The following is a 288358-nucleotide window of genomic DNA, read 5'->3' on the forward strand; positions in this document are numbered from 1 at the left end:
ATGTAGTGGTTGTTTTTTTGTAGTATTGAATCATACGATTGTGCGGTTGCTTTCGTTAGCGTGGTGATTGCCAATCATTTGACTGTTTTGCAGTCATTCGCTGCTCCAAACGGTAAAGGCAACTTGATCGAAACAAAAATGTCAACAAATTTTAGAGCGCGGTCGTTCTGCTGCGTGCGATCGGCGTTTGACTGAGCAAACTGCCAGTTGTGTTATACATAGCGTTCGTATTCCACCTCTAAACGGACGGTGTGAACTTGAATGCGCGTTGGTGTGACTGCGGTAGAAAACAAGGATCGGTCGAAGCCCTGAATAGAGGTCAGTAAAAATAAATAAAATAAATAAACCTATGAGGAAATTTGTATTTCATTTGGATGGGAGTCCATCCCTCCTAAAAAGGGAGAGGGGTCCTAATTCATCATAGAAAAAATACATGCCTCCAAAAACACCCACATGCTAAATATGGTTCCATTTGATTAATTAATTCTCGAGTTATGAGCAAATTTGTATTTCATGTGTATGGGAGACCCCCTCCTAAAGTAGGGAGAGGTTTCAATTCACGATAGAAAAAATTCTTGTCTCCAAAAACACCCACATGTAAAATTTTGTTCCATTTGCTTCATTAGTTCTCGAGTTATGCAGAAATTTGTGTTTCATTTGTATGGGAGCCTCCCATCCTAAAAAGGTAAGGGGTCCTAATTCATCATAGAAAAAATTCATGCCTCCAAAAACATCCACATGCCAAATATGGTTCCATTTGATTAATTAGTTCTCGAGTTATGAGGAAATTTGTATTTCATTTGTATGAGAGTCCCCCCTCCTAAAGTGAGGAGGGGTCCCAATTCATCATAGAAAAAAATTTTGTCTCCTAAAACAACCACATGCCAAATTTGGTTCCATTTGCTTGATTAGTTCTCGAGTTATGAGGAAATTTGTATTTCATTTGCATATGAGCCACCCCTTCTAAAGTGGGGAGGGGTCCCAATTCATCATAGAAAAAAAATTTGTCTCCAAAAACACCCACATGCCAAATTTGATTCCATTTGCTTGATTAGTTCTCGAGTTATGAGGAAATTTGTATTTCATTTGTATGGAAGCCCCCCCTCTTAAAAGTGAGAGGAGTCATAATTTTCCTTCTAAAGTGGGGAGGGGTCCCAATTTACCATAGCATAAATTCTTGTCACCAAAAACACCCACATGTCAAATTTTGTTCTATTTGCTTGATTAGTTCTCGAGTTATGCAGAAATTTGTATTTCATTTGTATGGGAGCCCCCCCTCTTAGTGGGGTGAGGGGTCTCTAACCATCACTAAAACCTTTCCTGGCCCCAAAAACCTCTACATGCAAATTTTCACGCCGATTGGTTCAGTAGTTTTTGATTCTATAAGGAACATACGGACAGACAGACAGACAGAAATCCTTCTTTATAGGTATAGATTTAGATGTTCTATTTCCGAAACTTGACTTTTACCAGTTGTCACAGACTGTAACAGTCGGTTCTAAACTCGGGCCTAATCCAGATTCGATCATACGATCGGAATGTTGGCCCAGTATCGTATCCCGAAGAATACTGGGAAGTGGATAGGATTTGGTTTTAATTTACTGTGAGCCCAGCGCGCATATCTACTTAAAGACATCTGCACCACAGACAACGTGCAAGCATGCCCAAGAATCCGCAGCAAATTTACTGGGCCCTCCTGGTCGCTTTAAATTGTTATACAACTTCTTGATAATAGTCAATTGATTGATGTCTACACGCAAAATAATCCACATGTCCTGTCCATGTGAAAAATCACATAAATTTCTCTACAGGGAGTTACGTGACTTTCCGTTATTATTTCAGTTATTTCAGACGTTATTGGATAATACAATAACATTTATCTGATTTCCACGTAAATGAACGCATACGAATGCAAACAACGTGGAATTCACGTAAATAGCACGGGAAAAGTTGGATGGAAAATATTCACATAGATTTTCCCGTAATTTAGACGTGAAAATTATTTTGAGTCAATAAATTATATGCTTAAAGCGAGTTTTTTAATTACAAGTTGTTGATGTGTTTGGAAACTATTCACCTATACCGTGCAAGCACCATATTCAAAATAGTGCCTAATTCTGAACAGTTGCAAATTTTTCATAAATATTAACAAAATTCCAGCTATTTGAACAATTTAATCACTACGTCTGATTATTTTCTGTTATTTAAATGGTTTAAATAGCTAGAGTTTTGTCAATATTTAAGAAAAATTTGCAACTGTTCAGAATTAGGCACTGTTTTGAATATGGTGCTTGCACGGTATATAAGAATGCAACTAAATACAAATATAATAAAATAAACTTTACAATTTTGTATCGGAGTAAGGAAACAAATAATCAAAGGCAGAATAAAATATAAAAATTACCTCGGTGCTGCCCTAATTATCCGAAAAACAGGAAACTTAGATTTTACCACGGTTGATTCCCGCGAGTCTTTGCCCAACACAATCGTTCGAGGTTCTATACTTTTGTTGCGGGTATTTTAAATAAGCAAAAAAATTGCACTCATTGCTTTAACAGATTGTAGCAATGATGGATAATAACGACGATCAACGAGTAGACGCTACTTTTTCCTCGGAATCAAGTGTTTATGCCAGAAGTGCATTAGCTAAAAATGTGATGAATGTTGCTGCTATTAGATCCAGATGATTTCGTTAATTGTCGACGTTCGTTCCCGGCCACCTTGTGGGTGTCCAAACTAAAACGTAACTCAAATTAGTCAGTAATAAATTTACGGCAATAAAAGTACCTTAAAAAACAATATCCGTAGACCAGAAATATTGCCCGCACCACATCAGTGTGAGGTATTTTTAGCACGTCCCTTCATCTCCTCCCAGCTGACTTTTGAGTTTCGGCACGGTATCGCGTAGGGAATCCTCGGTGGTTGCATTCCGTGCTCCTACCGCACCAGAGTGTCAATCGCGACAATAGCAATACCCTCAGTCCATTTTCCTTTTGGTCGAAGGCTGTCGCTAAAATACCACCAAAATCAAATTACGTTTAAATCTTAACTAAATTTACCTTTAAACCAGAAAATAAATACTCAGCGATGTTGCTACAAAATTGATGCCTTAAATATCGATGCTGACACGATGCTCTGGAAACAACATAAATCAGAATATAAATAGCAATATTCACAAATTGATCAACAGTTACCTCTCATCAGAAATCTGTAGCCAAATCTAAACTTTCCGCAGGCAGCAATACCAGACTTGTACATTTCAGCCATATTGTTTGTGATTGACTCTGACCGAAATTATTACTCACGTTCGAACAAAGTGGCTCACACTTGAATATTATGTGCATCAGCATATAGCACGAATTCAAGTGTAAACACATTTGATTGTTCGGTGCCTTGCCATATCGAAATCATAAGCACTGTCACTTGAAGTGTGTAAGTGCCAAAGCACTTGAAAGTGATGTGGATTCCATTTGGAATTTGTAGTGATTTACAAGTGAAATTGAAGTGTTCACCATTATTGACTTTCAAGTGTAGGTGGCATTTGGATCGAACGTGCTGTTTTTTTACAGTGGATAATGTATTGCCTTACGATTTCGGCGATTTCCAATCCCATTTGAATTGTCACTTTTAGCTAAAACAAAATAAGCAAAACAATCGTTGTTATCGTATACGAAAGTGTAGTGAATTATACGAAGTGTTTATTTTATAGAATATTTTTTCTTGAACCAAGCAATGCTCTACGATGACTAATCTGCTTCTGGTTGCTTTCGTAACATTACTGGTAAATGGCGGCGCAATCGTCCCGGTTGCAGCGAATGGCTGCAAAAAGCTAGATGCCTGTCGATGCGAATATCCCGACGGAAGCGGTATCGACCTGAATCAAATGGTGGACATACGCGATGGTTACATGTCAACCCGAGATGCTGCCACCCAGGATTGGTATTACTTTCACCCGTGTTCGAATATACGCTATCTGAACCAGTCGAAAACTAACTGCAGCGAAGGGGAAGGCTATACGGTAAATTTAAAAAGTCGGTGTTTGACCGGATTAAAGGTAATAGTTTATATTTTAATTCAAGCTTTGTCGTCTCACAAATTCGACGAGCCAATATCAGAAACTTGGGACGGCAGAGAACAGCAGTTTTAGCAGCAATTCTGATGACAATCAGAGATATCTAGTCTATACAAATGCGAATAATGAGTAAGCAGATTGACGATCACTAAATAAAAAGCAAAGTTAAGCTAACTTTCTCTATTTTTGTTTCAGAGTTACCACAATACAGCTTATATGTGTTAAAAACTCCAATTCCTATATCTTCGTCCAACAAAATGTAGCTCTAAACGCAGCAAAGCAAGTGGTAAATTATCACTTACACAATAAACCGAAACCTATGCAACGATTGGTTCGCTTCCATTTCAGAATCTTTTGCTATTTTCACCTTTCGCTTGTGTTACGACCATCGAGGAAATTAGTCAATCAAGCTTCGGGCAGGTTCTACTGATATTGTTCTTCACCGGAACGTTTACCTATTTCACAATCGCGTCCATCGTACGCTTTATGTACTTCGGTGCGCGTGGCATCGAAGTGATTCCGAACCTCGAGTTTTGGCAAGATCTGCCCGGTCTGGTGAGGGTAAGTCTTTGAATTGTGGTGCAGCACCACCTTAATGGTTTCTGGAATATTAATGAAAAACCAAATCGTCCTTTTTCAGGACGGCGCAATCTTTCTCCGAAACGGCGGTCGTGTCGAACGGGCACCGGATCCAGATTCGTACGACGCCATCTAGATAGGCCTTACAAGCTGTAATAGTTAAAACAACAACAAAAAAACAAACGCCAAAATTTCACAAAGCTTTCAGGAGCATCACAGCTTTCAGCGCATGCTGGAGGCCCCAATAAGTTACTTTAAATCAAGCAAAAGTTGATTATCCTATTACAGGTTTCACTACTGAGATGTGTTCCGAAACCGTTCGAGTAACTTTGGTTTTTTTCCGTTGACTGAATTATTAAATGAGTGATAACAAGTAAATGTATGCTCATGATAGTTGCGCGATGACTGCCCGAGCAGTCGTATACCAGGAGAATAACGAGCTTTGTTGTCTCGTTTACTTTCTTTGCTCTCTTGTTTTTCGTTTTTTCTGCTCGTTGTTTCCTCTTCCTTCGTTCCTTTTGTCTTGTTTTTCGTACTGAGTCCTGTTATTCGTATTTTTTCAGGCCCGTTTTCCTCTCGTTTCCAGGCCCGGGTTTCTTTGTTTCCTCCCAACAAACATTTTCGTTGAATAACAGCTTTTCAAACGCTTGTTTACTGGAAATTAGCTGTGTAATGGTTGAATAAACTGCTCTTCAAATAAAATGATCGTTGGGCTGTCTCGATTTTTATCATGTTCTGTCCCTTTTTAACTATTTTCTTTTTTTCGGTTTCGGCTTTCGTCTTTTTTCGTTTTTCAACTCCTTTTCTATACCGTTTTTTGTTTTCGTCTGTTCTGTTCCTTCATTTTTTTTATCATGTCATTTATTTGTTGCGATAGCTTTAAGGAGTCAATTTTTTTATAATGTGTAATTTTTATAACATGATCATCACTGCTTATATACTATGTTAGAGGGTACGATCGTTTCTCCCGATTTACTGGGGTTAGTATGGTTTAATTACTTATATCCCAAAGCTGGGAGGACAAGGAGGGATAGGTTCAAGGTTTCGAAGCTCATTATTGCTTCTTTTTTATTTGCGATGGGCAGGGTCCAGTAGAAAGGTGCTGTTCAGCGTACTTCGTGGGTACGGGCCAGAGTTAATGTGTCTTCATTGGGGTGGCATTGGTACGTGGGAATCGTTGAGACGGTTGGTCTGCGAATTACACAAAAGCGTATTAAATTCTGTCGTCAATTTTCTTTTAAAAGTTATAAACCAGAGTCATATATTGAAGGTCCCGAATGTTTCGCACCGGCACGTTTGGTCGACTTTCTCGGGCCCGAAGGGAATCTGTTAGCTGGGACTTGACATCACAAAATTCGGTACACGATAATATGCTCGATGTCGTGGTAGCCATCGCCACAAACGCAGTGAATGCTTTCTGCAAGTCCTATTCGGTAGAGATGCGAGTTTAACGTATAGTGATTGGACATTCGCCTGGATGTCCAACAAAAGAAGTCTCGACCCATATCCAACCCCTTGAACCACGCTTTCGTCGATACCTTAGGAGTAATAGAATGTAGCCAGTTCTCCTTTATTTCATGAGGATTGCCAGCTGACGTGCGCTCTCTGGGGCAAAACGCTAAAAAATTCATTATCGGCAATTGGTCTATAATAAGTTTCGCCTTCGATTGCGCCCACCTTAGCTAATGAGTCAGCCCTTTCATTGCTCGGAATGGAACAGAGAGAAGGGACTCACGCTAAGGTAACCTGGTATTTTTTCCCGGACAAAGCTCTTGTAATCTCTCGTATTTTCCACAAGAAATGCGGTGAGTGTTTCGCAGGCTTCATTGAACGAAGAGCCCCAATAGCACTGAGGCTATCCGTAAAGATAAAGTAGTGGTTTGTGGGCATTGTTTCGATAATCCCAAGAGCGTGGGGAATTGCGGCCAATTCTGCCACGTACACGGAAGCAGGAGCATCGAGTTTGTAAGAAGCTGTAATATTTCCATGGAAGACACCGAAGCCAGTGGATTCATCATGCTTAGATCCATCAGTAAAAAACATTTTATCAGAACTAACGTTTACGAACTTATTGAAGAAAATCTTAGGAATCTCAAGTGCACGAATTTGATCCGGGGTACCAATTATATCTTCTTTCATGGTGATATCGAAGAATATAGCAAAATCAGAAGTATCTTGCGATGCGACACAAAACGAAGTGTATGAAGAAGAGCTGATATCTTGAGCCATGTAATCGAAATATAAAGTCATGAACCTAGTTTGAAATTGAAGTTCGACAAACCTCTCGAAATTACAAATCACTAATGGGTTCATAACCTTACATCGAATGAGCAGACGGTAGGACAGTTCCCAAAAACGGTGTTTCAATGGAAGAACACCATCCAGCACTTCGAGACTCATCGCATGTGTGACTGCCTGCAACCTAAGGCAATAAGCAAACAACAATACTGTATTCTCTCTAGCATATTAATAAGCTTGTTTGCGGCGGAGCGGAAACAGAAACAACCGTATTCGAGAACCGTTAGTATCGTCGTTTGGTACAGCCTTAGAAGATCTCCTGGCTGGGTGCCCATGGGCGACCCATCAGGTCCCGGTTATTGTACGGAGAAGTATGATCCTCTGTTGGTATTTTTGTTTTAGATGCTTAATGTGGCATGCCCAAGTGCATTTAGAATCGAACCAGACCCCGAGATATTTAGTAACTAAAACCTGCGAGATCGTTCTACCCATTAGCAGAAGTTGCAGTTGTACTGGATCATGCTTCCGTGAGAAAACGACCAGCTCAATTTTCTCTGGGGAGAAGTCGATTCCAAGCTTAACAGCCCAGCTGGATAAATTGCTCAAAGTATCTTGCAAAGGACCTTGCAGATCATCGATTTTGTTTCCCGTTACGGATACAACGCTATCTTCAGCAAGTTGCTTTAGCGTGCATGGGTTAGTAAGACATTCATCAATGTCGTTAAAACTTCTACGGAAACTGAATCAAAAACTCCTTTAATATCCAAGAAACGGACGCCATTTTTCTTCTTAACGAGCAAAAGTGAGTTGTATTTCTGTAGAGAGCAACGCTAAAGGCCCAAACCGAATGCTGCGTCAACGCATCTGCCAGCGTCAATTTGACAGTAAACCCATGAGAAAACTGTCAGAATAACGCTGACGGACGCGTTGACGCAGCATTCTGTTTGGCCCTTAAGCAATCGTTCGTTCCTTTGCCTTTGCGAAAGCCAAATTGAGTATTTGAAAGTAAGCCGTTCGTTTTAGCCCATTTATCTAAACGAAATAAGATCATTTTCTCCATCAATTACCGGATACAGGAGAGCATTGCAATCGGCCCATACGAATTGTGGTCGGAAGCTTTCAACAGGATTTTTCAACAGGTTGAATTTCATTCTGTCTAACCCTGGAGCATTATTGTTGCACGAAAGGTACTTACTTGAGTACACTGCTACTGGGGAAGCCAATGGAGGGCACTATGTACGTGTAGATAGACATTCCTTTTTCTGGCTATTGAAAGCCAAACGAAAACGTTTCGTATTTCTCGCTATTTGACGAAGCGGAAAAAACTCACTTTCGTGAGTTAAAAAAGCCGGTACGAGCACAAAAACGTTGCCGTACAATATTCGCCACTACGAACGAGCAGATATGCGTCTCGTGCTGTTCGCAGTTGAAGTCTGAAGAGCGACTGTTCTTCCATTTATTATATGTTGTTTTTCTTCCTTTTCTGTTACTTACAATCTGTTTTTTTTTTTCGTTTTATTTCTATTTACTCCGTTTTCATTTTTTTCTTTACCGTTTTTACTCGTTTTTTGTACCCCTTTCTTCACTTTCCTGCTTTCGTGTTTTTTCCCTTTTTCCGCTTTTCCTCCGGTTCTGCTCTATTGTTACGTTTTTTCTCCTATTCTGTCCAGTTTATCTTCATTTTCTTTCCTGTTTTCTGCGTGTTATTTAGGATTTTTTCTTCTTTTCTCTCATTTGTCTCCTTTTCTTTTTCGTTCTTCATCTTTTTCTTTCCAGTTTTGTTTTTTATCTCGAATAACAACAACAGCCCTCCCATTCAGTCACGTTTTTCTTTTTTCATGACAGTTTTTATTCGTCTTCTCGTTTTTCTATCCCGTTTGTCACTTTTCGTTGCTTTTCATTTCTGTTAATTATGTCTCCTTCTATCATATTTTTCCTTTCCATTCGGTAATTACATAGTCGACCAGGCTTACCATTTTCTCACTCATTGTGCAAAAAGTGCAACTTTTTTCATTCAACACAATGAGCAGAACTGCTGCCATAAATGAGAAATACATCCACGCAATGAGAAACAGGCCAAAAATATCGAGAAATATAAACAAACTTTCGATTCTCATTGTGCGAAAAATGAGAAACTTTCGAAATCGCTCGTACTGCAGCAAGCAACGGCACGGGAATTACATTGTTGCCATATCTATCGTCCACCATCGTTATATGCAACATTCTTTGCATTGTTGCCGCTACGAGAAGACTAAACAGTTTTTTTTTGTGCCATATCATGGGCAGCCAAAAAGTGTATTAAAGTGTTCATACAGTTGCTCAGAAGAAAAATGAGCAGGTTGCTGAGCAATCGCGATATCAGTAAAAAAGAGAAAAGTTCAATCAAATCGGAGCAACATAAATCGCGACTGAGTAAAGTGTGAATTTTTCTCTTCTCTTTTTTTCTGAGGAGGAATCATCCCTGCGGTCGACCGTCAACGAGGTCGCAACCGCGATGCTAGGCGAAGAAACCCAGAATGCACGAAATGACTGATTTAACGGCGAATGCCAGCGAACGATGGAGTGGAAAGGGGTTTGGAAAACCTATTTTAGCATTGCCCTGAGGGAATGTGGCCACGTATCGACCAGCGCGAAATGAGTTCTCTACAACCCTGAAGAAGATAAAGCGCCAGAAGGAGGATAGAGATCGTGAAGAGCTACAACAACTATTCCGGTCTAATGACAGCCCGAAGTGCTATGAGAAGGTGATCCAACGGAAGTTGATCAATAGCCATATAACAGAAGTAGACGAAATGGAAGTTAACCTAGGAGTTCCTACAAATGATAACAGCGTCCCGGCTACCGATCTCAGAGCGATCCAGCGAGTAACCGGACAGCAGAAGACGAATAGAACCGCCGGAAAAGATCGACTCCCGGCCGAACTCTACAAAACCGGACAGCGATCGCTAGCAACGGCATTTCAATGTATAATTTCAACGATTTGTGAGAAGGGCATACTATCGAAGGATGGTGTGGTTTGTCATATCTAGAAAAAGGGCGATCGGGTTGATTGTTGTAATTACGCTGGTCAACGCCGCCTGTAAGGTGCTCTCCCAGATCTTTTTACATCGTATATCCCCAGTACCAATTTCGTAAGGCAGTATCAGACAGGCTTTATGGGGGCCCGTGCTACTACGGATCAAATTTTTACTCTCCGCCAATTCCTCCAGAAATGTCGGGATCTCATTTTGGTGGATATCAGAACAGCATACGATACAGTCGAACCCGAATAGTTATGGCAGAGAACGGGTTTTCCGGACCAACTGACGCAGCTGCGGCAAAGCGATGGACTTCCCTTCGTGTTGCTTAACATCGCCATTTAAGGCATGATTCGGTGGGCTTCCACTGAAGCCAGTGGCAAGATTTTTAGCAGCATTTTTTAGCATTCTAGATTTTTAGCTAGACCGAACGGAGATTCGTAGCATTGGGCTGAGAATCAATGCATCAAAAACCAAATACCTGTATGTGAAGTAGAGACCCAAGAGAGCACAACATTCACCCCTTCCGGTCAGTGACTATTAACGTAGATGAACTTGAAGGGATCGCAGGAAGGGGATCTTTGGTAATCGCCGGCAACAACACGAGTACGAAGATTCAATAACGCATTCAAGCTGGAAATCGCGCCTACTATGTGTTCTCCGCCAAACGTTTCGTACGTCGCCACACAAAACTGATGACGTACAAGACGCTAATCAGACTGGTTGTCTTCCACGGACTGGAAGCCACAGCCATACGGAGGGCATACGTGCACTTGCCGTATTCGAACGAAAGGTTCTGGTGGTATAAAAAAGGATTTGCAACCATTCTCTAGAAAGATTGCCGTTGTACACCTGTTGAAAGTCGGGACGCTCAAACAATTGGCGATGAATAGCTCAAGACGGAGTGGAGTGGAAACGACTTATCGATACAGGCTGTAAGTCGCTGAAGAAAAAAAGGAATCTGTTTACTCCTGTTTCACTCCACAAGAGCTGAGCATAAGGAAATTATTTTAGGTCTAGCACTTGGCGCTAGTGGTTTCGAGTGTTACAAATGTCAGCGAAGGTGAGTTAATCATGTGTTTTGTTTCAGGCAGCAAAATGGTCACGCACTGCTCATTTTACTTTCGAGTGGTATGGCATTCAATGCAGTTTTGACAGATCACACCATTCTCTCCCAGCATCCACCCATGTATGGTACTGAGAGAGAATTGAATCGCCAAAGCGTGTGGGTGTTAGGGAAAGTGCTGCTCAATTTTTCATTTATCATCCACTTTTCGGCTTCTAACTCTCTATTAGAACCGACAAAGTTAGCTCAATTGTCGCTGTATATTTCTGAACCGAACTTCTTTCAACCTTCACAAACAAAGGTAAACGGACGCATACCCTGCTGTTGCCAAACGGCCATCCACTCAACACACCGAACTCGCCGTTTAGCGGCGCCAATTTGACCAATGGGCTAGCTTTCTCCAAACGTTTTAATTTTGTTTCTTTCGCATTCGCATTGTTGCTTAGCACAGCTACATCGTCTGGAGCTCTTCACCTTTGTTTTCTTTGCACTTTGATTTGACTTAAAATTTTCTGTAAAGCAAACGATATATGCCACGCTGCTCAGCATTCTCACCCATTTGGAGAATCTTTTAGGGGTTATCAATTTTTCAACGACGTGATGGTTACCAATAAACGCAGATCTCAACTTATCTCTTGTTTCGTCAGCAGACAGCATCACCGCTGCCAGCAGTTCCAATAATCTAGGGATGGAAACTGGCTCGAGTGGTGTCACTTTTTTGCACACATCGCACCACTCCATGATCAATTATATTAAAGTACGCGGCAACTGCAAAGCTTGCTCGCTCGTGTCAACTAAAACATGCAGTTCGAGACTTTCGTAACTTCATTATTACCGGATACAAGCTCCCTCAGCACTCCCAGTCAAAACATCGATTGAGCGAATATGTCAACAGGTGTAGGATCATCCCATCTTATTTTAGAGCTCCACAATTCCTGAAATCAAATCCCTCCTTATAACGACGGCAGCAACGAGGCCAAGAAGCGAGGGGTCGTATTACGCTGTATAAACTTCGCAGCTTCCCGAGGCCTGGTGATTCGAAGCACCTTTTTCCCGCGCAACGATATCCACATAGCCACCTGGAGATCATCTGACCAACGTACAATGAACCAAATTGACCACGTTCTCATAGAGGACCGGTTCTTCTCTAACATCACGAATGTACGCTCCCGTCGGGGTGCGGATATTGATTCTGACCATTACCTAGTAGCAGTACATGTGCGCTCTAAGCTGTCCACCGTATACCGGACACGTCAAAGCCGCCCTCCTCGGCTGAACATCAGGCAGCTAGATAACCCACAAGCTGCCGAGAACCACGCGCGAGTACTGAATGAGGCACTGCCTTCTTCCGAGGAGTTAGGTGCTTCAAACCTCGAAGACGGTTGGGGCAGAATACGCTCGGCCATCGGAGAGGCCGCTACCGCGGCACTAGGTATTGAGCCTCGGAGTACACAAAATGATTGGTTTGATGGGGAATGCCAACAAGCGGTGGAGGAGAAAAAAAATGCTTGGAAAAATTATCTAAGTATTGCCACTAGAGAGAACCTGGCCAAGTACCGTCGAGCTAGGAACCAGTTGACCACGATCCTGAGGAGAAAAAAGCGCCAAAAGGAGGACAGAGATCGTGAAGAATTAAAGCAACTATTCCGAGCTAATGACACGCGCAAGTTTTATGAGAAGGTGAACCAAACTCGGAAGGGCTACACACCGAAACCTGACATGTGTAGGGACGAGGGAGGGAATCTAATTACAAACGAGCGCGAGGTGGTCAACAGGTGGAAGCAGTTCTTCGATGAACACCTCAATGGCAACGTCGCAGAAGGAGGCGGAACGGAAATTAACCTAGGAGCGCCGATGGAAGATGACTATAATGTCCTAGCACCTGATCTCCAAAAAATCAAACGAGAAATCGGGCTGCTGAAGACCAATAAAGCTGCTGGGAAGGACCGCCTACCGGCAGAGCTTTATAAACATGGCGGAGAAACGCTAGCAAAGGCTCTACACTGAGTTATTTCGAGGATTTGGGAGGAGGATAAGCTACCGGAGGAATGGATGGAAGGAATGGTTTGTTCCATCTACAAAAAGGGTGATCGGCTGCAACTATCGCGGTATTACGCTGGTAAACGCCGCCTATAAGGTACTCTCCCAGATCCTGTTACGCCGATTGTCACCGATAGCACAAAGTTTCGTAGGAAATTATCGGGCGGATTTCATGGGGGCTCGCGCAACTACGGTCCAAATTTTTACTATCCGACAGATCTTGCAGAAATGTCGGGAGTACAACGTGCCCACGCATCACATCTTTATTGATTTCAAAGCAGCATACGATACAGTCGATCGAGACAAGCTATGGCAGATAATGCACGAATACGGTTTTCCGGACAAACTGACACGACTGATTAGAGCTACATTGGATCGAGTGATGTGTTTCGATGTGTGTGGACATTCTCGAGACGCGACGGGGGATGAGACAAGGTGACAGTTTATCCTGCATGTTGTTCAACATCGCTCTTGAGGGGGTGATCTGACGAGCGGGCATCGAAACGAGAGGCACGATTTTTACCAAGAGTAGCCAACTTCTAGGCTTTGCAGATGACTTCGATATCATAGCCAGGAACTTTGCGACGGCGGAGGCAATCTACGCCAGACTGAAAGCGGAATCTAGGAGAATTGGGCTAAAAATAAATGCGTCGAAGACCAAATACATGAAAGGAAGACGCTCAAAGAAAACAAAAGCGCGTTTCCCACTGACGGTAACCGTTGACGGCGACGAACTAGAAGTGGTAGCGGAGTTCGAGTATTTGGGATCGCTGGTGACCGCGGACAACAACACTAGTAAGGAGATCCTGCGGCGCATCCAAGCGGGAAATCGGGCCTACTTTGTCCTTCGTAAAACGCTACGATCAAGAAGCGTACGCCGCCGAACGAAGCTGACAATGTACAAAACCCTTATTAGACCGGTAGTTCTTTATGGACTTGAAGCCGTGACGCTGCTCACGGAGGACATACGCGCTCTTTCCGTGTTCAAGCGGAAAGTGCTGCGGATGATATTTGGCGGAGTACAAACTGAAAGCGGAGAGTGGTGGAGGCGTATGAATCACGAGCTACAGACACTGCTTGGAGAGACTCCCATCGTACATCTAGCGAAAGTTAGCAGGCTACCCAAGTAACAATTTCAGGCTGATCAAACGCTTTTATAGCTGATTTTATTCAACCTGTGGCTGAACTATGGTTTAGGTTAAGAAATAAAAACGTTTTTTCAGCTCTTAAACATCTAAATCTGGTGATTTTATCTAGCTTCAGGCAAGTTAATAGCTGCCTTCAAAGCTGCAATGAAGCTTAATAGAAACTTTTTTGCGCTTTTAAATAGCCATTCTGCGCAATGCTGTCAATTCTATTTTTAGAACGAGAAATAGTTTTGCAATCTGCTTTTCCAGTCGCTTAATCAACGCCTCATCAACCTTTATGCAGCCAAAAAAAAATCTATTTTTAAATTTAAAAAAATGTAACGCGTCATTTTAATTTTTCCGTGAACATTGTCGAACGCGTTTTTTTTAATTTCGAATAACTTTAATTCGTATAAGTAAGCTTTAAGCTAGCTAATTAAAAATGCATGTTTTTTCCGGGATTTGAACCCACCATCCTTTGATCCATAAGCACTCACCGTATGATCCTCCCCATTTGCATCTGCAGAACAGACAGTGAGAATATCTTTACACCTGAAGCATAACCCGCCCAGGGATCAGTCGATAACTGACAATCTTTTGCTGTCAGTCGAATTGCGAAATTCTATGATCTGACCGTATGTGTGCTGTGAGCCGAAAGAAAACTTAATAGAAGTTTGTAAAGTCACTTTAACACCCTTAAGCAGCCTTAAAGTAGTTTGAATGCTGTGAGCCTAATGAAAGCTTCCACCTTTACACTTTAACATCTTTAAGCAGCCGTAAAACGGTTTGATGTTTATGGCTGTTTAGAAGCAGATTGTTTAGCAGAAATATCCGTTATTAAGCTTGTTTATCAGCTTTTGGGAGAGAACTGGTTTGAAAAATTTAAAGTAGCTTAAACATCGCTTATTTAAACACCATTTGAATGGTTACTTTATGCAGCTTTGATCACCTTAAACCAACCCGTAAACAGCCATTGCTCTTGCAATTCAGCTAGCGTTGTTACTTGGGTACGGTGGGCCAGACACGTCGTAAGGATGCCGGACGACAGGGCAACGAAAATAGTCCTCTTCAACAACCCCACCGGCAGCAGGAATAGGGGGGCCCAACGTGCACGATGGCTCGACCATTTCGAAAGCGATTTGGGACTTCTGAGACGACTAGGAAATTTGCGACAAGTGGCCCAAAACTGAGTTGAATGGAGACGAGTGCTTGAAACAGCACGAGCCACCCCGGCTCTATGTTGCTGAAGAAGAAAATTTGGTCTTCCTTCCATTAAAGGCCGGCTTAAGCTGAACTCTATTTTATTCACATTAACGGGGTTTTTGTTGTATAAGACGTTATTATAATTAGATCATGTTGATTCATGCTGCCTGCCTAGTACCAAGACTAGGCAACCGGGAATCATGCAGCGACGCACTTCCTAGCTTGGCTATTCAGTTTTAATCTTGAAGAATTACCGGGTATGACCACGTGGAGGCACTAGGTAGGAACTTGTGACAACCAGAGCAATGGTGAGTGCTTTTTCATTTGTTTTCCCCATTTCATGCCCAGGCCCGCAATCTATATTTTATTTTATACTAGCTGACCCGACAAACTTCGTATTGCCACAAATTAACCTGTGTTGTACATAAATCATGAATCTCGGATGATCTTTGTCACTATCTCGAGTTTTGCAAGCCCCCCAGTGGGCGGCGCTTCCGACGGCGGGTCACCGGCAACACTCGCGACCGGCTCGTCCTGAATGATCTAGTGTTACTATAGATAGTTTTTGTGGTCTTGTTATTGATTAATGTTTTATGGAACAGTCTCGAATTTCTCGAGTTGGATTAGTTTTTGAGTTTCGCAAAAATTTCTGTTTTATTTGTATGAGAGTCCATATCCCCCTACCACAGGGGTGAGAGGTCTCTAACTATCATAAAATAAATTCAAGACTCAAAAATCTCCTACATGCTAAATTTGGTTCCATTTGCTTGATTAGTACTCAAATTATAAGGAAATTTGTATTTCATTTGTATGGGAGCCCACCCTCTTAAAAGGGAAAGGGGTCGTAATACACCACAGAAAAAAAATTCTGCCATCTTAAACTCTCACATGCCAAATATGGTTCCATTTGCTTGATTAGTTCTCGAATTATGAAATTTGCATTTCATTTGTGTAGAAGCCCCCCCTCTTGAAGTGTGGAAGGATCCTAATTCATCGTAGAAAATATTTTTGCCTCCAAAAACCTCCGCATGCCGAATTTGGTTCTATTTGCTTGATTAGTTCTCGAGTTATGGGGAAATTTGTATTTCATTTGTATTGGAGCCCCCCCTCCTAATGTGGGAAGAGGTCCTAATTCATCACAGAAAAAATTCTTGCCTCCAAAAACACCTACACGCCAAATTTGGTTCCATTTGCTGGATTAGTTCTCGAGTTATGAGGAAATTTGTATTTCGTTTGAATGGGAGCCCCCCCCCTCATAAAAAGGTAAGAAGTCCTAATGCATCATGGGAAAAATGGTTGCCTCCAAAAACACCCACATGCCAAATATGGTTCCATTTGCTTGATTAGTTCTCGAATTATGAGGAAATTTGTATTTCATTTGTGTAGAAGCCCCCCCTCTTGAAGTGTGGAAGGATCCTATTTCACCGTAGAAAATATTTTTGCCTCCAAAAACCTCCACATGCCGAATTTGGTTCTATTTGCTTGATTAGTTCTCGAGTTATGGGGAAATTTGTATTTCATTTGTATTGGAGCCCCCCCTCCTAATGTGGGAAGAGGTCCTAATTCATCACAGAAAAAATTCTTGCCTCCAAAAACACCTACACGCCAAATTTGGTTCCATTTGCTGGATTAGTTCTCGAGTCATGAGGAAATTTGTATTTCGTTTGTATAGGACCCCCCTCCTAAAGTGGGGAGGGGTCCCAATTCATCATTGAAAAAAAAATTGTCTCCAAAAACACACACATGCCAAATTTGGTTCAATTCGCTTGATTAGTTCTCGAGTTATGAGGAAATTTGTGTTTCATTTGTACAGGAGCCCCTCCTCTTAAAGTGGGGTGGGGTCCTAATTCACCATAGAAAATTTTTTTGCTCTCGAAAACCTTCACATGCCAAATTTGGTTGCATTTGCTTGATTAGTTTTCGAGTTATGAGGAAATTTGTATGGAAGCCCCCCCCTCTTAAAGGGGAGAGGAGTTATAATTCCTCTTATAAAGAGGGGAGGGGTCTCAATTCACCATAGAATAAATTCTTGTCACCAAAAAAAACACCCACATGCCAAATGTTGTTCTATTTGCTTGATTAGTTCTCGAGTTAGGAGGAAATTTGTATTTCATTTGTACAGGAGCCCCCCCTCTTAGAGTGGGGAGGGGTCCTAATTCACCGTAGAAAATTTTCTAGCCCTCGAAAACCTTCACATGCCAAAGTTGGTTCCATTTGCTTGATTGGTTCTCGAGTTATGAGGAAATTTGTATGGAAGCCCCCCCTCTTAAAGGGGAGAGGAGTTACAATTCCCCTTATAAAGAGGGAGGGGTCTCAATTTACCATAGAATAAATTCTTGTCACCGAAAACACCCACATGCCAAATTTGGTTCTATTTGCTTGATTAGTTCTCGAGTTATGAGGAAATTTGTATTTCGTTTGTATAGGAGCCCCCCCCTCTTAAAGTGGGGAGGGGTCCCAATTCATCATAGAAAAAAATTTTGTCTTCAAAAACACACACATGCCAAATTTGGTTCCATTTGCTTGATTAGTTCTCGAGTTATGAGGAAATTGGTATTTCATTTGTACAGGAGCCCCCCCTCTTAAAGTGAGGAGGGGTCCTAATTCAACATAGAAAATTTTCTTGCCCTCGAAAACCTTCACATGCCAAATTTGGTTCCATTTGCTTGATTAGTTCTCGAGTTATGAGGAAATTTGTATGGAAACCCCCCCTCTTATAGGGGAGAGGAGTTATAATTCCCCTTATAAAGAGGGGAGGGGTCTCAAATTACCCTAGAATAAATTCTTGTCACCGAAAACACCCACATGCCAAATTTGGTTCTATTTGCTTGATTAGTTCTCGAGTTATGCAGAAATTTGTGTTTCATTTGTATGGGAGCCCCCCCTCTTAGTGGGGGGAGGGGTCTCTAACCATCACTAAAACCTTTCCTGGCCCCAAAAACCTCTACATGCAAATTTTCACGCCGATTGGTTCAGTAGTTTTTGATTCTATAAGGAACACAGGACAGACAGACAGACAGACAGACAGACAGAAATCCTTCTTTATAGGTATAGATTTTATATATCGTATTTTATTCTCACTCCAATTCGTCAATACAGTCAATCCAAGTTGATTCCAATTAGGTTATCTAAGTCCAAAAATCGGAGTCTCGCCTTCCATCGCACAGGGAAGATCTGGTGACGGCGGTCCACAGAAGCATGGGTTCTATGCACATTCGCCTTTACGAGTGGAACGCTGTTGATGAAAAATGAACGAGAAAAAGGTATTTAAAATTTTATGTTTCTTCATTTACATTTCATATAATATACATTTGGAAACGATCATATTATGCAAGTTTTATGTTGCTTTAAATTGTTTTTTTTTTTGGTTTACACGTCGCACCCTTAATAAACGGTTTGTGGAGTCTCCTTTTTATCCAGTCCTCTGTGGTTCAAAGGTTCACCAATATCTTTGATTGACAGGGGCTGGGAAGAGAAGCTGAATCCGGCTAAGAAAAAAACGAGGTTGGTCAATGAATGCGTTGCGTTGCGTTTATTGATACGTTTCAATAATTCCTTTATACAACATTCCAAATCGGAACAACGTTTTAAATGTCACAACTTAATTAATGCATGATTTACTCATCGTCACATTTGTAAATGAATATCAGTGGCAGTTTTAATGAGTTTTAATTTTAACCAATAATTAAAAGCACATAATTAACAAAATTTAGCAAGCGATACAGATTGAATATACTTCCTGTTTTTATTCACTGCCGGCACCTTTCTGACTAACTTCTATTACACATGCATCTGTAGCAAATGACGAGCGAATAACGTCTCTAAAATCGTTCTCATCTCGTAAATACAGTCGTCACCGAACGGGGGAAAAAACAAGTAAAAGTGACCGTCTTTTTTACACCATCTTAATCGCGATTTGCTCTGCTCCCAGTCTCAATTGAGCTCCCACAATAATCAACCACAATTACACTGCTGCTCTCTGTAAACAAAGCCCGTCTTATAAATGATAGGCCAACAAGTGCGCCAATGTTCCTTTCGGTAAATTGTCCTAATCAATCAGATTTCCGATCAGTCTCCGGTCAGACTTACAACCGAGCATACGCGACCACCGAACACAAACGCACAGAAAATTCTTAATCGCGCTACTAGAGTGAACAAGGTGATAAATCGTTATCAGAAGTGAATTTGCGAAAATGTTGCGCCTGCTGAAATCGACGACGATCTTCGGTTCCCGGTTTGGTTTCCGTTGTGCCACCAGCGTACCGCGGAAATGTGCCCAACCGTTCAGCACCCAGCCGGCAGCAGGTTTCGAGAGGAACATCGTGGAATCCCCGTACAATGTGCAAATTCCGAAGCTCTGTGCGACCGATTACATCTTTCACGACGTCGCCAAAGTAGCTGATAAACCAGCCGTTGTGAGTACCTATTGTTTATGTGTACGGCCAATCGTCAACGTGTATCTAGGTCAGGTCGCCACAACGGGGGACGCTATCAGCAAATAAAACCAGCAATTCAGTTGTCAAAAACTGCTGCGTCCAATCTCGAATTTCAATAGCCGGCCTGTTAGGCAAGCGAATAATCTTTGAAAACCCGGCTACCCGGTGATAAGAATCTTCCTGATATTTTGAAACGAGTGTCGAAAACATCAACAATTTCTAGTGCAACCGATTTCCGCACTTTGAACTTCTCTCGAACGCTAGGTGATAGGTATAGACTTTGTAACCGGTTGCCATTGCATTGCAATGCTTTGCACTACGGCTACGGTATCACATCGCGAGAGAATTGGCCGTGAATGTCGAACAACAATCAGCTGCTAGGAAGCACGTGCGGATGCACTTTCCTTACGACGGCGGTTTTCCGATCCTCCTGCTGCTCGGAGGAAGATCTGCTTCTCCATGCTACCGAAGTGCTGTCTTTATTTTTAACTTCTGGCTCTAGCTGTTGAATAACCGCGGCGAGCCGCGGGTGCAGGAAAAGTTGATTTGTGGGGGGGTATTTCCTAGTGAATAATTTGCCATCATTTACGCACGGCATTCAACACGAAGATGAAGTGGAAAACATATGTGGGTATATAACGCGTTACAGTTGTCGTCGTCGCAGTGCATGTCCGCTTTATATGGAGCAGAGAGTGACTTGTACGTTATGGGATTTGGTGTCGAAGCTCGAAGATAGTCGGAATAAAAATAGCCTATGCTAGAGGAGCAGCGGAAACATAAGCCATCAAATCACTATCATCGTGGCAATCTCGAAATGTGTGTTGTTCTACAGCTAAACTATCTAGTTGCAGCGAAAGGCGTGAAACTAATCCTAAACAAGTGTGGGCTAAATATACTTGAAACATGCTGAAATATTGTTCGCTGCTCGGTTTTTTTGGACTTTGGAACCAGAGATGGTCGTTTCCTCGTATAATTTATTCGTTACTAACCTTGCCATTTTTGTGTGTCAACATTCTCGCGGCTTTCGTAACAGCGCTGCTTGAAGCACGACGCGTCCTTCGATGCTTTGTATTCCCGTTCCATCCGTTCGTCGACAAGTAGGAGCATTATACAGGCCTGTAAGCTGTTTTAACCGGATTCGGTTATTTATAAGTGGTTATTTTCACAAAGTTTTATACACTTCGAATCGAATTAAACTGCATCAGAGCTTTTAATGTTTTTATTGTTTACCACGGCTTGGAGTTGTCATTTGGTGGTGCACCGCAGTTAATCAAAGGAAGCCGGTATTTTTTGCGTTTTCGACGAATCCGCGATAACGAAATCGTTCTTATTGATAGGGTTTGTTTACCACTAATGGACTTTTTCTCTATTACAGACACACGTTAATTATGTTTATATTAAAGAATCAGCCCTTATTCTTAATCTGCACATTTGCAGTTTTTGCGCTCACTTTTCTTCTTCCTCTTTTTCTCTTGTTTTTCTTTTTTTTCTGTCGCATGCTTCCGGTCTCACTAATATGTGCTTATCGACTACACGCGATTGGCCTTTGGCAGTCTGTGGACGGTTTCACTGGTCATACTCGATTGTGGTCGCCAATTGTTGCTGAGGACAAGTTTGCCCTTGCTCCTAGCGATATAACGCTCATGCGTACTTTCCCGTATAGGACTTTCTCTAGTGACTTTCCTCCTAGAGAGGAGTGGACGTCACGCTACATGGAAAGGAAAATTTCTGACTATGTGGTCTGTTATACCGATGGTTCCTTGTACGAAGGTCGCGCGGGTGCTGGTGTTTGCTGCCGTGAGCAGGAATTGGAGGAATCCTATTCGTTGGGTAGTTACTGCACCGTTTTTCAAGCTGAAATCTTTGCAATTATGTACGGAGCTCAGTTTACACTTCAGAGAGAACTGATAGGCAAGATTGTTTACTTCTGTTCTAACAGTCAAGCCGCTATAAAAGCCCTTCGTGCGGCTAATTCTAAATCTAAACCTGTCATCGCTGATGAACTAGTCATGGCTGATGAACTAGTAAGATCTGGAGCAGAAAAGCCGGCTTTCGGACCGGAACCTGTTTTACCAATTGTGGCATGTTGGATAAAAGAAAAGATTCGATCTTGGTTTTCATCTGAACATGAACGTTATTGGAAAAATCTTGAAACTTGTCGTTAAACGAAAAGTTTCATTGTTAAGCCTTGTGAGAAGGTTGCGAAATTTCTTTTGCAACACTCTATGGTAAATTGCAGTATTCTTGTCAGATCCCTGACTGGTCACCGCAGACCTAGTTATCATATAGCTACGATTCAGCGAGCTGAATCGTTTCATTGTAATTTATGTGAATCCGACTACGGGACACCATATCACACATCATACACATAATGATGACACGGGCAAGATGCATTGGGGCACATGATTGTGAGGAACGTGCTGCTCGAGCCGAAGATGCTGATACCTGATACCTGATAACTCTTTTTATCTCTTTCTTCTCGTTCTTCGTCTTCATCTGTTCCGTTTTTTCCTCTTTCAGATGCCCCGTTTTTTCGTCTTTTTCTCTTCCATTTTATTTTTTCTTTACCTTTTCTTTTCGTTTTTCCTATTTTTGTTTACTTCATTTCCCATTTCCCATTCCTATTTTGTCCCATCTTTCTCCTATTTTAACAGCCTCTATTTTTCTCTACTTCTCATTTTTTTCTTTTTTCTCCTCTCGCAATTCTTTTCCCGTTGAGTTCTCTTATCTTCCCTCTTTTTGCACCTTTTCACGTTTTCAATTGTTTTTTTTTCAGTCACCTCTTTTTCCTATTTGTCCTTTTTGTCTTTTTTGTCCTTTTTTCTACCCTTCTCTTTCTTCTCTTTTCCAGTCCGGTTTTTCGCCGTTTTAAATCCTGATTTCCCTCTTGTATTTCCCTTTTATGTTTCGTTTTTCCTAATTTTAAGTAAGGCCCGTTTTTCTCGTCCTGCTTCTTGCTCATCCTGCGCCTTATTCTGTTTTTCTTTCCCGTTTAATCCCGGATATCTTCCAAATTAATTTTTTTCTTTCCATTTTCCTCTTTTGACGAAGAACTACGTCTTACCGCAGGGTGTCAATCCAAACTTTGGATTCAACCCAGCGTCACGAAAGAATGAAAGATTTTGAACGTTAATAGTTCTGCCAATTATGAATGGATTTTCATGGTTTAGATACCGATCGACTTATAAAAGATGTAGCAATTATTAATTTTATTTCCTGGTCTTCGATTACATCGGACAGACAGTTCCTAATGTAAACTTATTCTATTTTTAAAAGTTGTTCTAGATACATTAAACTCATAACAGTCAGATACAATATTAAATTCGCGGGAACACATATCAATCGGGTAATTTTGGGCGAAAAGAGTACGGTGTAAAGGAAGCCGGAAGAAATCCGCTCGTCGGGTAAGCCTAGGGGGTACGTTGAACCGAATCTGACCTAGTAGCTCCGGGCTATCCACGTTATTTTCCAGAAGATCGTAGATAAATAATCGTTGCTACATACTTCTCCTATTTGTCAGAGTGGGTAGACGTATAAGCACGCATCTGTTTTCGTACGGAGGCAGACGAACAGGATCATCCCAGGGTAACCTGCGCAGAGCGTACCGAATGAATTGACGCTGGATTCGTTCTATCCGGTTGATTTGAACAGCATAATAAGGTGCCCACGCAAGCACCTCGTATTCAAGAATACTGCGCACGATTGAACAGTAAAGCGATTTCAGACAGTAGATATCATTGAACTGCTGCGTATTCCTTTTGATAAAGCCTAGCATAGCGTAAACCTTAGCAGTAGCAACGGCAATGTATTGAGCAAAACATAATTTACAATCCAAGAGGAAGCCCAAGTCCTTTATAGTTTCGACACGGTTGATGCTGTCCATTTCCATCGTGTAGTCAAATAATGACATTCCTACTCCTACAGAATAAAATAAAGTTTCATTTCTGCACGTTCACGTCCATTCCATTCAGAACACACAAACTTAGCAGGGAATCGATGTCGGATTGTAAGGCACAGCAGTCAACTCTTGATGCTACTACCCGAAAGAAATTCAGGTCATCTGCGTACATATACTTGGCAGATTTTATGGTGCTACACAAATCATTTACAACAAGATAAACAGCAATGGGCCAAGGTGACTTCCTTGGGGCAGACCGGAATGAATCTCAAATGGCTGCGAACTAGTTCTATCTATACGTATAAACGCACTGCGATGGTTAAGATACGATGTCCAAAACGATGCGGGGTCATGCCTTATGTTGTCTTCCATACGACGAATATAGCAACGAAAGCAGTGCGCATGAAGTGAGTTATATTCGCTCTCAATATCACGCAGCTCAGCTTTGTGCCTTTCATCTCTCGAGCGAAAGAATTTCTTCCTAGTCTTGCGGAGTCGGTTTCGTAGATGCCGTAGCTAATTGTTCCACCACGGTTGTTTACTACCACGCTGCCGAGAATGTTGTTTCATAGGGACAGCATCGCGAAGAGTACCGTAGATATGTTCGTAAAATCGTGACACAGCTTCATCTGCACTACAACCAGCAAGAAGTTCCTTCCATTGAGTTACAGCAAACAATCCGTTAACCAATTCGAAATCATATCGGTTAAGGTCGAAGTTGAACGGGTCAGTGACATAATTATTTTTCTTCACATCGGCAAGTTCAAAAATTAAAATTATGTGATTTCTATTGTAACATTCTTTTTCAATCACTAATTAGTAAAAATTACCGAACTGTTTCAAGGTCAAATTATCCCATACATTTTCTTTGTGGTCGCCTTGCTCCACAGGCAGGGACGACAGTTAATTACACCATCTGTATACTGTGATTTCGATTACTTTTAGAAAAAAATTGCAACAAAATCCCCTCGTACCAATAGGTCGAAGATTCTTTACGACGTTTAGGCTTATACTAATTTGATATCTGTGCTTGGGAAGTATGCCAGAAAGAGTGATAAAGTTCTGTCGTCCTAACATGATTTCTTAGGACTGCGGTAAACCTAATCCAATTTGATGTCCTGAAAGCAAACAATTTTGTTAAAGCATAAAACCACCCCTTCCTTTCAGTCTATTTTTTTTAACATTGAATCTAGTTCAAATTGATGTCCTGAAGGTGAAACGTTCCTTTCGCCAGATTGTATCCGCATTCGCGACTACGAAGTTGCTAATATTTGTTTGGTTTTTGCGTGAGAAAAAAGTGTAGGAAGTATTTTTGCTTTTGTTTTCACACAAGTTTTGACAATGGTTTTTCGTGTAAGTGCGAACAGGATTAAAAATCTCTAACTTTCGCAGTCGCGAATAGGTACTGTAAGATTTTTTTTCGGAACTGTTGTCTTACAAGGAAACACGGTTGAAGGTATATTTGTGCAAGTGAAGTAACGCAGCAATTCTCAAAGTGAGGAAAATCAGCGATTTTTTTATCCGAGAATAGTTTTGAATGTTTCAATTGCTGCTTTGCGTCAGTTAGTTGCCTGCAATTCTTTACTATTCAATAGTCAGCATTAATTGGAGGAGACAACGCAGAAGTAGTGGTGCTAATGTTTATTTGACCGTCAACACAGTATAAGGCACTAAGGTACAAAACATTTTGCAAACAACTTTAACTTACTTAGTAGCCTTCAGTCATTAAAATGAATAAAACGATCTGAAAAATTATCGACTTTGGATTTCTCAACCTGTAAGACAGTCAAGCATTTTTGACATAACAATTTTTTGATATCATCAAAATATATATATATATATAGTAACAGTGTTTGATATTAACGGGAGAATTTTGTTAATAGCTGGGTGCGTGATGCGTATCTCCATCACGTTCGTTAATTGGGTGTTTGTTAGTTGGACCATGCTCCAACTTGAATGCCAAAATTCTATAGAACATTTGAGTTAAAAACTACAAGGTATACAGCCCTAAGGGGTGTACGAAAGGGTGACGTAGGCCTGTGTCATATAATACTCATTACATTGATAACATGTTTTAATCGATGAAGTATAACTTTATGTCTGATCATTAGATCAAAGACTAATGCAAACTGCATTTATGGCATATGCATATTTGAGTATCTGTGAGTAGTGATGTCCATTAATCGTTCGATTAATTCAACTAATCGAATAACACTTGGAATATTCGAATAATTTTTAGTCGAATACTGCCAGCACGAGTAGTTGAATTAATCGAATAGTTCAATGAGCACGAATATTCTCCGAATAATGCTCGTTAATCGTTCATAATCGTTCGATTAATCGAATTAATCAAAGAAATAATCGAATATTTCTAATCGAACACCACTGGCACAAATAGTTGAATTAATCGATTAGTGCAGACAACGCTCACCGATTAATCGGTAATCGAATAATTGAAAATTTCGGACATCACTATCTGTGAGTATCATTGTTTGAGTGTTTATTTGTAAAAGAAGAGCGAAATATTCTGATTTAATTCTTCATTGAATCAATGGTGGTTTTAAAAAAACCGTTTGAAATTGTTTGGTGGCCCTGAAAAGAACTATGTTTGAGCTGATAGCACTTCTTAAAAATCAGTACTATAATTACTGTTGCCAATATATAGATGGATGTCGCTATTCGGTCCTTTAGACTCTAGGATGATGGTTGCCCGCTAATACAGGAGTGATAGGAAATACCAAATCACTAAAGTAGAAATGGATTAGTTTTATCAAAATACTGACCGTCCGTCAGTGCGATCGTGCGATAAATGAGCAGACGGCGAACCTAGTGTGCTATTTTATAGTCACTGGCACTGCCGTTGATACTTGTAAGCTAGTGTAGATGTGGGAGAAACCAGATCGGCTGCTGCTGCTGCTCAAATAATTATCCGAATGGAACGTTAACCATTTAGAAAGTGTAGAAAAATCTTTCCATTCTTCAATTACTATAGCTCTTATAAGAACTGTTTAAGACCACAACGGTCTGCTGCTGAATTTACTGCCAGTCAGTCGTTCCGATTTGCCATCAGTGTTGGTTTACGACAATTGCGATCGAAGTTGCCGCTAAAATGCCATCGGCTTTGCCTCCAATTGCCATTAATGTTACCACTAACAACCTGTGTTGCCGCGAAATGCCCTTGGTCTTTCCACCAATTGCCATCCCAAGCCCTTGGTTTGCCTCCAATTGCCGGTGTTTCCGCCGAAATTCCATCGTTTTTGCCTCCATTTGCCATCGGCGTTGCCGCCAATTACTGGTGTTGCCCCACCAAAAGCCATTGACGGTAAATACTGACCGTCCGTCAGTGCAATCGTGCGATAAATGAGCAGACGGCGAACCAAGTGTGCTATTTTATAGTCACTGGCACTGCCGCTGCTACTTGTAAGCTAGTGTAGGTGGTGGAGGAAACCGTATCGGCTGCTGCTGTTTAAATGATTGTCCGACACTGATTGAGCAACCTATTGAACAATTTCGCATGTCTGCGATGGGGATAATGCAAAATGTAACGTAAAGTGCATCGTGTGGTATTCACGTTGGCCATTGCCCGCTGATTCCGCTTGTCTTCGGGGTCGGTGTTCCCGTCAATAGCCATCGATGTTGCCAATTGGATTGGAAAAGGGGTGTGGCTTACAAAGTGGTCTCAAAGGTTATCATTTGGATCCAAATCCTTTGGTGTATCTAATTGTCGTCCGTGCCTGTGAAGCTAGGTGATCACAAGGGAAATGTATGGGAAAATTCGACCTTAAAACTTTACACACATTTTCACTATTTAGCGTGTAAAAAATTATTATTAATATGTTACTATAAAATTGCTGGACATTTTATCTATCCAACGACATATTAACTGTTTTGTTTCGTTCAGTAGTATAGTAGCTATTAGCGTTTGAAATATTTCATTCAAACGTTACACTTCTATTTTTCGTTTTTACAAAGTGCTACCCAGTCCCAGTATAGTAAACAAAGACGTAGTCCTACGTCAAAAATTTCAAACAACTGTCAGTCGGCCCAATCGTGAGTCGTGACCCAAAGAACGGAGTCAGCCTGTACTCCGATTCTGGTAAAAATATTTGTTTTTGGCATCACAAATTACACAAAATACAACCGTCATCCGGGGATACTTGCAACACTTTTGAACTTTGACTTGGTATAACTTTCGAAGTGTACTGCTTAGGTCCAAGTGTAAGTAGCCAAAACATGTATAGTGGTCAGTACTTTTGATTTATGATTACGAGAAAAAATATCAGCTAAATAAATCTGTAGAATAAAGCGAAAATAGGGGTGTTGCAAGTTACCCAGTGAACGGGGTTACTTGCAACACTTTTCTGATTTTGATTTTGCGAATGACTATTTTTAGACATTTTGAGTGTATTTGTAGTAAAAAAGGGTTACTGGAGGCATGTTTCCCAATTTCGTCTATCGCTGAAAGATATATTAGATATTCGGTGAAAATGCAGCATGTCAGCAAACTCCAAATTGACGTTTCAAGGCACGTGGAATTTTTCACAGTTTTAATTTTTCTAGAGATGGCAGTAGACAAAATAACATCGTACAGGTGCAAACTTACTTTTTACATACTGTCATACTGTCTATTACTCTAATTATCTATTTTACAAGTGCTGCAAGCTGCGCCATTTTGGAAGTAAGAAGTAACAACACGAATTTATCGTTTCTTCTCCAAATTCAAAATATAAACAAAGCTCAAAGCTGCTATTTGTTAGCTCATATGATGCACTAATTGTATACAGGAACCAAACGATAAAAAATAATTTCATGTCAATGAAATGGTGCAACTTTGCACATGCATTTTTCCTACTCTGAGCGTGAAACTACTTTCCAATCGTATAAAAACGAGCAAAACAGTGATATAATAGATTAGACTTAACTAAACAATAGGTAAACGTCCCTTCTTTAAAACGGCGTTGACTAGAAATGGTTATGTAAACAAACAAATGCGTTAGAGCTGTCAAAAGCACCATACGCAAAGGTGTTGCAAGTAACCCCGGTGTCGCAAGTATCCCCGGATGACGGTACCAAAAATACGATACAATTATTTAGCACTATTATTTACTTAACGCTATTTTACGCCACACATATGCCAGTGTGAAAGACAAGTCAATGTTTCTTCGCCAAAACCCGCCTAACGTAGTTCTACGCCAGGTACGCGGTTTTGTCTGGAATACAGCCTTTCTGATTTTTCTGTTCTCGTTTCGTTTCATTTCCCAGCTTTCGTATTTGCTCCTTGTCTATTCCGTTTTTTCGTTTTCTGCGCATTTTGTCCTCATTTTCTTTAGCGTTTTTGCTTTTTTGTTTGATTATAGTCACTTTAAAATTCGTGGCTTCTGCGTGGATGGGATTTGAACCCAGGTCCTTGGAGTGAGAGGGGTGAATGTAAATTACTACACTGGGATTAACCCCGTCGTTTTTCCTTCTTTTCATTTCTTTTCCGTTTTTCCTATTTCTCTGTCCGCTGTCCTCTTTTTGTTTTTATCTCGTTGTCCCTTTTTACTTTGTTTTCTCTTTTTTCACTTTTTTTCCTTTTTTACGTTCCATTTGCCCCCCCCCCACCATTTCTTCAAGACAGTTTTTCTTCTTTTTTCTCCATAGCGATTTTCCTCCTTTCCTATCTTGGTCGTCCAATTTTTGACACGTTTTCCGCGTACTTTTTGCCGTTTTTTCTCCAGGAGCTGCAAGAGACCGACTACCTCTAAATTAACTGGTAATAATTCATTTGTGAAAATATGCTAAGAAAATTTACTAACATCGTCGAAAGAAACTGTTTGTTCTACTATTTGTGGTTTGGTTCATGAGGAAAATATTCAGGAAACCCGAGTTTTTCACCCATAACTCAGGAACAACAAAAAATGTTATCATTGAAAGTTTAAAAACTGACAAACATTGGAAAAATATTTCAAAAAACTTGCATATGATATAATTTTCCTACTTTTCTTAAGCTGGAAATGAATATAAATTGATTTGAAATTGGACTTGAAACTGGATTTGAAATTGGATATGAAGTTATACTTGCAAGGATTTTAACGCAAAACTAGCTTGTACGTACCAACGATACTTATATAAGTCTTTCTATACGATAAGATCCGATTAAGCGCGACCAACTTCATACAGCTTCATACAGCTATACAACTTTCTGCTGAAAATCGTGTCAACTACTATCATTGTAAATGATAGAATTTCAACTTGTACACTCTTTATTAGGCTTTATTTACTGTTTCGAATTTGTTAAGAGACATTTACCATAATTTTCGTACATTGATACGCGAGTTGGTGTTGGCTGGGAATTGAACTTAAGGCGGAACCCAAAGTGGCTAACGTTATTGTGTTAGTGCGACAAACACTGTACTGTACATCTCATGTGTTCGTCAAAAACCTAAACGTTTATTTGAATATTGTATCAGTACTGGTAATATATGTCAAATAGCGGAGCTTGCAAACATAAACAGCTGATCCGCAGCCAACCGCACTGACTACAAACATCGCGAAAAAGTGTTTGTTTTCTTTATCAAGACATTCCGATTCAATCAAAATTAACAGCAGCAACTGAATAATGCGTAGGATCACTAGGATGTTTAATTAATCCGCTTGCATCGGATTGCGTTTTTGATTCCTGCGTTTGCGTTTTGTTTGTTTACTTCACTCTAAGCTCATCGATGCGGCGAAAGTTGAAAGCTCTTTAAAAGCTCATTGATGTGACGAAAGTTTGATGCTGTGTTGCTGCTTTTCCGGAATCGCTAGTTCAACGAAATATGTGCGCAACCAAATATCTATTAACTAATTCCAGATTATACGTTTTATGAACACTTAATGATCTATATCAGCGGTTCCCAACCTTTTTTCGGTTCGCGTACCCCCTGACGGATTTCCCTATACTATTCTACAGCGAACTAAAGTTTTGGCGAACCCCTGGGGGTTCGCGAACCCCCATTTGGGAACCGCTGATCTATATGATCAATTAAATTTATTTTCCATTAGCAATTATGTTTTGCTGAGCGTTTATTGAGACATAGCAGATCGATAAATTGAATTACAAGTTTTAGGAAATTCTAACAGCGCTGGAAGCACTGATTACGTGGCGAAAGCGTGCTCTGCCAATACAGATGCATTTTTAAGGCACAAAACAATACATGCTTCGAATGGTAGCCATTTACCCAGCCATCTTTGAGCCACTTTCGGTTTCCCCTTAAAGAAAGAATCGAAATTGGACACAAGTTGTAGTCAAATTGCACTTGAATTTGTACTAGGAATTAGACTTGAAACTAGATTTCAATTTTGGCTTAGTATCAGTGTTAAAATTGGGCATGAAATTAGAATTGAATTTGGAGTTGACATTGAGCCCAAATTAGGCTTGAAACTAAACTTAAAATTTAATTTATAATTGAACTTGGAACTGGTACTATTTTTACGCAATTAATTTACTTACCGCAAAAATAGCGGCAGATTATTTGAAAAACTGTGAGCTTCTGGGTCACAGAAATTATTTTGTTTTATTAAATTTTAAAGAGAGGTGCGGGCACGTGCCCCAGTGTGCTGGACAAATCAATGCCTAGCAGTAGCACAATCAAACCTGTTTGTAGAAAGCAAACTTTCAGAGATTACCAACACAATTTGATGCTTTATTTACTTATACTAAATATCAGTAATAATGTAAATGCACTTGGTATTATCAGTGTCATTCGATTGTATAATTTGAATTCCCGAATAATTCGGGTCCATTACTGGCTAATATACCCTAGTGTATTATTGCAGTAATAATAAAACTTGGTTTGTTTAATAGTCAGTCATTTGATTGATGTTCAATGATTAGACCGAAGGTTACCTTTTCAAGTCATGCATCATAGCGCCAACACTTGTGTTGAAATCTTGGTTAAAACGCACATTTGTGTAAACCGTTTGATAAAATGCAAAATATATGAATTTATACAATAAGATTTCACATTTGTTTTTAATTTTCTATAATTTTGTTGCAAAACCTGAACTTTAAGGCTTCCTTCCAGATTTCTTGTCTTTTGAAAATTCACTTGTTCATTTGTTGGTTGCGTGTTTTCTTTATTGCCGATCTTTTCGCGTTGTTCACCCGACAGATTAATTAGACCTCCTCCTTCGCGTCTTCAAGAATCTTATCACTATAGGTACGGAATGGAAATAATGGCTGATTACATAGAGCTCTATCAGCAGCCGAAGTTGTATTTAGCAGTTTGAACAAGATTTTACCTTGACATGGCGATATTTGAAAAAAAAAACAACAACAAATCTTCTATTGTCCAATACAGCTTGTTGAAGAGACAACTGAAATTATAGGAAATTTTCACTCATGTTTCTATGAGAAAAATTTTCAACTGCAGTTCAACTGAGGTTTTAACAGTTACTTAACGTGGAATGCAAAATAAAACATACTTTACTATAGATCAGACTATTGATAATAGTCTCACGCGATTAGCTTAGAAATAGCTGCAATCAAACCGTTTGTAATTGCTTAGCCTCTCTGCAAACATTTGGTACTAACACTAGAGCGATTGTTTGTTTGAACAGACTTCCGCAGAAAATTTTTAATTTTCTAACAACAATTAGGTACACAGGACTGGCGATAAGACGGTCCTCTCCGAACGTGACATACAATGACGACTAAACTACTAACTTTTCTCAGTATGCAGTTTTCCTCGGTAGCTAGTATAGTTAGCGTTTAAATATCCCGTTGCTTTGCCAGGTTTGCCGACAGAAGAAAAGCTCACCTTACAGTACTCGTTTATATATACAATTAGGGTTTCCCTTGATAAGCATAGTAAGATATTCGCAATTATTGAATTATCGTTCAACACCTTTATCGTTAGACTTTAGTCACACCTACGATATGTACTATATGCGTTACGTTACGTTGGGTTCGAACGGAAACTAGATGTTGTAATCTGTCACATTTGGGATCGCATCAGATAAGAGTAAGCTTCAGTGAGAATTGTAGGTACGGCATTTATTGTGGTGCCTAAGGCCAGCATGTTGTAGTGCCCGGATAATAACTGGACGAGTTATTTCAACACGGGCAAAATTCATTACCAAATGTAGTGTAAATTTTCATCTGCATAAAAAATGGATTGTACTGCGCTGGGAACTGTAGGTAAACAAAGTGTAGATTTGTGAATTCGCTTCGCATGAGCTGCAAAGTGCTCTCACTCGGTTTACATTTCCAGATACGTCGTTTTGTAATAGAACTATGTATTAGCTCAAGGAATTATGATTGTTCATCTACTTGTAAAAATACGAAACGTCCGACAAAAATAAAACAAATTTTATCGAAACATAAAATCTGAAAGAATAACTTCTTTCCATTCACCAGAGATAGCCAGAACAAAAGATTTTTTGTATGTATATTATCACTGCGACCAGTTATTTGATCTATTGTGATATTGTCCAGGTATATTCGTTTTTCATCCTTTTCTCCTTTTATGCTTTTACTACTACTACTACTACTACTACTACTACTACTACTACTACTACTACTACTACTACTACTACTACTACTACTACTACTACTACTACTACTACTACTACTACTACTACTACTACTACTACTACTACTACTACTACTACTACTACTACTACTACTACTACTACTACTACTACTACTACTACTACTACTACTACTACTACTACTACTACTACTACTACTACTACTACTACTACTACTACTACTACTACTACTACTACTACTACTACTACTACTACTACTACTACTACTACTACTACTACTACTACTACTACTACTACTACTACTACTACTACTACTACTACTACTACTACTACTACTACTACTACTACTACTACTACTACTACTACTACTACTACTACTACTACTACTACTACTACTACTACTACTACTACTACTACTACTACTATTTACTATAAACGGAAGTACTATTAGTTGAAGGCCAAATCACAGACAAACAGACATAACACTCGTTTGCCACTCTTCGTACCGATTGAACCGTCATTTCAAATTTGGGCTTAGTTGGGAATGTCTCCGGTTTGGTTCAAGTGGCGCTTTTTGACGAAAGAAGGGGAATTCCCCATAAAAATATTTGCTACTTCGAGGGATACTCCTGTCGCTATTTGATATTTAGGAATGTCGATCATAGATGGTGCTAGTGTTCACGTTAAATGTGAAGTACGATAATTTTTGTTGATTTTTCTATGTCTTATGCCTGTTTGTCTGTGGCTAAATGAAGCATGGTTTGAAGAAAATTTTTCGACGAAAAAATTCTTTCCCAAAATCGTGGATATTCGACTTTAAAAGCGACGGCACCGTTACCCATTACTTTTATTGTCCAATGCGAGATCCTAAGATAAAACAATGATCTTCTCCTTCAGATTTGGGTGTATTTTTTCGCTAGTTGCCGCCTACCGAGTAGATTGTTTGAGTTCACGGGAGCAAAAGAATGTGAAAACCGGAAGGAACAAGAACAGAAACGTGCTACCAAGCAAACCAAAATAATGACCATGAGACAAAAACACGATAAAAATAGAATGTTTTTTATTGTACCAGAGAAAGACACTATTTAGAGCATCTATTCAATCTAGAAGAAAGAATTCCACGAATTTTTCAAAATGATACAAAAATTTGTTAAAAACTAAAAATGTTTTAGATACATTGAAGAACTAACAAGCAGACATAACTGCCCTATTAAACGCATGCTTGAACAGTTATTTTAAATTCGGTTCTATATTAGAATATTTTCGACACATTTAGTTCCCAAAATACGGAGAAGCCGTCATTTGCACAAAATACTCCAAATATATATATTTTCGTAGTAAAAACAACCTAGATAACTATATTCGCACGTCAATGTCACGATACAATACTGCTGTTTACAGCCAGCTGATCCTATTGACTCTAACAGCTGCTCTCGGTAGAGATGCGAGCATGCGCCGTCCTTAGTCAGTATAGTGTTTCGGTCATAGCTCAGAAACGAAAATCATGTCGAGAAATTTGAATCATTGAATGATCCGGGACTGGCGAAAAACAAAATATTTTAAAAGATTTACACGAGGTTCTACGTTCTACTACGTTCCGATTCTTCTTTCCATCTTCGTGAAAAAATTGTGGAAACCTTTTTCCAGTTAATATTTTTCACCATTGCAGAGAAAATTTGCCTTAATTTTTTGCCTACATTTTTTGACGAAGGACTACGACTTACGGTAAGGTTTGACTATAGGTATGGTGTCATTCTAAAAAAAAACTCCAAACATGAAAAGTGATCAGATTTTGAGCGTTAAAAACTGGGTGATTTGCTGGTTAATTTTAAACATTTTTGCACCAATCGATCGCAAAGTCTTCTACGCATTGATTCGCACGGGATAATGATCCTGTTTAGCTAATCACTATTGGAATAAGCATAAATATCAAGCACGGTAAGAACTAACCAACTAGTTAATCTCATGTAGGCACGCTTTTGCTTTCCAAAACCAGTGTTGCGAAGCCCACACTCGTGTGGTCTAATTGCTATGAAAATACCTGATAAGCAGAGTGTCACAAAGAATTAGTAAGGTGCAGAGGACGTTAGCTAATTGATGATATTTTAAATGTCATAAAATTTGAACTAACTGTCGATATGTTAGTTGAAAATCAATTATATTTCAAATCAGTCTGTCACAATGAATGGTGCTATATTTCTAACATTTTCGAGTAAGTTGACAAATATGAACCAGTGGTAAATGATAACCCAGATTAATAGGGTAACCAACGTGTTTTAGACCCCATCAGCAGCTGTACATAATCTGGACACTTCCATTTGATTTTGCTGTAAGTGTCCAAATTATGTACAGGTGCTGATGGGGTCCAAAATACGTTGGTTACCCTAATATATTTTTTCCGTTCAATTGTGTCCGTTGTGTCCAATGATAAATATTTCGGCACGAACTTTTCAAAAGGGCATAACTGCAAAATGCAAACAAACCGAGTGAGGGATTTTCTGCTAGATTAGCCAGAGAAAAGAGACTCCCACACGGTTTGTTTACATTTTGCAGTTGCGTCCTTTTGAAAACTTTTTGCCGATTTTATGTTTTGAGCAAGATTCTTAAGCCAGTAAACAGTTGATTAGTGCTTTCAGTGACATAAAAATTTCTAAATGCACTGTAACCGCCAATCACCAGAAGATTATTTGATGTTTTAACTCTTAATGAAGCAACAAACTCTTATATGTACAATGATATATACAGAGCACGGCTGTTTAAGAAATTTGAACTTGACATCATCTATAAAATGTAGGAATCACAATAACAGTATTGTGATTATAAAATCATGCCCCTAAGCACAGAACTTCATACTTTGTTGGAAAATCACCATGATTACCTTCAACACTTATTTTTATTTCGTCCCAAAGTTTGGTTCAGCAAGTTTGTTTCCATAAATTGTTTAGTGTCGAAACACATGATTTTATATCTTTTTGGAACGAGTTTGCTCGCTTTGAGTTCCCCGATACCGTATAAAAACAGAAGGTCAAGTTTCGATAACGGAATGTAGCACCCCAGATAACACAAAATCGTAATAGAAAGTTCACATTAAATCGTTTTCATGTCAATTTCACTTTGGAATTGTATAATGATTAGAGTACCGTCATCCGGGGCGAGATTGTGCCAAAAAAGTATATAGGGTAGTTTGCCAATTGTTGCTCACCACCCAATTGTTGCCCACTTCTCGGTTTTTGAATAATATCTGAGAATATCTATATTATCGCAGCACTCCAAACAATCAAAACACAAATATATTTCATTACCTTCAAATATGTGTAAACATGATTGTTAGCAAACAAATATTTGGAATAGTAAAATTACCTCATAAAATCCAACTCTTAGTAGAGCCAAAATACGTCGAATGCTTACAGTATGAATTAAGAAATCACTCATCAAATTTAAGCTTATAGATCTCAACAAAAAGCAAATTTACCCTATATTACTTCGTATGCCTTTCAAAATACCCACATTCATAATGTTTGATTAATTAAATAACTATATGTTACTATTTTTGTGTTCTAATGCATAGTGGTTAATAATTGGAAAAAAATTAGGATTTTGTCCATTTCTTGCACACCATCCGCAAATGCCGCTAAGCTAGGCCCTACTGTACCATTCTTACTTGATCCAACTCTTATTGAAAATTTACCACTATTTTGATGTCGGATTAAAACAATACCAATAATTTTCGATTTCTCTGGAGACTAAATCAGCAAAAGCCTAATGATATTACCAGCGTGTAACAATTTTCGTGAATAGAAAATAATGTTCGTATCCGTAATCCACAGTCGATTAACGGAACAATGTGTGCGGAAGTTTATTATGAGAAATTCTTGAGAAATGAGCATAATAACGCAAAACAATGCTTCAGCTTCTATTAAACAGAGAAAAAAGTTATGTTGTGGCTAAAAGAACTTAAAAGTCGAGGTTTTTCTTATTCGCTCGAAAGTAAAAAATCGAAAAACTTTGCATTTGAAAAACCAAATACCAGCCATAAACGTATATTGCATTTAAATTTGAAAAAGGAAAGATACTGGAAAACAAAATTAAATTAATTAATTTTAATTAATACATATATTAATTCAATGCAATAATTTTTACCTGTTCTTGTAAACCATTGTTCGGTGAAGATTGAATTACGTTCAAATACGTGTCAAAATGGTAACGGTACGATACTTATAATTGGTAAATCTGTTTATAAGGAGATCTTCTTCATGTGTCAGTTTTCTATACTTGGTATTTCTCCTAATTCCATATTTTCTTTGCCGTGCAACAATTGGATTGAAGGTGTGCAATATTAGGCAAAGGACATTAATCAAGTGGGCAACAATTGGGTCTGTATGCTGTTTAACAAAACCTCAAATTGCATAATATGTGCAATATTCCAGGCTATGAAAACATACCAAATGTTATAGTGAAAGAGTCATTTTGTTTATAGGACAAATTTCGATTTTAGTAACGAAATAGTTTCCCCGAGAGAAAAGATAAACTGGACGTTCCTGCCTTAGGTGTGCAACAATTGGCAAATTACCCTATTTTTGTTCTTTAGCTCAGTATACACACAATTTAGGAACTAAGTTGATTTCGAAGCTGCCAATATATACTAAATTGTTCAATTAACAACTACCGTAGACATGGTCTAGTTACAATGAAACCTAATTTTACTGGAAGTGCATCAACTTTGGCACAATCTCACCCCTTCTAGGGGGTGACATTGTGCCAAAAACATAAAGTTAGGCTAAAAACCTAAACAGTGAACATTAGCATGTTTATAAACAATACACATAAAGATCAGTATAAAGTAGTTCATTTGGGGCCATCCATGAACTAAGCGGACTATCAGGGGCAGGGGGTCGGCCAAAAACAACGCATCATACAAAAAGTATGAACGAAAATAACCTGAGGAGGTCTGAAATAACTAAAAATGAGTTCGTAGTCAATGGACAGCCTTTATATAGCCAGTAGCATTTCTAGGGTTAACAAGGGGGAGATATATGAAAGGGTGTATCCTAAGGAAGCATATCTATTTGATTATTTAACAACCATTACTTCGTTCAAGAACCCGCGGCCGCAGAACATGTGGCCTATCCTACCCCCCTCCTTAAAACTGGCAGTTTATTCACGGTATAATATATTCGTCTTATATTAGAGTGTTTATTCAAAGTATCTGAAATTTCCAGAGAAAAAGTAAAAATTAATTTAAATTATTTAGCAGACCTATGATGCAGTTTGCTCCAAAATGGATGATGCTATCTAATCTGTCAAAATATTGTGCTCAATAGTAAAGAATGTGAGTGTGCTGGTGTATACTGACGTATTTTTGTTGTGTATGTGAAATCCACAAATTGGATCGATCATTATGGCTTGGCACAATCTCACCCCCGTGAAGCTCGAAAAGTACAAAGTTTCGAAAAATATTATTTTCGTAATCAAAACTTATCCAACACATAATAACCTTTCGAAACATTGTAAATGATTAGTTTATATACCTTCAAGATAGCAAGTTGATGCGATTTCTTGTTTGGGTTGGTTTATGCGGGACATTTTTTACAAGCGTTATTTCCGCGTATTTTTGATTGCGAACTTTGAAACCCTGCTTAGGCTAAATAGTTTGCTAATATTATCTGTGTTCCATTCTAAGTTATGAATAAATATGTTATGTTCATCATCATTTTGAATTTAAGTCACCAGTTTCTACAGATATAATAAATTTTCACAAATAAACATTTTTGGTTTTTGGCCCAATCTCACCCCCGTGGCCCAATGTCACCCCGGATGGCGGTATGTCAAACCGAAGTGAACAAAAAGTTCTTTTGCAGTCGTGCGGGTCTTCATATACAATTCATGACTGTGAATTATAAAGCAGTATAGACGATTGCAATATTAAGTTATATCTTAATCATATATTCAGGAGTATTTAGTTGCGTGTTATAAAAACTACGCAAAATAGAATTACAAATAGCTGTCATAATTTTCGCACGTATATCGCCTCCACTTTGGTACATATATGTTCTTATATGGCGTGAAATATAACTTTTTCGTTCAGATATGATTTCGTATATCTCAGTTGCAATCGAGATATACAAACCAAATGGTTTACTGGGACCTAGGCTTTGCTTTGCTTTGTTCACTGTTTCAAAAGAGGCAAAAGGGATTGGGCGGACCCACAAGCAGAGGCACTTGTGCGCATTCCGGGGTTTCAGAGTCGCCTTCCAGCATTAGGATCTTCCATATAATAATCAATTTCACTGTACCATCTTTAACCCACGTGTTGATTTGTTTGTGAGAATTGAGAACTGCCATATTTGCCATCATCCAGCCTTCCACATATATGATATTAATAATAATACTATAACAATTTTGTAGTGAAATAATACTAATAATAATGATATGATATTGAGATGAAATGTGGAACAATCTCACCAGCAGTTCTCAAATGGAAAAGAGTTGCGTCCTTTGAGGTTCCATAAGTGCTTCTAATAATTGACTTAATTGTTTCATCTGATATCCATGTGCAATAATAAAACTCGTTTTGGCCAAAGTTTTTACTATATAGCAGGGGATGCTTCATAAACTAAAACGAAAAAAATAATTAAAACCATTTATATTAGACTTACCAATTAGCAAGGCCGTATGGCTCCGCCGTCGGCCCAAAGCTGCGGTTTTGAGATCAGGCAGCCGGGAACCATCCACCACCCAGCATCGTACCTCCTAACTTGGCTACTCAATAGAGCATTACCAGGTATGGCCACGTGGAAGTACTAGGTAGCGGCTTGGTCCTCATTTGCCTTCCCTGTTTCGTACTCACAAAATAATATTTTTTGGGAATTTAAAAACTTATTTCAAGATTGATGCTCAAACAGCTTTTATTCTCAAATTTTTTTATTTAAACTCAATTCTACTACTATAGATACGAATTTCTAGAGACTACCCACGTTAAGTGGGCCGAAGTTTTAATCCTTTAAACTGGGTTATTTACAATTGCAATCCAAGTTGCTTCATTTGATGGTAAATTTTTTCGACAATGAACCGGTTATGTGATCCAAGCCATCATCAATATGTTTCGAATTCTGGGTATTCTTTTTGAATTGTTTTCGACGTGCGCGTTCCTGGTAATAGAATTCCTTTTTCTCCGATGGTTTCAGTAGAGTAGCTTTCCGAATTACGTTCGCGTTTTTACAGTACTGCTGTGGATTGTAGGCGGGAAGGCTAAAATCATCCCAACATTCGTCGTCATCCAGCAGCGTCTTACCTTTGGGTTCCTTGCAGGGTACATCGTCGTCGTGATAGATTAGCTCCGGCTCAGGTTCTCTATACTCTTTATATTCCTGTCTCGTTGATAGACAGTACTTGTACAGCTCGAATGATTTACGATCGGCACAGGTGTCCGTGTGTAGTTTGATCTCCAACGATGGGACTTGATGCGCGGTATTGAACGGACAGGTGACCAGTTTCACCTTCGGGTAGTTTTTCCGGCATTTGAATAAATGCTTCGGCATAGCGTGCGGCTGGATCCGATGGCATCGATTATACGGACACTCAACTAGTTTTTCCAATCCTGGCATGTCGACGAAAAAAAAACTTGAATGTGATCACACGGTATGAGGAAAAGTTAACCAATAACTAAGTATGAGATAGCTTTACGGAATTATGGCTTCTTTGAAAACGTCGTGATTATTTAAGGAGCAATAGGTAAACCAAACTAATATATACTTTATATAATATAACAGGCAGTTTTTTAGTAGTATATGAGGTTTCTGTATTAGATAAGTAGGTAACATTAAAACAAATTGAAAAAACGAGTTTATGGTACATAATGTATTTTGCTACCTCTGTCGATCTTCGTTGTTAATGTGCATTACATTCTATAACGAATTATTTTCACAGGCGTGCCCAGACACAAACAACAGGCGGGGCACCCGACCTTTCAGAAGAATGTTTTATCTTGAAAACCGCAGTTATCATAGGACGGCGAATCTATTATTACTTATCAGAAAAATGCCGGCTGTTTAGGTGATTTAAAATCAAAGTTGAAATTGGGCTAGAAATTAGACTTGGAACTGGGCTGGAAATTAGAGTTGTAACCGTACTTGAAATCGGATATGACATGGAGCATTTAATTAGACTTGAATTTGGACTAATTTGGGCTTAAAGTTTTACTTTAAATTGAACTGGAAATTGGGCTCAAAATTGGATTTGAAACTGGACTTCAATTTTGAGTAACTTTGACTAGAAGTTTTACTTAAAATTAGTCATAAAATCGGACTTAAACCCAAATTTGAAGTTTTTATTTGAAGTTAGACTTGGAATTGGATTTTAAATTAAAGTTTAAATTTGAATTGAAATTAAATAATGGGCTTGAAATCATTAAATTTGATTAACAATCGAATTTAAAATTGAAATTTAATTAGAGTAAGGCTTGTACAAATTTGAAAAAAAGTTTATGTCCTGGTCTCAAAATATTGTTGAAGGGGGGGGGGCAAGAAAAAAATAATAACATTAAACCTTCAATAACCAAACAAAAGAGAAGAAACCAGCGTTTATTTTTCCATATTATTAAAATTTTAATACATTTGTATTTGTATTTGTATATTTTGTACAGTACCTACTTAAATTTTAGTTCAACCCTTTCAAGCTTCAAAATTTTTCGACCCAAGCACATAAAGTAAGCATCCTGGTAGAGATGAAGCAGTTTGATAATAGTGGAGTGGTGCCACAGGATCACTTTAGAGAGCCACAAAAGTATAACTTGACCTTCATTTTGTTTTGAACCTCCGTGTCACTCGCTTAGTTACCTTGCTTTTTTAATAATCGAAATCTGTGTCACTTACAAGTTCAGAACTCGGTAACCACGATATAGTATCGTAATCTAACCATAGTGTGAAAATGGCAGTTTAGGTCCCTGCCACTTTATTACTTGGAACACTTATGCTGTGCTATCGACATGTTTTAAGAAAAAAAATCTCTGAAGCTATTCACGTTTCTTGGTCAACCTTTTAGTCATGAATATCAGGCCTCTCCTATGCATATTAAGGATGCACACCGCTTTGAAAATTTCAAGTTTCGAACAGTTCAGTGACATCCTGCATGCTGCATGCATCCAATGAATGAAAAATAATTTTTTTTTTCACCCGGATAATCGAGTCTAAAAACCCAGATAATCGAATCCCCGGATAATCGAGTCCGGCCTGTATTGGATAATTTAGAGATGTAAACTCATTAAACCGTGAAAAAATCCGCTTGTCACTAAAAAATGCAACAGACTAATATGACACTTTATTTTTTTGCCACTTCACATTTCGAAAATTTTCAAAGGGGGGGGTGCCATAAACTTTTTTTCAAATTTGTATAAGCCTAATTGTATGTAAAATTGGACACAATTGAGCTTGGAATTGAACTGTATGTTAGATATTAAATTAAATTTGAATTTAAACTATTTTGAACTCTAAATTTTACGTCTAACCAAGCATGGACACGACGTTTTAGTTAAACTACAATTGACATATCTCGTTTTATTCTCTCACACGTCTTTCTCTATCAAATAACAAATAAAACACTAAAACAATGGTTTCTTTCACCACCAGGAAGATTAAATCGGGTTTTTTCTTTTTCTTGGCTTTTGCTCTCACTTTCCGTCAGTTTTTTCCTCTTTTATGCCATTTTCTTTTTTAGTGTCCAATGTTTCCTATTTCAATGTTCCGTTTTTCTTCGTCCTCTGTTCTATTTTGATTTGTTTTTTTTTTCTTATGCTTTTCTCTCTTTTTTCCTTTTTGCTGGAAACTGGTGTTTTTCTACCTTTTTTTTATCTCCTTTCCTTCTCCTTTGTCGTCTTCATCCGTTCAATTTCCCGGCTTTTCTATTTTTTATTCCGTTTTTGGCTCCCGTGTTTGCCTTCTCCAGTTTATTTTTTCTAACTCCCATTTTTCGCCCTTTTCTCTTATGTTTTACCTTTTTCTTTATTGTATCCCATTTTACCGTTTTTGTCCCATATTTCTCCTTTTATATTCCGTTTTTCTTACATTCTCTAATTTACTTCTCTCCTCCTCATTTCCTCTTTCTCTGTTCCTTTTCTCTTCGTTTCTTGTACCGTTTTTCACCTTATTCCTGAATTCTGGATTTCATCTGTTCCGTTTTCCGTATTTCTTTTCTATTCTATTCTCTTTTTTCCTGCCTCGTCATTTTCTGTTTCGTCTTTTCTTCTTTCGTTCGTCGTTTTTTTCGTTTTTCCTCTGCATTATGTTCTGCTTTTCCTCCTTTTTTGTAACGTTCTGTTTTTTGTCTTCAGTTTTAATTTTTTTCAACACATTATATTTTCTTTTCTATCTCATTTTTCCTTTTTCTGTTCTCGTTTCTCCATTCTCATGGTTCTCATTTTCTATTTTTCTTTTTTGTCTCGTTTTCTATTCAGTTTATCCTCATTTATCTATTTAGGCCATTACAAATATTAAAGAAAGTTTTTGTCCCTCCGGTGTCGGGCCACTGAAGGGGGGGGGCGAAAAAAACAAAGAATTTTTTAATCGAGCAAAAAAAATGGATCTTAGGCATTTTTACTTAAAGTTTAAACGTAAAAACCAAATCTATTCTTGCTTTTAATAAATACGTTGTTATTTTTCATGCAAAAATCTACGAACAAAAAGATAAAAACGAAAGGAAAATTTTTTGAGTTTCAGAAATTCCACGGTTTGAACTTCCGTTTCTATTTCGTGCTAGAAGCGTTAGCTCAACTCGTACACTCACTTTTCGAGTTTTTTAGGCTACAGAGCCCACAGACAATTGATTTTATAAAAAAAATTAACTCATATCCTACAAATTATTTTTTTGCCCCCCGATTTTCAAGCCAATCTCCAAGGGGGGGGGCGTGACAGAAACTTTGAAAACAATTTGCAATGGCAAAAATATGCAATATTTATCTTAGTTTATCTATTTTCTTCGTTTTATTTAGGGTTCGTCCTTCTTCTGTCTTAGTTTTCTTCTTTTCTCTGCCTATTTTCATCTTTTTCTGTCCAGGCTCCTCGTTTTCCCAATTTTTCTGATTTTTTAAACTTCCTTGTTTTACCTTGTTTCTCCCATTTGATCACTTGTTCCTGTTTTTCTCATTTCCTCTTTCTCTGTTCCTTTTCTTTTCTTTACGATTTTCGTCTTTTTCCTGAGTACTAAATTTTTTTGTTCCGTTTTTCATTTTTCTTCTCCCATTTCCACCATTTTCATGCCCGTTCCTCTTCTTGTCTTGTCATTTTCAGTTTCATTTATTTTTTGTTTCCTTTTTTCGGTCCCGATTTTCATATTTTTTCACTTTTTCGTACGTCGTTCGTTTTTTTTTTCGTTTTCCTGTGTTCGTTCTTTAAACTTCGTCCTACTTTACCTTTGTCACGTTCTGTTTTCCTATGCCGTTTTATCCCAGTTATCTTTCGTTTTAATTTTTTGCTTCCCGTTTACTATTCTGATTTGTTTTTTTCCTCTTTTTTGTCCTCATTTCTCCATTCTCCTGGTCCCGTATTTTATCCTTTACTTTTGCTTTTTTTTCTATCTCGTTTTTTTGCCTTTTTTGTCCCGCTGTTCCTACTTTCTGTTCAGTTCATCCTCAAGTAAAAGCTTATAATCATCCTGATTTTTATTCTAGTTTTATTCGCTTTCTCTAGGGCTTCTTTTCTCTCATTTTTCTCCGCCGTTCTTTATTTTTTGCTGTTTAATTTCTTCAAATTTTGCCTAGTTTTCCCTCTTCCTCTCCCATTGTCTTCTTTTTCACTTTTTTTTCTTCTTATGTCTCGTTTCGCTCCCATTCAGTCACGTTATTTTTTTTCCTAGCAGTGTTTTCCTGGAATTAAATAAAAAGAAAACTTATCCAATTTAATTCTACTATGTATATTTATTCTTGACAGATACGTATTTCTTTTTTGTTCGTCTTTTGTTTTCGTTCATCTGTTTTGTTCTTCCTCTCATTATATTCTGCATTTCCACGTCAATTTCGTGTCAATTTTTTTCTTTTTTCGGTACCAGTTTTCATCTTTTCTTTTTTGTTTGTCATTCGCCTGTTTCGTTGTTCCTCCAATTATATGCTGCTTATCCCAATTGTCTTCGATTTTAATTTTTTTCATCCCATTGTATTTTCTTTTCTATCTCATTTTTTTTTGTTCTCGTCTCTCCATTCTCCTGCTACCGTTTTTTCTATGTTTCTTTTCCTCCATTTTTTGTCTCGTTTTTCTCATTTTCTATTCAGTTTATCCTCATTTGGTTTATATTTTCTTCGTTTTATTTAGGGGTTTTCCTCCTCTCTCATTTTTCTTCTTTTCTCTGCCTATTTTCATTTTTTCTGTCCAGTCTCCGCGTTTTTGCCTCGTTTTCCCAATCTTTCTGTTTTGTTTAACTTTTGTTTTTTGTCCCATATTTCTCCCGTTTGATCACTTTTTCTCGTTTTTCTCGTTTCTTCTTTCTCTGTTCCTTTGCTCTTCTTCTTCTTTCTTCCATTTCCTGAGCACTGAATTTCCTCTTTTCCGTTTTTTTCTTTTTCTTCTTCCATTTCCCCCCATTCTTTTCCTCTATTCTTGCCTCGTCATTTTCAGTTTCTTTTCATTTTTTTTCTTTTTTCGGTCCCAAGTTTCGTCTTTTGTTCGTTTTTTTTTCGTTCGCCTGTGTTCAGTCTTCCTACTATGTCCTGCCTTTCCGCCTTTTTTTGTCACGTTCTGTTTTTTTTTGTATTCTGTTTTATCCCAGTTGTCTTCCGTTAAAAACTTTTTGCTTCGCATTTTCATTTTTGTTTCGTTTTTTACGTTTTGTTCAGTTCATCCTTATTTTCTTTTTCGTTTTATTCGCTTTCTCTAGGGCTCCTTTTGTCTCATTTTTCTTTACTCTGTCGATCTTCATCTTTTCTGTTCAATCTCCTCGTTTTTGCCTCGTTTTCCCACTTTTTCTTATATTTTTAACTACCATTTTTCGTCTTTCTCGCTTCCGTTTTACCTTTTTCTTTATATTTCTCCCGTTAGATCACTTTTTCCTTTCTTTTTCATTTCATTTCCTCTTTCTCGGTTCCCTTTCTCTGCTTTTCTGTTCCATTTTCGCCTTTTTCCGGAGTATTGAATTTCCTCTGTTCCGTTTTTCCGTTTTCTTCTTCCCTCATTTTCAAGCCCTTCAAAACTCTTTTCTTATCTCGTCATTTTCAGTTTCTTTTCATTTTTTTTCTTTTCTCGGTCCCGAGTTTCGTATTTTTTACTTTTTTCGTTCGTCGTTCGGTTTTTCTTGTTTGCTCTGTTCTGTTTTCCTATTTCTTTTTATTTTTTTGCTTCCCATTTTCTTTTTTGTTTCGCTTTTTTTCCTTTTTTGTTCTGTCTCAGTTTTTTTTTCGTTTTATTCGCTTTCTCTAGGGCTTCTTTACTCCCATTTGCCTCTGCTGTTCTTCATCTTTTGCTGTCCAGTCTGTATATTTTGATTCGTTTTCCATCTTCCTCTCCCGTTTTTCTTCCCTTTCATTTATTTTATGTCTAGTTTTCCCTCCCAATCAGTCACGTTCTTTTTATCATATTAGCTTGTATTTTTCTCTCTCGTGCTTTTCCTCTATTTCCAACCCGGTCGTCCAGTTTTAGTCAACTTTTACATAATGTTTTTCCGTTTTTTCTGGCTTTCTTCTTCCGTTTCCTCATTTCAAGTTTCTCCTCCTTTTCTGTCCCGCTAGTTTCTGCTCCGTTTCAATTCTTTTCTTATTTCGGTCACAATTTGTTCCCTTGTGTTCGTTCTTCCTATTATGTCTAGCTTTTCCTTCTTTTCTTTTACATTCTGGTTTTCTATTCCGTATTACTCCGGTTGTCTTCCGTTTTCATTTTTTTCTTTTCTGTCCTGTGTTTGCCTTTTCTTTTCTTCTCGCTTTTCCATTCTTCCACTTCCGTGTTTTCTTTTTTCCTTTTCCTCCTATTCAATCTCGGTTTTTCTCCTTTTTGCTGCTCTTTTATCCCATTTTTTCTCTTTTTCTCTCAAGTTTAACTTAATTTCTTCTCGTTTTATTCCTTTAGCTCTTCCTTTTTCCGCTCATTTTTCTTCTTTTTTGCCGTTCTTCATCTTTTCTGCCCAATCTCCTCGTGTTTTCTCTTTTTCTCTCCCGTTTTCTTCTATTCTCCTTTTTTTCTTTTTATGTCCTTTTCCCCTATCCCCCCATTCAATCATGTTTGTTTTGTTTTTCTTTTTTTTCATGCCAATTTTTATTCTTTTCCGTAAAGCGTTTTTCCTCTAATTCTAACCTGTTTGTTCAGTTTTTGTCACGTTTTATTTCGTGCTCTGTTCCGTTTTTGTTTCTCCTTCTGTCTAAAAAAGCAAAGCCATGAGTATAAACGTCCTTAAAAACTTGACCCTTCTTTATCGTCAAACTTCGCAGCCCGTTATTGGAGTACAGGAAAACTACGGGGCTAGTGTAAAGATCATACCGTACCCTGGAGCTAACTGGGCAGTCAGTAAACCTCCTACTGTCTCATTTTTCCCTTTTTACTTCTTTTTCTGGAGAGCCACAAAAGACGGACTACCACTAGATCCATCGGTAATCCTTTGTGAATATGCTAAGAGAATATAGAGACATTTTCGTAAGAAACTATTTGCTCTACATTATTTAGTTTATGAGAAATGTATTTTAGAATTAGGTAAATATTCAGGAAAACCGAGTTTCCTAACTGTAACTCAAGGGCAAGAATTTTTTTTCATTAAAAGAATTAATGAAAAGAGTGAATTGGTTTTAAATTAGACTTAAAACTAAATATGCGATTGGATTTAAAACCAGACTTGGAATTATCCTGAAGTTAGGCGAAGCTGAAATCAGGCTTGAAATTAAGCGTAAAATTGAACTTAAAGTAGTTGAAATTAGACGTAACATTCAACTTAAAGTAGGAATTTAACTAGCACGTGCAATGGTGTTTGGAATTGGACTTTAAACTAGACTTAAAATTGAACTTGAAATCGGTGTTAAGATTGGTGTTGATATTGGAGTTAAAGTTGAAGTTAAATTTGAGCTAAAATTAGGCTTGAAACTAATCTTGAAATTTAATTTATAATTGGAATTGAAATTTAACTTAACTGGAACTGATTTTACGCAATTAATGTACTTATCGTAAAATTAGTGGTCGGTTCAATTAAAAATTTTAGACTTCTGGGTTAGATAAATTATTCTGTTTCATTTTAGAGATTACAGGGAATGTGGGACACGGGCTTCAATGTGCAAATGTTATTTTTTAGCGTCTTAGAGGAATATCAAATTTGAGTTGAAAATACGCAGATCAAGATCTCAGCGGATCACAGATTGTTTGACTTTATTCTTACTTTGATATCATTGTGTGATTAAAAGATTACTTATAGGTTATGTTACAATAAACGAAAAACGAACAAAAATTTTGGTCTCTTATCCAAAGTGATAAAACCCTTCGTTTTTTCTCACTCAGACTTGCGGCTCCAGCAAGCGGAGCTACAACTATGGCATGATTTACGAGATGACCCGACGGATGGCCCACGCTCTGCTGGCGCAGAAAGGATGTGCCATGCGCCCGAAGGAGGTTGTCGGCGTTCTGCTACCGAACATTCCGGAATTCGTACCGGCCCTGCACGGCAGCCTGCTGGCCGGGCTGACCGTCACCTTTGCGAATCCCCTCTACACACCGGAGGAAATCTGCCGGCAGTTCGATAACGCCAACGTTCGGCTGATTGTCACCCTGCCAGTGCTGCTTCCGGTGGCTCAAGTGTACAAAGGCAAGGCGAAAAAATACCGAGGGACAGTCTGCATCGGAGGCAAGCACAACTTCGATGAGAACGTGTTCGGATTCCAGCAGCTTCTGATGGAGGACCACCGTTCCGAGCTGCCAGTGGTAGATCCCGAAGAAACGGCCATTTTACCCTACTCGTCCGGCACAACCGGTGTGCCAAAAGGAGTGGAGCTTACACATAACAATTTAGTGGCCAATTTGGCTCAGGGTACGCATCCCGAGATGAACAAGTACTACCGGCCAGAATTTGGTAAGTGGGAAGATTGTTTTCGAAACTGCCAGAAAATGTAAGTTACTCATGGATTTAAACTATTTCAGAGGGAGAAACTGACACCATACTAACGGTACCACCATTTTTTCACATCTACGGGTTCAACGCCATCTTGAATTCGTGTCTCAAATCAAGGAATCATCTGGTGTCGATACCAAGGTAAGTTTTTATAACAACTTAAGATGGTGACTGACTACACTCAAACGGTGTCTAAACAATTTTATCATATCACTACAAAATCAACCCGTGATGACTCACGAAAGCAGCAACCAATCATATTTAAAGCATACGGCTCATAAAATTCAGCGAATTTTGAAGTTGAAAGAAAATTACAAGAACCTTCGTGAGCAACATTGAATTGAGTCATGCAAAAGTTCATTCACTCCATCTAGTTTACAGATGACAGGTAAATGTATGATTTTTTAACGTTCTTTCTGCATTGTATTGGAGTGCAATTTAAAACTCTTAAATTGAGATGTATAACGAAGGCTTATAATTCAATATTCCTTCGACGGATTTTGGACTTAAACGTACCAGTCCATAGGAAATATTCCCAGCAAATTACCTAGCTGAGCACTTTAGTAATTTTTAATAGTCGACTATTGACTAATTCACAGACTTCATGAGAACCGGTCAACTTTTCCTTATCTATTAGTTGAGGTCTTGTTTTCATCATCATTGCTCATAACCCAACATACAGCAATATCATGATTTTACCTTCGTCGAGATATCTGCCGGTGGAGGGTCACCGCCTTCTTCTGGGCCTTGTTTGGGTATCATCAATCGAGAAAACTCTTCCCCGTAGACCTCTGCGATTGACGATCGATTTTGTCAATTTGGCAGTGTGCCAGACCAACTGGGAATATTCAAATAAAATGGACCTTTTGAGAACCACCAAATAACTTCCAACGAATTATTTTGAATTAAAACATTTATACAAGGCGGTATAAATGTTTTAACGGATTTAACGGTTAATCTTGCGGCCGTATCTCGGATACGACATCTTTACAAATAGCAACATATGCTCTCATTTTTCTACCTGTCTTTCTTGTTTGGACAAGTACAAACCAGATCTGTAAGTTAGTGTTTCATTTTCGCTAACGTAGAGTGTTGGCATTAAAAATACAGCTGAACACCGGGACGGTGTGGTTGACAAAATCATAAGGATTAGCCCTACCTCTCAGAATCGCAGGTCCTACCTACTCTGACTAACGAATATGTAAAGAAGGCGGAGAAGCTGATTAACAGAAAAGACCAAGTAACTTACACTCCTACACCTGATTTATCAGCAAACATTTTTTGTCCCGTTTCTGCTTCGCCATGATGATTTTTCACGAAGTTGTTGGTTGAAATTATTCCAGCAATTTTTTTAAACATCACTCCGAAGATCTTATGGCTTGTATGCTTCCTAATTATTGCCTGCTGACTCTCTTGAACCTCTTGAACCAAGCATCATAGAGCAATGAAAAATATCAGTTGAAAATAGCTGAAAATAGCATTGGTTATCTTTAAGTGACAAAAATTTCTCGATAGTGTTATTTTTTGTTCCTGAGTTGTGTCCGGAAAACCAGTGTTCAACGACGACGGCACATAACCGGTTCTTAGATGTTTGGATAATTCATGAAAAGATAATTGGCTAAGAATAAGAACAAAGATGTTAGAACATAGTTTTTCCAACTGATTTTTTTTTGCTAGAAAATTCACTAGCACCGTGGAAAATTTTTTGAAAATGTTTTTCAGACAAAAATATAAAAAGGCTGTCTCGCTTTATTGGGAAGTTGACAGATTTTCAAGTGGTTCTGGGACAACAGGAGGAGAACTGAGAAAGGGATTAGACACATTTAAATGAAAATAAAGGGTTTTGTTTCTTGCATTATGAGAATTTTCGAGAGACAAAGTGGTAATAAGGCAATAAAATATCGGGCGTTCAGTGAGTAAATATTTAGGAAAATAGTGTTTTCCTAGTATAACTCTGGGATAACGAAAAACGCTACAAAAAATAATGAATTGGCACATAAAAAAACAATATATTAAAAAATTTCTAAGAATTAGAACGCTGTTTAAAACAAACTGGGATTTTTCCGCTTCACGTAGCTGTAAAAATTTTCTTTCATCCTCGAAAAAAAATATTCTTTGTTCTACGATGATTGATTCAAGAGTTATGAACTTTTGAAATAAGCGATGTTTCAGAAAATCCCTTGCATTTTTCTAACGAAATAGGAAAAAAAATTAAAAGTTCGTTAACATTGCAAAAGTTTACCTGTAAAAAGGTTGAATTTAGCTAAAACTTGGTTGAAAGTACTCAAAATGCCGTGAGTGTGCAAACTCAGATTTTGTTTTTCAACCCTAAAATTCCTAGTAGGAACTTAAAAGTGCGCTATTTGTCACACAGAATAATTCATATTATCGGTAGCAAGTACCCAAAATTGGTTGAATTTCAATTAAAAACCGAAATTTGTTTTATTCATTATTTCGAAAGATTAACATGTTGACCATATGTGTTTGAAGTCATTTGGATGAATTCCAAATTGACAAAGTTACAGCTATTTGTACCGCGAATGTCTGGAGCGATTACACAGCGAATAAAAACTTCAACGCCGTTTTTCTCGAAACCAGGTTTTGAAAATCGGTACCATAAATATCTCAAGCAATTCTCATAATTCTTTTTTTTTGTTTTAAAGCCAACAAAATTGTCTAGTATTTGACCCATCTTTTTTTAGATATTGCAATTTTTGTATTTTTTAGAAATGTTTAAAGTTAATTTTTTCGACTAAAAACCTTACTTTTATCTTTGAATGTCCGCCATTTTGTTATGCATTCGAATTTAATAAAAAGAGATGGGTCAAACACGAGATAATCTAATATACTTTCATGTCGTTTTGGAATTTTTCAATTCGGATAAGCCCCCCAGCACCAATCCATGGTACCGCAAGTCATGTTTTTTTTTTGAATGACTATCTTGAAGGAGCCATAGGGGAAAGGGGAAGAGGTTCCCATATGAAAACAAAATTATAAACATTAGTATAAAATGCAATGTTTTGAATGCAAAAAACCCGATTCGATTGGCCTTTAGCGTTAGCGAGAAAAACAATATTTGAAATAAGGAAAAAATATGGTGTAAAAGGTACTATACCCCCTTAATCAACTTATGAGCTTAATTTCTTCTTCCTTCTTGCCCTTCTTTTTTACTTCATCTTCCTTGAGCGAAATCGCGTACGAGATTCGGCTGCGATAATCGTGTAAATCGGGGCAGTTTAAATAGGGGCAGCTCCGGGGTGCGATGCTGGTCTAACAAGTCAGTCGTCGTAGGTTCGAATCTGGACTGGGTGGTGCCGCTATTGAGTCTATCCAGCTTTTTACGAGCCATAATATTTGACGTTTCAGTAAAACATCGCACGTTTTGTTTCCGTACGTTTTTTTGGTTTTACCGTGAACGTGCGGAAACAAAACGAGCGATGTATTACACTCAAGTACTTTTTTTACACGGTTTGTTTTTTCGATTACCATGAAAGGGACAAAGGCCCGACATTCGTCACGTAGTTTGTAAATGCTCCCTAAGTTGAGTCGTTTTTGAGTGATCGAAAAAAACAAACCGTGTAAAAAAAGACTTGAGTGTACTGAAATGTTAAAAATTATGGCTCGTAAAAAGCTGAATAGGATCTTTACACTACTGCCCCATAGTTTTCCTGTACTCTAATAACCGGCTGCGAAGTCTATCGATAAAGAAGGGTCAAGTTCTTAAGGGGGGACCCTACTCTGGAAAGTCAGCAAAATCAAATTTTATTTTTTTGCATTTTTGAAACGCCTATACCTTCAGAAATGTCATGCCAAAAGGATTTTTTGATATCTGATCACGTAGAAAGCTTACGATAAATATTGTGGAGTTACCTTAAGGGAATTCCATTGCTGTACGAACGCGTTTTCCCCGAAACCATGTTTTTTCAGATGGCGGTACGTGTATCTCAGAATCTAGTGGACCGATTTGGCTGAATTTTTTTTCAGCATGTAAAAATGAACTATCTAAATTGTTACGTAGCGGTTATTTGATATATCAATTTTTTATGAGCTTCTAATTGGCGATTTTTGATGAAAAAACACATTTCTTTTGAAAAATTTGCAGCCATTTTGGAATTTTTCGAATTTTTAAAGACTGCTACGATGAATTTGAAGCTTTAGGTCAATACCTAAATTGTGGTATTGACCTAAAGCTTCAAATTCATCTTTGAAATCCGTTTAACGATACTCTGTTGGTCTCCGTTGGTTTGATTTAGTTGGCCGTTGCAAGCAGCGAATATTTTATTCTCCGATCGGATTTCTATCGTAATCGTTGGGAAACGAAATGTGAAACTGATTAAACACACTAGATCAGTACAAACAAATCGTGTTTATGTGCATTGTCTGCAAAAGCAAATGATGCCATGTTCGCAATGACATTTAAACCAATTTTAATCTGCACGTTGTGCAAACCAGCGGGGTTCAAATTAAAAAGTGTTCAGTTTAAAAACGGTCAAACGAACGGAGGTCAAACGAACCTTAACCAATAACCATAATACTCTAACCACTTAACCACAGACAAACAGGCATAACTCTTGGAAGAAAAATCAACAAAAATTATCGTACCTTACATTTAGCCTGAACACTAGCACCTTCTATGATCGACATTCCCAAATATCAAATACAGCACTCGTTCGCTAATTGCACGAATGAGGCGATGCGATTAGCGAATTTCGTTTTTTAATTGCCAATATTTATTGTAAAACGTGATGCGTTATCACTGTAAAGAACTCTTCACATGCATTCACACGTACGCTAAATTTTGGGAAAAACATTTAAATTTTTACAAACGAACTAAAAGCTTAATAAAAATGTGTTCAATTAGTCAAAGTTTAGCAAAATTTGCATGAATTTGTTTGTAATGTATCTACGTAATGCAGAGATAGAGAGTTTGCATTCGGCAACGCTGCATATTTGTTTATAGCAACCACCTGGGAAACCACGTGTAGTTTGACAGATAACTGCTTTTTAGTTGCACCATCGTGCAGTTAGCGGACGTGCAATTAAAAGACGGTGTGACTAGAGGACGTGCAATTAGCGCACGACTGCTGTAGCAACATTGGTATCCCTCGAAGAAGCAAGTATTTTTTATGGGGAATTCCCCTTCTTTCGTCAAAAAGCGCCACTTTGACCAAAACGGAGACATTCCCAACTAAGCCCAAATTTGAAATGACGGTTTAGTCGGTACGAAGAATGGAAAACGAGTGTTATGTCTGTTTGTCTGTGGTAGCACCTAGGCATTGCTTTGCTTTGTATGTCTATTTTTCTGCGGTACAACTTTGAACTTTCACGCGTAACTTATGAAAATTTGACGTGGGCTGGCGCCAGTTGTTAGCAGTAGGAATATTATCAATAATATTAAATTCTCAATACCCGCATTTTCTTCTCCACTCTCCCTCTCAACCCTTCCGCAATGGGCCCTAATGCCTACCTAATGTTTTTCTCGTTATTGACGTAACCGCGTTCTCCTTTCTCCATGCGTTAGTGTGAAATAAAATTCAACGTGTATGTGAGCTTTTATAGAACCTGCTCTATGAAGAATTCTTGCTTCTCTTGTACGTATTTCTACCTGTTTTCCCTGTCTAGGCAAATACGAAAACAAAACGAATTTTGAGCGACACGTCCAAATATTGTTTTACACACAAAAGGAAATAAGTTAATCGAAGTTGTCTGGCCAAACTGTGCATACAAGCATGGGGTCCTATAGTGTTGGCCATTAAAACATAGCCCGATGCCGGTAGATGGAGGCGTGGTTGACAAAGTACCATTTATGTACATCTCCGTACACTAACGAATCTGTAATCATGTAAAGTTGTTTATATTAATTTTTTTCAGATTTGGAATATGAACTGTTCATTGTGGTAGGACTACGTCTTACGGTAAGATTTGGGAGAGGGTGTCATTCCGAAAAATAAAAAAATCGAAGCGTCATGAAAATATGACAGATAGTTCTAGCTAATAGTTCTGCCAATTATGAATGGATTTTCATGGTTTAGATACCGATCGACTCATAATAACTGTAGCAATTATGTGATTTCTGTTAAAACTTTCTTCTTCAATTACTAATTAATAAAAATTATCGAAAAGTTTCAATGTCAAATATCCCCATACGTTTTCTTTGTGATCGTCTTGCTTCACTGGCAGGGACGACAGTTAAATACACATGTTATTTACTGTAATTTCGATTACTTTATTTTTAGAAAAAAAAGTGTCAAAGCCTCCTCGTCCCAACAGGTCGAAGATTCTTTACGACGTTTAGACTTATACTAATTTGATATCTGTGCTTGGAAGATACGCCACAAAAAGTGATAAAATCCTCTCGTCAATTTGATGTCTGTGTTAGGGTAACACCCCAGAAAAGTGATAAGTCCTCTCGTCCCAACGAGATTCTTTAGGATCGCCTGTTTCGCCTTGTTTTGATTTTCTATTTAGTTTCGCCTGTTTACAATGCGCCTGTGTTTTGAAAACAACGCAGTTTCGCTCTTTACTATCGCCTGTTTACAAAACGATTTGCAAATAAGCCTGTCACTTCATAACAATGCAAGGGGCTAAACTGCAAATTGTCTTTTGTTTTGATTAAACACTTCTATCGCCCATCACTAAAAACTTGTTTTAAATCATTCTAACGATTAAAACAAGAAAAGATTCTTAAGGCTGATGGTGTAATAAAACGATTTGTTAACAATTTGCTAGTTGAGCTCCAATCGCGAATCACTCCGGATTTAAGTCGCCCTAAATGCTACTTAAATGCTATTTTGGCAAAATATGCGGCTACTTTACTGCTAGCCCTCTTATAGTGCTGACAATGCTTATTTGCAGCTAGTTACCGACAAGAAAAATTTAAATAGAATTGTAGATGCCAATTTACAACAGTTACGCAGTCAAAAGGCTGATAAACAGCAACCTGCAGTATAAAACGCCAGGGATGCTAATAAACGATTGATTTACTGCTTATACTAATGCTTATTGGTTACCTGGGTAGTCCAAGTTGATGTACTGAAGATGACTAGTTTTAAAACAGTGAGCCATCAACCCTATCTTTCGCCCGATTGTATCCACATACTGCAAAAATTTATTTAAAACTGATGTATTATATGTAAAAGGGATTAGCGGGATTAAAGGGATTATGAAGAATTAGCGACTGTCTGATAGGAAAATAGGTTTAGGACGTTTAATTTATTGCATTACAAATAGTTGCATGCAATTGTTTACATACTTGCGATTGTCATGCTGTCAATTGTAAAATAACTGATAAACAGAATGTCAAAAAGAACTATTATTTTTTCCGTTCAACCGTAAGCTGTGCGTCCAATGACAAATATTTTATGTTTTGAGGAAGATCATTAAACCCTAAACATTCGTTTCAAGCAAGTTACCTAAATTGACTGAAGTTTTTGGAGCGTCTTAGTAGAATACGAAACCTGAAATTAAATAAAAAGAAAACTATTCCAATTACATACTACTATCTATATTTATTCGCGACAGATACGTATTTCGCCTACGACTTGCAGGCTTCATCAAAACGAAAACGGCTCTAAAAAGACACTTGACTTGACATCATTAATTTTTTACAGGCTTTATTTCCTGAACCGGTTTATTTTGAATTGACTACCCAGGTAACCAATAAGCATTAGTATAAGCAGTAAATCAATCGTTTATTAGCATCCCTGGCGTTTTATACTGCATGTTGCTGTTTATCAGCCTTTTGACTGCATAACTGTTATAAATTGGCATCCACAATACTATTTAAATTCTTCTTGTCGGTAATTAGCTGCAAATGAGCATTGTCAGCACTATAAGAGTGTTAGCAGTAATGTAGCCGCATATTTTGCCGAAATAGCATTTAAGTGGTATTTAAGGCAACTTAAATGCTTATCGACTTGCATTTAAATTGCATTGGAAATGCTTATTGGTTACCTGGGTAACTATCCACAAATATTGCTTCTGTGAATTGAATTGATGAAAATTGAAAATTAAAATTGTTATTGCGTCCACTTTGTAGCCCTAAATGAGAAATTGCCGCGCTAAATTGTGGATGTTTTGTTAGTTAAAAGTTAGAAAATTGTCGCGCGCCAGCTATTTTTGCTAGATTATTGAATAAGGCCATTACAAATATTTTATAAAGTTTTTGTCCCTCCGACGTTGGCCAACTGAAGAAGGGGCGAAAAAAAACAAAGATTTTTTAATCGAGCAAAAAAAAATATTCGTTTTAAGCATTTTTACTCAAAGTTTAAACATTTGAAAACCAAATCTATTCTTGCTTTTCATACACACGTTTATTATTTTTCTTGCAAAAACCTACAAAAAAATCGAAAGAATTTCCGGAAATTCCATTTTTTAAATTTCTGCTTCGTGGTAGAAGCGTTAAAACACTCCGTGCAATCATTTTTCGAGTTCTTTAGGCTGTAGAGCCCACAAACAATTGATTTTATAAAAAATAGTTTGAGTTATATCCCACATATAATTTTTTTGCCCCCCGATTTTTCAAGTCAATTTAGAAGATGGGGGTGACAAAAAGTTTAAAAATAATTTGCAATGGCCTAATGTAATTAATAGAGAGCGGATAGTTGCAAATTTAAAACAAATTGTAAGAAGCCTTTTCTATGTTCAAAGCCTTTTTTCTATGTTCAAAGAAGTCTTTGCTATGTTAAAACATCTGTTTAAAAGAGGTAGATCGCTGATAGCGTTGGAGAATATTATATTTATAAACGTTCATATGCAATCGGCTACCATTTCGAATGCAGTCAAAAGACAGCCTTGTTCGCCATTTTTACAATATTTCTAGCACAAGATAATAAAGATTTTGCCAAGAGCGCGATAAGTTCATCACAAGTTCATAAGTTTTACTGAAGAAGACAAGGTGGGATTGGGTAAAAATTGTTTAAATCATAAAATCTGTTCTTCCACTATAAAAAACGAAAACATCAACGATGTGTCAAGTGTTGTTTAGTTCGAATCCCTACTCCGAGTCACAGGTGTATCACTATCCTGTACATCTTCGTTGTTTTGTGACTTTGCTGATTGTTGAGATGAGGGTGTGTTCAAAATATTAGGCAAACTTTCGCTTAATTTTTGTTTAAAATATTCATAGTTTTTCGATTTTTTCCAGGTTTTGAGCCCATTTTTACAGATTAGTTACAGAATGTTCTTTCCTAAACGTATGACCTCTTTCAAGAATGTACGGTTTTAAGAAAACTTTATGGCAACATTGCTAAAATAGATAAATCCATCTTGCAGAAGCAAGTTATGTATCTTGCCAAAACTATCAAGTTCGTTCAGCTGTTTAGATTTCGGTAAAATTTTACCGAACTCAGTGCTTTTTATTAAGTGTGTGCCTTCTAAAACCCCCAAATGCCAAATTTAGTTCTATTTGCTTGATTAGTTCATGAGTTATAAGGAAATTTGTGTTTCATTTGTATGGAATCCCCCCATCTTAAAGAAGGCAAATAGAAGGTCCTATTTCACCATAAAAAATCCCGCCTGTAAAAACCCCCACATGCCAAATATTGGTACAATTTGTTTAATTAGTTCTTGAGTTATGAGGAAATTTGTGTTTCATTTGTATAGGAGTATACCCCCCCCCCCCTGTTAAAAGACGGATGAGTCTCAGTACACAAGAAAAAAATCTTACCTCCAAAAACAACCCCCACATGCCAAATTTAGTTCCTTTTACTTGATTAGTTCTCGAGTTATGAAGAAATTTTTATATTAGTTGTATTGGAGTCCCCCCCCCCCTTCTAATCAGGGGAGGGGTCTCTATTCACCATAGACAAAATTCTTACCTGCTGAAACCCCCACGTGCTAAATTTGGTTCCATTTGCTTGATTAATTCTAGAGCTATGAGAAAATTTGTATTTCATTTGTATGGGAGCCCCCCCTCTTAGAAGGGGAAGGGGTCTCAGTACACCATAGAAAAAATCATACCTTCTGAAGCCCCCATTTGCCAATTAGTTCTCGAGTTTTGAGGAATTTTGTGTTTCATTTGTATTGGAGCCCCACCTCTTATCCCCTTCTTAAAATTGCTCTCTTACCCGCTTCATAAAATTGCTGGTCATTTTATCTATCCAACGACATATAAATTGTTCAGTTTCGTTCAGAAGTTTAATAGTTATTAGCATTTGAAATCTTTCATTCAAACGTTACACTTCTATTTTTGTTTTCACAAAGTGCTACCCAGTCCCAGTATAGTAAACAAAGACGTAGTCCTACGTCAAAAAGATGATTTACACTTCTAATAATATAGTTTTATGGGTGTTTCTGAGAGTAATGGTAATGCAATGACGAAAAACTGATTGTTCAAATTGCAAATTGAGACACGCAGACAAAAAACAGGCCAAAAATTTTCACGTGGTTGTCTAAGAAAGTGTAATCTCCCCAAGTAACATTTTTGTTGTATAATATAGCTTATTAAACTATTGTGCAGTCTGCAGTTAATTCCCGTGGAACAAGTGCTTGATAAGCTATTTTACAACAAAAATAGTACTTTGGGTCCGCAATAAATGTATCTATTATATTTGAAATGATCAATCCCATGGGTTTGCTTTTTTTTTAAATCTTACATTATGTAAAACTATCCAGCTTTTTACAACATTCGTTTAGTTTTACCGTGAATGCGTAAAATAAAGAAAACGTGCGATGTATTACTGAAATGTCAAAAATGCTGCTCAAATATTATACGAACATGGATTATTACGGTTGCCGATTATGTCGTCCGCCATTATGACTCGTAAAAAGTGAGATACAAACCAAATATTTCGGCTAATTTTCTTTACATTTTCAAATTTCAAACAGACAATTTTACGTGACCATTTGCAAATTTCGGCATTTACGCAGTTTTTTATACGGTTTATGGAATTTGCGCAGGTTTTTACTCGAAGTTAGAAATTTATACGTTTTTTGCACGATTTTCGGAATTTAGGCGAGCCCCTTTTTTGACGCGTATTTTTCAGATTTAGGAAGAGTTTTGAATGTGAATTTTGAACTTTGCTCGATTTATTGGTACTTCTTGCATAAATTTATGAAATTTACGTGCCTTTTTTGCGTAAAAAGGCAAACAAATATACAGGTATTCTTTAGATTGGTGTAAAAAGTAATAGGTTTGTTGAAGTGCTTATTTACTTTATCATCAACCACATTCAAACCGCGCACAAAAGCCGTCACCAACACTATCATCGGTGGTAGGCTCTAATAGGTAGCCAAAATTAGAGGTAAACAAAATCGCTACCTTACTTTAGTTTCGCACGGGAAACAATCTTCATTCATTTGTTTTATACTATTTGTTTTATACTGGAGCGAGTACCATCAAGTACCATCATCTGTTTGTTGTTCGGACGACAGCAGTATTTTAAAGAAGAAAAGTGTGCAGTTTAAACAACTTAAAACTGTATTAATTTGCCGCGTACGGATACGGCATCGTGCGCAACGGTCATTTTGAACGCGAAAGCGACTCACTGCCCGCACGGTGGCGCCCGGCAAACGCTTGGTAACGCTTCGCCAACCAGTCGTCACGACTGAACGAAACTGCCCCGTCGGGGGATCGTCGCCGCTCGACGAAGGTGACGCGAAGGTCATGCACGTCAGCACTGTGCCAGTATCGACAATTTGAGAGGGTGTCTTTTGCTGTGATTTCGGTTTTTGCACTTTTTCTGACCGGATTTTTCGAATTTTAAACGAATGGGATAAATTTTTGTTTGTGTGAAGTTAAAAATCGACCGTACCGTTCGATTTCGTTTGTGCGCGAGTGATTTTGAGCCAGTTTGGACGGTAAATTCCGGTCCGATTGGTGGTGAGTTGAACCGTTGTTTTGAATTTTCGACCCGTCTGACAGCACGGATTGGCACTTTCGTTCAGTGCTAGACGTTCGTTATTTTACGTAACCAAATCGATAGGCTGGCATGACGTCACGATCTGTCAAAGTTTGTTCCACGGCCTAATTTTTTCCTTTATTCCGCGATGAGTTTGTGGTAAAAAGATTTTCGGACCGCGGAAAATCGTAGCAAAGTGAGGTGAACCATTCGGAAAAGTGTGCCCCGATCGAACCGGCACCCGGAAGCACTCGGTCGAGTTGGAAAATCGAACCTAGTCGCCACGCACGGGGACGGCCTTAGAATTGCAGGAGGGCCACCACTCTAAGAGGCTGCCACACACAGCAGAAGGAGCAGCAGCAGCAGCAGCTAACCTATATTTTCGCGAGGAGGTAGTTTTTTTTTCGATTGCTATAGTATTTTCTCTCGCTCGCATACTCAGCACTTCAGACACTCGTCGTCAGCGCTGGCACTTGTGCTGTGTGCTGCGTGGAGAGGAATTATAATTGATGATTCAATGCGATGTGGAAAACTGATGTAGACATGGTGAGTTATTTGGCATTTTGCGCTGATGGAAAGATTCCGGAAGAGTGATTATTTTCTTTGACTTTTTTCGATTGTACAGCACTCGTTCGGGTATTGAACAGTTCTCACTGACCACTCCCCCCAAATGGTAAAAACATAAGGAAAGTGTGAACAATTATGCTTGATCTGGTGTGACGTCCAATTATTTCCGAATCAAGACAGAGAGTATGCAGAGTGGAGGAGGACCATTGCAGCCGGCTGGACCCGGAGCTCGCGTACTGATGTCGGGAACGCCGACCTCTCAGCAGCAGCCTGATATGCAGAAGATGCAATCCCAGCCGCTGCCAATGAATCAACAATATCAGCAACCGAACCTGTATCGAGGTGCTGGTACGAACCAGGGAACGCGCCCGACGCGTCCCATGATGCAGCCATACCCGCATGGGCCGATTTTTACATCGATCTATCAGGTGCCGTTCAATCCTCGGATTCCAAACCAATGGACCAGCTTCGGATCAATACCGGCCTATTCGCCCCCGTACTATGTACCCCAACCAGCGCCACTCATTCAGAGCCAGCATCAACAGAACCGACGCAATCCGGCCGGTGAAAACAGTCTTGTAAATGTAAATAGCGCCTACTCGGCAGTGCCCATCAGCGGCCAAGTCCCTAATCCGATTAATTCGCTCACAAATCTTCCGCAGATGCAACAGGTTCAGCTGCAGCAGCCGCATCCGAGCCAGCAATCGTCACCGATGGCCATGCCGCACGAGTTGCTAGCCATGCAGCAGCAAATCCATCAGCAGCAGCAGCAGCAACAACAACAGCAGCAACAGCAACAACAGCAACAGTCTCAACAGACGCCTCAGCAGGTCCCTGGGGCCGGTCAAGCACCGATGGATCACAATCAGCCAAATCCTGCTCAAGTAAGCGTCGGAGGACCGCAGCCACCTCCGCCGCACGCTATGATGCCCCAGCTACAGCTGGGAACTCCTCATATGGCACCAGTAGCCGGAGCAATTCCGCCGCCAAAAACAACGTATAACAAGAAGAAACGCTCACGAGCTATTCCGATCATTAATCCAGCCACGAACGAAGATGTGCTGGAGAAGATCTACAACGATTCGACGCCACCGACTTCGTCAACACCGGCTCCGTCGTCCGGTCCAGGTCCGACGGCGACTTCAACAGCACCGGCCGTCGTTCCAGCCGCGTCATATAATTCAATTCCCCCTAATGTAGCGCAAGTTCCACTAAACCCGACCGTAGAATCCGACTATGATAATTACACACTTCATCCTCACCAGGGAACCCCGGAGTTAGCCTCGTCGACCGGTACCGCACTGGGCTTAATGCAGCATCATCAACCACCGCCACCGCATCTTCATCATCCACCCCCGAACCATCCGCCGCCATCGCACGGACACCATCCGGGAGTCCACACACTTTTACAGCAGCAGCCGCAACCATCGCACTTGCAGCCGCACGATCTGGTGGGCCGACCGCAGGCCGGACAAACTCAACAGCACGAACTGGTCTATACCGGGCCAACACTGAAACTCGTCAATCAACCGCCGCCAACGCATCATACGCATCTAGAAATGACCACGCCCGGTGGAACACCCGTTGTGTCCGCCATCGCCGACGGACCCTCAGTAGAAATTAAACCTTACCAGCAGAAGAAGAAGAAACCGATCAGCACGAGCGAAGTGGTCATGCAACAGCCACCTCATCAACAGCAGCAGCAGCAGCAGCAACATCCCCATCAACAGCATCATCTTCCAGCCACTAGTAATCCTCCGCCGCTGCAGCAGCAGCAACCGCAACCACAGCAACAGCCGCATCTACAGACTGTCCTGTTAAACGAGGCTTCGGTTCCAACTGGCATGCACATTCCGTCGGCGTACGTCCGGCCGGAAAGAACCATCTCGGAGAAATCGATTGCCGAATCGACTCTCTCGACCGATGCGGAACCGTTCGTCTACACTGGCCCGAGCAGTCTCAGCCAGTTGCCTCCCGTTGCTGTCGTTGCCGCTCCTCCTCCTCCTGCGCAACAACAATCGGTTCCGCCACCGACGGCGCTGCTGGTGGAGCTGACCGTTCCGCCCCCGTCCGGTGGCACTCCGGCACTGCTTGGTGCCCCGACGATGGTGGTTCCGCCGGAGCTGGTCGTCCCGTTCGCACCGATCCCACTGCAGACGGTTATCGTAGCTGCCGCCGAACCTCCGGCCCCGGAACTGAAATCCATCGAACAGACGCCGCCACCGGCGGCACCGACTGCGTCGGTTAAAGCAAACAGCAAAGCGGTAGACACTCTGATAGCAAGCGTAGAGAAACTAAGCGTAGAGGATAGCAACGTTAGTACCAGCAGCAGTAACACTAGCGGAACCAGTTCGAATTCAACTGGCCACGGTGGTGGTGGTGGCGGCGGTAAGAAGCAGAAGCAAAACAAGCAGAAACGTGGTGAGGAACAGCAGCAGCATGTGGCCAGTGAGACTGGCCAGCAGCACCAGCAAAGTAACAGCGGCAGCAAAGCTGCAGCAGCAACCGTAGCAACGACGGTAGTAGTGGAACCGGCCCGCCCCGTTCCGCCGTCAATCGATGAAACAGATCGATCAATTGTTTCGACGGAGGCCGCTCAACAGCAGCAGCCGTCGTCGTTAATTAGTAACTTAGTGGAGCATAATAATAGTAAGTTAGATAATGATAACCTAATTAATAATAATGTGGATTGCACCAGTACTACAACAATTACAACAAAAACATCCGATAATTCGCCAGCAGACAACAACAACGCCGCTTCATCGCCGATGGAGAATGCAAAGCAGCAGTCGCACGATACGCGACAGAAGACGCCGCCTGCGGCGGCACCCGGAAAAGCCGACGAGGAAAATAACTTGACTCCGACAGCGGAACGTACCGAATTTGATAGCAACAAGAACGTCATTCCGGTGGTGGTGACCAACACGTCCGTGCCGCCACCTTCGGTGGTGCTGGAAAATCTAAAACCACCGGGTAAAGTCGATTCGGCGGCAGCGCCGCCATCAAAAGAGTCGTCACCGACGACGTTTGCGCCCGCCGGGCGCCTGACAACGTCCGTACCACCTCCGCCGGTGGTCACCAAGTCCCGCTCGATCACCCGCATCGAGTACGATCCGGACCAGTGGAGTCCGGAGAATCCGACCGGCAAAAAGAAGTACTCCCGCGATCAGTTGATGCAGCTGAAGGACGCTCCACCAGCGCGCGAAAAGCCCGTCAATCTACCGAACAATCTGGAGAACGTGCTGACCCGAACGGGTCACGGTGGTGGTGGTGGAGGCGGCGGCGGTGGTGGCGGAGGCCACCCAATGCAGTACGGCAAAAACAACTTCACCGAAATGCTGCTGCCGAACTTCATCAAGATGGGCGGAATGGGCGGCGGTGGCAACATGGGCCCCATGCGGCAACCCTATCCGGTCAAGCGAAGCTCCCAGCAGGGCAACCAGGGCGGCGGCGGCGGCGGTGGCGGCCAGTCCGGAATGCAGTCCAACAAACAGTCCCAACAGGGTATGAGCAAAACTGGCTCGAAAATCATTCGCCTCCAGCTGGACGAAGAGGTCAAACTGAACGAGTGTGCCAACGCATGGCGTCCGCGGCACCTGCAAGCCCCCCAGGAAAACCAAAACGACGAAGACTCCAAAACGCAGCTACTGTACAAGAAGTTCCGCTCGGTGCTGAACAAACTGACGCCGGACAACTTCGAAAAGCTGGTGCAGCAGGTTAAGGCGTACGTCATCGATACGGACGAGCGGCTGGACGGTTGCATTCGGTTGGTCTTCGAGAAGGCCGTCTCGGAGCCGAACTTCTCCGAAGCCTACGCCAAGATGTGCCGGGAAATCGGCACCATCGCCGTGCTGGCCACCAACACCAACAACGACAAGCGACTCAGCTTCAAGGGCCGACTGCTGTCGCAGTGTCAGCTCGAATTCGAAGCCCGTCGAAACGATCAAACGCGAGCCAAGTCGGAGAACCGCGCCAAGCTGGAAGCCAGCAAGGGAATGGCCAAAGAGCAGCTGGACGAACTGCGAGCACAACTGGAGGAGGAAGAGCAGAAGGTACGGAGGCGTGCCGTCGGCACGGTCCGTTTCATCGGTGAGCTGTTCAAGAACGGTCAGCTTACGACGAACATCATGCACGGCTGCATCGGGCTGCTGATCGACGACAAAGATTACGACGAGGAAACGCTCGAGTGTCTGTGCAAGCTGCTAACCACCATCGGCTTCAAGATGGAAAAAGAGCACAATCACGATCTGAGCAAGTATTTCGAAAAGATGCAGAACATCGTGAAAAACCGGGACCAGTTCCGCATCAGCAGTCGCATCCGCTTCATGCTGCAGGACGTGATCGACCTGCGTCGCGATGGTTGGCAGCCGCGCCGACAAGATCTGAACCCGAAAACGATGAACCAAATCCAGAAGGAGGTGGAGAACGAGCAGGTGCAATTCAATCTGAACTACATGCCACGTGGCAAGGACAGTGGCTACTCGAGCGATATGGGCCGCAACCAGCGCGGTAACATGCAGGGTGGTGGCGGTGGCGGAGGCGGCGGCGGTGGTGGTGGTGGCGGTGGTTCCAAAATGGGCCAGATGGGATCGGGCGGCTACAATCAGGGTTCGCTCGGACGTTACGGCAATCAGAGCTCGATGAAGGGCGGCGGCCGAGTGCAGACGGACGACGATGGCTTCCAGCAAATTTCCAACTCGCGAAACAATCGCAACACACTGCCGATCGATCCGAAGAAGATCAACTTCCCGATCAGTGTGGACATTACGGCCCGCCTGGGGGCGGCCACCAACTATCAGAACTGGAAAACTCCCAACAGCAACATGTTTGCCGAGTTGACGAACGAAGAGCACGACCGAGACCGCGATCGGGATCGCGACCGTGACCGTGATCGGGATCGCAGCGGTAGCAATCGGGACCGAAATCAGCGCGATCGCAGCGGCAGTCACAACAAAAACTCCGGCGGTAAAGATTCCTACCACCACGGCAAGGGCTCGATGGAACGGGATCGCTATAACCGCTACGGAAGCAGTAGCAGTCAGAATGACGATCGCCGATCGTCCCGGGAACCCTCGTCGGGCAGCATGCGTTCGATGGGCGGCGGCGGCGGAGGCAGTGGCAGCCAAACGCAGCAACAACAACAGCACAGCAATAACCAAATGCACGATCGAGGGGATCGCGACCGCGATCGAAATATGGGTAAAATGTCTCCTCCCCAGCAGCCCATACCGAATCGCTCCTCTCAGCAGCGACATATTCCAACACAACAGCAGCAGCAGCAGCAGCAGCAACCGGGCAGCCGGTTAGGTGCCGGTCCGCCGTCGGCACTCTCGAAATCCGGCTCCGGTCAGTTGCTGTACCAGGCACCACCGCCGCAGCAGCAGCTGCCGCAATTCGCCATTCCAAAGGATGTTGCCGCCAGCAGTGTGACGACCGCCGCTAGCAGCGGCAGCAACAGTAGCAACAACAACAACAGTACCGGCAGCAGCGTGCCGCCGCAGGCGGTAGTTCAACGAGACTTCCCACAGCCGGACAAAGACACCGAACAGCAGCTGATGAAATTCGCCAAAACGATCGACAAGGACGATCTACAGACGGAAACCAGTATAGAAGCGCTGCAGTGCATTCGGGCCGAGTATCGTCACGCTGCCGTCAGCGAGCTGTTTACGAGCAACATCGAACGGGACATGAAGCACCGTATGGCCGTCGTGCAGACAATCGACGTTATGTTCGAACGGGGTTTGATCACCAAAGCGGACTATCTGCATGCCTTGGAGGAGCTGCTGAAACAGGCGGATGATCTAATCATCGATCTACCTCATCTCTACAAGCATTTGGCCACCTTCTACGTCCAGTTGCTGCGCAAGCGCTACATCTCGCTGCCCGAGCTTCGCTCGGCAGCCCCGGACGACATCATCAAATCCTACGGTGCGGTCCTGCTGAAGGAACTGCTGCTAGCGTACGAAGCAGCCTACGACAAGGACGACACGGTCCTGCTGTGGTACGAATCATCTCTCGACTTTAGGGATTTCATCGCTTCCGCCGATCCGGAAAAATTCCTAAACGATGCCAAACTGGGCTATCTGCTCGATTCCGGCAGTAAAGCCCTGGACATGCAGACGGTCGGCGCGCAAATAAAGCATTTCCTGCAGGGTAACGTCAAGTTCGTGGAAATCTTCGAATGGATCGCCAACTACGTCGGCCCGGAACGGGAGAGCTCGAACGAATTCATCCGGACGCTGACGCGAACGGTCATCAAACACTGCATCGATAACAAATCGAAACTGAGCATCTCGGAGATCGGCAAGTGGCACCAGGTCCTGCAGAAGTACATCGATAGCAAACCGGAGCGGGAACTGCAGGCCATGTACGCCATCCAGCGGCTGGTGGTCGAGCTGGAGCATCCGCAGAACCTGCTGCACACGATTATGGAGCAGCTGTACGACTTCGATGTGATAATGGAGGGATTCGCCCTGTGGAAGGAGTCGACCGATCCGTTGGAAGCGGAAGGCAAGGGCGTCTGCCTGAAGGGAATTACGCAGTTCATGACGATGTACATGGAAAATCTGAGCGATGATGAAAGTTAAAGTAAATTTGCTGGAACACTTTTTTTTAGAAAAAGGCAGAAGAGGATAAAATTCGCGTAAATTTTGACTATATTGAAGAAAAAAAAACATTATTATAATGATTATACTACTAATAAAAATAATTGATAAAAATATGAATAAATTTAACGTTAAGATCAACATTTATTTACATATATATTTATAAACTATCAAATAAAGTATCTGGTGAACCACAAAAAAAACGAATGGCTGTTCTGATGAGAGCGCGGCGAAAATTTGAGACATCACTAGGTAAATGCTGTTGGGTTGTGTGCATCAAACAAAACCCAAACTGCTGACCGTTCAATTTGTCCACGCTTTGCGCTTTGGCTAATAATGGTGGTGGTTGAACGCCCGTCAAAAGCGCCTGTTCCGCAATAATGTGAAACTGTTTATTCAAGAAGTTCGGCTATGCGGTCGGTTACCGACATATCTCAAGTGGAGGAGGAAGGGGGCATCGTTTGAGTTTGTTATCTATCAATTTTATTTATTTTGTTAAATAGTCATTCCACTGTGCATCATCTATTTCAAACAAAGCATTTATTTAAATTTTGATTGGAGCATAAGATAGGAATTCAGAAATTCCTAAAAGTTGTTTCTATGCATTATTTATTAACGCTGATATGAAACTGTAAGCAACAGCAAAGTAAGGCATGCAGTTCTATATGAAGCGGCTATTCTGGGTGGTTTAACTCTCAGGTTATAATGGGCTTCATCAATTGCCATAACGTCTTTGTAAAATTAAAAAGTTGGACATTGTTGACGTAGGACTACGTCTTACTTTAATAGGGTAGCATGTTATGACGACACGAGAAGTAAAAGATTTTGAACGTCAATAACTCGACCTAATCTGGCGACATTTTAATTGTTTGCTTAACACTCGATTCGCCTATGCGTGTGGTTTGCATTAAAAAAATTCTACATAACCTTACTTTACTTACTAATCCTTGTCTGCCGGCCCGGCAGAACAAAGTGATGAAACCCTCCATGGCTTGTACCTGTGGCCAGGGCAGGTTCTCGTCGACATCCCGGATGTCGCTGACTAAGCAGCGCTGCCATGAGCCCTTGAAGCTGCCTCTTCATTCTTGTCCTTGCTGATTCTAGTCGAGCGCTTCTCGGCAGAGCTCGTTCGCTCCCTTCCTCAAGGTGTGTCCGATCTACTTCCACCTACGATTTCTATGTTACTATCGACCGTTGATGACATCAGATCAGATGATGGAGTTCCTCATTGGATGTTTAGTTGCTGGGCAAGGGTCAGTATATTCCATGTTCCGATTCGTGTCCGTGTTTTCATGCTAAAGGTCGTTGCCAATAATCCAAAGAGATTTCTTCTTTCATTCTCGATAACTTTTTTTGTGTTCCGGTACAGTGGGCTGTTAACCAAAGGTCCTTATCCCGCTGATGGGGCTGCCATCTTAATGTGGGCGGGAGCCACTGTGCCCCCTTTCCTGTTAGCATACGACAACCGAAGTTGCGCACCCCAGCCGGCACCTCGTGGAGGTAGGAGTAGGAGTTAATGAACAAAGGTTATGGAATGCACGTGTTAACCCTTTGGCAACCCACTAGTACGGCCGGACATAAACAAAGCGTAATACACCTGACCTTTCAGAAGAATGTTTTGGCCTGGGCAATCGAGAAATCGTGGGGTGACGAATCTATTATTACTTACTATTTATAAAAATACCACTTGATTGACCATCAACTTAAATTAAAGTTGAAATAAGACTTGGAACAGGACTAGAAATTAGAATTTAAATTATGTTTGAAATCAGACTAGATAGATATATGGTGTTACGGTTAAATTAAACTTGAATTTTAATAATTTGAGCCGGAAGTTTCATTTCAAATTAAACTGGAAATCAATCTGCAAGTTTTGTTTGGAAACAGTTTACAGTATATTTAGAATCCAAATTGAAAGAAAATATGAAGTTTTTATTTGAAATTGAACATGAAATGAAATTGGACTTAAAATTGAAATTGACGTAAACTGGATTTAAATTGGACTTAGAATTACATTTCAAAACTGGACTTGAAAGCAAAGTTTAAATTTGACTTAACGAGAAATGAGTCGCCATTTTATCTATAAATTTCAAAATTTTGCTCATGAAAATAAATTCTCTGTGTTCAGATTGGCAAGAATACCGCAGTGTTCTTACATTCTTAAAAAAAATCCCAAATAACATTTTTATTGTATAATAGCTTTTTAAATAATTGTACAGCTAATTTTCTGCCCGCCCAGTTAGCTCCAGGGTACGATGCTGGTCTGACAAGCCAGTCGTCGTAGGTTCGAATCTCGACTGGGCGGTGCCGCTATCGAGTCAATAGGATTTTTACACTAGCCCGTAGTTTTCCTGTACTCCAATAACCGGCTGCGAAGTCTGTCGATAAAGAAGGGTCAAGTTCTTAAGGACGTTTATACCCACGGTTATGCTTTGCTTTTTGCACCGATGCCAGCTGATTTATTGTTCTTTAACTGCATAATGGCCTCCTTAACTTCGTCTATCGTTGGGACTGGCACCTCTACCCCCTTTGTTGCACCGTCGAAATCGCTTTCCTCGCCGCCATGATTCTCCGCCTGGGCGTTATTCAGGTGTTCATCTTGCGGCTCTCAATACGTCGATGCACTGGATTGCTCTCTTGAAAGTTGAGGGATTAGCAGTTCCAGGTTTCGATTTGCCAATCCATAGTCCTTTTTCGTCGCTTGCGTCTATTCCGATTGTTCTAGTCCGAATTTCCCGGTTGTTCATTCGTTGCTTAATAGCTTTTCATAGTGGCGAGTTGCAAGGGTTGTGGCGCTAATAGGGTTGCCACCGGTTTTTCACTTGCAAAACCGGTGACCGGTCAATCCTGCAAAAAGGCCGGTTTTCCGACATATGAAGCCGGATTTGTACTTTTTGCCTGATTTGTTAAATTTTATAATGAATTTATTAGCAATCCTGAGCAGTGGATCATTGAAAATAGCCAGTTTTGCAGTGACAGTGACAATACTTTGCTTCTGGCGGTAATATACATTAAATTGTCCTCTAGCACCAGAAGCAAGTAGTTGTCACTGAAACTAGCTATCTTCAATAATCCATTCAATGTTCGTTGTGGTTTCGACTGCGATGTTCTACCATTTGCTTCTCCACTACTGACTGATCATCCCATTTACAAGGGAAACTGTCAACCGACTTCCGGGGACTGACACAACCCCCCCCCCCTTTTTTTTTTGAAAGCAGGACCGACCGGCCGGTTTGTGTAATTTTCAGACTTGGCAACCCTAGGCGCTAACCTGTCTCGCTGGATGATCACCGATGTTCAAAAGAGCCCTCCTTCCCTGTCAGCATACGAGTTTGGTTTCTACCGGGATTGGTTACCCGATCTCCACTAAGGTTGCTCGTATCTCGGCTGGTACCGTACCGAAGAGGGCCGTTTACCAGTTGAATAGCTAATGCATCATCTGGGCTGACTTTGACTTTGACCAACCCGGTGGCTATTCATTGCATGCATTGGATTTCATACTTGATATATTTCTACGAACTAACTACACAAATAAAATTTGCTCCGGGGGGCTCCGTAGCCGCAAGTCATGCGATGTCAAGTGACTTTAGCATGGGTTCATTCTTAGGCCCCTCATTTACCTTGGCTTCATGCTGAATTCTATATTTACCCTCTGAAGCCTCTTGACAGTGCATATGTCTCTCCTATAGTTAAGTGTACTGGCCAGAGGTGTGAATGAGTCCTCGCCAGGGACGGCTATAATATGGGATAGTACTGGCAGCGAGGAATAAGTGGGTAAAGTAGATAAAGTTTTGAAGGAAGTGTAAACCTCAATACACACAAGCACGCATAAAATTTAATAAGCAAATCGCTCACTCAATAGCGATTATAGCAAAAAGAAATACAGTGCAGGTCATACAGCAAACACCCGGGCGATATCACAATTGATCAACTATACTGGTCGCAGTGATGAGTCCATACATGAAAAAAGTGCTCCGCGAGCTGCTACTATCGCAATAAGAATGATGAAACATGATGGCCGTCACCGATGCGGATATCGGACACCGAGAGCCGCGGTAGCATCTGTCACACCGACGCCTGTCAACTGAAGAGTCCCACTGGTAACTTCGGTGATTTCATTTAACGGTTGGTGGGATGGCTTCCCAACACCTCCCCTTTTTAGAATAGATGGTACGGATCGTACCTCGCAGGCTGCCTTCGCAATCTCGATGACGCGAGTAGGAATCGGTTTTTGCAGTTGATTGCTAAGGGGAGTTCGATGACGTCGACGGATGGCTGCAGGTCTGCTTGGAGATAGGCCTGTAAGTCGGTTTCCTCGGCTTCCGGCTCAAGTGTAGAACGTAGACCCCAACTGTCCAGGAGAATAGACAACGGTACTTGGACGCTACCCGGTGTCGTTTTCAGTTTCTGCGTTATTCTCAGCTAATTGACGAGACCGCAGTTGGTTGCAGTGGGATCGGATAAGATACTGCTTTGATGGTAGCCCGATGTTATATATCACCCGACCGATGCGCTCGATCACTATAGCAGGTTGCCAGGTCACTTTTTGCTGAATAAACCTTAGCCCAGATGTGATCTTGTTGATTGTAACACCGAGCTTTTGCTCCGTGCTTCCGGTTAAATTGCTTTTCCTGGGCAGTACTCGGTAACTTGTGGTATGGCGTAGGCGGGCGAAGTAGCTCCAAGGACGTACGGATAGGTCGTCCATACATTAGGTCAGCGGGAGATTTCCCATCAGGTACGCTGCGACAGGGTGTGGTTCTGTAGCACAGAAGAAAGTTGTCTATGCCTTCGTCAATCGATGATTTTCTTTAGAGAACGTTTAAACGTGTCGACAAACCTCTCAGCTAATCCATTTGATTTCGGAAGAAAAGGTGCTGTTTTCAGATGAATGATGCCTTTTTGTCGCAGTACGACTCGAAGCGGTCACTGGTGAGCTGCGTCCGATTATCAGTGACCAGTGTTTCCGGCTGACCGTACCTCGCGAAGATGTCATGGAGGATTCGCAAGGTTGCTGTGGTGGTAGTCTCCTTGATTCGTATCATTTCAGGCCATTTTGTGTACGGATCCACCAGAATGAGAAAATAGTTCTCATCTAGCGGACCGGCGTAGTCTAGATGTAGGCGCTGCCACGGTTTTGCCGATGGGGGCCAGGGTTCCATGATAGTCTTCCTGTCTGTTTTGTTACGCAGACCCATTTTCGTGGTACACACGTCGGGGAAACAGGCCCAGAGATCGGAAACATTCTGAGTCTGCGAATGGCAACTTGGTTGCAGAATGCAATGATCGGTTGATTCCATAGACCGAACTGGTCCATCAGATCTATGCCTAAAATGTCGAGATGAACGTTAGGAGCTGATACATAACAATTACCCTCTCTGGTGATGTTGTTGAGGGTTATGCTACACTGCAGCTCGGAAACGATGTCGAGCGGCTCCCCAGACGTTGTTTTGGTTCGGCACAATGCTGGCTGTGCTCTTGGCCGACCAAGTTTGCCCCAAGACTGGTGCGAAATGATTGATATGTCCGACCCAGTATCCAGTTGCAGCCGGAGAGGGACACCATTGAGCTGCCCGTCGATGAATTTCCGACTTTGGTGGATGTTCCGCACTGTTACGGTTTTGGTTGACTGCTCATGGTTCGTTTTCTTTCTGTGTTTCGTCGGGTTGCGCTTGCTCGGAACGCTACTGTGTTACCTGACTCACTGCGAATATGCGTTGTGTTCGCGGGATCGTGTTGGTTCGAAAGGTTTCGAAAAATATCGCCCTTGTATCGAAAATATCGTTAGTTTTGATCACTAAAAATACCGTACTTAAGCGTTATATTTCATGTGCCAGTAGTACGCAATAATTGTAGTGTGAAACTGAATTGTTATTTATGCAACTTTTTACAAATTAAATGCAATAACAAAAAAGCAACAAGCAATAACGAGCGATATAAAAAATCGTTTGTTATCGATAATAACTGCATATGCGTTATAAACGAAACGTTACGTTTTATTTCAATAATACGCATATTCGCAGTGAGTCAGGTAAAACAGTAGACGATGATTTCGATGAAAAGCATGCACTATACCCCTCTCGATGACCTCGCTTACCGCACTCGCGACGACCATGATCGCGGAAACGGTAATCCTTACTGAAGTGATGCATCCCTCCGCAGGACCAACAGGGTGTTTTGGGTTGATCATGCGATGGTGTGCTGCTGGTTGATCGATGCCTAAATTACTTATTACTTATTACCTAAATTACTGGTTGTGATGAATGAAATTCACAGTCGGCAAGTTTTCCATCATAACGGTATTCATTTTGAGGTTAATTAGGTTACTTGTTGAAGAATGAGATTGGCGACTTCGTGATCTCGACGTCCTGCTGAAGTGGACGCACCGAACAGAGATCTTAGCTTTTCTACGCTGACGGCTGTCAACTGGTAGTTTTGGTGATTTCATTTAACGGTTGGTGGGATGGCTTCCCAACACCTTCCTATCGATAAAGCTGCGAAACTAAAATCCTCTCGTTCTCTCGAATCGGATGGTATTCCGTCTATTCTGCTGAAACATTGTATCAACGCTCTAACTGCTCCGATTAGGTACCGGTTCAGTCTATCAATCAGTACAGGTGTTTTCCCAGCAGGATGGAAACGGCATAGATACATGTTTCCTGTTCATAAAAAGGAGAATAAAAAATATGTGAGTAATTATCGGGGTACCACTCACTGAACTCAATATCAAATCTGTTTAAGCTCGCCGTGTATGCACCTGCATTGCCATTCTTCAAGCAGTACATCGTAGACGATCAACAGGGCTGTATGCCTTAGCTATCAACGACAACCAATCCTCTAACTCTCACATCCTTCGTGATCAAAAGCTTCGACGACTTCGCAGACGTTACGTTACTTTTCACAGACCTATCGACTGCCTTCAGTCACAATCGTCAAATTGGATAGGCTCGGAATCGGAGGCCATCGCCGGAGATCGCCATCTAGAAGTTAACATCGACGGTTTTATTTCAAGATCTTTCACTTTCCTTGCTAGCTCTGGAATCCCACAAGGCAGACACCTTGAACCCTTGATCTTCCTCGTCTACTTCAAATGAATGTTCACGTCTCACGTTTGCTTACAATCTTAAACTGTAACGTTAGCCGCGAGGTGCTGAAAGCTTGTTAATATTTTTACATAAATAAACAAATAAACTACAAAACTACAAAAGTAACAATTTGAATGGTTTCCAAGCGAACTTCATCGACATAAGATGCCAAATATTGAAATTGGTAGCGTTCAAGCTACTCTGCAATATCCCAGCGTATAGCTTTGCGCACAACCTGTGAAATCCTAAGACAAGAAATAACAATAATCCCGTGTTCAATCCTCCCCCTTTGCCAGATTCATCCCGGAGGACTACATCCAATGTCTAGTGGAATTCCGTCCGCAGTTCCTGTTCGTGGTACCCTCGCTGATGCTGTTCCTAGCCACCCATCCCAAGGTAACGCCGGACCACCTGGCGAGTGTAAAAATGCTAGGCGTAGGTGCAGCGGCAGCATCCGTGCAGCTGCAGGAAAAGTTCAAAAGCAAATGCGGCCATGATGTGCAAATTATGCAGGGCTACGGCATGACCGAGAGTTCCCCCATTACGCTGTGCACGCCGTACCTGACTGACCAGTCAAAAGCGGGCACCTGCGGCATACTGTACCCGAACACGCAAGCCAAGATCGTATCGCTGGCGGACGGCAGTAACCTCGGAGCGCATCAGTCCGGCGAGTTGCACGTTCGTGGTCCGCAGATCATGAAGGGTTATTTGAACAATAATCCGGCGACACGCGAAACCCTAGACGACGAGGGATGGCTGCATACCGGCGATGTAGCCTACTACGATCAGGACGGTTACTTTTACATCGTCGATCGCACCAAGGAACTCATCAAAGTCAAAGGCAATCAGGTAAGAATTACACCACACGGGAAGCTACGGTGTATCTCGCACCAAGTGGCTTTTATTTGTTACACTTAGAGACATACTTTTAGTAAAATAATTACAGCAGGTTAAGAAATTACATTGGTTAGCTGCAGCCTTGCCATGAATTGGAACAAACCGTTTTCGAAGGATGAATTGTTTCTCTCTGCGTTTTGTGCCTGAAGCGCTTGTAACACATTAGTCTTATTGGTCCATGGGTTCTACGCTGGACTCGTCTATGTCCATGGCGTTATCGTCTGGTTTCGTCAGCCCGTCGGAGGCTACGTCGGCCGCCATGGGAACTACCGCATCGGTGGCGGTCGTGATTGGATTCGATGTTTCTTCCTCGTCAGTTGCCATTACGTTTTCGGACGTCAGCAGTGGAGCGGAAACTGCAGTCTCCATCTCATCGGAAGGCACCGAAAGGATAACCGTTGGTTCTTGCTGCTCTACGTCCACTGGTTTGACAACGGCGGCAGTTTCCTCTGAAGACGGAACGGATGGATCCGTAGCTTCGGCTTCTGTGGGATTTTCGAGAACAACTTGCGGTGGGATGGGGACTGCCTCCGGCTCACTGCCATTTTCAGTCGTGACAGATTCCGGATCGCACGGTATGATTTGCACCACTGTCTCCAGCGATTCTTCGCTGTGCACAGCTTCTGCAAGATGAACAACCGTTTCTAAGCCTTGTGATAGAGTGCTGGTTAGATTCTGTGCGCTTGTTTCAGGAGACAAATCCGAATCGGAGCTGTGAGCGTTACTTTCCAATGAATCAGTGGAACCAGAATTGAGTTCGTCCTTCGCGTCCGTCGATACTTCCGCAGCAGCAGCAGTCTCTAATGGTGTACACACTGTTGTTTGTACCAGCTTTGTTTCGTCTGAGAGCTTCGCTTGTTTGGCCTGTGGTTGACCATCGTCGCTGGGATCTCCACCGCTGCTGCTAGTAGTTGTGGATTGATCTTTGGGATCATCCGAAGAACGAGATTCTACTGCAGATGGTGCTGCAGCACCATCCGCATCCTTCGATACTGATTCGGTTGATTCTGTCGATTCACGGTTTGGCGGAGCGACTGCGTCGACTGCATCAACCGCATCGGGGGCCAATGACGGTTCAACGTTAGCTTTGTCTTCCTGCAATTGGGTCATACTTTCGCTCTTTTCTTCAGACTCGTTTTGAGCTGCGTCAGCGTCTGCAGTAGCGTCTTGCTTTGTCGAGGTGGATTTGTCACTGTCTGGCTCTTCGCTAGCATCGTTTAAAGATTGATCAGACGAGGCGTCTTCTTTGCGTACAGAATCAACCTGCACATCCGAAGGATGCTCTTCTGCAATTTTATCCGACGTCTGATCCTCGCTGGTGGAAGCAGCGGTGGAGGATTTTTCTTCTTCCGCCGGAGGTTCTGTATCCTTTGCTACTGCTGCTGCTGCTGCTGCAGCAGCAGTCGTCATCGTCGTAGCAGTTGTTGCCGTTGTTGTTACTGTCGATGGTGCCGATGAAGACGAGGAAGAAGATGCCGGTGATGTAGAGGATGAAGCAGAGGCTGAAGTAGAGCTTGCAACCATTTCATTCGAGTCAATACCAAACGCTTCGTTATCCATCTCGATGTCCACGCACACATCATCGCCATTCACGGTGGAGTCCAGCGAATCTCCGTTCTCGCTGTCATAGCGTCTGCGGCCAGGTTCCTGAGTACTGACCACTGCAAAGAAAAGGTTAAAAGAGAAAGAATTACAATTAATTTGATTTTTTTTTCAATTTCAGGTATCGCCAACGGAACTAGAAAATCTAATTCTGGAATTGCCCGAAGTGGGGGACGTCGCTGTAGCCGGTATACCGGACGAAACGGCGGGAGAGCTACCGCGGGCCTATGTGGTGCTAAAGCCGGGCACCGATCTGGACGAGCAAGTGATTATCAATCACGTGAAAGGCCGGGTGGTCAAGTACAAACAGCTGGCCGCCGGTGTGATGTTTGTTAAGGAAATTCCACGCAACGTTGCCGGAAAGGTTCAACGCCACCAGTTGCACCTTCTTGGTGCACAGCTGGAGGAGTAAGCGTGGAAGTTTGGTCTCCTAGCTAGCGCTGCTAGGATTAATGTTTGTGGTTATCTTAGCTAATAGGAAATTATACAAGTAACTAGCTACTTTCTTATAAATGTTAAATGTCATGTTATTGTGTTTTTGCAGGTTAGGTTGTGTGGAAGAGAGGAAGAGCAATGAAAATAGCGAAAATAAAATTTTATTTTTAAAATTTGGGTTTCTATTATGTCTACTATGTTGGTAGTCAAGGTAGCCGATGATTTTGTTTATGCAGGTTCCAAAGCTTTTTTCAAATTTCCTCGGCATAAAAAGTTTTCTTTGTGATCGTTAATAATACATAGGTAGGTATATATTTTTGTGCTGTTTAAAGATATTTATAAATAGTGATATAGTTATTAGTGTCTCTCACAGTCGAAATTTGAACATACGACGGTTGGCTAGTTAGACCAGTGTCGTACTGCGTACTTCGTACTGTCGACCTGTCCGTTGTGCTTTGTACACCTGATCCCAGTCTGCTGAAACTTATCGACTCTTTGTTTCATTACTTTCTTCTATCGTTCCCTTCATTAATTGTGTAAAACTACCGTTATAAAAACATCATCTGGGTGTACCTCTCGCGTTTCCACCCTACCGCGACCTCTGAGGTTGTCGAGCGGCTTGTTCGAGATGGTTTACAAAACCAGGAGCCCGTTCGTGTCATTTCTCTGGTGAAAAAGGGGGCCGACCTTCAATCGCTCAACTTCATTTCCTTCAAAGTTGACATTCCCCTGGCGTACAAAAATGCGGCCTTGAACCCAGATACTTGGCCACAGGGAATTTTATCCGGGGAATTCGACGATGCGCGAACGAATTCAGCGGTATGGCTACCCCCCATCGCTCCCGATCCTCCCGCTACTCCTTTAGTTGGACACAATGATAATTCCGGTGCTGGCTCATCATCTATACCTCCAATGGTGCTAACTCCAGTCCCTTTAGAACTCCCTTCGACTGCAGGTCTATCGCTGACCCCTGCAGTACAGGGACCATAGTTTCCATAACACCGACGATACTTGATTGCACCGAGTTTCTACTGGCCGACTTCTGTCAACCCGACGCTACTGCCATCTCCAGGCGACCGACTATTTCACCAAACATGACACTGGGACGCACTGTTGTTAGTATTATGGATGCCCCCGACCCCCCACCGTAGTCGCGCTGTTGCCGCCAGCGTTCATCAGTCGTTCCGGTCCTACGTGTGAGTGTGAGGAAAGAGGCTTCCAAAATTCTCTTCACGGCAAGTACACATGTTAATATACATCCGGCGGCTGATCCATGCCGTGTTTCCAGTACTACGCATTTGCATGATCATGATCGACATCTGTCCTTACTGAACGACACGTTGATGACGAACGACACTCCAACTGCTGAACTGACATTCCACCAGAATGACCGTGACCTCAGACATCCGCATGTCTCCTCGCTCAACGTGATACTGGGACGCACTGTAGATGGAATTATGGACGCCCCCGACACCCCCGCCGCAGTCGAGCCTTTCCAGCCAGCGACCAGTAGCGGTCCCGGTCCTGCTGGCGGGTGCAGAAAACGGGGCTTCCAAAATCGCCTTCAAGGCAAGTTTGAAATCGCTGATCCCAGCCCCACTGTTGATCCGTTCTTCGCTTCTAGTTCATCGCCATCGAGCCTCTCAAGGGCCAACCATATACCACGTAGACAGCTTAGAGGGGGGTGGGGGTACGTGAATGTCCACGCTTGTCCACGGAAGGGGCGAGGGGGTATAGAAAATGTTCACGTGGACAAGCGACATTTTTTGCAATAATAGAACTATCATTTGAGCCTTTTGAATTAATTAAAATTAGGTCACGACGTGTATTGTATTTTGCCTTACAATCAAATGCAGCTCGCCACGAAAAAGAAAATCCATTGACAACGTACCTATTTGAAAAATAACTCGTCTTTCTAAAATTTCACGAACCACAACGGGGCGGTCTTGTGATGTGTTAAAGTCAGCGACCAAGCTAAGGTACTCTGGTTGAACAGGGGTTGAAGTAGATGAATCTTCGAGCGAAGATCAAGCTGGAACAGGCTTTCCTGTAGTCCATCATTTGTTTGCAATGGACGAGATCAGCGTGGATAGACGAACTAGATCTAGATAACATGCCTAGTTTAGTTTGCTTTTACGTAAGCCTTTTTCTTCATTTTTTTATATTACAGAATAACGCAAATGAAAACAGAATTGAGCACAGAATTTCACATAAGAAAAAAAATGACCAACGTGGACAAACAATGGAGGAGGTGGGGGTTGAATCGATGTCCACGCTTGTCCACGGAGGGGGAGGGGGTGTTGAAAATTGGCATTTTTGTGTCCACGTGGTATCTGAATGGCCCCTCAGAACTCCATCCCGTTCACGTCTATTACCAGAACATTGGTGGTATGAACACGAGTGTTCCTGCTTCCTGACTACCTGCTAGCATGCGCCGACAGTCCGTACGAGATAATTGTGCTGACCGAAAGCTGGCTTGACAACCGGGATATTTGGGCCGAACTACGAAGTCTTTCGCTGCGATCGAAGTGCGCTCAACAGCCGCAAAGTTACAGGAGGCGGAGTCTTGATAGCGGCCCACCACCAGTTGCAGACCTTTGTCATATTAATGCAGTTAACCGAATAGCATCGATGGCATCTGCGTCGGATGACATTACTATTCTGGGCGATTTCAATCTACCAAATATTAAATGGCGTGAACGCGGCAACGGGTACCTGTACTCTGACATGGGTTCTTCAACGACATGGGCGCTTCCTCGATCTATGCTTTGCCAGTGTTCGTAGTCAGGCCCCGGAAGTGACGATGGCGCCTACCCCGCTTGTCAAGCATGTTCTGCATCATCCAGCTCTGCTAATTACTACCAGCCAACAAATTTACCGTCCGTAAATATTGCGCCTCCGGCCGTCTTCTACGACTACGCCCATGCTGATTTTGGGGATATTCTAAATGTTTTAGGCAGCATCAACTGGAGCACAGTTTTAGATAATGACGATATAAACACTGCTGCCACAACCTTCTCTAATAACTTGAACTACTTTATCGATCGTCACGTTCCCAAAAGAACTGCTCCCGCTCAGTACCAGATACCCTGGCTGAACACTCTGTTGCGATGTCTCAAATCCGAAAGGAAAGCTGCTCTAAAGAAATTATCGAGGTACAGGACCTTACCCCTCCGCAACCACTACCTGTCGATTAACACGAGATACAAACGCCTGAGTCGTTCTTGCTATCGAAGCTACCTGAGAAATGTCGAGCGAAGATTGATACGTAACCCTAAATCTTTCTGGAAATATGTCAACGAGCAACGAAAAGATGACGGTCTACCCTCGGTTATGTTCCTGGGTGATAAAACGGCGAGCAACTCTGAGCAAATTTGTGAACTGCTCTCGATGAAATTCATCCACAGCGACCGAGTGTGTTCCTTTCCTGGGCCATTCATTGAACAACCTCACCATCGATTGAGTGATGGTTACATCGGCCGAAGCGAAGTTGAACCTTTCTCGATCCGTTGGACCGGACGGTATACCACCTGTGTTACTGAAAAAATGCATACACGCTGTCGCTGCTCCAATGAGCCATCTTTTCAGCTTATCTGTTTACTCAGGTGTCTTTCCCTCAGCATGGAAATCGGCCTACATGTTCCCTGTGCATAAAAAGGGAAATAGGAAAAACGTAGATAACTATTGAGGAATCTCTGCTTTAAACTCAATTTCGAAACTGTTTGAGATCGCCCTGTTTGAACCAGTATTTGTATTTTTCAAACATCTCTGATAACCTACATGGGTTTATGCCCAAGCGCTCCACGACTACCAATATCTTGACTCTTGCATCCTACGTGATAAATTTACACTGATCTTACATTCTTACATTCTAACAGCACATCGCGTTCATCGTGGACAAAGCCTGCAGGAACGTTGGCTTCATTATGCGCATCGGCAAGAACTTCTACGATGTTTACTGCGTGAAAGCTCTTTATTGTGCATTAATCCGCTCTAATCTGTAAACTGTGCTCCAGTTTAGAATCCCTACTATTAAAAGGGAGTTAGCCGAAACGAGTAAGTGCAGCGGAGATTCATTGCATTGCTCTTCGGAGACTTCCGTGTAATAACCCTTTTCAGCTGCCAAGCTACGAACAACGCTGTAGGTTCATCGACCTAGACCCCCTTCAAGTTCGTCGCAATGTAAATAGAGCAACAATTGTCTCCGATTTATTGACCTTACGAGTGGATTGCCCGCAAGCTTGAATTGCACTTTTTACTTTATTTTTGCTCTGACAGCGTCCCAGTCAAACAAAATTCGAAACAGTGATGCATAGGCCAATTGAAGAGTTGATTTTTGACAATATTTTTGAAGAAAATATAATTTTTGAGGCATTCAAATATGAATATTTTGATTTTATAACGTAGTAAAAACATTGTTTTATAACCTGTATAGTTGCGTCTGACGAATTGCTAAATAATAGCTTTTTTACATGATCAAAATCAGTAAACCACCAAAACACTCCTGGGACAGAGAGGTTTAACCTGAGTTGACGACGAAAATGGTTGGTGAACGGCTAGCAAAGCAAAGCCATGGGTATAAATGTCCTTAAGAACTTGACCCTTCTTTATCGACATACTTCGCAGCCGGTTACTAGAGTACAGAAAAATTACGGGGCAAGTGCAAAGAGTCAAGATTCGAACATACGATGACTGACTTGTTAGACCAGCATCGTACCACGGATCTAACTGGGCGGGTTTGGCGAACAACCTCTTCGTGGCAGCAGCCAGATCGGGCAACCACCTCGGTGGAAGCTAAGATCGTCTACCGACAGGGAAGGGGATACTCTGTTGTCTAGGCACCTAAGATGGCAGCTCCATCACGACACTCGGTAGCGTAAGCCGTAGTACGGTTACCTATCTAAACCTTCCTACTACGAACGGTCAAGAAAATTCGACTCGAAACATTTGGCGTGGACAAAGGCGACGAAATAAGGACATGGAATGGAGACTTGGTATCTGAAACCGCAGATCGCTAAATTTTGTTGGTGGCGACGGAGTGCTGGTCGATCAGTTAGAAAGTTTGGTATCGTGATACTGCAGGAGATCTGTCGTAAAGGCGAGAAGGTGTAGAGGATCCGTGGCTGCAAATCCCAATGTTTCCAGAGAGAGCGGTGGAGCGACCAACGAGCTGGGAACGGGCTTCGTAGTGTTGGGCAAAATGCAGGATCGCGTAATGGACTGGAAAGCAATCAACGAGAGGATGTGCTTGTTGAGGATAAAAGACCGTTTCTTCAACTATATGCTCATAAACGTGCATTGTCCATGCGAAGGTAGGATGTTGACTCTAACCATCAGCTAGTATCAATGCATGTAGTGCTTCAAACCTCGAAGGCGGTTGAAGCAGAATACGCTCGAACATCAGAGAGTCCGCTACTGCGGCACTGGATGAAGCGCCTCGGAGTATACAAAACGATTGCACAGTGGGAATTTTTTTTCCCAAAAAAGTCCTTTATCTCAATATCTCCAAATGCCGCTTGGCTGCATTCAAAATTTTGATATCAAAAGAAAGATATCTTTATTAGGATTCCAGTGGTGTAGTCCTTGTTAACGTCACAAGTCTGTTCCTAGCTGTTCTGACCGAATAAATTTTCCAGTTGACTTTGTAAATTAGAAACGTTCTTCGACCCAAGGGTGTATATTTGCACATATGCAGTCATTGGTTCGTAATCCCCAAACGTGGTGCGATGAAACTCGGTATGCAACAACGCAATAGTTCGTAAAAATCTTTGCGAAGCACGAACAAAAGCATTTACCATCCCAAAGGGTCGTAACCAAGTAGACAGCAACGAGCTTAACCCTCTGGATGCGTTCGATTTTCAAAATCCAGGTGAGCTTAAGGGAAAACTCCAAATTTCATTTGAGTTTTCAAATACAGGACGGACTTGACGCAATACAAAGATTTTAAGCAAAAAGGCTCCTTTAAATCTCTTCTTATTTTATAGCAATGAATTCAAGCTGCCAAGATGCTTTGGAAATAACATTGTGGAACGGTGAGCGTTGAACGTAAGTTTGGAGTCGAGTAAGATACCGAGATCGTTACCCTGATCAACCCTTCGGAGAGTATTGCCGTCAATTTGCTAGTCAAACATAATCGGACGTGATTTAACTTGCACCAATTCGCAAAAACATCTTCTAGTAAATCTTGCAGCCAATTACAATCCTCGATAGTGCGGACGTTAAGATACAGTTGGAGATCGTCAGCCTAAACAAGGATGCGCACGGTTTCAAGTAGTGCGGCTATGTCGTTAAAGAATAAGATGAAGAGCAAAGGCCCCATATTCCCGCACCTAGGCGTGCCGGAAAGGATTGAACCTGGTGGAAAAAGCAGCATTCGGCTCTGTGCTAACAACTTGTTACCGAACCGAATTGCTACCGCTGCGGCGTGCACGCAAGAATTTGTTTGAACGTGTTCGATCGTGTTCGCGCTCGAAACGTGCCACACCGCTACCGTTATTGAAGTGAACTTGTTTGAACCTGTTCGTTCATACCGAATTGTGTATGTTTGCACTCGCGTTCGAAACCTTCCACCATTATTGAAAAGTGAACTTTTTGAACGTGTTCGTTCCTGCTGGACGTGTTCGAACCGTTATTGACTGAACATTTTGAAAAAAGTGAACGTGTTTAAACGTGTGGCGTGTCACGATTTTCGCTCGTCGCGTTGCGATTAATTCGTCAAAAATATTTTTGATTAAGCGATGCCCGTAATGCATTCGCCGTCGCGTTCGGAAAACGCCGAAAAAGAGGACTCAGCATCATTTCACGGATTTGAAGAAGCTGGTGCTGTTGCTGTTGCTATGGATCCTGTCACCGAAAAGGAATATCGTGTGGTCTGCCGTCAGCGCTCTCAAGTAAAGCAGAAATTAGTGCGTATTCAACGAACGCTCATCACCAGTGCAGCAATTGGTTTAGCACAATTAAATGTGCTATCCAAAACGCTTTCTGCTCTATACACGGAGTACAGTGGATTCCATAGTAAGGTGCTATCGTTAGTATCGGATGAAGACCTGTTCCAGGAGGAAAATGAATATGATGCCTTCGAAGATATCTACAACAATGTGAGCAACGCCGTGGAAGAGCTGCTGCTGGAAGCAAAGAACCGTGCAGTACCAACATCTGCACCTAACCCGTCATCACAACAAGTGATTATCCAGCAACAGGCCCTCAAGATGCCAATTCCAACGTTTAGTGGAAGCTATACTGAATGGCCAAAGTTTAAGGCCATTTTTACCGATCTGATGGCCAATTCGGGTGATACAGACGCCATAAAACTGTATCATCTGGACAAAGCGCTTATCGGAAATGCCGCAGGTGTACTAGATGCCAAAATCCTGAGTGAAGAAAACTACCAACAGGCCTGGAACGTCTTGATGGACCGCTACGACAACAAACGAGCCATAGTGGAGAGCCATTTTCGAGGACTGCTGACATTAAAAAAAATGTCTTCCACCGCCAATAAAGAACTTCGTGCCCTCGTTGATGAAGCAGTCAACCACATCGAAAGCCTGCGCTACCTCCAGCAGGAGATCAATGGAACGGCCGAGCATTTCTTCGTTTTCTTGATCGTGTCAGCTCTCGACATAGCGCTACAAGGTGTTATGAACCGAGCGGATATCAACACGCGGGGCACGATATTCAACAAATCTAGTCAATTCGTCTGCTTTGCCGATGACATGGATATTATCGGCAGAACATCTGTGGCGGTGGCTGAACAGTACACCAGACTAAAGCGCGAAGCAGAAAAGATTGGGTTAAAGGTAAATACGTCTAAAACAAAGTACATGCTGGCCAGCGGAACCGAGGCCGAACGACACCGCTTGGGCAGTAGTATATTGATCGACGGCGATGAGTTTGAGGTAGTCGATGAATTTGTCTACCTTGGCTCACTGGTAACGGCGGACAATGATACCAGCCGTGAGATTCGGAGGCGTATTATCAGCGGAAGTCGTGCTTACTATGGGCTCCACAAGCAATTGCGGTCGAGCAGACTAAGTCCCCGTACAAAGTGCACCCTGTACAAGACGCTTATTAGACCGGTTGTTCTCTACGGGCATGAAACATGGACAATGCTCGAGGAGGACCTGCGAGTGCTCGGAGTTTTCGAACGACGAGTGCTAAGAACGATCTTCGGCGGCGTACAGGAGAACGGAGTATGGAGGCGGAGGATGAACCATGAACTCGCACAGCTCTATGGCGAACCCAGTATCCAGAAGGTGGCTAAAGCTGGACGGATGCGATGGGCAGGGCATGTTGCAAGAATGCCGGACAACTGCCCTGCAAAGATGGTGTTCGCCTCAAATCCGGTAGGAACAAGACGACCAGGAGCGCAGCGAGCAAGATGGTTAGACCAGGTGGAGCGAGATCTGGCGGAGAGTACTCGGTGTCCGAGGAATTGGAGAGCGGTAGCCCTCAACCGAGTTACATGGAGAAATTTTGTTCAACAGGCTTTGTCTTAGGACGGCAAGCCACCTAAGTAAGTAAGTAAGTCAGCTCTCGACAAGAGTGCGCGCCAGGCTTGGGAAGCAACGCAGAAGAAGGGTGAAATACCGAATTACCAGCAGACCATCGACTTCCTGAAATCCAGATGCCAAGTTCTGAAGAATAGTGAAGCAGCAGGCCAGCCAGCCCCGTCGAATCCTAAGCCCCATCCACCACAAAGAAGTGTACCACAAAGAAGCCATGCTGCATCGACCGGCCCATCCCAACCACCAGTCTCTTGTGAAATTTGTGGCGGTCCCCATCGAAACGTCCAGTGTTCAGCCCTATCCAGCCTAACCCCAGCCCAGAAGAACGAGAAGATCCGAGCAGCTGGAGTCTGTTTCAACTGCCTGCGCAAAGGCCATCGCTCCAAAGATTGCCCTTCCGATAAAACATGCCACAAGTGTCAACGCCGACATCACACGTTGCTCCATGAGAATGAAGAACCCAGCCGAGGTACGAAGCCCAACGTATCACTTCCCACCGAGACGATGGCGATCCCGCCACCGATACCAGCTGCAATATCATTGCAGATGCCAGCACCAGTGAACCAACCGGTTTCAACAACGTGTTCCGCAAACTTCGCCCAATCCACCAAGACTGTACTGCTGTTGACTGCGGTGGTCCAGATCTACGACAGGAGAAATCAAGCACATCCATGCCGTGTGCTGTTGGATAGCGGTTCCCAGGTCAACTTTATCACCGAAGAGATGGCCAACCGTCTTGGCATCCCAAAGAAGCCAGCCAACATCCCAATTGTTGGCATTAACGCCCTACGAACCCACGCTCGTGATAAGGTGACCATCAAGTTTCGATCCCGTGTATCAACGTTCCACGCCAGCCTGGAGTGTCTGGTAACTCCGAGAGTAACTGGGACAATTCCAACTTCCAAGATCGACATCGCCGATTGGATGATCCCAGAAGGACTGGTCCTTGCCGATCCCAAGTTCCACATTCCCGACAAAGTGGACTTGCTGATTGGTGGGAATTATTCTTCGACTAGCTGAAGCCAGGTCACCTCAGCCTAGCAGATGAATTACCACAGCTACGTGACACACAGCTTGGGTGGATAATAGCTGGCGTCATCATTGAACCACCACATGCATCCAACGTTTCTCCCATGTACGCCCACGCATCGGTTGCAGACATCGAGCGGAACATGCAACAGTTTTGGCAAATCGAGGAACTACCAGACGTCCCCAACTTGTCTACCGAAGAGATAGCATGCGAAGCCCACTTTCTGTCTACCTACCAGCGTGATGAATCTGGAAGATTCATGGTCCAGTTCCCGTTCAATAGTGATCTTCCCCTCCTGGACGACTGTCGTGCTCTGGCCCTAAAGCGTTTTCTGATGTTGGAGAAACGACTCGTCCGCAATCCAGAACTTCGAATTCAGTATGTGGATTTCATCCGGGAGTACGAGGCTTTCGGTCACTGCCGGGAAATCATGGAATCTGAAGACCAGCCCAACCAGCAGAGCTACTACCTTCCTCACCATGCCGTACTTCGACCTTCTAGCTCGAGCACGAAATGCCGTGTCGCGTTCGACGCAAGTGCCAAATCTTCGCCGTCGCACCTTTCGCTGAACGAGGTACTCCACGTCGGTCCAGTAGTGCAAAACGATCTACATCACATCATGCTACGATTCCGTAAATTCAAGGTATCATTTACCGGAGACATCTGTAAAATGTACCGTCAAGTAGTCGAAGCCCCATCGGATCGTCGATTCTTGCGCATTTTCTGGCGAGAGCAGCCGTCGTTGCCTTTGCGTGTCTTGGAGTTGTGCACTGTCACCTACGGTACCGCATCGGCCCCCTATCAAGCAACCAGGTGCTTGGTACAGCTCGTCAAGAAAGATGGCGAGAACTTTCCCATCGCCGCTCGTATAGTGAAGGAGGAGATCTACATGGACGACGTACTGTCAGGAGCTGACTCGGTGGAAGATGCTATCGTGGCTAAACAGCAGTTAAAGGAACTCCTAAGTCGAGGAGGTTTTCCTATACGAAAATGGTGCTCTAACTCCCAACAGCTGATGGAGAACATTCCTATCGATGAACGTGAGGCGATGACTGCGGGGGAGCAAGGAGTGAACGAAACCATAAAAGTGTTAGGCTTGCGTTGGGACCCAACCGCCGATACGCTGAAGATCGCCTATCATCCGAATCCACCTGTGAAACAACCACCAACGAAACGTACGGTGTACTCCGAGATCGCCAAATTCTTCGACCCCCTTGGACTGGTTTCGCCGGTAATCGTCTTGGCGAAACTCCTCGCGCAGAAGCTGTGGCAGCTTAAAATCAACTGCGACGATCCGGTGGATGAAAATATTGCCAGCAGTGGCAAAATCTTCAACTTTCCCTAATGCATCTCCACGACATCGAGATCCCTCGGTGTGTTATTTTGGACAATGCAGTCGCCTACGAGTTGCATGGTTTTTCGGATGCCTCCACAGCGGCATACGGAGCATGCATCTACCTACGATCCCTTTTTGCTGATGGTTCGGCAAAGCTTCGTCTTCTCACCAGTAAATCCAAACTGGCGCCTTTGAGTGAGCTCACCATTCCTCGGAAAGAATTGTGTGCCGCCCTCCTGTTGACCCGTTTACTGGCGAAGGTACTGCTAGCCCTGGATATGCCGGTTCAGGAAGTTGTGCTGTGGAGCGACAGTACGATTGCCTTAGCATGGCTAAAGAAACCCCTCAACCAATTGCAGCTATTCGTCCGAAATCGAGTCGCTGTGATCCAGCAGCACACAGACAATTTCCGGTGGGAACATGTACGATCCCATCAGAATCCAGCCGATGTCATCTCCCGCGGACAGCTTCCAGAAGATTTAGCTACCAACACTCTCTGTTGGCATGGTCCGAGTTACCTTGAAGTGGTGTGCTACGAAGTGGTTATTCCGGACGAGATACCTGAGGAAGCGCTACCGGAACTGAAAGCTGCCGTCGCCATCTCGGATGTAAGAATAGATATGCCTTTATTCTTCTCCAATTACAGCAATTTCCGCAAGCTACAACGAATTGTTGGGTACATTCGTCGGTTTGCTAATAATTGCCGTAAGCAGAATCAAGCCGACCGAGAACTCAGATCCCATCTGACCGTCCATGAGCTTCGCCGTGCAACAGAAACGATCATCCACGTCTTACAGCATGCACTTTGCTGACGAAATCAAACGAGTCCTCGACAACGAACCCTGCAAGAGGTTAGGAAATCTACGTCCGATTTACACCAATGGTTTGCTCCGTGTTGGTGGCCGACTTGACCGATCGCAACTACCATTTGAAAGTCGCCATCAAATTATCTTACCGGATAAGGATCCGGTGATTCATCGTTTCATCCAGCAGATGCACGTCGAACTTCTTCACGTCGGGCAAACAGGTTTGCTGAATGCTCTTCGCCAAAGGTACTGGCTCCCGAAAGGTCGATCCATCATCCGTTTCATCACCCGTCGATGCGTTAAATGCTTCCGAACCAATCCTACGACACCCAATCAACTAATGGGAAACCTGCCAGCGTCGAGAGTGATGCCATCGCCCCCATTCGCCATAACCGGTGTGGATTACGCCGGCCCCTTCTGGATTAAACAAGGGTCACGTCGTCCAACGCTGATCAAGGCGTACGTAGCAGTTTTCGTCTGCATGGCAACTAAGGCTGTGCACCTGGAAGTCGTCTCCGATTTGAGCACCGATGCTTTCCTGGCATCTCTAAGAAGATTAATTGCTCGCCGAGGAATGATTCATGAATTGCACTCGGACAACGCCACCAACTTCCGAGGTGCGAATCATGAATTGAACAGCCTATATCAACAGTTCCAGAATCAGCAGGCTGTGAACGCCATCGAATCCTTTTGTCGCAGCCGTGAAATCGAGTGGCATTTCATCCCGCCAGACGCACCGGAGTTCGGGGGCCTCTGGGAGGCAGCCGTGAAATCCTGTAAAACACATCTGAAGCGTGTCGTCGGCAATGTGAAGCTGACATTTGAGGAGCTTTCGACTGTCATAGCTCAAATCGAGGCCGTCTTGAATTCCCGCCCTTTATTCACCATCTCGAGTGACCCGGCGGAACCACGAGTTATCACCCCGGCTGACTACCTCATCGGACGACCACTCACCGCTCCAGCTGAGCCCTCCTTAGAAGACGTCAAAGTTTCCCGTTTGGCGCGCTGGCAACATCTTCAACTCCTTCGTGAACATTTTTGGAGTGCTTGGAGCAGAGATTATCTGAACACCCTGCAACCCCGAAAGAAGAACCAACGAGAGATGCCAAATGTTCGCGAGGGCATGACCGTTCTGCTTCATGACCGGAACCAACCACCCCTCAACTGGAAATTAGGACGCATCGTAGCAGTCTACCCTAGTGACGATGGACTTGTTCGTGCAGTCGATGTATTCTCCAAAGGCTGCAAGTATCGTCGTCCAATCAACAAGGTATCCATCCTGCCAATCGAAGACAACGAGTTAGTTGAAAACCCCGGCGATGTCCAGAGAACCGCGGATCCTTCAACCGGGGGAGGATGTTCCGTCTCTAGCCGAAAATAACCTGCACCCAGCAGCATACACTGCTGGCATCGCGCAACACACACTGTCATCATCCCGCAGCTATAAAAGCAGCCCACCCAGAGAAAATCATTCCATTCCGTTTTCAGCCATCCAGCCGTTCACCTCGCAGCAGTAGCAATAAGCCGAAGAACAATTAGAATAAACTTTTGTTAGCATAGCAGCCGGTGTTTGTTTGGTCCACCGTCCACTTCCCCACTGGGTTTTCCCACTGAAAGGAGAGCGAGCAAAGTCAACCCCCAGCCCTTATAAGCGCTATATGAAGAGTTACTTTTCTCACCGAGACTTTTGCTTTTGCTTTCGCTGCCGCTACCATACAGTCCACTGCCAGAAGATCGTTCAGAGGCGAACAGTAGAGTTTTTAACATTCCGGCGATCACCACTCTTATGGACGGTTAACATGTAGGATTGTTTTCAGATATCAGGAAATTTACCTTGTGTGAATGATTTGCCGAAAATGCGACGGGTAATTCCGATGCGCAACGGGGAAAAATAGCGACAGGAATTGCATCAGGTCCAGCGGCGAGGAATCGTTTCAATGTACGTGGTATAACTATCATTGGAATAATTTCAAAGGTATCGAGGCTGACTAATCCTTCGGAAACGTTTATCGCAGCCAATTCAACTGCAGCATCAGAAGCGAATACATACGCGAACACCAATGAGAAGATGCAAACATTTCACAGAAATCAGCAATAGAGCTCGATTCTGCTCGGTCAAGATAAACGTTGGTCGAAGTAGTAGTGCATTTCCGTTTCGAGTTGACGAAGCTCCAACCTCCTTTTGGGTTCCATCGCAGGCCAGCTCAAACGCGGAGAACATATAATTTGTACAGAAAAGCATTAAGACGACGGTACTCCTCACTAGCACGCTTAAATTAACGTTACATTTCATTCCAAGAAATAACCATGTGTCTTATACAAATATCATTTCGTCGGATACATCTTTTAGGACTTTTACATCTCTTCATGTCGAGAAAGGCAGGGTAAAATGCCCTGCTGTTGGCAAAAACTGCTAGAAACAAATGCGTGCCGTAAACAAGCATCAGATCATTGGAATCCTTATAAAAATATCTTCCTTTTGACATCAAAAGATTGATCCTAGCTCAGCGGCATTCTGATATATAAAAATGAAGGACTTTTTTTTTGAAAAAATCCCCCCTGGGGATTGGTTTGATGGGGAATGTCTGCAAGCGGTGGATAAAAAATTTGCTTGAAAAAATTGCTGGAGCATTGCCACTAGGGAGAACTTGGCCAAATACTGACTTGTAAGGAACCAGTTGAGCATGATCCTGAGGAGTGAAAAACGCCAAAATGACCTCCTTTCATGATTACAGAGGCGCCGAGACACTCAAAAACCGCAAAATTTTGAACGAAAGCGGAGAGTTATACCTTTATTTATGATGGTATTCTCTGTTTGTTTCAAAATTTAGCGGATTTGGAGTGTCTCGGCGCCTCTGTAATCTATAGCTCTGTAGATGAACCACTAGACCCATCAGTAGACATGGGAAAGGATTTCGAATAACTCGAATCAGACTCTGCTTGGGAACTTTGGTCAATGGAATAAGTTCCGAAAATCATCCCAAAGGATGAAATGCCGCATAGCCACGTGAAAATTCAAAGCATCGTAGATCGAAATATCTTACGAAAGGCAGAGAGGGCCTGATTTCCGGCATGAACGCTTTTCGAGTCCATCGCCGTCAATAATCACTGTCGGGGAAAGACGAATGTGGTTTTATCCTGACCTTGTATCATATATTTGGCATTGAATGAATGAATTTGGCATTAAATAAATTTATATCAATTTTAAATTTTTGAAAGGAGAGTAGCTTCTTAAAACTGAAACGAAACCCTCAGCCTCAATATATGATGTAAGAAATACTGTTTTAATGATGATAATGATAGCTCGAAAACCGGTGATCATCCAACTGTTTCTACTGTGATAACATCGGCCTATAATAAAATTTCAGAGTTCTGTCGGCTAATACCTTACTAGAAACAGGCTTGCACATAATCGATTTTTTTACGGAGGTTACTTACCAAGTATATTCTTCTCGATTGCCCGCATAAACTTATCAATCCGCGTGTACTGCTTTCGTGGCTCCGTCAGCAATTCACAAATCCGCTGCACCGTAAACGGAGCCGAGTTAAAGGCGTCCAAGCATTCCAGCAGCGTTCGTCTCATACGCTCGTAGTTAAACGGATCAACGTTTGGACATTGCGGTAAATCTACGAATAAAAAGCCATAATAAAACATTTGCACCCGAATGTATTCCCCACATCGTCAACTTACCAGCAAGGCTCGGTGTATTATCGTGAAAATCCGTAATCACATGGAGCAGCTTCTCGCGGAACAGATGCTTTACGACGGCCCAGCGGTAAACGGTGTCACCGGTGCGGGCAACGAAGCTCAGGTAGTCATCCAGTTCTCGCGGGATCTCCTTCTGCTTCAGCTTGGTGAACCGTTCCAGAAGCTGCAAAACCTCTTCCGGATTTTCCATGACCACAGACTATTTGACAACGAAATGACGACGCGTCCGTTCGGTGACGAATTCAAAGGCAATAGGTAGTACGTCCGAAAATAAAAGCAAAGCAAGCTATCCCGATCGAACGAACTAAACCAAACACACAAGACTCCGCTTTTTCAACTCGACAACGCCATTAATCAGCAGCGGAGCGGTCTCGGTCGAGTATACCGACAGCGAAAGTCTACACAAAAGACACTACCGACCGACGATGATGCAGGGATGCCAGATGTGAAGACAAATTTTCACTATGAAAACATTTGAATTATTTATTTGAGTACATAATCTCTCTAAAATCGCATTTTTAGATCCAGCAAAGCGGTTTGCTGGTTGTTAACCGTTATGTGTTCGACAAAAAAAAACACCTTTAAGTGCTCGACAAGGGTACCCGGGTACCTACAAATTGAAACGCTTGTAACTTTGGCAATTTTTGACCGATTCGGACACTTTTACCACCAAAAGATTCAGGAACTTATCCACTTCCAGTGTGGTTACAACAGAGCCGGAAGTGGTTCATCTGGTTCCCGGAAATCCGGCAGTCCGAGGATGTGTTCCGGAATTAAAGCACTTTTTATATTTTTGGATGTACAGCAAAGTTTCGTTAATTGGTGGTTCGTTAATTGGGCGGTTCGTTAATTGGGTGTTCGCTAATTGGGCTATGTGACAACTTGAATGTCAAAATTGTATGGAATTTTCGAGTTTAGAAATTTCTAACAACTGTCAGTCGGCCCAATTAGCGAATCAGCTGGAGTGCAGTCGTGGCCCAATTAACGAATTCAGGCTGTAATTATAGTAATATGGGTGTCCAAAGTTCTTCCAATTACTCCGAAAAATCATTCTTCATTGTTTTAAAACAATTCAATGATATATCCTCGGAATGGCCATTCTGCGACCAGTTCCCGTGGGACCTCCTGTGGCCATAAAACTGTTTGGTTTGCAACACTGGCAATATGGGTGTCTAAATTCATGAAATTACTCCAGAAGGTGATTTTTCATTATTTTGATTCTGTCTGATGATTTTGCCATGGCATGGCCATTCCGGAACATACGCCCGTGGGGCTTCACAGTTGTCCAAAACCAACAATATGTGTGCATTAGAGTTTTGAGTAGGAAAACTTGATTTTAGGTTTATGGAACCTTCACACTTAAACGATTCGGTAAAATTTACCGAAATCTCAACAGCTGAACGTTCGGTAAATTTTTTTATTGCACCAAACTTTACTAATGATCTGTAAACGTCGATTGGCACCATCGAAATTTTTTTTATTTTTAAATTTTTTTTAAGTGTGTATGCTTTGAATGTTCCGTGCATTATTGATTTCAAGAAAAATAATAATTGATGTGTTATGGGAATCATGATTCAAAAGTATAAGGGGGATGCTTTAAATTTATATGTAGTAGGATTACGGATTAAGTAATTTGTCGGTATAAAACATCCCAAATCTTTCACATGAAACAGATTACACGTTGTAACATGAATAAAACGTTTCGAATTTTTTGAGTGTGGATACGGATTCAAGGGAGCTCTGGAATTTTCTGCCAGTAATGGCATGTAGGATAAAATAACCGGAACGCCAGGATTCCAGCGGGGAGGTTGATAAAATCTCATGCCGAAATGTCAACGCGTGCTTCCTTCTGTTTTATTCTCACGCAAAACCTTGAACAATGTCAGCAACGCTGGCATCGCCAATTTTGATAAGAATCTACAAAATTTGTTTCACGCATTTTTAGGAAATGCGGGCAAATATTAAGTAATGTTTGATTGAAAACAAATTTTTAAGCAAATTTTGTTCCAAATCTCATAGGCCAAATTAGAGAGCCTTAGAGAGTCGCCATCTTAAACCGAAAATTCCAATCGAACAGAATCAGTTGTCAAAAGTAAGTCCAATCGAACAGGAGACTTGTCAAAACACCGATTAGAGAACCTTAAAAAGAGTAACGACTAGAGAGCCTGTTAAAGTTAGAGAGACGCCATCTCAAATCAAGAACATTTTTTGAGCAGATTTTTTTTAATTTTTAGCAGCTTTTTATGTATTATTCAAGATAAAAGCTTCAGAGAAAGATTCCTCTAGTATGTTGTTATTATATATAGCATCGCGAAACTCGAAATCTTTAATTTAAATCGCTGGTTCTCAAAAGAATTAGCAACAAGAGACAAGAGCAGCATAACTATTTACGGTACGACCATTAACTGTGGTAAAATTATCATGAAAAGGAATTACATATCCAGATTTTATAAAAGTAATTTATTCCAAATGTCTGTTGATCACAGAATAATCTGTGCGTGCGGCAACACTGACAGACGCAGCTGCATTGTTGCTAGATAATTTGTTCAGATGGCGACTCTCTAAGGCTCTCTAGGCCAAATCTGTGCAAAATATGTACTGCACTGCATTTTGCAAATATTTCTACGAAATCTACACATCTGATAGCACTTCCATATTATACCGAAACGTCATCGATTTGCTGTCATCGCGTCACGTCTTCGTTTGGCCGCTGCTCTCTGGTTTTTGCATTGCTTTGCCGGTGGTGGCGTAGAAGTATATTTCAAAACATTCGAAAAAGTTAGGTAATTTCCCAGCGGAAAATTGTGCCCCAAATTATGAGTTTACTGGTGCGACGACTCGGTGCTGAACTGCTGGCGACCCGAAATGGGTTCCCGTTGCTGTGCCGCACGCTTTGCTCGGCAGCGGCCGAATCGAAGGAAATCGACAAACTGGTCCGCAATAACAAGGTGGTAGTGTTCATGAAGGGCAACCCGGAGGAACCTCGGTGCGGGTTTAGCAATGCCGTAGTTCAAATCCTGCGAATGCATGCCGTCAAATATGATAGCCACGATGTGCTGCAAAGTGACGCCCTGCGTCAAGGTGAGGACGGATTTTACGTTACTTTGCGATGATTGAGATAAACTAATTGGTGATTGTACGTGTAGGTATCAAAGACTATTCGAATTGGCCAACCATCCCGCAGGTGTACATCAACGGAGAGTTCGTTGGCGGGTGCGACATAATGCTGCAGATGCATCAAAACGGTGAGTTGATTGATGAGCTGAAGAAGGTCGGAATCAAGAGTGCTCTGGTTGATGACGGTGATGGTGGCGATAAGAAGTAGACGATTTTGGTTTCCTCCCGAATATGTTTGTATTTAGTATTAGAAGATGTGTTACTATGAATAACAACTGATATATCAGTCGCATATTTGCTTGTGAACTCTGGGGTTACGAAGGTGAGGTGGCTTCCCGTAATCAGCTCACATTTAAGGAAGCGTCATGGGGCTCGGCTTTCCGATAAGATTGAGACTTGCTTCACTATCTACATGGCTTTTGTGACTAAAGAAATCTGCTGATGTTCCAGTATTTAGAAGGAAAACAGTAAAGCTAATGATTTATTAAAAACCAATATCAAATATTGTAAATGCGTATGTTTGAATCTCGTATGGACCAGCGTAAAACTACTAAATGCACACATTGCTCGGAAGACGTAAACCCTGTCTGTCAGTCTCGTTCGTCGCTCCTGGACGCCCGAATTACTTCATGGTCGGCATAGCGACGGCGGCTTTGGAGTGCGAAACGTCTCCTTCGCGCCACAGTTGCGTAACGGTTTTCGTTTGGGTGTAGAATTTAATACCTTGCTTGCCGTAGAAGTGGCAATCACCCTGGAAGCTGCCTCGCGTGCCGGTGAACGAGAACATCGGAAGAGGAACCGGGATCGGTACGTTGACACCAACCTGGCCGACGTCGATTTCGTTCACGAACTTTCGGGCGGTGGCACCGTTTGTCGTGAAGATAGCGGTTCCATTGCCGTACGGGTTGCTGTTGATCATTTCGACTGCCTCGTCCAGAGTGTCTGCGGTCAGGCAAACCAGAACTGGGCCGAAGATTTCCTCAGTGTAGCATTTCATGTTTGGTTTTACATCTGTCAGGATGGTCGGTCCAACGAAGTTACCCTTTTCGAAGTTATCTACCTTAATATCACGACCGTCCAGGACCAGTTTAGCACCTTCCTTCACACCAGATTCAACCAGTTCGTTAATTCTTTGCTTGGATTGAGGGGAAATGACCGGACCCAAGTCAGTTCCAGGTACGTGGCCGGCATTTACCCTTAGCTTTCTGGCACGATCGACTAAGTCGGGGATCCAGTTCTTGGCTTCGCCCACAAAGACAGCCGTCGATAGGGCCATACATCTCTGGCCGGCTGCGCCGAAGGCGGCTCCAGCCAGCTGGTTCAGCGTGTTTTCCTTGTTTGCATCAGCCATCACGACACCGTGATTCTTGGCGCCCATGTTCGACTGAACACGTTTACCGTTGCGTCCAGCGCGCTCGTAGATGTACTTGCCGGCTTGGTCAGAGCCAACAAACGACACGGCCTTGATTGCTGGATGATCACAGATGAAATTGACTGCATCGTGCGCTCCGTGAATAACGTTTACCACTCCCGGTGGGCAACCAGCTTCGTTGAGCATCTCCATAAGCATCATCGTGGCACCGGGGACGCGCTCCGACGGCTTGATGATACTGGTGTTGCCGGTCGTGATGGCAACCGGGAACATCCACAGAGGAATCATAGCTGGGAAGTTGAAGGGACAAATTCCAGCCGTCACACCCAGAGGCAGTGTGTACGAGTAGGTGTCCATATCCTTGGCAATGTTTGAAACCGTTTCACCCATCTGTAACGATGTTATGCTGCAGCAGTGCTCGACAACCTCTGTAAAAAAACAACGATTTGCATGGTCATGTGTCTGATAATGAAAATGTAATGTTAGACTTACGTAATCCACGCAGAACGTCGCCTTCGGCGTCGACCAGGGTCTTGCCTTGTTCTTTGGTGATATTCTTCGCGATTTCAGACATGTTGTTGCGAATAATGTGCTGCAGCTTGAACATCACCTGCTGTCTGCCGAGGATGGAAGTTTGGCTCCAAGTCTAGGCGAGGGAAACAAACGTTAAATGAGAAATTTATGCTGTTAACTTTCTCACATTACCTTGAAAGCCTTTTTCGAGGACTCCACGGCGGATTCCATTTCGGCCTGGGTACACTTGGGCACACGGGTTACGACCTCGTTGGTAGCCGGATCGTGCAGATCGATCCACTCGGTAGCTTTCGATTCGACGAATTTGCCATCGATGAACATCTTGGTCGTCGGCACGGATGCCGTGCTGTAAGTGCGCTGCAGCGCATTGCGACCCTAGAATGAAGAAACGTTTGTCGTTGAGTATTTTTCTAGCGAGACTCAGGTTATTTAACTAGGTATTATTCGCATTCAAATTTCTGAATCGGGGCGAGTACGGATGCCCTGTTTTGTAAAAATGGAAGAGATTTTTCATATAGATAGTAGAGTAAACATAGATAGAAAAACGAATGCAGCTTCCCACGTGACTGGCAACGGTTTCCGTTTTACCAACATGTGGAATCAAAGCAACCGTTGCATGCGTACAGACGTTACACAGTAAATACAGATTGTGTTTCAAGGTTCAAACAAGCTGTTACCTTGTAACCACCCAAGTTGTTACCAAGGCGTTACACAAGATTGCAGTAGACCGGGGACCCAAATGAAGAATAGATTTTCATGATTCATATTATAGCCTTTGTTCAAGTTAGTTGATAATAAATAGTTCTACAAGATTGAAGTAGGGTAGATGCTCCAGTAATGGAGGGATTATGTCGGGGGATAGTGTGTAAAGACAATTTGAACGCTCAATTTATCAGTTTCCAATTGAACTACATGATAATATGATGCACCATAGTATTGGCTTTAAATACATACCAAAATTATACCATTCTGCTGGTTAATATATCTAAAATATTGCTTTTCCTGACATTAGTATATGCTCCTAAAGTAGTGGTAATGTTCCTATAATAGTGGAAAATTTGCCTATAATAGTGGAATGTTGTTAACCGCCTTAGCAACGCTTGCAATGAGCATGGCAGCAGGTGGATAACAACGTAGGCTTGTTAAAATACTATGGATTGTTACGAATTTCTTAAGCAATTGCACTCTATTAGACTGCTGAAAAGGAATTTGTAATTTTTGCACCAACATCTTGAATTTTAACTGTGTATCCTATATAAAGCTATTAACAAATATATATTTATCAATAGAAAACGGAAATTATCTCGAAATCTGCCAAAATCATGATATATTTCGAGTTTCCACCACTACTGGTACTACCACAACTACTGGAGCATCTACCCTATAACATATTGGCGACGAGGATTTAAACTCGAATTCATCGTTTTGAAGGAAGAGCCACTCATTCAAAATGGCAAGATCTGGAGGCGATTTTCAAGACCTGTATCAGCAAATTTTGCGACAGAATAAGGAGATGGCGGAGCAAAACGCTCGGATGATGCAGATTATGGAACGTTTCGGCATTCAAGAAAACGCTTCAGCGCGGTCATCGAGCAGTCCAGAATTCATCATCGAATCTCTGCCATCCAACATCCGGGAATTCGTCTACGATCTAGAAAACGGTCTCGTTTTCGACCGGTGGTACCGGAAGTACGAAGATCTCTTCCTCAAGGCATGACAAGTATGTCAACTTCGTGCTTCCAAAACACCCCCGTGAATTTTCATTCGAAGAAACAGTGAACAAATTGAAAGAGCTGTTCAGCGTTCGCGTCTCACTGTTTAGCAAACGGTACCTGTGTTTTCAACTGAGTAAAAACGACGCTGACGATTTTGTGATGTACGCAGGTATAACCAACAAATACTTACTGTGAAGATTTCGAGCTGAGCAAGATTACGGCCGATCAGTTCAAAAGCCTGATTTTTATTTGCGGGTTACGCTCTCCGAAGGATGTCGACAAGACTTCTATCCAAGCTGGAAAACAATGCAGAAGGGGAGTGTAATCTTGAATCACTCATCGCAGAATGCCAACGTCTTCAAAACCTGAAACATGATGCAGCTATCGTGGAACAGAAGAAACCGATAAGTTCAATTTGTTCAGTCAAGCAAAACAACCCACCATCGATTAAATCACGTTCAAAGCAAAGCAAGAAGTCAAAGACTGAAGGTCCTAAAACACCCTGTTGGCAGTGTGCCGGAATGCATTACGTCCGAGACTGCACATACACGAAGCATGTCTGTCGGAACTGTAAGCAAACTGGACACAAAGAGGGTTATTGTGGCTGTTATACGATGAAAGCGGCGTCAAAGGGGAAGAAAGTAAATGGTATTTACTCTATAAACCAAGTTAGCTATCCTTCGAGACGAAAGTTCCTGACAATCGACATCGATGGATCTTCAATCACGCTACAGTTGGACACTGCTTCCGATATTTCAATCATCTCACAGAAGCAGTGGAAGAAAATGAGTTCACCTTTACTGACTCCTACTACTCAAACTGCTAGGACAGCGTCAGGTAAGCCGTTTCGTCTACTTGGTGAACTCCGATGCACAGTTACTCTTGGAGATATCACCAAAACTGCAGTTTTATATGTGACGATCAGTTGCATAAATTTGTTCGGGCTGGATTGGATTGAGTTGTTCGGACTATGGGACACCGCACTATCTGCAATTTGTAACCAAGTTTATGCTGGTGCTGATCAAGCTAATTACATAGAACAGTACAAAGCCAAGTTTCCAGATGTGTTTAAGCCTAGCCTTGGACACTGTAAGAAGATGCAGGTTCACCTATATCTCAAGCCAGATGCCAGACCTGTCTTCAAACCAAAGCGTTCAGTTCCATTTACATCCATAGAGAAGATTGATGCTGAATTGGATCGTTTGCAAGAATTGGGTATCATTACGCCAGTGGATTTTTCGCAATGGGCTGCACCCCATTCGTAACAGTAAAAAAGCTAGGAGGAAAAGTGCGGATTACTCAACTGGACTTAATGCTGTTTTGGAACCCAATCACTATCCGTTACCAGTACCAGATGACATATTCAGCAAGCTTAACGGATGCCGGTATTTTAGCATCATCGACCTGAGCGATGCTTATCTTCAGGTTGAAGTTGATGACGACTCGAAGCAGCTACTAACGATTAACACGCATCGAGGACTCTTCCGGTTCAATCGACTTGCGCCGGGCGTAAAATCTGCCCCCGGAGCTTTCCAGCAATTGATGAACAGCATGGTTGCTGGACTTAAAGGAGTGGACTCGTTCTTGGACGACATTTTGGTGTATAGCAGAACTGAAAAGGAGCATCACGAATTTCTTCACGCTCTGTTTCAACGTCTCCAGTCATACGGTTTCATTTTGAGGGAAGAAAAGTGCAAACTTCTTCAGCCGCAGATCAAATACCTTGGACATATTGTAGATGCCAAAGGACTCCGTCCTGATCCGGTCAAGAATCTATCATCAAAATGCCGCCACCGTATGACATTACAAGTCTACGTTCATTTCTTGGTGCGGTAAATTTTTATGCAAAATTCGTCCAGGAGATGCATCAGTTGCGACGGCCACTTGACGCGCTGCTCAAGAAAGACACCAAATTTAATTGGAATAGTGAGTGCCAACAATCATTCCAGTGGTTCAAAGAGGTTCTTCAGTCGGATTTATTGCTTACGCATTATGATCCTGCTCTACCCATCATCGTTGCTGCCGATGCATCGCAGTCTGGAATTGGCGCATGTCTGATGCATCAGTTTCCCGATGGTACTCTGAAAGCTGTTGCACACGCGTCTCGCTCTCTCACTTCCGCAGAGGCAAATTATGGTCAGATCGAAAAGGAAGGTCTTGCATTGGTGTTTTCCGTAACGAAATTCCATCGCATGCTGCTAGGTTGCAAGTTCACGACTCCAGACAAGTACGCTCCAGACAGATCACCAGCCACTATTGCGAATTTTTGGACTGAAGAAAGGAATTCCTGTTCACACGGCAAACCGACGTCAACGTTGGGCACTGACACTCATGTGCTATAATTTCGATATTGAATACGTATCCACAACACAAATCGGATATGTCGACGTACTATCTACGCTCGCAGGTTGCGAGCGGGTGCTGATTGAACAGCTTGAACCCCGCAAACTCGGCATCGTAGCTCTGCAGGAAATCTGTCGCAAAGGAGAGAAGGTATGGAAGATCCGTGGCGGAAAGGCCCAGTTTTACCAGAGCGGTGGCGCTACCAACGAACTAGGAACGGGCTTTGTAGTGCTGGGAAGTATATTGGAAAGCGATCAACGAGACAATGTGTGTATTGAGGATAAAGGGCCGTTTCTTCAATTATAGCATCATTAACGTGCACTGCCCGCACGAAGGTAGACCCGACGATGAGAAAGAAGCGTTCTACGCGAGGCTGAAGGCAACGTACGACAGCTGATCGTCACGGGACATCAAGATCGTCATCGGGAATATGAACGCCCAGGTCGGTAGGGAAGAAATGTATAGACCGGTGGTAGGACCCCATAGCCTGCACACCGACACGAACGATAACGGCCAACGATGCATTAACTGTGCAGCTTCCCGAGCAAGCCTCGGAAGTGATCAGAAACACTTTCTTTCCCCACAAAGAAGCCACCTGGCGATCACCTGATCAACGAACTTCGAACCAAATTGACAATATTCTCATCGAGGGCCGGTTTTTCTCGGACATCACCAACCGCTCCCCACGGAGTGCGGATATCGACTCGGACCATTACCTAGTAGCAGGGCAGTACATGTGCGCTTGAAATTATCAACGGTTTATATCTCGCGAAAAGCCGCCTTCCTCGGTTGAACATTCGGCAATCAAACAACCCGCCTGTTGCCGAAAACTACGAGCGCTCTGCGGAGCTAGACGCTTCGATCCTCGAAAACGGATGGAGTATGATACGCTCGGCCGTCGGCGAGCTAGGTGTGGAAACACCAAGTGCTACAAAATGATTGTTTTGACGAAATGATGGTTCTTGAGGAGCTGGAACAAGGGCTTGTAAGGGCTACACAGCTAATCCTGACATGTGTAATTACAAACGAGTGCGAGTTGGTCGACAGGTGGAAGTAGCTCTTCGATGAGCATCCCAACAGCGATATAACAGAAGGAAACGCAACGGAAGTTAACCTAGGAGTGCCTCAAACGATAACAGTGTGCCGGCTCCCGATCTCGAAGAGATCCGGCGAGAAATCCGTCAGCTTAAGAACAATAGAGTAGGCCGACTCCCGGGAGAACTCTTCAAAAATGGACAAGAACAGCTAGCAACGTCATTGGATAATTTCAAGGGTTTCGAAGTAGGTGAAACAACCGGAGGAGTGGATAGAAGGTGTAGACTGTCTCATCTGTAAAAAGGGCGACTGGCTAAATTGCTGTAATTACCGCGACATTACGTTGGTCAACGCCAACTACAAGGTGCTCTTCTAGATTTTATTGCGTCGTCTATCTCCAATAGCAAGAGATTTCATAGGGCAGTATCAGGCGGCCTTTATGGGGCCCCGTGCGACTACGGATTAAATGTTTACTCCAACAAATCCCCCAGAAATGTCGAGAGTACTACGCGTGGGTCATATTTTTGTGGATTTCAGGGCAGCATACGATACAGTTGAACGACAGCTATGGCAGATAATGCACGAGTACGGTTTTCCGGACAAACTGACGCGACTGATTAAAGCTATCCTGAAGCGAGTGATGTGCTACGTGCGCGTTTCGGGGACACTGTCGAGTCTTCGGCCTCGAGTTCGAGGACCAATATGTTATTCAATATCGCTATTGAAGGTGTGATCTGGCGAGCGGGCATCGAAACGGGATGAATGATTTTCAGCAAGAGTAGTTAACTACTAGACTTTGCAGACGACCTCAACATCATTACTAGAAACCTTGCGACGGCGACGAAGTGGTTGATGAGTTCGTATATTTGGAATCTCTGGTCACCGTCGTCAATAATACGAGTAAGGAGATCCAACAACGCATTCAAACTGGAATCGAGCCTACCTTGCCCTTCGCAAGACGCTTCTATCACGGACCATACTGTTCACGCTCGAGTGTGAATTACAAACAACAATAATAGCAAGAAGACATCGAACCATCGCTACTAAATAAGTCACGCCTTTTTTCACCGTCTTCCATTCTACGTGTTTCGTGCGAGATGAGCAGCATCGGCATCGGCAGCACCGAAAAAGAAGAAGATTTCATGATATATAAGTAGTGCGCAATTCATTCAGTATTTCAGTATTTTTCCACGTGTTATTTTAAACTTGAATAGCCGATAAATGGAGTAGTTTTAGTTTGAAACTAGTACTTCCTTCACATCCTCTGAAGACGTCCTGGGATGCAGTTGATACGATTACAGTTCACTCCGCTGGCGTAGTTTTGCCGCACTAGGCTCGCGGACCAAACCCGTCCTTTTAAGGATAAGAATGAAGAGTGAAATTGTTATCCGCAAGTGTCTTTGTCGCAAGTCTTTTCTCAACGGCTTCTAACTTGAGAGGCACCGTTTCTGTTCGGTCTTGTCAAGACATGTTACACATGAACATAAACATAGTTCTACGTTAAAAACGCATTTAACAACTAACGGCCGATCATAAGTCACATTTTGTCAAATCAGTGCAAGGAGTGCAGTGCGAGCTGGAGAGAGGTCTGTATTTTTGCATAGAAGTAAGAGCGCCTGGGATAGCAAGGGTCGCCATAAATGGACCACTACAAAGATGCTACTCAAGCATAGAGCTAGCCAGTTACTGAGCAATCATACGGACTATCGGATTCATCAATTTTTTTTTATTAGCACGACTAACTCAACTGCACTTTATCTCATTTGTCACAAAACTGATCAAAGTTGATGCTCTACAGATCTTTCTCCCCCATTTTTCAGTGTTCTGGGGACCTTTGATGCTGTTCTGTCTTTTCTTCGCTTTACTCTCACACATTTATCATATACATAGTCAACTAGTCCATCTCTCTCTATCTTGAGCTTGAAACTAGGCATATGTACGCTCAATCGATATTATCAAATTTGATTATTAAATTATTATTGACTTGTTTACCTTTTTTTTTGTGTGTGTGGATATTATCACTACGACCAGCATTTTGATCTATTGTGATTTTATCCAGGTGTTGTTCCGCACTTCGTTGTTATTGCAGTATCGCTATAGAGTGAGCGAACTGCTTATTATCCGTGCTTAAAGTGTCGCTGTGTTTTCACCCCTTTTTCCCTCTACGCTTCTTACTACTTTTCAACCAATCTAGCTCTAGAGTCAGGAAGTGCGGAGACTAGTTATAATTTGTCCTTGGACAAGAGGTATCATTCTTATAACCAGCCCCGGCTAAAGGCTTCATGGTCGGTAAAGCAGAGTTCAGCACAGAGTGAGGGTGTGTTTTGTGTGTATGTATGTGTTCCTTACTACTACTTATTATGCATTACCAATCTCGTTCCTAGAACTAGGAAGTGGAACAAGCTATAATTTGCCCTTGAACAAGAGGCTTCATTCGCACCTCAAGCAAGTACCACTCTTATAACTTGCCCTGGCCAGAGGCTTTCATTGTTAGTTAATGCAGAATGCAGTAGGAAGGATGTGGAGGGGCCTGAGAATAAACCCATGCTAAAGTCACTTGATATCGAATGGCCTGATTCTACTAACGTCGACTTGGACCGCAATCTCGTAGTAGGCAAGATCCGCGCCCGGTTGTCCAACGTATTCAAATCGAAACCAACGAGATACGACTGAACATTCGGCGGTTTTCAGCGGAAGAAGTTGCTGCAGAGTACTCTTGGAAAACTGATGAGCGAATCGGTGAGCAAGTTGAAGGGAACCTGAACGAGCAGTGGAAGCACATCCACGATGCGATCAGTGTTAAACAAAACAAAGCCTAGGTGCTACATTCCGTTATCGAAACTTGACTTTCTGCTTTTTATACGACAGACTTTGCAGCCAGCTGTTATAGTACAGGACAATTGCAGGGCCAGTTGCTACGATCCTATTAACTCTAATGACCTCTTTCAGCCGAGAATCGAACATACGATGCCTGGCTTATTAGGCCAGCATCATACCTCCAGGCCACGTATTGGAAAATCGAATGCAGCAATTATCGGGGCATTACTCTTCTCAATTCTGCATTTAAAATGCTCACTTCCTGTTTCATAGACTGGGGTCGTTGCAGGAAACGTTTGTTGGCGAATACTAGAATTTTCGAGTAGGACGCCAAATGTTCACCTTGCGACAAATCCGCGACAAATTTCAGGAATTCAACTTGCAGACTTCGTTTATAGACTTCAAGGCGGCGTACGATTCAGTTAAATGAAATGAGCTATGGCGGATGAGGCTTGAACATGGTTTTCCAATAAAACTGACTAGACCGATACGTGATACTCTTGATGCTTCAAAATCAAGCGTCAGGAATCATCCATTATCACCTAAATCTCACATCGTAGAGATGTGGAAAAAGCGTACACTCATCTTAAGGAGCAAGCTGCGAGAATAGGGCATTAAAAACATAAATTCTGCCATAACAAAACATATGGTGGCTGATTATAGAGTGTGGTAGCCCTGCAGATATTGGAACTGGTGATAGATTGAGATACGTTTGAAATGGTTGATGAATTTGTTTTGGTCGGTTAGCGGTTACCACCACTGCGACTATTATTTTGATCTATTGTGGTGTCCAACAGGGCCTTCTAAGGATTACGCTAAGATCCCGTAGCTTATTGCTACTCCGTACGAAACACGCGCTAGAGCGATAGATAAGACGTTCATTCCCCGGTGGTACTCTACCTGGCTAGTAAGCGTGGTCATTGAAAAAGAGCGACCTACGAGCTCTTAGCGTTTTTGAGCGTAAAATTATGCTACCAATTCTTTGGAATGTGAAATAAAGGGTGTCCCACATCAAATTGCACCACGAAAGAAACGCTGTAGAAAACTATCCATTGGGTATTTTCTCTTGAAAATTTGAGTAGAAGTAGTTTAGAATGTAGTTTACGCTCTATTTTTATCGCGGTCAGTTTTCCGAAAAATAGCACCTGGAAAATCGTCAACTCTCTCGTCATGAATGATGAGACTTACATCAAGGCGGCCTTCTGGCAGCTTCCGGGGCTACTGTACTTCACCGCCCAGCACAAGTTTCATGTTCCGGAGGAAGTAAGGATGCAGAAACTTTCATAGTTTGCCAAGAAATACATCATGTGGCAAACGGAGTGCGCCGTTCGTGACTACTGGTACTGTAAACGGGCTCAAAATTGAACTTCTGCTCGAAATTTTTCTTGAAACTGGACATGAAGTTAGACTAAAATTGAACTTGAAATGGACTTATTTTCTATTTTACTTGGTGAACAAAGTATTCTTCAAACCACCGGGTTATACCTTGTGAAATTTTCTGTATTTTAACGCCAGTGACAGTAACTAGTTTGTACATGCATGTATCGTCTGTGTTCTCACTTATTATCATTTTAATACATTCATTTAATAATTAAAACAATAATTCGAAGACGCAAAGGACAGATTTTACAATAGATTTGAGAACTCAACCTATGGAGCGTGACCAAACTACGATGTGAAAATCGTCATCGAAGATGCAAATGCACAGATCAGAAGGCCGTTCGTTTATTTGTACAGATGATAAGCGTCTAAGATTTCCACGTTTGAATATACTGTTGAACGTTACGCGAAATCTCGTATCAGAGAGGACAGTGCGTTTGAACATGTGGCGTAGAAAACAGTTGATTCAATGCCGAATACCAGAAACGGGCCAGAAATCGATTGCTCGTAGCGAATACGCATCAGAACAGAGAGAGATATTCGCTATGACGGCGTTGCTGACACTCAGGGTTTTGCGTGAGGGAAAAAGGAAGTATTTTTACTTTTATAATTACGCACGCGGTGACAGTTCGTGTGAGTGGTGCGAGCAGCCTACTACGACATCTCTTTTAATGCCGTCAACGCCAGCAGAGAGTCGAAACATGAAAAAAAAACTTCATTCACTACATTCACTTCAGAAAGTAGTTACGCCACGCATGAAATTTTTACAAAATAGTCAGTATTGTGAACAGTGTATTTGCCACACTGGCGATATAGCCGACTAAAAAACAGCGGTTGCACCCAGGCGTTGAACGAGGAAGGATATGCAGATAACAACAGAAACCGGACGTAAAATGCAAGCGGGACAGGATGGAATCCCGGCCGAACTTCCAAAAGCTGGGAGCACGCTGCTGTATGAAGCGATCCACCGGATAATTCTTAACCCTAGAGCGGTCGCGCTAGTGTACTGAGTACACGCGTTTTCGAAAAACGCGAAAAAATCATCGAAATTTTAATCAAATCACTCCAGGTTTTGGTTGTATTCGAAGATCTACTCTTCCTCTTTCTAATGATGCCAAAATATAGAAAAAAGAAATAAAAAAAGTGGTCGAAAGATGCTTGTAAAAATGGTGTGTCCGCGCGCGTGTACTCAGTACACCAGCGCGACCACTAACGTAACTTTTTTGAAATGAAAAAAGTTACGCAAGCGGTCGCGTCGTGTACTGAGTACACGGCGGGCAATAACTCAAGTTTGTGAATAGTTAGAAGGTTGCGACTTTCGACAAAGTTGCTTATCTAGTTAAGACACATCCCGTGATATACAACAAAATTCGGAACTGATTCGCTAGATGGCGCTAATAATGAAGCAATTAAATTCATTTAAGAATATTTTAAAACCGTAATGAGCTAAAAGGTTACTATTTACTACAAAGTTGTTTGTAAAGCCAAGACGCATTTGGTAACGAACTCTGAAGTTTGGAACTAGTCCGCTAGATGGAGTATACGGTGAAATTTAATTCATTTGGCGATATTTCCGAACCATGACGAGATAGAAGGTTGATGTTTTCGACAAAGTTGTTTATCATGTCAATATGCTTCCGATGAAGGTAAATTAAATTCGGAATGAAGTAGTAGTAGGTGGAGATGATGAGAAAATCAAATTATTTTCGGAATATTGCGGAACCATGATGGCATAGAACACTGCTGTTCGCTACAAAGTGGTTTCTGTAGTCAAAACACGTTAGATAACGTATCGTTGTCCTTTTCATCATCGATTGCGTTGTCAATTCCAGTCAATCAACAGCTATTTTTATGGTTTCCTGAAAGAAGCAATTGATACGTATTGCTTCAACTTTTATCAAAAGACAAGATGAAGAGCACAGACTGATCAAAATGCTTTTGACGAAGTAATTTCGTCGTCTACATCGTCTATATAGAAATATCACCAGAACAAGATTCCTGGAAACCCGTGCTGCGTTTCCATCACATTCTTAAAAAAATATTTTTGAGTGTTTGAGTCCCTATTCTTCCCAGGGTCGCTAATAGGTTTATTCGAAAACCTGGCAAACACGAATAAATGTCAAAATCTGGCGATCAATTTGACCGATGGGGAGGACTTTTTCGGGAAACGTCTTGCCAGTTTTGATCAACGCCGGTACAAAATGTTGTCTGAAATTAGGAGCGATGACTCCTTTGCAGAACGGAGAAACAAAAATCTGGCAAAAATCTGGGACATTACCAAATATCTGGAAGATTTAGAACTTTGTCTGGCATGCAATAAAAAATCTGGTAAAATCTAGATTTATCAGCAAAGCAAAACCATGCATGGATATAAACGTCCTTCAGAACTTGACCCTTCTTTATCGATAGATATCGCTGCCGGTTATTAGAGTACAGGAAAATCACTGGGCTAGTGCAAAGATCCTATTCACTCTGAAGCGGCACCGCCCAGTCGAGACTCGAACATACGACGAGTGGCTTGTTGGGCCAGCAACGTATCCCGGAGTTAACTTGGCAGACAGGCATAATGGCAACGTTGATGCTTGCAATTATTAACGTGTGCGTGATGATAAAACCAAAGCTATTTGTTTTGCTAACGCGACAACACGACTGAAGTGCACTCTCTTGATACTCATTTCAAAACAGCTTGCTTTTTTCATTGGGCTCGAATTCTTTACTCTTTCCTTGTATTACGTGTGTGTTATTTCCTGTATGATATAAGTGACCGTAATAAGAATATTATAGAATTGTTAGGAATCTAATGTATTTTTCATTCTTATTATCATAGCAGGAAATAAAACAAACAAATGCTCGTTTTGTATTGTTTTATGGTAAGTGTCAACATAATTCTAACATTCTAATGTTTAAAGCATTACCTCAACATACCATAGCAAGCTTCCCTAATAACATACTCATTATAAAACTGTACAACTAATTGTTATACAACTAATGTGAGTCATTAATAAATTGATTTAAATAAAAGTATCGTAAGTGTGCTACTTGGGTAAGTTGAATAAGTATCATGTATCCCTAGGTGATATGTGCATTATTCAGTTTGTCAACATTGTCGATGATTCACAAACTCTGTTTTGGGAAAATCGTCAAAAGAATACTATTTACAAACATTTTGGTGTTCTTTTCCAGACCAGATAAGCCATTTTACCGTTTATTCGACATAAGCTGATATATCGCCAAAAGAAATATGATTTTACCAACTGCGACATCTAGCAGGACAGTTCTGAATTTGACCGATCATTTTCAAATTCGTCTTGTCTAGACACACAACTTTGTCAAAAACCGCCACTTTCTATCGTATCATGGTCATGAGATATCATCATAAGATTATAATTTGACCACGCGCGCCACCTACTGAGACAGTTTCAAACTTTGTTATGAATTTCCAAATGTGTCTTGTTCGAACAAATAACTTTGTAGAACACAATAACAGTCTATCTCGTCACGACTCTGATATATTCCAAAAAAAACTCAATATGCTCGTTATAAGCGCCATCTACCGTATCAGTTCCGAATTTTGTTATCCGCAGTCAGATTGATCTCGTCCAGATAAACAACTTTGCCAAAGACAGCAATCGTCTATCTCTTCTCAGTCCCGAGATATTAGAGATTCTAGTATCGAGATTCTAGAATCATTTGTTTTGGTCGCCATTTGCGCCATCTAGCGGATCAGTTTTCAAACTTTATTGTTCGTTTCCAGATGCGTCTTAAATTGATAAACAACTTTTTCGAAAACCGCAACCTTCTATTTCATGTCAGTCCTGAGATATAGGCAGTATTATTCGCCGTGTACTCAGTACACGACGCGACCGCTTATGTAACTTTTTTTAACGCGACCGCTCTAAGGTTAAGATTTGGATATAGATGAATAAATGCTTCATTCAGACACTCTTTCATAAGTTTTTGGATATTTTTTTAATTTGAAGTGTCTAATACACTAGCGTCAGCAGGTTGGAGTCCAAATGGTGTTGGTACCGAGGTGAAGCTGGATGGGAAACGATTTGAAGTAGTGGAGAAATTCATGTATCTTGCTACGCTCATGACATATGACAATGGAGTGAGCCGTGAAGTTCGTTCCTGTCTGGGTACTCTCAGGCCCAGGAATGGCACAATCACTTTGACTCAATGCACATTCATTTGACAGTACCCTCTCAGTCAAGCAGAATTTGAAAAACTTGTATATGGGACGATTGAAGAACTGGTTATTATCTACAACTGTTCTGAACAAAGCTGGGCTGTATTTTTTGTATTTACGGTGCTACAATGCTAGAGCCTCGTCCAGCAGGCGCATGCTGCATGCGGGTTGTGGACCGCCGGTAGTTTTGAGCACACATATACTGGTACTAGGTAATATAGGTGATATAGGCCGATATTCGCAGCCCTTAGGAAACGTATAGATGTGTATTTGATGGACCCGATCATCGGTCTATACATCGCTTCCCTATCGACCTGGATGTTCATATCCCCGATGACGATCTTGATGTCTCGTGACGAACAACTTGTACGTCACCTCCAGCTGCGCGTAGAAAGCTTCCTTCCCGTCGTCGGGTCTATGTCTGTGAGACAGTTGGAAGTACGCTACAATTACGAAACTGAATATGTGAAATCAGGCATCGAGATATCTTTGAAGATAAGATAATCTGTCTAGTGAGGGACTGACAATATCATGCGAAAACAGGACTAAAAAATTATTTGTATGTTAATTTTTTCAGGCAAGCAGGATGTCCTTATGAAAATCAGGATTTTTCACAATCAGGACATGTGGTCACCCTACATTTACGCGCGCTTATCAGCTACTTTCGACAAAATTAACCACGCCATCGCGATAGCAGAGTTAGACAGACTGATCGTACCTTAGTGAACGTCGTTTGTCAGTCAAGGTCAAGACAGGCGACTGTGTATAGCTAAAGAGTTCTCTGCCATTTCTGGAATTGCGCAGAGCAGTCAGCTTATAGGATTTGACTCGTTGCAAGTGAGGCAGGGGTTTTCCTGTGCCATGCTGATTGGCGATACGCTGACCAATCACATCGCTGACCCTGCGTTTCCGGTGAATTAAATATAAACGTCCATTGCCGGGATCTTCGCGATAGTGCTTCCTTCAGATTGCTCGATCGACGTAATCAGGCAAACTTTAGAGTATACATAAGCGACATTGGGACCATCAGTGTCTGTTGATTTGTAACAAATAAACTAAACTAAATTTGCAAACGTATTTTGTCGGCAGGCTGCATTGGATTGACCACGTGACTAATTTCTACCGTAAGAGCAGACAAAACTATTTTCAACAGAGAACCAGGAGGAGGTTATCGGTGGGCACTGTCGGGGAAAATGCACATTCAGCTATTATTGTTCAAGGCAACTGTATGACAGCAGCCCGACAATACTGGAGACCGATCATACGTTCGGCGATAGCAGACCATCGGCACAAAAGTAAAAGTAAAGTAAATAGCGGTCCTAGATAAGACGTTGATGTATCGTCACAATCTTCAACAGAAACAGGGATAATTACAGAGGACAGAAGTTCAGCTCCTAAACAGGTGAAGTTAAAATGATTGGTAAAAAAAGGTTATGGAAGAAGATTTTGTTAGTTTGAAAGAAAGAAATTTCAAATACTGAAGACCTCTTAACAAGCTAAATAAACAAGCAGGGAGTGTAATGTTAAAACAAACTTTTAATAATTTTTATGGTGTAGTTAAAGTTTAATATGTACGTTTGACATTGGCATCAAAATCCAAGTTTAAAGTTTTGGGTTTTCATTCAAGAAGCGATGGATTTTACGACTCTTCTGCCACTAATTAACCCTGTGCGATAAAGTTTTTTCCAAACAGCCCGACTGTGTCGCCTAATTATGCGACAGCACAGTTTATAACACGACTGTTTCCTGCTAGGAAACATAAAATTGCCTGGATGCAAAAAGTTAGAAAATCACATTACGTTATCTTCTTCGGAGCACACAATTTACCCCGTGTGAAGTTCGAGTTCAGCAGGTCAAGTTCAGCGTTCGATTTCATTAGACAAGGGTCATTGATGCAGCAATATTTACAGTTCGGCAGCTGTTTAGAATTTTAAATTGTCTTAACTTAGCCATTCAACAGACTATTACGTCGTAAGTAAACACTTACATAATATACTGCGATCAGGCATGGAATAATGCATGCAACATTGTGAACTGCCTGTATGGGCAGGTTTGATTCTTTAAATTGAAAGATTTAATTTAGTGGGTATCATCAAGCGATAGTGTCGAGTAGTGTGCAGAAGTGATAGTGTGTTTATCTAAACTGCTCGAATTGCGATTTAAATTTCATTCAAAGCACTCAGAGTCTCAATCGGGACATGAAAAAAATCAACCAATATTGTGATCGTATTCGATTCCATCGAGTCCACAATTTCCAGTTAATTTTTCAACTCATTAGTTCTACAGATGTTAACATCTGTTCATTTTTTGCACTTTCTGGAAACCTAAGATCATGTGATCATTAATGGGTGGGTCATTTGCATTTTTTTGCAGTTATAATTTGATTAAAATTATTATAAATATCGCTGCACATACTTTTTTGGAAATTTAATTGAAATCAACATCAGTCAATGGGTTGTTCTGCCAAAATTCGGCTCTGTAACCACGCGAACTTGTACCACAGAGCCGACCTTGAACCAAACCACATTTCGGGTGGGCAAAAATAATCATCCGACACTGCGTAATGGAAGCACCAACACATGAGCATGGAAGCAAAGAAACAGCGAAGAAATCAGCCACACACTTCCCGAATGCATCCTTACATAATTTTGCCCCGTCACACGATTATTCTTTACTTAATTGAAAATTAAAACACATTAACGTCATACCTCAAACGCCAGAAGTCTCACTAAAGCCATTTTTCTGCCTTGCCGGAAATGTACTTTCTAACTAACACCGAACAAGTGACCAACTAAACCAACAACTTGCGACCGGGTCGCTGACTGAAAGGGAACTGACTGAGCTTGGCAGCTTGGGACTTTGGGAGCCGTGTCGAACTAAACTAACTACGTCGGCAGCCATACCCCCAAACCCAACTTTTCACAATCTAACACAAAACAACACACATCAGTATAGAGAAATCTGAAACTCGTTTGTTGTTGCTATCAGCCGGCTGCCGCCACGGGAGGAGTATTGCCCAGCTTATAGTGTGCGACAGTCAAATTTATAAAAATAAAGTGAAGAAACCGTTTCGCAGACTTGTGCTCCCCGTAATCGAGAGAGACAGAGAGCCGGTCTGGTCGGCCTTTTGCATGCTCCAAGTCGGTGTGTCGTCGTCACCGCGGTATAAGAAACGTGTGATGTGTGAATTAAATCAATTGGAAATGGAAACTGATCACATCACAGTGGAGTGTGAACAATAATCACGGCGAAATGTAATCGATTTAATTCTTGTCAATTTTTAAACAATATGACTCAATTCATTTAGTTCTGTAATTAAGTCTCCTGCACTAATTTGTGTGACCATATCTTATTAAAGTCTGTGCTAATCAGTTTAGTTAGACAATCTTGTCATATTTAACTTGACAAAATCTATTTAATTTATCATCCCAAATTCCTTTACTCGGAGAAGAAATCTTAAAATTCATGTACCTAACTGAAAATTCTGAAAAAGCACCCGAACTTTCAGAAGAATGTTTTGGTCTGAAAAACCGAGTTAGCGTAGGGTGGAGAATCTATTATTACTTATAACAAAAATACCGATTAGCTTATTAGGTTGGAAGCTCCGGCTTTTGAGTTACAGTTGTATTTACAATGAAAGTTGGGATTGCACTAGAAATTAGACGTGAAACTTGACTAGAAATTACCGTAGAAATTGGACTTGAAACCGAACTTGACGTAGACGTAGGGCATTAAATTAGACTTGAATTTGGACTAATCTAGGCTTGAAATTTTATTTCAAATTATGCTGGAAATTGGACGTAAACTACATTTGAAATTAGACTTGAAATTAGAATTCAAATTGGACTTGAAATCACACTTTAAATTGAAATTAAAATGTTACATTAAATTAGACGTAGGCTCAAGATCGGACATATACTTGGCCTTGAAGTTGAACTTGACACTGGACGATAAATTAGACTTGAACTTGGATATGGACACGAATTTTTACTTGAATTCAGTATTGACATTTTTCGTCTTACTTTCTCACACTTTTTGCCTCTTTATTGTTCCTCTTTGTCTCTTTTCCAGTCCCGCCTTTAAATTTTTTGTTTCGCGTTTCATTCTTTTCTGTACCGTTTTCTTGGTTTTTGCTCTCACCTTTCTGCTTTTTCATTCCGTTTTCTTGTTTTACTGTCTCATTTCTCTTATTTTCAGTCTAGTTTTTCACCCATTTTTTGTTTTTCCCTTTTTTCCGTCTTTCCTCTTACCTAATCAATTCCTTTTATCGTTTCCAGTTTTCGTCTTTTTCCAACTCTTCTTATCTCTTTTCCGTCTCGATTTTCGACTACGCCTGTTTCAATTTTTCTGTTTTCGATGCTCCGTTTTTTCTTTTTTGTAACGTTTATTCTATTTACGGCTTTCGTTTTTCTGAAATTTTTGGAGCGTCTTAGTGGAATACTAAAATTAAAGAAAAAGTAAACTTTTTACGATTGAATTCCGATATAAATATGATTCACATTTCATTTACTCTGTCTGTTTCGTGTTCGAAAACAAACACTGTAGTAGTGATAGCAATAGTAATTTCAAGGATTTATAAGGAGAAATGTTGTACATTGGAAAGCCATAAGTTAGCAATTATGAGTTATATGCGAATAATAATAAGTAAGTAAATATAAATATATAGTACATTTTTCCTTTTTTTTAACTTCGTTTTTCTCCTCACTCTCTGGTTTTTCTTTTTTATCTCTTGTTTTATTCGTCTTTTCCTCTTCCGTTTTACGGTTTTCTTTAGTCCGTTTTTTCAGCTTTTCTTTTTCGGTCCCATTTCTCATCCCATTTTGTCCCATCATTTTCCTTTATTATCATGTTTGACAGCTTTTACCCCTTTTACTGGTTTCCTCTATCGGTTTTCTTTTTCCTTTTGAGTTCACTTGTTTTCTTTTCCGTTTTCCCTCTTTCTTTACCATTTTCCCTCTTTTTCCGTCGTTTTTCTTTTTCAGTCCCGTTTTCCCTATATTTGGCTTGGTTTTCCTCCTTTGCCCTTTTTTTTTCTTTTCACTGCCCGTTTCCTCCTTGTCTTATTTTCCAGTCACGCTTTTCGCATTTCTCCGTTTTTCTTCTTTTCTGTTCCATTTTTCGTCTGTTTTATTTCGTTTATCCGCATTTTCAGACCCGTTTTTTCTTTTTTACAGCCTCTTTTTTTGTTTTCTGTCCCGTTAGGTTACTTTCTAGTTTTTCGTTTTTGTCTGTTCCGTTCTTCCTCTTGTTATGTCTTGCTTTTCCTCCTTTTCTATGCCATTTTTGTTTAATTGTTTCTTCTTTTCTGTTCAGTTTGTCGTCATTTTCTTTCTTGTTTTCCTCGTGACTCCTACGAAGCACTGTTGTGTTGACGCTTGTTGCGGCGTTTTAAATGCTACATATTTTTCGTGATTTAAAGTGTATTAGTGTATATACGCTTAATATGTATATTTGTGTATTTAGTGTGCATGAGTTGTTTACTGTTGCTGTTTTCCCGTGTTCATCGTATCCTATATCCTGATCTTGTTTTAAAGCTAAGTTATACATATTTTGAAAGCTGTCTTCTTTCAAAACCCTATATAAAATTTGTAGCTCGCCAGCGCAGTTTGTGTCAGACGAATCGGCCGATTTCTAACCAGTTTATTAGTTTTTTTTGTTTTTATAACAAACGTGTTTCACTTTCAGTCGCGTTCGGTTGTGTTTTGTCGTCGTGGGTCGTTTTTTCGAAGCAGCTGTGTCTATGCTTAGCCTCATTTATCGTTACGTATATTGTTTGTTTGGGCGTTCTTGTTGGATCGTGTACGATTTGGTTTCGAATTAGCTCGTGTGAGCCTGCCGTTGCATTTAGGGTAAGGAACGAATTGAGCAGTGTCACCTATTTTAATCAGTTATGAATAAATGAGCCGAAAATGCACTTTTTTATTCATATTTTCAAAATCTTTTGATAAGATCATCTTCACAAATCACTTAACCAGGCATTTGGTTCACACAAACACAATTTACTGGGTTTCCGACAAGAAATATGATGAATTAAAAATTGTTGTCCAAAAACGTACATTTTTCAGCTGCTGAAGGCAATCGCCACCTCGCTACTAACGAATCCATCACATTTTTCAGCACTGATTACAACCACTCTAAAAGTCAAGCACTCAATTGTCACATACCATATTATTCACTATCTTTTTTTAGTAGTGTTTTCGACTCACGTTTATTTTCCCCTAGTAACGTTTGATTTTCTGGTGTTGTAGTTTTAAGTTTGCTCTAGCTGTAAGGTAGTTTTAGTATTCAATTTTAAGTAGCATAGTGATAATTAACTCTTACCGTTTGAACATAGGTTAGCGTTAGGCTAGATTAGTTCTTGTTCCACCAATCGTATATGTATGCTAGATTAAGATAATTAGTTCCCTGCGGTTCTCTTAAGTAAATGTTCCTTGAAGAATTATTATAGAAGAATACTTTCCAAAAAATATTTTTTTAAATATTAAAGTAGCTGACACAGGGTAGCTAACAATTTTTTCCACAATCATTGTGTGTAGGTGGCAGAATGACTGCACACAGCATCGACGGTTGTTTGACTTGCGCTTGCGTGTGCGGCGTAAGCATTGAATGCTATGCTTCTCATACTCTTTCACGTGAGAGTAAGCATCGTTGGCTTTTCGCTCGATTCGCAACATTGCATTGCGAAAAACGGAACAGAAAAAGAAGAAAAAAAGGAAAGAGGAAACAGCGGACAGAAAAAATCATGTTTGTATTTGTATTTGGAGAATTATTGGAAGGATCCTACATATAGAAACAAGTGATATATAAAATAAAGATAGAATCACTAAAGCAGTTGTGCTCTGTAGTATAATATAAGACTTAGTCTATGTTTAATGGTATTTGAGCACATATGTCAGTGGTTATAATATGCTGAAGCGGGTTAAAGGCGTTCATGAAACGGGAAGTGGATTCGTGCTGTGTGTAGTTCCTAGAACGAAACGGTGGATCGAAGATTCTATGTCGTCGAAGTGTAACTGGGTTATTGTTGAAAATTAATCGCATGATCAATGGTTGGCTAATTGTTCGTCCTGAAAGTATGTTCGTGAAGAACACGATATCAGCTATCTTATGCCTCGAGTGTATCGTGTCAATGTCCACCAAAGAACAAAGGTCATGGTAGGGTAGTAGCTCTTCTCCGTTCTATCCGTTGAATATGCGTTACATACTGCGAACGCCAAATAACGCTAGCAAAATCCAGTTTGCTTCTGACGAGACCTTTGTAGATCGGTTCATCGAGGTCATGGCCAAACCTACTGAAAAGCGCACAAAGTTTCAGGCTCTCGTTAATCACGTTGTCGATATGTCTAGCAAAAGAAAGTGACCTTTCGAATGTTACCCCTAGGTCACGCACATATTCTTCACGGGGAATAGAACTATTCCGTTGAACGTAGAAAAAAACGAGAGAGAAATTTCTTTTGAAATGAGGGAAACGGGACAAGAAAGGGAATACAGAACAGAAAATAAAATAAACCAAAAAGGAAAAGAATAGCGACAGAGAAAAAGGAAAACCGATAGAGAAAACGTGGAAAAAGGGGAAAAAGTAGTCAAACCGGATATCAAAGGAGAAAAAGATTGGATTAACAGAAGAAAAAAAAGGAAAACGGACTAAAAAAAGTTAAAACGAAAGAGAAGAAGACGTAAAATGGGAGATAAAATAGGAGATGAAAGAAAAAAAAGGGGACTAAAAACAGATTTTACGCGACAGGAAAGCCGGAGAAACGGGGCACCAAAAAAACAACAGAGGAATAGACGAAGACGAAAAACGAGAAGAGAAGTAGATTAAAAGAGTTAGAAAAAGACGTAAACTTGATACGAAAAAATGAAAAAATAGAGAATAGAAAACATAAAAAACGGGAAAGAAAATATCAAACAACTAGTTCAAAACATTAGAAAAGAAACAGAACTGAAAACAAGAAAAAATGGGACGAACAACAACAGAATAATGAAACAGGAAAAACGACACAGAAAAAAGGCAAATGAGAAAAAGAGGAAAAACGAAGGTAAAGTAAGAGCAAAAACCAGACAAAGGAAGGAGAAAAAACGGAGCGAAAAGTGAAAAAACGGAACTGGAAAGGAGAAAAGAGGTAAAACGAGAATAGGACGAAAAATGTCAATCCTAATTTCAAGTAAAACTTCGTGTCTTATTTGGTGTCTGGTTTGAAATAAATCGTCAAGTTCTAATTATTCAAAATTCAGGTTTGATTTAATGTCCAATGTCAAGCTCAATTTCAAGTTCAATTGCATGATTTTAAGTCCAATTTCAAGTCTGATTTAATACCAACTTTGAGCCAAATTTAAACTCTGATTTCAAGTCAAATTTGAACTTTAATTTCAAATCCAATTTCAAGTCTAAAATTCTATTTAATTCCAATTTCAAACAAATACTTCAAATTTTGTTTTTAATCCGACTTCATGTCTAATTCCAAGTGAATTCCAATCCGAATTGCTATAAATTTTAGTCCGATTTCAAGTCCATTTTCAACGCCTGTCAATTTCTCCGTTTTTCCGTGCCAACACATTTTTTTAAAACGTCTGGTGTCCCACCTTTTGTTTATATCTGGCACGCTAGTGCCGGTACTATCCATGATCGTGTTGTGGGAGGAACCGTCCAATAACTGGTTTAATCTCAAAATGTTTCTATGAGTGATTTATCCCTCCCAGAATACTCCTCTTCCTCTTCGCTTTCGCTGCTGTCGTCGTGATCGGACTCAACAAACTTATCGAAGAGCTTTACGGCCTCCATCTGCATCTTGTTTTTGTCCATTGCCCATTCCTGCCAAACGCCAGCTGGTATTCCCGATCGCTCTACATTTTGACGGAGCGTGGTTCGCCGGGTAAAGACAGGTCGTCCAAGTTTTTTAGGTTGATTCAGGCGATAGCGAAGGGCGATTCTCAGAATACCATCTCTCCCATTTCTTAAAATATGTCCGTAGTATTTTAGCCGTGCAATTCTAATCTTGTTGTTGACAGTCCCCCTTTTAAACGCAATGGTACATCAAGAGACTCAGCATCCACCGAACCCAAGCCTTAGTGGTTAACACTAAATCGTAGTTTCCAAACCTGCAAACAGTATCTGGGTCAGAACAGCTGATGTCGAAGGGATTACGGATGAGCACCTTTGTCTTTTTTGTGTTTATTTGCAGTCCTACAGACGCTAACAACGGGCACCCAACAGCCTGAAAACATCTCTTCGCAAATGAGAAGGATATCATCGGCATATGCCAAAGGCATCCGTAAGTGATGGCCATGTTCAAAATTTAATTTCGGAATAAACTCCTTCAAAGTCATGGGTCAGATGGGTAGTCACCACAGGGAGTAGTTAGTTAGCAACAGAATAGGACATGGGTAAATATAGAATCTCAGAACCAGTGATATTACTAACCTGAAAACTGCAGTTGACACGCTGACTGAAATTTTCCCCTTTTCTTTTCTTTTTTTCTTTTATTGCTGTCTGATCTCTATCACTTCTCCTCACGGCGACAATAATATTGTAAATGCTAACGTAATAAATGCTCCCTTTGAGCTTCACTCTAAAATGTACTACTGATCGCAGTTGGGAGATGTTGTGGGAGTTGGTGATCGTCGGTACAACCTTTATCTTTCCTCGGTTTATCTCCTCTAGTGATCTCGTGGCTTGATGGGCCAAGGCCAGGTCCGGCCAAAAGCCCACATTCTTTGCGCGATACTTTTTATTGAAGGTGGCAATTGCCGGTAGGTGGTTCATACTACTGTGTCTGCCCAAGTAACATTTTGGGTTTTATTACACTCTTATGATGGCATTTAAGATCCAAATTAGTCTTCAAGACCACCATAAGAGTACAATAAAACTTATATTGTTGCTTTGGTGCGTATCTCCTCATTCACCGTAAACCCTGAACGAAATAACAGAGCCTTGAACATTCTCTTCCCTCTGATCGTCAGCCACAGAAGGATCTTCTTCGGGAACTTGGGGCGGAAAATATACTCGACATTTTCACTTACCTTTTTGGTGGGGAACGTACTCAGTAATCCGGTCCTTTGCCAGTCGTTGCGTCCAGCGTTACATAGTTTTCGTCGCCCATTGTGACCACGACAACGTGCTTCGCCGGAAAGATGTTTTTCACCAGCACCTTCAGTTGTTCTCTGGGCGCCTGCTACTCAGACACGGCCAGCCTCGACTGGTGCTTCCGCATAAAAATGTACATTTTGGTCAAGTACTTCACCGTTTAACCGGTTTCTTTGACCTTCCGGCCCAAGGCGCGAAACGATGAGGCCACCTTGCTCTCGGTCTTCATCCTTAGCTTCTGCTGCATGACCGCGTAATACTGTCGGGCGGCTGGAAACAGGCTTCGGTACAGCACTTTAGCCTTTTTCATGGAATGTTAGATTGCTTTATTCGGCGGATATGGATACGAATACGTGCTTCATCATGTCCAACTTCTTCGCTACGGGGTGGAGCTGGAAGTACGAACAAAGCATCGAGCGTAGTTGTTTGACTGTTTTCACCATGGCTGCTGCATGCAAATCAACTGATAATGTGGCATGAAAAATCGCTAAAATCAGTATATAGTTTTTAATGCATACGTTATTGCTAATGCGTTACTGAAATGCAGGTCCTTTTTTGGCGTCCTTAAGAGCCTGCGCCCTTGGCGGGGGTCAGTCTGACCAACCGCACGCTACGGCGCTGTACCTAATGTATCTGAATTGAAAAAAAAAACATCTGGGTTAGACTGCCTTAGACACGAAAAACTAAATAGGAAAATTGGACTATTTCTTACTTGGCGCTGCTCCAGATAACTGATTTTACATCAAAATCGTGTTCAATTTGTGTTCAATTTCATGAAAAAATGTTCAGTAGTTTGATCGCATCGTTTTGTTACGATGTTGCTCATTAGAGGGTTATGCTAAAAATTTTGAACAATCCTTTTTTTTTGCATTTTTCGAAACAAGGCAGAAAGAAGGTTGAAAAGTATGAAGAAATTTACATATTTTAGTAAAACAAAAAATTTATTTGTGACTTCAAATTATTTATTTATGGGTACAAAAGATATTTTTTACCTTCAACTTTTATTATAACTCTATTACAAAACTTTCTACTTTTCTCAATACACTTTCTGCGGCCGATAGTTCCTTCTGTTTGTCGCAGGCCTATACTAGATACTGTTGCGCGATGTTCAGGGCGCAACACAACGCAAAATGTATCAATGGGCGTCCTTGACTATGTTGACAGCTCCTATGGAATAACGTATCAAAACAAAAGTGATTAATCTTCGGTCATACTTTCACCCTCTATCTTGTTTTTTGAATAATAGTTAATCAATTAGTGATTTTTCCAACAATTAAAGTTACGCAAAAATGCACGAAGCTTACATTCTCTATCCGCCGGAGAAAATTTCGGTCCAAATAGAATCGATGACTGGATTCGGTAAGTAAATTAGCCCAAATTATTGTTACTAATGGAAAAAGAAAGCTAACATTTCCTTCCTTGCGTTCGAGCAGAAAACAAACTGATCCTGGGAACGCGCCAGGGCCACCTGCTGATGTATTCCCTCGAGCCGAATGCGGACACGAACCGGCTGGGCCTGCAGCTGCTACGGTACGATAAAAATTTCAGCAAAAAACCGGTCACCCAGATCGAGGTCATCCCGGAGTACGAGCTGATCTTCAGCCTATCGGATGGGATCGTCAGTGTGCACGATTACAGCCGGCACGGCTTTCTGCTGATACACACGGCCCAGAAGACGAAGGGCGCCACCGAGTTTGCGTTGGATATTAAAGTATGGGTGGTTTAGAAAGTTTTAGAAGAGTTTTTCTAATGATTTGTTTATTTTTTAGAAATCAAAATCACTAACCGGAGAGTTAGCCTTGGTCTGTCGTCTATGTGTAGTGGTAAAGCGAAAGTTGCAGTGCTATTACTGGAAGCAGAATGGACTGTTGGAATTCGGTAACGATATCGATTTGAATGATGTTCCGAAAACGATTGCGTGGAACAATAACTGCATTTGTGTCGGATTCAAGACTGAGTACGTGATATACGATGTACGGTTTTCGAATTCGAGTTGCGATTTCTTTGTAGTGGTTTTTAAACTTTAATATTTAGATTTCAGGAGAACAACCCAAAAAGATTGATTTATTCCCCACGTCTTCGTCGAAGTCGATTGAGCCATGCATTTCTCTGATTGAAGACGGTGTCTTTGCGGTCGCTAAAGATGAGTACCTAGTGACTGTTTATACGGAGAAGTACAAAAACGAAGGGAAAGAATCCGCCAGCGGATTAGTTAAGCCAGATGCTTCGCTGTTAACAACTAAGGACACTCGTAATTTAAAGTCTCTAACATGGAGCGAACCGTTTCAGGCCCTGGTTTGGGACGAACCGTACATTGTTGGTCTAATAACGGACGCGCTGGAAGTTAGAATATTCGATCATGTGGATATGTCCGACAAAGGGACGCTCATTCAAACCATTCCGCAGCTGCCGAAAGCTCGTTTTTTGACACGCGGGAAACAGGGGCTGTTGTATGCGGCTTCCACCTCGCACCTGTGGTGCATACAAGCGGTCGAAATCTCCAAGCAGCGCGAACATCTTCTGCAAGAGGAGAACTTTCATTTGGCACTTCAATTGACGGTGAGTAACCACTTTGTTAGCTCATAACCAAAATACTTAATTTACAGATTTGCTTAATTGCAGAACATTTCCGATGAAAGTCCCGAGTTTAAGATGACAAAAATAAACGAAATCCAAACCCGACATGCTTACAATCTGTTCATCAACAAACACTTTCGCGAATCGATGAAGGAATTCTCCAAGCTGAACACTGATCCGATTGATGTCATTCGTCTGTTCCCGGACCTGCTGCCAGAGAATGGAAAGAACAAACTGAGTTCGTATTCAAAGAAAGCGGCTCCAATTCTGGACGAGAAAGACATCGAAAACGGCTTGCTGGCTTTGATTGACTATCTAACGGAGGTTCGATACAGTTTGCGGCAAGAGCTAGTTATCAACAAAGCGGAATCGAAATTTTCTGCGGGGAAAAACATCTCCGCGCTGCTTTCCATCATCGACACTACTCTACTCAAATGTTACCTTCAAACGAACGATTCGATGGTAGCTTCGGTACTGCGAATGAACTACTGCTATCTGGAAGAATCGGAGCGAGTGTTGAAAAAGTACGACAAATATGTCGAGCTGATTATCCTGTATCAAACCAAGGGTCAGCACAAACGAGCGCTGCAGCTGTTGCAGGCTCAGGCTGAGACGCCCGGTTCTCCGCTGTACGGACACGACCGAACCGTCCAGTATCTGCAGCATCTGGGGAACGAGAATAAACAACTGATCTTCGAATTCGCCGGGTGGGTGCTAGAAAAGCACCCGGATGATGGGCTGAAAATATTCATCGAAGACGTACCGGAGGTGGAAAACTTGCCCCGGGCGGAAGTGTTGGATTTTCTGCTGAAAGACCACAAGCAGCTGGTCGTTCAATATCTGGAGCATATTGTCAATGTTTGGGACGAACAGAAGGCTCTGTTTCATAATATTTTGATTCAGCAGTATCGAGAAAAGTTGATTGGTCTCAAGAATGATCCTGACATTGAGTCGGATGTGTAAGTTTACTCAATCAATTTGCTATGTAATTTTTTATTGAAAGGTTTTATTGCAGTCAGAAAAAGACAGCACTGGATACTACCAGCAATAAGTTACTAACTTTCTTGCGTAAATCGAAATACTATCACGCTGAGAAGGTACTTGGAGAGTTTCCCTACACGGATTTGTTCGAAGCACGTGCCATCATCCTTGGCCGTTTAGGTTCGTACGAACCCTTTCCCCAGCCTACTTCGTTATTTAAGTTGGTCGTTCATATTCATTGCAGGAAAGCACGAAAAAGTGGTTGCCATTTTCGTGCAAATTCTGGGCGATTTCGACAAAGCCGTCGACTACTGCGATCAGACGTACGACGAAGGTGATCCGAAGAGCTGTGACGTGTACGTGACGCTGATCAAAACGATTCTCACCCCGCCGGTGGCGCCACCGTACAGCGATCTGGAGCTGCACCCGCGCTGCCTGAAGCCGGACATCGAAACCGTGCTGTCCATCATGGAGCGCAATGCCAAACGGATCAACCCGTACGCCGTGCTGCAGATTTTGCCGGATGACATTCCGTTGGTGCGGATTAAAAACTTCCTCGAAATTGCACTGAATCACCATCTGGAGCGGAAGCGCAAGACGCAGATTCTGAAGGGTCTGTACTATGCCGAGCATCTGCAGACCCATGAGCAAAAGATTCATTACGAATCGAAGCATCTGCTCGTGACCGAGCTGAGCGTTTGTCCGGTTTGTAAGAAAAAGTTCAGCTACCAGAGTGCGTTCGTACGTACGGCCGACGGAAGTATCGTGCACTTTTCCTGTCAGGATAAAGTTTAACGGTAAATATTTGTTACTCACTATTCGTATTCCAGAATATACTAGTTTATAGCTACTATATGATAATTACTTTCAATTACGTATGTACAGAGCCGTAGCGTGACATTATAGCGCCGTTGGCGAAACCCCGATTTAGCACTCCCTCGTTTCTTAAATCAGTGCTCCTTCCAAGTTTATTATTTTTGATTTTTAAACCCCCAACCAGATTCTGAGCCAGGACTAAATTCTGGAGCATAGTTTTTCCAGATGTTTTTCCAAATATGGACTAAATTCTGGACCACGTTTTTGATCAGATTTTTGACCAGATATTGGACCACATTCTGGACCAAAACCAGATTTTGGGTCACATTTTCTTTCATCAGATTTCGGAGTAGATTTTGTACTAAAATTTTGGACCAGATGCTGGATTTGGACCAGGTTATAACGGGACCAGATTTGGGACCATATTTTTGATCCGATTTTTTGGGCCACACATAGTGTTTTGGTCGGTTTTCAAACCACCAACAAATTTTAGACCAAGTTTTCAACCAGATTTTAGACTTGGACTATATTTTAGACCTAGACTACATCATGGACCAAATTTTTGATTAGACTTTTGACCAGATTTTGGATTAGATTTTGGACCTAGATTCCAGACCTGATCTGGACCACATTCTGGTCCTCCATTCAGCACTGGGCCAGATTTTGGACCACATTTTCATCAGGTTTACACTAGCTCGTGGAAAAGACTTTAAGCCACATTTTTGATCACATTTTGAAGGTCATTTTCGATCAGATTTTGATCACATTTTGGATCTGAACCAGATCATGGAGTTGCATTAAATTCTAGACCAGATTTTGGACTACATTTTTTACCAGATTTGGACCAGATTTTGGACTTTGGACCTTATTTTTTTCTAAACATTGGACCAAATTCTGTATCTGTACCAGATTCTGGAATTGGACCCGAATATAAACCAGATTTTGCGCTACATTTTTTATCTCATTTTTAAACCGCCAAACAGATTTTGGATTAGGTTTTAAACAAGATTCTGGACCGTGGTTTGGACCAGTACTGGATCACAGACCACATTTTTCTATCATATTTTGTTCTAGATTTGGTAACAAATTTTGGAACAGATTTTCACTAGATTCTGGGCCAGATTTTGAACAACATTTTGCATAAGATTTTGGCCGTATTTTGGACCCGATTATAAACCTGAACCAGACGTTGGACCTCCATCAGATTCGGGACCAGATTTTGGACCATTTTTATCAAATTTGGTCCGGGTTTTGGATAATTTTTGGACCACATTTTTAATCAGATGTGGGACCAGATTTAGAACCACATTCTGGACCAAAATCAGCTTTTGGACATAAACGACGGTTTTTATCATATTTTCGATCAAATTTTGGACGATTCTGACAAAAATTTTTTTATCAGATTTTGGACCCACATTCTAGAACCGTAGCGTGACATTGTGGTGACCTTGATGAAGGCCCAATTTGGTGCGCCCTCGTTTCTTAAATCAGTGTTCTTTCGAAGTTTATTATTTGTTACAATTAGACAGCCGTATATGTGATTCGCCCAACAGTAACTCAACAGCATTTCGCTTCACTCGAGAGTACCTTACTGAGGTTCAGTCCCCGGTTTTGGTGGGTGCATGACACGGTGTTGCGAATGGATTGCATTAGTTGAGGCGAGACAGTCACTTCACGATGGATAAAATTAGCGGCTTACGTCGCAAAGCTACGGTTGTAAATGGTTTTCATAGTTCAATACTGATCTGAAATTGTCTCTAAAATTGTTAGATGATTCTTAAAAAAGTGCTGACTCCAAATTACGAAATGCTGATCCGTTGCAGCTGAGAATAGATTCGAAAAATTTCAAAATACAAAATTTGCTGCCAGTACCAAAAACTGACGGAACCTAAACAGTGAAGACAAATGCTTTGACTTTTATTTATTTATCTAAATCTATGCTTGTTAACATTGGCTAGGAGCGGGTTTTTAGGTAGTCTTTTATAACATAGAAATCAAAAACCTACACAATGGCGATCCTGCCAGGAGTGTGAAAAAGTATTTATCGAACTAACAACAAGACAACCTGCTTAAGACCACCAGCACAGCGGATAGAAAGGACGATAAATTGTGCTCCAAAATAGGTAATGGTGAATTAATTGCAGTCGTTTTACTTGCAATGCTAGACCGCTAGGGTTCAAGGGTTCACCAATATCCGCGACGCACAGAACATGAGAGAAAAGTTAGTTTCGAATCCGCTTATAACCTTTGTTTCATTATTTTCTTCTACCACTGTCGAGAATAGTTCGTTCGGTTGCATATTCTAATAGGTTTGAAAGCCCAGTTTTTCTCAAGAAAAACTCAAGATGTCTACCGGATTTTGTCATGGTCTATCGATCCCACAACAAATTCCCTAGCAGAACCTTTCAAATTTCCTGCCGATCAAGCGCCTGAGCGGCTGCGAGAATCACTAGACCGCGATGGAAGCGAACCTAGAGTTGGAAGAGCTGTGGGATGCTCTGAAGCCGGTGCCGAGTGAGGATAGGACGTTGCCAGCGGTTGACCACCGGAAGTACAGTAGAGCACGTGCGAAAGCCTGATCTTTTCCATGTGCGTGTTTTCGGGACGAAGGCGATGCCACACATTCCTAAGCAAAAATGGAAGAATTGGGACGTCAAATCGAAGGAGTGCATCCTAGTTGGTTTCGATGAGCAGAGCGAGAAGCATCCGGTGCAGAGTATCCGGTGAAGAAGAATATTGTGGTCTACGCCACTCTTTACCCTTGTATTCTATATTCAGCGATTATTCGAACGATATTCATCGATTAATCGTAACGCATAACGATGCGCTCTGTATAAAAGCCTATTACATTGACGGTAGATCCGTTCAGTCTGAGTTAAGTTAGTGCAAAACATCGTTATGTGTAATCGTGTAGATTATTAAAGAACAATCTAAAAACTTCCCTATTGGTAATTACAAACTTAGTGATCTAGTGAAGTCTTAGTTCAAATAAACGACCTTAATCTACGGTCGTTGTCTCTTCATAGTCGGCTAATGGTTTGTACTGTAGGTAAGCTTTCTTTGGCCTAGAGCTTAAAGCCCTTGTTTTATTGAAGTGAATTAGACCTAACGAAGGATTTAATAAATATCTCTAAGAGCCGTGATGCGGTTTTCCTCAACGAGTCATTCCATATCAACACGCAACCTCCAGCCAATCTGCGACTCCAAGTTCGAACATTCATGAGTCTGGATTACCTCAACGACGTTTCGAGAAAGCAACATTGGAGCCTATTGAGCGAAAAACCAGCCGAGCCCGGCGATCACGAGTGAACCGAGTGACGAGACGTCGGATTCCGAGGAGGATTTTTTTTCTCAAACAGACACAAGTACTGGCGAATCATCCGATGGGTATCATGGTGGTTGGTGACGTGACAATTCCGTGCTCTCTCTTCTTCTAGACAATATTCCGGTCCATTTGAATCACAGATGTTGAGGTGTGGCGGTCGGAAGCGCGCAATTGCAGGCAAATGCAATTACCATTTGTATTCACGAATAAAGACTGTTCATTTCACATTTCCCCAGTTCAACTTGACGCAACTGATCCGGGTGTTGCCCAGCAAGGACTGTTGGAGAACGAAACGTGGCAGCTAGTACAACTAACGCCAGGCAAAAAGACTTTTGGTTGCAAATGGTTTTTCACGACCAACAAAGACAAGAAAGGAAACGGGGTACGGCACAAGCTGTGAATCGTCGCTCAACGCATGAAGCGTGCGGCAGCGATTACGATGAGGTCTTAGCACCGGTGACAAAGCAGACCACCTTCGGAGCTCTGCTATCCGTGGCCAGCCGGTAAGCATGTACGGCCTGAAGCAATCACCGCGCGTGTGCAACCGGAAAGTGGATTCCGTTCCGTCAAGGCCATGGGATTCTGGCCAAAGAAATCGGATCCGTGCATGCACTAACGACGGAGTTTGAGGCAATTTTTAAGTCTTTAACCCATTTCAACGTGACGAATTTGCGAGACGTGCGACTGTTATGTCACATAACTTCATACCCCCTCCCGCCTATGTCTCAAATCGTCACAATTTTGTCAACCCCCTCGCCCCTATTCGCGATGAAGATGACTTTGATTCGAGAAGGGTCCTGGCGAGCAGTGAAACCGGTCGAAAATCAAGTCGTCGACCAGAATTTGGACGAGCGGGCGTCAGCGTTTACAGCCTGGTTCAGCGAAACAATTCGGTGGAAGAGGCGTGGGACTGCCTGCATAAGGCGTTCCTGGACAATGGTCTGCTGTGGAGGTTTGACTACGACCAGCAGCTTGAGCGAAATAGGTTTCGAGGTTAATGATCAATGGTTGGTTCCGTTACTGATGAAAAGAACTCCCCGAATACCACAACTCCATGATTAACGGACTTGAATCGTCCGGAGGACGTTGTAAAGGCGAAAATTTGGCAGGACGTTGAAGACCTCTAGTATGGAAGAAGTTCTCTACACCAAGCAGGAACCACGACAATCGAAAGCGGAGAAGAAAAACGAAGCGTGCCATACGTGCTAGAAACTTGAAGCATTTTGCAGCGAATTGTCCGTAGAAACAGGCTGTGGTGTGCAATGCTGACTGCGGTAAGTACTAGGGAAGTAGCATGGTATTTCGACTCGGCGGCGAGCTGGTCTCACATGACGAGGGGCGAGGAAAACTTCCATAAGGATGAAGACCTGGTAGTTCCCATTGATACAGCGAATAATCAGTCAATCAAATCTGTTACCTAAGGGTTGGTAGCGATTGAATTGGAGGAAGAACCGATCGAAATACAAGAACCTGTACACGTTGCTGACCTGGTTACAAACCTATTGTCGGTGCCCAGATAACACAAAATCGTAATAGAAAGTTCACATTAAAACGTTTTCATGTCAATTTCACATTGGAATTGTATAATGATTAGAGTATGTCAAATCGAAGTGAACAATAAGTTGTTTTGCAGTCATGCGTGTCTTCATATACAATTCATGACTGTGAATTATAAAGCAGTATAGACGGTTGCAATATTGGATCATATCTTAATCATATATTCAGGAGTATTTAGTTGCGTGTTATAAAAACTACGCAAAATAGAATTACAAATAATTGTCAAAATTTCCGCACGTATATCGCCTCCACTTTGGTACATATATGTTCTTATATGGCGTGAAATAAAACTTTTTCGTTCAAATATGATTTCGTATATCTCAGTTGCAATCGAGATATACAAACCAAATGGTTTACTGGGATGTAGCACCAAGACATTGCTTTGTTTTGTTTTGTTTTACATGAATACATTTCTGAATCAACAGAGTAGGAAGAACGAGGTACATCTCGTACCAACCGCTTCTGATTATTATTGACCAAATGTCATTTTCGTTGGGAACATTTGGCTAGTAAAGGTTTAATTATATTTGGGACTCTCGGTTATGAGCTTTTAACCTTTAGAATGTAAGTCCGGCAGCTATAGGCCAAGGTTATAGCACAGATAACCAAGGTTATAGTAGTGTTTATAGTGCCTTATTTTGCTGTCCGCTAAACCCCACGACCTATAGAAATTATTTTGAAATAGATTAATCTTAAAAATACAATGATCAAATTTAAGAAAAAGTGATACAAATTAATAGGAGACAAAGCAGATAAATAAATTGCCCTTGCGATACCAAATGAAGCCAGCTTCAGAGCCCTATATCCTTGTTTAGATAAGAATCTTCTTAGACACGAATGCTTCGCCGATGTAAAGTGTCTAAAATTAATAAAAAAAATCATCTACCGTCAAATCTTATTCTCACTTATTTCTTGTGCCCTAATCCTGCCTTAGCGCCTGGTGTAAGCGACGTAGGTACTTTCACTTTGCAGATATCTTTAATCGTGATTTCGAAATTCTTCTCACTCTTCCACGAACCAGTGTTTCTGGCAGCACGAAATTGCAAAACTAGTTAATTTATCGTCAATCAAAGTGTCTAGGATTACGTTGGTCACACCCGGACACGTTCTGGATATATCCAGGGAGCATTCTGGATATATCCAGGAAAGCGACTAGTTTCGATGTTGAACCAAACCCCATCATGCGACCCCATTAGAAACTCAAAATAACGAATAAAGGAATAAAAGGCTAAGAAGATATTTCAGTCAAAAGTTTAAATAGGGGAATTAGGGGCATAATGAGCACACGGGGCGAAATGGGCACCCCTTTTTTCTACGAAAGTACGCAGTTTGTAATAAAACATGATACGCGATACACTACTGTAGGTACTACAGTATCTATTTTTCAAAACGAAAGTGATCTCTCCTTTTAAAACACGGAGATATATTAAAAAACTTAAAGTGGTTCTCAAACGATGAAAAACTTATCCAGCTTTTCACGAGCGATAATGGCGGATATTGAGCACAAGTGGGCACAATCTTTTGACATTCATTGGAGGAGCGTCGAGTTCGCCCTGACGGAGTTACTATGGATACATTCATGATTGTTTGTTGTTCGAGTGTAAAAATGTAAACATTGTTTAATTTTGCAGATCAGCTGAAGTGGAACCTAACTAAACGGATTCAAACTTTTATAGTGGTTTGCGGACATAATTTGCTGAAGACACTGGCTCCGAAAACTTTTTCACAATAGTGCGAATTAAACATTCGAAACATTACACATTAACGCAAATATTACCTTCATTCGTTCGTCCAGTGTGCTCTCGAACAGCGTTGGTCAAGCCGTTGTCCAGTGTGCTCTCGAACAGCGTCTCGACTTGATAAGAAACTTTCCGTTGCGTATTACGTATAAGTTTTCGAAAACTGCGAAGCCGCAATCCATACAACTTCTTGTCCGTTCGATTATGTTCCTCTTTAGCTGATCTGCAAAATTGAACAATGTTTACATTTTTACATTCGAACAACAAACAATCATGAATGTATCCATACTAACTCCGTCAGCGCGAACTCGACGCTCCTCCAATGAATATCAAAAGATTGTGCCCACTTGTGCTCAATATCCGCCATTATCGCTCGTGGAAAGCTGGATAGTTTTGGAGCACTACCAAATGAGGTTTTACAATCGTTTAAACATTTTAATCAATTATGCGCACACTGCAACATGATGTATACATTATACCTCACATTTCACCTTCGTTAGAGTTTTGATTTTATACTGTAATTAGTGTAAAAACTCGTTTTTACTTTAACTAATTGACTAGGGGCGAGATGAACACTTCTAAGTGGGGTGAAATGAGCAAACTATGTCGAATAAACTATTCTCAAATTCATCTCAGTAGGCTTGTCAATTTTCTTGTTCATCTCGTCAGTGCTTGTTTATAGTGATGGTGCGTACATATAAAAGGAATTCTGGAAGACAGAATTGGTCAAAAACGGCCCTACAAGCGGCCTTGACCACTGGAAGGCAAGACGGAACATCCACGAAACAAGCAGCCAAGCACCCGCGGCAGACGCTAGCTCGGTATGTGAAGAGATATGAAGCGGCAATATCGGAGCCTGAAGTGTTCCAAATCAGTTTTTTAAGACCGTTTTCACTCCTGCTGAAGAACAAGTGCTAGTGAATCATATTTTGGAAATGGAAGTTCGATGCTACGGTGTTACTACCCGTGAAATCAGAAGCCTCGCATATCAGCTGGCGGAGAAAAACGGAAAAGCCCATGTGTTCAACACCAAAATACAGTTAGCTGGCTGGAATTGGCTGCGTGGCTTCCGAAAGCGTCATCCGGAACTTTCGTTGCGTGCTCCAGAGGCAACCTCAGCGGCTCGATTGCAAGGTTTCAAACTTGGTAGCGGTCAATAATTTTTTTGATGTTTTGATCCAGACGATGGCGGAAGGCAACTTTGCGGCAAGCAGAACACTTAACATCGACGAAACATCCGTCCTTACCGTAATTTGAGCCATATTGTCCTAAGTTAAAATCCGTTTAAATTAGGTTTCATGTTGTTTTTAGGTGCAAACGAAAAGATCCAAGGTGTTTGCTTTGAAGCGTCGGCAACAAGTCGGATTGGTAACATCTGCTGAGTGAGGGCTGTTGTCTACAGCATGTATTTGCATGTCTGCTTCCGGATGCTTCATTTCGTCGATGATGATATTCCCTAGAGCTGGACTGACCGAGGCCCTAAAAAAAGGAGCCCCTCCGGACACGCTTGTTTGCAACTCGTCTGGCTGGATGACAATGAGCGAATGTAATTCTTGGTTCGAGCATTTCCTGATTCACACACGTCCAACAGCTGGTTCTCCGGTGCTCCTTTTGCTTGATGGACACAACTCACACACTAAAAATCTGTCCGTTCTTGAGCGAGCACGTGAATGCTTCGTGACTGTTGTGGCTTTACCCCCCACTGCAGCCACAAGTTTCAGCTGCTTGATTTGAGTTTCATGGGACCACTGAAAACTGCTTTTTCGAAAGCAGTCGAAAATTTTCTGAAAGCGAATCCTGGTAAAGTTGTTACCTTTAACGAAATCAGCGAGCTATTTCGGTTTACATACATGCAAACGGCCCAAAGCGTATTTAGTAAAACCGGCATTGTTCCGTTGAACAGATTCGTGTTTGAAGATAAAGATTTTGCCCCCGCTGATGTTACGGATGTCCTCCAAGAATCTGATCCAATCTCAGACAACGCGCGATCAAGCAGTAAAGACGATGCTACCGCCGAGTTCAACGCTCTGGATTGTAAGCCAGGCTCTTCTCAGAACATGAACAGTTCGATTGGCAGTATTGCAAATAGGGTTTATTTCTAATTCCCGTCGTAGTAAGTAAAGCCATTCTAATTTTCATCATTTGTTGGATGGATTTGATGAATACTCCAAAAGTTCTAGTGCTGATTTGCCTAAAACACACTTACCTTTCGATCCGTGAACTTTGAAATCACTGAAAAGCGATTATTAAAGCATATTATTGAAATTACGCAACTGACTTTATTTCTTAAATTCGTCGTGCCGTTTTAAAATCTGTTTATCAAAATTTTTCATCGTCCGAACTAAAAATCACAACAATGTTTACGAAGCTAACGCGCATGTATTTGTGTAGGACGGCATGACAAATTTTATTCTGCAGGTCAGGTGTCAGGCAAGTTTTCCTGGCTTTAGAATAACGACAATGCCTTGCGTGAGTTATTTTCATTTATGATGACGAAAATTAAAACGATTAGTCGACATTGTCTTCTTCGTCGCACGAAAAAACGTAGGAAATTTGGCTGGTAGGACTTCTTTAATGATAAAAAGCATTTAAATAGATCTCAGCTCACTTTGATTGATCGCGAATGATATACAACAAACTAAAATATTAGGAAATAACTAGTTTTGCATTGTGTGTCATAAAAATGCTGATATTTTTAATAATTTGTGTTGGATAGGACGGGAATAGGCAATTACGACGATGTAGCGACATACCCTATCAAGTTTTCATACCTTCTCTCAGCCTTGGACACACGTGTGCTCTAACTGGCCCACCTTGTGTTGCAAAAGTAAACAGTTTTCACTGTTGTACCTACAATTTATGGGTTAAATTATGTTCAGCACTGGAATAGAATTATTTAAAAATTCGCAGTCAGTTCTACTCAAAAAATCGATATTTATACCTTACTTTAATTTATTTTTCGAGTAATTTTAGAAACGTGTGGATGGCTTGCTGCTTCCGCTGTTCATACTTTTCAACACATCTTTAACGACAGGAATGTTCCCAGACATCTGGAAAATATCACATATTGTACCAATTCACAAAAATAGGGTAAACAAATAGGTAACAATAGTCGCGTAAAATGATAATATCAGATGTGCTATTAAGAATAACTTTTATACTTTTCTAATAATTAAGAAAGGTTAATAATAGAACCAGCTGTAGAGATAAACTGCACGACATTTGGCGCCAACGCGTAGTTGGCGCAAAGCGCATGCTCGCTTTTACACGTTCTCAGTCCGGCCAACCGGTTGCCATGGTTTGCAACCGAGGGATAAACAAAGTTATTTTTTTCGAGTGCATTCTGCATTGTCCATTGTGATCAGCACAGCAGCAGGGACACAAACATGGATTTGTACGACGAAATGTACGAAATTAAAAACAGTCGAGAGATTGACGACAGTCCACCACCGCCCGATCTGGACGTTTCGGGTTCGTTGAAGTTCCTGCACGACAAGCAGCCGAGTGAGGAGAAATCAGTTAAGGTTGGTGGTTTGTGATTATACTGGTACCTTTAACAGGACAGGTCGGTTTCGGTTTCAGGATGAAAGCAAATACGTCGATAAAATTGATGAGGAAGTGCAGAAACCTGCTAGTAAGTTAAGCTCCTAAACGTATCACAAAACAAATTTTAGGTGTTCCAAATTGTAGAACCAAAAGACATCTTCGTCAAGCGGGAAAGTCTGCAGAAGCACGACTCGCTGACGGACAGCAGCGGCAGTCTTTCGGAGGACGAAAAAGAGCTGCCGAAAAATCTGGTCGAGGAGAAAGAATTCAATCCGAAGTTTTATGAAAATATTGAAGCTCCAAATGAGTTGAAAGATATCTTTCAGTATATTACTCGGTTTTCACCGCAGCGAGTCAGTATCGACTATAAGTTGAAGATTTTCGTTCCGGATTTTATTCCTTCGGTTGGTGATATTGATGCTTTTTTGAAGATTTGTTCGCCACCCTTTTTGAACGAAGGTAGAAAGAATACTTTGACTGAACATATTGGGAAGCTTGGTTTGGAAGTAAGTTTTTTCCAATAGTTTCTTGAATTAAATTGAAGTTAAATTTGTATTGAAGACTTTAGATGAACCCTGTGGCGAGCAAAGCGATCGGGTGCTTCTGCAGATGAAAATGCGTTCGATTTTCACGAAACCACTGGAGACTCCGTCGGCCATTGCCAAGAGTCCGAAGGATATCGACCGTTGGATTACGGAAATTCAATCCCTCAAGGCGAACCAATCGGCCAACCAGAATCTGAACGTACTAAGCCGGTCGGGTGCGGTTAACATCGACAATCTGATGTCCGAATGGCCGGAAGAGGTGGAGAAAATGCTCGATGCGGTTGGGTTTCCCTCGGCGGATCTGGACTGCTCGTTAACCAGGTACATTGAAATCATTTGTAACATTTTCGATATTCCCGTGCAGCAAAGCAACGGCCAAGCCGGCTATATTCAGGCACTCTATCACTTGTTTAATCTCTACTTAGCCGTTAAGCAGCAGGGTAATGTTTAATAACTGGACGGAATCTATCACTGGTCTTGGTCTTATATACCTATCATATTAAATCATTTTAATATTCTAACGTATGCGTCTCTAATTCCGAACTTGAAGATAGCCAAAAACGGGAAGTACGTTATGAGAAATCTTGACATTACCATTTGACTGTTGAAGTACCATCTAAAAACTAGGAATTTCAGGAGAGTTTCATGAACGAGTATTAGAAAGTACAGTATAAATCGACTGTACCGACTGAAGGTGTCATACGCTGTCTCGCCGACCGTTGGAGGATGCTCTTCGAGCCAATAGTGATAGCCGGGAACTTCCGTAAGTCGGGAAGTGAAGAACACAAATGCGTCGTAGTCCAGGAATGGGTTGAAGCACCACAGTCCATCGATGAGGGCGTTTCCCATTTGTTGAAACGTTTCCTTTCGGGCAAGCAAAGCCGGGCGCAAAACCTGTTCCTGCACTTGCGTCATACGCTGCTCGGTTGTCGCGAGGCAGTCCGTGCACAGGTTATAGCTGAAATAGAATCATGATTTGTTTTACGCCTCGAAGGAGAAACGATTGTCTCTTACCGGTCTTGAATACCAATCATGTAGCCGATGACTCGCCAAAAGTGAACCATTGCTTCCATGTCTTCCGTACGATATTTGATGCCGAGTTTCTTGTGCCCTAGTACAATGTACCCAACAAATCCGAATTGTGTGACCGCCATATCTTTCTGTGAAATAATCCGACTGGCCAGCTTAGAGCTGCTTCTTTTACTGGCCATCACGTGCGTTCTTCGAACGAACGCTACGGATTTCCAGGATCTGCTCGAAATAAAATATCGATTATCGGACAATAATTGTTCCACAATTTCGTTGTCACGACTTACGCGGATCCCGGCGTCAGATCTTCGTAGTACCAATTGAGAACGTGCATAATGGTGGCGATATATCGGCGGTACGCCGTTAAAGCAGTCGAAGACTGCTTAGTATAGACCAAAACATCCAATATACTCGGCACCGCCAGAATGACGAGCAAACCGCAGAGCTTTGCCACAAACATTGCAAAGAAGTTGCTTTTAAAATAGCGCTGGGCCCTAAAACAAAAACAAAATTAATTAATAAACCCTCTAAATTATGGACAAATATTATTTTAACCTTTTAAATTTGGCATCATCGTACCACGATGGTAGCTGCAGCTCATACGCCTCAACATCACGGTCCACCGGAGCGGCCACACCATCGGTCAACAAGCGCTGTAGGTACTTTGACTGATCGTCACCTGTGTGAAAGAGGAGAAAGTTAAATTAGAGTACGGTTGACTGCACCTCGAGCGGTTGCGAGCACTGACTACTAGCACATTTTGCTGGTTCTTTTGCCACACTCATATCCGACGAACCATTGAACGAGATCACTATCACTAAATCGAAACGATCAAGATTGGATAACTTCTAAAACTTGAACAAAATTTAATGCACTTTTTCCTGTGAGGTCTGCCGTCAGTGTTGACGACACGGATCTCAATACGCTAATGAATCTTTCGAAGTTCCAGTTAACCTTGAACGTATAGTAACCACATGTATGATCCATGCACAAAATAACCATTCAATCGAAGTAAAAAACGGTAAACCGGTTTTGTTGGCTGCATAAAAAATATTCAACATTTTATTGAACCATTACCGTTTTAGCTCGCGGCGATCAAGCGTTTCTCTCGCGGTTCTCACGTAAGCACACAGCACAGATTCCGCGGATTACGTGAATGGTCTACTGGTGAGTGCTTTCTCCACTTTCTCCACTGCGGTACGCGTGTGGAACTGGCATGCAAGCTCTTGCGTGTGCTGCGCTGTGATGCGATCGACTCTGCGACTAACTTGCGTGCAAGTTTTTACTGCTTCAAACCAGAATGACTACCTACCGTGAATGAATTGTATAAGCATGAACAAAGCCGTTACGAACCGGATGGCATGTGCTTGTGAGGGATTCAAAATAAATAAAAAGGGTCGATGTAAATTAATGACTACTCCCATGTAAACAATGACTTCTGGTCGAATATCTGTCATATTTAGTAGTAAGAAATACAATACTAGTTTATCTATGCTGTGTGTTACGAATAGAAAATAAAAGCGTTTACTTTTATTCTGACAACTAAACGAATTGTACTCATATTCTTTATCTCTGCCTATTAGGTTATGAGATCTAGGAAGTTTTGTGAAGAATGGAACTTACCACCAGGAAGTGCATCTGGCATTAGAGCGAAAAACTGACTGAAGAATGGTGAATGGAAGTTCACAGTAAAGACTCTTCTGGAAGTGGAGAATCTCTTGGAAGTGTTGCAACCTACCCCGAATGCTGATGGAACTATTGGTGAGATGGATGCGCGGAAGGACCGCATTGCACGAGGAAAAATTATTCTGCTGTTTGATCCAGTGAATTCCATGCATGCTGAAGAGATCAAGACATCGGCGGAAGTGTGGAAGAAACTGACAGTAGCTTTGAAGGCATGGAACTAGCGCATCAGTGAATACACAAGCTTATAATGCTGAATTTCGATTGCTGCGGTTCGATGGAGGCGTATGTAAATTAAAGGCATTCAACAGTACTTCAGGCTCATTAGAATCGGATTTTCGCTGCACGACAGCTATGGGATGGCCCATAGCTATGGGATGGTTTGACGCAAGGATATCGTCCGACGGTGATGGGCCGACATAATTCTAGAATTGAAATCACAGGTGATATCATTGAATCGAAGTTTCTCCATAACGGATCTCTGTAGTAGCATCAGCGGATGAGGCATCTAAGTTTTGCAAGGCTGAAAAATAAATTACCTACCTGATTGGATCTGGCTCCGATCGGTATGTAGAATAGATGCGATTACTTTTTATGCACGAAGGCTCACGGACTATAGAAGAATTGGAACTTGTTCACTCGGATAAGTGTGGGTTTACGGAAGAATCCAGTCGGCCTCGAGCTACGATGCTGGTTATACAAGCCAGTCGTCGTGTGCTCGAATCTCGTCTGGAAGAGGCTGTTAGAGTCAATAGGATCGTAGCACTAGCCCCGCAATTGCCCTGTACTCTAGCAGCTGGCTGCGAAGTCTGTCGAATTAAAAAAAGAAGATCATGTACCAAATGAGGAATCTACTAACAAGGTTTTCCTTTGCTTTGGAAGAAACATCGCTAGATGGAGCCCATCTTTACTTGCATGTAGCCTAATGCATAGAAGTCGAGAGGATGCAAATCAGGCGAAGAATTCATTCTTTCGAAGAAATAAAATCTGGAAAATTTTCCCCACATCAAGCCTTTTCAGCTATAGCTTTCGGCTGGTGAGACGGTGCAGAATCCTGTTGGAAGCAGTATGGTGCGTTCTTGTAGTGTTTTTCAACGATGGAAAGCAACTGTTTTTTTTTCAACACATGATGTAAAGCAATGGAACCTTTAAATTTTTGGGGAAACATCCCCATCACCCTGGAATCGTTTTGAAACCGTTGAACAGCCAGTTTGTCCCGAGGAATATCAGAAAGATGTGCTGCATATACCCGATCATTTTGTTGGTTGTGGTGATCCCGCAGCAGGAAGATTTTTAGCTTCGTTATACTATATGTGTGCGTATGTGTGTGTGTGTGTGTGTGTGTGTGTGTGTGTGTGTGTGTGTGTGTGTGTGTGTGTGTGTGTGTGTGTGTGTGTGTGTGTGTGTGTGTGTGTGTGTGTGTGTGTGTGTGTGTGTGTGTGTGTGTGTGTGTGTGTGTGTGTGTGTGTGTGTGTGTGTGTGTGTGTGTGTGTGTGTGTGTGTGTGTGTGTGTGTGTGTGTGTGTGTGTGTGTGTGTGTGTGTGTGTGTGTGTGTGTGTGTGTGTGTGTGTGTGTGTGTGTGTGTGTGTGTGTGTGTGTGTGTGTGTGTGTGTGTGTGTGTGTGTGTGTGTGTGTGTGTGTGTGTGTGTGTGTGTGTGTGTGTGTGTGTGTGTGTGTGTGTGTGTGTGTGTGTGTGTGTGTGTGTGTGTGTGTGTGTGTGTGTGTGTGTGTGTGTGTGTGTGTGTGTGTGTGTGTGTGTGTGTGTGTGTGTGTGTGTGTGTGTGTGTGTGTGTGTGTGACGCTTGACTTTTGTCGTCTGTTTCTCGGAGATGGCTGAACCGATTCGTTCGCTATTACGCTTATTTGAAAGGTGTTATCACCTTGTAGATCACTATTGAATTGTTTTGCGGTCCGACATTTTGTTTAAAAGTTATATGCAAAAATGTGTTAATTCCGTGACCTGATTTTCTCCGGAACCGCTCAACCTAGGGCGTAGCCAGAAATTTTTCTTAGGGTGGGGGTTGGCATAGCCTAACCTTTAGGAGTTTATTCAGGAAATGGGGAATTATTTACAATCATCATAAGCTATTTTGGTTTATACTCCGGGTTCGTCATTTGACAAAAAAAATCAAAGGTAAATGTTGAAATTGCGCCTCCCGGTTGACCTGGTACGTTGTATATTCAAACCATGGCTGGGAGAGACTATTAGAGTCAATAGGATCGAGTTCCTTCCAGGCGCGGCAGAAGCTTAACCTGCATCCTTTTCCACATCGCTCTTGAAAAGATGATCCGGCGAGCAAAATCGAAACGAGGGACATAATTTTCAGTGAAGATTGGCTACGCAGATGACTTCGATATTGTAGATCTTGCGGGGCATTTAAGCAGAAAATTGAGTCTACTTTGCCCATCCCAAAACGCTTCCATCCGCTAGCAAACGGTAGCCACCGTACGATGCTGACAAAGTACATAGCCATTAGACCGGTAGTTTTTAGGGATTTGACGATACTCACGGAGGACATGCCCGCCCTTCCGGACGATATTTGATGGAGCAAAAACTGGAAGCGGAGAGCGGCAGCGGTACACTAGAATCTCTTTTTACGTCCCTTTATTTTACGTGATTTCCTTTTGCGTCAATATTTTTACGGAATTTGAATTAACGTTTGAATTCATTTTACGTCTAAAATTTTAATTAACTTTCACCCTTTTTACGACCGATTTTTCTTACGTCCCATAATAGTGGACGTAAAACGAAATTTGCGTGTGTATGAATTACGAGCAGCAGACACAACTTGGGGAGATTACCATCGGACATCTGGTAAAGTATACGGTGAGCTAAACTACGGTGGACTGGACAGTCATAAGGAAAACTGTTCTATTTAACAACCCCCCGGGGACCCAGAACAGAGGGACCCTACGTGCGAGATGGCCCAACTTGGTCTTGCGATTTGCGCCTTATGAAACGCCTGGGAAATAGGCGGCGAGTAACTCAAGATTGAGTTGACTACAGCCGACTAGTTGAAACAGCACCAGGTCTATGCTACTGACGACGAAAAGGAGGATCGTTCAACTAGTCCCATAAATTTTCCTGTGCTCTAAGTAATTGGTAGCAGAAATTTCCAAAGTTCAAAGTGTGGAACAAATTTTCGTCTGGGGGGATTTGAACCCCTAAACCTCATAGATCACTATTGATTTGTTTTATGATTGAATGTTTAATTTGAAAGTTATGAGCAGTCGTGTACAGCATAATAAAATTTACAATTATTTATTACGATTTTAACCAGACAATTAATCCGATCTCAATTATTTTAGTATCAAACGAGAGGCCCCAACGCTGTGAACATATCTGTTAAATTTGATTAGCATTGGCCTTTGCAGTCAAAAGTTATTAGATAAAACATTGATGAAAATATTAAGAAAACTTTACTGATATAAACCAAATAGAAAAAACGTGATCATGTGCTCTAGCGTAAAAATGCTTAATTTTCCAGGCGGTGTGTAGAAAAGTTCATTTAAAAAATATGGCGCAACTTTTTACTGTATTTGGGTGACCGTAAATCCACCTATTAATTTTTGTTTTTTTTAAATGCGTCCAGAAAAGTACACAAAACTTCTAGAACACTGTAAAATAAACAACTTTGCTGTACATAATAACTATATATCTTACTGGTTACGAACTGTAACGATTTGTTTAAAAATGCAGCGAAAATTGAAAAATTTAGATAGGGTTTATTTCTAATTTCCATCGTAGTAAGTAAAGCCACTTTAATTTTCATCATTTCTTGGATGGATTTAATGAATACTCCAAAAGTTCTTGTACTGATTTGATTCAAACACACTTACCTTCCGATCCGTGCACTTTGAATTCACTAAAAAGCGATTATTAAAGCATTTAATTGAAATTACGCAACTGACTTTATTTCTTAAATTCGTCGTACCGTTTTAAAATCCGTCCATCAAAATTTTTCATCGTCCGAACTAAAAATCAAAACAACGTTTACGAAATTAACGCGCATATATTTGTGTAGGACGGCATGACAAATGTAGTTTTGCAAAACTTTCTGCTGGTAATGCAAGTTTCCTCTTTCATGGCTGCAAAATAACGACAATGCGTTGCGTGAGTTATTTTCAGTTTATGAATGACGGAAATTGAAACGATTAGACGACATTTTCCTCTTCGTCGCACGAAAAAACGTTCAAAATTTGGCTGCTAGGAATTCTTTAATGAAAAAAAGCATTTAAATAGATCTCAGCTCACTTTGATTGATTGCGTATGATGGTCAACAAACTAAAATATTAAAGAATAACTAATTTTGCACTGTGTGCCTAAAAAACGCTGATATTTTTAATAATTTGTATTGGATAGGACGGGAAATGGCAATTACGACGAAGCAGCAACATAACATACCGAACCGTCAAAAAAAATTCAGCCAAATCGGTCCTCTAGATACTGCGATACACGCACCGTCGCTGAAAACATATGGTTTCGAGGATAGCGCGTTTAAACAATTGTACACTTCCCTTCAAGTGATCCCACAGTTTTACTGTAAATTATCAACTAGACCACGTACCGAAAAATACTTTGGACTCAACATTTCTGAAGGTAAAAGGCTCCTGAAAATGCAAAACAAACAAGTTTTTCGACTTTCCAGAGAGGGTCTTCCCTTAAATATCAATCCTGTCCAAGAACTTTGCACTCGATTTTTTTGATGGATATTCTATTCTACAAATTTATCAGTATATTGCATTGTTTTATTGTTTTGTTTTATGTGATTTTTTGCCACTTTTGAAGCAAGCCTGAGAATTATTTTTAAATTGTTCATTCTTTCCATGTTTAAATCAGTAATGCTATGTTTGTTCCCAAAATTTTGCAAAAAATATCAAACTATGTCAGTCACAAGTTACAAATAAACGCATAACAGTCTCAGTTTCAGTAGTGAAAATAAAACAATAAACTAAAATACAACATGTGACATCTTTAAGCACTCAAAATTGCAAAAGTAATTCCTTTGTCGTCATATAAAGTGTACAGGATTACGCTAACCATAGCCGATCACGTTCTGGGAACGTTCCGAATAAATACAGGAAAACGGCCAGTTTCGAACTTAAACCAAACCCCAGAATTTGACCCCGCTGTTAACTCAAAACAACAAATTAGAAATAAAAGGAAGACATTTTTGCTTTCAAATATTATACAAATTTATCAGTATAATACATACACATGTATTTGATGATGACTACCATAGTGTTATCAAAAAGATGAATTATGTTCCGAAGGCTCGTCGAATCCTATCTCAAATTACAAATGAGATGGTATAACAAAGGTTCCTTTCACCAATAGGTGGAATAAATCAGGTTTTGTAATTGGAAGTTTAATTTGAAAGTTATGAACAATCGTGTACAACACATGAAAATTCACAATAATTTATAACACTTTTTACCATATAATTCATCTGATTTTAAATATTTTAGTATCAAACGAAAGGTTTTAACACTCTGAATACATCTGCTAAATTTGCTAAGAAATAGTCTTACCGGTCAACAGTTATTTAAAAGAAAATGATGAAATTATTTTAGAAAACTTGACGGATACGAATCAAATAGAATGCACAGCGGGACCAAACCTCAAAAACACATTCATCTGCTATAACGAAAATTATGCATAATTTTTCAACGGGTGTGTCTTTGGAGAAGTTTAATAATAAAATTTAGCGCATCTTTTTACACTAACCCACTGCTAATCCACTTATTACGGGGGTGCAAATTTTAGATTTTTTAAATGCGTACAAAAAAATGTAGTGTGTTCACAAAAGTTGTAGAACCCAGTAAAATAAACACCTTTGCTACACATAAGAACTATCTATCTCTTACTAGTTGTAAAATATTATAATTTGATTAATAAAGGAGTTAAGAGTTAAGAGTTAAGGGTCCCCTATTCTGGTCGAAAAATAATAGATTTTGGTTAAGTATGGGAATACCTTGGTTATTGATTAAGGTATAATTGAAGATATTTTATCCAAAAAATAGTGATAATTATGCTTTAGGCAGCTGGGCCCGTGGATGCTCTCTTGAAAACAACTAATTGCTGATCGTACGTGCCAGGTACAACGGAGTATCGTGTACCGAACAACAGTTTTCAGCGATGATTTTGAAACTGGAAATATCAGCACGTTACCTTGACGCTTGTCATAAAAAATGGTCTATACATATGTCTTATTGATGTGGTGTTTTAGAAACACAAGTTCTTTGATTTCATGGAGACTAATTTTTCTTTTTTCCGAGGTTGTTGAAATTGGCCTACGAATGGCTGTTTGGTGGATGAGTTTTATTGAATATCTTCTCGAACAGAACGTGAAACCAAGTTCCTTTGTGTTAGAAAATATAGAGTTTCATTTAGTGGCGACATCGAAAAATGCTTCACCGAGCATTACGTTTACTTTAAATTTATTTTTATTTTAAACAACCGGCCATTAGTCGCGCGCGCTCTAAGCTCAGGCTCCGGCTCCGGCACCCTTCCTTGCGGGACTGTCCTATATATTGCTGTTTGCACTGCATATCAAAGCAAGACAAAAGTATTTCGCGCGTATTGGTAGGACATTCGGGGGTAAAATGCGCTGCAGAAGGTTGAACTTCTGATCAACAATCTGAACTAAGCTAAACTTTTATTAGGAAGCGTGAATTACGTATTAATTTTGTAACATTCTGAATATTAGTCAACTGCTTATATAACACCAGATTCCTCCCGTGCTTCTGACGGAACGTAAATAGAAAGAGCCTGCACCCCACGCCGACGTTAGCCTGCCTGCCTGCAAGGGGGTGGCGGCCAACTGCTTAGCCCATTCCATTTTATGTTGGTTGTTTTTTTTTCGTATGTTCTGTCCCATACCGCGACGATTCGTGCTGCTGGGAGGGATTTACGATTTCGAAAATTGAGGGTGAACAGCAGAAGCAGAAGAGCACGAGAAGAATTGCACTTTTGAATGATAATATGTACGTACGTACAGAATGTACCTACGTGGAGGGTTCACTTTGGTGTTCGAAAGAAGGTGAAGAAAAAAACAACAACGCCATTTTGCTTGCAACTGATTAATGCCGCGATATTTATGATAATTTTTTATGCTTGAAGAGAAATCCGTTTTTTTAAAGTTGGAAACCATTTTTGGTGCATCTTTCATCATCTGGCTTATTCTAAGTTCTAACACAGAACAAGATGAACTGCTTAAGCTGATTTAATCAATGTTATCTCATAGGATTATGTATAAAGAGAACACCTCCTCAGAAAAGAGTAACACCTATGCTCCCCCATACGGGGAGCCAGCAGTAAACCCGTCGTGAAATGTTTTATACCCAGTCATAAATGTAAATAGGGACTTCATGCCAAAAATATACTGTTGATTTGTCGACAAAAATTTACGCCGGCAGTGCCTAGCACTAGTACGATGTGTCAATATGGTTGAGCTTTGTTTGAGACGTATTCCCACACCGATTGCGAGAAAATGTTATTGCTTTGATAGCGTTAAAAAAAGGTTACTGGGCAAACAATGTTATATCTCTATGTTATGATACAATGATTCAAATCACGCGATCAGACACATTTTAGAGCTAACTTAACGGCTGTCCTGTAAATGTTAGATATTGGGTATCATTTTATGGTACAAAATTTTTCTTCACACTTCCATCGATACTACCAAAGTTTCGATTCTCATTAACACTTCACTTGACTTGCAAAATATCAATGAACTAACAAACGAGATTTATCGTCTTAGGTCACTAGTCACGAAGATTCGCGAATCAGGATGATTAAGGATCAGAAACTGATAAGTAAAGTATATTCCAAAAATATTGGAATTTTGCTTGTACCGTGACCGCCCCTAATTCTGCGCAGCTCCTAATTCTGCGCATTTTTCTTTATATAAGTATTTTTTAACATTGTGCATAACTATGATCATTGCGTTATTTGTTTATAAATGTCTGTTGAATATTACGCCATTATTCACAAACGGGTCATAATATTTGAGAGCGAAATAATTTAACGTGAAACTGAAAGTATTTGATATGGCAGAAAACATCGTCGCACCAACGCTAAGATTGTCCTGCTAGAAAATTAACAAATTTATGATCGAAATTCTTCGCAATGACCAAATTACCCAGCATAATTAGAAAGAATAATTAGTTTTAGTTATGTTTTAGACAAAAAGAGTGATTTCATGCATTGCTTTTCTTAGAAAAATGCGATGCAATAATGCGCAGATTTAGGCACAGATTTTTTATTCATGTTCCACATTCTGCGCAGTAATGTATCCTTCGAAGAAATCACGAAAGAATACGCAACCTCACCCAAATGGCTGAGGTATAGAGGCATGAAAATTCAAGTAGAATCTTTAACTTGCATTGACTGGAACCCTGTGCTGTGTCTCGGGGTATGAACCTACGAGCGCCAATTCATGAAACCATGTCTTCTATTTTTTTTAATGTCCAACCTCATGGAGCTGTCAGAGAGTGGGGAAGTGGTTTCTATATGAAAACACAACTTTTAGTATTAGTCTAAAGTGTAATGTTCAGTATGCAGAAAACCCGAATCAATTTGCCCTTCACGTTATCGAGAATAAAATATTTAAAATGAGGCAATCAAAATGATAACAATATTCCTTTGCCACCCGGCCTGATCATGGATTTAATTATGGTAATGGCTAATGCTGGATTTTTTGGTGTGCTTTCAGCATATAAACGCACAAACAGCATGGCAGGAGTATTTCTTTTCACTTTTTGGGTGCGCACAATTAGGAGCAAACATGCGCAGAATTAGGAACATGGGTAAGAAAGTGCGCAGAATTAGGCACCGTAGATAAGTTTACACACTGAAAAATATACTCAATTGTTGGTCGACTTATAATTCCCATATTTTTTACCAGATATTATAGACCGTAGTACTACACGTCGAGGCTATCCACGTTGTTAATTTAAATCTAGAATACTTAGAATAGCGGAAGAATCATAAAAATGTCTTAACTGCGCAGAATATGGTACGTTCACGGTAGTATTATTCTGTTTATGTTATTCTGCAAAAATTTCTGCTAGTCATGTAAGTTTTCCCGGCTGCAGAATAACGACAATGCGTCTCAAATTTGCAAATGTTGACCGATTTGGCCGAAATTTTGACCAAAGTCTTAGGATTGAATATAAAACAAGTGATGTCGAGCTGAGAAATGTGGGTCATTTTTAAGGTCACTTTAAAGACCTTTAAAGTGAGAAAAATTTAATTTCTTTAGTTAAATTTTATATTCAATTGAAAAGATCTCGTCTAACTTTTGTAGAATCATAGTGAACGTGTACATATCCTGAAAGATTGTCCTCTAAGCTTTTCAAAAATGCATAAAAAACTTAAAATTGCTCAGAAAATTATTGAGTTATTCATGATAGTATGTGTACACCTAGCCAAAAAAAAACGTTTTTTTGGAATAACTTGAAATTTTGGGGGTGTTAGGATGATGTCATATGTGTTTTCATGATGTACTAGGTGCGACCAACAACGTACACTAGGTCACTTGCAAAGTATATTAAAAGTTTTTTTTTGTCACACCGTGTAATACAGTCACCCCAGTATTATAGGCCACCCAGTATTATGGGCTAGTCTTTACTTTACGTTAGTTGTATAAGTAGCAAACTAATATTTAACCATTGTGTATGAATTCAACAGACAGAAGCAACATTCCGTTGCATGCTTGACAGCAATACCCTTAGTTCCAATTCGTCAATTTTCTTAGTTTTCCGATAGTTGGCAGTTGGCTCCAATCGACTGTCGATTTGTTGTTATTTTTGCGGCAGTTATAAAAAGTCGGTCGTGAATTATAAGCTGAATAGCGGCGTAAATTTGTGTGTCTGAATGCTAAATGGATGAAAATAGGAAGGATAGGAGAAATAGGTATGTATTCATTGATTTACGGTGAAACCACCTAAAAAAATTCGTTTTCCGTTTTAATATACGAAGTTAAATAATGGCCTATAATACTGACAGCAAAATTCACTTTTCCCAGTATTATGGGTCAAACATATAAATCAACAGGGTTCGCTGCTTTTGACTAAAATTGTAATTTGTTTTCAGTAAAACGAAAAAACGTGCTAGGAAAATCAATATAGGGGAACAAGGGATAAGAAGGCCCGGCGGGGTAAGAGGGACCACATCGATTTCGTCAAGAAATCCTTAAATTTTCTACAAATGCCCCAGTATGTTTTGTTTATTGGCCTATCTAAACACTTTGGAGACAACCTGTGCCACTCGGCCGTATCCAACTTCAAAACTAGAATCAAAACATACTTTTCGTTTGCAGTGTCTTCATGCGATATAATTTCAGCAGCAACAAATTTAAGGTTTTTCAGCACAAAAAAAAGCTAAGTATTTTGACGTTTCTCTTACCACTGACTTTAATTGGGCAATTCTTGTTCTGCGTGTGGCGGAAAATGTATATAAAATAGTACGGATTGAGAGATAAAAGCAAAATAATGTAAATTGTTAGCTGGGGGTAAGACGGGCCATTTTTCACGGGGTAAAAGGGCCATACGTCATAACGCTCATAATTGCCTAAAGTTCTTCTGTTTAGTGTCTTAATAGATTTTAAAAATATTGAATGAAAAAACCAACCTTTTTCCTGTTAAATTTGACTAACTATTTTATTATTCTGACAGATACGCATTTCGTTTACGACTTGCAGGCTTCATCAGTGTCTTTTTCGAAATAGAGTACACCTGTAATAAAAATTATTCCTGAATCTGAGATCATCCTGTCTAACACAGAGCCTCCCACGTCAAAAGAAGCCAACAAGTGCCATTCGAATAACACAATCAATGTAAATTTGGACCTAACGGAATCAAAATTCGATGATTCCAATTCACTTAACGTTGCCTTCTTTACCTTCACCTAAAGTTAATGGTATTTGAAGAGTAAGCGTCCTGCTGACAAATCAACAAATATAACGCCGAGAAAAGAGCAAATAAAAACCAGTGGAGTAAAATAACGTCTACTCTTATTTTCAAAATTGAACTAGTAGTAAAGTTCCTTCTTTTAGCAGGTGTCTAAATTAAACTATACCTTCTTTTAGCATGTACCTAAAACCCCTTAAGAACTAAGTAAGAACTTAGTTAATAATATTGAAATTGTGTTTACAACTCAAAGAAACCTTCAAATCTGCCACAATCCGCCTTACTCCGCCATGCTCCGTCTTACCCCTTTGGTGGTCCTTATTACCCCACCTGGTTGTGAACGAGTAATTTTTAGACGTTTCGAAAATTGATGAAAAATCACGGAAAAATAAACTAATTAATTCTTTATATAATTTTTAATGGTAGATAAATGCATGCTTTTCCATGTGTGGAACAAGAAAAAGTGAATTTTCCTACACATTTTATGCAACTTAGGGGGGAATTTATTCACTTAGGGGGGCCGTCTTACCCCGTCTTCCCCTACAGAATTCGAAACACTATGATACTAAATGTATTGCATCACGCCCTTGATCAAGCAAGACAAACCGAGAAAGTTCGGGAAGTTGCAAGAGATCACACAGTTCTGCGTTATTCTCGGAAAACACGCAAAAATAATTAGCCAGGACTAAATACGAAACGAAAATTGATGGACAAGACACAAACACGTATCACTCTTTACCAGCTACAAGTTAAGCACATTTACATTGTTTTATGTAAATCTGAGATTCTTTGATCTAAACTATGCAATTGTTTTAAAAATCTCCTTATCGCACTAGCATTATGAACGACGGTCTTGCGCCGTTCGTTGTGGGCGGTTTTACCCCCAAATGACCGATTTACACGTTTCACTATTTATTTCAACAAAACTGCATAAACAGTTACTTAATTGAGGTAGGCCTATCGTATCCGTTCTGCCTTAGCAGCCTTTTGTATACTTGGTTCGCTATAGAGACCATCACCTTGACGAAGCCCTCTGTGTGATTCGAATGAACTTGACAACCCACTCGAAATCCGAACACAGCACTGAGTATCGTCCATCGTAGATTGAATCTCGTCAGTGAATCTAATCTCAACTCACTCACTGAGTACATTACAAGATACAACTAGATCCTTAAATCGCGATTACTGCCACCCACACCCACATCCAACCACACATACTCACATCCACCCCCTCACATACACACACACATACACACACACACACACACATACACATGTTTTTTCTCGAAATAAAACCAATTGTTTTATTGACCCATAATTCTGACCAGGTTTAAAAGTGGCCCATAATACTGGGAATGGAATATGGTTACATTTTGTTGTTTTGCAAAAAAGTGTGCGATTTTGGAACAAGATTACCCACAGAACATCACACTATGACATATTTTTAATCAATTAAGTTATAAATAAACTGTAAATTATTTAAATCTGTATTTCTACCATTAATTTTGTAGCATCATCATGCTTAACTGGCCCATAATACTGGGATGACTGTATGACGAATATTGTTTCATAATTGTGACCGCTCCCAAAAGTGATCAACAATTGTGTATTTGATGAGTCATAATATAATCATAATTTCCGTGGAAAACTTGCACTAAATGGGATTACTAACTGGGATAACTGAATCATCTGAAAGATTACATATTTCTGTAACTAAAAACATTTATAAACTGATTTTAAAGAATAATATGCGCTAGAATTGATTGTTTTAAACTCATACTTCTGCTTGAATGGTTCATAATGGGTCCATTGTCCATTTTGTTGGGGAACTGTATATGTATGAAAGTTTTGCAAAAGCAGTGAACCATTATTATTTAATTTACGTTAATAATTGTTGGCTCACTTTATTTCTAATTGGTCTTCTCAAAAGCGCAAAAAGCACATAAAATTATCGTTTTGCGTGAAACTGTTTGGCACATGAAATATCAAAGGAATAGAGCAGACGAAAAAAGGATTTGAAGTGAAGACGTACATTTATTCAGATTTTCGCATGTTTGAGGAGCCCAGTTAGAAATGTAATTAACAATTTAATATTCAACCCATTTTATGGAATAATAAAATATTTAGGGTTACCAGTTGTTCAAATTAAAAACTAACCCCGTTAGTTTGCATGAGGAATCGTTCAAACGAACGGGGATCCACTGTACTTACCAAATACCGCTAATGAAGCCAAATCCGACCAGAAGATCGTAGGACAGTTGTGAGACTTCAGAAGAGGAAGAAGCCACTTTTTGATACTCTTTTAATTAGATCTGTCCATTGTATCTGTGGTCACGAAAAGTGTACTCCGCTTTCCACGTGAACAAATTGCTTGCCAAATCAAGAATTTCTTGACAAACCTCGACAAATAACTTTCTGGCACGACTGCTCGCGACCGTATTCTTTTGGAGCCTTCTGAATTTTGAACGTACGTAATCCAGCTCTAATTTTGTCCTTCGGGACAAAAACGTTCTTTGAACTGTTTTATGTCACGAAAACCCGTTGAATTGGGGATTTTCAAACTTTTACCGATGGTACGATGTGATAAATTCTTATATACTTTTCGATATACTTTTGCAGAATGTTTTCGCAAGCGATCTGTTCTTTCGACGCAATTTTTCAGATCTCTGTGGTTGCCGTATGTTCGAATCAGTATAGAGTCAGTAAGATCGTTGCATTAGCCCCAGGTCAAGTCTTAGAAAGCTCAAGGCTTTGCTTTTCACATGCCACTTGTTTTTCTTGAAGCAGCAGTAGCCACACGCTTGATGTATGTAATGGTCGTCCATGTCTGGGAACACTATCACACGATTGGAAAACTATCTTTTCATGAAAACGGAACAATTGGTGAAACTTTTATGAACTGACTTCAACTGGCATGCGAACCATTAAAATCCATTCTGAATTCGAAGAGCTAAAGGGTGTCCCACACCAAATTGCATCACGGAAGAAACGCTGGGTAATTTCAATCAAATGCTTTATTAATCGCTTTTTAGTGAATTCAAAGGGCACGGACCGGAAGGTAAGTGTGTTTAAGTCAAATCGGCAGCAGAGTTTTTGGAGTATTCATTAAATCCACCTAAAAAATGATGAACATTAGAGTGGCTTTCCTTACTAAGCCGGGAATTAGAAATAAACCCTACGTAAAAAATACGAGTTAAGTTAAGAAAGTTTTCCGTTCTATTCTGTTACTAAAAGTAGCAGACTCGTATTCGAGATTCTGCTAAGACGCTCACCGTAATAACTTTTTTAGTAAAAAAATGATGAAAATCCACGTGAAAATCCGGAAAATAATAAAAAACCGATATTTTTCTTTCCGCGCCATCCATCCTATACGCAATGTTTTAGGCTACTACGATTATTATCGGGAAAAATCAAACAGCGGCCTTGTTAAGGTCGATGTAAGGTGGTAACCAAACACGTGTTAATGATGGTAGGTGTGCTAAATTGTTGGTTAGAAATGGCAAACATTCTGAAATCGTGAAATTTGACTAACAGTTGTGCTGGTTGTCAGATTATTTTTTCTATAAGTAAACTCATTGGTTTCAGATAACGCCTTGTTTCGTCTGCTGCAGTTGACTGTCAAAATAACTTCAATAGGTACATATTAAAATGAAATCCTTATTCTTGCCATTAACCAATTTTATGAACGTATTTTTTATTCAGATGCGTATTCAATGCATGTTTACACATTTGATGTTTTGAGCTATGAAACGACCTGACCGTCAAGTGAATATTTGCAGGAATAAAGTTGCAGTAAAAGTAAATGTATGAAAGTCTTACAAAAGGAGTGAAATATTATTATTTAATTTACGTTCATAATTTTTGGCTCACTTCATTTCTAATTGGACTTCTCAAAAGCGCAAAAAGCTCATAAAATTACCCTTTTGCGTGAAATTGTTTGGCACACGAAATATCAAACGAAAAAAGGATTTGAAGTGAAGACGTAGGGTAATGTCGTTATCGTCGGGCCACTGTTATGGTTGGGCCACCACGATTTTTTTCAGTTTTAGTAACTCGTGGTACCTACGTACAAGCATTGTAAAACTTCTTACTGTAACAGCTAACTTTTCAAAATATTGTGAGTTTCAGTCGTGTATTCAAAACACGCGTACTGAATTCACTGATTGAATCAGTACAAAAAAAGTTTTCCCGGCGCAATGAACTTTTCTTCAAGAAATGATTCATAAAATGCAATTATCGGGGTAAATATTGGAAATTTATTAAGTGCTTTGTGCTCTATACGAAGGCTATAGAAAAACCCCGTCCAGTTAGGTGTTTGGGTAGGCTAAGGGGAAAGGCTACAAAAGCGCTTATTGTAAAGGTCGGGCCACTGGTGTAGTCATGGTTGGGCCATCATAATTTTAAGCACAGAAGCACAATATTCGCTAGAGAACGTCAGTCGCGGGAAATGTGATGAAATAAAGCAAAATTAGTATAATAAAACCTAGATTGTTGTTGATTTTTCCTTGCAGAAGTACACTTCGAAAAACGCGATTGCAGTAATATTGATTTCACAAGATCACCAAAAATTTCGCAAGGATGTTATCAAAAAATTGGTATTTATACTTATATGGGCCGTTGTTCACGAAATTCATTCTTTTGATGTCTCTACATAGAATTTCAATACGTATTTCTAGGATTTAGAGCGGCGGCCAAACCTGTACAACGCGGCCCGAGTATGGCAACATTTTTTGTCTTCACGTAAATGCCTATAATTTTATTATTTTTCAAGCAATCAGTTCAAAATTTTCCAAAAATATAGCTTATTCTTAGACCTTTCCAACGATGTATTTAGATTTTAGAAATTCTTTTTGAAATGCAAGTTAAGGGCGAATGTCAAAAGACGGCCCAACCACGAAGACATTCCCCTACATTTATTTGGATTTTCGTTTGTTTGAGGAGCCCAGTTAGACATGTGATTAACAATTTAATATTCAACCCATTTAATGGAAAAATAAAATCTTTTGCTGCAAAAAAAATTAACGATTTGGGCGTTTTTATTTAAATTTTGTTCGTGGAAACCAAATCTGTTTTTGCTTTTCGTATACAGTCAATCCACAATCATGGGTCATACACAATTATTAGTCACTTTTGACTTTAACTGTGTATTTTCGCTATAATATTCCTCATTGATTGCAAAAATGATTTTTCAATAGAAGATAAATTCATCTTGTACTACTAAACAAGCCTATTGTACGTCCGCCTGAATGCCGAATAAAATATGTTTTGATTTTCTTCGTTTTGCTGCACAATCCAGCTGTCAAACTATCGCTCAAATTGTAAACATCGTAACGTGAGGCCTGTGAATTCGTAAGCCTCGTAAATGTAAATTAAAAAGAATTACATCTGAAAAATGATGTTCGTATAAAAACAAAGGTAGAATTTGTATTCTTCATGAGAAAAATCCATGTCCATCCATGAAATTGTAAAGAAAACAAAAGTGACTCATAATTGTGCCATGATTTTTCAAGTTTTATACTATTATGGGTCACTCTTTCTGCAGATCAGCATTGATACTGCAGCCGAAAATTTTAACTACCACAGGCTTGTTCGCGACAAAATTTGGACACACCTAAACACACACAGCTTCGGAAATACATTACCAATGAGTGAAATATTTTGCAGAGTGGTAGACGTATGTCTGTTTTTTCTGAAAATATAATTCTTGTTTATATTACAAGCGCTCAGCGTATAATGGCGTCGAAAGAAGAGCAGGTGCGAAAAACAATTGTGTGCGGTCGCAATGAAAATCCGGATCTTTCGTTGAGAAAACTTGCCAAAAAGCTTGGATATCCTCCAAGCACTGTTCACAGTGTTTTAAAATCGTTCGATACACGCTTGACAACAGCTAGGAAGAAGGGAAGTGGAACAAAAACGGATCTGAGGAACCACCACAAGGATGCGAAGGTAAAACAAATATTACGGAGGAGACCAAATCTTTCTGTACGTACCATTGCTCGTAAAATAAAAATGTCGCATAAACATTCGTGCACACTTCTAAGCAACGACAAGGCATGAATGGACGATGAAACGTATGTCCTAGAAAACTTCAATCAGCTTCCTGCTATGTCTTTTTACACTGCCATGAAACGGAATGGCGTTGCAGAGCATTTTAGGACAAAGAAGAAAGCCAAGTTCCCCAAAAAATATTTAGTATGGTAAGCAGCTGTGGTCGAGTAAGCAAAAGTTACATCACTACGGGAACGGTTAACAAGGAAATATACCGTGAAGAATGCCTGCAGAAACGATTGTTACCGTTCCTACACAGCCAGGATGTACCCTCGCTGTTTTGGCCTGATTTGGCATCCTGTCACTACACCAAAGATGTTTTGGAATGGTATGATGCTAATGGTGTCCGTATTGTACCGAAGGAGGCGAATCCGCCTAACTGTCCAGAGTTACGCCCCATCGAGCGGATTGGGCTTTGGTAAAGAGAGAGCTGTCCCAGCACAAACAACAAGCAACAACTATAGATAAATTTCGAAAATCCTAGACAAACGCAGCTAAATTGGTTGCCAACAAGTCTGCACTGACCCTCATGGCAAGGGTAAACTCCAAAGTTCGCCAATTTTTCATGCAGACCAAATAAGTAATGTTAATTTGTTTGATAATTATTAACGATACACGCATAAATGATGTAAAATTGTTTCATGGATTAAACTTCTAGGAAATTTGTTTTATTGCAAAATTGAGGTGTCCAGATTTTGTAATGAACAAGCCTTAAATACTAAATACTGAGAAAATTATATCCGACTCTAAGGGACGATCCGCAACAGTTGACAACTTTTCTCACTAGGAAAAATATCAACAGTTTTCCACGGCGAAAGAATATGTTGTTCCCCATTGAGCTACGGTCAAAGAAGTAACGACCGATTATGTGCCGCTGTTTATCGTTGGCTTTTCTTAGGAGTTTTCGTTTGTCGTGGAAAATTTTGTAAAAAGTTTTTTTTTCAGATACTTTTATCGATAAGTTTTATCGATTTTTATCCGTATTTTCGGCCATGAGTTATAAAATTTCTAAATAAGCAACGGCTGAAAAAATCGGAAAATTTTCTCTTGAGTTTTGAATTATAGTTTTGAGGGAAATAGGAGACATGTAATATTTTAAAGATTGATTTCATGCATAGGTCCATTGTATACGCCCGTATACAAAATTTCATGAAACTAAGGGTCCCAGAGTTTCATGAAATTTTGTATACGGGCCCACATTTTGACGTAAATTTTGGGAATTTCCGCATGGAAGTATTTTATATAGTTTCCCCATCAATTTCATAAAATGAAGTTATGAAAACGAGTCGCGATGTTACGATTGTTTGTGCCAACGTCCTACACAATCGATTTTCGATTTAAATTCTGTATTTTGAGTGACCAAATTGTCCAATTTTGGCTACTTGCTAACAATAATTGTGACAAATAACACTCTTCTGTGTAAAACTACTCAGAATTTGAGTTTGTATACTTCAGTTGCCTTTTAAGCAATTTTAACCACGTGTTAGCTAATCCCAATTTATTTACAAGCAAACTCATTTATGAGTGTACAGTCCAGCATGACAGGAATACAATTGGACGAACAGCCGAAAACCAATCAAGCATGCCATGGCCCATGACAAAAACCCCACTCTTCTGACATTTGATTATAAATGTAAACAAAATTACGAAATCATTGGGAATCGTTACCAGTGTAGTGAGAGGAGAAATTGATAAATCTAAAAGAAATATTTTGTAAATGCTTACGCATTGCTAGCGTTTTTTCGAAATTGCTTCTGTGGAGCTTCTATCGTCAGTTTTATAAGACCTTAACGCGATTCCCAAACGTTGCACCCTGAGTACAATTTGCGTTTAATTTATACTGTTTACGAATATTGTTTTATTTGTATTTGCAAAAATTGCAACGTTATTTCCGGGAAAATGAAACATTTTTGTGCATCCGTCGTTAGCTTATTGCGACTAAAATTTTCGCTGTGAATACTGTTTTATTTTACGCTTTCTAGAGAATTCGTAAAAATCAAAAATTTTAACCAGTGATTCGTCGATTTACATCTCAAACACTAAAATAACTTTCTGCATCAATTTTATTTTATGCAAAATAATTTTAAGCAAAATTTTAATTTAATTGAAAATTATTTGGTGCCCGCAGCCCGCACATGACTATCCAAAAATCAAGATTTCCGATTTCTTTTTTCATAATTTTAGAAATCATAAACATATTGAAGTATTCAATCCATCTTTTAAGTCACTACACTGATTTGTCCACTAACAGTGCCGTGGAAACTCCGATTTCGATCCATTTTTGTTCAGTATTTCCATTGTTTTAATTACTTGGTCAGTTATTTTCGTTCTACTGTTATACAATAGTAGAAAGTAATGAAAAAGAATTTCCTCTTCACTTACATTAAAATTTTTCTTGACACTTGCCTCATAAAAAAGCACTATTATATTCACTTTGCAACAGCCTAAACTTCTCAAACGTTTGATAAACTTTGAAGGCACAAATCATATCGTTCACGTTTATCTGCCATACGATTCACGGTCAACTTTATCCAACTACCAACTATTAAAACTAACATTCATCAACACGTGATGATCAGCACTCAACTGGCATCAGCTGAACAGCTGAACCTACAGGAAGCTGACCTTAGTTTTCGTCAACCAGCAAGCCAAAGTACCGGTTTTTCCCGATGCAAACCATCGCATCGTAACCGTCCATCACCATCGTAATCTATCTATCGTGTACCTATCTGACTGGCTGGGTCATCCTCGAAAGGACACCCGGCCGGGTGCGCATATGGACATGAACGTAAATTACCCCTTTTACGTGTTTCTGCTGCACGACAATTACGTGCACGCGGCTAAGAAAACCGGTTCTCACGGCCCAAGCAGGTAGGAAAATCTGACCCACCGCGTCCCGTCCGCGTCCATCGGCAGGAAACTGGCCGTTAAACCCGTTTTCACCCTTCACTGCAACCGTACCGACGCGTCGGTCGTATCGTATTTATGTGTATTATTAACACACATACCACACGCATTGGACATATGGCAAACAATGATCAAATGTCCGTCACAGTAATTGCTCAATCTGTCCCGTTTTGTCGTCGATTTGGATGAAAGCTTTACCTATAACTTTCAGCTGGCTTTCACTTTGACGACGAAGTCGGGCTTGAAGTTCCTGCATGGGGGGTCAGTCTACACCATCAAAGGACATTGCATAACGAATCGACAGAACGACCGAAATTTCCGAAATCCATCATGCCCTGGGGACCTGCTCGACTGTGCACACATGTCCACATAGCCCGAAAGGGTTGACGCGCGCGGACCGTTATTTCCTGTGCAACTGTCCAACAGACACAACAATTCATCACGTGGGAACCGGTTTTTGGGAGTTTTTTTTCTGGCTCTATCAAAGTGTTACCTTCGTGACCAGGAACCAGTGTCCTGTATCGGAACATAATACCCCCGTTAGGTCCACCGTCATCGTTGAAAAACCAGTTCCCGTGGCCGTTCGGAAAAGGGACGCTAATTTACATACGGAAATCTTCAAAACCAGTTCTAACCCTTTCGTTTGTCGAAGGAACGAAGAAGCATGCGGCGCAGGGTCAGCTAGCAGCGGACCTCGGCCCGTAATAGAGTGAACAGAGTAAAAAAAAAACACACGAAGAAAGGTCATTGTGTTCCCAATTTATGCACAACGTCGAACTGCCGGCCTGTATCGGGTAACGGAACTGATGATACAAATTAAACACTCCGCTAGCCAGATTTTGACGACACACCGGAGGTATTGCGCTGTCTCTCACCGGTGTACCGGTGAATCTCGGAAGGGTGAGAAGGAAATCCAACGGCATCAATTTGCACCCCTTTCGAGAAAGTGGGTTTCGAACTGATGGTGCTTCTATTCTCGACGAGCAGGACCCTCAACAATCTTGTCTTTAAGATGGGCTTAGCGTTTGTACTTCCGCGTAGGAAAACGTTTCCTCGTGGCTGTCAATATATGAGGTGGCGGTTGTGGTTTCGTCAATTCTTCATTATGCTAATAAGACAGCGTGCCACACCAGTATAGAGTTGAATTATTTGTTTAGCAATTAGGCGATACGGTAATGGGTTTGTTTAGCTGAATATGACACCTAGTCATCAGCCGGAAGGCGAGAAAAACCTCACACAATTTAACTGTGGCATTGAATCCTCTCGTGTTACTTCCAGTATGTCGAGTGATGGCATGAAGTCGTGGACACACCAAATTATGTCCATCCATGATTCCATGGGGAAGATCACAAACATTCGATCAGGAAACAAACCAAACATATTGAAATGGAACTCGTGTATGAAGAATCAAACAACTATCATCATTTTAAATGTTAAGTTAATTAGGTAATCGTGCTCGTTATTAATTGTTTTGGCCGGAAAATTGTCAAGTAAGATCGTAAGATAGCACCATCGATTTCCTGATAATTTTCCAGCCAAAACGATTGATCACTAAATTCGTTTCTTTTACAATCAATTTACTTATTTAAAAAATACCGACCGATTAGGTTAAAAATTGGGGGTTGCCGAGTTCCACCGTGAAGACTTTCTATAGACAAGGAGGAAAATGTGCCCCAGCCTGGTCACTTTGTATTGGATTTGAGATGAAACTGTGAATTAGACTTGGTATTAGATTAGAATTAGGGTTTGAATTTGAATTCTAACTTGAACGTGTATTTGACGTTTTTTTAAATTGGACTGAAAATTGAACCAAAAATTGTACACTGAAATTGGATCTGAAATGTGACACTAAATTGAGCTTGAAATTGCAGTTGAAATTCAATTTGACTTTAAAGTGGACTCCATATCGGAGTTAAAGTAGATAGTCGGAGCAAAAAGAACCTGTTGTATCCATACAACGAATTAAACTGTACACCTTCGTGCACAGTACTTTGTAAGTACTTTGTAAGTATAACAGATTTGATTGAATATTCTCTGGTAGCACAGCTTTTGAAAAATTTAAAAGAATCATGACTACGCTTCCTCCCCTGTCCAGAACTAAACGAATATCATCACAGACTCTAAGCATGGCTGTTTTTGTGCTATGTCTGGAACGATGGATTGGGAGAAAGAAGATTATTTCTTGAGATAAAAGAACTGATTTGACCCTTCACCACTTGTTCGAATGATTTAGATAACGCGCTTAAAATGCTTGTCGGTCTAAGGTTTTCAAGTGACGAGGATGGTTTTTTTTCCTAATGGGAAGAATTTTTGAAGTTCCGGTCTTAATAAATAAATTAAATAAATGTCTCAAGGGTTTAATTATCATAGGGAGAATTAACTTAACGAAGTTAATGGGAATACCATCTAATCCCAGAGCATTTGACTTTATATCATGTATCGCATTGATGATATGATATTCTTCAACTATATTGAACTTGAAAGGAGGGACTATGCGATCACTGTTACTTTGATTATTTACTGCATTACTCTCAGTAAATATGATTGTGAAATGTTCATTAATTTGATCAGGTGTAAAGTCTGTTAGTTACTCGGCAGGTTTTCTCTTAAGTCTCAAGTTATCAAATTGCTTCCATAAAGCTTTAGTTGACATGTTGTTTGAAAATTTACTGTTGATATAATTATCTTTCGTAGTAACGATCATCTTAGTTATGTTTAGCCCAATCCTCCTAGATGCCATTTTCGGTCTAGCCTTCGCCGTCCCGCATTCATGCAGAAAAAATCTGGTCACTTTAGCTTAGCTATACATAAATCGTGATTCTGGGATGGCCTTTGTCACAATCTCGAGTTTTACAAGTTTCTGAGGAGTTCAACCTTAGATGATTCATTTTGGCAGTTACGTAATTATGAAAGCATGGGTAGGTTAATATACAAATTTTTAATTTTTCCTCACAGTAAGGTAGCAACCAACTCCCCCCCATTACTTAGCTAGATAAAATAAAGCGGATAATATTTAAATATTTGAAGTGATTGTATAACATTTCGCCGAATACCATTTTGCGGAACACCAATTCTCGATTGGCCATAACGCAGAATATAGGGTATTGTCGTCAGTGCTGCAATTTTTCGACTGAAAATTTAAACGCCGAAAACTTTTTAACCTCAGTGTAAAAGATTACGGTTGACAGAAAGCTTTCATTTATATGTGTTCCCTCTCGATTGCTTGCATCTGTTTCACTTACACGGCTTTGTGTATGAACATAGCTGTCATTCCTATATATTGAGCAGTGATTGATATACAATATCAATATCATTAAGATCCTGTTGATATTGAAATATCCATATCATTGAGAGGCTGACAATATAATGAATGTCTAATATTAAATGCTGAAAAATTATTGTATGATCATTAAATTGAGTATCTAATTATCTAACTATATCATTGAAAATGATAATATTTGATTTTTTAGTTTCAGGCATTACTTATCATCAGCGTCTTAATGATATTGATATTGACAGCACCACTCAATACGTGATAGAACCTAGTGAATGAACTCGTCACTACCAAAATAATTTTGACGGATTGATCTGAAATAAATCTTCACTCGGATACAGTACGTTGTTTTCTTTTTCGATTGGTGTGCTATGATGTCGATTTTGACAAATAGTTGCATTCATTTTCATCGGAATTTTGATATTGAAATTGAAAATTCGCAGCCCTGATTGTCGTTATCGTCGGGCCACTGTTATGGTCGGGCCATCACGATTTTACAGTTTTAGTAACTCATGATATCTATGATACAACCATTGTCAAACTTCTTACTGTGATAGCTAACTTTTCACAATATGGTGAGTTTCAATCGTGTATTCAAAACACCCGTACTGAATTCAGTGACTAAATCTTAAAAAAAAAGTTTTCCAAACGCAATGAACTTTTCTTCAAGAAATGATTCATGAAATGCAATTAACAATATAAATTTTGAAAATGTATGAAGTGTGTTGTGCTGCACACGAAGACTATAGAAAAATCCCCTCCAGTAAGGTGTTTGGGAAGGCTAAGGTGAAATACTAGAAAAGCGCTAAGGTTGGGCCACTTGAGTAGTCTTGGTTGGGTCACCATAATTTTAAGCGCAGAAGCGCAATAATTGCTAGAGAATGTCAGTCACGTAAAATGTGATGAAATAAAGCGAAATTAATGCGTTAAAAACCTAGATTTTTGTTGTTGTACACTTCGGAAAAGGCGATTGTAGCAATATTGATTTTACAACAACGCCAAAATTTCGCAAAAATGCAATAAAAAATAAGAGTATTTGTACCTATATGAGCCGTTGTTCACGGAATTCATTCTTTTCATGTCTCTATATAGAATTTCAATACGTATGTCTTGGATTTTCTGTGGTGGCCCAAGCTGTACAACATAGCCCGACTATGACAACATTTTTTGTCTTCACGTAAACGCCTATAACTTTTTTATTTTTCAAGCAATCAGTTCAAAACTCTCCGGAAATATACCTTATTCTTAGACCTTTGCAACGATGTATTCAGATTTCCAAAATTCCTTTTGAAACGAAAATTATGGGCGAATTCCAAAGCGTGGCCCAACCACGACGACACTCCCCTACTTGGATCTAAGCGGTACACTTCGAAAGTTATACCTAGTCAAAGTTCAAAAGTGTTGCAAGTATCCCCGGATGACGGTACTAATTTTAGACTCAACACGATACGTTTAAAATGAAGTTAAGGTGTTGCCGACGCTAGTTCGTAAAATGTAAACGTCCCCATGCTGGCGCTGACACAACAGGTTTCCTTGGCGACGAAAGTTGTTTGGTCTAAGTAGGCGAAGTAGGCTCTAAAAACCTGAAATCTAAACAAGAAGTATTTTTTTCAATCTCGTGGAATAAGCTAGTATTTTTGGGTCGTAGACGGCTAGGTAATGCGTGTCATCGGTGCCTTGCGCACTGGGCATAAAATAGACCCTACAGTGGTTCATATCCTCTTAGCCAGCAACTCGTATCCTTTTCTCCTTGTGGTACCAGCCGGGATTCGAGCAATCTCGGTGGAGATCGGGTAACCAAACCCGGTGGAAACCAAGGTCGTATGCTGACACGGAAGGACGGTTCTTTCGAGCTGCGTTGCACAGTGGGTCGGATTCAAAAATAGTGAGACGTAAGTAACAGCATCGAAACCTTAAGACATAGCATAATAGTTGCTTCAGAAAAGTTTCTTCATTCAAAAAGCACTTTCTAGTGGTGAAAAAATATTTGGACATTAGGGTGTCCCTAATCAGATACAAAAAATATTTCCTCTATTTTAAGTCAGAAATAATTGCTACCTACAGAAAAGTTGTAACTAAATTATTTTCGAGAAACTTTGTTGAATGTTGAAAATTCCTATCTCTTACATGAAAGAAGTTATAGGGTCAAACTCTTAGGGACACCCTTAAAAACAGTTTTTGCAATCTAGCTCTTTAATAATGCTTCGTATGCTTTTCAAATGTTCTAAGAAATTATTAATCACATTAAATTGCACATTTTCGTCAAAGATAGTAAAGCTCTATCTTTTTCCGTTTAGAAGCTATCACTGGTTTTTTAATTTTTACATGTAATCTTTAACGGGGTGTATCTCGGGGGAGAGCAGCTATGAGCAGCTAATGTCACTTGTTTTTTTGTGAAATCAATTTATGCTGTATCCCACCATGTACATCTTAAGGCGGAACACGTTGGAACATCTGAGAAAAGTTACCATGAAGGCAACCGTTTTCAAAGCTGAAAACTATGGAAATCATAGTTTTGTACCGCTTTCGCATGTTCCCTGAATTAAATCAGCAAATTTTGTAACGGTAATCTGGTGACCAGATACAAAACCTGTCAATGCTTTAGTCAAGACTTGTAGACTTCGCCACCAAGAACATGACCATAAGCAATACCTTTTTCCAGCATAATCTCCACCATCGGCACATCTGCTAATCAATCAACCAGATGGAATCACAAATTGACCACGTTCTGATAGATAGTCGGCACTTTTCAGACATTATCAACGTCAGAAACTATCGGGGCGCTAATATTTATTCGGATCACTACCTTGTGATGGCAAAGACACGCGAAAAACTATCTGTTGTGAACAACATACGATACCGGTCGCCGAAAGCTACGCGTTATTTCTTGAAACCGCGCTGCCGGAAGAGGGTGAGCTGGACGAATCACCTCTTGAGGACTATTGGAATGCCGTGAAAACAGCCGTTAACCTATCGTTACTTGCACCAACTTTGATTTATAGGCATGCTAAAATCTAACAGAATTCACTCGAATACTAATGCCACTTGGCGAAAAACTTATGAAACTTTTTCCACCGTTTGAAAGATACTGATCTGCGGATCTGTGCTGAAAACATTAATTTTCTTTATTTTACTGAACCCTTGAGATATACCGAGATAAAGTTAACGGTTCACAGGCGTTGTACAAAATACAACAGCGCTAGTAACGGAGGGTTAACAGCGTAGTGGAGAACGTCCTAGGCCGTGTGGCACAGAATCGACGTAACGAATGTGTTCGATATGTGTATCTTCGCTGGCCGGAATAGGACCCACAGGACGTAGTGTGATAAGCGTGGAAGGCAATAACGGTAGAAATTCACTAAGCTTGCCACTTTATTGGCGACAAGAAAAAAGGAGCTCTATAGTGGACTGTATATTTATTTATTGCATACGACCTGCACGGTCGGTATGCGAGAACGAGATGATTACAATCTATAATCTGCGCGATAGCACTCAGCTATCACTGATCTAGTACGATCCAATCACCGATGATAACCGATGCCAGTATTGAGATTGATAACCATGTATCTCATGTGGTAGGCGCCAGAGAGCAAATAATGATGTTGATAATAATAATTGGATCTCAACGATACTATCAAAATGCTATTTAAACTATACGTAACAGAATGGTTTGACAAGGAGTGCTAGCAGATATTGGATGAAAAGAACGCAGCGCAGGTACAAATGCTTCGTACAAACAGAAGTGGAGACAGCAAACCTAGGACTCTTCCAGGAGAAGAAGTGCCACCAGGAGGAGAAGGAGTGCGAATAACTCGAGCAACTGCACCGCTTTCACAGTTTCACAACGCACAGAAGTTCTAAAAGACTTAACGAATCTCGCAAAGGTTTTCTGCTGCGGGTTGAAATATGCAGAGATAAAGATGGAGGTATTTTGATTGACGACCGTGAGGTGATCGAAAGGTGAAAGCATCATTACGAGGAACATCTGAATGGCGTGCAGACGGAAGACCATTATGTCGGAGGAAGTGATCATATTGGTGTAGCAAGCAACGAAGATGTGCCACCCCCATCGATAAAGGCAGTTAAAGAAGCTATCCAGCGGCTGAAGAACAACAAAGCAGCGGGAAAGGATGGCAATGGAGCGGAATTTATTAAAATGGGCCCGGACAAGTTGGCCGGTTGTCTGCATCAACTGATTGTCAAAATTTGGCATACGGAACGACTATCGGAGGAGTGGAGAGACGGGGTTATTTGTCCTATCAACAAGTTAGGAGATAAGCTGGATTGTGAGAACTACCGAGCGATCACTATGCTGAATGCCGCCTACAATGTGCTGTCCCAAGTCATCTTCCCTCGACTATCGCCAATAGCCAATAGATTTGTGAGAAGTTATCAGGTCGTTCTACAACGGACCAAATATTCACCCTGCGGCAGATCCTCCAGAAGTGCCGCGAATTCCGAGTTCCCACGCACCACCTGTTCATCGATTTCAAAGCCGCATATGATAGCGTAAACCGACAAGAGCTATGGAAAATTTTGGACGAAAACGGCTTTCCGGGTAAGCTTGCTAGACTTATCATGGCTACGATGGATGGGATCCAGTGCTGTGTGGGAATCTCGGGTGGATTGTCGGACCCATTCGAATCTCGCAGGGGACTTTGATCAGCAGATGGTCTTTCCTGACTGCTACGAACTCCACAAATACCTGCGGTCGAATAATCTGAGCCCCCGTACAAAGTGCACACTGTTCAAAACGCTAATTTGACCGGTTGTCCTCTACGGGTACGAAACGTGAACACTGCTAGAAGAGGACCTACGAGCACTCGGAGTTTACGAACGGCGGGTGCTAAGAAACATCTTTGGCGAAGTGCAAGAGACCGGTGTGTGGAGACGAAGAATGAACCACGAGCTCGTGCGTCTTTATCGTGAACCCAGTATTCAGAAAGTGGTTAAAGCTGGACGGATACGTTGGGTAAGACATGTTGCTAGAATGCCGGACAACTATCCTGCAAAAATGGTTTTCGCATCAAATCCGGTAGAAACAAGACGAAGAGGGGCACAGCGAGCAAGGTGGCAAGACCAGGTGGAGCGAGATCTGGCGAGAACTGGGTGACCGTGGAACTGGAGACCAACTGCCATGGCTTTTCAGAATGCTAATGCACGAATTTGCTGTCATTTTTCCATTTATTTTCTCGAGGTGTCCAACACCAGACCACGCAAAGCACACCACATCGCTATATTGCCACTTCTGTGTTCCCCAAAGAACTCAAATTTGCTCTCATCACTCCAGAAATCTCTCAGAGATTACTGTTTCCAAAATTTTAACGGTTTGTCGATATATTTTGAAGCAAATTTAGGACGTTTGATCCTATACAAATTAATATTATTTAAGAATAAATGTTGAATATGAAATAAACAAACCAGTTGACATTACGAATAAATACAGTTCGTTGGGCAAATCCCCCTTTTCAAACCCATTTCCTGTAGCCTTTTACGCACAATTCGTTTGGAAATGTTTAAGTTTGTATTTTGTCGGATTACCCGGCTGGGAATGGAACTTTAGCCCCTTCCTGATGAATTTAGCGATCATCGCTGGTTATAGTCCTCCGCTTTCTTCTTCTACCAGCCCGGTTTCACGCTTCCAAGCTCTTCATTCTTTTTGCAAATTTTTCGTACTCCTGTCTCACTAATTTCATATCTCCGAGCAATGAGGTCCTCGAATAGATGAGCTCTATTCGAGGAACCTTTCTTATGGTTTTTAACGATAAGTTTATGGATATCTTCACAAATTTTCTTTTTTGCCATCTTACCAAATTAAAACTAGTTATGATTGTTTTGAACAATATATTTTGACACTTCGCAGTAGTTTGATGGCGACGATACTATACGTACGCAGTAGGCGGCGTTATGCAGTCATTATACCAGTAGTGCGTACTTTATTTCGACCAAATTAACTTTTTCTTTTAATTTTTACTTTTACTATTAACTTTTACTAGAACTCTACTGTATTTTGATAAAAATAGGTAACATTAGATTTAACGATACATAAATCGTTGAAAAACAACGAATTTCCCTACATCGAAAAAGCAAACGAAATTGCCGCTGTTTGTTCGCGACCAATCAAGAAGACTTTCTAACAGTAGTATCGACTAAGGGATCATGTCGTATATTTTTAAGACCAGCTAGGAAGGAGTCTATAGGTTTTTTTAGGAATCTGCATTGAATATTAAAATTGTTCCAAATTTGGTTCATAGAGTATTTCATTTGATTTTTTGGTTAAGTTTGTTATGGTATTTCTTCAAAAATAATATTAGTCAAACCTTTATTTAAATAAACATATACTTTATAATATTGAACGGTTTCTTAGCTTCATTTATTGTCAATATTGTTGGCCCATTTTGAATTGATTGTATAATATATTAACCACAACATATTGAAAAGGGTGCTGTAGGCGAAATATTCCTGCTCCACGCAAATTGTATCACAAAAGAAGCGCGTTGGTAAATGTATTTTATAACATAACATCAATAATTAGCGAACGAAACGAAAAAAAAGCCATTATGCTGAATCTCCTCTCGAGTTGTATTCATTCCCTGAGCAAGACAAGAAAACAAAAAGAGCCATTACGCGCATTTCGCCAACAAAACAGCCCTTCCGGCTGCGTAGGGAGGAATAATTACTTTTAATTTCAATATTTCTTTCTAATCCCCATCGCGGCGTGTCGTGCCAGCCGGAGCGAGCCAACGAGCAGGCAAAGAAAAGCACTCCGGTTTCTCTCTGCTTCAATTATTTTTTCGACGTCTATAATTTTTCATCCGAACCCTTGGTTCTTGGAAATTTTCTAGCGCCTGGCAACTTTTTTTCCTTTTTCGTCTCATTAATTCATTTTCTTATATCTTTCGATACGTACATAACGGACCTTGCGTTATATACCGACCGCCCTCCGCTCTCTGCCCACCCTTCCGGACCCGCACCACCACCAACGCTTTGTGCCGAGAGGTTCTTTAGGAAGAGGATCGCCTTTCGTCCTGCAGGCAAGGCAGGTTCCCGTGTCGTTCCATACGAATATTTCATCCCTCGACTTCTTTTGTTTTTTGTGCGCCCCCTCGTCGATGGCTTCAAAAAAGGAGTTTGAAAACAAAAAAAAAGCGTAAACGCGTTTTATTCTCGTCGATTTTGCCGGGACGAAAAGACATTTCGGTCGTCGTGAAAGAAGACGGCGGTGACGACGCCAACGACGACGTCGTCGACGACGGTTAGTCGGAGTGAAATTTTTGTTTGCTGTAAATCAGGACACAGGCAGTAGGCGCAGCGCGTCTTCGGGGTGCTCGCACACTGAACGAAAGTGATGCACGCACTGGTTGAAATTTGTTAACTAGAGCGTGAGATAGTAAATTTAAGGAAAATCCCTAAATATTATCCCATCTTCTACCAAATGGACTGCAAAACTTTATCAGTTAAAAAGAAAAATTGATACAAGGATTTTTATTGCCGCGACGCGATATCATTCCATCTGTAAAATGGGCACCATGAAAAGAGCGGATCCGAGCAGATAAATCAAGCGATTGTACTGTCCTTTTTAGTGCGTCCCGGGGCAACGTCTTTCTCTGATTTCTTCTGCTTCAAGGCCTGCTGCGTCCGCCATGCTCCCTTCCGTTTTTTTATTCCTGCTGGCAAAATTTGGCCAAGCGCGCGCTTGATGATAGTCTTTTTTTTGTTGTTGTTGTTGGAACGGGTTCTTCCTTCCTTTAGGCCAGTAGGCACTAGGCACCAGGCAGGCAGTGATGGTGTGCGCGATGATGACGACGGTAGAGTGGGCGGTGGTTAACGCATTCATCCCGCGCTGAGTCGACAATAATAATGGCTGAAAGAAAATACAAATACATCCCACCCAGCAATAGTAACACGGCACGGGAAGCTTCGCAGCGGTCGGCCGTTCGGTCGTCGGTTGGCCGTCGTCGGTGGGGTGCAAAACAAAAGTGAAAGCCCGAAAAGCGGGCGAAAAAAACATTTATGTACATCCATCCATATAAAAAGTAAATGCATGAAGATTTGAATGAGCGGAACACGGCGAATGTATAAGAAGAAAGTCGAAGGAAAAAGCGCGCTCCGTCCGCTTGGCAAAGGCTACGGCTACAGCTACGGAGAATCCTGGTTCTTTCTTTTTCGCCTGAAAACGAAAAGTATCCACGTGCGCTTCGATGGTCCCGGAGAAGGGGTGAAAGTCGATGAAAACGAAAAATTTTCCTAATGACTAGGGAAAATGATTGAAGGAAGATCTGCGCACGGGACGGCGGATTGGAAAGTCGACGGGTTGGCGAAGCGGGGAGGAAAGAGACCGGCAAAGGACAAGGAAATCATCTGTATTGCTTGGGTGGGCAATTATTCGATCCTGTCGTTCACGTTTTCTTGGCCGGTGAGTTGGCGCCATCCGGGAAGTGGAGTTTTTTAAGAATTTACAGCATATTTATCACGAAACTGATTGAACATTTTTACGGATTCAATCGAAGCCATGGCTGAACTAGAGCAGAAGTACCTAACAACGTTATAGCACCGATACGAGGCCGTCGATTGTTCTTTTAACATGTATGACATGCTGTTCTTAATTCTTTTCGGATTTAGATTGATTTTTCACAGTGAAACCATTAAATTAAAACTTATCGTTGACTTTTCTGCTGACTCTATTCAGCCTTCCGCAAAACTAATTTATTTGAAAAGAAAATACAATTAACAATCTTCGAATAAATTCTAATTATAAAATTCATTTACAAAACAAATTATAAACATTCAAATTCAGCTTAGCCATTTAGTTTATTTTCTTTGCAATTTGGTAAGGTACACGTAATAGTAATATCTTGATATTTTTGATATACAAACTACAATTTTTGGAAACCAAAACACCATGGGGGAATTAGTCACATCCTTCTTAACGTAGTAAATTGAAAAAAATAACACGACTTTAGTCAAGAATGATTGCTTTCCTATATTAGCATGATTGGTAAAATTTCACTATAGTGTACGACGCCTGTCATCGCAGAAGGCGATGCGCTATTCGTAGCACACGAAAACTCAATTTCTCATCGCTGTCACTTTTCGTAATATTGTGTTGTTTGCCGGGTGTGATCGAAAATTAATTTGATTAACCTTCTATTGGAGCCATACCCACAGCGAAACTCGTAAACATTACTCCAAAGAAAATATGTCACATTGCAACGAGGTCATCAATTCCAGGATGACGGTTTACGCAAGCCGTAAACAGTTCTGGTCCAGAACTTCTGGATTCCGATGTTCACTATCGTTTAAGTGGGGAAATGAAAAGGAAAGAGCTTTGGTCGAGCGAGAACTACGGGAAAACCTAAAGTGCAGGAAACATTACATTGCGAGAAGAAGAAGCAAGAATTGTTGAGCCAACGAGACGATGATGAGGATAAAAGTAAACCGAGCGTGCGTAGCATTCAACGAATTAAGCAACATACTGCAGATTGGGTGAAGTGACCCGGAATCGCCGAGGTTTCCGGCGAGGACGTCGTTATGAAGACATTTACGTCACCGATTTCGGCGTCGCAAAAAAACAGCAAGAGATTTTTAAATCCTAAATAACTCATTAATCAATTGCACTTGGTTGGGCTCCTAAGGTAATGAGAATCGCATGTCGTTTAACTTAAATGCCTGCTAATTCAATGGTAAATTTTTGTTTTTATGTTTCATTATTCTGAGTGCATCCCAAATGCCAAGAATTCTACAAATAGAACAACTAAAATGGTCTAATGTGAATGTTTCAAATTACAATTTGGATTGTTTAAGCCTCAAAATGCATCGACCGGTTTGTTATACCTGCCTCTATATAAATCATTAACATTATAGGCTGAAAATTTGATCTATTTGGTCCCTAATCTCCCAAAATTACTCGGGACCCTAGGTTTAAACGATGCCCTTATGGGTCGGCTGAATGCCAGTAAAATTTTTATTTTTGGTGAACTCATTTTACTGCTTATAAATATTGAACTGCTGGGCCCCAAGCTGTAGCGTACCAAAATCTTCCGGAGGTGGTGCCTTGCCTGAAACAGCAGGAGTATGCGGAGTTGGAACAGCTGCATCATTCTCAGGAAACGTGAAAATTCTTTCAGAAACTGATCGTATCCCGCAAATGTTTTATGCCGTGAGCCGATATGTGCCAGGATAACAATGAGCATCCTTATGGTCGATCGAAAGGTGTAAACAGTACTTCGATGAACACCCTTTTAATGGCGGCTAGGCCACCAAAACCATGGCGGCGGTGCAGGTTGTTTCGAAGGTGCGACAAACGTGAAAGAGGTGCCAGTTTCAACGATAAGCTGTAATTTAATGAGACCATCAAGTAACTGAAAAACAACAATCGACTGGTAAGCATGGCATCGAAGCGCAACTGATTAAGACGGCCCGGGAGAATTTGTGTCTTGTCTCCTTCGACAGTTTGCAAGAATTTTGGTGTAACGATGTTACAAAATAAATGAGGTAACAAACCACCCACAACCTTCACCAAAAGCCTTTTCGCGTTACTTCTGTTAACCCTCGAAATATATGATGAATTGGGGTAAATTCGTATAATATGATCATATGGAAATCGAAAAACGCCGTGTTCGAACAAAAGGCACTGCGGATATTTGGCGGAGTACAAACTGAAAGCGATGAGTGGTGGAGACGTATGAATCACGAGCTACAGGCATCGTTTGGAGAGAATCCCATCGTACGTTTAGCGAAAGTCAATGGTGGGTCGGACACGTCGTAAGGATGCCGCGCGACAGTGCGACGAAAACAGTTGTCTTCAACAACCCCACCGGCACCAGGAACAGGGGGCTCAACGTGCAAGATGGCTCGACCAGGTCGAAAGTGATTTGTGACTTTTGAGACGACTGGGAAATTGGCGACGAGTGGCCCAAGTTCGAGTTAAATGGAAACGCCTACTTGAATCAGCACGAGCAACCCCGGCTTTAGGTTACGGACGATGACGACGATATATTGTGACATCCACGTTTATCGTACGCAACTACCGACCAATACGTATAATCTAACTAATTTTTCTTACGGGGCAACGTAACTATATCAGTAAACATCAATAACAGCGAAACCTTACTGGTACTTAGTGATATTATTGTTTACTGATAACTATCAGTAGTTAATGATAGTTTTCCCATCCCTAAAGCGATCCAATCTCAAAGGATTTTGTACTATCTCAGAAAACTACAGCGAAAATGTGAAGAGGTCTTCGTTTGCTACCAAGCCATTTCCAGCATTCATTCGAATGCGATTTCTTAGTCCGGCAGCATCGAAACCACCCTCGTAATTCTTCACGAAGTGCTTCTTTTTCACTTCCGATGTTCTCGTGGAAACTCTAGATCGTGCGCTGATGCGTTCAAGTTCTGCATTCCTTGACGTCTGCGGACTGCAACTTGGCGTTCCCGATACTAGAACAATGCAGATAGTAATGACATCAAGAGACCTTTCGTTACCAGCCCCATTGTCGTCCTGTATTTCTTCTTAGGCTGACTCGTGAAGGATAGTCCTTTTCCGCACGTCTTCAGGGTCGCACCACTCTATGCTCTCATTCTTGTGCCGCATTTCGTGCGGTTTACTACGTCTTTTCCGCTTCTCAGGATAACAGGCTAATCACGTTTTCCAGGTCTATAACCTAGTGGTAAAGCTCAGCGCAATACTGGTTTCACGCGTCAAACTGCTCTCGTAAATCTACCACCGAAATACGATACAGCTGGATTTTTTGACCTAGGACTACGTCTTTCAGGAAGGTAGCTGGTATAGGGGGTAATTCCAAAACATCTTTCTCGAAAAGTGGTCAGGTTTTGAACGCTAATAACTTAGTGGTTTCCCCATCGATTTTCAATATCACACACAACCATTGAAGAGTTTATTATATTTTCTTGCCCAGTTAATACCATAATAACACAGGCAACGAGTGAAAAGTTGAAATTTTCGACGTTGCGGACGACCAATAAATGGCGGGAATAAGTTTACTGGTCTCGGGCGACATTTTCTGCCACTTCCAGAACGTCTGCAACTTGTAAATGCTTTATTATCAGTGTTCTTCTTTTGTAAACTGCAGAAAAGTTTTGCGCAAATTTTTCAGCTTTTTGAAAACTCGCGCGTACCGTCTACCGATTACCAGCCCAAGTAGCACACGTTGTCACAATTGAGTCGCAGCGGCTGATATGCGACAAATTTAAATGTAAAACTTCGGTTACAGTAACCTAAAATATAACAGTTGTGTAACCGAAATAGCGCAACTTATGTAACTAAATATGGTTACATTAACAGTTACTCAATAACCAATATGTAACATGTATAGTTACAAAATGGTTACTATTGAAGTTACACATAAACTGTGAATTAACTTTCAATTGGTGGCAAATTAGTTATCTTGAAACTTTTACTGCATAGCGAAAACAATGCAGCAGGTTTATTATTTCAATCTATGGCTGTTAACGTCAAGCAGTAAATTTAACTGTTGAATATAGAAGAGTGTATAAATTTCGCTTGTTATTTCAACACAAATTTTAATGAAGTTTCAAATTTATGGTGAAATGCATGATTCTAGCTTTGGAAAATTCACGCGCTCTTATTTAATCTAGCTTTTCGTTACTTACTTCTTTGAAAAATTGATTTTTTGTAAAACAAATATGTACAAATATAAAAACTTTAATTTTAATTTTCTGATTTTTTAAATTTATTCTTAGCAATAATGAATTAGTGGAGCATTCACCTAGAAATCATTAAAAAACCAATTGTTTTCGCTATCACTTAGTAAAATTCATAGCCATTTTGCCTTTGGTTTTTACTACTACACCATCGTCCTTGAAGTTTTGTATCGTTTTCGGTATATTACATGAAATGATTTTAAGCAGACATTGTTCATAGATATCGGGAAAAGGTGTTTTTAGTGATTGTTGTGAAAAGAAGTGTTAATTTAATATCAAAGAATAGTTTCAGTTTGAATAAAACAGTTTACCAGCAGTGTTAATCATAGAAGGTTACATTTCAGTTACATTCTAGATGCACGTAACCTTAGCCTTCGACCTGGTTACGCTATCGGTTACGGTATCAAATCTGTTGTGGTCACTTATTTCTTATGTCGTCATTTCTAAGTTACACTGTAACCTATTTTCATTGCCGGTTTCGTTTCGATGTAACTTGATCGTTTTGACGTTTGAGAATAATCAAAATTTGTTTACTTAATACCAATGTCTTTGCGGAGAAGATTCCAAGTACCATCCATTAAGTAAATAAACGCATTTACAAGAGCATTTACGACCCGTGTACCAATTGTTTATCTTTACCATTAGTAAAATTTTTGAGATCTAGTCTTTGCTTAATCCGTAGTGTTTACAACAGTCAACAAGTCGTTGCGAAAATGTTACTAGCCGACTTTTTTTGACTTCGTAACTGCTCGTAACGGAAAATTAACTGTTTTGCGACCAGCAAGTTGAAGATAGTTTGGAAAAAGGTTTCATTTGTGTCACTTGATAACTATTTGGTAACTCGTAACTGAAAGGTGACTGTTTTTCGACGGCCAAGGTGTTGACAGTTCGAAAAAAAGGTTTCAATTTGGTCATTTGGTAACTATCTGGTAACTTTTTGAGATTTTTGTCACCACAAAACTAAAAAGTAACTATTTTTAATTTTATGTAACCTAACTCGTTACAAGTATCCTAAATGTAACTGCTGTGCAACCTTTTTGTATTTTTTTATTTTTATGATTAGTTACAAGTGCTACTTGGGAGAGGAAAAGCACTATTCAACGTAGAAACAGATCATGAAAATTTATTCACTGTTTGGTTTAGTGTGACTTCGATTCGTTTTGATAAAATAGATTCAATCAATTCATTGACACAACTCCAAAATCGGTTGAGGATTTAACGTATACAATGTTACTACTTTGATAAACGTTGCGTATGTAGGTTGTATACATGATGAATCGTATTATTACATACATGGATACATCCTACTATCGCTACAAAGAGACTTACGTAGTCCTACGTCACCTACGTGCTCGTGTCTTGTGCACAACCCCTCAGGTTTTCTCTAGATATTTTATCGTATCCCGGAGTGCCGCTTGCTGGAGATCATGACAACAGCTGAGTTTGTCGTATTCTTCGCCGTGTTGCTTTTTCGAAAGATCGATGTCTGCAAATAAAAAAACTACAAGGTATACAGCCCTAAGGGTTGTACGAATGGGTGACGTAGGACTATATCAGATCATTAGATCAAAGACTAATGTAAACTGCATTTCTGGCATCTCACCTCTAAAAACCCCCACATGCCAAATTTGGTTCCATTTGCTTGGTTAGTTCTAGATTTATAAAGAAATTTATATTTCATTTGTATGCGAGCCCCCCCCTCTTAGAAGGGGAAGGGGTCTCAGTACACCATCGAAAAAAATCCTACCTTCTAAAATCTCCACATACCAAATTTGGTTCCATTTGCTTGGTTAATTCTCGAGTTTTGAGGAAATTTGCGTTTTATTTGTATGGGAGCCCCCCTCTAATGCCGTCCATAAAATGGCTTTCTCGCCCCTTTCATAAAATTGCTGATCATTTTATCTTTCCAACGACATATAAACTGTTTAGTTTCGTTCAGTAGTTTAGTAGTTATTAGCATTTGAAATCTTTCATTCCAACGTTACACTTCTTTTTTCGTTTTCAAAAGTGCTACCCAGCCCAGATAGTAAACAAAGACGTAGTCCTACGTCAAAAACCTTTTTAAGGTATTATTTATTTAATTGGCTTTCTGTTCTAAGGCAATGATAAATCAGATTTTTACAGTTGACTCAGATTTTTACGCCTCCGAATCTCACGACTAGTGTCATTATCAACTGCTCGCCATCTGTCCGCTCAAGTAAACCAGTTCAAATGCCGTCGATCGTTAAGCTACTGTCTAAGTAATGTTGGTTAACCTCGGTTCCGCCAGCTAGCATGTACATGCTTTGGACGTAAGATTTTTTACCCTCTGTTTCGAGTTCTAGTCTGTTTAACTATTGATATCCGCTTGGTTTATAAACCCCCGGAAGCACTATGCTGAACAGCAAGCATGAGACACAAAGTCTCCGGAGGGATTCTAATGAACTCGACTAAAAAAAGCAAAGCCATGGGTATAAACGTCCTGTTAAGAACTTGACCCTTCGTTATCGACAGACTTCGCAGTCGGTTATTAGAGTACAAGACAGTTACAGGGCTAGTGCAACGATGCTACTGACTCCATAGCAGCACCATCTAGCCGAGATTCGAACATACGACGACTGACTTGTTAGGCCAACATCCTACCCCAAAGCTAACTGAGCGGGCCAATGAACTCGACTATCCATCCGAAATCTGCTCATAGCATTGCGTACCTTAGCTCTTATCAGTTTGGTCAGCTCGCCAGAAAAGCTGTTCTCGTCCATGATTTTCCATAGCTCTTTATGGTCGATGGTATCATACGCACCTTTGAAATCAATGAGCAAATTGTGGGTGGAAACTCTGTATTCCTTTTTGGAGGATCTACCGCAGCGTAAATATTTAACGAAACCGACTTGTACAAATTTGCACAAATCTGTTCACAATTGGTTAGAGTCAACGAAAATTTATTTGGAAGACTATTTTGTAAGCAGAATTGAGAACGGCCATAGTAGGATAGTTATCACAGTTCAGCTTGTTGTCTTTATTGTGAATTGGATAGATAGCACCATCCTTTCACTCTTCCGGTAGCTGTTTTGTATCCAATGTAATGGGGCGGAATGGGTTTTAATGCAGGGAGCAGTGACAACCTTCAGTTAAGCGCCAGGCAAGGATTATCTTGCCGTGAAGGAGCGTGTTTATAGAGATCAATCCCGGTCCGGCTAGCCTCAGGGCAGGTCCATCAAACGTCTCACTAAAAACTTACAAACGAAATGCCGACGAACCTAACGTTGGTTGAATCCGTTCGGCCGACTCAACAGGAGGACAAGAACAAACATCGGCTAGTGCAGTATCCCCTAGGTGTCCTACACTAACCTACCAGGAGCTAAATCGCGAACCGATCTGGGGGGAGAGCACCTTCGGGGACTCACACTTTCAGAGGACACATATCGTATCAAACACCATTTCGAGGGTTAAAAGATCTTTTCATTTACACGTTTGGCTTAATCTAGTGGTTAGTTTTCCTCGGTTTTTCTTACCGCATGCTGCTTCTTGTCGGCGTATCGCCTGAAGTTCCCGTGCTCGCAGACGCGACTGAGCAAGCATATGCAGCGATTGGATATTTCCGCATCGTGGACAACGGACAGGTTCTTAGGGTCGCTCCCAAGTAACAATTTGAGCTTTATTTGCACTCTTATGATGTCCTATGATGGTATTTCTGACCAATTTTGGTCTTGAAAAATATCATAAGAGTGCAATAAAACTCTTATCGTCCCTTGGGTCTAGTCTTGTCAAAGTGGCGCCATTACGGGGATTATCGATATGACGAATGAAATTAATGGCAGCGTTGCCAGGAGCTCGACAGTGGAAGACTATTGAAGAGAACCATTCGATGAACTGATGAAGATACGTAAAACCTATTTCTGGAGCGACTCATCGTATATCTGCTCCTGAATCAATTTGACATTCCAAGATATCGGTAGTTTGTAGCCTTCGGAGTCAACGAAATACAGAGATCAGGGTCAACCTAGCTGACGTGGCAGCCAAATGGGAGAAGATACTCGCTTGCAATGTGGATATTCGCTGGTTTCGCCACGTCGACAGATTTGCGCAGTTCGAGCGAGTTCTGCGTTCTACAACGTATGTTCATTGTTTCACCGTAGACTACGTTCATTGAATGAATCCATTCAATCACTTTTTGCGATTACACAACGAAGTTAATCTGGATGTAGTCCACATTTTGGATGTATAAGGACGTTCCACAAATCATCAATTTTTTTAAAATTTCGTCACATTGTTACCAATATTTTAAGCTGTTACTGTTTTCCTAAAATTAAATAAAAAGAAAACTTATCCAATTTAATTCTACTATGTATATTTTATTCACGACAGATACGTATTTCGCCTACGACTTGCAGGCTTCCTCAGTGTTTTCGCAAGTCGTAGGCGAAATATGTATCTGTCGTGAATAAAATATACATAGTAGAATTAAATTGGATAAGTTTTCTTTTTATTTAATTTTAGGTTTCGTATTCTACTAAGACGCTCCAAAAACTTCAGTGTTACTATTTTGCTCAAATCCTAATTGAACCCATGTCTTTTTAAACCATGAATTCAAGATTTAGCTTGAAACTAATTTTTGTCCAGCTGAGCAAAGCGTTAGACAAAAGTTAATTTCCCGAAATAACGTTACTCCCGGGTGGCGCCCCGCAGTTCAATTTTTTATCCTTTCTTCGTCGCGAAAGTGTGGGTAAAAAATAAATTTACATTTCACGAAATTAATGCTTCTTGTAGAGGGTACAGATACAGAGCATCCATTTCAAGAAAGAAAAATTTTCTTACATAGGTACATAATGAATGGAGAGGTTCGCTTTTATACATAGTGTAGAGGGTACATAGCGAACCCGGAGCAGAGCGGAGCCAAGTGACTCGACAGTTTCGCAACGGCAGCGGACATTAAATTCGGTGAAATTGAATTTTGTTGTAAATAATTTATTCCGAAGCCAGGGGAGTTTTTTCTTTTGCCCGCTAATGGCGACGCCGCTGATGCTCTGCGCTCGACTCGGTGGAGGTGGTGGCCATTGTTTTTGGATCGTCATTAATTTGGTTCCTTGGAAAAGTGCTCCGATCCGAAGAAGGAAAACAACATCGCTGCTCGTTCATGGCTGGTTTGCCAGAAGGCGAAGAATTAGCCTGGAAAGTGTTCGAAAGAACTCGAACGTTTGAATGACTGGACTGGATTCTGTAGTCTACGGTTTCGAATAAATCAAACCGAGAAAAATAGAAAATGACTGTTTTAAACTTAAGCTTCAAGCAAAATTTATTTGTCAATCCAAGTTCAAAACATAAAGCAATTCTTCGACCCCTCCAGGTATTTTGTTACAAGCTGACGATATCTTACCTCTGTACTTCGTATAAGATTCAAGGCCAAGTGGCATTAGTGTCCACCAGAGAAGGACCATACATGATTCCACACCGTACCACACCGTATTCCACCGTACCACACCGTATAATCGTACGAACGTGGACAGGACATTCGCCTTCACCGAGTCGCATCACACCACATACACACAGTCGAGCTGGCAAGCAAAACTTTGCGCCTATGTACACAACCGGTTAACCCCCTATGCGAGTTTATGTGTGCCAGCCAAGCCACCAGGAACCGTCAGGCACCAGGCGGGTGACCGAAAAAGGGGTTGCGATGCTGCTGCTCTCTATTTACTCGAAACGCATCACAACACATGTGTCTGACCGGCATTCGGAAGCACGCTACACACGCACGGCACCACAGCAGCGAACCGGTGCATTACTCCGACTGGTCCGGTCCGGCTAAGCGTGCCACTGGTCAGTTCCAATTTCTCGTCGGTCGCCGCTGGTTGGTCGGTTGGTGGTTTTCAGTGACCTTCACAAAGTCGTTAGCCGTTGTTGGTTCTTGTGATGCATCTTGTGACGTTCGCTATGTAGTGACCCTGAACGTAGTAGGCAGAGTGGACCTCTGGCAAGGTGCATTTTGTGTGCAATACATAATATAATAGTGACATGTGATCTATGACCCCCCAACCCCCCTTTCGGTGGTTGTGATTGATAAGAAATTATGAAAAGTTGTAGGGATTATTCGGGGAAAACGTCATGCAAACAAAAGCTTGCCACGATGAAATTCAAGGAAAAGCCGACGGTAAGTGAGTTACGAACGTGATAAACTGTGTTCAATTTCGTTGACGAAAAGACTTTTCAATGCATCAATTCGTTATCATTGTGCCAAGTTACCGAGGTTCGTTCGGTTCTAAAAATGTATTAAATTCTATTTTTATGAAGCACATACAAAAGGCGTGCAATGAGTACTAGAATGGAAATTTCCGAAGAAACCGAAATCAGTAATTTAGTTTCGCTAGTAGGCTGTGATGCAGTGAAAAGAAGCTGACAGTTCTGCTGCCGCGCTTTTTCAGATATGAATCCTTATCTAAATATTTACAGTCATTTATCGGAGAACATCGTAAGTCACTAGAATTAATTATGTAAGATTCAAATTGCGTGGGGAACCTGATTGGTGGAAGACGAAAATAGAAACTATTGAATTTCAGTTTGTTAGTTTGTTTAGTAAAAATTATGAGATCATTACATACTAAATTATACATCTTTATCCTTTTATAAGACCGTGGCAATGAGCGTGGAATAAATAGGGTAGACTGCTGCTGGTTGAGAAAGTTCGATTATTTTTAAATGAATGTAAATAGCGCCTCAAATCTTACTCTAAACATCAAACCTACACCTTCGCTTGTATTTATGTTGGTTTGGAAGAAACTAGCATAGAAACATTGGTTTGTTTTTAAATTGGGCATTTAATTTGGAAGTTACGACTAATCGTATACAACACAATAAAATTCAATTCAATTATTTTAGTATAAAAGAAGAGGCGTTAACGCTCTGAATATATACTCTCAAAATTTGATGAAATTACCAAAGAAAACTTTACTGATATGAATCAAGTAGAATGCACAGCGCGACTAAACCTCAAAACCGCAAGCGTAAAAAATACATGAATTTTCAAGCTGTGTGTCTTAGGAGAAGTTTAATAAAAATATAGTGCATCTTTTTACCATATTACTGGGTGACCGAGAATCCACCTATTTTTGTTTTTTAAGTGTTTAAGTGTATGTTAAAGTTGTAGAACATAGTAAAATAAACATCTTTGCTGAATATAAGTCGGCACCAACTTTTCAAAAGGGTCAATCTACGAAATGTAAACAAACCGAGTGACGGTTTCTTTCGCTATGCTAGTCCAGCAAAAGATAACCCTCACTGCGGAAGTCTACTCTGTAAGGTCGCATAATAATGGATTTTGGTGATTTTTTGAACGCTTGAATCAGAGCCGTAGCGTGGCATTCTGGTGCCCTTGGTGAAGACCCATTAATGCCCCCCTTAATGCCACTACAGATGTAATTTGATGAATGTTCCTTATAGGATTTTTTCTCAGCTTTCCGATGGTTGTCTTGAAATTCAAATCGGTTAGGGGAATCATGGCGAAAACAGCAATTTTTTGATAAAATCCAACATGGCGGCCAAATCCAAGATGGCCGCTAATTTTTTTTCACTTCGTTTATAAGCCCTATCTCTCCTATTTACAAAACCAACGACACGGTTTTGTAAATAGGAGAGATAGGGCTTATAAACAGTTTGTTTTATAGCAAATTTTGGAAATATCACAATCTATATATATAAAAATGAAATGCTGTTCGTGTGTCCGGTATAGACTCGCAAACCGTTCGACGAATTTTGATGGAACTTGGCATACACATTGCGTTTGATGTGTGGAATGTTGTTAGCATGGTTTGAGACCCCTTCCCCTCTAGAAGATGGGCTCCCTTACAAATGGAACACAAATTTCTTCATGACTCGGGAACTAATCAAGCAAATGGAATCAAATTTGGCATGTGAAGGTCTTCGGAGGCTGATATCTTTTCTATGGTAAATTAAGACCTCTCCTTCCTTTAAGAGGGGGGGGGGCTTCCATACAAATAAAACAAAAATTTCCTTATAACTTGACTATTAATCAAGCAAATGGAACCAAATTTGCCATGTGGGGGTTTTAAGAGATAGCTTTTTTTCTCTGGTTGTTTGAGACCCCTCCCCCTCTAGAAGGGGGGCTCCCATACAAATGAAACACAAATTTGTTTATAACTCGGGAACTGATCAAGCAAATGGAACCAAATTTGGCATGTGGAGGTTTTTGGAGGTAGATTTTTTTTCTATGGTAGATTGAGAAACTTCATTCTTCTAAGAGGGGGGCTCCAATACAAATAAAACACAAATTTCCCCATAACTCGACTATTAAACAAGCAAATGAATTTAATGGAGGCAAACATTTTTTCTATGGCGTATTGAGATTTCTCTCCCCTCTGGAAGGGGGGAGGGCTAACATACCAATTAAATAGATTTTTTTTGCAATATTCAAAAAGTAATCGAACTCGCGAGTGTTGCCGTCCATACTAAAATATAAGATAAATTTGGAACAAAATTGTTAAGAATAAAAGTAAGATAATATAATACTTATTTTAAAAATCAAATTGAAGAGAAAATACATTGTTTAAATGAAAATATGAAGAAAATAATGTTGAGATTACACTAAGTTTATAGTTTCTGAACGATACTGAGACAAATTTAAGACTTAGTAGAATCGAGCCGTTCAATGTCAAGTGACTTTTACGATGGGTTTATTCTTAGGCCCCTCATTTACCCCTCCTTCATACAGAATTCTCTCTTATAGTTAAATGTATCGGTCAGAGGAACGCAATATGTCCCCACCAGGGATGGCTATAACATGAGATAGTACTGGTGTGAGAAACGAGGTGGGTAAAGTAGAACAAGCTTAGAAGGAGAAGGGTAAAACACACAGCAGGCCCTAAATTTAATAAGCATATCACTCATTCAATAGCGAATATAGCTAAAACCCCTCGGTCAATATCGCAATAGATCAACATTTATTTCTGTTCCATTTTTTGTGATGATTGTCTCATTTTTGTCCCATTTTTGTCGCATTTTAATCTGCTTTTCGTCTTATTTTTGCCCATCTATTGTTTTTTCCTGTATGGACTCGTCACTGCGACTAGTATTTTGATCTCTTGCGATACCGTCCAAGTGTTGTATTCCACACTTCGTTCTGTTTTGCAGTATCGCTATAGAGTGAACGAACTGCTGTTTATTATCCGTGCTAAGGTGCTGGTGTTTTCACTCTTTTTTCTTAAATGCTCTTTACTACCTTTCAACCAATCTCTCTAGAGCAGGGCCCGGCATAGTCGAAACAAATAAATGCAACTAACTTTTTCTTCCCTTCGCTTTATCCATGAAGCGACTTGTTTCATTTATTAAACAAAACGTTTCAAGCAAGTATTAACTGAAGTTGATGACTTTTTCAAGTGAATGTTGACCAGGCAAATTACAATATGCGTTTCATCGTAAGAAATGTTTCTCAAATGCAATCCGTTTACATTCAAAGTTACTAGTCTTCTACTGAATATTTGATAGGAAAGTACAAATGAAACATCAAAACCGATCGTCATGATAAAGTGAAACCGGTTTTACTGACGCTGATTGAAGCCAGGTTTGAAACGACGCGGTGCTGCTTCAGTTGAAATCGAAGCTTCATTGCTTCATTGTTGTGTGACGATTTGTAATTAAAGGTGACTTTGTCAGGCCCTGCTCTAGAGTCAGGAAGTGAGGAGACTAGTTATAATTTGCCCTTGGGCAACTGGCTTCATTTGCACCTCAAGCAAGTACCATTCTTTTAACTTGCCCCGACAAGAGGCTTTATTATTAGTAAATAAAGTGAAGGTTATTGGGTTTTAATCGGAAGTTGAACGACGCATCTCCAGCAGAAACTTAAGCTAGTACCAAACCAATCCTCTACTTTCTGATGCAATCTCGTCACAAGTACCTTCACATGTAGCACCGCAAGTTGCAAATTTGCCTCACCATCTGAAACATATCTCGGTCCTGGAGTTGGAAGTCAGAAATTATGCGAGGATCGATCATCGGGACGCATGATAGCCACCAGTACTAGGGAAGCCCCCAACCTCCTCGACACAGTTCAGCCTCTTCCACAAACGACCAGCAGCCGTCCCGATTCTGTGTTCGAAGCGGGGGGGGGGGGGGGGGGGGTAACTTCCTGGTGGAACATCGTTAACACGGTAATCTAACGGTATGGTCGAGTCACCACTGCCTGCGTTTGTCGGTCAGCCTGCAGCAGATAAGCCCACTGATCGTCTCCTATCGTTTTACTATCAGAACGTGAGGGGACTTCAACCTTCCAAATTTGCGCTGGCGGTTTGACGATGAGACGGATGTCGACGGAACACGAACGGAACCTCGTTGAAACGCTGTTAGCATCAGGCCTGCAACAGATGAACAGCTTCGATAACAGCAACGGTAGAATTCTCGACTTAGCTTTTGCCAATCTTCCTGAACAGCTAGACGTGGTCTCGCCTCCGATGCCTTTGCCGCCAGTTGACAATCATCACCCACCGTTTATTTTATTACTTGACAAGAGCATTGATGCAACCAGCTTGCATGAAGAACATGATAATTGTTTGATTTTTGACTACAAATCATGTGATGTTAATTCTTTGAATGACGTGTTCTTCAATATCAACTGGCAATACGTACTGAATAGAGAAAACTTAGACGAATTGTTACGCATATTTTACACAAAGCTCATTGAGACGAACTGCGACCTAGTTCCAAGAAGATTAAGAGCAGCACGATCCACCTTCAACAAACCATGGTGGACTTCAGAGCTACGCAATCTCCGCAATACTCTGAGAAAAACTCGCAAGCGCTTTTTCCTTACAAAATCTAATGACGATCGCGAATCACTCCGAAGAGCTGAAGCTACCCACCGCGAACGGGTAAAATCAACCTACGATAGCTATACCTTGAGAATCCAGTCTAGCGTTAAGCAGAATCCACCACGATTTTGGGACTTCGTTAGGAAACTCAAATCGAATAACTGCATTCCGAACAATATGAATCTCTATGGAACTGAAGCTTGCACCAACAGTGAATCTCTTCGCGGATTTCTTTGAAAGTGTATATAGCAGAGCCGCACCGGTGCAGAATAGCAACTGCTTCGATCACATACCATCGCACGATTTCAATCTCCCCGTCATACAGTTCTCCACGCAAGAGGTTCGTACTGCTCTCGAGTCCGTCGGCGTAAGCAAAGGATCAGGGACTGACAACATCTCTCCGACGCTTATAAAAAACTGTGCTGATAGTCTTGCGTCCTCTTACCTGACGTATCGCTCAGCATATGTGTTGGTGAATTCTACACAATCAGATACCTTCCAAATACCTTCCGGTGTGCCGCAAGGTAGTGTGCTTGGTCCACTGATCTTCAATTTGTTTGTCTTCTTCTGTCTTCTAAATTATCCTTTGCTGACGATCTGAAGATCTTTCGCGTCGTATCATCCAACAACGATTACGAGGTTCTGCAGATGGATTTGGAAGCTGCGCTAATCTGGTGCGGTAACAACGGATTGCGCGTCAATAGCAAGAAAAGTAAAACAATATCTTTCACTCGCGGTAACAATCCAGTGCACCATCGATATTCGCTAGGACCTGACAGCCTCGATAGGGTGAAGTCGATCTGCGATCTGGGTGTATCAGCTGACATATCTTCTATCGATAGAGCCAGTGCAGAAAAAGTTTTTGCGATTCGCACTGCGCAATCTTCCGTGGAACGATCCAGATAATCTTCCCAACTATTATTTAGACCGGTGCCAGTTGATCAAGTTGGAACCTCTGTCAGTTAGGCGTAGTGATCAGCAGAGAATGATTGTCTTCGACATAATCAAAGGAACCACCGATTGCTCTGCATTACTGGAGCAGATTTCTCTTAACGCACCGCAGCGACATCTCCGGGGTATGTCAATGCTGGTCATTCCTCACCATTGCACGTGTTATGGCCACTATAACCCGTGGGATTGTTGTTTCCGCGTATTCAGTTCAGTTGGAGATTACTTTGAGTCGACGAGAACAGTTTTCTCGAATAGAATAAGATCAAACTAAACTTAATTTAAGATATTCAGTCAGTACGATGTTAATCGAAGGCGGTGCAACAATAATATAAATTAAATTAAATCCAGAGTTCACTAGGAAGGAAATGTGTACGGCCCGAGAATAAACCCATGCAAAAGTCACTTCGAATGGCCTAGGTTTTACAGTCAGTCTGCGTTTCAAACAAAATTGGATAGAGTGTTAGACATAAATAACGAAAAAGAGAAATTGGACTATTTCTTACCTGGTGCTCCTCCAGATAATTTTTTTTTTGCATAGGATAGGATAAACTAAAGGTATCACCGAAATTAATTAAATATGTTCATTTATGTTTGAGTTCCACGCTTAATTTAGAAGTCAGTTTTCAGTTTTGTTTTAAATTTGCTAGATATTTTTTGACACTCGATCCGTTGCGTAAAATTCTCAATTCAATTGTAATGTTTTGTAAAAGATATAAGAATTCGCTATATGTAATCCTTATTTCGTTCTGATGCACTGAAACTGAACATAAAATAGGGCTTAGATTGCAATATGAAATTGCACTTGAAATTAGACACGAAATTTTACTTTGAATTTCACTTGAAATTGGATGTCAAATGGACATGGTATTGGACTTGATATGGGACCAAAATTTAAACTTGAAATTGGACATTAAATTCGACTTAAATTTAGAATTCAAATTGAATTCAAAATAAACATGAAATTTGACTTGAAATAGGACTTAAAATTGAACTTGAAATTTTACTTGAAGTTAGCCTGATATTGCATGTAAAATTTAGCTTCAAATCAGATTTAAAATTACACATAAAATTTGCGTTAAATTTTATAGAAAAGGTATGGCACGTGACCCAGTGTGTGTCCCAGGCACGCCAGTGATGATATGTAACATTTTTAATTAAACACAATGTGTTATAAATATCAGAATGTGTTATAAATTTGATGTTATCTTGTTACGCCCTCCTGATCGGGAATTCAGTAAACCCTTTTATTACAAAGAAATATCTCATCAAGTGAGAATTAGTTAAATCGACCGTTTTATTCTGAATCAAATTTAAAAGAGCTGAAGTCCTTGTTAATAATCCAAAATATCTATTATTTTCTGTATTTTTTTTAATACAAAGATTTTTTTGATCGGTTGATGTTAGTATTTGTAAAGGGAAACAAATTACTAAGACTCTCGTATAACCAATGGTTAAGTTGATCTCTAAGGTCTTTAAGAAAATGGCTGAGTTATGGGCGTATAAAATGTATCCACTTTCCATTATGCAATCATTTATTTTTCGTATCATAAACTGCGCCCCAAGAACGTATATTTAAGTAAGTCTATTTATAAATAATAGTTCTACGTGGTACTACGTTAATGGGTGGTAGTGTCTCTGATGCAACTTTCCCCTTTTTTTGCCCCAGTTTTTTTCTTTTCTCTTCCTTTTTTCCTCTTTTTCTGTCACCTTTTTTCTGTTCTGTATTTCCGGTCTCAGTGTTCCGGTTTTCTTCTTTTTCTATCATATTTTTCTTATGGTTTTTCGTCTTTTTCTCTCTTATTTTACCTCTTCCTTGATCCGTTCTCCATATTTCTCCTTTTTTATCCCCTTTAACCCCTTTTTCCCGTTTTCCTCGGTTCTTCTATCGGTTTTCTTTTCCTTCTCTCGCTATTCTTTTCTTCCCTTTTGGTTTCACTTGTTTTCTGTTCCGTTTTCTCATTCTTGCCTTGTTTTTTTCTTTTTTCTCTCATTCCACACCTCTTCTGTCCAGTTTTATTCTTTTATAGCTTATAAAATTGGTGACTTAAGGATACATACTTTACTTTCCAGCTGTATTCCAGGGGTTTGGTTCAAAAGGAACTGATTTGCGTAGTCGGCAGGGTGTCCCGTAACGCTGGAATGTGTCTTTAGAGTTTTCTACCATCAATTAACTTTGTTTAAAAGTGGACTTAAAATGGGAATGAATTGGGTTTAAATAGGACTAGAAACTTAACATGAAATTAGATTTGAAACTAGACCTAAAATTACACTTGAAGTTGGGCTTCAAATCAAAGTATGGCAATGAATATGAAAAAAGCAAATCCTTGAGTATAACCGTCTTTACTACTTGATCCTTATTACGGGTCTAACGGGTGGCAACTAAAATTTTGGAATTTTTTTCTCAAACTGTCAAAAAAAGACAAGATACATGAAGAAGATCTGATTTATCGAAATTAAAGATACATTACTCATAGTTGGAAAAAAATTAGTGTACACTAGAAAACGGTCCGTAATCTGCTGTTAGGCGAAGCTTCCGTTTGACGTCGCAACAGGACCGTTGTACGGCCGGCATGTCAACTTTGCGAATGCATCTCTTGTTTCTACCAATCATCTTTTTGCAATTCGTGGCTCTCCAGAGATTTTTGTACACCAAGGAACTCAAAATCTCGAAGAAATCTTCGATTGGGCGCACTGAGACAGATTTTTCAGGTTATGGTTTTTGGGTAAAAATGGGATCAAATGGGTATTCAGTAACGATTGTGTTTTTTCGGCGTAATTCGATGATGCTCTATCCGGCTAAAACACGTATTGTCCATCTGCAGGATGTTTTTGTAGAAACGAGATCAAAATTTTCTTCAAACATTCGTCTGGTGCATCCCAATTGATAGCCAAACCAGAGGGCTTGTTATTGAAGAAACGCGAAAGAGAACGATGTCCTTCTGCGTTCATAATTTTGGCTGGTCTTTTACTACCTTGCTTGCGAATAGTTGTTGGGCATCTTAGGATATGGTAAACAGTCGAAGCCGCAACATATTTGCTTTTTAAATGTTGTACCGTATACTTTTTGCCGAGATTTCTGTTGCAGTTCGTAGAAGTGTAAAACACGCTCCCGAAATGCTTCTTGTTTATACGCCATTTTTAGCAAAACTGGGCAAGCATAAACAGAACAAAAAATATGAATAAAAAGAGGAGAGAGAGAGCTAACATATACATACTCTCATTTCTCTCTGAGCTCGTTTGATGTTGAGAATAAGCGCCGCGAAGAAATTCCAAACTTTTAGTTGCCACCCGTTACACAATGGATAAAAACGAGCTCGTAATCCCAGCCAAGAATTAGAAGCCGCTGGTTTGGAATCTTACAAGATACCTATTTCTATGTAAAAAAAAATGCAGGAAATCGATTGTTGATGGTTTCATCCTGCACAGACTTCGGGAAGTGGTCCATTTTGCCCTATTTTCTTCAAAAATCATGTTAAAAGCTAATTAAACAGTATAAAAACTTATTTGCCGTCCGTGATACGAACTCAAATAGCTTCCAAATTTTGTCAAAACATCAGAAGAATCAAATCCCATCCATTCCATGCTGTGCGAAATGCAGGTACAGTCCATTTTGCCAAAACTTGTATGACCATTTTAGATTTGAAAATTTAACTTAAATGCGTAAATAATCTTGCGATTTTATTTTTAGCTGCTTCCTATTTTTATCTTCAACCGAAATAAGCCTACTAGGGTTTTTTTCACTTGCTAGGATAACAATGAGAGCGTAATTTATTCAGAGTAATATATTTAAAGTTGGCACATGAAATCTAAATAACAAGTGGCATCTTTCAGTTGTTTTTGGTCGCGCCAAAACTAATTGATATGAAGTTTGACAGATTTCTTTTAACCGTCAGCAACCGGCCACCATCACGTATTGACAATCTGAGTTTTAATTGAGTTAAATTCTTCATAATTCCAACTCATTTACGGTCTTGCTTGCTGAAATAAAACCCAACTGCTAATATAAAATAAAATAGTTTCTACTTCACGCACTATAACGCAAATCTGTCCTCTTGAGTTCTCCATTTTCTTGCAAGCAAAACAGTCATTGTATGTTATTTTTTTTCTGCCACTTCTCACCCCTGGTCCTGGTTCCTCTTCCAAAGATAAAACAAATGCGAAGCCTTAATTGGCCCGTAGCCATCTCGTCCTGCTTATATAAAACAATTCTTTATTATGCTCCCGTCCTCGTCGTCCTCGTCGCCACCGCCACCGCCACCGACAGGCAGGCAACGTGTCCCGTGTTCGGCGAGTTGAGTGAGGCGGCTTTTGCCATCGTCACCACCACCACTGCCACTACCGGTCGGTGGTGGTACTCTATCAAAGTGCCAGTGCTGTCCCTTGCCAGGCCATCCTTCCGGGCCCCGAATCGAAAAGCCCATGCCCACTCCCACCCTCCTTCCTTCGGTGATTTATTTTTAAACGCGTTCGCTGCCAGCACCACCAACCATCCAACCAACCGACCATCCGACCAACCAACACTCTCAGTCGGGGTTGGATTTTCTTTTCTAAACATTTTACGATAATATCTGTGATAACCACTACACTTTCAGTTCTATATCGTCCCCTGCTTCGTTTTATATTTTTTCCCCATCGGTATCGCTCGCACCGAAAAAAGGAAAACGGCTACGCAATCTCCTTCAGTATATTTTTTGCGCTTTTCCGGGTGAAAATGATGTTTTTTCCGTACCCTTCCTGCGTAAGACGTTTCTTCCATCGGCCAAATTTATCGGTCGGTATTGCCGATAAGGAGGAAAACGTCCCGTTCGAAGCCAGTAACGCAGGACAAATTTTCGGTTCAGACCAAAGTGTGCTGTGCTGCTCCTTGTCGGAGTCAGTCGAGAGAGAAAGAGAGAGAGAAGACGAAAAAAAACCCAAGCCACCCGCGAACGAAGATTAGACGATTGGCGAGGTTTTTAAATTTTTCCGTCAGTTGTTTAATAACGGAACAAGTGCTCTGGTCCTGGTGGTGGTGCTTCGTTTCGGAATCTTGCCGTTTCGGAGGTTTGTGCGCTCATTTTCAACCACGACGACGACGGCGACGACGAGGAGGAGGGTATTTTTTGTTGCTGGATTTTTTTCTGCTTCCTTTCCTTTTTGGTTCAGTCGAGTTGAAGGAGCGCCAGTAAGCGATAAAGCGTCTTCAGCTTCGCACCGAGCGAGAGGAAGCTGACGGTCGAAAGTGGTTGGGTCGGTAGGCGGGAAAGCGGTGCGGAGGTGGTGACGGTGGTGGTGGTGGTGGTGGTGGTTGTGGCAACGTGGTGCCAAAAGTCTGTGTGTTGGTAAATTTTTGTTGTTTAGTGGTGAGTGGTCGTCGTCGTCGTAGCCTGCTTCGGTGGGCTATACACAGAGAGAGACAAAAGAAAAAAAAAAACACCAAAGAAAAACCAGAAAAGGGGCGAAACTGGGATGGGGTTCATGTATATATTTTTATTACGCTTTTTAACGCATCTCGGGTATCGCAAAGTTGGCCATTTCGGAGTATGATTTCTGATACATTTGTCTTCCGCGCGCATTGCCAACTGTACTGAGTGGGGTTTTATTTCCATGCTGCTGGTGGTGATGGAAGTGGGTGAGTTGGGAGGAGGATGAGTCGAAGGGTCGAATCAGCAGAAGATTCTCACTCCTCGAGTCGAGTGCGTTGGCGTTGCTGCAGCAGGAAGGGGATGACAGGACAAGGGAGGAATAAAAAAAATGGTCGCCGTTGCGGAATAAGAAAACCAGGAGATTTTTTGGTGTGCGCCTTAGGTAAATAACAAGACGCTGGCACACTGGCACTGGCACTGGCACTGGCACGATGATGACGGTGATATATACAAGCGAAAGCGTTCCTTTTGTTATGTACTCTTTTTACTTTTTCGCTGTTCCGAAGGTTTGGAGATTTTAAAAATTTGATGAATTCTCAGTCTTATTATTCAATTTGCCAGCATCTTACGCGTTTGCTCGGATGCTGCTGCGGCGGCTGCTTCTGGACGGGACATCTTCATTCGGGTGGCGCTCAATTGTTCTCGGTGGAAAAGTTTTTCAATTAAACCATTCGGAGGTGTTAATGTTCTTGATTATCTGCAGCATTAATATTTAAGCAAAGTGCGATCGTTTCGATTGGCGAAAAGCGAGGCCAGCGATATCCTGCGATAGTTGGTGTTACGGCGCTAGTGTCGGTGGGAAATCGGAGGATAATTATTTTCTTGTGGTAATCACTGTGCTGTTAAAACTGATAACAATTTTGCGAACTAGTGAAAGTGTTGCACAAATAGTGTGAACTGTTGGGAAGCATTGGCTGGTGCTGCACCGGATAATAAGTGGCTGGTTATATTTTAACCAAAAGTGACTTTGGAATATTGCTCCAGGAAATATTTTTTTCGATTGGTTCGTATAAATTTTCAAAATTTTCATAAATAATTGAAATGAGTTTCATATTAGCAGTTTTTTTCTGGCGGTAAATTCTCAATTTTTAAAAAAATTTAAAACATGGACTCTCCGATGGGGCATTTTCGCCTCAATAGTTATTTTTCTGGTTAAGACTAAAAATTTGAGTTTGTTTTTTCAAATACTTCATATTGATCATTCTTCGAGTTAACTTTGAATCTTGAGCGACCGAAGTTTTTCGGAAGCATAAAACACAAGGTTAGGTTCTAAAATCGAAAAGTAGCAGCTGGGATTTGCTTTACTTTGATACTTTAATATTTGGTCAAAGCAAGCATTGCGTAAGAGCAGATGTAAAGTTTTTCTTAGTACGATACTTATCGCAGTCTTCATATAATTCAATTCTTCAATATTTTTTCTATGTTGTCTTAATAAAGAATGGTAAAAAACGTGTTCGCTTAACAGGGCATAGTTTAAAATAAAGCAGGACGATCAAGGCCAACAACCCAAGAAACAGTTTTCGCTTAATAAATGTTTATCCGACAAGTTTTATTCAGCACATACTGTATAGCTGCTTTTAAAGCATGTCCAAATGATGTCCTGTTAAATGATGAATGATTGTAATTTGGCTTTGCAGAATTTAAACAGCACAGTGCTGATCTAAGGTGTGTGGAAGATACGTTTACGTAGTAAAACGTTTATTCAGTGCATAAAATATGATTATTAAACATCTGCTGACACTTAAGCTACATTTATTCCATTGCATTTCATCGTTTACACAAGCCGAAAGGAAAAAAATACAAGTTGGAAGTAATTTTTTTGAGTGTTGCTTTGTTTTCGATCTTCCTTTGTTATATTGTTAAAGTTTAATAAGCAACTTAGTAGAAAATCATAGGTTGGTTCAAAATTTATTAACCTTCTGTCTGTACAAAAAATACTTATGTTGTCTGTACATCGGGGTCAACTTGATCCCAAAATTCAAACTGCTATATCTCAGCGAAAAATAGACGGATTTGCGAATTTTCAAATGTTTTTTAAACTTAAGGGCTATATAGTAAAATTATGAATTGCGACTTGGCAGTTGGGATTTTCTACAGGGAGGGGTTTTAGTAAAAATAAATCGAAAAAATCGGATTTTTTTTAGATTTGTGACGTTTATATCATGAAATCCTTACCACCTAGAACGATGCTTTCTTCTACAAAATTATACGCAAACACGAGATCTTCAAAGTTACTTGTGGCATTTTACAGGATTTGCTCCTGGGTGGCGTTCATCTGGAAAAATCAATCTTTTTGGTCGCAAATTTTTTGGGTTCTACTAGTGTAAATCGTTCTTGTTCCCGCTAAAGTTGATTATATAGACAAGATACGAAGTGGACATAGTCCGATGGTAGATAAAACCTTGGTAAATGGTTTAGAATTCATCCACCAGGTCCAGGTGATGTACGTGTACCATTTTTTAAATATTGGTCGCAGTTAAACAGATGTACAAGTAGCCAGTAGATGACATGCAAGTTTCTTGTCTTAGGCAAGATTGGTCAGGTAATTCAGGACAGTTTAGCACAGCATTTATTCACCAGGTGGCGCTACTGTGCTTTTTGTTTTGATTTATTTATTGTGTGTGAACATAGTGTTTCGACGACAGGTCGTCGTCTTCGACATTAATTCGCGTTATTCGTAATACCGATTCAGCCAGAATGTGTGTTCAAACGATCCACAAAAAATAAACAAAGTACCGGAAGAAAATGAATACATCACTAGCGTCAGCTGGCGACTAATTTTTGTATCGAAATTTTCAGAGTAGAGTGGTCTCGACTAATTGAACAATTATGCCGTCGACAAAAAATCTTGCGTCTAGTCAGTATTCTAAGCTGCGATGAAAAAATAAAAACAAATGGAGCGCCAATACCACCTAGCGATCAAATTCTGAACCACACTATTAGCCACAGGTTTTATCTATTACAAAATCATGTGTACTGCAAATATTTGTCTATCTGTCCAATTTTTCCGAGAGTAAGAACGATTTACATGACTAGAATTCATAAATTAAAGACAAAAAAGTTGATTATTCTCGCATTAACGCCACCTAGCGAGCAAATCCTGTAAAATGCCACATGCAACATTTAAGATCTCGTGTACGCGTATATTTTTGCAGAAGAAACCATCGCTTTAGATGGTAAGGATTTCGTGATATACACGTTACAGATCTGAAAAAATCCGATTTTTCCTACTTTTCTTTACTAAAACCCCTCCTTGTAAAAGGTCCCCCCCGGCCAAGTCGCCATTCATAATTTTATCATTTATTCCATTAAATTAACATTCCAGAACATCTATCAAACGGCTCTATTCCAGTTAGGTACAGAATACAGAACGTAATCTTCGGTCCAAACCGAAGAGTTTTTGAAAGTTTTGAAATTCGAAACGTAAGGAAGATGGATTACCTTCGTGTGTATTCCTGAAAAACGAAGAAGCGTCAACCGTAAACCGTAAATGCGATTTGTTTGCTGATCATTTCTCGAGTGTTTTCATGAGCGACAATGAGTATGCTTCATCTGAAAATATTGCAGCAGCTATACGGTTTGTTCCGTGTTTTGAGATTGCAACTTGGACATTTACAATTACTGAAGCTGAAGTTGCTGATACCGTTGGGAAAATGAAACAGTGTTATTGCCCTGGGCCGGATGGTATTCCTGCTGTACTGTTAAAGAAATGCTGTGCGACTTTGAAATCACCAATGGCTTCTTTATTTAATTTATCCATGCAATGTCATCAATTTCCGCGGAGTTGGAAGTCGTCCTACATGTTCTCTGTATTCAAAAAAGGTGACAAACGGAAGGGTGAGCACTACCGTGGAATTACTTCTCTATGCGCTTGCTCGAAAATCCTAGAGGCAATTGTTTACAACCATCTTTGGTTTCACGCTAAGAATTACATTGCTACCTCGCAACTCTATTATGCTGGTTTCGAAACAATTCTGGTGTACCTCAAGGTAGCACTCTAGGACCTCTATTGTTCTCTTTGTTCATTAATGTCGTATTTCGACTATTACCGCCAGGCACAAGACTACTCTATGCAGATGATACCAAAACCTACTCGGTTATTTGTAATACTGATAATTGTATGAGGCTGCAAGGACTGATAAATCTGTTTGTTGAATGGTGCAAATGCAATTGTATTTGGGAGTGGTATTAGATGAGCTACTAACGTTTAGGCAACATTACAACATGATCATCAACAAAGCTAATCGACAACTGGGAATGATATTGAAGATTGGTAAAGAGTTTCATGAGCCCGGCACTTTCCGCTCGTTATACTGCTCGCTGGTACGCTCAATTCTAGAAACCAGCTGCGCAGACTGGGATCCAAAATTTGACAGTTGGTTTTTTCAAATCGGAACGATACAGAAACGTTTCGTTCGAAGAATATGCTACATGCTACCCTGGAGGAATCCTGATAACTTGCCATCGTATGAGAACCTGTGTTTGTTAATTGGCATAACTTCGCTTAAGGAACGGCAGAAAGATATCGTCGCTAATACGGCACAAAAGATTTTGCTGGGAATATACGACAACCCCGCCATACTATCTTCGCTCTTGCTGCACATCAACAATTGGTACGTGTAGGAGCTCACCACACTAACTACGGCTTACATGAACCAGTTCGACACTTTTTTAACTTATGGATCAATGTTTTCCATTATATTTAATTTGTGATAATTGTTATGTATTTTATGTATTTTTAGTCGTTGAGATGATTTAATGTAAACTTATAAAAAGATGCTGACATTTTTATGCCGTTTTGAGAATGCGTTTATGATGCAACTCAAGATGGCTTTTCCCAGCCATATATTTCATTAAGACATTGAGTCGGATGGAAATATTAAAAAATAAACAAATCTAAAAGTTCGGAAATCCGTCAAGTTTTTTCTTTATTTCTTTATTTTCTTTATTTTTACAATTCATCTGACTTGTCAGTCTTAATGAACTACGCTATAATAAGCTAGAGCTTGTACTCATTCGCTTAAATTTATGCAAAGGTTCACCAAATTCGAAATATTGTTCAACACTAGAGATGGTCGGGTATGAAAATTTGAATACCTGGACCCGACCCGTACCCGATCAAGAAAAAAATTAAAAACCCGTACCCGACCCGAACCCGCAAATTTATTATTTTTGATACCCGAACCCGACCGCAACCCGTCGGGTACGGGACGGGCCCGGGTACCCGATCATCTTTAGTGTTAAATGTGGTCAATAGAGATACCCGACCCGACCCATACCCGGTTTCAAAAACAAAATTAAGAACCCGCACCCGACCCGTACCCGCAAATTATTTTTTTTCAATACCCGAACCCGACCCGAACCCGGCGGGTACGGGTGCGGGTTTCGGGCAAATTTTCCACTACCCGACCATCTCTATTCAACACGACTAAACATTCTAGTACACGATGCCATCGGTTCATTGCGGCCAAATTCAGTGCGGTGAAAGCGGTTGGTCAGCATTGAGGATGGTCGCAGAGTCCTTTGTGCTGCGCGAAAATTCACCAGCGATAGTAATTGCGGCGAGTCAATCTCGCCGTGTAACAGTTTTGCCACAAACAAGGCTTGTTGGATGTTTCGACGACGTTCTAAGGTATCTTAGACCAAGCAAGCGACAGCGATCCGGATACGGAGGTAGATTTTCCGGGTTCCGCCAAGGCAAACTACGCAGGGCCAATCTTATGAACCTCCTCTGCACTCGTTCAATTCGAATGTGATGTGGAGTCCAAATTAGGCACGCATTTTCGAGAAGAGGACGAACTAAGGAGCAATACAGGGCCTTAAAGCAATGCGGATCTTTAAAATCTCGTCCAATTTTTGCAATAAATCCCAACTGGCGAGTCGCTTTTGAGATCATCGTTGTACGGTGACGATCGAAAGTTAGTCTCGGATTGAGAATCACACCAAGGTCATTCACATGCTCAACCCTTTTTAGTATCTGGTCGTCAATTTTGTAGTCGAAAACTAAAGGCGATTTGATTCGGTGAAACGTCATAATCTGGCATTTAGAAACGCTGATAGTCATGTTATTCACTTTGCACCAATTTACAAATGTGTCCAACAGAAGTTGAAGGCGATAACAATCCTCGATGCAACGAATCGTCAAGTAGATTTTAAACTCATCAGCATAAACCAGCCTACATCCTCTTTCAAGAGCAAAGGCAGCGTCGTTAGAGAAAAGAATGAATAAAAGTGAACCTAAGTTACTGCCTTGTGGGACACCATATTGATTCGTAAACGGGGACGCTTCGCTGTGATATAGCAGTTTGAAACTTTGAATTAGGGGGTCAAATTAACATCTATGTATAGACAATGTAAAATTTTTTAATAAAATTGTCCCAAAACGTTAGCTATCAAAAAAAATTTATCAAATAACCTCTATAATAAAAGATCTCCGGTAGACACACCTAGTCGCGAAAGAAGTTAATCTTCGTTGAAAAATAAAAAAGTTATAGCCTTTTAAAGTGGCCTGCGGTCAAATTGACCGCAATGTACAGACAAAGGATAAATGTGCCATTATACTTTTTCACTCACCAGGAAGCCATCGAGAGCGCATCTGACATAATCTGGAATATGATATGAGCCGTGTCTTCAGTCGATGTATAGCTTTGCAAGTTTAAGTTTGTCAAGCGTGGCAACAAACCTCCTCAGCTAACATATATTTAAGCGCTGAACAGTAGCTCCCTAAATCATAAATCAAACGTTTGTTAATTAAATGATTCAAACTAAAAGCTCATTGGAATGTCGTGAACTAAAGTGGGCCTAATAATATATGGGTCATCCACGTGAAGTGTTCGAGCCCCGTGTAATCGACCTTCATGAATTTGAACCAAATTTTGCCAAATTGTTCGTTTTTGGTCAGAAAGCAAAAATCGAAAATTTGGTGCCGATCGGACATTCCCTCGATTAATGGGAGCACCTCTAATTTTAAGGAAAATATTCTTTTTTGTCAAACCCTCTTTTTTCTTTTGCTTATATCTCCGGAAGTATTGGATTTAGAAAGACACTATTTTCACATTTTCAAAGAAAATTACCCAAGGAGTTCGAAAAAAATATTATTTTTAAGCACCACCCGAGCAGGAGCGAAGAGCAAAATAATATCAATGAAGACAATTTTAACTCAAGAATTTCAACTTCATCGTGTTTCGCACTTTAAGAGGGGAGGGGCTCCTATACAAACGAAATACAAATTTCCTCATAACTCGAGAACGCGGAATAATACCGTCTCTGATGGTGATGCTGATGTAGCGGCAGCGCATGTACCGGTTAATTTGGCGGATTTGAGCTTATTTACTATTACTACCGAAATGGTGTTAACTGCCACCAAAAAACTCAAGCGTTCTTTCTCTGCGGGACCTGATGGCATCCCAGCCGTAGTTTTGAGCCGTTGTATAGAAGTGTTGGCTGAGCCGTTATGCGCAATATTTAATAAATCTTTCGAACAAAGTAAATTTCCCGATATTTGGAAGCAATCGTTTATGTTTCCAGTATATGGTTCTGGCGATCGCCGTGATGTAAGGAGCTACCGCGGAATTACTAGTCTCTCTGCGGCATCAAAATTGTTTGAGATAATTGTGAGCGGTGTAATACTGTCCCGAACTAAAAATTATATATCCACTGCTCAACACGGCTTTATGCCTGGTCTGTACTAATCTGTTAGAGTTTACCTCGACGTGTATTTTGCAAATGGAAGAGAAAAAACAGGTTAATGTCATCTATACCGACCTGAAAGCGGCTTTCGATCGGATTGACCATGTAATACTTTTGCGAAAGCTCCAACGACTTGGTGCATCTCAGAAAATGATTGATTGGCTTCACTCATATCTTAGCGATGGAGTACTACGTGTGAAACTAGGATCCAGTACTTCGTCAGTATTTAGCAACAAATCTGGATAAGAATATTTTCTATGGTGAATTAGGACCCCTCCCCACTTTAGGAGGAGGGGCTCCTATACAAATGAAAAACAAATTTCCTCATAACTCGAGAACTAATCAAGCAAATGGAATCAAATTTGACATGTAAGTGGTTTTGGAGGCAAGATTTTTTTCTATGGTGAATTGAGTCCCCTCTTCTCTTTAGAAAGCGAGTTATCACCCATCTCCCCTTTAAGAGGGTGGACTTCCATACAAATGAAATGCAAATTTCCTTTAACTTGAGAACTAATCAAGCAAATGGAATCAAATTTCGCATGTGGGAGATTTTGGAATCTTGAATTTATTTTATGATAGTTAGAGACCTCTGTGGTAGGGGGATATGGACTCTCAAACAAATAAAACAGAAATTTTTGCGAAACTCAGAAACTAATCGAACTCGAGAAATTCGAGACTCTTCCATAAAACATTAGTCAATAACAAGACCACAAAAACTATCTATAGTAACACTAGATCATTCAGGACGAGACGGCCGCGAGTGTTGCCGGCGACCCGCCGTCGGAAGCGCCGCCCACTGGGGGAAGCAACTCCCCGCAGAAATCATTTGTTTATTTGTTTTCCTAGGCCTACCTGGGTGTCCTGGAACGAGCGACAGCGAGTAAGGAGAGGATCGCGAAATGGTACTTTCCACAAAAAAGTTTTCCGTGAAATGGTACATTTCGTTTAAGGTTTTTCGCAAAATGATATTCGGCGTAATGTTGTACAATCATGGCGAATATTACTATCCGCTTTCTGGCTATGCAATGAGGGGACAGGGGAGTTGTTTCCTACTTTACTGTGAGGAAAAATTGCAAATTTGTATATTAAACTACCCATTCCTGGTAACTAATAAGCATTAACATAAGCAGCAAATCAGCGTATCTGGCATTTTATACTGCACGTTGTTGTATATTAGCTTTTTGACTGCATAGGTGTTGTAAATTGGCATCCAAAATTGTATTCAAATTCTTCGTGTCGGTAATTAGCTGTGAATTAGCATTGTCAGCACTATAAGACGGTCATCAGTAAAGTAGCTGTATATTTTGCCAAAATAGCATTTAAGTAGCATTTAAGGCGACTTGAATGCTTATTGGCCTACATTTAAATAGCATTGGTGATGCTTATTGGTTACCTGGTATGCTTTCATAGTTTTACGTAACTGCCAAAATGAATCATCTAAGGTTGAACTCCTCAGAAACTTGCAAAACTCGAGATTGTGACAAAGATCATCCGAGATTCATGATTTATGTACAACACAGGGCAATACGAAGCTTGTCGGGTCAGCTAGTATTGTATAAATGCTTTCCCGATATGGCAAAGTAGTTTTATATTGCGTAGAGAATCACTGCTTAAAAAAAGTTATTTTGCTTATAGTTTTACATAAAAAATGGGATTTTGCTTGATTTAAAACGCTGTAACTCTGGATCGGCAAAAACACCTCGTGGGAATGAGTGATTCTTATGTAAAAGAACCTGAGGATTACGAATGAGTTGCAATTTTTGAAATCAAATTGTACTCAATCATTGAGGGAAAAATGCAACTTTCATATTTAAATCGAATTTAAAAATATTTGGTAGTACTTACTTACTTAATCAGCTCCAGGCCGTGGTTTCCTCTGCTGTACGAAGAAGTCGTCTCCATTCTACTCGGTCCATGGCCGCAATTCGCCAGCCACGTAGTCTACGTAGGGTCCGCAGGTCGCCTTCCACTTGATCGATCCATCTTGCTCGCTGCGCGCCCCGCCGTCTCGTTCCAGTCGGATCATTATTGAGAACTTTTTTAACCGGGCAGTCGTCCGACATCCTCACGACATGCCCAGCCCATCGCAGGCGACCGATTTTTGCAGTGGCAGCGATGGGTGGTTCCCTAAGCAGCTGATGCAATTCATGGTTCATTCGCCTCCTCCACGTTCCGTCTTCCATCTGCACTCCGCCGTAGATGGTGCGCAACACCTTCCGTTCGAAAACACTAAGGGCGCGTTGGTCCTCCACGAGCATAGTCCATGTCTCATGGCCGTAAAGGACTACCGGTCTAATCAGCGTCTTGTAGATTGTTAACTTCGTGCGGTGGCGAATTTTGTTCGATCGCAGCGTCCTACGGAGTCCAAAGTAGGCACGATTTCCTGCCATAATGCGTCTTTGTATTTCTCTGCTGGTGTCGTTGTCTGCGGTAACTAGTGAGCCCAGATACACGAACTCTTCTACCACCTCGATTTCATCACCGTCTAAATGAATTCGGGGAGGGAGGTCAGCATTCACTTCTTTAGAACCTCTTCCTTTCATGTATTTTGTTTTCGATACATTAATGACAAGTCCTATCCGTTTGGCTTCAGCTTTCAGTCCGATGTACGTTTCCGCCATCCTCTCAAAGGTACGTGTAATGATGTCAACGTCGTCAGCGAAACCAAGAAGCTGGACGGACTTCGTGAATATCGTGCCACTCGTGTCTATACCCGCTCTTCTTATCACACCCTCCAAAGCGATGTTAAACAGCAAACATGAAAGCCCATCACCTTGCCGTAACCCTCTTCGAGATCCAAAGGGACTCGAGACTGCCCCTGATACTCGAACAACACACATTACTCGATCCATCGTCGCCTTGACCAATCGCGTTAGTTTATCCGGAAATGCGTAGTAGTGCATAATCTGCCATAGCTGATCTCGATCGATCGTGTCGTACGCCGATTTGAAGTCGATGAATAAATGATGCGTGGGCACGTTGTATTCGCGACATTTCTGCAACACTTGCCGAAGCGCGAAAATCTGGTCCGTGGTGGCACGGGCACCCATGAATCCCGCTTGATATTGCCCCACGAACTCCTTTGCAAAAGGTGATAGTCGACGACATAACAGTTGGGAGAGTACCTTGTTGGCGGCGTTCAACAGTGTGATTGCGCGGTAATTGCAACAATCCAACTTGTCGCCCTTTTTGTAGATCGGACACACGATGCCTTCCGTCCACTCCTCCGGTAGTAGCTCATCCTCCCAAATCTTGACAATGACCCAGTGCAGCGCTCTAGCCAGTGCGTCACCACCGTATTTCAGCAGCTCGCCGGGTAGCTGATCAGCCCCAGCCGCTTTATTGTTCTTCAGCCGACCGATCTCTTCTGCTACCTCCTGGAGGTCAGGGGCTGGTATTCTGTCGTCTTCTGCACGTGCTCCAAGATCTATTGCCATATCGTCACCTCCATGTTCAGCTACATCGCTGTTAAGGTGCTCGTCATAATACTGCTTCCACCTCTCGATCACCTCACGTTCGTTCGTGAGAAGATTACCGTCTGAGTCTCGACACATATCGGCCTGCGGCACATGGCCTTTGCGCGAGCGGTTTAACTTCTCGTAGAACCTCCGTTTATCGTTAGCACGGTACAGTTCTTCCATCGCCTCGCGATCCCGATCTTCCTGTTGGCGCTTTTTCCTCCGGAAGACTGAGTTTTGCCTGTTCCGTGCTTGTTTATATCGATCCACATTCGCCCTCGTACGGTATTGCAGCATCCTCGCACGTGCTGCATTCTTCTCCTGCACTAATTGCTCGCATTCGCCGTCGAACCAATCGTTTCTTCGGTTCGGATTCATTGTACCTAGTGCCGCTAGAGCAGTACTACCGACGGCGGTCTTAATGCCTTTCCAACCATCTTCAAGAGTTGCTGCGCCAAGTAGCTCTTCCGTTGGTAGCGCTGCTTCCAGCTGCCGCGCGTATTCCTGGGCAACTCCGGTGACTCGTAGCTGCTCGATGTTGGGTCGCGGCGTACGACTTCGACGCGTGTTATGCACCGTCGAGAGTTTTGAGCGCATGCAAACTGCAACTAGGAAATGATCCGAATCTATATTCGCACTGCGGTAGGTGCGAACGTTTATAACATCAGAGAAGAATTTACCGTCGATTAGAATATGGTCAATTTGGTTTTCTATTCGTTGGTCTGGTGATCTCCAGGTGGCCTTGTGGATATCTTTGCGGGGGAAGAAGGTACTTCGGACTACCATTCCGCGGGAAGCTGCAAAATTTACGCATCGTTGGCCGTTGTCGTTCGTTGCGGCATGCAGGCTGTTTGGCCCGATTACCGGTCTATATATAGCTTCCCGTCCTACCTGCGCGTTCATGTCACCGATGACGATTTTCACGTCCCGTCGCGGACAGCCATCATACACCTGCTCCAGCTGCGCGTAGAACGCCTCCTTCTCGTCATCGGGTCTCCCTTCGTGTGGGCAATGCACATTGATGATACTGTAATTGAAGAAACGGCCCTTAATCCTCAACTTGCACATCCTTGCGTTGATCGGTTGCCAACCAATCACACGCTGGCGCATCTTTCCCAGTACTATAAAGCCGGTTCCCAGCTCGTTGGTGGTGCCACAGCTCTGGTAGAAAGTAGCCGCTCGATGCCCGCTTTTCCATACCTTCTGTCCTGTCCAGCAAAGTTCCTGCAGTGCTACGACTTCGAAGTTTCGGGGATGTAATTCATCATATATTATCCTATCGCAACCCGGGAAGCCGAGCGATTTGCAATTCCATGTCCCGAGTTTCCAATCGTAGTCCTTATTTCGTCGCGTGGGTCGACGCCGATTGTTCCGATCCCTATTTTCTTCTTCGTTGTTGGTAACTTTTAGTTTTCCAGGGCGGCTTGTTGGGCCTGCCCCTAACCCCCTGTCTCGCCGGAGGACCATCGTGCACAGCACTGTTTAGAGTCCCTGCTGGCATAAGGACGAGTATAATAATCAGCCGCCCCTAACATGGAGAACAGACGCTGTTTGAGCCGCACCTCCTTGGTGAACAGACGCTCGTGTTTGACGAAGCATTTCCTCTACCGCCATGCTATGGTTACCGCGCCAGTATTCGCGTCGCACCTCCTCACTTCGCTATTGTCAGATTGACAACATTGCCCAGGCTACGCCGCATTTGGTATCATATGACTCGTGGAGGCGTGAGGCGGGAGCTTGTGAGGACCAGAGCTGTGTTTGACGCTCCTTCCAGGTTGTCAACTCACCATTTGAAGCCTTTGGTAGTACTGCCGTTGAAAACTAATATTTTTTCGGATTTCCTTGTCAATTTCTACGAATGAAATCCGATTCATGTCATACATGTAAAAATATTGTCTTTCTAAACCTAATACAGTATGGTTCCGATTATATCAGCTCCCGATTATATCTACCCCTGATTGTATCATCTGTTATCCGATTATATCACCCTCAAAAATATTTTTTTGTTTGTTCTTCTTAACTTATTTAATGATTCCTTTCAGGTCATATGAACAGCCAAATAAGTGTTTCAGGTGTTTTAACCCTTTATGAAACAGGCTGCACAGTGGTCTAAAGAGTGAAATACGTGATCACGTGAGATTATGCCGAGTCTTTGGCAATATTTCTTGGTATAAAAACACCCTTCGTTTAACAAGAACCATTATGTGATTAATCCCCTTGTTGGCGCGGCTGAACTCTTGTTTACAAATTATCCTGGCAACCATTTGGCGAAAGTGACGTTTTTCGCAACATAGCTAGCAAAAAAGGTTTGTTTACGATCGGCATCTAAATAAAGTGATTGTGCAATTAAATTCATATTTGCGGTCAAACTATAGAAAATATAAAAATTATAGTGTTTCTGTTGAGGTCAGTAGGTAATATATTGAATGAAAATATCATTCTAGACGTGAAATCTGTATGTAAAAATAGAAAACAAGTGAAGGATAAACTATAAAAATACCTACCTGTGGAAAACCTGAAAACAGAAGGAAAATTTGAGTCTGATTAGGTGGATTTAACGAATACTCCAAAAGCTTTGCTGCTGATTTGACTTAAATACACTTACCTTCCGATCCGTGCCCTTTGAATTCACTAAAAAGCGATCAATAAAGCATTTGAATGAAATTACGCAACAGACTTTATTTCTTAAATTCGTCGTACCGTTTAAAATCCGTCCATCAAAATTTTTCATCGTTTCCTGGTTGTAGAATAACGACAATGCCAGGTTGCGAACAATGCGTGGGTTATTTTAATTTATGAATGACGGAAATTAAAACGATTAGTCGACATTTTCTTGTTCGTCGCACGAAAAAACGTAGGAAATTTGGCTGGTAGGACTTTTTGATTAATGAAAAGCATTTAAATAGATCTCAGCTCACTTTGATTGATCGCGTATGAGAGACAACAAACTAAAATATTAGGGAACAACTAATTTTGCATTGTGTGTCATAAAAATCGCTGATATTTTTAATAATTTGTATTGGATAGGACGGGAATAGGCAATTACGACGAAGCAGCAACATACCGTAAGATGTAAAATAGTAGAAGCATCTAACCTTATTAATCAAATAAATTAGCTTTAGCTGTCACAAAAAGTGCTGCTGAGAACTTATTTGCTCGTTTGTGCACCCGAACACCCCATAAAGGTGAAATACGAAATTTCTTTTCTCACATATTCGAGATACAGGTTTGATACGTTCAGCAAAGATGTAGTAAATATCAATACAAAAAACTTTGTCAAAGACATTATAGCTGTATCTCTTCATAGAACTTAGTTATGAAGCGTTATTTACAGACCCTTTAAAACAGGTTTTGTCTCTAATTTATTCTGATCAATTTTTATGTGATCAAAGTGTTAAATCCACATCCTAAAATCCAATACAAAAACGATTACATTACTGATGTAATCGAACAATACTGTATTTCCAGGGATATAAGCAAAAGAAAATAAAAGAGGATCCGATAAAAACGTGTCGTTTCTTTAAAAATAGAAGTAGGGAGACACTTCTGATTTTCACAGTGCTGATATATGCAGCTTATTTGCAGCTAAATTCGCCAGTGTATTTTGCAACGAAGTGCTCAATACAGGTCAAGTATTGGACACCGCAAGCAACGTTCCTTGCTGTGGCCACCTATTTGCGTCGATCAACATCGATGATAACATTATTATGGCTACTTCCGCTATGCTGAAACATTCCTATTCTGCAGATCCGGATTCATCCCGGCTACCCGAACGAACCGAAAAGATTCGCACAGATTGTCATGGATTCCTCGCATTAGAATCGTGTATAGGAATCCTGCTTAAGGGGGCATAGTACTTTTTACACCATATTTTTGCCTTATTTCAAATATTTTTTTCTCGATAACGCGAAAAGCGAATCGATTCGGGTTCATTGCTTGCTAAACATTGCACTTTATACTAATATTTGCAGTTTTGTTTGCATATGTGAACCTCTTACCCTCTCCCCTACGGCTCCTTGAACATGATCGTTCGGAAAAAACATGATTTGCGGTACCATGGATTGGCGCTGGGGGGCTTATCCGAATTGAAAAATTCCAAAACGACATGAAAGAATATTAAATTATCTCGTGTTTGACCCATCCTTTTTTTAAAATTCGAACGCATAACAAAATGGCGGACATTCAAACATAAAAGTAAGGTTTTTAGCCGAAAAAATTGACTTTAAACATTTCTTAAAAATACAAAAATTGTAATATCAAAAAAAGGATGGGTCGAACACTAGGTAATTTCGTTAGCTTTGAAACAAAAAAAGAATCATGAGAATTGCTTCAGCCGTTCTTGAGATATTTATGGTACCGACTTTCAAAACCTGGTTTCGAGAAAAACGACGTTGAAGTTTTTATTCGCTGTGTAATCGGTCAAGACATGCGCGGTACAAATGTCTGTAACTTTGTCAATTTTTGGAATTCATCGAAATGACTTGAAATACGTATGGTCAAAATGTTAATCTTTCGAAATAATCAATAAAAAAAATTTCGATTTTTTTAAATTGAAAAAGTACTATGCCCCCTTAAGATTCGTACAGAATGTCTTGCCTATAGAACCAGGATTCTTGTATGAGAATCCAAAAGCTAAATCCCCAGGATACCTATAACTCGGTAAACAAATCCCCTTTACTATGAAATAGGAATCCTCGGGATTCTAAAACAGGAATACAGTATGTATTAAGTAAGGGTAGGCTGCTTAGGAAGTGCATTTCTGGTTTGCTTCAGCCGCTCGCTTTCCTGTTTCGTTTGTCGCTTTCTACTCGAAGATTTTCTGCAGCATAAAATCAGGCGTTTTTGTGTGCGGTATTATTATTCGCCAATGGAATGGAGGAAGGAGTGCTTTGTCTCATCTACAAAAAGGATGATCGGCTCGACTGTTGCAACTATCGCAACATAACACAGATAAACGCCGCCTACAAAGTACTCCCACAGTTCATGTTCCGCCGGTTGGCACCGATAGCACAAGGTTTCGTAGTGAATTATGAGGCGGGCTTCAAGGAGGTTCGCGCAACTGCGGATAAAAATTTTACTATCAGACAGGTCGACAGGTATAACGTGCCAACGCTACACATCTTTATTGATTTCAAAGCAGCATACGATACAGTCGATCGACACCAGCTATGGCAGATAATGATGAATTTGAAGTGGGCCGGCCACGTCGCAAGGATGCTGGACGATTGTGCAGTGAAATCTGTTCTTTTCGAAATCCCCGCTGGCACCAGGAATACAGGGGTCAAACGTGCTAGATGACTCGACCAGGTTGAAGCCGATTTGCGGGTATCGAGACGCTCTACGAATAGGCGACGAGTAACCCAGGACCAAATACCAGGACCAAGATCGCAAGCTCCAGTTCCCGGCAGTGTTTTGGAATTTTCATTCACTCAACTCAATGCACTGGCATAGCTTTCGAGCCTCCGATTTAGCACGATTGTTTTAGGTTATTTTAGCGCCTGTCTTTAAATTATGTCTGTACCCAATCCATCCGTTCATTCCTACGTTAAGTTTTTATAGCCAAATCGCGAGTAGAAGCATGAATATAATTCACTACTTAATTCTGATTCAGTTCGAGCTTACGATGATTGGATTTTCGTCTACTTCTTGGTAGATTCTTCAAGGAACATTCATTGCTACTTTTTTCAATGATGCGTTTCACACTTTCGGGACCATTTTTCGTTGTTTTTCGCGATTGTATGTATTTCAGGTTGCACTCTTTTCGGTACGGACATTATTCCAAGCTTTGCCATTTCGCTGCAATTTGCGGCATTTGTGAAAGCAACTTTGTGAACGTTAACAAATCTTGTATTTGTATTTTTGTCATGTTAAACAAAATATACTGTGATTACAAGTCAAAGTTTCATTAAAAATAAGTTACTTCTTAGAAAGGTATGATTAAAATGTGATTTGACTAGGTGCTAATTAGTCGTTTCTAAAAGACTTTTCCGAGAGTCATTCCCTGGTGTTTCGTAAATTTGGATAGCTATCCATTTTTTTCTACAAAGCATGCGAAAATTGCAATCAAATCTAAACAAACTTCATACTAACAAATCCAACAATAAATTGTGCAATATTAACATCCTTTTCAAATTATATAGCGTCATTTTCTTGGATGAATGACTGTTTTTCTTTTGAACCCATTTTTTCAACATCCATTCAAATTCTTATCTTCATTAAAACATTAATTCAAAGTAGGTATTTCATATTCCGCGAAATGCAAAAATAGAAGCAATAAATTTTAGACATCCTTAGGGAGGTTGTTTAATTTTAATTTTTTAATAATTTACATCTTCAAAATATACACACAACCGTACACCAGAAACATTTTTCCTCCCCATCCCGCCCCTTCATAACGCTAAGGCAACATAAGAATCGAAATTTACCGCCTATGTTCAACCTTACTTTCTTTTATAAACTAGTAAATTATCCTAACACACATACCTACGTACGAGGAACGAACACGAAACTTCCAGCGTCTCACGTCGTGGCCCGATTTTTTAGTTAAACAACGCGTTATTTTTAAACAACTTTTTCTTAGACAACCCACCCGATCGTGGGGGGGCTAATATCGTCGGGCACGGCAAAGCCCGCCGGAAGTTGGCCGGGGTGTGGAAAACAAAACAGTATTTACCGAAAATCTAATGCAGCAGGCTGCTGATCCAAGCGGGCCACGCGATGCAATCCGTGAAAGGGATGCAAATGCAAGCAAGCAATGTAACGAACGAACGATGTGTGTATGTATCGAAGTAGGCGCCCAGTTGGATTGCAGATTGCAGTGCGCCGCGGCGTCGTGCTTCCATTCATAGACTCGACGCCGTCGAGTACATACGATGTGGGTATTGTACATAGAAGAAACCACCCCAATCGCATCGTGTTCGGCAGCGTGCAACATATGTAGCCGTACTATGTGCTCGGTAGAGTACGTCTAGTGAGTTATACCTACCGCTCACTGTTGCTTGTTTATGTTGGCAAACTTTCTAGCGACGCGTGCTTCTTCTGCTTCCAAGCCGGCGTGGTGTGTGAAGATGACGCATATGTAAACATTATGCTCCAAACAACAGGCCTTGGTGCACATATGTTGGTGAGCGCGCGGGAGAGCAGGGAGAGAGAGAAACTGCCGGTGCATAACTTGTTGTACATAAAACAAACCGAACCGCATATTGCATGCAAGTTATGCTGAGATAACTAACATTTTTAGCAACTGTCATTCAGAAGTGTTTGTTTACTATTTTTGTAACCCAAAACCAAAATATTAACTGCATATTTTTGTTCTTTCTATTCAACAGGAAACCGGCGGAAGTCAATGCGCTTATATGGACGTTGACGCTATATACTTTCAACTCTTGCTTCTGCTGAAACAAGGTAAGGTGAGTATCGTCAAAGCTTTTCTTGAAAATGTTGCATCCCTATCAGCTCGGCTGAATTGCATGCAAACGTGCCGGCTTCAGCGGCACCAACGGCGAACAAGGGAACTAAACTTTTCACTGCCGAACTGTCATTCGGGGGTGCGCTTCTTCTGGGCTGTCGTAAAATGGGAAGCAAAGAGTATAATTCCAGCACAAAACAAAAACATTTTTTGCTGCACCGTGGTTAGTGTACGATAATTTTTTTACCGAGATTTTTTCCATTCAACAGTTTAGTTAGTTTTGCATTGTTTACCACAGAGCTGGCCGCATATCAAGTGCTATTTTTCCTTGTTTTTAGCGTTTCGGCTGCGTTTGTTTTCTTTTTCCCAGTTCCGTTGTTCGCTCCGAGCATAAGAATTTTGTTGTTAGACAACAACGCGTGAGACAGTTTACGGGTCAAAAATAAACGCAGAATCTTATTTTTAGCCCAATTGGAAATGGTTTGTGATTGTGCGTTAAACAGATCTTTCTTCGTCTTGCCCGTTTCAGTTGTATCAAACATAGATGTAGATCCTGTTGTAACCTCTGGTCATTCTTCTGAAGGCATTTCGAAAGGGATGATGCCGAATTTCTACGATCATTCACGCCCCACTATGGTCCCGACTAGCTCCGCAATGCTAGGGCCTCCGGTGAGTAGAAAACTATAGCATAAAACGACTTAGAACTTCTTTAACCGATGTTTCCTTTTTCAGACCAATAGTGGGGAGAATAATTCGAAAAAGCAACACATTGTAAGTGCCTCTTCAATTTCTAATCTAAGCAAGCCTTTGGTAAATTTTCAATATTTTCAGCAAATTCCATTCGATTTGGAAGCAACACTGCAAGCAGTGGATGTAAGTTTATCTACTTTTCAATAAATACAGTCATACTAACGCCGCGCGCTCTATTCTAGAATGAAGTACTGGAAGGTGAAGAAGGTAGCTGTCCCATTTGCAATAAAACTTTCAGTAGGAAATCGTCACTGCTTAATCACATACGAAATCACACCGCTGAGAAAAAGTACATCTGCGAGTACTGTCAGAAGGGTAAGTGTTTAACGGAATGTCACAGATAAGTGAACTGGTAAACTCATTCACCGGTTGCAGGTTTTTCCCAGCAGGCCAACCTTCGTAACCACGTTCGAATTCACACAAACGAGCGGCCATATGTTTGCATAGATTGCGGTAAGAACGTTATGTTTTTCGAGAATTTTCCGGCAAACTGACTTGAGTTTCTTTTGATATTTTCTCAGGTAAGGCATTTACTCAAATTACGAATCTGAACAACCACAGGCGGTTACACACCGGCGAAAGACCTTACGTGTGCATCGAAGCCAACTGCGGTCGCTCCTTTGCACAGGTGAGTAATTTTTGAGGCAGAACTACGTTTTTGTTTTCTATATTGGGGTGCACTTTAGAAGTACGAGAAATGAACAAGTAACAGAAAATGGTTACGTTTTGCACGCTTATAACACAACCGTTTTTCAATGGATTTTAGAGATATTTGCATTAATGTAGAGAATTTAAGAATGACACATTCCTGTCAAACCACTATTAAAATAAGCATAAATAACAGTGAGACACAAGTGAGAGAGTCTCCCCATACAACAAATCAAAGATCTTTTTGTATTTAATGTTTTTGATTGGCAGCAAAGAATCACTTTAAATAGTACACATTTAAAAGCCGTGCGGTCCGTAGGCCGCCGGCAAACATGGCTGAACCTGTTCCTATACTGGCTGGACCTGCACACTTTCACGCTTACGTGAAATGGTAAACGGTACTCCTTCTAGACATACTCTACCTTTGTGGATGGACGCAGCAGATGTCCACGGTAACCTAATAGTTCTGCGGATGGAAGCAATAAACGGAAAACTGCACAGAAACCCCTTTGTCATTCGAGCGTTTGTAGAACAGTGCGTCGGTAGACCCATCGATGGCGCTTTTCTGGAAACAGGCGTAAGTTTTACACACTAAAAGTTCGGAACAATATTCTTACTAAACTTACTAAAACTAAAAGAATTCCTTGGTAAGCGAACATTCTATATCGTCTATGTCAAATGTTTCACCCCCTGTTGAGACGTGATTGAACTAACTGACCAGAATTTAATGGCTTGTCTAAAGGATCAAGGTGTGGTCGGCATCAGGAGTTTTTACCAGACGGAAAGGAGAAAAACCGTCAATACACCTACGATGACTGTAACAATCAAAGGCGCTGCTATTTCCAATCACCTTAACTTCGGTCGCATCCGTGCGAACACCAGGCCGTACTACCCAACGCCAATGGTTTGCTACAAATAGCTAATCTGCGGGAACTGCTCAAAAAGTCATCTAATAAATAGACGGTCAAAACTGCACGAATGCAGACTTGTGCAACAGATGCAATAATGAAACGCATTCTATTAAAAGCAGAAACTGTCCAGTATACATCAAGGAAAAGAACATACAACGTCTTAAGGTTGATCAAGGAATTTCATACCCTACCGCCAAACGGGCATTCGAGATCGAGAACGGACGAAGGAGTAATGAAAAAATAATCAACGCTGGGAATGATAAGGTGCTGGATCGGGGACCTAGTTAAGCAGGTTGAAAATTTAAAAGCTGAGGCTGAAAAGAAGGACCATGAGAACGCTGTGCGAACGATGAAGGTACACTAGCAAATTTAGCAAAACCTACTGTAAAGCCAATTAAGTGTGAGGTTCTGCCGGCAGCGGAAACTCGCCCAAACGAACAGACAAAAGGCAAACATAAAATAACCAAAGTAGTCAAGTTAGACAAACTACGCCTAAAGTCGTTAAGGCAAAAATGCCCAAAAGCTACGATCAGCAACCCAGTACTCAGCTCGTTCAGCGATAGCTCATTGCAGTAAGCCAAAATTGTCCTTACTCCTGATTCCGACCCCACCCCAGAATGCTTCCACAACTCTTAATCTAAATGTCAATGGCGACGAAAATCTCAAAAACAACTAATGATATACCGAAGAAACCATCAACAACGGTTAGACAGCCAGAAAGGTTACATATCAGGAGAAAGACTAACTCAGCACCTCACACCAGATATGAGAATCACAGCTATGCTAGTTCTGAATACGTTCGTCTTGTTTTTCCAAGTTCACCCCGCACAAATAGGCAATTCTTAGTACAACCGTCTAAGATGATGACTGCTAGCTTGATGTTGGCTCAGGCTTATCTCCAAACATCCTCATTATTCAAGAAATACATCGCACAACCGTCGAACAATTAAATCGGCAAATACCGATGGACTCAAACATGGAGCAAACGTCTATTACTCGGTGGCAAACAAATTCTTCGTCCCGTACCGTGGTCCATCATACCAGTTGATTCCAGTCTACCAATTGTTGCTGGCAGAGTTCGGATATTCGATCGCACTATCGATAGTAAACATATACCTACCACATGGTAGCATTCCAGATTTTCGTAACCAGCTTGTCTGTATTATAAACTCAATCCCGGAGCTCAAAATCATCCTCGGAGACTGCACAACGGTCATCACCCGGCCTGGGAAAACCAGTAAGCCAACGCTCGTGGCACCTCTGTCGTTGAGTTCGCCGAAACAGGTCTCGTTATCCATCCATCCATGGTTCCTCAAGCTACACTCTTAAATGATTCTAGCTGTAAATAGGTCAGGTATAGTTAAAACTTGGTTGAAACTACTTAAAATGCCCTTAAAGTGTACAAACTCAAATTTTGGGTAAAAAATTCAACCAATTTTGGCTATTTGCTACCGATAATTGAATTATTCTCTGTGACAAATAGCGCACTTTTAAGTTGCTGCTACCAATTTTTTGGTCGAAAAACTTCTCAAAATCTGAGTCTGTACACCTTAAGAGCATTTTGAGTAGTTTTGACCAAGTTTTAACTAAATCCAACCAAACTACGGGTAAACTCATTTAAGAGTGTACTCTTCCAGTCAGCACAATACTGCAAGCAACGTGACCTTAGCAAGCCCTAACTTTGTCAATCACCTGCTATGGAACGTTGGCAGTGATTTTTTCGGAAGTGACCATCACCCTATCATAATATCTGCAGAACTGCTTGTCTGACATAATCTTCGCATGCAACCTAGAACCTGAAAATTTCTGGTCGTTTGTGAACACAAAACGAAGAGAGAGTGGTTTACCATCGTCTATGTTCTTGAACATAGGTTGAAGCTTGGAGGAAGATCGACGAGCGGAGAGAGGCGAAAGCCGGCATTGAGCGAGCGTGAACCAGATCCGTATGCATTGTGTCTGGACTTTAAGACAGCAACCCATTAACGATACGCCGAACTGGAGGTGCTGTTAAACGTGCTTGTAGGCGGGACAAGCGAGCGTGGACTAGCTCTCTAGTCGAACAAGGAGAAATCTCCGTGATATCCGTTTGTTGTACGATATTTGGCGCCGCCTTAGTGGTGCCAGAATGAATACAAAGATGCCGCTAAAGGACAGAGCTGGTCAGCTTCTGACTGACCGTACAGAACAGCTTTAGCGATGGACTGAGCATTTTGAACAACTTTTTCGAGTTTCAAATGTCAGAGACCAACAAAACCTGCAGAGCGAATGACGCCTACAATTCATCGAATTAATCGCGTCAACTCGGAGGCGCCATCGCTGGATGAAATTGTAGCAACCATCAAGATTATGAAATCCAATAGAGCGCCAGGGATAGACTGTATTTCAGCCGAAATGCTCAAAGCTGACCCATCTTTGTCAGCCCAGCCCAAAATATATGTGAAACCGCAACTTTTCCGGTGGACTGTATGCAGGGCATATTGATCAAAGTCTTTAAGAAAGGAGACCTAACTGAATTCGGTAACTGGCGTGGCATCATGTTGCTCTGTATTACTTTCAAAGTATTCTGTAAGGTAATCCTCAACCGGATCCAGGAGAAGATCGATGCTACTCTCCGGCGGCAGCAAGCCGGATTCCGTGCTGGCCGATCATCAACGAATTCCAGGACCCTCTTCTGCTGGTGTTTGTTGATTTCGGAAAGACGTTCGACTGACGCAACCACGAAAACATCTGGGGCGCACTTAGGCGTAGAGGAGTTCCAGATAAGCTAGTCCATCTCATAGAGGCTCAGTACGGAGCGTTCTCGTGCAAAGTTTTGCACGACAGTGTCTTGTCCGACCCCATAAGAGTTACTGCTGGCGTGGGACAGGGCTGCATTTTATCACCGCTTCTGTTTCTCATCGTTATGGATGAGACATTAGTTGGAGCAATTGACAGTAGACCAAATCGAGGATTGCCTTGGAATCCTCTAACGATGGAGCAGCTAAATGACCTCGACCTAGCCGACGACATTGTCTTGCTCGCGCATTGCCGAAACGATATGCAGAGCAAGTTAGATGACCTCTCCGAGAGCTCCCAGGCAGCAGGTCTCACAGTCAATGTAGCGAAAACTATGTCTATGGTAGTGAACACAGACAATTCCACCAACTTCACAGTAGCGGGACAACAAGTTGAGCAGGTAGACGCCTTTCAATATCTTGGTAGCCAAACAACGCCCGATGGTGGTACCAAGACTGATATAGCCAGCCACACGGATCAGGAAGGCCAGGGGTGCCTTTGCAGGTCTGCGAAACATTTGGCACTCAAACCAGATCACTCTACGTACGAAAACCCGAATCTTTAATTCAAACGTTAAATCCGTACTGCTGTGTGCCTGCGAAACGTGGTGCGTCTCAGCGGAGACAACGCCAAAACTGCAGATATTCATTAACCGATACCTGTGATATTACAATTGTGCCTGGTGGCCTGACAACTGGATATCCAATGAGGAACTCCATCGTCGGTGTCATTAACAGCCGATAGCCACAGAAATTCGAGAACGTAGGAGGAAGTGGATCGGACACACCTTGAGGAAAGGAGCGAACGAGGTCTGCAGAGAAGCACTCGACTGGAATCCACCCAGACCCAGAGGCTCACGGCGACGCAGTTTAGCCAATGACATCCGGGCTGTAGACTAGAACCTTTCCTGGCGACAGGTAAAAGCCAAGGCGGGTAACCGTCAGCAGTGGAAATCTCCGATTTCATCCCTTTGTTCTTCCGAACCGGTGGACATGGACACATAAGTAAGGAAGTATATTCTTGAACGAACAATGAACGCGAAAAATGTGATCTTTTTGCGGAGCAGTTCCAACAGTTCAATGATTCCATCGCATCTCCTGACAAATTGCAGAAGCCAGTAACATAGTACCATGTGATATTTTTTCGTTCGAGTAACCACATATTAACGAGGACGTCGTAAAAACTGCTTTGGGTAAACTGAAAACTTTATATCCAGTTGATCCCGAAGGCATCCTCTCTGTTGTTCTGAAACGATGCAGTAACGTGCTTAGTTTACCAGTCGCAAAACTTTTTAATATGCACACATTTCCTGACCGGTGAAAATTTTTCTATTGGTTTCCAATACACAAAAAAGGCGACAAACGCGACATTACTGACTATGGCGGGATCACGTCCATGTGTGCTTGCTCAAAATTGTTTGAAACCATCGCGATGCATCGTAAATAACGCTTTATTTGCTTGCTGTAAAATTAATATTGACGCTGACCTGCACGGGTTTTTTTCCGAAAAGGTCGGTAAGCACAAATCTGATGCAGTTTATTTCCCGCTGTTTGAAAAAAACTGGATTCTGGCATTCAAACTGACGCTATTTATAGACCACGAAATAGTATTTGGAAAAATGGAGCGCCGTCTGCTGATTTAGATCTTATCTGATAAACAGAACAGAATGGTTTGTGTCAAAATCAGATCGTCTATCTCCAGCTGCTTCTCGCATAAATCTGGAGTCCCATAAGGCAGCAACTTGGGCCCGCTGCTTTTTCTGATTGTTGCAAACGATGTCTCACTTGTGCTTCCACATGGGTGTCGACTGTTTTATGCGGACTTTCTAAAAAAATTAAAGCCATTACGTGCCTGAGCGACTGTTTAGAGTTGCAGGATTATTTGAGCATATTCCTGAATTGGTGTACTGCAAACCACTTAACACTAAGCATCGAAAAGTGCAATGTTATCTTGTTTTACAGAAGATGTACGCCTGTTGAATATGATTACACTATATCTGGCTACCACGTCCTCCGAGTACAGTGATAAAAAATTTAGGAATGCTATTAGACAATGAACTTTCATTCAGAAATCACGGCGACAGCATTAACTCGCTGGGCCAACCGGCAGATGGGATTCATTTTTAAGATAGCCAATTTTAAGAAAGCCAATTTCGTATCCCCCAGTGCCCAATAACATTATACTGCTCGCTAGTGAGATCAATCCTCGAAACTATATCTGTTATTCGGTGTTCTTTACACGCTAATTGGTCTCGCCTAATTGAAATGATACAGCAAAAATTCATCCGCTATGCTCTACGCCATCTCTTATGAAGCGATCTTCTTAATTTTCCGCCCTACGAGGACCACTACCGACTCTTTGGTATTCAACAGTTGAAGCTGAGATGACAAATCGCACAAGCGGTTTTTGCTGCGAAACTTCTAACCAACCATATCGACTGCCCGACGTTGCTAGAACTGCTGAGTACATATGCTTCCGTACGTCCGCTACGCCAAGGAAGCTTTTTATTTATACTTGTTGCTACGAAGTCACTTATTTGGAAAGCAAGAACCCGTACGTTGTATATGCCATCGTTTTAATGAGATGTTCGACTTTGATGTGATAATTCATGTTTTTCGTAATCGTGTAGTCAATATTTCTCTTAGAAATTAATATCATTTTTTATTCATTAAGACACAATGTCAGATGGAACTGGTAAATAAATATAAATTCAAATAAAGATGTGACGGGAGCACGTTGGTAAAAATGTCCGTAATTGCGCAAGCCCCCATGAAACCTGCCTGGTGACATTGCTATCTTCCATGGACGTTCCGCCTCCTACTGCAACTTACGTAAAATTACTTAATTTAACTAATGGCAGACGTGCGACCCTTCCTCACCTAAGGTAGTAGAATAACACAGCTTTCAGGCCAATGTGTCTTATCTAAACGTATCCCGCATGTCTAGTACGTCATAATTAGAATTTTCTTGAAGCCGATCCTGATGTGCCTAAAGCCCGCCGAAAACGTGCCGTTTTGCTTTTGAGTTCTAAGCTCTAGCAGGACGTTAGACGTTTGCAACTGGCTTATGGAATTTGACTAGCTTTACTCACCTCTAGACCGTTGCACTACGTCACTTGCAGGTACTAATGTTCACCCCCTTCTCTTCCTTGTGTGTACATAATCGCGTCCCGGCCGGCACTACTTGGAGGTAGGGATAAGAGTTGTCGTAACTGAGGTAACCTTATAGGGCCCTTGCCCGGCCCGCAATCTCTAGGCCTTGAATGGGCAGATGAAGTTTAGCATGCTCGTGACTAAATTTACGGTGAGCGAAAAGGTCCAAACAGCGGCATTTATGTCTTCCTCAATCAAGGTTGCATCTCAATTAATACTGTTTAAAAGACATTGGATTGCAAGAAAAACGGCCCAGTTGAAATCACAACTATTCTAACGGACTAATGAGACGTGTAACTTCTATGAGAAGACGGACCAATCTCGTAAGGGATTCCCACCAAAAAGAAATAGGATTTATTTCTAATTCCCGTCGTAGTAAGTAAAGTCATTCTAATTTTCATCATTTGTTGGATGGATTTAATGAATACTCCGAAAATTCTTGTGCTGATTTGACTAAAACACACTTACCTTCCGATCAGTGAACTTTGAAATTACTGAAAAGCGATCATGAAAGCATGTTATTGAAATTACGAAACTGACTTTATTTCTTAAATTCGTCGTACCGTTTTAAAATCCGTCCATCAAAATTTTTCATCGTCCGAGCTAAAAATCACAACAATGTTTACGAAGCTAACGCGCATGTATTAGTGAAGGACGGCATGACAAATGTTATTCTGTAAAATTTCTGCAGGTCAGGCAAGTCTTCCTGACTGTAGAATAACGACAATGCCTTGCATGAGGTATTTTTATTTATGAATGACGGAAATTAAAACGATTAGTCGACATTTTCTTCTTCGTCGCACGAAAAAACGTAGCAAATTTGGCTGGTAGGACTTCTTTAATGATAAAAAGCCTTTAAATAGATCTCAGCTCACTTTGATTGACCGCGTATGATAGACAACAAACTAAAATATTAGAGAATAACTAATTTTGCATTGTGTGTCATAAAAATGTTGATATTTTGTAAGTGTCGATAACCTGGGCCACGAAGGTCTAAATGATTATTGGTTTAAATTTTGTCATCGTTTAATTAATCTTTCATAATATCAGGAGTAGTTTGAATCTATCGTCCAGCAAATCAGCAAGCTTCCCACAGCAGCAGCCAATAATAGGTGGATACCTTAACGCACGCAGCCCACATCTCATCGAATTTCCACACCCAACCACCAGAAGGAAGCAGGCGAATTCGCGGACGGCCCGTGGGTGACAAGAGGCGAAATAACTGATAATTGGCGACCAGATAGAAATATTTATATGCAAGCCAGGGCAATGACCGGGGATTACAGGGAATGACCTGTACGAAATTTAGAAAAGGAATCAGATTCGAATGATCATTATCCAATAGAAAGCCAGAGTACAAAGACGTATGACTCTATTTGTAAGTACAGTGTCAAATCAGTTTAAGTTGCAAAGATCAAGTGCCATTGCAAGTGAAACATATATGGACAGCAGAACCCCGTGGCTTTCGGAATACAAACCATAATTTCGGATTATACAAACCATCATCGCCATTGGCCTAGACAAGCCACCGCCATAGTGGTCACAGAGTCAAAGGACTTTTGGATTTCCCGCCATTTGCGAACGGTATTCGTACTTCCGGCTTTTGTACGTCGTCATCGTCGCCGTTCAGAATCACCCATCGCTATAGTCGTGGTCCGGCAACGGAGAGTCATAGTGTCGCCTTGATTCCCGTGACTACATACTATTTGCCCGAGGAAACCGTGATACCCGCTAAGTTGGAGGAAGGTGGAAATCGGAGTGGAAATTGCCAGGATTCGAGGAGAGGATCCGAAGGAGTACGGCTGAAGGAACTGGGCCCCGGAAGTGAAGAAAACAGAAGGTTAGCTAAATTTAAGAAAGTGGGAGAAGATAATAGAAAGTAAATCCGCGAAATCTACATTAAGTGTGCCGACCCTGAGGTGTTTGTAATCGGGGAGTTCTTTAGACGCTCGCTGCTAGCTTGCTGACAGGTACAATTTTTAATAATTTGTGTTGGATAGGACGGAAATAGGCAATTAGGACGAAGCAGCAACATACCCTATGTGTAAAGACGAGTAGGGAAACCTGGTCACAAAACGAGCGCGAGGGGGTCGACATCGATAGGTGAAAGCAGATATTCGATGTGCATCTCAACGGAGATATAACAGAAGAAGACGCAACGGAAGTTAACTTAGGATTGCCTACTAGGCAATCCTAAGCAGGGACCGAAACGGTTACATTTTTTTTGTACATTTGCCAGTCTAATCTCATAGGAACGGGGCCTTTCCCCGAAAACCCGCGCTGAGAATCGTGGCTAACACGCTGACAGACGAACAACATCACGTGTAGTACCTTGCAAGTCGTAAGGGGCTGCATAGTGTCGTCGTCCTGCCAGTAAAACAAGTTAGATCTAAAACTTCTCGGTTGATGGTTATCTACAGTAGACGGAGGAAGAGGCACAATTTATGTGTAAAACCCAACCAGACGCGTCGCTATCTTAATAAGTGGGTTTTGCAGTCTCCTTTTGTCCAACGCCTCTATGGTTCAAAGGCACAAGTACCAGCGAGCCACATGCCCTGGTAGGTGTTGTGGGGTATTGTTTCTGTATCAAGAGAGCCTATCTCTTGATATGTTCAAACTAGCTGGAATATGTACATAATAATAAGCAAACATTCTTATTTCACTGTGACCAGTCGAAAAAAATGTCACAGTATGGAAGTGACAGGCATTCGCCGCTTTTTGCTTACGGTTCTAGCTGGAATAGTATGGACAAGCCATAGAGAATAACGTGTAATTATTGATGCGTTTTTCACCTGAAATTTAGGTAATGAAAATTGTTGAATTTTTACACGGTTTTCTGGTTGATCAATACTTTAAAGATCTTGTAAGAATAGATGTAGTAGAGTTCGAAGTGTGTGCGACACGACGAGCAAGCAATGTTATCGTTGTTCTAGCATTTTTTCTCGGTGCGACTTCATATATATGCTAGGGGAGGCTCCAGAAACAACAACGTTTGCCTCGCAAGGGCAGTGACTATTGACGGCGATGAACTGGAAGTGGTTGATGAAGTCGTATATTTGGGATCTCTGGTCACCGCCGACAATAATACGAGTAAGGAGATTCAACAACGCATTCAAACTAGAAGTCGAGCCTACTTTTACCTCCGCATGACGGTTCGATCAAGGACTATGTGCCGCTGCATACACGTATGTGTGTCTTGCCGTATTTGAACAAAAGGTGTTGCGGACTATTCTTGGCGGAATACAAACGGATAGCGGAGAGTGGCGTAGGTGTATGAGCAACGAGTTGCAGGCACTACTTGGAGCGATTCCCATCGCACATCTGGCGAAAGTTGGAAAACTACGATGGACCGGTCACGTCGCAAGAATGCCGGACGACAGTGCAGTTAAATACGTTCTCTTCAAGAACCCCAGAAATAGATAGACCCAACGTGCTAGGTGGTTCGAGGTTGATGCCGACTTGCGTAGGGGAAACAAGGGAGACTTGATCCCCATTTTGTTTTTTGTATATTTCTCAAAAGTCTACTAGAAAAAAAACCTGGGTTTTCAATTTTTCGGCAGTTTACAATACAGCTTACTACCTACAATTTATCAGTTAGTGATACGTAGCGCTAAACAAAAGATATGAGATATTTTAGAAAGTACAGAAAATTGTACATATTCAAAGTATGCGGGAGACTTGATCCCCCGTTTAGGCACAATTGATCCATTTGCAAATATATATTTTTAAAGCTCAACTTTCATTTGGAAGTTTTATTAAAATAGGCCTAGTTCATATAGTATCATTATTTAGTGTATAACAGTTTAATTCAAAAGTATAAAAAGTATTTAGAAATCGTTAAGTGCATCGATCTGTAAAAGTCTTTGGACATCTTTTATAATTTGCGACGAGAACTTTTTCGTTGGGTTTTAATTTTTGAAGCATTATATTTTTCCTGTTTAATAATCAGAGCAGCCTCCAGCTTCTATTTCGTTGGTGCATCTGTAAGGATATGTATCTCCTCGTTTTCATACTCTTCGCATATTTTTACGTGGTGATGCCTTTGGCAATGGTTTAATATTTACAGCTGTTTTGATAATTGTATTGTTCGGAATCATCGATTTTGGTACCTGATTAACAGAATTCTTCAGAGAAGATGAGCTGTTTTGTTCAGATGAATTCTTTGTCCGAGCAGTCTTTCTTCATCCTTGGAAAATGCACAGGTTGCTCCTCCGTAGTCCGGTTGGTAAATGATCTTTTCAGAAGCATTTTTTCGCTTTCTCACATATCGCTTAAGTGTCATTACATTCAAATTGAACATTTTTGCGGTCGTTTTGACCGGATTTCCAGACTATTCGTGATTTTTACATAACGAATGTTTACGACATGGAGAATTGTTCATTTTATTATTTACGACATAACGGCCTCCAAGCTCTTCACTACCTAACAAAAGGATCAAGTGTCACTGAAATTATGTGGATCAAGTGTACCTGTCGTAGTAAGTTTTACTGAAAATTAATTTTGTAAAATATACACAAGTTTTATTGTAAAATGTATACAGCATCAATGAATAAACATGTTTAGCTAATTTTTTGTTTGAAAAGTAATTCAAAAATTTCAAGGCAGTTTTCCGTAGCCAAAAAGTTGGACTTCACTAAAAAAAGAAGTATAGAGAATTATTCCGTTGCAAATCTTATTATATTATATTTTCCTTGCAATGTAAAAATTTATTACATTTTTGTTTTGCAATTTTGTTAGTTGAATGAAATGAACAACTTTGTTTTTTTTCTACATAAAAACAACATTGTATTTACTGAGAAACAATGAATGGATCAAGTGTCCCAAGGGATCAAGTCTACCTGGTCTCCCCTATGTCAAGACGCTAAACGAACCGGCGACGAGTAGCCCAGGATCGAGTACAGTGGAGAAGAATTCTTGATACGGCAAGAAAAACCCTGGCTCTCTGATGGTAGAAGAAGAAGCAGAAAGATGACTAATTTCCTGTTCTCTATTGTCAAATTATGACAGCTAAAAAAGATTACATCAACTTATGGCTTGCTATTGCAGATCTTGCTTCTACAGAAAATCTCAGAATATTCTTCTATTCAAACATGCAGTTTTAAAAACGCCGACGATTATGCTCATTATTTTTCACAAAAGTTATTTACTGTGTATTTTTTGCCTTCTTTCTCTCTCTTTTCAGGTGACCAACCTGAACAATCACATGAAAACGCACCACAAAACCCAACAGTACGTATGCAATCAGTGTCCGAGACGATTCTATCAAGCGACACAGTTGAATCTTCACTTGATCTCGGAACACAGTACGACGAAAACCTTTTTCTGTCCGCAATGTCCCGACAAGCGTTTCAAGTCACAATCACTTTTTCAACACCATCTGAAAATCCACGGCTCGAACTTTGGCTTTCCGTGCTCGAAGTGCGACGAAAGGTACGACGCGTGGTGCCTTGCTTTCTTATTGCTTTTTTGCTTACTCTGTTTAGAGTGAGCAAACAAATTATTGCTTAGTTCTTTTTCCCTGTCTTGGCAAATTTCCATTCTTTTTTTGTTTCTATGATTTTCAAAATTTACCGTCACCCATGTTTTCCTCGCCACCAAAATTAGCAGGATAGGAGGATAACCGGTAGCCTAATCGACGTCCACTTGTCTCTTGTTTCTTTTTTTTCTTCTCTCCTTCGGAACGATTGCAGGTTCATTCAGGAATCGCATCTCATACTGCACATGACCCATCAGCACGGCGATTACGCGTGCAGCATGTGCTCGATGACGTTCAACGATGAAGTTTTGCTGAAAAAGCATGTCCAAAGGCACTTGGATGGAAGGTAAGAGCTAGCGCCAGCGCCCAGGGCCCTTTCCACCACGCCTTCTCCGCTTTGATGGAAATTATGTTGAAAACTTGTTTACGATTCGGTTCGACAGTAAAAAAAGTGGAGTTTCTTTTAAACGCTTTGTGGCTTTGTGATAGACATGAAATTTGACTAAATGTTTTAACTTCCAAAGAGTTCGTGGAAACTTGGCTAAATTTGGTCTGTTCAACAGGTATTTAACCTGCCCGGTGCTGGGTTGCAACGAGGGATTCACCATGAAGAACCACCTCACCAAGCACATGCAAATGCGCCATCCGGCGATCGATCTCAAGAAGGGTGGCTCCAGCGCGGGAGCCGTGCTGGATACGGCCAAGCGACCGCCCAAGCACTGCTGCCATTACTTCAACTGTAACGAATCGTTCGACACTTCCGACGGGCTGAGCAATCACCTGCGAACGGTTCACGGATTGCCGATTGCTTTGCCGCCGTCGGCGGCTGAACAGAAGAAGCAACATCATTCGCAGCACCATCCGTCGGCGGTACTGGGGACGGATATCAGCATGCAACACTTGTCCTCCCATTCGGTTGCGGCGCCGCAACCTGCACCGGTATTGGGTGCAAGTTTTCAGTCGTATCAGCAACAGCTGAGTGAGGCTCAGCAGTTGCAGCAGCAACAGCAGGAAAAGCAGAAAGTTTACACGGTAAGTTTAGAATATAGTTTATTAGAATTGCTCCAAAGAAATAGTAAATTTTATTGGCGTCCTCAGACAATTTCTTATGAAAATGTATGTAAATTTTCTTAGTTTGGCTATTTCTTAGCGGTGCGCTAAGAAATAGCCAAACATGAGAACATCCATATTATCCATATCCGTATCATATTGAGTCAACGGCCTGCAGTTTAGGCAAGCTGCCACTTGGCATTTGTTCGGATGTTACTAGCAAGTTTTAAGAGCCTTCTTCGCGGCCTCCCACAGCCCGCCGAAATGAGGTGATTTTGGCGGTATGAAGCAAAGCTCAATTCCCTCGTTCGAGGACTGGCCCATAATTCAATATTCGACGAGTCTCGATGAAATTCGTGACGTTATCGCAGAAGATAGATTTGAGTGTACCACGCCTAGCAGCAAATCGTCTCAGGAACGAAAAAGAATCAGCAAGCTTATCGACAGCTTACGTTGAGATGCAAACAAAGACAACTGCGCAGCACTTTTGTGTGGCAGCTTTTTGATGAGGTGGCCTTAAATGGAACGGACCACATCCACATCAGAATTTAAGCACGGAAGAAAAGGCGATACTCGAGCAGGATCTGCCATTAGCTGTTCCTATGCGCTGGGCTTACAGCGAAAGCACGTAACACAGTGATGCACCACATAACGGGCCAGATGGCGGAGTCTAAGTGGCCAGAACCTTTGGCATCAAAAGTTGTGGTCCAGCATGTAACAGTATGACATGATAATGTCGCACAGTTAGATCTTCGAGAGCATGTTTGCTGTCTAGAACTAGATTTTGCAAAGCAGCTTTGAGTTTATTTGACTTAAACGTCTTTTTAAGACTTACCCTTCTTTATCAACAGACTAACAGACGGCTGTTAGAGTACAGAATAATTACAGGACCAGTGCAACCGTGATTCGAACTGTTAGCTTGTTAGACCAGCTTCGTACCTCGAAGCTAACTGATTTCATTTGAAAAATGTGATTAGTTACCGGAACTACGGCTAACGCAGTAACGTCTTTTTCTTCAAAGAGGTCTGCGCTAAAGAGATCATCGGTAGTTCTAAGCAAATTTGGCCAAAACCTACACGATTAGTTTAACCAGGTAGTTGGTAAAGGGGTGCTCTTGCATTTGAAACGATAGCACTTGTACAAGTGGCTGGATTTCTGATAGGGGGAATAGGGTGACCATTACCAAGGGGGAGGTTCAAAAGCGTAAAAAGGCTTTGTGTCGATTTATAAGGATTACCGACAAGAAGACAGATTTAGAGGAACAACAGGAGAGGAACTGACAAAGGACACATTCAAATGAAGAAAAAGGGGTTTGTTTCTTGCATTATGAGAATTTTCGTTACAATAACCGATGTACAGATGGGCCCCGAGTCAAATTGGGCAATCAGCTAGTTTCAAATAAAAACTTTAAATCCTATTTCTAGTCTGATTTCATGTCTGATTCAAAGTTAAAGTTCCAAAATACTCCAAATTTAGGTTCAACTTTTTTTAAGTACCAAGTACCAGGTTTTAAGTACCATTTTTTACGTAGGACTACATCTTACGGCAAGTTTTGAGATACGAAAGTCACGAAAAATGAAAACTTTGTGCGCTAATAGCTTGGTGGTTTCCCGATCGATTTTAAATATTTTTGCACCAATCGATAGAAAATCTTTTACGCATCTACAAGAATAAAGAAATTTCTAATTTCTAAGTGCGCACTATTGAAAATTTGGAAATAATGAAGCCTTGTCCATCTAGAAATCCTAGCTTCGTGATTGTTTGTTGGAAATAACGTCATCAAAGTGGTAATGCGTTCTCACGCTTCGGCTTATAATTCAGTCAATTCCTAATAGATTTCCAAGCTATTTACACCAATGGATAGGAAAATCGAATTGGAAAATATAGAAAACTATTGATTTTCAATGCGCGCCATTGAAAAATTGAAAATAACTCTAACTCGGTAGTTAGACAGCAGTTTTTTCAACTCTTCGTTGAGGCATAAATTCTCGCTTCGTGATTGGTTGGAATAATTTACAATTATTTTCGAATAAGTTTTGATACAATGTCTGGAACCAACGAGAACGTTGAGAAAATTCCATTTAATTCTACTATAACAAAATTACCAGAGAATTAAATTTAATCCTACCCTTTCTCGTTGATGGCTAATTGGCTTGATAATTCCTTATTGTGATGTACCACCAACGGCAACACGAGTGGTGCCGCAGCAACTTTAATTTCAATAATCGTCACATTGAAAACTTGTCTGCTGTGAACAAGTGATAGCAATTAAAACCAAATTAACAGCAAATTAAACACTATTGACCGCAACAAATGCGCAGGAAAACGCATTAAAACTAAACCCAATGTTTTGTTGTAATAATTATTGCTGGTCTAATAAACTTTATTGTGATCAGCGGAGAACAACGATCTTTTATATCTTCATATAACCAGTATTAGTATTAGTAGTTTTAGTGACATCTTTTGCATCTTCATATAAGAATTTGTTCATTCTTAAAAGATCGGTTTTCGGTAATTGATGAAACTGCAATATTCTTGGGATATGGCGGTTCGGTTTGGAGTAAGAATACTAGATGTGGTCCTCGTAACGTGTCGTTCTCGACTATATTGTACTGAAATATTTCTTCCTATGCTATGTGTCGTACGTTTTACGCTATGCGCTGTGTCAGCGTATAATTGTCACCGTTCGACGCGGTACAGTCCGTTTACGCTTATACAGCATAACCGATCCGCGTCGCGCTGAACCATTTCAATCATGAGCGTCCACCACACGCCCTATTTACATTTTTTTAAAAATTGTTATCTATAGTTAAGAATTTTTAAACTAAACAAGGAAATATGAACTAGGATTTATATAATGCGTATTATTCCCATGTAATTTGAAAGAACTCATTATGAAACAATCGTCCACCACACGTCCTATTGTTTCAAATTATATGTATTATTATTTTCATTCCTTATAACTTTTTATTCTATTTTTATGTATTATATCCTCTTTACCATTGATCTCTACCCTTATATTTGGGTCTATGTCCTCTACTACTCTGTATGGACCTATAAATTTATTGTCCAATTTTTTACCTATTTCATTTTTAATTAGGACTAAGTCATCTTTGTTATAACATTTTGGTACAATGTTTAAGTTATTTTTTATTGTTCTTTTCATCTTGCTAGAAAGAAGGTTTTCTCTTATTTCTTGATGGCATACTTGTAACTTTAACGTCAATTGCTTGCTATAGTTGTCTATGTCATAAATAGGCACTGGATTATCATTTGTTAAATTTGAAGGCATGTTACTATTTTTTCCGAATACTAAATAAAAAGGTGTGTATCCAGTGTTAGTGTGAACGGTATTGTTATATGCGAATGTGTAAAATGGTATCCAATGTACCCAAGAAAATAATTTTTCGTTACAATAGATGCGTAAAAAGTTTCCTAAACATTTGTGTGTGTTCTCCAAAGAACCTATAGTTTCATGATGGTAAGCTGTAGAATTTAGTTTTTGAATATTCAATAATTTGGCAATGGATGTAAACAAACTCGACATAAACTCTGTTCCTCTATCCGACGCAATTCGTTGTGGAACACCATATTTTAAAATAACATGCTCCACGAATGCTTTAGCTACGGTCTCTGTTGACTTGTTAGGTATCGGTGTTGCGGTTATAAATTTTGTTAACTCGCATTGCGTTGTTAGTATATATTCGTATCCATTGGTAGGTATCAAAGGACCAACCAAATCTACGTAGATTTTTTCAAATGCTGTGCTTGCTGTTGTCGTAATGATCATTGGAGTTTTTCCGCATCTTCCAACTTTTGATATCTGGCATTGCTTGCATTTTTTAATGAAATTCTCTACATCGCATTTCATGTTTTTCCAAAAATATCTTTTGCTTATAGTTGCAAGTGTGCGTCTAATACCCGCATGTCCCGCTGTCGGTAATATATGATAGTCGTTTAGTATTAAAAGCTTTGACCTTTCGTCTGTTACTTCTTCTATTTCCTCTCCGATTTTTATTAAAATTGGTAATGTTTTTACTGATGATGGTCGACCATATATCTGTAGTTCTTCATATTTTTTAATGACGTCATATGTCTCCTTATTATTTTTGATGATTATATATTTTATATTATTAATTTTTGAATATTCCGCCACCTTCGACAACATTGCCCGTAGGTCAATTTGTGTCCTTTTGAGGGGAATTTCAATTACATCTGTGGAGATTTGCATGCTTTTTATGTTATCTTTCATTACCATTTTAACGTATTTGTCTTGTTTAGACGAAGGTTGATCAGTCCTATCGTCATTCGCTTTTTCGCCTTTAAGTTTCGAAGCTCTGGTAACGACTAGAACAGTTTTTCCATGAAGTGTTTTCAGGTCTTGAATCGAAATGCGTGACAACGCGTCCGCTATCACATTCTCGCTTCCTTTCCTGAAAGTTACTTCAAAATCATATTCTTCTAAAGCTAACCTGAATTTTGTTAATCTGCTGGAGGGGTCAGCTAAAGTAAAAAGGTAAACTAATGGTCTATGGTCACTGTAGACTTCAAATCTTCTTCCATACAGGTATGGTCGAAAATGCTTGATAGCCCACACCATAGCCAATAACTCCTTTTCTATCGTACTGTAATTTGATTCGGCTTTATTCAGAGTCTTGCTGGCATATGCAACCGGTTTGCCGTTGCTATTAGATAGCACAGCACCAATCGCATATCCAGACGCATCCGTATGTAAGTTGAATTTGTTGGTCTCCGTTAGATCCGGGTAATCCAGTACTGGTGGATTTATAAAACATTGTTTTAAATTCTCGAATGAGTTGTGGCATTCGCTACTCCATTCAAACTTTACACCCTTTCTGGTCAACTTGTTTAACGGTGTGCAAAGCCTAGCAAAGTCTTTTATGTGCTTCCGATAGTAATTTGCGAAAGCAACGAATCGCTTGACTTCGTCCGCAGTGGAAGGGATCGGCCATTTTTTCACTGCTTCGATTTTAGCAGGATCAGGCCTGATGCCTTCAGCAGATATGTAATGTCCCAGGTATACTAAATTTTCTTGCAAAAAATTGCATTTTTCGGGGTTTAGTTTTAAATTTACCTCTCGCAATCTTCGGAAAACGTTCGAGAGATTTTTGTTATGCTCTTCTAGATTTCTACCAAATATGATGAGATCATCCAAATATACTAAACACTTCTCTCCATTAAGACCTGCCATCGCTATGGTCATTAGTCTTGAAAATGATGCTGGGCTTATTTTTAGTCCCATTGGAAGCCTTGTCATCTGATATTGTCCAGACGACGTCGAGAAAGCTGTTAGTGGCCTATCCTCTTGCTTCAAATTGCATTGGTAGTACCCTTGGGACAAGTCTAAATGCGAAAAGTACTTCGCTCCTGCCAATGAGTCTATGACCTCCTCTATATTTGGGAGTGGAAATGTATCGTTCTCAAGAACATTGTTAAGTTTCCGATAATCAACAACCAACCTCCATTTCTTTTTGTCATTCGCCGACTTTTTTGGCACTAGTAAAATTGGGCTATTCCATTCGGAACTAGTCTTTTCAATGACTCCATCTGACATCATCCTATCAATCTGGTCATTTATTTCCCTTTTTTGCGCCAGGGGAAGGCGATATTGTTTAGAAAATATTGGAGTTGTGCCATCCTTTATTTTAATACTGGATGTGTACTTATCCGTTACTGTTAATTTATCGTCTTTCAAGCAAAACACATCAGCGTATTTTAAGCATAGCCTCTGCATCTCTGCCTGATCTTGTTTTGTCAAATGTTTCAAGTTCAACTCATTTAAAAGTTTACTTGCTCTATTAGTATCGTATTTTGGCAGTTTAATTTTTCCTACCACATTGTAATCCCTTAGATCCTTTGTTTCAATATTTTTTGTTTCAATGCAAATTTCCTTATTTGCTATATTAATAATTCTTACGGGTAATTTCCCTTCTTTTGGAACTGATATTGAATTTGCTATGAAAACATGTGGCATTATTTCCTGTTGTAGTACCACACAAGTACCCGTCACACCGGTATCAACGTACCTTACCACCTCAGTACGAGCCGGTATAATGTAGCATGTTTCAGTTTTTGGTTGTTGCAATCTCATCTCCATACCCACAAAATCAACAATGGCTCCAAATTCTCTCAAAAAATCTGTGCCAATCAAGCCGTTAACTGCATCCGGCAAGCTCTCTATAATATTAAATTTAATGGGATATTCCACAGACTTGTACCCCACAAAAGTGTCAACGGATCCCAGAGTACGGGTTACTCCGTTTACACCACTGATTTCTAATGTGTGTGAATTATTGATATTGATAAATTCGGGAAGACATCTTTTGTCCAGAATACAACAAGATGCTCCACTGTCAATTATGAGTTCTATTACTCTGCCAAATAATTTAAATTTTGCTCTGAGAGCCTTCTTCGCACTAAAATTAACGAAAAAGATCGATTAAATGTGCCTCTTCTACAGGTTGTTGTTGTTGCTGTTGTTGTGTTTGTTGTTGCTGTTGTTGTCGTTGCTGAGGTTCGGCCATATGTGCCACATGTCCGTTGTTCCTCCCGCGACTGTTATTTCCTCGGTAGGTTTGGTTGGTTTGGTGGTTATTGTTATAACCATAGTTGTTATTGTGTTGTGTACCCCTACCACGGTACCTAGTGTTTCCTCGGTAACCACCACGACCTCTAGAGCTTCCTCGGCTTCTCCAATTATTTCGATCGTTGCCCCTATAGGGCGTTCTTCCTGATGTGCACCATAGTGCCATCATATTTTCTAAACTATTTTCATTTTTTGGAGTACTTTGGCACTCCAACGCATCCGATATCGCTTTATTTAGCGATGTCGGATTCCGTGCTTTTACGAAAAATTGTGTTGAGGGATCTTTCAATCCCTCGACAAATGCCTGAACCGCTACAGGTTCGACAATATTTAGGGCTGCCGCCTCACTTGGGAAAGTTCCCATTGAAACGTGTGCGGCTGCCAATTTAGCGGACAGGTTTTCTATGTCCGCGCCGAACTCTGCGATTTGTTTAGAATGTTGTTTTTTCAATGCCATCTCCTTTTCCACCGCTCTCGGTGTAATCTTCACCGAAAATTTTCTTTTCAGTGCATCAAACGCCTCGGCGGTTGTTCGGGCATTATCGATTGCCCCGTGGGCTGCGCCTACTAGTCTTGTTTTTAAAAATTTCAGGACGTCTGCTGGTGGAACTCCGTTGGAGTATTCCTCCAGCAATTCGACGGTTTCAATAAATATGGACAGTTTCGATGGTTCGCCATTATATCTGTCGACTACCTTCATGGCCAAGCTAAGGTCTAGTTTGGTCGCCATTTCGTAGCGTTCTTCTTCTTCGAAGTCTGAAAATTCTTCTTGAAGAACTTCCTCGTCGTCGTTTGATTCCTCTGAGTCTTCTTCGTTATCTTGTATTTTCGAATTTTCACCCTCACCCCCTTTAGTGCCTTCAGGGGCTAAGGTGTCGTCTAGGTTAGCAGGTACTGAGCCAAGCAGCTTATAGCACTGCCTAGCAACAGACTTCAGTTGTAGATATCTTCTTTTAAATTGGGCTTTAGTCTCTATTGCTTTACATTTGTTTACGGCCCTTTTTAGCTCTTCTAATATGGTTTGGATTTCCTTTATTTTCCTTACCTTAGTGCCTGGTTTATAATTGGCATGTTTTTTTTTTAAATTAGCATGTAATTTCCCTAACGCATCTCCTGCTTTGAAAAATTCTTCCATTCCAGTGATAGTGCCTAAAACAAAAATTTTTTTTTTTTTTTTTTTTGTAAAGTAATTTATATTCTTCTTTTTTAACTAATGGATACTTCCCAATTATTTCTCTGGTTATATTTGAGATGTTCTATGGTCATCACATTTGACATTTTTTCCCCGCAGCAGCCGAAATTTCCCATATCTCGCTAGTGTGAAATTTTCCATCCATCCGAAGCTGGAATCATCGAACGAAATTTTCTCTCGCAGTCATCGTCTGGTTGATTGAAATCATTTCCAGTTGTACAACTGAATCAGCACTTTTATCCGTAGAATGTATGTCGATGTACGAATGCAACGTGGAAGCTACTTGGGACAGCACTACACTTTTTTTTTTTTTTTTTTTATACGTTTGTTTTTTAAAGCAATTGTTTATTGTTTTAATTGTTTTTATTTTGAATCACAACATTTGGTAGTTTCTTACACGTTTGGCAAATTTGCCATACTAATAGCTCTTTGGGCGACACTTTCTGTCTGTTGGCGGTGCAGTTTTGCTACTATCCGCACTACAATGTATCCTACAGCCAACGCTGCTATCACGCACAGTGCAATTGTTTGTGCGGTATGGTTCTGTTCAATGACGCTATTTGATGCGGCCGGTGCGATGATTTCATCCGCACTAAACCATCCCATTGTAATTTTTTTTTTTTCACTCTACGATTCACGTATTACGTGGTCTCTTCCAGAACACTGTTCGAAGCGTGCTTTTTCGCTTTGCAACCAACAAGGACGTTTTTCATTGCACAATTTCTGAAACTATAACTTCCGGAACAAAACTCGACCACTTTTTTTTTTTTTTTTTTTTTTTTACTTGGGCATCTCCAACGCGTGAATCAGAAAATTTAACCGTATCGAAACTCGCTTTCACTGCATACTGGCGAGGATCGCCATGCAATATTCTTGGGATATGGCGGTTCGGTTTGGAGTAAGAATACTAGATGTGGTCCTCGTAACGTGTCGTTCTCGACTATATTGTACTGAAATATTTCTTCCTATGCTATGTGTCGTACGTTTTACGCTATGCGCTGTGTCAGCGTATAATTGTCACCGTTCGACGCGGTACAGTCCGTTTACGCTTATACAGCATAACCGATCCGCGTCGCGCTGAACCATTTCAATCATGAGCGTCCACCACAAAACTTAGGAAACTTGGTACTTAAGGCTTTTCACTAGGTTTTCTTTAGCAACACAAATCTACCCATCACCAATGCTACAATAATACGTAGCGTAATTTTTCTTTGGCAGCAAAAGGTGAACAGCTCTTTTGTTCATACTGAAATTGAAATGCTCCATTTTCTTCAACCTAGATGACGGACCACGAAAAATAGGCGTAACCGATTCTTGTCGCCTGCTCTGGTACATAACACGAGGTAAGCCAGCGAACAGTATTATTCAAATGCTAGCTGAACTACTGCCAACATCTTACTGGCATGTCTTGACGCGACAAAGGAGAAAGCATCAAGGGCAAGCGAAAGTCACGCTCGAGTCGTGCACGTCTGCAGTTCCCGGTCAGTCGTATTCATCGGCTGCTGACGAAAGGAAACTATTGAAGTTGGAGCTGGCTGCCGTGATGGAATAATTAACTGCGGAAGTGCTGCTCACGAAGCTTAGTAGAATCAAAGTCATTCAATGTCAAATTACTTTAGCATGGGTTTATTCTCAGACCCCTCATTTACCCTTCCTTCATGCTGAATTTCTATATATTTACCCACTGAAGCCTCTTGACCGTACAAAAGTCCCCCCTATAGTTAAGTGTACTGGTCAGAGGTACGAATGAGTCCTCGCCAGGGACGGCTATAATATGGGATAGTACTGGCAGCAAGGAATAAGTGGGTAAAGTAGATCAAGCATTGAAAGAAGGGTAAACCCCAATTCACACAGGCACGCATAAAAATTAATAAGCATAACGCTCACTCAATAGCGATTATAGCAAATGAAATGCAGTGCAGGTCATACAGCAAATACCCGGGCGATATCACAATAGATCAACTATACTGGTCGCAGTGATGAGTCCACACAGGAAAAAAAAATGTATAAAGACAAGAAAGTTGAAAACGCCACTGAAGCTGAAGAATTATTCTCTGACTATTTTAAAATGTCTTTGATAATGATCAGCGAACAGGTCCCTCCAGTACAGCTCCATCGTTAGATTCAACTTTGGCTACATTTGAATTATCGTTGTCAGATGTCCGCAAAGCGATTTCGGTTACGTTACTGGTTGAAAATTACAGAGGAATTGCCATTCTCTCGGCTATACCGAAAATGGACAAATCAATGGTTTATGATCATTTGTATCGTACGATTGAACCAAAAATATCAATTTTCCAACACGGATTCCTTAAAGGACGCTCAATGGTAAACTAATTTGACGGAATTTGTTTCGAGAACTGCGCAATGAATGGTGGATGAGTGGCAAGTAGATACAATTTACTTACACAGATATGTCTAAGGCTTTTGACATAATAAATATTGATGCGATCGCATCATTGCTGCCAAAGTATGGAATAAACGGTATAAATCTGAGATGGATAAGCGACTATTTAAAGAATCGATCGCAATATGTCAAGATTGACAAGAGCAAGTCAGCTCCATTGCCAGTCTGGTCTGGTGTCCCTCAGGGGAGTCATCTAGGGCCATTGCTTTTCGTCACAGTCATGAATGCGCTCCCGGAGCTTCTCCCTGGAGTTTGCATCTTAATTCATGCTGACGATGTGAAGGTTTTTCTCCCGGTGAAATGTGTTAAGGACTGCCGAATTCTTCAGGATTGTGTACAACATGTCATCGGTTTTTGCAAAACGATCGGCCTCAAAGTTAGTACGAAGAAGTGTGTACCCGAAAAACAAATAAATTACTATTTGATTATTCCATGGAAGGTGAAATAATACCAAGAAGAGACCATGTATGCGATCTTTGGGTAGAAATTGACAGCGAGCTTAACTTCATTCGGCATACTGAAAAGGTTGCTATGCCCTGCGGAATTTAGGATGGACCGGAGAGATGCCTAACTATAAATCGTTGTGTTTATTGATTGGAACGGAAAGCTTGAAGAACAGAAGGCGTACAACAGATGCTCTGTTCTTAAAGGACATTGCCGGTGAGCAGGTATAATTCGCCATATTTATCAAGCCAATTGACCGTGAATGATGGACGTTCGTCGTTAAGAAGTGTTAGACCTTTTCGTTTGACAAATAGAGTTCAAAATTACGCCAGAAATGAACCAATGTATAGAATGATGACCACATTAACAATCATCGTGATATTATAAATGTTGAATTAACCATGAAGCAACATAGATAATAATCTTTGAATATTTTATGTGAATCATTTGTAATAAGTAGGTAAAAACTATGTAATAATGTTTTAAATATCGATAATGGGCAGAGCCTAACATCAGTCAAATAAATAAATAAATAAACTACCAGTCCATTGCACAGTGGTCTAAAAGATACACGTCCATGTTAGTAGATAGACATATGGTTTCTTTGGCAAAGTTATGGAAAATATAAAGGTAAATAACTTTGCTAAAGAAGTGATATTTCTATTCCTATCGAATGCCGAGCTATAGAGCATTTTCCTTGGAAATTCTTTAAAAATTAGTTTTTCAAACTTAGCTTATGTTGGTTGCCTTTTACAGCAATATATGGTTCTAGGCGATTATTGACGGACTCAAAATACACGTTTTTGTAGAAGATTGCAAATCTCTAGGACCTTTCCTTGCAAAGTTATCGCTTTTGGCTCGTGAAGTTCAGGAAAAATAAAGCTTAAATAAGCGATAACTTTGTAAAGAAAGGTCCTAGAAATTTGCAACCTTCTGCAAAAACATGTGTTTTGAGTCTTTCAATAATCGCCTAGAACCATATACTCTTGTAAAATGCAACCAATAAATGCTAAATATGAAAAACGTACTTTTAAAGAATTTCCAAAGAAAATGCTCTATAGCTCTGCACTCGATAGAGACAGAAATATCATTTCTTCAGCAAAATTATTTACCTTTATATTTTCTACTAGCTGACCCGGCAAACTTCGTACTGCCACTAATTGAATTAAATGCCGTAAATAGTAAATTTTGGATGTACTCAAAGTGTAGGTTAAGTTTTGTGCGTTTTTGAGAAGTTTATCTTTTGAGGGAATGGTTAATTGACTACCGGATTTTCATGGAACATCTGTTTCTTACAACTGTGCTAAACCAAAATCGTAAAATATATTGCCAAATATACGCTAAAAACATGTAGAAAATGTTGATTTTTCAATTCTCAGTACCCAACAGATGTGCTGAGTGTCAATTTATTTTTTGTAAAAGTAGACTCGATGTTATTATATAACGCCTAATTCCATCTACTGCAGTTAACTGTCTAATGATATGCAATATGCATTCAAAACTTTTTGAGAACAGAATCATTGCACCACCAACTATATTTTCATTGCCGCCGAAATCTATGATTGTTCTGTTCAACGCCCTCCAATGTTTTCTTTCGCCTTTGTGCCTTGTCCCATTATTGATTTGAAATTTTGCATGTCCTTTTTTACGCAAATTGTTGGTTTATTAAACATATAATTTGTTGACACTTTCGATTTCCTCTATCGAAATCAGAGCTTTGTTGTGATTGCCACCGTAATTTTTGAATTTAAATTTGATATTTATAGGTATGAAATGAGAATGTCAATTAGATTCATTAGATTTTTAATTTTACTTATCAATCGATTTGTAAGAATTTACCGAATGAATTATACTCTGCTGAAAGTCCTCAAACAATTACCTTTGTTAGTATATTATACCAATCCGATAGGTTTCATTATTCCTCAAAATATAATCAATGTTATTTGCTAATTTCATTTCTTGCTGGTCTCCTCAAACATACGAAAATGCAAATAAATGTACGCCTTGTCTTAAACCCTTTTTTGTCTTCTTTATTACTTTGGTATTTCAAAACAATTTGAAACAGAATTATAATTTTATGAGCCTTTTTGCACTTTTAGAGGTCTAATCAGAAGAGAAAAGGACAAAAAATAATTAACGTTGTTTTCAATACGATTTATTCTAATGGGTTACATGTACTTTTAGTGTTAATTTATTTCAGCTAATATTCTTTTGAAGCACACTTTTCAATTAAATTTAATACATAAAGTATATTCTTCTCTTGACGGTCATATAGCTTCATACCTAATTTTTAGTCATTGAAACATTTGTAAACATGCATTAGAAACGCATACAACGTAGAAAGTTTCCAGTTCTGGTTAATTTAATTAATTTGATAAATGATGTGAAAAAATTAGTTTTAGACTATTAGGCTCTTTTATAAACTGAACCCCCAACGCATTATACAACATTTATTATTTTTTAAATTTGCTAGCCCATAAAACTGTTTATTAGCAAGAATAAAGATTCTGTTTCAATATATGTATATTGCATACCATATTAACGGACAATTACAGCTAGGGTTGGGATACCGGGAGTACCGGAACCGGGAATACCGGTACTACCGGCTGATTTTCCAGTACCGAAATACCGGTACTGGCACAAGAGAAAACCGGTACTTTCGGTACTGATCATTTATGCATGTTTTCTAACACTCGGCCTTAAAATCGAAGATAACAATTTTAAAATAATTTATAAAACTACGCGCTATATTTTGATAAAGCTAGCGGATGCGTTACTACAACAATTTAACATCAGTAACGAGATTGAGGAAATTGTTGAGCGCTAGTTATTGGAATGAATATGGCTAGCTGATCATGAAGGAAAAATTGGTACGGACTTCCGACGCCTATAGCAGTTCAAGCTTTAAGGAGCTCGATTAGACCTGTACACCAAAATACTCTGCGGAATGAATTCGCTTCGATGTAACTCAAGGATTGAAGAGCAAGTATGCTTTTCGGTACCCTGATTACAGCCTGTCCTTCAGCGATACATTCTGAGAAAGCATTTTCAGCGTCTGGCAGATTCGTTTTCGCATGGTGAACAGTACATTGAATATTCTGTGCATCTTAAAGTTGAATTTTGCAAGCTTCTCCTCTAGCAGCATACAACCGGGGGCGTGTTGTATCAAAAACTTGTCTCCACTGTACTTGGTCCTAGGCTACTTGTCACCAATTCATTGAGCTTCTCGAAGTCGGCTTCAACCTGGTCGTTGGGCCCCTCTATTCATGGTATCGGTGGGGTTTTTGAAAAGAACAGATTTCGGTGCACAGTCATCTGTCATCCTTGCAACATTGCCGACCCATCGTAGCCTCCCGACTTTCGCCAGGTGTCGTTTGGAATCATTTTTACAAGGGCCCTATTCTCATAGATCTTAGATGAGAACACAATTAGCGATTTTGAAAGTACCTGGGTGACTCCTGTTAGCTAAGTGACAGTACCGACCCCCCGGCACGACGCCATTTTTCTATGACTGCAATCTAAAACGTCAAAACACTGGGCGGGAAATCATTTCATAGAAAATATATGGAGCGGCCATTGTTGTTTGGGGCCCAGCAACGAGGGGCCCATCAGTATGGGGGTACTGTCAAATCATATGTGAGAGTGTATTGGTGACACCGGGCTGGACAGTACAAATGAAATGGTAACTGCAAGGTGAGGTGAAGTGACTTAAGAATTGGACCACAAATAAAAGTATTAGTAGATTTTTCAGAGAACAAGGATTTTCATTTTAAAGCTTTGGGTACCGGTACCAGTACCGGTATTACCGGTACTAATCCTTCCAGTACCGAAATACCGGTTCTCAAAAATCCTGTCGGTACTCCCAACCCTAATTACAGCAGACGGAATTAGGCATTATCTATAGCTATCGAATTTACTTTTACAAAAAATAAATTAACAGCCAGCTTAACTGTTGAGTGCTATAAATTGAAAAATCAACATTTTCCACATGTTTTCAATGAATATTTGACAATAAGTTTTAGGATTCTGGAAAGATTACTATTTCTAACTAATGTTGATTTCAGATAATCGCCGCCACCGCAATGTTTGTTCGATTTAATCGACGTTTTTCGGCAAAATAAGTATGAAGATTTTTAAATACCAGTTAGTCCGGACGTTTCGAGCTACTACTGGTCTTCGCTCATCATCTGCGGACAACTTTTTCGTCCATTAGGTTCTACTTGGACTTGGAGAAAGATAAACCAAGTAGAACCTAATGGACGAAAAAGTTGTCCGCAGATGATGAGCGAAGACCAGTAGTAGCACGAAACGTCCGGACTAACTGGTATTTAAAAATCTTCATACTTATTTCGCCGAAAAACGTCGATTAAATCGAACAAACATTTCTAACTCAGTTTCTAAGTGTTTCAGTATTCAGTATTTCTAACACAGTTGTAACGAACAGATGTTCTGTGAAAATCAGGCACTATTGACCATTCAATCAAAGTTACCCTCATCAACATGTTTGTTAGCCCAGCAACGACGCTGCATATTGAATGCGACGCTGGTTGATTTGCACCGATAATAATCATAGTAGTCTAAAACATTGTCTATGCGACGAATGGCGGGAAAAGTAAAATATTGGTTTTTTACTATTTTTCAGTTTTTCGCGTAGATTTTTAATATTTTTTTTGCGTATAAACCTGACGCAAACCAAAACATATCAACTGAAAAAAGAATCATGCAATTCCGTCCTGCCGTTCTTGAGTTTATCCCTTACAAACAAACGAACCAACTTGGTTTTATTATATAGAAGATAACTATGCCGAAGAAACCATGTGTCTATCTACGAACACAAAAAAAATGGACGTGGATAGAGCTTTTAGCAAACGCGAAACACATAAAACGTAGGCTTGCCGTACTCTCATTTGGGTGGTTGGGGACAAGCACTAATTTCATAAATCCACTTGCCCCATTTTACCCCATAGGCTCGAGAATTTGCGGAAATTTAAAGCTCGAATGAATATAACTCAGCAAGTAAAGCTCCAAGAGATTTGCCGTCTTCTGTAAAAACGTGTATTTGCAGACCTTCGATAATTGCCTAGAACATTGTATTCTTGCAAAATGCAACTAAGAAAGTTAAGTATGAAAAATGAATTTTTAAAGAATATGCCCTGTAGTTCAGCACTCGATAAAGATAGAAATTTTATTTCTTCAGCAAAGTTGCTTGTTTTTACAATATTTACAACTTTGCCCAAGAAAATATGTCTATATTTCACCTAAAAAGTTATTTTTTAATTTTCATTATAGTAAGCGATGACTAACTTTTGACAGTTTTAGTTTAAGGGGGATATTCATACGAACAAAAGTGCTAGGACCATAAATGATAAAATAAAAACAAGAGACACTAGGAAAAAAGTTCCACTTTTCGTCCTTTTGGACTACTGTGCACTGCGTTTGGTTACAGCTACAAACAATAAGTAATCCAGGTCAAAACATTCTTCTGAAAGATCGGTTGTCCCATCTTTTGTTTATGTCTGACCCAATTTATACAGTACCATAGTGTTCAGCTGTTCAGTTGGGCAGTCGGTTTACAATCTGGACCAAAATGTGATACCTAATATATACAGCCTTGTTCAGGCCCAAAATCTGGTCTTGGTGCAGAATGTGGTTCAAAATCTGGTCCCCGTTCTGATCCCAAATCTGATTAAAAATGTGGTCCAAATTGCATTCAAAACCTGCACCAAATTTGATAAAAATGTGGTCCCAAATCTGCTCCATCTAGCAATCTTTTGGAGGTCCAACATCTGATTAGGGTCCAAAATCTGGTCTAAAACATGGCCAACATCTAATAAAAAATGTAGTCCAAAATCTGGTTCAGAATCTAATTCAAACTGGTCTGGTTCAAAACCTGATCCAAAATTTGGTTGGTGGTTTAAAATCTGATAAAAAGTGTGGCCCAATATCTGGTTTATATTTTGATCCATTTCCAGAATCTAAAACCAAATTTGATTCAAAATCTGGTTCAGGTATAGAATGTGGTCGTAGTACAAAATTTGGTCCAGAATCTGATGCAGGTCGAGGATGTGGTCCAGACCAAATCTTATTCAAAATCTAAACAAAATGATCAGAATCTGATCAAAAATGTGTTTTAAAAATTGGTCCAAAATTTTGTCCAAATCTGTTCCAAAATCTGAAACAAAAGTTGATAAAAAATGTGGTCCACGATGCATGCCAGGTCCAAAATCTGGTTGGTGGTTTGAAAACTGTTAAAAAAATCTGGCCCAAAATAGGCTCCAGGTCCAAAATCTGGCCCAAAAAACTGGTAAAAGTTGTGGCCCAAAATCTGGTTCGAAATTTGATAGAAAACATGTGTTCCAAAACGTAGTCCAGGTTTAGAATTTGGTCCAGGTCCAAAATCTGGTTTCGGTCCAGAATGTTGTCTAAAATCTGATCAAAAATGTGAACCAAAATGTGGTTTATATTGTGGTCCACTTGCAGAATATAAACCCTAATTTGTTTCAAAATTTGGTCCAGAATACGATGCAGGTCCTAAATGTGGTCCAAAAAAATTCCAAAATGTAGTCCAAACCAGGTCTAGAATGCACAGTGGTTCAAACAGCGAAATGCGTGATCGTTTGATATTGCGCCGAAGCGTGAAGTTTTTCGCATGTAGTGTCTATAGATACATTTCTTGGTATAACAAGCCCATTCTTGTGAGAGAAATCTTTGGGTGATTAATTCCCAGAAAGTGAGATACGAAATTTATTTTCAGGTCTGGTACTTTCGGCAAAGTTGTAGTAAATATCAATACAAATAACTTTATCAAAGACACCATACTTGTATCTGTTCATGGAAATTATCTATGAAGCGTTATTCGTGGACAAACCCCTTAAAACAGTTTTTAAACCCTGACTTATTCTGGTCAATTTTTACGTGTTCATAGTGTTCGAGATAGTTGTTTATCTGGCTAAAATCAACGTTTCTGTAGAACATTATTATATGTTATTTTCTAAAGTTTCGGAGATTTTGAGCTTTTTTGGTGAAAAATAGTACTTCTTTGAGCTTAAATATTTTCCAAGGAGGCAAATGGTGGCAGATCAAACAACTCCTACTTAAAAGTACAACAAAAAACCTGTAAAAGCAAGTGTCAGTTGACTGTATCTGTTTGTATCCTCAAAAGTTCTAGTTGTTTTAAAAATCCATCTCAGGCATGTTTACAAAACAATTAAACTATACTTCGGATGCAATAAACGCCATTTTGTTTACGTTGACAATCGCTTTGTAACAAGTTAAGTTACCAGCAATTTTTCGCCTATTTTCGAGTCGAAAATGAATGTAGACTTAAAATTATTTGACGCAGTTAATAAGAGAAAAGCTTCCAAATAACTAACTTAAGTTTATTTTGTTCAATTTTGCATTGCTCCCTCCTTCCGCATTTTTTCAAAACAACATTTGATGATGAATCATCTCACCTACACCTTTATTTAACATAATTAACTATATATGATGTACGGAGGGGGCCCTTTTTCTACGTTTTTCGTTTTGTTAACTACACAATAGCACATTTTTACACTACAATTTGTCTTATAATAATTTTAGACTAAACGATTTTATGCCGCCGCGCACTACGTTTTAGTTTCAGGCTAGCACAAAGATTGAATACGTCTAATGCGCTGAGCCACTATTTATCATTTTGAGGTTGTGAGCAAAAGGGCGTACAAATTCGGAAATGACAATAAATGTTAGGTTTGTTAGTGGTAGTTGTTATGCCTTACTGCTCACACTCATTATCTTGTGTTCGCCTGTCACCTAATCAACTGCCCAAGCAATCAGAAGTTAGAATATTACTTGACACGCGAACTCGAAAGTTCACAATTAGTTCAAATTCAGTTCCGTGGAACTTTCTTGCTAATTAGTAGTGTACATCAAGTATACGTGGAACTAAATGCTTTAAGAAGTACTTTATAGATACTTCAAAGCTATTAGGATGCTCCTACTATTTCAAAGCTATTAGGAAGTTCTGAAGTAACTTTAGTTCCTAACAAGTTCTGCGTGCTGCGCTTTGTTTACATCCCAAGTAACCAAAAGCTCCGATTAAAGGGGATTTTTTGGCTTAATCAGTCAACGAAATGATCATGAATAGAACTCTATTCAACTTAATTTTTAAGTAATTAAGCGTACTTTCAAGTTCATATTTGATGATCTTCGACTTCGAAGGGAATACAAAGTAACTTCTACCAGAACTATACAGTTCGCAAAAAGTTCACTTAAGTCGCTATTTAAAACACTGTGCAGCCCAAAAAGAAACTCCAATAATTTTAAAAATAAAAGAGATTGGGGGAATATTTTCCTACTTCTTCCTGTTTTGTAGAGTCATGACATTTCTCATTAACTAAGGCATTTAATTTCGGTTAATAATCGACTGTTTTTTATAAATATTAATTTATTGTAACTTACCACACACCACCAACCACAACCTCGGGGATTTGAACTCGAGTACTTCTTTTCGGTGACTTAGACGCATACCACTGCTCCGTTGCTGGAATATGCAATTTGCATCGTTTTTACTCGATGTGCTAATTTCTCATTTGTCACAGCCCCGAAACGAACTTACACTTAAGAACAACTCATCGGCAAAATTCCTGTCACTAGCGGCGTCAGAGATCAGATCAGTCAGAGGTAATTAACTAGTAGTGAGATACCGATAGCATATGGTACACAACACAACACAATAATGAAGAGCATTCCATTCTAATTTATATTTGTAATTAGAAATGTGCGGGGATTAAATTTATTCGAGTGAAATAAAAATAATTAATCTCAAATAGTTTTAGCACAGAGAACAGACATCCAAGTGAAAGGTCCTCACTTGGATAAAACTTATGTCAAATTAGTTGGGAAACTATAGTGATGATGTCGCTAAAGGCGCATAAAATTCTACACTAAACTCACAACAGCTAGCTTCTGGCGCTAGCATAACGCTTACAGTCCATATATACTAGCGCCAGAGGAGCCAATGGTTGTCAGTGTGCAAATTCAGAAAAATCATTTAGTTGGGAAACTATAGTGGTGATGACGCTAGCATATTAGGTGATTTTAATTTGAAATTTCATCCAAGAATTCCCGAAAAATTTATTCCTGAATGGATGTCTGTTCTCTGTGGTTCGGGTAATTACTTAAAAGTGACGCTGCTTAGCAAGTTATAGATTAATATACATAAAGCTGTTTAACCCTCGTTAGACACCATTATTCGAACTCTTGGTTACTTGGGTGTGGTTGGAAACTGGCGGGGAAGCTTTGCTGCAACTGCTCGAATCCGCGGTGCGTTTGCAACATTATTCTAAAACGCACTTGGCGGAGCCAACGTATATAATTATGTTACCAACTGGTAATACTCCAGAGTGGCTTTGATCAGCTGCGTCAGTTTGTCCGGAAATCCGTACTCGTGCATTATCTGTCATAGCTGTGCAACTCATTCAACTGTATCGTATGCTGCACTGAAATCCACGCAAATATGATGCGTGGGCACGTTGTACTCTCGACATTTCTGGAGGGTTTGTCGGAGAGTAAAAATTTGATCCGTAGTGTAGCGGGCCCCCATAAAGCCCGTCTGATACTGCCCTACGAATTCTCTTGCCTCTCTATAGGCTCCCTTGATTATATCACTAGCTGTATTTTGTCATAATTTGTTCATGAGCATATGGAGAAGGTTCATCTGATACACGCCAATTTCTCACTCGATCGGAAAGTATAGAACTAGAGAATGTAAGATCCAAAACCTCTTCTTTGCAGTAGACGACGAACGCCCCAACCATCACCAGCAAAATTGGGTCTTGTGGTTTAAAATCTGATTAAAAATGTGGCCCAAAATATGCTCCAGGTCCAAGATCTGACCAAAAATGTCCAAAATCTGGTTTATAATCTGGACCAAAATCTGGCAGAAAATGTTCAGAATCTGGTCCGGACCCAAAATCCGGTCTTGGTGCAGAATGCGGTTTAAAATCTGGTCCCACATTTGATCCAAAATCTGACCAGAAATGTGATCCAAAATGTTTAAAACCTGGTCCAAATTTGCTAAAAATATGGTCCAAAATCAGGTCCAGAATCTGGTGCAAAAGATGAGCAAAATCTAATTACAAATGTAGTTCCAAATTTTATCCAGAATCTAGTTCAAATCTGTTCAAAAATTTGTTACAAAATCTGTAACAAAAGTTGTTAAACAATATGGTCCACAATCTAGTCCAGGTCCAGAGTGTGATAAAAACCCTGATCCAAATCCTGGTTGGTGGTTTGAAAACATGGAATTAAATAAAAAGAAAACTTATCTAATTTAATTCTACTATCCAGCTTTCCATGAGCGATAATGGCGGCTATTGAGCACAACTGGGCACAGTCTTTTGACATTCATTGCAGGAACGCCGAGTTCGCCCTGACGGAGTTACTATGGAAACATCCACGATTGTTTGTTGTTCGATTGTAAAAAGGTAAACATTGTTTAATTTTGCAGATCAGCTGAAGAGGAACATAATTGAACGGATAAGAAGTTTTATGGATTGTGGCTTCGCAGTTTTCGCAAACTTCAGGGAGAATGTCCAAATACGCAACGGAAAGTTTCTTTTATCAAGTCGCTAACGCTGTACGAGAGCAAACTTGGTAACGGCTCGACCAATATGAAGTTAATCTTTGCCTCTGAGTGCACTCGAATGTTTAATTCGCACGATTGAAAAAAGTATTCTGTGCCGATGCTTTCAGGAAATTATGGCCGAAAACCACTGCAAAAGTTTGAATCCGTTCAGTTATGTTCCTCTTCAGCTAATCTGCAAAATAAAACAATGTTTACATTTTTACACTCGAACAACAAACAATCATGGATGTTTCCATAGTAACTCCGTCAGGGCGAACTCGACGCTCCTGCAATGAATGTCCAAAGATTGTGCCCACTTATGCTTGACAGATACGTATTTCGCCTACGACTTGCAGGCTTCCTCAGTGTCTGCTTTCGAAAGTAGAATTAAATTGGATAAGTTTTCTTTTTATTTAATTCCAGGTTTCGTATTCTACGAAGACGCTCCAAAAACTTAAGGTTTGAAAACAGTAAAACCGTAGCCCAAAACAGGTTTGAGATCCAAAATTTGGCCAACAAAGTGATCAAAAATGTGGTCCAAAATTTGGGTTTTCACTTGATCCAGTTTTAAAGTCTAATCGAAAATTTAATCCTAAATTTGGTTCGAAATCTGATAAAAAATGTGGTCCAAAATCTGGTCCGGACCAGGTCTAGAATTTGAGTCCAAAATTCAATCCAAAAGCTGGTCAAAAATCTGACCAAAAATGTGTTTCAAAATCTGGTTCAGAATGTAGTTCAGATCTGTTCCAAAATTTGTTATAAAATCTGGAACAAAATTTGATAAAAAATGATCACAATCTAATCCAGCTGCAAAATACGGTCCTAGTCCAGAATCTGGTTCAAAACTTGATCCAAAATCTGGTTGATGGTTTGAAAATAGGTCAAAAACCTGTGGCCCAAAATACACTCCACAACCACATCCAAAATATTTTTGGAGCAGATGTGGAGTGATCAAAAATGTGGTCCAAAATCTGGTTTATAAACTGGTTCAGTTTCAAAATCTGGTGCAAAATTCGATCAAAAATCCAGTTTAAAAAAAATCTGATAAAATATTGTGGACCAAAATGTGGTTTAAGTCTAGAATTTTGTTTCGTTTCAGAATGTGGTCCAAAATCTGATCAAAAATGTGGCCCAAAATCTGGTCTATATTCTGGTCTATTTCCAAAACATGAACCCAAATTTGATACAAAATCTGGTCCTAGGACAGAATCTGGTGCAATATTTGATCCAAACTCTGGTTCGAAGTCCGATAAAAAATGTGACCAAAATGTGGTCCAGTATCTGATCCAGGTCCAAAATGTGGTCTAGACCTGGTCTAGAATCTGGGTCGAAAATCTAATCCGAAATCATAAATGTGTTTCAAAATCTAGCTCAAATCTGTTCCAACATCTAAAACAAAAATTGATAAAACATGTGATCCACGATGTATTCCAGGTTCAAAATACGGTCCAGGTTCAGAATCTAGCTCAAAATCTGATCCAAAATCTGGTTTGTGGTTTAATAACACAAAAAAACTGTGCCTCAAACTAAACTCCAAATCCAAGTTGGCCCAAACAACTGATCTAAAATGTGGCCCGAAAAAAAAATTGACTAAAATGTGGTCCAGGTCCAGAATGTAGTTCAAAATCTGGTCCACAATCTTGTCCAGGTCCAGAATCTCGTTGGTGGTATTAAAACAGTTCAAAAACCTGTGGCCTGAAATACGCTCCAAGTAAAAGATCTGGCCCAAAAACTGGTGTGGGCCAAAATCTGGTTTTTAACCTGGTCCAGTTCCAAAATCTGATTCGAAATCCAAAATCTGATTCGAAATCTGATAAAGTGAACCAAAATGTTGTGGTTCAGGGTCCAGAATTTGGTCCAAGTTCAAAATCTGGTTTTGGTCCAGAATGTGGTCCAATATTCGGTCCAAAATCTGATAAAATGTTCCAAAATCTGCTCTAGAATCTAGTTCAAATCGGTTTTTTTGATCTGTCAAATTTTGATGAAAATTGTGGTCCGGAACTTAGTGGCAGGTTCAGAAACTGGTTGGTGGTTTAAAATTTTATCAAAAATAATAAACTTGGACACTGATTTTAGAAACGAGTGAGTGCTAAATCTGGTCTTCTAGGCACGCTAGTGGTAAATTTTATTAAAAAATTTAGATCATAAGTCTTATGCCTTGCCTTAAACTTTTGTTAAACAAAACATTCGATTTAATTCACAGGTTTCCGACTTGCTCACCATGAGCGAAGAGCTGCAGCATCACCATAATCAGCAGCAAAAGCAGCGTAGTCAGCAGCAGCAGCACCAACAGCACAACGGATCAACCGAGGCCGTTGAGCAGCACATAGAAGTAAAGCAAGAATCGCAATAAACTGTTTGTACTGTTCTGTATTCTATACCTTTTTCGATTAGAATCTAATTGTGTGAAACTTTTCGATCACTTATCAAATTGCTTTGAAATTTTCTATTGACTGAATTGACTACCGGATTGACTGACGCTAGTTTAAAATTATAAATTAAAAAAAAAGTCTTACGTTAAAGCATGCAATTTTTAGTAACGCAGTTACAGCTTTTAATCGAATGAATGTCGCCATAGTTTTTCTTTATTTATTTACTCATTTATGTTTAGATTTAACATAGGCCAATAAAAATTATTTTGTTCGAAAACCAATATCGTTCGGCTTCGTTTCTAACCATTGTTTCTAACAAATCTATTCCTAGCTCATAGTCCACCCGCTAAACACAAATCCTCCCAACTGCTTATCTTACTTTCAGGACCGAGTAAACAATCTGAGCCGCATCAAGTCGGAACTGCAAACCAACCTGCACATCCAGAGCCTGTTCGGTCTGGCCAATCCGATGGGCCTCAACTCATCGTTCGTACCACCGTCAGCGGCCATTCCCACCGGCGTTGCTGCTGCCAAGTTGGTGTGCAGCTATTGCTACAACGTCTACAAGACGCCGCAAACGCTGTCGAGGCACATCGAAAAGTTTCACAGTTAAGCCGCACGTAGGTGAAATATTTCACCCCGCCGTCGAGGCGTCGTGCCAGGCCGGGTGTTGCAACGGTTGTCGTGACAACCATGCTTCAGCACCTCGATTGAAAAAAAAACAAGAAAAGTACAAAAGGCGCATTCTTCGAAAATATCATTTCTCAACTTGAAAATCGCACATTAATCGAGGAATGATATCTTTGGCCAAACGCTTACACTCGCTCATCCACAGTGCACATCGAGTATGATTTAGCAAGATCTGTTCCAACAGCAAACGCAACCAGTTGCAATATAGTTTCTACGGAAATCCTCCTCCACAAGTAGGACGGTTACGTAGACAGCAAACAACACTTATGCTAAGATTGTAGAAATTAGACATTAGGTAAATGTTTCCTCGTCGTGTAGATATTTACTTGACGGTAAAATTGCGGGGTCAATTTGTCCGAACCGACTGTTCCGGAACGGCGGACGTAGGGAAGGATTTATCGTTCAACTAAATGTGAGCCATTGTGTTTTTTTTTCCTAGATAAGAATATCGTAGATATGTATAATAGCCCTAGGACAAAATCAAAAGAAAGAAAATCCCTTTTTTTCCAGTCGAGAACAGACGGAACGAGAAATCGACAACAACAAAAAAATTGTTTCGAGTAAGATGTATCAAAGACTATTTTTGTATTTTGAAGCTGTGTTATTCTATTCAGGAATATATTGTAGAACTGAGAGAATAAAGACGATGTCTAGTCAAATTCTTTGCTGGCTTTGCTTTTAAAGAAAATAATCACGGAAGATCCTATCTATTTTACTTTGGCCCATTCGCAGTTAGCAGTAACTTCACAGTTCACATTATTATCGCAAATCATACGGTCATAAGAGATCATCCAAGGTCATAAAAGTAGTTGGTGTCGCACCCGCTAATCTGATATTTTCTAGCATTATCTCATTTGGTTTAACTAAATCGTACGTCGCCTTAAAATCAATAAATAGATGATAAGGCTGTGAGTTGTACTCTACGAACTTGTCACGTAATGGATTCGGTTACGAAAATCGGACAGTGATAGGAAGAAATTGTTGGTCTGCTATTCCTGCAAGAAAGTGGGTCAAATACAGAGGGATTGCCGGCAATTTGCCCGGGACGACGAGAAGCAACAGAAGCCTGGAAAACCAGGAGAGCCATCATCACCCAAGAAAGAGGTAAATTACAATTCCGTTTCGTCAGCATTTCTGGCATATCCATTTCTGTGAATCGCGGACTTAAGAGCGAATGGCCACACCCGTTCCAAGCCAAGAATTTTTCTCGGAGCTCAAGCGAGCTATCGTCGAAGGAGAAGTCCCGGCGTGATTCAATGCAGCAACGACCAGGGTAAGCAAACCAAGATAACCGTGAGCAAGGCGCTTTACACACCTACGCTGACGATGAACCATTGACCTGTTCTGTCGCTAGCGCAGAAAAATATAGCTGTTTCTTTCGCGCAAAAGAGGCTTCTACTACCTAAAGCAACCGAAGGAGGTCACCTTGTTGGTCGGTGGGAATCCGATAGAGGCACCCATCCGTACCCGGATTCCAGCATTTCACGACGTGTATCAACGATTATTCGAGGTACTGTACGTTGTTGCTTTTGAATGAGAAGTCCGAAGCAGTTGGTCATGTCCGAGTTTTTGGTACCAGCATCTGGGAACACATCCAGAAGCAGCAGAGCAACATGCTAGGTCCTGCATCCCGGAAGCTGACGTTTGTGGGAAATTTCCAGCAATCTCGCTTATCTGTGCCCCGTTTGGTCCTAGGTCTTAAGCTGCCTACGGGTTCAAATCCCAACCCCGCAGAAGTCACGAGTGACATAAGCTGTTAAAGTGACTATAATCTAACAAAAAAACTGTCCTGATCCTTGCTAAAGCAAGGATCAAATCGTTCTAATCGTTGGAAACTCAGTTATCACGCCCGTCACCGCATTTTTGACCACGCTCCACTCGCACATTTCTGCAGTCTTCACACATTTTTTGCACGATGTTGTCCTCTTTGGTGTCGACTCCATCTTGCACCGAATGGGTTCGAAGCGCGGATAGTCAAGCACATGCTCCAGAGCTTTCTCGGCTACAGTAGAAACGGGGCAGAAGATCTGTGTTGGTACTTTTATTTGATACACCCATGACCTGGTAAAAATTGCGTGACGATCCAAGATGAGATATTTTGGACTAGCCTATGGGTCCATCTGCTGTGCTCGGCGATGTCTGATTCTTCCTGCTGTCTACTTATAGTCTGGATTATCTTTATCCTGAATGCTTCTGACATACCCGAGCATACCTAATGACGCTCACTGCCCAGAGCTGAAGCCCAAGCCGGTGTCCCGTAACTCAGCACCTACATGGCTATCCCAAGTAACAATTTCTGTGCTATAAAACCGTAGGCATATTTTATAAGAGTTTTATAGTGGTAGTACTGAAGCTAATTTGTTTTTATAAAGCAACATACTGCATTAAATAAATTTATCTTCAAGATATCCTGAAATGGTTTGGGACGACCTTTTAAAACTCTTTCAATAGGCTATAATGGCGAATAAAGTACAATTAAGTTTGATAGGGATATATGAGTGTCAAATAAAACTCATTCATTAAAACCAAATGAAGCCCCCCAACAAAGGATTCAACTATGTCCTAAATACGTATTAAAAGACTCTTAGCCTTTTGGTTATCAGTTTGAGTCAATGTTAAAGCAATTATTGGTTTATCCCAAGCAGCAATATTAGCTTTTTGATAATCTCAATGCTGTTTTTACGACCATACTCTTAAATCTTCTTTTAAAGCTCGTAAACATGAAAAGTAATAACAAATCAATGAATAGCCTTACTTAGAACCAGAGGGCAACGATAGAGGAGAGAGTTGGAACCAAGCTTTAAAATCATCTACAGATATCTAAGTTTTACTGCACAATATCCTATCGTAGTTTTATAGCGGTTGTTTCGACTTAAATGAGAACTATATATTTCAAAGCAGCAATTTGATTTTTATTGTATTCTTTGAACGGTTTTTATGGCCAAATAAAAAGCATCTGCCTAATAACATCTGTAAAACCATTTTAATGACTAGTGCTCTTCAGAAAAATTTTAAAACAATTTTCAGGCAAACTATAATGCTGCTTTAAACCGATTTGGATGTAGCCTCTATATTCTACAGGATTTTTTTCGAACTCTATAAGAGTAATGTTAAGTGCAAGTAGCTTTATTACACTGACTGAAAGCAGCAATAAAGTCAACTGGATTTTTCGATACTTGACAGCAGCCACCATAAACTGATATAGCTTTTCGTTCCGCTCTCCAAAACTATAAGGCATGAAACTATGCTAAATATGTTTAACTAGCCTGTTGTTGTTTAAACAACGCAAATAAATTTGATTAGGTAATCGTAATATCCTGTAACCAAACTGCATCGGCTGCATTCTGCAACATGAAAACACATCGATATCAACTTCATTTTTGCTGCTCTCTCTCTGCATTGATGCAATAGCTAGCATTTTTGTTTCAAATCTAACAAAAATGACAGAATGTCAATATAGCCTAGCCTAAAAAATAGGTTTTCGGTGATAATCTCTATACACTCTTCTTAACAACTGCAAAAAATATGCTTGGTAAGGGTATTACCTTTTCAAGAGCACTTTAAAACTGATAGATTTGTTGCGGCTTGACAAGCAACCACAATGAGATTAAGCTTGTATTGAGACGTTTATTGCTATGCCTTCTCATGGGAGTACTAAGGGAAGTTTGACGAGAGACGTTGCATAGTTAACTGGTTGAACAGTATTTTTTAAGCAACAGCAATAAATGTTTTATTTGGCTTCGTCAAACCATTTTTGCCGAAAATCCATCTTATATTGATTATAAAACTGTTTATAAAACCGAACTATGCAAATACTTTTATGAAGCGAAAAATTGCTTTGAGGGATTGCATAAAGCTATTTTGAACCGTGTGAACCAACTGCAGTCTGGAAGATTCAGAAAAAAGAACAAAAGTTTTATTGCGGTTGTTTCTACAACCACTATAAAAGCTGCTGGCTATATACAACATCTTTCATTAAACCGCTCTAATCTTATTGTGGTTGCTGTCAAACCGCAACAAATCTGTTAGTTTTGTAATGTTTTTGAAGTGGTAATTCTCTGACCAAATAGATTTTTTCCTGCTGTTATGAAGAGTAAATAGAGTTTATCAAGGAAACCCTGTATTTTTGACAAAGCAAAAATTGCCGAGATAAAAACATTAGCAATGCGTTTCTATGTTACACAATGGAACTAGAATGGTTTTGCTAGTAATTGGAAAAGACTAATCGGATTCATCTATTTTGTTTTTAAAAACTGGCTTCCTTAAAGTGTACTATTTTGAAGGCGCGTTCATTTTATCATCCTATCCTCCCAATATTTACGATAAAATTTAATGCGTTTATGATGTGTAATTACGGAAGATGTTGAAAATTTTCAGTTTACTCAAACAGATCTTTTTTATTTGACAGCAAGTCTAGAACTTTCCTTTGTACGGCCACATACTTTCAAGTTAACAAAGCAGGCTGGCTGATTTAGGCTGGTTGGTACTTTATGTTTCATATGTTGAAATGAATTACCGCACCAATTTGTCGTTCAGTGTAGCAGGGAAACTGTTATACGGTTCCAGCAGAATGCCGGCTGTCAACATAACGTCAGCTGTCAGAACGACTCCAGCTGTCAGACGACGCCAGTTGTCATAAACAACTCACTATTGTAAGATCATGTGTTTATAGAATTATAAGTATTGTTTCCATATCAATCGCTATTATAATGTAACCAAGAATCATGACCTCGATACATGTTACCAATAAACTTTACCTTTTACTCAGACTAGATAAATAGTAGTGTTTCTATTAATCTACCAAGGTCCAACATCATAGCTTTGTTAAATAAATCGAAGAGCTGCATCAGTTTCTGGCAGCTGCTGTTAAGCAACAACAAATCCAATTCACATTATAACTGCTTCCAGCGGAGCATAATAAAACTACTCACGCTTAATAAAAGTACGCTAAATAAAAGTTTGTAAAAACCTCCTGTAAAATACAGAGGCTACATATAACTTGGTCTACAGAAGCATTATTGTTATTCCAAAAATTACTTTAAAAACCATCTGATGAGAGGGCACTAGGCATTAACATGGTTTTATAGCAGTTATCATGAAGAAGTTTTCATCAATCTTATAAATTTGGTCATTAAAACCGCTAAAAGAACACAGTAAAACTCAAATTCTTGCTTTTGAATACGGCTCTCATTAAAATCGCAATGACCGCCTTAAAACTACGATAGGATATTGTGCTGTAAAACTTAGAAGTATGTAGATGATTTTAAAGTTTGGTTCTAACTCTATCCTGTAGCATGGTCCTCTTTGGTTTTAAGTAAGGCTTTTCATTGATTTGTTATAGCCTTTCATGTTTACGAGACTTAAAAGAAGATTTAAGAATATGATCGTAACAATTGTTTAAAAATTATCAAAAAACTAATATTGTTACTTGGGATGCTACGGCTATGCTGTCGGTGTTGGGCTGCCGTTCTCCAATCACCACCACCATCGTCTTTGACAGCGCACACCCATCGGATGCGGGGTCTGTCTCGGTGTCTACGACCTCTTCCTGGTTCTCTGCTGAAAATAGTTTTGGCTACTCTTTCGTCGGGCATCCGTAGAAAGCCCGATTCGCGGCTGCAGCTCGTCGTTTCACTTCGCGGCTTACATCGTTGTCATATGTCCCCATCGAACTCCACCTCGGCACCAACACCACTTGGTCTCCCACGTTCCCTGCCAGCAATCATGTACTTCGTATTAGCGGTGTTAATGGTAAGCCCTAATCTCCCTTTTAATGGCCCCCTGAAGGCCTCTTCCACTGCTCTACGGTTGATTCATCCGCAAAGCCAAGAAGCATGTGAGATTTCGTGATGATAGTTCTATTTCTTTCCATGTTTGCCCTTCGTAATGCACCTTCCAAGGCAATGTTGAATAGCAGGTTAGAGAGTGCATCCCCTTGCTTCAGTCCATCCAACGTCATGAAAGCGACTGAGGTCTCATCCGCTATTCTAATGCATGATTTGCACCCATCCAGCGTCGCACGAATCAGCGTAGCTAGTTTTGTCGGAAAACCATGTTCTAGCATTATCTGCCACAGCTCATTCCATTTGACTGAACCGTACGCCGCCTTACAGTCCACAAACAGATGGTGTGTCTGCAAGTTGTGCTCCCGGAACTTATCTAGTAACTGATGCAAGGTAAACATCTGATCTGTCGTGGAGAAACCCTCTGGAAGTGCTCCTTCCACCTGGTTGCTACCGCCGTTTTGTCAGTAACCAGGTTGCCAGCACTATCATTGCGCATCACAGGCATGGTGAAATTCCTGCATCTCACCGTTACCCGGAATAGTTGTTCTAGCTCCTCACGATCTCTGTTCTCTTTCTGGCGCTTTTTCCTCTTCAGGATCGTGCTCAACTGGTTCCTCGCTCGTCGATACTTGGTCAAATTCTCTCTCGTGGATATGCTCAGATAGTTTTCCCAAGCTCTTTTTTTCCTCTCTATCGCTTCTTGGCATTCCCCGTCAAACCAATCATTTCGTGCACTCGAGGTATTCACACCTAGAACCGCGGTTGCGGGCTGGTTGACGGCCGAGTGTATCCTACTCCGTCCGTTTTCGAGGTTCGAAGCATCTAGCTCTACAGTTGAAGGCAGAGCTTCATCCAGTACGCGAGCATAGTTTTCGGCAAATGGCGGACTGTTTAGCTGAGGAGGGCGACTTTGTCGCGAGGTATACACCGTCGATAGTTTTGAGCAAACATTTACTGCTACTAGGTAGTGGTCCGAGTCAATATCCGCACTCCGTAGGGAGCGTACGTTGATGATGTTCGAGAAGAACCGGCCCTCGATGAGAATATGGTCGATTTGGTTCGAGGTTCGTTGGTCAGGTAATCTTCAGGTGGCCTTGTGGATATCTTTGTGGGGAAAGAAGGTGCTTTTGATCACCAAGCCTCGGGAAGCCACCAAGTTGATGCATCGCTAGCCGTTATCGTTCGTGTCACTGTGCAGGCTATTGAGCCCGATCACCGGTCTATACATTGCTTCCTGACCGACCTGGGCGTTCAGATCCCCGATGACGATCTTGATGTCCCGTCGTGAGCAGCTGTCGTACGTTGCCTCCAGCTGCGCATAGAACGCTTCCTTCTCGTCGTCGGGTCTACCTTCGTGTGGACAATGAACGTCAGTATACGTGAGTCTCATATTCAAGCGATTCAAGATTGCTCTCCTTGTCTCTTACCGTTCGTATGACGAATTCTCGCAACACATGCAAAGTAATTTCAGTTACACTCTATTGTTGTACCCATTCGGCAAATGGTACTAACAGAACCCGCACGTATGCCAGATATACATCTAGCTTACTACCCCACTCCACTACCCAGGCGTTGAAGTCGTCTCCAATGACCACTTTCGACCCGTGAGCTCATCAGTGAGCTTAACTAGCATCTGGTCGAACTTTACCGGTAACCACCAAGACGGATCTTAGCAGCTGCAGATGTAGACATCATCGACCACAGCAATAACGTACTTTTCTTGGTCGGTCGATATCGATGGTTGGATGGGAGCCCATGACAGCAATCGCTGCCACCGGACCACTATCCGATACCCAGTTACCGTTGCCCGAGGGACGCGGTAAAGGTTTGTGATAATGGCAATAACGCACCTCGTCTCGGCTGCCGATTGCCAGAGCAATTGCTGCGCCGTGTCGCAGTGATTGCGGTTAATCTGCTGCTGCTGAGCAGATCTGGGTAGTTTAGTCTACTCTTTTGCGAAATGGCCTTCTTCGCCACATCGCCTACGCAGCTTCGACCAATCGGAGGCTTTGTACTTCCCCGTCCGATGGCCGAAACTCATGCACTTAAAATAGCGCTCTACACGTTATTTGAATGTGAGTGTACATACCTTGATTTTGTCATGACTGCAGCATTTTGTAGGCGGTCGTATTTGGCACATTAATGGTTGCGTTTTGCATATCTCCTTATGCCTTTCGCAACCTTGTGTCTGAGGGCGCCACCTCAATCTTGACCTGGTCCCTCAGAGCATTCTGCAAGTCAGCTGCGACAGGGCATTGACTTGGCCTAATCGCCCAGGGACTTCTCTACAGCCAATTTGATCACTAACGCATCGCCCTTGTGGGCCTTTTTTGGTTTTGGCTTTACAACCGCGGCTTCTTTCGGTGTCTGGGTAGGCGGTTTCCGCTTAACCACCCGCCATTCGTCTTCGGTCCCGGTTGCACCAGTTTCAGTAGCTCCTGCCATTCCGTTTCGCCAGCTATAATGGTAGAGCGAATGCTCACCGCTAGCTTCTTAACCTTCCGTTACTCGCGCCAACTTTTGTAATTGAACTGAAAATGTTCGGTAGTTCATCTAAAAAATCAGAGGAGTTGTGTACAAGACACGACCGCATATATAGGTGACGCAGGACTACGTAAGTCTCTTTGTAGTGATAGTAGCATGTATTCATGCTTGTAATCATTCGATTCTTCATGTATACATGCTATATGCAACAAATATACATGCTACATGCGTTGTAGGTAACATTTATCAAAGTAGTAACATTGCATACGTTCAATTCTCAAAAGACTGTGCATTTGAAAACAATTTAACAAAATCATGCACACAAACTATTGTTTTCCTGTTACCTTACTGCAATTAAAGATTGTTTTTATTACCCATGGTTCCCCACGTTGAAGGGATTTTACCAATTCTATCCTATTTTATCAACAGCACATCTTTTCACTACACTTCTAATGAAACGGCAGCATGCGTTTTCATACAGAGTCGTATTATAACCGAACACTACAGCTGTAGCACATTTTTCCAACACAGATATCAAATTCGCCGAGGTTTAATAGTCTCGCAGTAAAGAATTTGCGATCTGTTGGGACAGTGAACTTATGTCATTTTTTCTGGCACACTTCCCTAACACAGACATCAAATTAGACTAGGTTTAATCGCGTTCGTAAGAAATCTTTTGGCACGAGGGGGCTTTGTCACTCTTTCTGGCGTACTTCCCAAGCAAGGACATCAAAATGGTCTACGTTTAACTGCGGTGTTAAGAAATCTTGTTGGAATGGGGGAACTTTGTCACTTGTTTTGGCTTACTTCCCAAGCACAGATATCAAATTGGTATAGGTTTAGATCATCGTGAAGAATCTTCCAACCAATCACGAAGCGAGAATTCTGGTAAAACATAGGTTCATTATTTTCAATTTTTCAATAGTTCAACATTAAGTATCCATACTTTTCTTTATTTGGGTCAATTCTTAGAAGATTTTCCGATCAATTGGTGTAAGAATATTGAAAATCGATCGGAAAACCGCTGAGCTATTAGCGCTCAAAACCTTTCATTTTTCGTGACGCTCGCATTTTTCGATTTTTTGGAATGACACCCTATCTCAAAACTTGCCGTAAGACGTAGTCCTACGTCAATAGTCCTACGTCAAAAATGTATTAGGACAGGAAGTTTTGTGCTGAAACACTTTATTTTTAATAGGTCCTTCTTGCCCCGGGTGCTTTGAAGTGCCAACCTTATTTCGACCCATTTTTTTAAATGCCGTTTGTCAAATTAAACAACTAGTTTTCGGGTGTAATTTGTTAATACACTCATTATGTTTACCTACTGTCAGAAAAATATGTACTTTTACCTAAAGCCTGTGGCCAAAATATCATTTATAGAAAGGTCCGTCAAACTTACGACGCAAATTGAAAATAACGCTCAAATTTGAAGTCGAATTTTGGTGTTTGAAATGCCAATTATAAATAATCTATAATTTTAATGTATGCGTTTGAGTTGTATCTTTCATTTCTATAATAGTTTGGTTGGAGAAAATGAGGTTGAAGAGAGTTATGAGCTCCGTTCCCACTTACCCCGTATTCCCACTTGCCCCGGGGTACCTTATGTATGTATGTGAGTAGCCAGGATTACTGCAGAATCGAATTTATCCACCCAGCAACTTTCACGTCAATGCTGTTCGTGAAGGACCAAAAGGGGTTGGGTGGATCTATAAGCAATGTCGCTTAGATGATTCCACGGGAAAATAAGACACTCCTTGCAGCATAGACCTCTGGTTTCTAGATACATGACTTCGCCGTGCAAACTTATCTTGCGTGAAGAGCGCGTCAAAATCCTCACCGACCTTATATGACTTGGGCTGGTTACCACATCCCTTATCCAGTCTTCGATTCATTCGATACCCTGTTGCTCCTTCCCCTTTACGATAATGACGGTATATGGCAATGTAATAAAATATGTGTTATATGAATATAGAATATATGAAGATATATAGGCAAAAATAGAACAATCTCACAGCAGTCCTTCGAATGGAATAGAGTTGCATCATTTGAGTTTCTATAAGTGCTTCCATTATTAATTTAATATTTTCTTCTGGTATCCAGGAGCATTATTTAAACTCTTTTCGGTCAGAGTTTTCACCATACAGTAGGAGATGTTTCATGAACTAAAACGAAACAAATAATTGAAATAACTGTTATTAAGCTTACCTCCTAACAAGGTCGTGTGGTTCAAATCAAGCAGCCGGGAACCCCCCAGCATCGCATCTCCTAGCTTGGCTACTCAATAGACCATTACCCGGTTAGGTCACGTGGAGGCGCTAGGTAGGGGCTTGCGATGGCTGAAGCTAGGTTCGACGCTTCGTCATTTGCCCTGGAATTTTCTTGAACCGATCCTAATGTGCCCACGGCACTCCCAACGTGGCTTTTTGGTTGAAAGTCCTGAGCTCTAACAGGGTACTACGACGTCTGTAACTTGATTATGGGACTTGAGCTACTCTCGCCTCTTTACACCAATACACTACGCCACTCGCAGGCACTACGTGCCCCCCTTTCCCTGTTAGCACACAATCGAGGGTGCAACCAAGGTCTGGTATTTGGTCGACCCCAGGCCCGGTCGCTTCCCAGCCGGCACCGCGTGGAGGGAGGGATAAGAGTTGCCGCTTCCATTTTAATGGCTATATAGGGTCGTATGAAGTCGAACCGACTTTGATCGGCGCCACAACCTCGCTGGGTTAGGGCCTTCACCGGCCTGCCATAGCTGGTTTGGATCGACGGTATCGAATGCTGCTTTGAAATCAACTAAAATGTGATACGTGGCAACATTGTATTTCCGCCACCTGTCGACCAGCTCGCGCTCGTTTGAGATAAGATTCCCTCCATCGTCCCTACGTATGTCAGGTTTCTGCATGTAGATTTTTCAAGCGGCTCATCTTCTTGTAAAACTTTCGCGTATTGTTAGCTCACCATAGTTCTAATTCTTCTCTTCGATCTCTATCTCCTGTGACGAATAGTCTCCAGTCGCGCGTAAAACGCTTTCTTTTCTTCACCGAGTCTTCCTGCGTCAAGCCGTCGCGTCAATTGGAATTTGTCGACGACTTCATATATTTGGGATCTCCGAACTCTACTTACCTCACGAGTAAAGACATTCAACGATGCATTCAAGATGAAAATCGGGTCTGCTTTGCTCTCCGCACCACGCTTCCATCAAGAAATATACAGGAATATATACATGAGGCTCAAGCCGCTGATTATACTGGTTGTTCTTATTTTGAGAATACACGTTAATGCACCCAAAGAAAAAAGTCAATCTTCTACTGCTATGTCATAAGTATTGATTCGGTTTATGTTTTCTGTCCTCATTTGTACGTTTTTCGTTAGCTCACTCGGTTTATTTGCGACATGGTTATCGAAATGTGTCGAACTAGAAAAAACACATCGGTTCGAAGAAAAGATATGTTATCATATCAGTTCCCTTCCTATCGCCCTTTGGGACAGAACAAAGGGCCTGCCACTGTTACGCAGTAGTGGAACCTAAAAAATACGGATGATAGAGGTGGTGATTTCTGTGAGAAAAATTCGCAGTTTACAACTGTCTCGTACTGAATTGCTCCTTAGGCAGTAAACGAGCGGTAGATAACAAACATGAAAGCTATTGGAAGGTTGGAAGTAATAAAATGCGTATTTCCTTATTAGTGTTAGGTGCTTAGGAGGGTAGTACATGTGGCTTTTAAAGCTAAATGTTTGTGAACCACTTGTAAACTCTCATAGACTGTGAACTATGAATTTCAAACCCATAAGTTAGTGACAGACAAAAAATCGAAACTATTTAATTAAGCCGGGCAACATACGAGTCAGTTTCGAAACTGTGATCAACTTTTGAGGTGTTGACCACCCCATAGATTTATTGCATCTTTAAAAAGAATTGTGTATATAGAAGAGGGAGAAAAAATAATATCACCACATTCACTTAGCCAACTTGTTAGCCATTAAAAAGAGATTATAACATTCGCGCAGATCCTCGATCAGCGTTTTCGGTAGTTCCAGATCGATGAAGCTGCGCTTGTCCCGCAGAGCGGCAAATATGTTCCACGCGCAGTTATCGCGCAAACAGCGCAGCGGATAGTGTATCTGAACCTCACAGCGGGCCAGCTTACCGTTGGCATCGATGTTGGTGTACCACGGTTCCGGGTAGAAGACTGGCTGGTGCTTCACTAGCATCCGTTCGCCGGTAGACTTGTCGATAAACACCCACGGATGAGTTACGTACGTGTTGACCGCCACTTGAGCCGTAGGCTCCAGTGCGGAGTAGTGAACAAACTTTGAGTTATAGTTTACCCAGTAGATTTGCACGGTTCGCTGGGTGAGGTTTTTGAACAGAACGAAGGAGCGTATCTCGGCGTGCTCGGATTTGATCTTCGGATCGCCTTCCATTGTTGTGATCGTCGTTGTTTGATGATCGTCGTTTAGTGGGCCATTGTTTTCCAGGTAATTCTATTCGATTGTTAACATTTTTTCATGCTGAACAATCTGAAACGTATAAGAAATGAAATAAAGTTAGTGTGAACTTGTTTCGACCGACACCCCACTACTTGTGACTACGTGACTTTCTTCTTCCTGGTCGATATGATATGGCAATAAATTAAATCAGTGCAGACTGTATACAGATATAATACAGCACTGATAAGCAAACGGTAACGAACACAGAGAACAACTTTTCCTTGAAAGCACAAAAAATATCATTGGTTTGTAACTAGCAAACTACCAATAAACTTGAAATACAACCTAATGGTGTACATTGTTCTAATTGCTCACAAAATTAACATCAATATTCAAAAATACACACAAAGAACCAGAGCTAACTGTTACGAGTTATGGAAACTTACCAATCTTTACAATTTATGCTGATTTCTTTCTGGAAACACAATACACGGCCTACATTATGATTTGTTTGCAGGTACAATTTTACGCAGCGTATAGCAAAATATTTACTAGAAATGTCATCGATGTTTGCTATGTTATTGATAACGTTTGCTGTCACGTCTCACGTTTGTCACATTTTTTCATCATGTTGCATGCAATGTTGCAAACGAATGTTGCACGGACAAAAGCTGAAATATTTCACTCAGGAAACGTGCTGCCAAAACGATGGAAGAGCTGCAATTATGAGAGTCGTTTAAAAACTATTTTTGGATATGCGCCAAAGGGTCCTAGAATTTCATGAAACGAGATTAATCTAGGATATTTGGATTCAAAAGTAGTGCTGATGTAAGTAATTGTAGCGATGTAGCGAATTATTAAATTAACCTGGGTTCGTGCTAACTCGAACCCGAAATTTATGAACGATACGAGCAGTTTGACAGATAGACCCGTAAACCGTAATGCTATTTTGAGATTGCTGACAGCTACCGTACGCACACTATGCCGCGTATACGTACACGCGATTTGTTGCTGCTGCTGTTGGTTTTTCCATGACGTTCTTCAAACTGGGGGGAAACAAACCACCAACACAACCGCAAATTAGCAAGCTCTAGAGCAGTCTATAGACAGTTTTAACCTGCGCTTTAAACTGAATGCTGGCAGTTTAACCGAGTTGCAATCTCGGTCCAATGAAATGGACCTAAGACTTATCGACTTTGCCGCCTCCAAAAACATGGCCGTACGTAGTACCTTTTTCCAGCACAAAATCCATCACAAGTACACCTGGAGGTCACCAAATCAGACAGAATCACAGATCGACCACGTTTTGATCGACAGTCGGCACTTCTCAGACATTATCGACGTCAAATCCTATCGAAGCGCTAACGTTGATTCGGACCACTACCTAGTGATGGTTAAGATGCGCCCAAGACTCTCCATTGTGAACAACATTCGGTACCGACGCCAGCCTTGGTTAGATCTCGAGCGGCTGAAGCAGCCGGACGTCGCCGCTAACTACGCGCATTCACGCGAAGCTGCGCTGCCGGAAGAGAACGAGCTGGACGAAGCCCCCCTCAAGGACTGTTGGAACACTATCAAAACAGCCATTTGCACTGTAACGGAGAGCCCCATCGGGCATGTGGCCCGGAATCAGCGGAACGATTGGATTGACGATGAATGTAGGAGAGTGATGGATGAGAAGAACGCTGCGCGGGCGGCCAAGATACGCAGTGCCACACGTCAGAACGTGGAAAGACACAAGCAGAAGAAGAAGCAGCGAAACCGGATCTTTCGGGCGAAAAGGCGCAACCTGGAAGAGCAGGAATATGCAGAGTTGGAGCGGCTGCATCGTTCCCAGGAAACGCGAAAGTTCTACCAGAAACTGAACGGATCCCGCAAAGGCTTTGTGCCGTGAGCCGAAATGTGTCGGGATAAGAATGGCAGTATTCTGACGGACGATCGTGAGGTGACCGATAGGTAGAAGCGGCACTTCGGCGAACACCTGAATGGCGCCCAGGCGGAGAACCATGGTGGCGGGGAAAGCGATTTCGATGGTGCAACAAACGGGGAAGAGGTGCCAGCCCCAACGACAGGCGAAGTTAAGGAGGCCATCATGCAGCTAAAGAACAACAAGTCAGCTGGAAAAGATGGCATCGGAGCGGAGCTTATTAAAATGGGACCAGAAAAGCTGGCCGTTTGTCTGCACCAACTAATTGTTAGAATTTGGGATACGGAACAGCTACCGGAGGAGTGGAAAGATGAGGTTATCTGCCCGATCTTTAAAAAGGGCGACAAGTTGGACTGTGAGAACTATCGAGCGATCACCGTTCTCAATGCCGGCTATAAAGTGCTGTCCCAAATCATTTTCCGCCGTCTATCACCAATTGCGAATAGATTTATGGGAACTTATCCAGCCGGCTTCGTCGAAGGTCGGTCTACAACGGATCAAATATTTACACTGCGGTAAATCCTCCAAAAGGGCCGTGAATACAGAGTTCCCACGCATCATTTGTTCGATGATTTCAAAGCCGCATATGATACCATCGACCGGAAAGAACTATGGAAAATCATGGACGAGAACAGCTTCCCCAGGAAACTCATCAAACTGATTAAATCTACGATGGATGGTACACAGCGCTGTGTTCGGATTTCGGGTGTATTGTCAAGTTCATTCGAATCACACAGAGCGCTTCGTCAAGATGTTGGTCTTTCATGCCTGCTGTTCAACTTAGCGCTACAAGGTGTTATGAACCGAGCGGATATCAACACGCGGGGCACGATATTCAACAAATCTAGTCAATTCGTCTGCTTTGCCGATGACATGGATATTATCGGCAGAACATCTGTGGCGGTGGCTGAACAGTACACCAGACTAAAACGCGAAGCAGAAAATATTGGGTTAAAGATAAATACGACTAAAACAAAGTACATGCTGGCCAGCGGAACCGACGCCGAACGACACCGCTTGGGCAGTAGTATACTGATCGACGGCGATGAGTTTGAGGTAGTCGATGAATTTGTTTACCTTGGCTCACTGGTAACGGCGGACAACCCAAGTAGCACACATTTGTCATTTCTGGTTGCTGCAACCTATTTATGACTGAAATTAGTCATTAAACGGTTACCACAATTAGTTTATTACAACTGAAGGGAATGATACCAGCCGTGAGATTCGGAGGCGTATTATCAACGGAAGTCGTGCTTACTGTGGGCTCTACAAGCAATTGCGGTCGAGCAGACTAAGTCCCCGTACAAAGAGTCAAACATAGCTCTGGCTCTCTCAAGCTCCCACCTGGCGCCTCCACGCAGATCTAAGTCAAATGATGACGGTCGATGACCTTACCCGGAAATGCTTCATGTACTTACTGAAGCAGCTAAGCTAGGAGGTGCGAACTAGAGCGCCTGTTCTCCATGTGAGGGGCGGCTCACACAGCGTCTGTCTCGTAACGGGCGGCTGAATATGAAATGCTGTATCCCGCAGGCTATACGCAGCGGGATGTAGGTATCGCGACCCCGGTGAGGGAGTATACCGAAAACTCAATTACCACGAACAACGAACAAAGAAATTCAGGACGGAACAATCGGTATAGGACACGGCAAGGGACAAGGAAACGATTAAGGGATAACGATTGGAAACTTGGTACCTGGAATGTTCGAACTCTCCATGAACCGGCACGGGCTGCCTTGCTTCCTTGAGAGCTGCATCAACTTGGAGTGGAGATCGCGGCTGGAGTGGAGTTCCGTGCAGTAGACCCTATTGCAGGCACTTCTTTCAAGTACCACATCTACTACAGTGGCGGTAAGAAAGCAGAACATGGAGTCGATTTCATAGTGTTGGGAAAACAAAAGCAACGAGTTATCCGATGAAGGCCCGTAGATGATCGTATATGCGTGTGGAGGATTAAGGGCAAATTCTTCAACTATAGCCTAATCAACTTATACGCACCGACAAACGATAAATCCGATGATGCTAAAGACGAGTTTTACGACAAGCGACGACGTGAAAATCATCATCGGAGATGCAAACGCTCAGATCGAGAGGGAGGAATACTTCCGTCTAGTTATTGAAAGACATAGCCTTCATCTGTCGACAAGTGATAACGGTCTGAGGCTCATAAATTTTGCCGCGGCCAGAGGAATGGCCATCTGTAGCATCTACTTTCCACGTTTGAATATTCGGAAACACACCTGGAGGCATCCAAATGGAGACTCTAACTCTCAGATCGATCATGTCTTGATTGACGGTCGACACTTTTCGGATGTTATCGATGTACGGTCTTTTTGGGGACCAAATATCGACTCTGACCACTAATAGTGAGTAAGCAACTTGCTTACCGACAACACGGCGGTAGCAGCCAGGTGGAAGGAGCACTTTCAGACACTGTTCGGACATCGACTGGAGTGTAAAAACTATCGAGGAATTACATCGTTCAATTCTGCCTACAAGGTGCTTTCCCGTTCTGCAGACTGTTCTGCAGACTGAGACCATTAGCGGAGTCCTTGGTCGGCGAGTACCAAGCTGGTTTTCGTGAGGGTCGCTCCTCGACAGATCAGATGTTTAACCTGCGTCAGTTGCTAGACAAGTTCCGGGAGTACAACTTGCAGACAAACCATCTGTTTGTGGACTTTAACGCGGCGTATGATTCAGTTAAACGAAATGAGGTATGGCAGATAATGCTAGAACATAGTTTTCCGACGAAACTATAGTTACGCTGATTCGTGCGACGCTGAACGGATCCAAATCATACGTTAGAATAGCGGGTGAGACCTCAGCTGCTTTCGTAACGTTGGATGGACTGAAGCAAGGAGATGCACTCTCTAACCTGCTATTCAACATTGCCTTGGAAGGTGCATTATGAAGGGCAAACATGGAAAGGAATGGAACTATCATCACGAAATCCCACATGCTGCTTGGTTTTGCGGATGACGTCGATATCATCGGAATCAATCCGGAATCATCGGAACCTGAAGAGGTCTTCAGGCCCTTTAAAAGGGAAGCTGCGTGTTTGGGACTTACCATTATTACCGCTAAAACGAAGTATATGGTTGCTGGTAGGGAACGTGGGAGCCCAAGTGGTGTTGGTGCCGAGGTGGAGTTAGATGGGAAACGATATGAAGTAGTGGAGGAATTTATATACCTTGGTACACTCGTGACGTGTGACAACGATGTAAACCGCGAAGTGAAACGACGAGTTGCAGCCGCGAATCGGGCTTTCTACGGATTACGTAGCCCGTAGTTTGCAAATTCGCACAAAACTGGCGCTCAACAGAACACTAATCCTCCCGGTGGCCCTCTACGGACACGTATCATGGACGCTAAAGGAAGCTGATCGGCGAGTGCTTGGGGTTTTTGAGCGCAAAATTCTGCGATCTATACTTGGTGCCAAATGGAAAATGGAGTGTGGCGCAGACGCATGAATCACGAGCTGTATTAAGTATACAAATATGGTGATATAGTGAAGGTAGTGCAATGTGGCAGGCTGTGGTGGGCTGGACACGTGGCCAGAATGCCCGGTGAAAGAGTAGCCAAAACTATTTTCAGCAGAGAACCAGGAAGAGGTCGTAGACTCCGAGGCAGACCCCGTACCCGGTGGGTGTGTGCTGTCGAAGACGATGCACGTTCAGCTGGTGTTCGTGGGGATTGGAGAACGGCAGCCCAGGACCGACGGTACTGGACGACCATAATTCGTTCGGCGCAGGATCGGTAACGGACCGTTGCCACTAAAGTAAAGTAAGTATGAGAAAAGAAAATAAATTGTCCGCAGATTTTTCTCCCGAAATTTTTGATGTTGTTCGTAAAAGTGGAATGGATGTCATAATACGTTCAACTGGCTTAGAAAAGGAGTATAGAAGGAGCTCACCACATTTGATACTATTACCGCAAGAAGAGCCAAGCACCTCGCATGAAACTTCCAATGAAACTACATCGTTTGGGAAAACAGCTTCACACGAAATACAAGGAGACGATGAGACACCAACAATATTGCAAAAATCAGATGATAAGGCAGCAAGCGCATCAAAACGGAATAGATTGGAGCCTAAGCATATGAAAGACTACATTGCTTACTAGAAGCTTTTGTTTTAAGTAAGGGGGGATGTAGGGTTTTATATTAACGGATTTCAAGTATCATAAATTTACAATGTATTTCTTGGTACCCTTGTGTTTTGACTACGAAAAGAGAAAAGAGCGAGAGAGGAAGAACGGTGGCAGTTCGTTACGTCGGGAGGTATAGAAAACGTGTGTGAATATTCGATCAATAAAAGATATATATTTGTAGTGATTAATGTGCTGTGTTCTTATTGCAAACTGAAATGCAAACATTAACTTCATATTGGTCGAGCCTTTGCCAAGTTTGCTCTCAAACAGCGTCTCGACTCGATAAGCAACTTTCCGTTGCGTATTTGGCCGTTCCCCCTGAAGTTTGCGAAAACTGCGAAGCCACAATCCATAAAACTTCTTATCCGTTCAATTATGTTCCTCTTCAGTTGATCTGCAAAATTAAACAATGTTTACATTTTTACACTCGAACAACAAACAATCATTGATGTTTCTATAGTAACTCCGTCAGGGCGAACTCGACGCTCCTGCAATGAATGTCAAAAGATTGTGCCCACTTGTGCTCAGTAGCCGCCATTATCGCTCGTGGAAAGCTGGATTCTGTCATATTGCGAAGTTTCCACCTATTTAGAGTCCCACGCGAAAATTATTAGCGTAGTTATTTTCTGCGTTTACCACACATGTTGGCAATTTAGCAAATTGTACCATCAGTTTTTCGTTATTGGCTCCCCACTGCACCCCTCCTTGCTTGACAAGCATATTTTCAATGTATTCAGTAGGTACAGGATAATTATTATTAAAAAAAGAATTTGTGTAGGACTCGTAAAATTGCTGCCATAATATTCAAATGATATTATGAAGCTTTTGACGATTTGTTTCCAAAACCGACATAACATCAAAAAAAAAAAAAAAAAAAAAAAATCGGTTCCAACAACGTTTTTCGCAGTTGCACGGTTTTGCACAACTAACTTCCATTTATGGGCAGTGTATTCACTTCACAACCAGAAATGGTTTCAAGTGATCTTAAATATTTACAAAGATGTCATGAGATTAGGGAGAATAATTAATTCAAAAATTAAATTTTAACTCAAACGCCTTAACGAATCCATCATAAACGAATTTTCGGAAAGTTTCACATCTTTGCACTTTGAAAGAAAGAAAAACAGTCATTCAAAATCATTTTTTAACCGTATCTGCATACAATTGTTTCAATGATTGATTATTGGAACAACTTAAAAAAAAAACCCCTATTGATAGTATATGCGTAATCTAAATTAAATATTAGGTACGATATTTCAAAGTACAAATTTGAAAAGTGAATTGTAGTACCTGTCGCGACTTCCATTCTCCCACTTCAGGATTCCATACAACAGCATAAATCTGTAAGCTCATATTCATTAGGTCTGATAACAAAGAAAATTAAATAATCTAGTCCAATTTTGCTTTGCAAAATTTGAGCTTGAAACCATTCCAACACAGATTACCTTTCATACCACTTTATCAAATACACTTCGGTATCGCTCGATCAAAAGCCAGGCCAGCAATGTTTAAATTTGATTAAAATAATTTAATCCGATTGAGACCGAGCACTGATCCGGAATTTGGAATCGAGATGAATTTTATCCTTTATTAAAATCTCCTCTATTATTATTACACGTTCGATCCGACTGGTCACATAAATTTATTACAGAGACGAATGGCTCTCATTATCTGGTTCAAAGATATTTTAGTACAGTTTCGAGCGGTGCACGGATTAATGATCCAAAATAATGTTTATGGCCACCAAGTAGGTACCAGGCAGCGTCACCAACAATCAGATCCGTACGTAATAAACGACAAAACGGAAGGCAGCGCGCGGTGGATGTCGTTTTTATGGGCAATCATGGAAACGCTAAATCTATCGACAAATACAAATCCATGCCGGTGAAATTTTGGCACGAACAATGGAAAACCGGCAAGATTAACGAGATTTCAATGACGGCAATTGAGTCAATTTTCGACTTACGACTTGTAACAATAATCCGGCGAGGAAAATTGCCATAATCAGACAATGGAAAAGCAATAAATAAATGCTAAACCTTGGAGAGAAAATAAACTTCCCATGTAGCCGCAAATGTGTCACATAAACGGCTAAGCTCGTTTAGGTTATTTTATTCCTTTTATTCTCGATTTGCCGATCGCCACCCGACGACCCGACCCGATCCGGTTGCCGTTCATCCGTTCCGTTTGCGAAGTGTCCTACCACGAACCGACGAGCAAACCGTATGTATGTGTGCAGAATCAAAACACCAACCGAACCCCATTTGACTCTGCTGACAAACATAACGCCTGCATCAAATTGTTGGTCGTTCCAGCATAAACCACCGTAGGATGCTGCACGCACCGCTCGCAGGATCAACATTCACTGGCAGCTGGTGAACCAGTCTAGCGATACATACAATACTAGGTAGTATCAACCTATCACCCGACCATCAAGCGGCACACAAACCGCACAGTGAATACAAAACAACAGCGGGAAACATTTTTCTTCATTTCCATTTCTCACGTCGTCCACTTTTCACTCTGCTCTGCTCTGCCCTGCTGCTGCTGCTGCTGCTTGACAGTACCGTGCAGCATCACATAGCCTGCTAAGCCAAATGGTACCTTCTCCTAGTAGGTAGGTACAAGTACTAGAACCGGATTCAGATTGGAGCAGGCGGAGCGCGGCAGGGCGGTCGCACTGGTCCGCTTAAGCCAAATGGGAGAATAATGGAAAAGTGCTCGATTTAAAATTGGAAATGAAACCAAATTAGACAGTCGCTCTCGTCCGTCGCAGCGGGGGTGATTCTATCGAGTTTTAATTTTCCGTCGTCGATGTGCGACGACGGCGACGTCGCACTTAACCGTTCACCGGTGGCAGGTTAAGACGCGTTCGGTTAGAACTCAGGTGTAATTATCGCTATCCCGTTCCGTGGTCCGTGTTCCGTACTCCGAGTGTGTGTGAAAGTGTGGCGCATTTTTGTTGGAACCGAAGCAGATTTCAGCCGTAATTGATTAGCAAACTTACTTCCCCCGTCTGGGAGGGATTTTCGGATTTGTGCGCTCGTTCCCCGGCTAGCCCGGACAGACAGCCAACCGGAAATTCGGAAATGGTCACGACAGCAGATCTGACAGAATGGATGGAACTGTTGAACGGTAGATATATTGGAAGCGTGGGAGCTAAATTATACAAATGGATGGCACGCAGCGGGCGGCACCTCAGCCAGGAACAAAAAGTGTAGTCGATGCAATTAACTTGTTTCCGATTTTGTTAGCTCGCAGAAAAAAGTGTGAATAGTGGATATCCGTGAGATGCGCGACTAATGGAAATGAGATAAGTTTTCGCAGTGCACTACAGTTTTTCTTTTTTTATCTAAGTAAAAGAAATACTTACGAAATTACCGTTTTTACGGCATGATTAATTTAATCACTGATTGATTGAATGGGAGATTGAAATTGGGATGAATAAAAAACGTGCTTTAAAAGTACAAAAGAATGCGAAACACATAAATTTAATTAAATTATGCTCGATGGTGCATCAATTTGAAAACAAAACAACAATTTTTATGCCGTAATGATTTGCATAATGGTAAACCATCGCCGCTCCCGTTACTAATGACCTAAAAAAATCGAACATATTAATTTACTCCAAGCCACAATTATCACCATTTATGTCCATTCTATGGCTGCAAAACAATTGACTTGCACTGGAAACAATAATACCATCCAATCCAATAAGCATTTATGCAGTTAGCCTCCGGGGCACGTATTTGCTTCTATTTGAATCATTTTGCCGGGTTGCAACCGTTGGGGTTAAATGGACAATAATCGTCAGGATATTATTACAGAAATTTGACGCATCGACTAAATTATCAGCAGCGGGTTGAATTTCATTCAAAACTAAGCAAATATTACTCAAATTACTAGGTCGTTATGAGGCGTCTCGTACACGCCTTTTGCTAAACAAATCATAGCTTTTATACATGTTCTGTGTTTTCCTAGAAAACTCATGGTGGTACCAAAATGTTCAAATAAAACTATAAGCAAATTTTGTTGATCGTTAATAAACATATAATCAGGAAAATCGAGCTTCCATCATCCATTATAATACCAGCAACAATTCTGCAATAGATATTGTCACACAACTTCCTTCCTGGCTTTTGGTTGCTTTTTGTATATCCTCACACCAAATCTCCTTCAAGTGAGCAAAATGCTACCAGCACGTACCTAACGGTGCTATACTTTTGCAAATTGAACGTTTCCATGATCGGTCTCCCTGTTAATGTCAATTCTTGGAAAGATTAGACTCTTTGAGTTGATAGGAATTTCCTCTTGCCACCGACGCGTCGTCGTCGTCAATACGAAGAAGCACGCTCGCTTTAGCCACGTTGGTCTTTTCCGATTAAATCTAAGCTGTTGATGATTTGCAAGCTAAAAAAATTACCAAAATACCTACCTAGTGCTGATTTTTTTTTACATTAACTTTAAACGCAGCAACAATTTTTTTGTGTTCTTCTATTTTCTTGTTTAGTTTCGCTCGCATTCACAGATTATTTCACGCACGTCGGCTTGAAAAAAATACTACTAAATCATTTGGACTATGCAAATTGCTTTGCTTAAGTCTTAATTGTTTGTTGGTTTCATGTGTTTCTATTTTTTAGCCATAGGTAAAAATCGGCGGGTGAGAAAATACAAAACCTTTCTATAAAAGATGCATTTCACGCAAACCAATTTCGGCGCCTTCACACAGCAGCCTTGGCACAGCATTAAGGCGTAACGGATTTCAAACACAAGGGCATTTTTCAAACTTATTATACAACATGAACCAAAAAGTTGTAGAATTTCATAATTATTTTTTTCTAGGAACATAGTTTATGTACCGTTCTGATTCAAACTTCGAACACTTACGCCATGCTGAAACTTTTTTCAAAGTAAAATGTTCGAAAACATCTTTATTCTACCCCCATGAATGGTTCAATAGCATGACAATTTATTTATTTTCGTGGGAAAATTTTAAAAATGAAGATAAAATGTTATTTTATAAGGCCATTGCAAATCATATTTAAAGTTGTTGGCAGCCCCCCCTTGGAAATCGGCTTGAAAAATCGGGGGGCAAAAAATAATTTGTAGGATATGAGTCAAATTTCTTTTTATAAAATCAATTGTCTGTGGGCTCTACAGTCTGAAAAACTCGAAAAATGAGTCTCCGAGTTGAATTAACGCTTTTAGCACGAATTTCCGAAAATCGTCCTAAAAAATTTACCTCCGTTTTTATCTTTTTTCGTATATTTTTGCATAGAAAATAATATCGTATATATTATAAGCAAGAATAGATTCGGTTTTCACGTTTAAACCTTAAATAAAAAATCTTAAAATCCATGTTTTTTTTGCTCGATTAACAAATTCATTTTGTTTATTCCCCCCCCCCCCCCCCTTTCAGGGGCCGAACACCGGAAGGACAAAAATTTTATAAAATATTTGTAATGGCCTAATGAAAAACACTAAAAAGTTACAATTCGGTTTTGATTCAAACTTCGAACACATGCATGGTCGACATTCAAAGCTCGAATATTTCAGTCTCAGACATCGCACACTTGTATTACTTTGATAAATATTAATGTTTTTGATGTCACTCAACTTAAATGAGTGAAATCACATCCTTTTTCTAAACCCTGCCTTTTTAAATCCACCTAACAGTGTGATTTAAATTTTTCACACAATAATTAGTTTGAATCCATATTTCTGAAATTAATTCATAATATTCTTGAATTCCATGAACCACATCTAAAGCAAGTTTACTTTCTACAGCTTAATCAATGCAGACAATTAATTTTTCCGAAGGAAAACCCGGAAAAACCGGATATTATTCATTGCTGTTCGAAGTTTGAATCACTCCTCAAAACGTGATTCAAACTTCGAACACTTTAATTTATCTAATATCATTGAAATAATGCATGAAATATTGTAGTTTCCCTATGCTTTACTACATAAATACCTTGCACTTATCTAATAATCTCGTAGTTGGAAGGTAAACATTCTAAAAATAGTAAAATAATACGAACGAAAAAACAGCTACTTTTGTTCGAAACGCTAAGAGTAAGCAAGCCAAGCGAAAATCTGAGTTCTTATTTTTTTCCAGCGCCTGCTGATTTCTTACAAGGAGTCCTACAGTTCACTGTCATGCTTTACCGGATAGAGGACATTAGGACGAACACGTTGGTGTACAATAAGCATAATACTTTATCATATTAGCGATACTAACGAGCATTTTATTCTCAAGTGTTAGAAGTTTGAGACTGTTCTAAGTTTGAATCAGAACGGTACTTAGGCCATTGTAAATTATTTTGTCACCCCCCTTGAAAATTGGTTTGAAAAATCGGGGAGCAAAATAATAATTTGTATGATATACGTCAATTATTTTTTAAAAAATCAATTGCCGGTGGGTTCTGCAGACTAAAAAACTCGAAAATGAGTGTACGAGGGAAGTTAACGCTTCTAACACGAAACAGAAATGGAAATTCGAACAATGGAATTTCCGTAAATTGTTTCTATCATTTGTGTCATTCTTTTTGTAGGATTTTGCATGGAAAATAATAACGGGTATGTGAAAAGAAATAATTGATTTGGTTTTCACGTTTAAACTTTAAGAAAAAATGCTGAAATCGCATCTTTTTTGCTCGATTAAAAAAATCTCTTTGTTTTTTTTCGCCCGCTTTCAGTGGCCCAACACCGGAAAGGCAAAAACTTTATAAAGTATTTGTAATGGCCTTATTAATGAAAATAATATTTAAAACAATGGTGCTTCCATTTTCTCAGATAATTCTATTGAAATTTTTCGATATTCACTTAACGGGTGACAACTAAAATTTTGGTTTTTTTTTTGCGGGGCCTCTCCACAATAAACGAGCTCAGAGAGAAATGAGAGTATGTATGTGTTAGCTTTTTCTCTCCTCTTTTTGTCAATAATTTTTGTTTTGTTTATGCTTGCCTTGTTTTGCCTTGTCATTTTAGACGTCGAAACAAGAAGCATTTCGGGAACGCGTTGTACACTTCTACGAACTGCCACAGAAACCTCGGCGAAAAGTATACGGTACAATATTTAAAAGGGGCCATCCATAAAGTACGTCACGCTTATAGGGAGGAGGGGGGGTTGACCTAATCGCAACGATTTGTGACGTAGGGAAGAGGGGGGGGGGGGGGGTATGAAGTTATGTGATGTCTCATGAACAAAATTTGAAATGGAAAATTTATTCGGGGAATTATAATTTAGCTTTCATGTTAAGATGCAAATATTGAAGTCTTCTGTAAAATTAACGTGCTGATGCATTTTAAAACAAATAGTTAAATTTTTTGAATGACAACGTTTTATTTTTAACATATATGTGTGAACAGGACTCATTTATTCTTCTAGTATGAACTCTTCATTAAGGTTTTACAGAACATGTTGTACACCACTGAGGTGCTTCTTGAGCATCGTTCTACCTAAAAGATTTGTACCACCGTCAATGGCAGTCGTCTTGAGAAGGTACGAAAGACCAAGGGCAATGTTTGCCCTCGATTTTCGTGCTGTATTTAATCAATGAACCTAAAATTATACCGAAGTCCAAGGTTGGTTTTAAGGTTCTTCCGTATATCTATACTGTCCCTAATTCAAAAGTTCCCTGAAAGACAGTGTTTGTGCCACTTGCGGACTATATTTCGCATCCCAGGTGATGTTCAATGATCGCAGAAAATACACAAAATGACAAAATCCGTCAGAAAACTTGTCAACAGGAAGGTTAATTCTTCCAACCATCTCAGACGAATTTGAATGGATGGATGAAAATGACGTGGATATACGCGAAACATTAATTGACGACACATCAGCGACTACCTACTGAAGCGTAGCCGATCGTAGCAATCGGAGATCATCTTCAAAATCCGAGGATCGATGACGAATAAGCTCAAAAATTTCCTTTTTTTATAAAAAATTATTACTTAAGAACGCGAAGAGAATTTATTGTGTCATCTTAAATTTTAAATAAAAAGCGGTAAATTTGATACGTGGCGTAGGAAAACCCTTGCTCAAGAATTTTCAATAAGCGGCTTTGATACTGACACTTATGATAAATTAATACTGACAGTCCAGGCATCGCTTAAGTAAAGCGTATGCTTGTTTCTTAGATCGGACAGAGACGTTCGAAGCAATGATTAGAGCCTGTATAATTGGCTTAGCCCTGCCAACAGGCTATTCTAACTAAGCAAATTTTTATTCCAGTTTGTACTAGCAACCGAACAAATTCTTTTTCCGTGGTGTGTTCTGACATTTCTCTAGAGTAATCCGTTAATTTTCACTGAAGATTTTCTGAAGAGCTTCACTGTATTTCTTGTATTGCGCAATATTCTTAACTAATTGGCGCCAAGCATGAAATCGGACCTACCTTGCCCTTCGCAAAACGCTACGATCAAGAATCATAAGCCGCCGTTCTAAGCTGACAATGTACAAAACCCTTATTTAACCGATAGTTCTTTACTGAGTTAAAGCTGTGCTGTCGCTCACGGTGGAAATATGCGCCCTTGTCGTGTTTGACCAGAAGATGCTGCGGATGATATTTGGCGGAGTACAAACTAAAAGCGGAGAGTGGCGGAAACGTTTTATGAATCACGAGCAGCATACACTTTTTGGAGAGATCGCTATCGTAAGCTGGCTAAAGTCAGTAGGCTACGGTGGGTCTGACATATCGTAAGAGTGCCGAATGACAGTGCGACAAAAGCGGCTCTCAACAAGGATCGTGCAAGATGGCTCGACCAGATCAAAAGCGACTTGTGACTTCTGAGACGTCTGGGAAATTGGCGACGAGTGGCCCATGAAATGGACCAAGTTAAATGGAGTCAATTGCTTAAAAAGCGCAATGCACTCCTGCTCTATGCTGACAACGGTGGGGTATTTCGGGGCTTTCCCTTTGGAAGAATTACATAATTGAGTTATTATTTATAGAACCTTCCATCATGAAATTTAGTTCGCCCTATAATTTAAAAGTTTTACCAGCGATTCAAGTTTCTTGAGTTGTTGTTTGATCATACAAAAAATACCGAAAATACCGGTTTTCGAGCGTGGAAAAACCGGTAATTTGGTATTGGAAAATAGCCCGGTAATACCGGTAAAACCGGTTTCGGTAAACCGGTAAAGCATCCCTAGAAATAAAAAGTTTGGAGAGTAGGTGTATTTAATTTTTTTGTTGTGAAGGGAGGGGGGGGGGGGGTTGCCGTGATGTGACGTGCTTTTTTAGGGGTGTTCATGAAGGTGTGACAGCATGTGACAGAGGGGGGAGGGGAGGAGTTGATTTTGGTCAAAATTTGTGTGACGTACTAAATGGATGTTGCCAAAGCAAATATGTTGCGGCTTCGACTGTTTACCATATCCTAAGATGCCCAACAACTATTCACAAGCAAGGTAGTGGAAGACCATCCAAAATTATGGACGCAGAAGGACATCATTCTCTTTCTCGTTTCTTCAACAACAAGTCCTCTGGTTTGGCTATCAATTGAGATGCACTAGACAAATGTTTGAAGAAAATTTTGATCCCGTTTCTACTAAAACATCATGCAGATGGACAATACGTGTTTTGGCCGGATAGAGCATCATCGCATTACGCCAAAAAAACACAATCGTTCATGAATACCCATTCGATCCCATTTTTACCCAAAAACCACGACTCGTAAAATCTGTCTCAGTGCGCCCAGTCGAAGATTTCTTCGGGATTTTGAGTTCCTTGACGTACAAAAATAACTGGAGAGCCAAGAATTGCAAACAGTTGATGGATAAAGTCAAGAGATGCATTCGGAAAGTTGACATGGCGACCGTACAACGCTCCTGTTTCGACGTCAAACGAAAGCTTCGCCGAACAGCTGATTACGGACCGTTTTCAAATGTACACTAATTTTTTTTCAACAATAGATAATGTATCTTTAATTTCGGTAAATCAGATCTTCTGCATGTATCTTTGTCTTTTTTTGACCGATTGAGAAAAAAATTCTTAGAATTTTTTTTAAAATATTGTTGTGTCATTTGCCAATTTTCTCAGCTATTCGAGAGAAATTTTGCGTGGAAAAAGTTTTTCACTAAGTTTTCCATGGGGGTGGAAAACTCCAAACAAAAGCCGGAAAACTATGATCTAATTCCTGCCTAATATTTTTTATTCTTTCTTCTTCGCTATTTCATAATATTTTTGGTGACAAAATGTTTATGATAGCGTTAGATTATTCTAGACTACTGGCGAAAATTCTAACGATCGCACAGTGCATAGTGGTCCAAAACGGCGAAAAGTGGAACTTTTTCCTAGCGTCTTTTGCTTTCATTTTAGCATTTAGGCTCTTCAGCACTTTTGTTCCTATTAATACCCCCCATAATCTAAAACTGTCAAAAGTTAGTCATCAGCTTGCTGCGATAGAAATGAAAAAAATGCTTCCTTTGCGTTAGGAACTATCCAGCTTTCCACGAGCGATAATGGCGGCTATTGAGCACAAGTGGGCACAATCTTTTGACATTCATCCAGCTTTCCACGAGCGATAATGGCGGTTATTGAGCACAAGTGGGCACAATCTTTTGACATTCATTGGAGGAGCGTCGAGTTCGCCCTGACGGAGTTACTATGGAAACATCCATGATTGTTTGTTGTTCGAGTGTAAAAATATAAACATTGTTTCATTTTGCAGATCAGCTGAAGTGGAACATAATTGAACGGATTCAAACTTTTGTAGTGGTTTGTGGCCATAATTTCCTGAAAGCACCGGCTCAGGATACTTTCTACAATCGTGCGAATTAAACATTCGAATGCACTCAGAGGCAAACGTGAACATTGAACTTCATATTAGTCGAACCGTTGCCAAGTTTGCTCTCGAACAGCGTCTCGTTTTGATAAGAAACTTTCCGCTGCGTATTTCGCCATTCTCCCTGAAGTTTGCGAAAACTGCGAAGCCACAATTCATAAAACTTGTTGTCCGTTCAATTACAAACCACTACAAAAGTTTGAATCCGTTCAATTATGTTCCTCTTTAGCTGATCTGCAAAATTGAACAATGTTTACATTTTTACATTCGAACCTTGATTCGAACAACAAACAATCATGGATGTTTCCATAGTAACTCCGTCAGGGCGAACTCGACGCTCCTCCAATGAATGTCAAAAGATTGTGCCCACTTGTGCTCAATAACCACCATTATCGCTCGTGGAAAGCTGGATTGCAGGATCGTCGGGTTCGCCCTGTTCGAGTGTAAAAATGTAAACATTGTTTAAATTTGGCAATCAGCTAAAGAGGAACATAATTGAACGGATAAGAAGTTTTATGGATTGTGGCTTCGCAGTTTTCGGACATTTCAGGGAGAATGGCCAAATACGCAACGGCAAGTTTCTTATCAAGACGAGAAGCTGTTCGAGAGCAAACTTGGCAACGGCTCGACCAATATGAACTTTTTTTTTGAGCAAACCTCGTGATTTTAGTCATGACCTTGAAATGCGGTCAGGCATATATTAATTTTTTTTTGAAACGATGGTTCTACAATTGACGAAAGGACGGTAAGGGAAAGTAATGAAGAAGGATTTTTTGGGAATAGAGGGGAAAAGAGTGGAAGGGAAGCGGGGGGGGGGTAATAGGTAGCTGCGCTTAACAAGTTGTGACTCCTACCTTTTGTCCAATGCTGGAAGGTGCATGGATCGAACCAAGCTATAGTCTGAGATTATAACCGGATTCGAACCCACAACACCCGCAACAGTGTCGTCATCCCGCCAGTCAACACAAAGTTAGATGAAACTTCTCGGTTGGTGTTTTCTACAGTAGGTGTAGGAAGAGGCACAATTTGTCTAAAAATAGCCCAACCCAAGTCGCTACATCAATATGGGGGGTTGTGCAGGCTCCTTTTGTCCAGCGCCTCTGTGGTTCATAGGTACGCGGGATACCAGCGAGCCACATGCTCTAGCGGATGTTGTTGGTTCGAACCCAGTTATAAACTCAGATTATAGCTTGGTTCGACCCATGCATCTTGCAGCATTGGACAAAAGGTAGGAGTCTCAACGATAACTTGTTAAGCGTAGCTATCGTATTGAACTGGAAATTGGATTTAGAATTGTATTTGAAACTGGACTTGAATTTAGAGTTATTCGGACTACCAGTTTTACTTGAAATTAGACATGAAATTGGACTAAAAACAGAATTTGTAGTTTTTAATTGGGTTAGGCTTGCAATTGGATCAAGAATTATAGTTGAAATTGAATTTGAAATTGAACATAAATTGAATTTAAATTGGACTTGAGATTAGACCTTGAATTACATATGAAATTAGAATTCAAATTGTGCTTGAAATTATGCGTTTTTTTACTTTGACCTAAAATTTAACCTACAATTGGAATAAAACTAGACTGGAAATTGGGCCTAAAATCGGGCAGGTTTTGAAGTTGATATTCGACGTTAAATTAAACTTGAATTTCGATTAATTTGAACTCGAAGTTTTACCTGATCCCGAACATGGACACGATATTAAGTACTTGAAGTTAGTTTAAAATTGACAGTTTCTATCTTATTCTGTCACACTTCTTACCTTCTTATCTTTTTCAGTATCGTTTTTCACTTTTTTTCATTTTTTCTCCTTTCCTGTACCTTTTGCTTTATTCCGTTTTTCCTCTTTTTCTCTCGTTTCCCTTTTTTCTGTCTCGTTTTTCCTGTTTCATTGTTCGTTTTTTTGTTTCCTGTCCCATTTTTCTACTTTTCAGCCCTGTTTTCCCTCATGTTCATTCAATCGTTTTTCGTATTTTCTCTTCTCTTTTCTCCATTTTTTGTTTCCACTTTTCAGCCTTTTCCAACAGTTTTTATCTCCTTTCTTTCTCGTCTTTCGTGTTTGTATGTTCCATTTTTCCGAGAGAAATTTTCTGTTCATCTGTTCATCTGTTTTTAGCTCTCTTTACTTCCCTATACTCTCTGGTTTCCCTTTTTCTCTCGTATTTCGTCTTTTTCTTTTACTGTTTTCTTTATCCCGTTTTTCCTTTTTTCTTCTTTTTATGTCCCATTTTTTGTTTTTTTCATCATTTTCCTTTCATACCCCGTTTTCTTCGTTTTTTTACCATTCTTCATTTCCCTTTTGAACCAGGTGAACCTGTTTTCTGTTCCGTATTCCCTTTCTCTCTTTTCCACTTTTTTACGTCACATTTTCCCTCCTATTCTGTCAATTTATTTCTTTCATCTCGTCTCAGTTATTTATATTATTTGCTGTATGTTGCCTTCTCTGTTCGTTTTCTCTTCTTTTCCTGCACTTTTTCGCCCTTTTTATGATTTCTGATTTTTCTTTGTTCCGTCTTCGTCTTTTTTTTCTCGTTTATAAGACATTTCCCCTCTTTTCCTGTTTTTTTGATCACTTTCGTTTTTTGGTCTCAGTTCTCGTCTTTTTTTGCTTTCAACTTCTTTTCTATCCTATTTTTCGTAATCATCCTTTCCGTTCTACCTCTTCTCTCATTTCTCTCATTTTCTTTTTTTTCAGTCTCTTCGTTTTTTGCCTCGTTTTTCCTCACGTTTAATTCTTTTTCACTTTTTTTCACTTTTTGTGTCCCTCTTTCCCTCGCCGCGTATTTCTTTTTTTCCTAACAGTTTTTATTCTTGTTCTTTCGTGCTTTTCCTCTTTTTCTATTCCGTTTGTGCAATATTTTCTCCTTCTGTCTCATTTATACTTTTTTGCTGGAGAGCAGCTGGAGGCGGACTACTCATGGATTCATCGATATAGGGTGTGTTGCTGCTTCGTCGTAATTGCCTATTCCCGTCCTATCCAACACAAATTATTAAAAGTATCAGCATTTTTATCACACACAATGCAAAACTAGTTATTCCATAATATTTTAGTCTGTTGTCTATCATACGCGATCAATCAAAGTGAGTTGAGATCTATTTAAATGCTTTTTATCATTAGAGAATTCCTAGCAGCCAAATTTCCTACGTTTTTTCGTGCGACGAAGAAAATATCGACTAATCGTTTAATTTCCGTCATTCATAAATGAAAATAACTCATACAAGGCATTGTCGTTATTCTACAGCCAGGAAAACTTGCCTGACCTGCAGAAATTTAGCAGAATAACATTTGTCATGCCGTCCTACACAAATACATGCGCGTTAGCTTCGTTAACATTGTTGTGATTTTTAGTTCGAACGATGAAAAATTTGGCTGGACGGATTTTAAAACGGTACGACGAATTTAAGAAATAAAGTCAGTTGCGTAATTTCAATAATATGCTTTAATAATCGCTTTTCAGTGATTTCTAAGTTCACGGATCGGAAAGTGAGTGTGTTTTAGTCAAATCAGCACAAGTATTCATTAAATCCATCCAACAAATGATGTAGGGCTTTACTTACTACGACGGGAATTAGAAATAAACCCTACGTGAATATGCTAAGAAAATTTAATAACATTTTACTGTTGGCTCCATGCTGTTTGGTTCAAGAGATTTGCATTTTTGAGCCGAGTTTTTCAACAATAACGATAGAAAATTTTACCGAATACAGTGCCATCACACTTATGTGGCTTTGTTTTTCATTCAGCACCATAATACAAAAAAAAAGACAATAAATTGTTGCTCTAAAGTATCGAAGCCTTGTTTCTCTAAGCTACGCATGATACTAAATGGGATTGGATTATTTCGCTAGACTGCAAACATGTTTGGGGGCAGAGACTTTCTGAAAATTGATTATCGTGCTTACCTGCTCTTGAAATTTATGTTCGAAATCCTCTGATCTGGTATTTCGTTTTCTAACTACCGAAGTCTAGACATGCCGTGGACAGTGTGTAAGGTTTTAGCTGGGCTTAAACCATAAATTTTAATTCGAGTCATGGTTTTTAACAGTACTAGTCGGAGATTTTTTTTCGATTAAACCCCATTTACTGATTTACTTCGCAGCACAACAGAATGATTCAATTTGAAAGCAGCCGTGTGTAATACTGGCAACATTGTGCAATTAGTGTTAACAACGTGAGTCCATTGTTTTACCGCTGCGGGCATAACTGCGGTAGGTTATTGTAGCTTTGCTGAGGTTAATATTTGCGATTTTTTCCGCCCCAACAGCCATCGGCAGAGTGACGGGTTCCCGCAAATCAATTTGAGGTCCATCGAATTGAATTGCTCTTGGCTTTTTTATGCTGTGCTTGTTACAACAGCAGTTTTAGATGCCAATCAAATTAATCGATTCGTTCTTCCGGATTCGGAATCTAAAAAATTACGATGGGAGAAGCGAACAAAACAGCAATTATGTTTCAATAAAAGAAAGCGCAAAATTATGAAACGTAGTAACGAGCCTCTACGGAACTGATCGAGAATTGAATAAACCAACAAATTGTGAGAGGAACAAAAACGAATATCCTCCCGTGCATAGCGTCGCGTTCGATTCATGAAATTTTATGATTCATGAAATCGTTTTAGCCATTGTATTATCGAACCATCAGACCGCACCGTTCAATTCTATCCGCTAGAGCCAGTCGGTCAGTTCGAAAAGCATCCTCTCACACAGAATAGCGAGAAAAAAAAACTATTCTCCGTGCCGCTGGCTGGGTTGTGCTGCTGCAATCGACGATACACGAGAGTAGAATTTGCAATGGCGTGTCCTTTCCGATGTCCTAACTGATTCGCTTTTTCGCTTCTGCTTTCTAGACATGCTTCAGTTCCTGGATGCAACGACCGCTTCCGCAGGGATGGCACTCATGCCGCAACCGCCGTCGTTCGCTGGCATTGGCTTCGAGGGCGAAGCAATAAACGGAAACCAACAGCAGCACCGGCAGCAGCAGCACGAGCCAGAAAAACACCCACAATGCGGTGCAGAGTTAAAGTGCGAGGAAGAATGCGAATCGTGTCTTGAAAATGGCAAACGGCTGCCCCCCGGGGCTGAAGATGACGGTCCACCCGGGAACGCCGAGTACATGAATATCGTCAACGAAATAGACAAGTCCCGCTATATGCTGATACACAAATGTAAGTCGTTTCTTTGGAAGTTGGAGCGACTGCGGTTGGAGTTTGCTGCCACTGCTTCCAAGAAGGACAATGCCAAGGAAGCGCCCGAGGAGAAGAATCAGAAGGACGTGGAGCAGGAGGAGGAGGATGAAAACTCATATCTGGAAATGTGTGGTGTGGGACATAAAAATGGTATTAATTTAACTCAACCGACGGATGGGATTGACTCGTGCTGTGAGAATTTTGATAGCGACGTCCTCGAAAGCATCGCCGGTGACAAAGTGGCCGACGTCGTTGCCGAGGACCAGCTAAATGCGGAGGAAAACTGTTATGATTTTACAACCGATAGCTGCCTGTACGATGATTGCTCCGAGCTGAAATTGAATAACGTTGGGAACGTGGTTGTCCCCCCGGTGGAGGCGGACGACGACACTGGTAGCGGGACGTGTCCCTTTAGCGGTCTGCCAGCCGCACATCTGCGTATCAAGCAATCTCCCAAATATGGTACCCTTTTCAGGCTGGAGAAACGTTTATTCTTTGATCAATCGAAAAAGTTCTACGTCGGCTTGCTGGACCGGTGGCTGCTGCTGTACAACAACTGCAACGAGCTGAAACCGGCTCAGTGTGTTCAGGTAGGTAATTGCGTTATTCGGCGGATTGGCTTGGAGGTATTTTCCCAACGAAACGAGACCGACGATGATTGATTTTGAATGAAGCGCCTTTTTTTCGGGCAACATCAGAAATTGGTTCAAGGTTAGGTTTTCGTGCTGGCTAACGAAACTCAAGGTTTAGTGTTTAGGTGGAGTTTGGTGGATTCGAATCTGATATTGAATTGCTTACGTTAAAAAGCGGTACACCTTCGTAGATTTCAAAAGTAAACATTCAAACGTTTGCAATCTAAATAAAGCCTGATTGGGAATAGAAAACTGCGTACGCTGTGACAGTAGAAGAAAAAGATATTTTTTGTTCAAAATATTTAATCACAATGGAAGTAATTTCAGTTTGTTAAATCTACCCATTATTGGAGAAAACGGAGCGGAAACGCTAAATTCAAAAAGAGTTTCATTACTTACTATGTTGCGCTTTCATAGCGTTTTCATAGTCGAAATAATAAGCTCTTGCTAATTATTTTCAAGTGCCTTTTCAAAGCTTTTATGGGCGAAAGTACTTCCACACTAGACACACACCCTCTAAAGTTTCTTTTGTCGCTGGAAATCATCAAAGTGATGCTAGATTTTGTTGAGTCGTAAAATCCAACATAAAACCTTTCTGTTTTTTTTAGCAAAATGAAATATCGACATTTTTAATTAAATTTTCAATAAACCGGAGTTTTTTTTGGTGAGCGATTGGTTAACTCCTGCTCAACGTAAATTGTTGTAAAATTCTTGTAATTTAACGCACAAACTGAACGAACAGTGTAACGGATTTCAAACGAACCGGCCATATGACCTTTGAGAGTTATGAGATGATCGCCAATCGTTTTTTTTTGTCAAACGGTGATGTTTTCTGATAGGGGGCATGACGTTTTGTCGTTTATGGAAATCGATTTCTCCATTTACTATTTATAATTAATCTTTTGCCTCTTGTGCTTTGTCTTCTGTCTTCGTCCTTTGTCTTTTGGCTTTCGTTTTTCGTCTTTCAACTTTCACCTTTCAACTTTTGTCTGTCTACTTTCGTTTGTCGTCTTTCGCCGTTCGCCGTTCGACGGTCGTTAGTCATCCTTCGACTTTCGTCTTTCCTCTTTTTGTCTTTAGACTTTCGGCTTTCGTTTTTCGTCTTTCGATTTTCAACTTTCAGCTTTCGTCTGTCTACTTTCGATTTTCGTCTTTCGTCTACGTATTTTGTTTTTCCTCTTTCTTCTTTCGTCTTTTGCATGTTGTCTTTCGGTTTTCGTTTTTCGTCTTCCGACTTTCGTATTTCAATTTTCAACGTTCAACGTTGAACTTTCAATTTTCAACTTTCAACTTTCAACTTTCAGCTTTCAGCTTTCAACTTTCAACTTTCAAGTTTTAACTTTCAACTTTCAACTTTGTTTGTTTATTTTTATCTATCGTCTTTCGTTTTTCGTCTTTCGTCTTTCGTCTGTCGTCTGTCGTTTTTCGTCTTTTTCTGTCGTCTTTTGTCTTTCGCCTGTCGTCTTTCGTCATTTGTCTTTCATCTTTCGTTGTACGTCGTTCGTCTTTCAACTTTCGTCTTTTCTCTTTCTTCTTTCGTTTTTTTTTATTGGCCTTCGTTTTACGTCTTTCGAATTTCAACTTTCAACTTTCGTCTTTTGACTTTCGACTTTCATCTGTCGTGCGGCGTCTTTTGATTTTTGTCTATTTTTCTTTCGTCTTTCGTCGTTCATATGTCGTCTTCTGTCTTTTTTTATTTGTGACTTCTGACATTTAATTTTTGGTAAGAGGGACCTAAAAATTGCATAGTTAGGGGTCATTCGACTGTGTAATGTATACCTGGGTGTTTCGACAGGATCAACTTTGAACCGGATTTCGGACTATAGAACTGCACACTGTAAGTATGAGAAAGCTCACACTGCCCTGCTAGCTCACTCTATCTACTCAGGGTCGTAGCGTGTTCGGGGGACTCAGTACCTGCGATTACTTGCGAGTTCAGTAGAGAAAAAGGATCGGCTCTTTAGACTTAAAAGAAATTGTTCATCTTAAACGTTTATTAAACCAGGTTTAGGGTCACAATGCGGTACCAATCAGGAATACGACGCGTTAAGGCCCATCGACGACATCCAGGACGACGAGAGGGAGAGAGGTTACATACCATGACCGCTTCACGGTCAGACTGCGGGTTTCCGAAGCGATGACAGGCCAGACGATCTTACTCGATGGGTGTTCTTGCCCTTAGAGAGGGTAATCCGCTCGCCGGGTAATCCAGAACCGGAAGCAGGTAACGTTGCTTATCTTCTACCGAAATTTAAACTTTTCGTTCGGTTTGGCTCGACGATTCAAAATTTAGCTTTTGTCTG

General features: G+C 40.8%; 12 protein-coding genes across 15 annotated transcripts in view; 8 read left to right on the top strand and 4 right to left on the bottom strand.

The window, feature by feature from the left end:
* The first annotated feature begins 3668 nt into the window (after positions 1 to 3668).
* Positions 3669 to 5023, top strand: LOC128744400 (uncharacterized). The gene is made up of 5 exons (XM_053841394.1): positions 3669 to 4018; positions 4080 to 4201; positions 4268 to 4358; positions 4421 to 4633; positions 4713 to 5023. The coding sequence occupies exons 1-5, from the start codon at positions 3743 to 3745 to the stop codon at positions 4785 to 4787; spliced, it is 777 nt and encodes a 258-aa protein (XP_053697369.1). The 5' UTR covers positions 3669 to 3742; the 3' UTR covers positions 4788 to 5023.
* A 14323-nt stretch (positions 5024 to 19346) lies between these two features.
* On the top strand, positions 19347 to 78425 carry LOC128744399 (uncharacterized). Its single transcript, XM_053841393.1, has 5 exons — positions 19347 to 19757; positions 48642 to 49209; positions 49278 to 49389; positions 75642 to 76194; positions 77966 to 78425. Exons 1-5 carry the CDS (start codon positions 19536 to 19538, stop codon positions 78254 to 78256), a joined length of 1746 nt encoding a protein of 581 aa, XP_053697368.1. The 5' UTR covers positions 19347 to 19535; the 3' UTR covers positions 78257 to 78425.
* LOC128744394 (eukaryotic translation initiation factor 4 gamma 3-like) lies at positions 60882 to 68447 on the top strand. 2 transcript variants are annotated; one of them, XM_053841378.1, is made up of 4 exons: positions 60882 to 61634; positions 61714 to 62239; positions 62318 to 62851; positions 62921 to 68447. In XM_053841378.1, the coding sequence occupies exons 2-4, from the start codon at positions 61841 to 61843 to the stop codon at positions 68240 to 68242; spliced, it is 6255 nt and encodes a 2084-aa protein (XP_053697353.1). In that variant the 5' UTR covers positions 60882 to 61634; positions 61714 to 61840; the 3' UTR covers positions 68243 to 68447. The 2 variants fall into 2 exon arrangements, with proteins under 2 accessions (XP_053697353.1, XP_053697352.1); XM_053841377.1 differs by having other exon boundaries at positions 60882 to 61069; positions 61242 to 61634; positions 62318 to 68447.
* LOC128744398 (serine/threonine-protein phosphatase 4 regulatory subunit 2) lies at positions 76223 to 93991 on the bottom strand. The gene is made up of 3 exons (XM_053841392.1): positions 93647 to 93991; positions 93394 to 93582; positions 76223 to 77903 (listed from the first exon to the last, which is right to left on the bottom strand). The coding sequence occupies exons 1-3, from the start codon at positions 93852 to 93854 to the stop codon at positions 76411 to 76413; spliced, it is 1890 nt and encodes a 629-aa protein (XP_053697367.1). The 5' UTR covers positions 93855 to 93991; the 3' UTR covers positions 76223 to 76410.
* A 2392-nt stretch (positions 93992 to 96383) lies between these two features.
* Positions 96384 to 97212, top strand: LOC128744426 (glutaredoxin-related protein 5, mitochondrial). Its single transcript, XM_053841441.1, has 2 exons — positions 96384 to 96745; positions 96811 to 97212. Exons 1-2 carry the CDS (start codon positions 96481 to 96483, stop codon positions 96987 to 96989), a joined length of 444 nt encoding a protein of 147 aa, XP_053697416.1. The 5' UTR covers positions 96384 to 96480; the 3' UTR covers positions 96990 to 97212.
* Positions 97213 to 97235: 23 nt separating this feature from the next.
* LOC128744425 (probable methylmalonate-semialdehyde dehydrogenase [acylating], mitochondrial) lies at positions 97236 to 115059 on the bottom strand. The gene is made up of 4 exons (XM_053841439.1): positions 114875 to 115059; positions 98859 to 99062; positions 98646 to 98799; positions 97236 to 98581 (listed from the first exon to the last, which is right to left on the bottom strand). Exons 1-4 carry the CDS (start codon positions 114902 to 114904, stop codon positions 97404 to 97406), a joined length of 1566 nt encoding a protein of 521 aa, XP_053697414.1. The 5' UTR covers positions 114905 to 115059; the 3' UTR covers positions 97236 to 97403.
* Positions 115060 to 123480: 8421 nt separating this feature from the next.
* On the top strand, positions 123481 to 126618 carry LOC128742502 (vam6/Vps39-like protein). The gene is made up of 7 exons (XM_053838882.1): positions 123481 to 123609; positions 123684 to 123961; positions 124020 to 124223; positions 124285 to 124809; positions 124873 to 125786; positions 125843 to 125988; positions 126053 to 126618. The coding sequence occupies exons 1-7, from the start codon at positions 123540 to 123542 to the stop codon at positions 126601 to 126603; spliced, it is 2688 nt and encodes an 895-aa protein (XP_053694857.1). The 5' UTR covers positions 123481 to 123539; the 3' UTR covers positions 126604 to 126618.
* Positions 126619 to 136631: 10013 nt separating this feature from the next.
* Positions 136632 to 137787, top strand: LOC128743408 (intraflagellar transport protein 46 homolog). The gene is made up of 4 exons (XM_053839971.1): positions 136632 to 136769; positions 136828 to 136879; positions 136936 to 137297; positions 137353 to 137787. Exons 1-4 carry the CDS (start codon positions 136632 to 136634, stop codon positions 137785 to 137787), a joined length of 987 nt encoding a protein of 328 aa, XP_053695946.1.
* LOC128743407 (uncharacterized) lies at positions 137724 to 139248 on the bottom strand. Its single transcript, XM_053839970.1, has 5 exons — positions 139114 to 139248; positions 138921 to 139044; positions 138653 to 138859; positions 138351 to 138587; positions 137724 to 138294 (listed from the first exon to the last, which is right to left on the bottom strand). Exons 1-5 carry the CDS (start codon positions 139148 to 139150, stop codon positions 137841 to 137843), a joined length of 1059 nt encoding a protein of 352 aa, XP_053695945.1. The 5' UTR covers positions 139151 to 139248; the 3' UTR covers positions 137724 to 137840.
* A 72485-nt stretch (positions 139249 to 211733) lies between these two features.
* Positions 211734 to 250590, top strand: LOC128742475 (gastrula zinc finger protein XlCGF26.1). 3 transcript variants are annotated; one of them, XM_053838847.1, is made up of 12 exons: positions 211734 to 211816; positions 212117 to 212256; positions 212320 to 212358; positions 212419 to 212460; positions 212520 to 212652; positions 212713 to 212790; positions 212859 to 212965; positions 225006 to 225253; positions 225514 to 225645; positions 225863 to 226331; positions 249809 to 249937; positions 250363 to 250590. In XM_053838847.1, exons 2-12 carry the CDS (start codon positions 212185 to 212187, stop codon positions 250588 to 250590), a joined length of 1677 nt encoding a protein of 558 aa, XP_053694822.1. In that variant the 5' UTR covers positions 211734 to 211816; positions 212117 to 212184. The 3 variants fall into 3 exon arrangements, with proteins under 3 accessions (XP_053694822.1, XP_053694821.1, XP_053694820.1); XM_053838846.1 differs by having other exon boundaries at positions 249809 to 249961; positions 250363 to 250472; XM_053838845.1 differs by lacking the exon at positions 250363 to 250590 and having other exon boundaries at positions 211760 to 211810; positions 249809 to 250224.
* A 12242-nt stretch (positions 250591 to 262832) lies between these two features.
* On the bottom strand, positions 262833 to 263884 carry LOC128743565 (protein Vhl). The gene is made up of 2 exons (XM_053840167.1): positions 263818 to 263884; positions 262833 to 263461 (listed from the first exon to the last, which is right to left on the bottom strand). Exon 2 carries the CDS (start codon positions 263363 to 263365, stop codon positions 262898 to 262900), a length of 468 nt encoding a protein of 155 aa, XP_053696142.1. The 5' UTR covers positions 263366 to 263461; positions 263818 to 263884; the 3' UTR covers positions 262833 to 262897.
* Positions 263885 to 285086: 21202 nt separating this feature from the next.
* Positions 285087 to 288358, top strand: part of LOC128744029 (uncharacterized) — an 18521-nt gene continuing 15249 nt past the window's right edge. Inside the window, exon 1 of the mRNA XM_053840770.1 lies at positions 285087 to 286013. Coding sequence (XP_053696745.1) covers positions 285087 to 286013 — 927 coding nt within the window. The remainder of the gene's footprint in view (positions 286014 to 288358) is intronic.

Source organism: Sabethes cyaneus, chromosome 3 (assembly GCF_943734655.1).
Source record: "Sabethes cyaneus chromosome 3, idSabCyanKW18_F2, whole genome shotgun sequence".
Classification (NCBI taxonomy): Eukaryota; Metazoa; Arthropoda; class Insecta; order Diptera; family Culicidae; genus Sabethes; species Sabethes cyaneus.

Bases quoted from the DNA above. Each gene is read 5' to 3' on its own strand.
- LOC128744426 (XM_053841441.1), top strand. From the start codon at position 96,481: ATGAGTTTACTGGTGCGACGACTCGGTGCTGAACTGCTGGCGACCCGA. The intron at 96,746-96,810 runs GTGAGGACGGAT...TTGTACGTGTAG, and splicing joins AAGTGACGCCCTGCGTCAAG to GTATCAAAGACTATTCGAAT.
- LOC128744425 (XM_053841439.1), bottom strand. From the start codon at position 114,904: ATGGCTTTAGTGAGACTTCTGGCGTTTGAG. The intron at 98,800-98,858 runs GTAATGTGAGAA...TCCCTCGCCTAG, and splicing joins CCTCGAAAAAGGCTTTCAAG to ACTTGGAGCCAAACTTCCAT. The intron at 98,582-98,645 runs GTAAGTCTAACA...GTTTTTTTACAG, and splicing joins CGACGTTCTGCGTGGATTAC to AGGTTGTCGAGCACTGCTGC.
- LOC128743565 (XM_053840167.1), bottom strand. From the start codon at position 263,365: ATGGAAGGCGATCCGAAGATCAAATCCGAGCACGCCGAGATACGCTCC.
- LOC128743407 (XM_053839970.1), bottom strand. From the start codon at position 139,150: ATGAGTGTGGCAAAAGAACCAGCAAAATGTGCTAGTA. The intron at 139,045-139,113 runs GTCAGTGCTCGC...TCTTTCACACAG, and splicing joins ACCAGCAAAATGTGCTAGTA to GTGACGATCAGTCAAAGTAC. The intron at 138,588-138,652 runs GTAAGTCGTGAC...TATTTCGAGCAG, and splicing joins GATCTGACGCCGGGATCCGC to ATCCTGGAAATCCGTAGCGT.
- LOC128744398 (XM_053841392.1), bottom strand. From the start codon at position 93,854: ATGGAAAATCCGGAAGAGGTTTTGCAGCTTCTGGAACGGTTCACCAAG. The intron at 93,583-93,646 runs GTAAGTTGACGA...TTTTATTCGTAG, and splicing joins TAATACACCGAGCCTTGCTG to ATTTACCGCAATGTCCAAAC. The intron at 77,904-93,393 runs GTAAGTAACCTC...TTTTCTTTGCAG, and splicing joins AATCGAGAAGAATATACTTG to TGGTCAGTACTCAGGAACCT.
- LOC128742475 (XM_053838847.1), top strand. From the start codon at position 212,185: ATGATGCCGAATTTCTACGATCATTCACGCCCCACTATGGTCCCGACT. The intron at 212,257-212,319 runs GTGAGTAGAAAA...TTCCTTTTTCAG, and splicing joins CCGCAATGCTAGGGCCTCCG to ACCAATAGTGGGGAGAATAA. The intron at 212,966-225,005 runs GTGAGTAATTTT...CTCTCTTTTCAG, and splicing joins GCGGTCGCTCCTTTGCACAG to GTGACCAACCTGAACAATCA.
- LOC128744399 (XM_053841393.1), top strand. From the start codon at position 19,536: ATGTTGCGCCTGCTGAAATCGACGACGATCTTCGGTTCCCGGTTTGGT. The intron at 49,390-75,641 runs GTAAGTTTTTAT...CCCCTTTGCCAG, and splicing joins CATCTGGTGTCGATACCAAG to ATTCATCCCGGAGGACTACA. The intron at 76,195-77,965 runs GTAAGAATTACA...TTTCAATTTCAG, and splicing joins TCAAAGTCAAAGGCAATCAG to GTATCGCCAACGGAACTAGA.
- LOC128744400 (XM_053841394.1), top strand. From the start codon at position 3,743: ATGACTAATCTGCTTCTGGTTGCTTTCGTAACATTACTGGTAAATGGC. The intron at 4,202-4,267 runs GTAAGCAGATTG...TTTTTGTTTCAG, and splicing joins TATACAAATGCGAATAATGA to AGTTACCACAATACAGCTTA. The intron at 4,634-4,712 runs GTAAGTCTTTGA...GTCCTTTTTCAG, and splicing joins ATCTGCCCGGTCTGGTGAGG to GACGGCGCAATCTTTCTCCG.
- LOC128743408 (XM_053839971.1), top strand. From the start codon at position 136,632: ATGGATTTGTACGACGAAATGTACGAAATTAAAAACAGTCGAGAGATT. The intron at 136,770-136,827 runs GTTGGTGGTTTG...TTTCGGTTTCAG, and splicing joins GTGAGGAGAAATCAGTTAAG to GATGAAAGCAAATACGTCGA. The intron at 137,298-137,352 runs GTAAGTTTTTTC...TTTGTATTGAAG, and splicing joins TTGGGAAGCTTGGTTTGGAA to ACTTTAGATGAACCCTGTGG.
- LOC128744394 (XM_053841377.1), top strand. From the start codon at position 61,841: ATGCAGAGTGGAGGAGGACCATTGCAGCCGGCTGGACCCGGAGCTCGC. The intron at 62,240-62,317 runs GTAAATAGCGCC...AATCTTCCGCAG, and splicing joins GTGAAAACAGTCTTGTAAAT to ATGCAACAGGTTCAGCTGCA.
- LOC128742502 (XM_053838882.1), top strand. From the start codon at position 123,540: ATGCACGAAGCTTACATTCTCTATCCGCCGGAGAAAATTTCGGTCCAA. The intron at 123,962-124,019 runs GTATGGGTGGTT...TTTATTTTTTAG, and splicing joins AGTTTGCGTTGGATATTAAA to AAATCAAAATCACTAACCGG. The intron at 125,787-125,842 runs GTAAGTTTACTC...GTTTTATTGCAG, and splicing joins CCTGACATTGAGTCGGATGT to TCAGAAAAAGACAGCACTGG.